Source organism: Protopterus annectens, chromosome 7.part1 (assembly GCF_019279795.1).
Source record: "Protopterus annectens isolate FY-2018-M chromosome 7.part1, PAN1.0, whole genome shotgun sequence".
Classification (NCBI taxonomy): domain Eukaryota; kingdom Metazoa; phylum Chordata; order Ceratodontiformes; family Protopteridae; genus Protopterus; species Protopterus annectens.
In genome coordinates this window covers 420,459,502-420,747,859 of record NC_056740.1, presented here as the reverse complement: position 1 = coordinate 420,747,859, position 288,358 = coordinate 420,459,502, and the positions used below count along the sequence as shown (strand labels likewise).

Sequence of the window (288,358 nt, the reverse complement as noted above, 5' to 3'; positions counted from 1 at the left end):
TCGGAGCCGAGGGATCGGCTCCGAACCCATCAGTCAGAATGTAGGCGAGATGGATCCCAAACATCTGAAGTTATGGTGAGTACATAACTAAAAGTTTGATGGGAGTGCTTTTATCCTGCTGGGTGCTGCACCTCCTACTTTTTGCCATGATTTTCTTCCTTCCGTTATACAGCCTATTGATTTTGTGATTCCACCAGGTTGGCTTGTTTCTTGAGTTAGTTCTGTAATTTTTCCTGGTAAGTACAGCTGCCTCTATGCAGCTACTAACATGCTTATACAAGGTTTCTGTGAACAGTTCTGCATAGGCAGCAGTGTTCTTGGCATTTATGGGGGCTTGAAATTTTGCCTGGTTATCACTTAATTAGCAGGAAGTTTTCCTTAAAGTAGTTCCTGAATATTCCAGGTTTTATTTTTACTTCAAAAGAGCCATTTTGTGCTCTGACCTTACCAGAGAAGACATTACAGTAGGGGGTGTGCAGCCATCTGCCATATTAGTGAGGACAAGATCCAGTATGGTTGCACCCGTGGTTGGTGTATTGACAATCTGGTCCAGGGAGCTTGTGTTTACAAAATCCAGAAATGTCTTTACCTGTACATTTGGTGTCATACAAGATTCCCAGTTAATAGTGGAGTAATTAATGTCGCCCATGTATATGGTATTGGTTTGGATGGTGAGTGTTTCCAGTACATTTAAATACATGGTACAGGTTTCCTGGATCATAGAGGGGGACCTATAGCTTGCAATGAAGTGGTATTGGATTTTGCCTGTGGTGGTTTGAATATGGAGTAGCCCAAGTGCATTGTCCTATTTGACCACGATTGAGGTATATTTATTTTTCATGTAAATTGAGACACCTCCACCTTTAGTCCATGACTGTGTAGTAACTGGTCTAAATGTGTGGAAGGCATTATAACCTTGTACTGTTGGTGTGCATTCCTTGGCTTTTCACTTCTGCATTCTCTAGGGTGAAGAGACCTTCTAAGGAGTGGAGTTGTTTGTTAAGATTCCTAACATTGAGCAGCAATACCTTTAGATTATCTTGTTTTTTATTTGCTATGTCGGAAACACTTTCAATTTGGCATTGCCTAAAAAAGACACTATGGGGAAAAGATGTTTTAACTAATATTTAAAAGCCTAGAGAGGAGAGGTGTAGACCATCCCTGGCAAAGCAGCACAATCTGTTAACCATCTCCTTCCATGCTGACAAATATTGCACTCCTGTAGAATGACACCAGAAACTAAGCCACTTATTAAAGTCAGTTATCTTTTGTTCGTATTGTGGCATTATCCTTGGAGAAGGTAAAATGCTGCTCACTGCTAGGCTCATACCAACCTAAGACTCACATTCTGAGAGCTCCATGATGTTTCTCTTCATATAGTCTAAGGAGGTACATCTCAGGTCATTTACACACACGTGGACTATGACTGAGTCATACTGGTACTTATGGTCCAATGACCTGAGTACGTGTGTGTAATGTGGCGGAAGCTAGTCCCTGATAAGCAACTGACCATGACTTTCTCCTTACTAAGCCTGGTGAGAAGGACATCAGTATGTTTCACGATGGAGTCTCCAATGACCCAAATGTTGGATTGTGTGGTGGCTTGCCTTATGGGCTTATTATTGTGTCAGTTTTCTGGTATCATTCTATTTGTGTTGACTACACTGAATGGTGAAGATGCATGGGTAGATAAAAATTGCTTCATATTTTAGTCTCTTGTCCATAGAATAAACATGACTGTTCTAAGTAATCTTAGGAATTAATTGGTCAGTTGGCAGAACTGATCCTGAATACTGCAGTTATGTCCATAGAAAGAAACAGGTTTTATAGCTCAGTGGTCATGAATACTGTTTCACGCTAAAGAAACACAAAGTAAAATCAGGCATAGTTAAACTCCATTAATTTTTATTATGGTGAGCAGAGTAATCAGTCATGGATAAACCTCTTTACTCAACAAGTCTTCAAAATTGCCACTTGTTATACATTTTCTTGTATGAGTAAATTAAACAATTAAAACAGTAGAGGTACATTTAATGTTTTAAAACTCTAATCTTCAGTATAGTTTTTCTTTTTTAATGTGCACTTAGTATAGATCGGGAAGCAGTCTACCAATAATACTTAATGTCTTTTAACAAAACATTTGTTCCAAAACTTGAAGCTTGAAAACATATGTAGAAAAAGTTTCTTTCAAATGTTTGGCCACAAGATTTTTTGACATTCATCTTCTCAATATCCAGGTTGTGGTATTGTATCCTAATTTGTTTTCCAACCATAATAAACATGACCTTTCATACATTGTGTTAAGTAGACAGTAAAGTACAGCTTTTAAGAGTGCATGATCTCCGAATGCAATTTATTTCCTAGTCACAAGGTGTAAACATGTATCAGTATCTTTAATAAATGATCAAGTGAATATATTTGTGACAAGAAGAAAATGCCACATATATTGTGTTGTTTTATCACCAATTTATACTTTTGAATAGTGTAAGATTGCTTCTTCTTTGTAACAAACTTGTATGTTTCCTGTGCAGTCTTTTATAAATGTTAAAAAAATTTTCTGGTCAGATGTGGAAGAAACATATTCTGTATATTTTAATTGTCAAATTTTGAAAGAAATATTTGCTAGAAGTGTATGAGTTGCAGAATGTTTCATATTCTTATGTCCATCCCTTTCTAAATGAACTTTCTTGTTTAAAATTCATCTTGAAGGCTAATTTTATTAACATTTATTTGGTTCTTTGCTGAGTTAATTCATTTATTCAAGAAAATGTATGATGTAAAAAAATGTGTTTTTTTTAGGAATTGTTGATTGAAGACATGTCTGCACACAAAAAAAACTTACTTTGCTGCAGTAGCAGACATTATTAATCCACTGGAGTTTAATTGTGCCAGATTTTTCTTTTTTTGTATTTAATGTTTCAAATTTTATGTACTGAAACTGGACAAAAATGATCTTTGTAAAGCCAGTTTATGTTTCAGCACCATTGTGCAGCATCAAAATGAAAAGAATGTTGTTGTACTACATGTTTTACAGCATTATGTAACCATGTCATGACAGAAAAACATAAGCATTAAATTATATTTTGAGATTTGAATTCACACGGTGAATGTACCTTAAAGCTGTCAACACAATATATTTTTGGATGTCAAGTAGTAGGCAGTTGTTTGTAATCAGGTTTATTTTCTTTATTCCTGTGTCAAATTGATTGACCTATTGTGGTTAGAAAACAAACTCTTATCTAATTATGTTTTGTTTTCCCTTTACGGTATCAAATGTTTTCTACATGTTTGTGCTATTTGACTGGTGTAAACCATTTGTATTATAGTGAGTTAAGTAGATATTTTTGTATGTTTTTTTCATATCTAATAGTGTCTTGATTATATTAAAAGAGATTTTTTAGTAATTTGTGCAGTTTTGTTTTTTGTTTTTTTTTTTTTTGGTTTAAGAACATTTTTGATTTAACATATATACGATATATACACAGAAAGGAAAAAATTCAGTATCACATATTGTTACACAGAGTTATAAACACATTAAATCATTAGAGTAATCTAATATAATTGACAAATTAAGTATCTTAATATTTCTGTAGCAACATTTAAAGGTTATCCCAACAACTTGAAGTCTTGGTATGATTTACAGACTTTAATAAATTATTTTTCAGTTTTACATAGCATTGCTTTTAAACTTAAAAAGTCTTTGAACGTAGGAACTAAATTTAATTTCCAATTTTTTGTAATTTTTTTTTCTAGCTACTACCAGTAGACTCCAAACATTTTTTTGTTTGGCTTTTACAGGTAAAGGAAGTAGAACATTTATTAATATTGCTGTTGTAATTAAAGAACAATTATCAGCCACAACCCCTTAAAATACTTCTGTCTTGCTAATAAACATTTAATTTTTTCACAATCCATAAACATATGTGCCTAGTTGGCTTTTACATCTGTACTGCTTCTCTAGCAAACTACGGAACTTATTTCACTAACCTTTCCGCATAAAAGCTTTAAAGTACATACTTGAAAATGTTTGACTAACTGACAAGAAACAGCTTTATTCTTATCAGTTGAGTCACTCAAGTCAGTACTCTTTAATAGTTCTGGAATTTTGCATCAAAGTTATTATTTATAATTAACTTATGTAACTTAGACTTCTTTTGTAGGTCAATTTACCTTTGATGATAACACTCATATAATGAGGTAATAGTGTTCTGCTCTTCTTCACTCATATTACCTACAAATTCATCTAATTTCTTAATGATGGGTAGTATTGGCTGATTAACAGATTCATCCAAATTAAAATATTTCATTAAACATTCTGGTGAATTTGCTTTCCCTTTTTTAAAGCATTCGGACCATAATACTAACCCATTCCTTTTTAGTAAATTCATTTTAACATTGTTCTGAGTTTCCACAAATGTAGAGATGTGTGTGATGGGAAAACACAAAATTTTCCATTTTAAAATTAACGGAGTTGTAAAACCATATTTCTTGGCTGTTTCTAGAATTGATTTCATATATGCAGAGTCTAAAGATTGAAATGAATTTCCTTCTAAGGTAAGTTATAATAACCAAATGAAAGTATTGTTTCATACTTCATATTTAATAAACATATAAGAATTTAGTATTATCTGTTCCTAAAAGGTTTTCCATTGACTAGTATAAGTTGAGTCTAACCAGAGTGTAACAGAGTTAAAATTTGCAGCAATGGAATAAGATTCTCCATCAGGGAAACTAATACCACCATATTCCTATGGTCTAGTATACTTTCTATAAGCAATTCCCAGCTTTTTAGGGTACCATAAGAATGAAGTTAATCTTTTTCCATTTTCTTTTTTTTTTTTTGTCAGGTATTACAGCTATCAGATGTAATATATACATATATATGTATATATATATATCTATATATCTATCTCTCTCTCTCTCTCTCTCTATATATATATATATATATATGTGTGTGTATGTATATGTGTATATATATATATATATATATATATATATATATAAATCTTAAGCAATATAATCATTTTAATAAGCACTAACTTATCCTCAATGGTAAAAAAAAACACTTTTTCCATTTTTAATAAGAAGTAACATTTTAGTTATTTTTTGAATTATGAGTAATTATATTATTCACATCTTGATAAATTTTTATTCTTAAGTATTTTAATTCTTGTTCTTCATAATTATATTTGTATTTATCTTTACACTGATTATCTAGTTATTGATTTAACACTAAAATTTCAATTTTATTATAAATTTCAGCAGTGATGTCTCTTGAAACTTTCCAATTTCCTCATCTTAGTTGTTCAGTTGAATATTTTAAAACTCATATAGTTAGCAAAATATCATCTGTAAAAAGCTATATTTTAGATTCACATTCCTTATTGAAAAAACTGTTTTATCAGCGCTTCTTATACTGTTAGCTAAGGGTTCAATAGCTAATGCAAGTAGTAGAGGAGACAACTAACATCCTTGATTTATACCTTTGTTTAGAGTGAATCCTTGAGATGTAAGATCCAATTTTAATATATGCTTTGGAATCTGTATACGTTTTTAAATATTTCAATAAATTGTTGTGGAACTACAAATGCTAAAGTTTTAAATAAGTAATTCCAATCTACAAAAGCTCTCTTAGTGTCTAGACTAACTAGAGCCAATTTTTTTGTTTATTCCTTTTGATAAATCTAAGATTGTTACTACCTTTTTAATGTTGTTATATGTTACTCTATTGGTTATAAATCATGTTTGATCTTTATTAATTTACCTACTATATTTCTTAATCTTATAGCAAAAATTGAAGCAAATATTTTATAATCTACATTTAATAATGGAATATGCCTGTGTAAAGAAACTAACTTTTTATCATTTCCTTGTTTAAGTATTTGTGAGATTACAGAAAATTTCCATGAGGCAGGAATTATTTTGTTACTCTGAGTTATCCTGAAAACTTTGTTCAGTAATTCTAAAATGTTTAATGGAAGCAGACTGTATAATTCAATATTTAAACCATTTATCCTTGAAGCTTTGCCATTTTTTTTACCTTTTTTTTAAAAACAACATTAACTTCATTTAGGGTAATAGGCTTATTCAGCAGATAAATTGTTTATCTTTATTAAAATCCTCATGAAATTAAAAATATGTTAAGCATTTCCTCTATGTCTGAAGTAAGCTTATTAGTACGAGGATTTTGGATATTATTGATCTGTGCTTTTTGCTTAACATCTTAATTCCATTAGTTAATCAGTGAAGATTTTTTGGAATCACCCTATGACTATGCAGTTTTAATTTTTCTAGAGCTGTCTTCACTTTGTGTTAAAATTGTTTGATACTTTGTCATTATTTTTAATGACTTCAGTTTTATCTAATCTCTTCATTCAAACTCTGCTTTATTTATATTATCTTGTATTTCATATAACTCTGTATCCCACTCTTTTATTTTATTACTAGACCATCTTCCCATTCTGTCTTTAATATGCCATAGTATGACTTTACTAACCTGACCATCATCATTCAAAGATTAAAATTTCTCAATTTCTTCCTTAAGGTTACTCCTAAATTCTTTTAATTTCATCATATATATTAGAATTCTGTACATAATCTGAAATATCCTTAGATCCATTGATGTATTAATATTTAGTGCATTATGATCAAATAAAGGACAAGGAATAGTTTTAAGATAATTAACTTTAAGTAATTCTGTCGAAGCATAAATCCTGTCATTTCTAGTCTGTGCCCCATGTGCATAAGAGTAATGGGTGAAAAACCATCATCATCTGCTTTGGTTATTAAATCAACTAGATTATTACTAATCCATCTTTTTAGTGCTTTAGCTGATGCTAGAATTTTAGCTTTCTACTATTCACTTGTATATTCTAGTCAAGATATGTGGTTAAAATCTCCAGCTAAAATTAAACTACCCTTCCAGTGATTTTGTAATAAGTTTAAGTGATCTTTGGCCACTCTTGCACCTATTCCAGGATCCAATAAAGATTAGTGTATAAAATTTACTGTTATATTTAATTACTGCAAATGTATACATTCTTTTTGTATCATTAGTAGATTCCATGCCCCTAAACATTACCTAGATTTTCTCCGAAGTATAGCAGTTCCTTTCCTCTCTTTGTTAAAAGAAACAGATGATAACATCTCGTAACCTGTGGTATTTAGATAGAGAATATCTTTTATCTATCAAGTAAGTCTCTTCAAGAATATGATGTTTCCTCTAGCTTTTTAATTATTTCCTTTTGTTGCCATTATTTAATCCATTTACATTAAAAAACAAAAGATTAAAACTATACATACTGTGTGTTTGAGAAGATTTCATTTACCAAGAGATATGGTACATCTATCCACCATATTAATGTATGTGTATATAAAACTCTGATGTATTCTTCCAACACTGTCTTAACTTTCCATATTTTTTAATTCTTCCTTTCTGCAAAATAAACTACAACCAAACTACTAAAACTCATGAGTAACAAAACAGAAACAAATCTACAACTGCATAAATTACTAATAAAACACAATCTACCATGGACATCAATGTTCCTAGCTTGTCTGTCAAATAGACAAACTGCTAAACTATCTTTCTACAAACCAAGATGTAAAATTTCATCAAAAACTAGTCAAAAGCTACCATGACTTACAAATAATTAATATAACATTATATATAAGTTCAAAAATTATGAGACGACTAACTTAGTTGTATATTTTGCCATTTAAAGCTATTTTCTCCCATTACTACTTAAAAGTTTAATAATCCACTTCTATTATTCGCAAATAATAGATAATCTAATAATGTAAAACATGTTTATGAAATAATTATCTTTTAAATATTTCTAAATTATTCACTTGTTTAACATTATTATAACTAAATCTTTAAATATACAAGGAGAACAGTATGGGACGTGAAAAGATAGTTATCTGTAAACTTACTAGCGACAGGCAATTTAAGTTTACCAAACTATTATATAATAGGAAAATCAATGCATATATCTATATATAAATATGTGTGTGTGTGCGTGTATATGTATATATATATATATATATATATATATATATATATATATATATATATATATCATGCTGAAAGATCTACACATAGTTTATAACTCTAACAAAAGTTCCAAATTAATTTTTAAAGTACAAGTGTCTAAATCTTAAATTTGTTTAACACCCTTAACATGGTATACATCAGATTATCTAAAAATCCTTAAACTCATTAAGGTAATTCATAAAAACATATATATTGCTAGGTTCAAAGGGAATATCTTCCTACTCAACAGAGTTAAAAAAAACATTTGCAGCCTATATTGTATTTAAAAGTTACATAATGCTCATTTAAAACCGCATTCTCTTCTCCCAGTTTAAAATATCTACTCTACTTTCTATCAAAATGAAAGAACTGACTCCGCAATAAAACACTCGAATTTCAGCTCTGATTTATGAAATAAGTTATTTCAAGTGATCTTTGTGAATTCAGTGATGTACAATATACAAAAAGCTTCAAAGTTTATACAATCATTTTTCAGTTTTCAGGATTTTTTTTTGAATATCATATTATGTATTTTTCTGTGAAAATGATATGAGATATTAAGGAGTTTTATTCAATGAAAATGAGGGCCAGCATGCACCAGCCAAGGCAGGATTCCCCCCACCAGCCTGCTAACCTGTCACTTTGTGGAGGTTGAGTGTGAGCGTACCTGAGGTGCGCGAGTCCAATGGTGGGCAGAAGACCCCACAGAGAAAAATTTACTTTTCTGCCGTATGCATGTATATGTAATATATGTCTGTCTGATAAGCAGTTTGCTATTCAAATATATTTTTCTGTCTTATTTGTCCACTGATACGCTACCTTATTTTATATAACGTCCATTTCTAAAATCTCCCATCAAAGAGCTATTTAATCATCAGCTCTCTGTTAGAGATTACAACATGTGTATATATTTTAACTTACTGATATTACTCTTTTATTAATATTACATAAAATATTTTTTTCCTTGTGCATTTGTATATTATTCATAAGGTGCTTAATCATCTTATTAATTCTAGTATTATTTGCAGTCTTGACTATATATAAAAGAATTCATGCCTATCTAATTTAGATGCGTGTCTTTAGCAATTGTGCAATGTTGTTCTGGTCTGTGTTTCACATCCTGACATTACTATTTAACTACAGCATGTGAAGATGACAACTCATAATATACAACAGCTGCTTCTCTCTTCTGTAAGTTTCTTATTCTTAATTCCTCTAAACTATTCTAATCAGTAACAAACATCTATTTTTAATCTTTCCCATTAATATATACAGTTGGAGTTAATAATACTGCAGCATAAACTATTAACATTCAGTAAAATGTAAGCAAATTATATGTCAGAGATAGTACAATATAGAACATTATTATAACTTTTGTGTTTCCAAATCTACACTTCTAAATAAATATTTAAAAATAAATGTTATTTTGAGCAGATTTCTCACATATACATTGAAAAGAAGTTCAAATCACTTATCCTCATTGTTGTGACTGCTATTCAGTCACTTCCTGCTTTCACAAACATCAGTGATGAACTTCGAAGTCTTCTGAGACCTGGATTTTCATCAAAACAACCCAAGCAGCAGGTCAGAAGCAAAGCAAACAATTAAGCAGTGTCAAACAACTAAATTATTTTTTGATGCTGCACTTATTTTAATTGAAAGGAACGTGTTATAAGAAAACAAAGAAAATACAGTTACCAACACTTAAACACTACTAAACAGCATATTACTTGCATCTGATATTCATTTAACCTAGTAAAAAATACTGAACAAAATTAAAACAAATAAAATAAAATTATTGTCTTATATAGGCTTACCAGTTCTATTAATTATAATTTAATGTCATTCTCATACAGGACATATTGCTTTAACATTTAGAAATGCATTTATGAGTTAGTTTAAATTAAATATATTAAGTCTTTCACTATTAATATAGCAAGACTAAATATAATATTTGCATTCCTTGTCATGTATTGTGCAGTTTTCTAAGTTACCCTTTTGAGGTATGTTATATATTCTTGTATTTGTGGAAGCTATGGTGAATCCCTTATGTCTGCTTCTAAACAGGGCAAACAATGTTGTAACTGGATACAACACATTAGGTAGAAAAGTGTTTTATAATCTATTCTAAGAATGACAGCTGGTAAATGGAATGTACGCTATATTTGTCAAGTGTATGTCATTCACAGTTAAGTGACTTTTCGTATAAAATGTACTGATGCTGTTTTAAAATAAACCCATAAACCATGTTAAAGCATCAGTTTGTTATAAAGGGTGAAAGCCTAGCTAAAACAGAAAGAAGGTGCATGCCATGAAATCATATAGTGTGACCAACACCTGCATTGTGATATATATATATATATGACTTTTGGACAAACATTTGAAGTCCTGGTAAAGGCACATTCAGATTCCTACTTGAATGAAAACCTTATGTTTTCAGTATTAGCTCTCTCCTTGTTCATCAGGTCCAAAAAATACCTCCCATCTTGGCCTCCCCAGACTCAACCCAACCTATGTTTGGAAATGTTGAGGAGCTTGGGGATACTTGCACATTGTGTTGTCTTACAGCTGTATGGGAGAGTGTACCATCTCCTGCTTCCTTGCAGCACCCTTGCCAGCTCCATGATCACTGCCCTCAAGAGAGTGCATGTGTGCTTCCATGCATGTGCAACCTCCCAACTGCGTAACTCAGCACTTGCACAGTATGGAGCTTGTTAGTCTCCTTAAAGGCCAGCTTCCAAAATCCCAGTCTCTCTTTGTTTCTTGAGCTTCTCCCCATTTCATCATCTTGCTGTGACCTTTTTGCATTCCCTCTGAACAACAATTGCAGCAGCTACTTTGCCCTGATCCCCCCAAGAGGGGAGTCCCTGAAGGATTCTCTCATTCAAGACTGGCCTCCCGGTCTATTATATGCTTTTCCCCCAACTCCATTAATCGCCAAATTTCTTCAGAAAGCAAACAGGTTGAAGAGAGAAGTAATCCTCATTGTCCCATATTGGCCTCAACAAATATGGTTTCCCTTTCTTTGGCCTCAACTACGGAAGAACCCATGGATTCTGGGTCCAATTCTAGACATTCTGTCATGTCCAACAGGAATGCCTCATCTAAACATTCACATTGTCAAGCTGACAGCTTTATATCTTCAGTTCCGTTGATAGCCAGACAACCTTTGCTGTCTTCACCAGTGCGTCACATTCCACTGTCCTCTCATAAGCCATCGGCATGGAAACTGTATAATGTTAAATGGAGGAGATTCATGCATTGGACACAACAAAATGATGTAGCTCCCTTTTTTGCTCTTATCCACACTATTCTCGAGTTTTTAGCAAAGTTCAATGAGGGAGCTGCTTACTGTACAATTATAGTGCAGCTAGCTTCGATTTCTGATTTTCACATTGGATTTGATGGTTCCTCATTCACATCACAATAAGCACTGCAAAGCCTTATTGAGAGGAATTCTCTTAGTCAAACCCCCTTATAAAGATCCTTCACCACCTTGGGATCTAAATTTGATGTTACAAAAAAATTATACAGCCTCCTTTTGAACCAGTGGCTACCTGTCAACTCAAATTTCTCTCTTGAAACCATATTCTTGGTAGCCATCACATCTGTAGGAAGGATATCAGAGATTCAGGCTTTATCATCACAGCCGCTATACATGGTTTTTCATAAAGACAGAATTACCTTACATACTAACCCATCCTTTCTGCCTAAAATAGTTTGAGAACACCATCAACCAGACTATTAATCTACCGGTTTTATTCCCAAACTACACCAATAAAGGTGAATATTTGTTGCATTTGTTAGATGTTCACCATTATGTTTTTACCTTCATAGAACAAAGGACATAAGAAAAGAAAGTCAACTATTTGTCTCCTTTTCAGAGACTAGATTGGGCCTCCTGGCGACCAAGGTTACTTTAGCCAAATGGATTACAGATTGCATATCTTATTTACAAGAGACAAGGTTTAGAGCTGCCTAAAACAATTTGGGCTCATTCCACTAGGGCCATAGCAACCTCCTCAGACTTTCAGTCCAGCGTGTCCATGGATGATATTTGCGCAGCAAACACTTTGGCTTCCCCTCATACCTTCATTACTTATTACAAGTTGGATTTGGTCTTTAGATGTAGGGCCTCCTTCGGTTCAATGGTTCTGAAGAATATCCTTCCATAATGCCACCCAGGAAAAAGGTAGCTGGAGACTCTGTCCCATATGTTGAGGATAAAATGAAAATTGACAACATCAGATAAAATAGTTATGTACTCACCATAAAGTTCCATCTGTGTTGTCCATTTTAATGTTTTCCTCCGCAACCCCCCATCCCCCTGTCCCTTCCTCTTTTAGATGAGGAAGTTGACCTAAATTTGACAACTGGCTAGTCTCAAATGCCAGAAATGGCCTATCCCTTGTTCAATGTGTTTCTCTAATCTATTATTTTTCTATTTTTATCAGCAAACAAGATCTGAGGTGATTGGAAAGAGAAGAGTTATGGGTAGGGTAGGGAGCTTGAGAGCTTTTAGTTTACATGAGCTATTGCAACAGCCACGTTGGATATGAGGGATTGGATCTGAACCCATATGTTGAGGAAGAAAGTGAAAATGGACAACACAGATGGAACATTATGGTGTTATAAGTATTTTTTTTTATCGTTCCCATAAATGTGCATATTGCTGAAACAATTCATATATAGGTACATAATTTACAGCTGTTGCCTTTATTTTAGCTTCATTAATTTTGTATCCCGAAAAGATTTGAAACTGTTTAAAAATATTCAACAACACTGTAATGTCTCTTTCTGGTTTTATCAGGTATAAAATAATATCATCTGCAAATAGAAGCAGATTTCTTGACTGCCATACCAATTATATTGTTGAATTTTTGACTCCCTTATTTTCTTTGCCGATGGTTCAAAATTTAATGCAAATAACAAAGGAGATATAGGACACCCCTGCCTGGCTCCTTTGCTCAAGCAGAAGTTATCAGAGAGGACCCTACCCACTTTAATTTTCACCCCCAATCCCTCATGTATCCTCCTAATTAACCTTATATTTTTTTCAGGAAATGCAAAAGCTTCCATTGCCCTGCTCATAAAGTCACAACTTACTCTGTCAAATGCTTTCTCTGCATCAAGATCCACCAACAACGTTATTTTCTAACATTCTGCTTTCCTATGGATCATCAGTGTCCTGTTACTATTGTCAAATATTTTCTTCCGCACCACAAAATCACATTAATCCATATCTATCACTTTTGGCAGTACTTGTGCCATTCTTTTAACCATTATACACAGGACCACTTTATAATCATGGTTTAGTATTGAAATGGGCCTGTATGAAGTTGGGTCTGATGGATCTTTACCCTCTTTAGGTATTACAACTACCACTGCATTCTTCCAAGATGTACACTTGCCCAACATGTCCTTTTCTCAACTGTAGTGTGATTCCACAGATGGTATATATAGTTAGGGGTTTGTGGGGGACTGGTTTTAATTACTTCGGTGTGTATTAAATTTAGGCAAATGTTTACTTACCCTGGGAAAGCTTCAGTGGTATGTCAGGTTTCAGTATTTTCAGTCTCGTAAAAATAAACCTCTGTGTTCTGATCTTCGTTTGTTAAAGTAGATCTCTCTCTCTCTCTAGATATATATATATATATATATATATATATATATATATATATATATATATATGTGTGTGTGTGTGTGTTTGCATGTGTGTGTGTGTGTGTGTGTGTGTGTGTGTGTGTGTGTGTGTGTGTATGTATAAAACAGGATTTGTGTTAGCATGCATTTTCTGAAGGATATAGAGTCTGAAACTTATTTTTTTCTCAATGATTAGCCACAAAACCACATGATGTGATGTTGTCCTATTTCACCTTCATTCTTAACTGGTTGGGTTCGGAACTGAGCCTCAGTTCTGATTCAGCCTTATACAAAAGCTCAAGGCCTTCCACTAGCTCATGGCTGTAACCCTATCCCATCATGCTCTAGTAAGTCTTCCCAGATCTCGTTTGCTGCTAAACAAGATTGGGTGCTTCCATACTGGCTCTGGCTAAGTGGAAATCACTTTTCTTTGTTTTTGGATAATTCTCATTTAGTGATAATATTTACAACATTGTAGAGTTTATTAGATACCTTTAATTAGTTTAGATAATTATCTATGCTAAGAAAGTGTTCACTGCTGTTGTTTTTTTTTGCTTCTGGCCTTCGTTTTTTCTCTAGGCCTTTTTTCCTCCCTATCCTGGCTTAACTTTACATTTTTAAGCCCATTTTTATAGAGGGCTTCTTTTGGTTTATTTACAATTAGCTCATTTAAATTAGAGAGTTTTGTGAAGTGAGATTCTTTCATTTTTCCCTTAAGTTTCCATGACAGCTGGTTTAAATTAGAGGGCTGCTGTTGCCCGTTTAAGTTAGAGGGCCCTTTTTTCTCCCCTTCTAACTTTAGGCAGATTTATTTAAGTTAGAGAACTGCCACTTTTCTGCTGTAATTTGTAAGACCACTCCTCTGCTTGTTTATTCGCTTAGTTTTGTTAAAAAAATGATATATATATATATATATATATATATATATATATATATATATATATATATATATATATATAAAACAAATAGTGCTAGTTTTTAGTATGTATGCCTTTGTAGTGGTTAGCTGCTGTTGTTGTTGTTGTGGTTGTTATCTTATGTCTAATGAACCCAAAGAAACTAGACCCTCTGGGTTCAAGAAATGTGGAAAGTGTAACCAGAAAATGTCACTCACTGATGGTCACACTATTTGTGTATACTGCCTTGGAGCAGTTCATTTACAGGACTCCTGCACCATTTGTCACTCATTTAGCCATAGAGTGCTGCTTGAGAGAAAGAACAAGCTAATTTTGAGAGGTTCGCTAAAGACCCCCTTCACTGAAGCTCTTGAAGAAGGTCAGGGCACTATTAAATTGGCCAAATTCCTTCTAAGTCTGAGAAGTCAGGAAAAAGGTTATTCTCTTCTAGTGCTCAATTGGAGCTAGTTAAAAAATTGTCAAAAGTGTCATCTCCGGAACCGAATACTGCTGGGCCTGAGAAATCTACTACCTTGGCTCCTTCTGTGACAGTGCTGATGGAGTTTCATTTCCAGAGCCAGTCCCCAGAATTGGAGCTGGTTTCTCCTACCTTGAGATCCCCTTTGCTGCAGTCAGCTAGATCTCCTGCTCCCTCCTCTCAGTCCTCCAGGAGCCTTTCTGACGATGTGGAGCGGGTGGTGTGGAGGCTATTGAGGACACCGTCATTTGCCAGACTGTTGTTGACTCTAACCTAGAGGGGTTCGAAGCTGACCAAGACTACCTCTTCACCATTGATTCCTCCTCTGATCCAATCTGGAACTTCAGAGCCAGAATGTCTTGAACTGATTGTAGTGGAACCATCAGAGCAGAGACCTATCTCAGGATTTTTGGTTCTGACTACTGCTCTGACATCCTCTGTTCCATCTGAACTCAAGGAGTCTAGGGGCTGATGTTCTCTGGTCGAGTCCAGGGAGGGAAGTCGGATCGGACAGTTATCAGATCCGAACTTGCCTCTCAGAGTTTCAGCATGGGTGAGCTCAGCTCCTACATCTGCTTCAGAGCCAACCCCCTCAGTTCTGGGGATGTCCTCTGGTTCCTTGGAGCCAGGAGTTTTCTCGGATTGGGACGGGGGGTGTTTGAGGTGATGAGGAGAGTGCTGTCTCCACAGACTGCTCCACTCTCAGGTCGAGGAATTCTTCTTCCAAAGGCACTGGTGTCTGCCTCAGCATCACTCCTTCCACACAGACAAGAAGACCCCAAGCCTCAGGATGCCCCATCGGATGAAACCATATCTTCTGAAACCTCTCCAGAATACCCTTCTGAGGAGGTCCCTCGGAAGAGACTATGCAAGAGGAAGCATTTAGACTCCCCAGAGGAGTTCATCACATCCGATATGGACCTTGATGAGTCGGAAGGGTTCCCATGGTCGCCCTCTGAAGATGTCTACTTTGCAGACATCTTGGAAATTCTTACGCAGAGAGGGGGCTGGAAGCCCATAAACCCTTCCGAGAAGGAGTCTGTATACCTGAAGGCTTCTGGGTCTCATCCTTCCACGACTTAGGTGTCTCCGCCTTTCAATGAACTTATGGACCTAGTTTGTCAAAAGGCATGGGAGTCTCCAGACTCAGTGGAGCCCATTCCTCAGACCTACAAATTCATAATGTTGCCTACAGACAAGAATTTCCTTACAAAGGGAGTCCCAGTAGATGCTATGGTGATGGTGGTGGCGGCCACCAAAAAGGAGCTTGCAGAGATGTCCTCTTCTGTCCATCCACCAAACAAGGAGTCTCGTATGATCTCGTACGGTGGACAGGTATGGAAAGTGCCCCTTTTCTTCAGTGACATTTGCAGACAGATCACTGAATTATCTTACCCATTTTACCAGACTTCAACGAGATCTCCTGAAGGAGCTAGGAGGTACTCTCCAAGGTTCTGTAGTTAAAGGGGTATCAGAAAAGGTTTCTTCTCAGCTCTTCACCTTAAATTCGGTAGTCAACTCTTCCATGAGGCCCATTTCTTATGTAGTGTATGGAGCAAGTAGAGCAGCGGGTTCAGAAATTTCCCTAAGGAGACATTCCTGGATGCACTTGTGTGACTTTGCAGAGCCGTTTAAGTCTTCCTTCGTTAATGTGCCTTTCGACAGCTTGTCCCTGTTTGGTCCAAAAGTTAGAGACACTGACCAGGTGTAAACAAGAAGGAAAAACTTTCTCTGCCGTACAAGTCCATTTTTCCCTACCTTCTGGACCTTATGCAAAAGGTCAAAAGGGGGGAAAGATGTGGTTCTGAAAGTCCTAGAGAACTTTCCTAGACACACGTGGTGATCCTTCCCCAGGGGAAGAGGAGGAAGCAGTAGTGGAAGATGCCAACCTAGTGGCAGAGGGCATCTATAAAATCAGGGTGACAGGGAAACCTTCCTTGGTAAGCCCTTTGAAATGAGGCCCACCTGTCCATCTCTGAAGGCAGTCGGGTCGCTTATCTTTTTACCCAAAAGCCTGGCTAAAAATAACAAAAAAACAAGTGGGTACAAAGTATCGTATCCATAGGTTACGCCATACCCTTTTCCTTTCCCATCCCAAACATAAAAATCACCCCTGACGTTCCACCCAGTCAAAGGGAACAGGCAACTCTAGAAATATAAAAGTTGCTAGAAAAAAAGTCTCATCCAGATAGTCCCTGCAGACCAAATAGAATCCGGAACTTACTCAAGGTTCTTTTTAGTTCCAAAGAAAACGGGACTGGAGACCCATCCTGGATCTCAGTAAATTAAACATGTCGGTAAGAAAGTCAAAGTTCCAGATGGTAACACTGCAGTCAATGCTCCCTTTTCTGGGATGAGACGACTGGATGTGCTCTATAGACCTCCAGGATGCTTACTAACACAAAAAATGGACAGGTGATCCAAGAGCTATTTGCGCTTTTGGCTGGGAGCCAGTCGCTACCAGTTTCAAGCTCTGACCTTTGGTCTCACTACAGCCCCCAAAGTGTTCACCAAATGTATGGCAGTAGTCACAGCTCACTTGAGACACCTAGGATTCCAAGTGTTTACGCACCTAGATGACTGGCTCTTAACTGCCACAACTGAGCATCTACTAATAGAAGCAAGAGACACCACTTTGCAGCTCTGCTTTCACCTTGGGAATCATGATAAATTACAAAAAATCTGCCTTGTTGCCATCTCAGCATATCGTTTTTATAGGAGCAGATCTGGATACAAAATGATGGCAAGACTTTCCCCCGTAAGAGTTCACGTCCTACGATATCAGGTCCAAATCCTACTTTCCAAGAGAAAAGGACAAGCAAGAACAGTCCTGCAAATGTTGGGAACCATGGCAGCAGCAATAAACTTGATTCCATTAGCACATTTACATATGAGAATCCTTCAATGACTACTTTTCACTCAGTGGTCCATGCAGGAGCTACCCATGTCCCACCAAATTATTATAACGGAATCTTGCAAGAAAGACCTTCATTGGTGATTTCACTCTACTCATGTGACTATAGGCTGACCCTTTGTTCTTCCACAACCTTTGGCTATAGTCACCATGGATGCTTCCCAGGTAGGGTGTGGAGGCATTACCTGGGGAGGACAGTCCAAGGCACTTGGCGGGATCACGAGGCTCATTTGTACATCAATGTCCTAGAGATGAGAGCAGTGCTTCTAGCATTGCATGCACTTCAGGACTCTCTTACACTGGGAACTATTGCAATACAGACAAACATGTTGGTTGTATGGTACATAAACAAACAAGGAGGAACCAGATCTTTACCCCCTTTGTCGGGAAGCCCTGAGAGTATGGCAGTGGGTGACCTCCTCCCAATGCTTTCTGACAGCAATGCACATTCCAGGGAAAACCAACGTGATAGCAGACAAACTCAGCAGAGCGATTCTGATGCCTCATGAGTGGTCCCTAAAACAAGAAGTAGCATAGAAGATCTTCCACAAATGGGGCCAGCCTTGCTACGACCTTTTTGCCACGGCCATGAATGCCAAATGCAGCAGCTTCTTTGCCCTAATCCCCCCCTCTGGGGGAGTCACCAAGGGATGCACTTGTTCATGATTGGCCGTCGGGTCTCCTCTATGTCTTTCTTCCGTTTCTGTTGATAACAAATGTTCTTCAGAAAGGCAGCTCCTTGGGAAGCAATTTGATACGTGTCACCCCATACTGGCCTCATCAAATCTGGTCCCCCCTTCCTTTGGCCTCACCTCCAGGAGGAGCTGTGGATTCTGGACCCAGTTCCGGACCTCCTGATTCATGCATCAGGGATGCTCCAACCTTGCCTTCCAACCCTGAAATTGACAGCTTGGCTGCTCTAATTCTAAATATAGCCAGGCTCTCTACCCTTTCTCCATTGGTGAAACATATCTTGATCTCGTCTCATAAGGCTTCAACGAGAAAGTTATATCTAAGCAAATGGAAGAGATTTTCTTCCTGGGCATTGAATAACTGCAATGATCCTTTTTCTGCCCCAATAGCTTCCATTCTTGAATTTTTGACACAGTTTTTCAATGAAGGAGCTGCTGCAGCTACCATTCGGGTTCAGTTAGCAGTGATATCTAATTTCCATATAGGTGAATCAAGACCGAATGTGATGTCTCACAGACTTTGCAAGGCTTTTCTTAAGGGCACTATTTTATTAAGATCACCCATTAAAGCCCCTCTAGCACTATGGGACCTGAACTTTGTCTTATCCCCTTTGATTCTTCCCACTTTTGAACCTGCATCATCCTGTGATCTAAATTTTTTAACTTGGAAGACATCTTTTTAGTAGCCATCACTTCTGCTAGAAGAGTTTTTGAGCTACAAACATTGTTGATACAGACCCCCCCTACATGCTCTTTCACAGAGACAGGGTAGCTCTATGAACAAATCCATCCTTTCTACCCAAAGTATGCTCAGAATCTAATTTAAATCAATCTATAGACCTGCCAGTCCTTTTTCCAAACTATGGCAGCAAGGCAGAGTACATGCTACACCAACTTGATGTACATACACAATTACATTTCTGCTTACATAGGACAAAGGATTACAGAAAATCTGACCAATTATTTGTATAATTTTCAGACATCAAAAAAGGCACACCTGTATCAAAAGTCACTCTTTCAAAACGATTATCAGATTGTATTACCTTTACTTACAAATCTCAAAACAAAGAGCTTCCCGTCAAAGTAAAATGTCATTCTACAAGGTCCGTATCAACCTCTTCTGCCTTTCGGGCAAGACTACCAATTGATACCGTTTGTGCTGCAGCAACATGGGCAAGACCTCATACCTTTATTGCTCATTACAAAATGGATTTGGCCTCCAGGAATAGGGCCTCTTTTGGGTCCAAAGAACATTCTCCCTTGAGCCACCCAAGAAAGATGGTGCTAGTACACTGTCCCAACCAATTAAGAATGAAGGTGAGATAGGACAACATGACAAAAAGAAGTCATGTACTCACCATAACGTTCCATGTGTGTTGTCCCTATCGACTTCATTCTTACATCCCACCCTCCTTCTCCCAACCTTTAGCTCCTGGAGTACAGAATGGTTTCAATTGGGAATAATGGTTCTCCAACCTTCTTCTTTGCTCCATGAGTGTTAATACTTCTATTGGTACCTATTGTTATGTCACCAAACAAGATCTGGGGAGCTTTACTAGAGCATGATGAGATAGGGTTACAGCCATGAGCTACTGGAAGACCTCAAGCTTTTGTATAAGGCCGAGTTGGAACCGAAGATTGGTTCCGAACCCAACCAGTTAAGAATGAAGGCAAGATGGACAACACACATGGAATGTTATGGTGAGTACATAACTTCTTTTTTTATGAGGAACAGACCAAAAATATAAGGAAAACATCTGGACATTCTGTCTTCATTCTTAAATGCTACAAACATGCACACACTTAGTCTTAAACATACATACATAAACTAACATACAGACACACCCAGCTTCATTCTTGCCCCTACAGACTTGCACAAATGGGACACACATATGCAAAATCTTTCCTACTACTTTTTTTCAATAAACATCTGTATTAAATTATCAAGTATGCTATACAATCTTGCATTTATATAAATGATAAAGAAAAAAATTGAGACACCTTTAGTTGAAGCATTATACATCACATACACCATTGAAACAACTGTAGTTGCAAACATTATACATCACTTATAATCTATCCAGTCATTGTCAGTGAAGCATTATATGGTTCATTGAAATCCTGCCTCTTAAACCTTATTCCTTCTCTGCATATATTGTTCTCACAATTCCTATTTTTTTCATGTAGTTTGCTCCATCCCTTTTCTAAAGATCTCTATTCCAGCTGTTTTATCTCTGTTACTGTATTCACTTCTTCTAATAAAGTTGGTCTAGACTTTGATTTCCATTTTCTAGTAATTGTTTTTTTGGCAGCCACCATAATTAGACTCAGCAAGGCTTTACTATGTCTAGGCAATTCCGATTCTGTAGCATAACTCAAAAAAATCATCTCCCCAGTCAATCCAATCTGCTCACACAGCATCTCTGACAGAGCAATCTGCAGGTAATCCCCAAAGTCTGCCAGCTCAGTACACTCCCAAAAATATGTTCTCAGCCACCTCTTTCTTTCCCATCACACCTCCAGCATTTGCTATCCACCTGAGGAAAAATTCTTTGGAGTCTACTTGGGGTATAAAAATACCTATGTAAACACTTCCAAGCAAAGATCCTAAATCTTCTAGACTTTGTTGCATATTTGGGAGATGTACATATATCCCCACATTATCTCTTTGTGAATTGCTTATCCAGTCTGTCTTCTCAATCCTTTCTAAGCTCCTCTGATTGATTCTTGCAATTATAATGCAATATTTTATATGCTGTACTAATTATTCCTTTTTTAACAGCAGTTTCAGTTCTAGATTCTATTAAAAACTCTACCAGTGCTGGTCTTTCATTTAGGATCCCCCATTTCTTTCTCTTTGCCTATACTCTGATGTCCGTCCTTGATAGGGAAGGCAGTCTCTAACCTGCAGTCCAAATACCCTCTTGGGCGCTTCCCATTCTATTACCTTGCTCTTTCTAGTTATTTGCTCCCAGTACCTTGATTCCTTTGCCAGTTTTCTCCAATAAATTCCAGCCCCTTTTTGCCTATTATCTGTATCCCTAACCATAGTCACCCCTGTCAGCAGAATCTCTGTTCTCTATTCTCATGCTGGTTTAGTTCTTAGAATACTCCCTGCTATTTTATGAATATAATACTCTGTATGATTTTTGTTGTTCTCCTTAAGAGTCGTCATCCAAAATCCCAGTCTCTCCTTATTTCTTGAGCTTCCCCCCCATATCATTATCATTCCTTTCTACTTTGAATTATAGTTTTCTGCTTGTGCTATGTATAAGAGCCTTAACTGTATTGCTCTAAAATGCCCCCTCTAATTGGGTAATCCTAGTTCACCTTGTTCTATTGGAAGAATTAGCTTATCAAACTTGACCCTTGCTGTCCTCCCTTCCTAGATAAAATCCTTCAACTCTTATTAATTGCTTTCCACAGCTTCTCCTCTGGTTGATAGAAATATGCCTGACCTGTGTATAAGGGTAAAGGGACTAAAACATTTCAGTTGCTTGTATCTCAGTATCCATATCCATGTAAGTTCATAGGTTCATATGTGTTTACCAGGCTAACAAGCACAAGGTCCTTTTTAAGCCTAACCATGCATCCCAAATCTCTGACAGGTTCTGATACCCTTGATAAGTGTAAGCAGGGGCTTGGGAGATGAAACATTTACAAGCTAGGGCCTGAGAGATGAACCATTTACAGGTTGCCTGTGTCCATTAGAGACATAGGTGCCAAACCAGAGATGACTTTTCTGTTCCCCATCTAATTGTCCAGGTGGCACTTGAATTGGGTTGGGGAGGAACTCTGCTTTACATGGATGGGGAGCCTGTACCACAGATGGTGTAATCTCTAGGATACATATCTGTCTCTGCAGCAGGTCCTATTTATATCACAGGCAAGGTTTAAGTCTTTAGAATGGGTAATTCTGGTGCTGTTTGTTTTGTGGATATGCAGGAGGTCTGTCAGAGTGGGGTCCGACAATGCCCTGTATGTCAGGCATAGATCTCCCCTCAAAAGCCTGTAGGAGACAGAATACAAGGACAGAGCCTTGAGGCAGTCTACATAGGGCATTTTACTTAAGCCCTGTATTCTTTTAGTGAGGAACCTCTGTGGATGTTCCAGTTGTTGGATATGCCTGGTTATACACATACCAAAGGGGGCATTGTACTCAAAGATAGGTCTGATGAATGCCAAATACAGTGGAACAATGACTTCCTTGGACTTAGATCACATACCTTTGTTTATAAGTTGTGCAACATAGAAATATTTCCTCACTACTGTAGACACGTGATGGTCAAAGGCTAGATTACTATCTGTGTGTGTCCTTAAGTCCTTGACTACTGGGTCAACTCTAAGGGGTGTGTTGTCAATATGATAGTTAACCAGGGTGGATGACTTCCCGAAGGATACTATTATGCATTTCTTGCCATTTAGTTTTAGTCCATAGCTCTGACAAGAGTTGTTCGTCTGTGTCAGCCCCTCCTGGAGAACATTTGTGTCAGTGTGGGATTCAATGACAGCTCCTAATTTGCAATCATCTGCAAATTTAGTCAGCCAGAAACCACTGACATTGGCCTTGACTTCAGAGAAGTAAATGCCAAAAAGGAGCAGTCCAAGAACTGATCCCTGAGAGACTCCACTTGTGACTGGCCTATTTGTAGAGGTGGACTCCCCAATTCTAACTTCCTGGGTCCTGTCGGTGAGCCATTTGGCTGTCCACTGGATGACACATGAGTTTGTACCTAACCTTTTGAGTTTGTCAACAATGCCCAAGTGGGATATTGTGTCTAATACCTTGGCCAAGTCAAGGTAGGCAGTGTGAACCATTTTGCCCTCATCCATTGCTTTGTTGACCTTCTCAAAGAAGTCTTCCAGGTTGAGTAGGCCTGATCTGCCCTTGACGAAACCAAACTGGGTTGAGTCCAGTGTCTGGAGGTTTACTATATCACTATTGATCATTTCCATGATAATTCTTTCCTTGGCTTTACATATAAAACTAGTGAGACTTATGGGTTTGTAGTTTCCATGGTCTGTAGATGGTCCACCTTTGTGCAGAGGGATGACTGTTGCTGTTCTCCATGAAACCTGTTTGGAGACTATAGTTAAATAGCAATTCCAGAGGCCCTGATAGGTCATGCTTCATGCTATTTAGAAGGCATCCTGGGATATTGTCTGGGTCCATTGATGCAGTGTTCTTGACCTTAGAGAGAGCATTAAGGAGCTATTCCCTAGTGGTAGCAGGGGGAGTTATATTAGACGTTATTTCCTGAGGGAAGGTTGAGGGGGAGAGAGGGGTAAAGCTGGAGCTGAATTTATTGGCCAGTAGGTTTTCTATAGCTTCTGACATCCATTTACAATGAGATCTGTACACAATTGTGTATTGCCTTTGAGGTTGTGGACATAGCTAAAGAATGCCTTGTGGTTGTCCTTGGCCCGAGAAGCCAGATTCATCTCAAATTTGGCTTTGGTAGACTTTATTTGTCCTCTGAGATGTTTGTTTAGTTTGATGACATTGCTTTTATCCTCCTGGGTGCTGCACCTCCTAATTTTTGCCATAATTTTCTTCCTTCTATTGTACAGCCTATTGATTTTGTGATTCCACAGGGGAGGGCTTGGTTTTTGAGTTAGTTCTGTACTTCTTCCTGGTGGGTACAGCTACCTCTATGCAGATATTAACATGCTTGTGCAGGGTTTCTGTGAAAAGTTCTGCATAGGCAGCAGTGTTCTCATGGTTTATGGAGGCTTGAAATTTTGCCAGGTTATCACTTAATAGCAGGAGGTTAGCCTTAGAGTAGTTCCTGAATATTCCAGGTTTATCTGGGGATCCATGTTTTATTTTTACTTCAAAGGAGACCATTTTGTGGTCTGACCTTACCAGGGAGGACACTGCAGTAAGGGGTGTGTAGCACTCTCCCATATTAGTGAGGATCAGATCCAGTATGGCTGCATCCCTGGTTGGTGTATTGACTGTCTGGTTCAGGGAGTTTGTGTTTACAAAATCCAGGAATCTCTGTGCATGTACATTTGGTGTTGTATAGGATTCCCAGTTAATAGTGGAGTAATTAAAGTCGCCCATGAATATGGTATTGGGTTGCATGGTTAGTGTTTTTAATAAGTTTAAATACACGGTTTGGTTTTCCTCGGTCATAGAGGGGGACCTATAGCTGGCAAGGAATTGATATTGGATTTTGCCTATAGTGATTTGAACACGGAGCAGCTCAAGTGCATTGTCCTGTTTGACCAGCCCTGAGGTACATTTATTTTTGTTGTTAATAGAGACATCTCCACCTTTACTCCCTGTCTGTGTAGTAGCTGGTCTAAATGTGTGGAAGGCATTATAACTTGCACTGTTGGTGCACTCTCTGCAGCATTATACCATGTCTCAGTGACCACACAGATATCAGCATTCTGTAGGGTGAAGAGAGTTTTTAGGGAGTGGAGTTTTTTGGTTAGGCTCCTACCACTGAGCTAGCAGTAATACCTTTAGATTTTCTTGGTTTTGATTTGCTATGACAGAAGTACTTTCAGTTTGCCATTGCCCAAAAAAGGCACTATAGGGGGAGACAGTGTTTTAGCTAATATTCGAAAGCCTAGGGGTGTAGACCATCCTTGCAAAGCAGCATGATCTGTTGACCATCTCCTTCCAAGCTGACAAACATTTCAGCCCCTTAGAATGACACCAGAAACTAAGCCAATTATTAAAGTCAATCATCTTTTGTTCATATTGTGGCATCACTCATTTATTTATTTTAACATTTGTTAACTGGGGAGGTCCATCTTGGAATGAACCAATCTTCACTGGGGGCCCAGGGAGAAAATCTCCAGATGCATGTCTTTGTGACATGGGAGGAAACCAGAGCACCCAGAGTAAACCCACATGAATGCAGGGAGGATCTGCAGACTCAGCACAGAAGGCACCTCAGCCAAAAATCAAACCAAAGAACCTCTTGGTGTGAGGCAACAATGCTAACTGCTGCACCACTGCACCATCCTCCATCATTATCCTTGGAGAAGGTGAAATGCTGCTCAATGTTAGGCTTGTACCAGCCTGAGACATATTCTGAGAGCTCTTTGATGTCTCTCTTCATATAGTCTAGGGAGGTACTTCTCGGGTCATTTACTCCCACATGCACTATGACTGAGTCATACTGGTATTATAGACTGATGACCTGAGTGCATGTGTAATGTGGTGGATCCTCGCCCCTGATGAGCAACTGTTCTTGACTTTCTTTCTCCTTACTCAGCCTGGTGAGAGGGACATCAGTGTGTGTCATGATGGAGCATCCAATGACCAGAATGTTGGATTGTGTGGTGGCTTGCCTTATGGGCTTAGAGGTAGAGCCTCCATGAGATGTTCCAGTTTCTCAGTTTTTGTATTATCTTCTGTTTAGTTTCTTCCCACATATCTGTAGTTGCCACAACAGAGTAATTTCTAATCTGTACTTCTAAATACGCATCTGGAGCATTTCTCCCCGGGCCGCCGGTGAAAATTGGCTTCGTTCCAAGTCGGACTTTCCTGGTAAACAAATTTTAAGTAAAATTAAATAAACTTTATCATGTCCCCATAATATGGATATTGCTGGACCAATTTGTGCGTGGGTACATAATTTTGCTCTATTGCCTTTATTTTAGCTTAATTAATTTTGTATCCTCAGAAGATATGAAACTGTCTTAAATTGTTCCACAACACTGTAATGTCCCTTTCCTGGTTTTGTCATGTGTAAAGTAATATCATCTGCAATAGAACCAGTTTTTCCTGACTACCATACCAATTATATCCTTATTTCTTTGCCAATGGTTCTAAATATAATGCAAACAACAAAGGGGAAAGCGGACAACCTTGCCTGGTTCCTCTACTCAGCAGACGTTATCAGAGGGGACCCCACCCACTTTAATTTTTGCCTCTGATCCCTCATGTAAACTCCTAGTCAACCTTATAATTGTATTTATTTAATTTAACATTTGTTTACCGGGAAAGTCTGATTGGGTCAGGAACCAATTTTCAGTGGAAGCCCAGGGAGAAAAGCTCCACATGATACATGAAAGTTAAGACAATTTACATGAACAAGATAAAAAAAAAGTATTAAAGCACACATTAATAATTGAATACTAAATAATTACAGAGAGGTAGATGCAATAATAAATACAAAATAAGTATAGAGGTAGATAAAATAATAAAACGTGTACTAAATTAAAGTGGTAGATTGCAAACTTTTTTTATATACATCAGGTAGAAATAAGGTAAAGAATGAGGATCGGAGCATTAGATGTGAGTAGATGATTAGAAGTATGGGAAAGTTAAGGGTGTAGAAATATGGAAAGTCTGGTAGTCCAATATGCTAGTGGTTAATAGATGAAATTCTTGTTTAGGGATAGAAAGGAAAGCCCCTTGAGAGTGAATGGAGTTCACCTGTTAGGGAAAGAGCAGGGGCAGATCTGATGACGTAGAAAATGTTGTTTAAGAGTGTGTTTGAAGTTGTTAAAGTTCTCAGTGGTAGTAATGTGTGCTGGCAGAGAGTTCCAGAGCTTATAGGTTCATAGGTTCATAGAATAGTACTAGGCTAATTGCCCTTATGAGCCATTTTAAGCCTAGCCAATTATCCCTTGTGAGACTCAAACCCTGCACCTTGTGTTCATAAGGCAAACACTTTAACCATTAGGCCACCCTCCCAACTTTTGGCAGCAGCATGAAAGTATAGGTGCTGTCCAGCTCTTTTGTTTCGAATGTAGACTGTTAGGAGTTGTTTGTTTTCAGAGCAGAGGGATCTTTTAGATATGTAGGATTTTAGGACAGATTTGAGGTCTGGGCAGCTATCAGGTGCATATATAATTTTATGTGCAGAAGACAGCTTTACTAGGCTTAGGTGCTGTGTGAATTCAAGCCAATTTATTTCTTTCAGAGCTAGGCAGTGGTGGGAATGGTAGGGGTAACCTGTGGCGAATTTGGCAATTTTATGGTATCAGGATTGGAGCTTGTTTTTAAGAGAAGATTGTAAATTGGTATATAAGGGGGCTGCATATAAGAGTGAGGGATGCAAATAGGTGTTGACAAGGGTTTATCTGGTGGAGCTATCCACCAGTAGTGTGGGAAGAAATAACCAGGGAAATGTTATGGTTAGGCTTGCATAGGCCCTAGGACCAATAGCCTAGTACCAGCCTATGAACCTATCCAAGAAAGTGTTTTGTCTGTAGATTGTTCCTAGAATGATGTGTCTTTTTTTAATTCTATTGCAGATGTGGTGTTCGAAATTGTATCTGGGAAAACAAATACTTCCATTGCCCATGAAGTCCCAGTCTACTCTGTGAAATGCTTTCTCTGCATCAAGACCCACCAATAACAGTGGTATATTCTTACATTCTGCTTCCTTCTGGATCATTAGTGTTCTGTTAATATTGTCAAATGTTTGCCTCCCCTCCATAAAACCACGCTGATCTATATCTATCAATTTTGGTATAATTTTTGCCATTCTTTTAGCCATTATAGACATAAACACTATAATCATGGTTTAGTATTGAAATTGGCCTGTATGAAGCTGGATCCAATGGATCTTTACTCTCCTTAGGTATTACCATTACCACCGCCTTCTTCCAGGGTGCTGGTACTTCTCCTTCTCTTAAAATACTGTTAAGCAAAATCTTCCAGATCTTTATCAGTTTTTTCCCTCCTAGCTTCCAAACTTCCACAGGAATACCATCCATTCCTGGAGACTTTCCTGTAGATTGGTTATACATCACAATTTTCATTTAATCTCCTCCTATCCTAACTGTTAGTAATTGAGCCTCATCTGCCTCTAACTTTGGCATATGTAATTCTTCCATAAACATTTCCATTTGTACCTTTCTCAATTTCCATATTTCTCTGCTTTATACAAACTTTCATAAAATTTTCAAAATATTTCTAATACTTGTACAGGATCTCTTATTTTCCTTGTTATAGGCTCCCTAAGCTTGGTGACAGCCCTTTCCACTTTCTGTTGCTTGAATCATTGTGCTAAATGTTTTTGTGCTCTACAATTATTATCAAGAAACAGTTGTTTTACAGTAATATTTCTAAACACATGCCTAATGAGGTAATCCCTTCTTTTCTGTTTAGCATTCTGCAGTTGCTCCTTTTCTTTTGAGAGACTCCCCCTATTTTGCAATACTTTAACATTTGTCAGTCCTTCTAAATAATTCTTGTTATTTCTTAGCCATATCTCCCTTTCATTTATTTCCACCCTAGTTTTAAATTCCACATTAATTTTATCCCACTCCCTAGCTATATTTTCAGAAAAAAATTCTATCTTCTCTAGTAGCTCCTGAATTAATTCCAAAACCCATTCCTTAAATTCCTCTCTTTTCATTCGATACATGGGAAAGAGACAGTGTCTCATTTTTATTTTAGTTATTATTGGCGCATGATCTGAAATAGTTATTGTGTGCATTCCAAGACCTTCAATTAAATGCACATGTTCCTGTGGGATATAAATTGTATCTAGCCTAGCCCAGATTTTGTATCTTGGAGAATAATGCATAAATCCACTCTGAACTCCTAGAACTGAGTTCACATCTTCCGTGCCAAACATTTTCATACATTTCTTCAAAAATCTACCCTCCTTTGTTATATTTTCCCTTCTAGCCCCCCCGACACATCTTCACTGTTGCAAACCAAATTCCATTCTCCATCTATAAGTAATATTCCTTGATAAAAGCTGATTATTTTCCCAGAATTTTCTTAAGCTCCATTATAGCAGTTTTAGGTGAAATGTAAATGCATGCCAGTGTAATTCCTCCTCCCCCCTTGCCAGTAGCCCCTTAGTACTATATATCTTCCGTTATTATCTTTTTTTCCTCTTCTATCACTATTGGAGCTCCCCTTGCAGTTAATATAAGTACGCCTCTTTTCCTTTGCCCCATATATTCTGCTGAATAACCATCCTGAAAACCTTACTTTATTAAATTTACATGTTCAGTTCTTTCCAGGTGTGTTTCCTGTAATATAGCTATTTACACTTTACATTTTTTAAATATAGTTCACTACTCTTTCTTTTTTATATTTATCTGTAAGACCATTCATATTGAAAGACATTACAGAAAGCATCATTTTCTTATATGGTTATTATTACCACCTTTTATGTATAAGTGCTGTTTTCTTAAATGCCTAGTTCCAAATGTTATGTTACATAAATATACTGTTTGGCAGGTTGTTCTTTTATATACTTGTTTCTTGTCATATCCATTTGAACCTATGCCACATCTTACATAATGTTTTGTTTTTTGAAAGCCCTCAAACAGAGAACAAACAACCCTCCCCCAAACTCCCCTAAAACCTATTAAGTTAATAATAACGCACAAAACTATGTACATCTTCAAATATTGAAGTTTTTGCTTCCTAATAAGAACAAAAGTTCTAAGTTGATAGCCACACAGACAGGCTAAAGTTAACCAAAAAGAAAGGTTAGTCATGCTAAGATGCATGGTACAGCCTCTGCTATTAGTAAGTGCTATTTGATTTTGTCTATCTTTATAGCTTTCCCAGCTGAGAAAACTCTTGAAGGCTTTCAGTAAGCACTTTCTCCAAGCCATTTCTCTTTATCAAATTGTCTTCTAGTGACATGCAAATCAGACACAGAACTGCATAAGGGTCCTTGTTTATTTTTATTTTTTTATTTATTTTACATTTGTTGACCGGGCTTATCTAACTGGATATATGTTCATTTTCAGTAGAGGCCCGGGGAGAAAAGCTCCACATAAAAAACAAGAACAAACAAAACATTACAACTTCTGTTACAGTTCACTTGTCAGACTCAGACACAACAGGTGTTACATGGTAACTTAGTATTCATGATAGAAAAAAATAGGAAAAAAATTAGAAATTCCTTTTTGTGTGTGTGTGTGTAGTTGACCAAACAAATAGTAGAAGAAAAGAGAATTCAGAAGGATGTGGGAGATTCACAAAAGAAAGTTATAAATAAGGCATAGAATGGATATATATAAGACTGGAGAATTAGTAAGGGCAGTGACTTGGCTATAAAGCAGTAAAATAACAATACAGTCTTTCAAGGGTATAGTAAGTCTAACTTAGAAGGTAGTGGTCTTAAAGTGGCTATAAAGTGAGTATTAAATTGGTGCTGTAATCTAAGATAACAGGAAGAGAGATCTTAGTCAGGGTTAGTACAAGAACATAGCCAGTGGGTTGTAAGGTATAATTTGAGTTTCTTTTTGAATAGTGCAGTTGAAGAAAGAGATGTGAGTTCAACAGGTAGAAGGTTCCATCTTTTTCCCACAGTGTTAGAGAAAAGGGAACCTCCTGCTTTATTGTTGGGTTTTTGTCTAGATACCAGTAGTTTATTTGCTGAGCGTAGGTTTGTGAGATTTTTATATGTGCTGATTAGACTCATGAAAATTGGTGTATTAAATGGATGATGAAGGGTTTTATGGGTAATAATCAGTTGGTGGAATAGAATTTGATTAGTCAGTTCCAGCCAACCCAGTTGCTTCAGATTTTGGCAGTGGTGGGTTCTGAAAGGGGAACTGGTAGCAAATCTGGCAATGTTATTGTAGGAGATTGCCAGTTTGTTGAGGTTGCTTTTAGATAGATTTGTGTTTATTGGAGAGGCATAGAAGAGAGTTGAGATAAGTTGGGTATGGGCAATAGTATTTCTAGCTATGGGAGAAAGGAAGGATTTACTAGAAAAAAAAAGCCTTATAATATTCATTATGCTTTTTCATTTACATGCTTTGTAATAAAATTGTTACTGGATAACATCTAGGGTCTCAACCCAGTCATTTTCCTATGCAAGCATGGGAAAAAGCACACTGATTTTTCTTTTGTCATACTCTCTTAACCAGACCTGTCCTCTCTTCCTCCTTTTTACATTGCAATGCCTACATTTCTTAAAACTGAACAAATAAAAAGAGAAAAGAAGGGAAAAAAGCAAAAAAAAAAAAAACTGTCTATATTAGTATCCCCATTGTTGTCCTACTACTTTATGCCTAATGAGGTAATCCCTTCTTTTCTGTTTAGCATTCTGCAGTTGCTTCTTTTCTTTTGAGAGACTTCCCCTATTTTGCAATACTTTAACATTTGTCAGTCCGTCTAAATAATTCATACAGACAGACATCGGCATCTTCCAAGGTAAGGAGCACTTTCAGTGATAACAGTTTACGATTTAGACTCCTAGCATTAAGCCACATAACCTTGAGTTTGTCTGTAGTGGATTTTCTTACATCAGGAATTTTGTTATGACGTTACCTAAAAAGACACTATGGGGGAGGCAAGTACCTTTGCCAGTAAGCAAAAGCCAAGAGGTGACAGGTGAAGATCATCTCTGACAAAGCAGCATGGTCTGTTGACCATATCTTCCTAGGCTGACAGATACTGGATCCCCTTGGATTGATACCAGAAGCTAAGCCAATTGTTGAACTCAATCATTTTTTGCTTATATTGAGGCATCATTCTAGGTGAAGGTAGAATGCTGCTTAGGGCTTGGGACATACCTGTCTAGGACACGTAATCTGAGAGCTCAGTTATGTCTCTCTTCATATATTCCAGTGAGGTATGTCTCAAGTCATTCAATCCAACATGGACTATGACAGAGTTATAATGGTATTTGTTGTTGACGGACTTGAACGTATGCATGATCTGATGGATCATGGCACCTGACAGGCAGTTGACCATGACCTTCTCCTTGTCCAGCCTGGTGAGGAGGACATCTGTGTGTCTTACTATGGAGTCGCCCATGACCAAGACATTTGGTTTTGAGGTGTTTTGCCTTAGGGCATTACTGGTTGAGACACTGTTGTATTATTATGTGTAATGGATTCTATTCGGTCTGCATTGTGTACAGCAGATTTGCCCTTGGGAGGTCTCTGATCTTTAGGTATGCTTCTAGTGAGTACCCCCACATATGTGGATGTATGTATTGTGAGCTTGTTATGTGCAAGTGGTGAAGTGTGTGTGCTGACAACCTGTTTGATATCTGGTTTATTGTTATGTGAGAGAATCAATTCCAAATTCATAGTATAGATACATCTCTTACATGTTGTATTTGTTTGTGTTAGGAGTAACTGGTTGTCAGTGTACATGAGGCAATTGCTGCATTGCCTTAGGATGCCCACATCAATCAAGCTGGCTGGAAAATTGGTGGGAAACTGTCCATCCATTATGGCAGGTATATACTGTAGTAACTGGTGGGGAGTGGGCTAAATGGACCAGGTTTTGCTGTAAGACTAACAAAAAGTGTCTATTCTATGGAGGGCTAGAGGTAGAAAACTGTGTCAGTGATTCACAATGCACAACTGAGTTGCTTGCAGAGCAGCAATGCAATGTTTGAGCAGCTCTGGTAAACTGATCACAAACCCAGGCAAACTTCTGCAGAGTTCTACAAGCAGTCCTGCAGAGTTCTATAAGCAGCAGAGAGCAAAAGAGTGACTTTTTCCTGATTTAAGTATTTTTTCTGGCTTTTTGATTATTTACTGCTTAGCGACTGCATTTTTGCCTGTTTATACAGCTCTGCATTCTATTTAAACTGTTTTTGTGTTGATTAACTGTTTTGCACTTTTAAAAAGTTATTTGTTGCTTAATTTTACCTGTAGGCTAACACACTCAAGTGTGCTAGCCGTTTAAAAGCATTTATAGCATTTACTGTCTGTTTTTCCTCTGTTTTCTGCAAAAAAGAAAAAAACAAAAAAAACAAAACAAAAAAAAAAAATCTTGTTTTCCCGCCTTACTGAACTAGAATAGTCCAGTCTTCAGAATTTGCTGATCTCTGGGCTTTGTCTTGGTTCCTGTGCTATTCCATATCCTTATTTGGATAAAAGGAAGTGTCTTTGTTCACCAGTGGGAGTGGGGAGCACTGAGCAGCCTATTTGTCCCTAGAGGTGTGGTTCCAGCCAGAAACTTGTAGTCTATTGGCCATTTTGGGTCAATTCCTAGCTCTTTTCAGCCCCCTGTAATAAAGCCCGCTTTAGCGTGCTTTTTCGCTTGTATTCAACTCAGCACAGCTCCTCGTGGTGTCCTGCAGAGTTCTACAAGCAGCAGAGAGCAAAAGAGTGACTTTTTCCTGATTTAAGTATTTTTTTCTGGCGTTTTGATTATTTATTGCTTAGCGACTGCATTTTCGCCTGTTTATACAGCTCTGCATTCTATTTAAACTGTTTTTGTGTTGATTAACTGTTTTGCACTTTTAAAAAAGTTATTTGTTGCTTAATTTTACCTGTAGGCTAACACACTCAAGTGCGCTAGCCGTTTAAAAGCGTTTATAGCATTTACTGTCTGTTTTTCCTCTGTTTTCTGCAAAAAAAAAAAAAAAATCTTGTTTTGCCGCCTTACTGAACTAGAATAGTTCAGTCTTCAGAGTTTGCTGATCTCTGGGCTTTGGCTTGGTTCCTGTGCTATTCCATATCCTTATTTGGATAAAGGGAAGCTTCTTTGTTCACCAGTGGGAGTGGGGAGCACTGAGCAGCCTATTTGTCCCTAGAGCAGTGGTTCCAGCCAGAAACTTGTAGTCTATTGGCCATTTTGGGTCAATTCCTAGCTCTTTTCAACCCCCTGCTATAAAGCCCGCTTTAGCACGCTTTTGCGTGATTTAGCACGGAGTTGCCCATAGAGCACCATCGGGCAGCGCCGGTTAAACAAGGTTAAACTATTTCTGGCTCCGTAAAGTCTGCTGTTCAATTTTTCCCTTAGAACTTCTCTACTTGCAATCTAAGCAGTCTATTCTCTATCTCAAAAGCTCAGCACTTGCTCCTAAAGCATTTTTATATAGGTAATGTACTTATATACTAAACAAAGTACTACATTAGCCTAGAATCCCCTTGAGTACCCATTTCCCTATAGGTCCCTTCTGACTCAGTTACACAGCAAACTTTTTCTAGCATGTCGAAGGGTCAGTTGCTAGCGTCCTCTCCTGTTCAGCTGGTGAATCTGGCCATCTTGAGGCAATGTTACAATTGCCTCATGTACACAGACAACCCACTCCTTCTCCCACAAAACACAAATACATGTGAAAGATGCAACTATATAGCCAAACTGGAGGCTGAGCTCTCTCAACTCAGGACTGGCAAGACCAGACAGGAGGAGAAGGAAACCACGCACACCACAAACCCAGTTTCACATAGAACTATCACAACTGCAAAACAAACACATAAACACACAAAGACATACTCGGAGGCACTGATCAAAAAAATACCAAAACTACAGAGGCCTCCAAAGCAGACACCCAAGCAACTGCCACCTCAAGACATAAGACATGCAACACATAGTTCTCAAAGTCAGTGTGCTAAACAGTCACAGCCCTTAAGGCCAAACACAATGCCAGGCACACTTGTTATAGGTGACTCCATAGTCAGACACACTGACGTCCCACTCACCAGACTGAACAAGGAAAAAATCACAGTAAGCTGCCTGTCAGGCGCTAGAATCCGCCACATAACACAAGCACTCAGGTCACTACACAGCAAGTACAAGTATGACTCAGTCATTGTCCATGCCGGTGTGAACGACCTGAGGCACCTCCCTGGACTACATGAAAAGAGACATAGAGGAGCTCTCAGATTATGTAGCCCAGGCCGGTATGACCCTGACCCTGAGCAGTATCCTACCCTCACCAAGAATGATGCCACAATACAGAGACAAAATGATCAGCTTTAATAATTGGCTTAATTACTGGTGTCATTCTAAGGGGATCCAATGTCTGTCTGCCTGGGATGACATGCTTGACAAGCCACGCTGCTTCGCAAGGGATGGCTTGCACCTGTCACCCCTGGGCTTCCGGATATTGGCAAAGGCTCTTGCCACCCCCTTAGTGCCTTTTTTAGGCAAGGCTCAAATGATAAACCTACCGCCCTAGAAAACAAAAATGGAGAAAAACTAAGGGTAATACTGCTCAATGCCAGAAGTCTAAACCTCAAGATGCACGCCCTCGAAGCCCTCCTCAGTATGGAGAACATCGATGTCTGTGCTGTGACTAAAACCTGGTTCAAGGCTCCTGAGAGCACCCCAGCACTATCAGTTTATACCTCATATCATGCGTTCCGGCCCCAAAATCCGGCCCGAACCACAAAAGGAGGGGGAGTATCCATATTCATAAAGGATACCCACACCTCCAGGTTAGTGGCAACGCACGAAGCATCGGAGACCATCCAGGTGCAATTAACCATAGGTAAAACTGCCCTACAGTTTGTAACATGCTACAGACCACCTTCTCAAACTCAGGAAACCCACACAGCCTTCCTGAAGACACTGGAGAGTATGAATGTCTCTCCAAACACCATCATATTGGGTGACTTCAACTACCTAAACATAGACTGGGAACATTACTCAAGCCCCAACACCCTAGCCCAAAGGTTCCTGGAGTTCATAAACTCAAATGCTATGGAACAACTAGTCACCATTCCCACAAGAGGAGAAAATATACTAGACCTGATCATCACAAACATGGGGACAAAATGCTCCACACCCGAAGTATATCCCTCATTGGTGAGATCAGACCATAAATTAATCTCATTGGAGATCCACATCCCGCCCCCCCCCCAGCAAAAAAGACCACAGTGAAGAACTTCTCAAAAGCAAACTTCACACTTCTTAAGACTGGAGTGGTATCCTTCAAGGCCCCGAGCCAGTGGAAACCACAACCCACGCTGCTGAAACCCTTACAAATGCCTTCTACGAGCACCTCCAGGAATGTATGGATCAAGCAATCCCTAATAAAATCAAGACCCTTTCCACCAAAGGCAGGCGCCCAGTCTGGTGGACCCCAGCCATAAACAAACTCTACAACAAGAGGAGAAAGCTACTACATGACAGAGCAAAATCCCTAAAAGGGAAGGCATCTCTGATCAATACTAGCAAAAAACTATGATCACTCATAAAATCATCCAAGTCCAACTTTGAGAGAAAAATCGCTAATGACACAAAAGACAATCATAAGGCCTTCTTTAGCTATGTTAGAAACCTGGGTGGAAACTCCCAGATATGCTCAGAATTAGTCCAAAATGATAAAAAACCACTGAACCCACAGACATTGCCAACATACTGGCAGACAGGTTCAGTGCAAATTTCTCCCCCCCCCAAAAGGAGAAATATCTATCCCACCAGAGTCTAGCCTCCCAAACATCTCAGATGCCCAGGTGAGAGCTGCTCTCTCTAAAGCAAAAAACACAGCATCAATGGGACCGGACGGTGTCCCCGGCTGTGTGCTACACGAACTCAATGAGGAACTAAACCCACACATAAGGCTGCTGTTTAATCTTAGCCTTACTACAGGATACATACCCAATGAATGGCATACGGCAACTGTGGTCCCACTCCACAAAGGCGGTGCTTCTACGGACCCTGGAAATTACCGCCCCATAAGCTTGACGAGCCTTGTCTGCAAAGCTATGGAGAGGATCATAATGGAACTCATAAATAAAGACATTGGGGACCTACAGACACTGGATCCTACCCAATTTGGCTTTGTCAAGGGCAGATCCTGCCTCTTGAGCTTGGTCGACTTTTTCGAAACAGTCACTAAGGCCATTGATGAGGGTAAGGCAGTTCACACAGCCTACCTTGACCTAGCAAAAGCGTTCGACACAATACCCCACTCGGGCATCATAGAAAAGCTCACCAGCTTAGATGTAAACCCATATGTCACAAGATGGGTTGCAAACTGGCTCAAGGACAGAACACACAGGGTTAGAGTTGCTGGTGCCATGTCAGACTCTAAGCCAGTCACGAGCGGTGTCCCACAGGGCTCAGTCCTGGGCCCCCTCTTGTTCGGCATTTATTTTTCTGAAGTGCAGGCAAACATAGGGGGATTGTGGCTGACAAAATTTGCAGATGACTGCAAACTGGGCACCATAATTGACACTCCATCAGACACAGACATCCTCCAGAGAGGTCTCATAGAAGAAATGGATAACTGGTGCCAGAGCCATGGCCTTAAGCTAAATGCCAAAAAATGTATAGTCATACCCTTTGGGAAAAACAAGGTAACCCCTAATTACCACATAGGTGGTAATCCGTTAAACATGGAAGAAGTTATCAGGGACCTGGGGACCCAAGTTGACAGTAACCTCTCTTTTGACACTCACATTGCCAAAGTGGTTAGGAAGACCTTCTACATTGCCCACCTGATCATGAAGGGATTCACATCCAGATCAGGAGAGGTCATTGTACCCCTGTACTCTTCACTTAGAACAATGATTGAGTACAATGCCCCATTCGGAATGTACCTTACCCGACACCTGCAGCAGTTGGAAAGACCCCAAAAGTTCCTCACCAAAAGGATAAAGGGGCTCAAACATATGTCATACGATGCCCGACTGAAGAAACTCCAGTTCTATTCAGTCGCATACCGTCTGCTCAGAGGTGATCTGTGCCTGACATACAAGGCCATGTCCAACCCGGAATTAATGGACATGCTCCACCTCAAAAAATCCAAATCCACCAGAGCCACGAGAGCAAGAGACTTAAACCTCAACACGGATATAAATAGGACGTGCTGGAGGGGCAGATTCATCACCCAGAGACTCCCTACACTATGGAACAGAATCCCAGTCCATGTGAGGCAGAGACCCTCACTGACTCTGTTCAAGAGAAATCTAGACGAGTGGATGGGAGATCGTAGGTTTACCCCGGGAATCATCTCTGTGTCACTGCTGGACAGAGGCACAGCAAACTAATGGGTATAGTATTCTCATCCTAAGGGGTGGTGAAAGCCACACACACTCTGGCTAGGCTTATAAATGCCCTAGGGCAGATAGCCTAGTATGAACCTATGAACCTAAATACAAGAGAAAAACATTTTAAACAAAGTAACCAAAGGGAAAGCCCAAGAGTGAGCCATATTCCAGCAATCCCCAGCTCAGATGGGTCCTTGGCTGCACACTTTTGCCACAAGGATTCTAGGAGACCTTCTTAATGCTACTTTTAGCGCTCACATGATAACAAACAGTCTAGATTCAGCAAGCCTGAATGTAGCCTATGCTATAGAATGCAGAAGTACTAGAAATTCAAAGTGCAGAAAATTGCAGTTACACACAAAAAAAGTTTAAATAAAGCAGAAATTCAGTAGAATACTCCCACAAGAGTGTAGACCACAAACCTTCCTTATGTAAAATAACTGGTCTGGAACCCAAGTGCATAAACCAGAACAAAGATACTTAGAATAACGGGCACAATAAGCCTACACCAGAAATTCCCAGCTTATAAGGATGTAAGGCTACTCTTTCCTGCCACAAGAGTCTAGACCACAAACCTTCCTAATGTAAAAGAACTGGTTTGGAGCCCAAGTGCTTAAACCAGAACTAAGATACTTTCAGAATAACAGACACAATAAGTCTTCAACCAGCAGTTCCCAGTTTAGAAGGGTGTAGACTCCACTTTCCTGCCACAAGAGTCTAAAATAACTGGTATGGAGCCCAAGTGCTTAAACCAGAGCTAAGAGACTTCAGAATGACAGACACACTAAGCCTTACACCAGCAATTCCCAGCTTAGAAGGATGTAAGCTATCATCTCATGCCACAAGAGCTTAGACCACAAATCTTCCTAATGTAAAATAACTGGCTTGGAAATTAAATGCTTAAACCAGAACAAAGACGCTTAGCATAACAGGCACAATAAGCCTTCAACCAGTAGTTCACAGCTCAGAAGAGCAGAGGCTACCCTCTCCTCCCAAAAGAGTGTAGATCACAAACATTCTTAATGTAAAATAACTGGACTGAAGCCCAAGTGCTTAAACCAGAACTAAGACACTTTCAGAATAACAGACACAATAAGCCTTCAACCAGCAAATTCCAAACTTAGAAGGCTGTAAGCTACCTCTCCAGCCTCCCAAAACAACGGGCCTGAAGTCTAAGTGCTTAAACCAAAACTAAGAGACTTAGAATAACAGCTCCAATTTAATCAGGCTACTAACAAGCAGTAATAAATGCAGAAAATAAATGGAACTTAACCCTTTTACAAAAAAGCAACAAAAGTAAAATAAAGTAATAAAGTAGGAAGAAACACAAATACAGTAAAAGCAGCAGAATAAAGTGCAATTTTATATATAAGTTAAGTGGGAAGGAAGGAAACAGAAGATAATTCAAGGTTAATAAACTAAGGGTGTGTTCCTTCCCAACTGATCTCTCCATATTCAGTAGAATGAGTTTATGAGATGGGATTGGGAGGAGTGTCCAAAATCAGAGTTATAGTAGGGGAGGGCAACTCAAAAGTCACCAAGTTTAAGAATACAACAACAGTTGGTCGGTTGGGTGAGAAAAATAAAATGCATACAAGGATCAGCAGTATTCAGGCAGAGTATAGCAAGCAAACCAAAGAAGCACTCCACCTAAATAGACATGCCTCAAAATATTTTTAGCTAAATGAGAAATGTTATTTCTCAGCTCCTCCCACTAATTAGCTGTTATTCACTATTTGCAAAGGAATTCTTTGCTAAGTTTTCTAACTGACCTTACCAAGACCTCTTAAAACTCCAACAGAACAGAAAATGTAAAACAAAACAGATATAATGCAAGATGTGATGCTCACCACTTCTGTCAGTTATTTAATGGGCACCACTATGTGTCGTCCCCACACTAGGACAGTAATCAAGGAGCCTGAATCCTCACCATTGGCACTGAAGACGGACATGCACTTGGAATACAAATGGATACACTCAGTATTTCCAGATGCAGACCTGTCTGCATCAAGTACAATTTCCCTTAGTGCACAGGGAAAACACTCAGCCCGGGGTCTGGATATCTCTATATCTGTCTCCCTCCAGATCTCCAGTAAAACTCCCTACTGGTACAACTGTAGGGTTAGGTCCTCAGCCAAGTCCTCCAGCACCCTGTCTGTAAACCCAATCCTTTGTGTTACTGCCCCAAGTAGCTGACACACACACCCTGAGAGATTTGATTTTTCACACACGCACATGCACCTGGGAAAGGCTGGCACAGATGCACCTGCTGTGCCCCCTTCTGCCCAGAGTATAAGGTAGTTATCACTGCCACTAGACACTTCACAATCAGTTACTCTAAGGCCCTTAACAAAGGTTGTCCAATTATACCGTGTAATAATAATAATACAAATGGTAGTACTTCACCAAGATGGCTAAGCATTCTGGAGTGGCACACACAGTGTCACCAAATACATATAAGTACTCTCAAAGGTTAGATACTAAGAACCGACCACAATAGAAGTTGTAAATATATTTAATAATAAATAATAAAAGAACATGAAAATATCAAATGCATATTTACAGTAAACCATGGAGTTTAAATCACAGAGAATATTATAACAACACTGATGAACAGACTCATACAAATAAAGAAAAAGAGTCTCTAAACTAAGCTTCACTATATTCCTGACTGAATCTAAAAGAGTTTTACTGTTCCATAGTAACTTACTTGAACAAGGCAAGATGAAATAAGTGAGCAGTCTTTCTAGTCAGGCCCCAAACAGAATACTGTATCTTCTCAGATTACTCCCTCTAAAATATAATATCCAAGATGACTTGCAGAATGACCTCATCTGGTCACCTGACTGTAGGTTCCCACAGTATTTCCTTTTGAAGTTTAAGACAAGACTTTAGCAGACTGCTACAATACACATTTGGAGCTTTATGGCAATGCCTAGGAGCCAGAAACATTTACAACACTTCCCCCCTTCTTTGCAAAAGCTAATTGATAATGGCTGCTCTCAGACCTACCGTTTCTGGGCCTACTCAGCACTGTGGGGTACCATTCAATAATTTAACAGCTCATTTACAATTCCCTTATTTTTCTTAAAATATACCAGCTGGTTAACCATTGCTGTGCCAGTGTCCTGTATTAAAACATATGCATTTAATTCAGATACCATAATACATGTACATTTCTCTTCATTTCAGCAGGGTGCACTGTTGATACACTTTAACACAATTAACACAAGAAGAGCTCACAAATAGATTTTCAGCACAAGCATCTGTACAAATCAGCTTAATATACAAATGAGGTATAATTATTTATAAAGTTCCAGCTAGCTGGGCTGGTACAAGCCATACATCCACTGCCCTACTACTCCCTGACATGGCTGGCAGTACCTCCTATTGTCACACAAGAAAAAGATAAAAAATAGAAGGAACCAAACGTTAAGTGAAATACTTCAGTTCAAAATAAAATGCAGACACAGATCAGCAATATTTAGCAGATTACAGCAAGCAAGCCAAACAAGCACTCCAGTTAAATCTATTACTTCTTAACAATATCTCTTTTGCTTTCTCTTTTATTTCAACCTTATTTGTAAACTCCATTCCCATTTTTCAGTTTTGAATTTCCATCAGAAAAGAATGCTCAGCACTATAACGATTAATTGCTTGCACCTGCAGACAACTAGTCTCCATGTAAAAGTAGGCAGCACTGTAAAAAAAACTTGCAGATGGTTGAAGGAATCTTTGTATATTTCACTCATACCAAAATCTACCCAGTTCACTTAGATAACTACCTTCAGCTTCAGACTTTTTGTCTATCACTGAGAACATTTGCTAATGGAAAATAACAAGCTAATATCTTTGCAGATGCAAATATAGTATCATTTTTATAGCTTTCGTTATTTTGCTTTAAATTTGAAGCCTATTTGCTTTCAAATAAATGCATTCATAGTTTAGGCCAAGGACATGAATCTAGATATCAACTCTTGTAAAAACAAGGGAAATATTCATCTTAGTTCTAGATATAACATAACCAGTACACTTCTACACCCTACACCCACCCTAGCAGCCCTGATTACAGTACTATATTAACTTAAACTTGTTTCTTTCCAGCATTTCTTCTCTTGTTTAATCTGTATTTCTTACAACTAAAAAAAGTAATTGTTCATTTTAATATCTTTAGCACATACAACCAGTCACTGAAAAGACTACCATTCACAGACACACGTTTGAAATACCCTGAATGCACATTATAGAAAACTGCTTTACAATTTAACATGCAATTTATATCATGAAATATTTTATACAAATACTAATAATAACATTGTTTTACTTACATTTACTTATTTTCCCTTTTAGTGTCTTTCTAAACATTAAAGGCATAATGTGTGGTATATACTCTATAGGCCACCAACAAGTTTAATAAAGTTAACAAACGTCCAGTCTTTTTCTCAGTCAGTTTTATTTGTAAAGCCATATTTCACAAATGTGATTAATGCTTTATAATCTCACATTTATTCACTAAATTCAGTATTGCTGGTCTTCCTGATCACCTCCATCTCCCAAGACTAGACTCTGGTTCAAGTCCAGGGTAGTCATGATTTTTCCAGATAATTCTTACTTTTTTTTCTCTCAAGCATTTTCCTTCTGAAATTTGGAAAAGCTTTCACTGGCAAAGTCTGTCTATGAACTTTATTGTCATGAATGAGAAGCAAAGTCCCATTCTGCTTGCTGGCTGGATTTTTGTTGGATAACATTTTTTATTTCCTCCTTAGCCTATTCTGCATCAAAAATGTATTTGATCCTCTAGAAAAAAATACTCTGAAGACAGCTGGATACAGTAGCTTGACTCTCACACCTAGCCCTCAACATTCCCTGACTCCTGGGATAAATTTGCTTCTCTCTGCCTGGTGCACAGTGAATAATTATTTTCCACAAACACTCTGCTGTTTCCAGTTTTTAGTACATTTTCTTTCTGCTACAGTTTTGTCAAATGTTTCTGCAAGAATTAATACATTTCTATTAATATAGGTCTTGGCTCCTTTCTCATAGCCAGGTGTGGAGCATACACTCATTGTGCCCTTTCAGTTAACAAAACTTGCTGTGGAACACCAGTCCAGCTACTTATTTGATTTTTCATAAAATTAATACAGCCTGTTCCTTCTAGTTTCTCTGGAACAGGAGACAATGTATGTTTTTCTCTGGGCACTCTGTCTTCTAAGTCTATTTTTTGAAAAAGCTCTTCTTGAGAAGTCTCATACTCAACCATCTTTTTTTTCATTTTTTTATCTGGAATTGTAGTTATTTCATTTTATCTGAACAGCCAGTTAAGGCTTCTTCTATTTTTTTCCAGCCTTTTATCATTTTAGATGATATACTCCTTCAGTGTTTCATTTATTATCATCATCTCTGAGTATATCTGACTTATTTTTTTCCTCTAAATTACTTGAAGCTATCTGTTGTACCAAAGCTGAAGCTTGATCTGCCTTTTTTTCTTATCAGCTGATGAATCCTTCCTGGACAGTGTTTTGTCTTCAACTTTTCCAGCTGATTTTCTTTCAGGTTCTCTAAATTTCTTCTTTGCTCTCTTCCAGGCTGTGCACTTAGTAGCCAGTAACTAGATTTTACCCAAAATGGTAATTTCACTGTTTTTTATTTTTTTACTGGGAGAGCTGAAATTAAGCTAGTGATCAGTGTGCAGCCATCTTGGAAGTCCAATAGTGGCCTGTTTTTTCATGGGAAACCCAAAGTGGTATATATATATATATATATATATATATATATATATATATATAGGTTGGTACTAGGCTATCGGCCCTAGGGCCTATACAAGCCTAGCCATAACAATTACCTGGATATTTCTTCCCACAATATTTACTTCTCTGGACCCCTGTCTAGCAGGGCAACTGACATGATCCCTGGGGTGAATTTCCTATCTCCCATCCAATCATCAAGGTTCCTTTTGAAGAGGGCCAAGGAGGCGCTCTACTTGACATGTATGGGCAGTCTATTCCAGAGTATGGGGAGTCTCTGTGTCAGGAACTTATCCCTCCAGCAAGTTTTGTTCATTGTGATGACAATGTTTAGATCCCTGGAGCGTGTGGCTCTGAGGGATTGTGATTTTTTTAAGTGGAGCATGTCCAATAGCTCAGGGTTTGACATGACCTTGTATGTTAAGCCGAGATCACCTCTGAGTAGACGATATGCCACAGAGTATAGCTGGAGTTGTTTTAGATGGTCAGCATATGGCTTCTGCTTTAGGCCTGTAATTCTTTTAGTGAGGTATTTCTGTGGCCTTTCCAGCTGTTGCAGATGTCTTGTGAGGTACATACCAAACAGGGCATTATACTCTATAATGGGTCTAATGAGGGATGAGTACAGTGGGACAATGTCCTCCTTTTTCTGGATGAAAAGCCCTTAGTGATGAGGTGTGCCACATAGAAGGATTTCCTGACTGTTGTGGCGATGTGGTTATCGAAAGTGAGACCACTGTCCACCTGTGTCCCTAAGTCTCTCATCACACTTTCGATGTTTAGTGTACTGCCACCTATGTGGTAATTCATGGGTACATGTTTTTTTCCAAAGGGGATAACTATACATTTCTTGGCATTAAGCTTGAGCCCATGGCTCTGGCACCAGGCATCTGTTTCTGTAAGGCCCTTTTGTAGAATATCCACATCATTTGGGGATTCAATAATGGCTCCCAGTTTGCAGTCAGAACTTTGTTAGCCAGAGTCCCTTAGTGTTGGCCTGTACTTCAGAGAAGTCCACTTGTCTGGAGCTGGATTTGGAGTTGGCTACTTTTACAGTCTGGGTTCTGTCAGTAAGCCAGTTGGCAACCGATCGAGTGACATAGGGATTTATGCCCAGCTTAGTAAGTTTATCTATGATTCCAGAGTGGGGGATGGTGTTGAAGGCCCTGGCGAGGTCCAGATAGGCTGTGTGGACCACCTTACCCCCGTCCACAGCTCTGGAAACTGATTCGAAGAAGTCAATCAGATTCAGGAGACAAGATCGGCCCTTCACAAACCCAAACTGGGTGGGGTCCCATGTTTAAAGGTTGCAATGTCTTTGTTTATAAGTTTCATGATAATGCATTCCATGCCCTTGCAGATCAGGCTTGTCAGACTGATGGGACAGTAGTTCCCGGGATCCAAGAAAGATCCCCCCTTGTAGAGTGGGATAACTTTAGCTGTGCACCACTCAGTGGGCACAAAGCCTGAGGTGAGGCTATGATTAAACATGACACTTAGGTGAGGTGCCAGTTCATTTTGTAGTTCATGTAGTACACAGCCTGGGATGTCATCTGGTCCCATGGATGCTGTATTCTTAGCTTTGGAGAGTGCGCTTTCCACCTGTGTGCCATAATTACTGGAATTTGGCAATCTTTTGGTATTGAAATGGGCCTTTTAGGGGGTGAGAGGGAGATGATCAATCTGCCAGGATATTGGCAATATCCTTGGGATCAGTATATTTAATGCCATTCTGTTGTAGCTCAGAGCAGATCTGAGCATTGCCATTTAGATTCTTGACATAACTATAGAATGCCTTGTGGTTGTCTTTGGAATCTTTGGCAATTTTATTTTAGTAACTAGCTTTTGAGGATTTTATGAGGGATCTCAGCTTCTTACTGAGGCTGGTGAGGGAGTTTTTGCATCCTGGGATTTTCCTCTTTTCTGCAACAGTTCCTTCCTTCTGTTGTATAGTTTGTTTATAGCAGGGGACCAACAGATTGGCTTCCTTTTCTTGGAGAAGAGCATCTTGGTTCTATTTGGGATGGCACGATTCATGCACGAGTGGATGTGCACATACAGTGCCTTAGTGTAGGATTCTGCAGTTGAACTTTTAGATCCCGTCTGCATGGGTGTCATGAAGTTTGTCACTTCTGACTTCAGTAGCATGAAGTTGGCTTTTAAGAAGTTTTTTAAGGAGGTTTCCTTACTGGGGATTGGGGGTGGGATGTGGATGTCAAGGGTAATTTGCTTATGGTCAGATCTGACCAATGAGGGGATGGCCACTGGTGTGGAGCATCTATCTCCCATGTTGGTAATGACCAGGTCTAGGATATTGGAGCCCCTGGTGGGACAATGGATTAGTTGATCCAGGGCATTGGAATTTATGAATTCCAAGAACCGTTGGGAAAAGAAGTTGGTACCCAAGTAGTTTTCCCAGTTAATGGCAGGGTAGTTGAAATCACCCAGTATTAGGGTGTTTGGTTGTATCTTAATATTTTCCTGTATGTTTAGAAAGGTGTAGTGATAATCTTGGAGCATGGTAGGGGATCTGTAGCAAGCTACAATTTGGATTGCAGTCTTACCTATTATTAGTTGCACCTGGAGAATTTCAGATACATTGTGTTGGGCAACTAGCCTGGAGTTGTGAATATCCTTGGTGAATATGGACACTCCTCCACCTTTAGTGTTTTGGTCTTTGTTTTGTGGCCGAAAAGTGTGGTAAGAGTTGTAGCCTGGTATTGCAGTGGTGCTCTCTGGAGCCTTGAACTGAGTCTCAGTTACTGCACAGATATCGATGTTCTCCATTTTAGGAGTGCCTCGAGAGAGAGTGCATTTTGAGGTTTAGACTTCTAGCATTGAGTAGCATTACCTTCAGATTTTGCATGCTTGTATCTGTTACGTTGGTGGTTTTATCCTTTAAACCTTGCCTAAAAAAGGCACTATAGGGGTGGCAAGAGCTTTAGCCAGTAACCTGAATCCCAGGGGTGACAGGTGTAGACCATCTCTGGCAAAGCATATATACATATATATATATATATATATATATATATATATATATATATGTATATATATATATACACACACACACACATATATATATATATATATATATATATATATATATATATATATATATATATATATATATATATATATATATATATATATACACTAATAAGGGAAATTTTGCCAGGACATCAGATAATTTCCCCTACTCTTGGTAGTAGGGAGAAGAGTTTGTGTGTGACACAACTGACTTTCTGTTCCCATTCCAGGCAAGGAGGTATTACAGAGGAACAGGAAGAAAACATGGCTGAGTCAGCTTTTGCAGAAACTGAAATGAAAGTTGTTGAAAATTTAGTCAAAATGGTAGAATCGCTACCAGAATTGCTCTCAAATGATTGGGAGCAGAGAAAATGTTTTCAAATGAAGAAGAGGCTAAGGAGGAAACAGAGGTGAATGCAGAGGTGGAAGTGGATTCAAGCAAAATTTCCAGGAAAAATCTGTTTGAATCAACAGAAACAGTAGAAAATGCATTATTCAACCCTTCAGTATGGAGGGTTTCAGGATATTTATCTGGAGGATATGTTAAACTACAGTGAGCCAGAAAGTGGAGCTGCAGCATCCTGGAGTGAGATTATGGAGAAAATAAAAGAAGAAAATGAGCCAGAGAAGGTTCCAGAGAATAAAGACTTATGCTGAACCAGTGGAAGGATCCACCAAAGAAGAGAGGGGAATAAAGGAAACAAAGAAGAAATTTGTTGTTTGGGTGAGCAGTAAAAAGGAAGAAAGTTTGGTCAGATATGAGGTATGGGACAGTGTTATAGTACAACTGGGTGTTAAAGTTGAAGAGGTAACAGCTTTCATTTTAATTAACAGAGAGACATTTTGTGACTTGATATTTGAAACTGGACAGGCTATGGAAAAAAAATTTTGGCATTTATGAAAAAAAAAAACAGACTTTCCATGGTCAGAATATATTTTACAAACCTTTTTTAGACAAACAATAAAAAAAAAGATTCAGTTTACAACTGACGTGGAAGCAAAACAACTGAAAGAACATTTGTTTACAGTATGTTAAGAAGTGATAGACATTTCTAAAATATATGATGAAAGAGGACTATGGACTGGGAGATGGGTATGTAGAGTCATTTTAAAAATGGAAAATGACAATGTGATATATATATATATATATATACCTACTATTATTAATGTGCATGGTAATAGAGGGTTTGTGATGTACAGAGGACAACCTAACATGTTACTTTTGTGGCATGAATGATCATTTAATTAACGAATGTGACAAAAAAGATGTTATTTATGTGGTCAGACAGGCCATAATGCAAAGAAATGTGAATTAAAGCATAAAAAATGTGGCAATGCAAGACAGTCAGTGTTAGAGTGTGAGATAGAGACACAAGAAAATGAAAATAAAAAAGAAACTGTAAATGACATTGTCAGAAAAAATAGATATAAGAGGATGTTGTACAGGAAGTTACACCACAAATAAAATGTAGACATTGCCTTTAAAATTAAAGAGAAAGATAAAGAAAAAGAAATTGATAAGATAAGTGAAGAAGAGAAAGAGTGGGGTATGGTAAAAGGCAAGAAAAATTCTATAGGAAAAAGAGTTAGGGAAAGAAAAAGAAAGTTTAAAATATTATGGTAAAAAAAATAAAAAAGATAAGGGATAAAAACATCTTTAATATAACTGTTCAATAAAGCTGAACATTTTAGCTTTAAATGTGAACAGTATGAAAAATATGAAGAGAAAAATTAATATGTATTGATGTGCAGCTGTAGATGCTTAAATAATAGTGTTAGAGGACATTAGACTGTTAACGGAAGAAGAAAGGGTACAAATAGAAAGGCTTTGGAATGTTACTGTTATTTGGAATATAGGTAAAGAAACCTGTCCAGGTATATGTATGTTGTGTACAGAGGCTATAAAGATATTAGATGTAACAATAATAGAACTAGGGAGAATAATTGTAGTGAATCTAAGATGGAAAAGGTATGTATATAGTGTTATAGCCTTATATATATATGTGACTAAAATAAAGAGAGAAACAATGTGTAAAAGTGTACTTAATTATGTTTGTGTGAATATGGATATAATAATCGCAAGTAACTTTAATTGTAACCTAAGGAATAAAAAGAAGGACTGTGATGTTAAAATAGTTACAGAAATTATGAGGCTTGGATAATTAAAGATATGTGGGAATAAACACTGGACATATAAAAGGAATGAATTTCAGACAGAAATTGATTACTTTTTAATATCAGAAAGTTTAGAAATTACTTTAAAAGGTATAAAATACACTGGATTTTCTGATCATGTGGCTATTGGATACAAATTCATGAAAATTAATATATTAAAATAGGAAAAGGAATAAAAATAATTAATGAGAAGGAAAAGAGCTTATAGAATTATGGAAACAATATATTAGAATGAGACCTTTCTATGAAAATTAGACTATTTGGTGGAAACAGTTTAAAAATAAATATAAAAAAATATTTTAGAATGTGTAGAAGAGAAGAGAAAAAGAAAAAAGGAATGCAGAGTATTAAGTGAAGAACTGTTAAAGGTTTAGTAGAAAAGGATAGACTATTATATGACAAAGAAAGAGAAATATACAAAAGAAATCAAGAAAAAAATAATAACTTGTTATATAAGCAAAAAAATGCTTAAAAGAGAAAGCAGCTCCATATTTATGTAAAATAATGAAGGATAAAAAATAAGATAATTAAAAATGAAGAAGGGAAACAAGTTAAGAAGCAAGAATAAATATATGAAATAAGAGCTATGTAGATTTATATGGAAAAAGAGAAGTTTGCATAGAACAAATGTATGATGGTGAGAGATTTAGTAAAGAAGACAATGAATATTTAGAGAAAAAAATAAATATAAAGGAGTTGAATGATATTATGAAAGTTATTAACATAAATTCAGCCACAGGATTAGATGGGATAGAATATAATATGTATAAAGAAATGGAAGACTGGCAAAAATGATATTTATACAAGTGATGAACAAATGGATGGAAACAGATTAAGTACAAGGAAATGTGTACAGGGATTTTAAAATTCATGTATAAGAAAGGAAATAAAGATGAGATAAAAAATTGGAGTCTGATAATGTTAAATAATACAGACTATAACAATGCAAAATGGAAAGGTAATATGATCTAAATATGCATGGAAGAAAGAGAAATGGAAGTCAGGACTTGTTGTGGTTAATAAGAGAAGTAATTGATGACATTATTAATAAAAAAAGTAATGCTGCAGTGGTGGTACTGTGGTAGCATTGTCGCCTCACAGTAAGACGTTGTCCTGTTTGATTCATAGCTAGAGCGTCTTCTGTTTGGAGACATGCGTGAATGGGCGTACCTTCGTTGAAGGTTGTGCGTCAGAGCTGGCAACTCGGCATGTAAAAATCTACTGCAAATCATTAGCGGACCGGAGTTCCGCTGTAGCGACCCCTAACTGGGAAAAGCCGAAAGACACAACAACATTAATAAAAAAAAGTAAATGTTATGATAGGTGATGTAAGTAAGGCATATGATAATATCCAATATGAAGCATTATGGAGTATTTTACAAGAATATAACATAAGTGGCAAAGTATTATAAATTATTAAATCAATATATGAAAAAATATATGGAATTAAACATAAATGGTTAGATTGGGGAAGATGTTAAAATAAAGTGTGGAATAAAATATGGATGTCCAGCTAGCAGTGTGATATATTCATTAGTCATGAAATTTGTAGTGGTAGAAATAAATAAAATGACAAATAATGGAAGATATAAAATGATGAAGGAGGTACAAAACCAATAATACATACTTATGCAGATGACAATGTAATAATTGCTAAAAGTAAATCATGGATGGAATAAATAAATAAAACATTAAGTATTATATTAAAGAAAATTGATTTATGTATACATAAAGAGAAAATCAAACCTTTTGTTTATGAAGTGATAATATGAGGTTTAGAATATAATGAAAAGTGTATAGACATATTAAGGATAGTATTTGGTAGAAGTGAATATAAACATGAGCAATGGGGCAAGGTTATTAAAGGAATTAAAGAAACAATTACTTTTTGGAAAACATAGATTTTCATATAGAAAGAAAAAAAATGATAAATACTAAAATACTGGGTAAAACAGCCTATGTTGCAAACTTTTATATGACACCAGTGAGGTATGAACAAGAAATTATGATGACAATATTTAATTCATTTGGAGGTTGAGCTTGAACCCTGTAAAGAGAGGAATTTTATATATATGAAAGAAGAGCGGGGGTGGCTGAGTTTGATAAACCCAGTTGTACAAGCAGCCTTTTTAAATATGTATAAAGTATTAAAAGGAGTTATGAAAGAGAATAAGAATTTGGTAGAGATAATAATGTATGGTAAATACAAGAAAATTTGTGAAGGTATGGAAATGAAAAAAAGTAAAAGTGTCATTGAAGAAATGAAAGAACTTTATAGTAAAATTGTGTTTCAAAAACAAAAAAGGATGCAATAGAAAATAATAGAAAGGAGTAGTATGTTAATATTATGAAATCTTATTTTGTTGATCTGTGGAAAGAGTTAGAAACAAGCAAAAAAAGAAAGAATGATGAGATGTACAGATTATAAAAGAATTAAAGAAATGTAATGATTTTTTGTGGAGGCTGTCCATAGATAAATTACCAGTAAAAGCAAATATGGCATACAATAGTAAACAAGATAAAATATATAATAAGTGTAAAGAGTTTAAAACTACAGAACATGTATGTATAAGTATATAAAGATGATTTGGTTGAAGATTATTTGAAATTTGAATTGTTAAGTCATTCCCTCCAGTAGAGCTCTTTTGAGTGTGTACCTTTAACTCCCAGTGGGTGTGGCTTCAGCATTTAAAAATGAAGTTATCACCTTACATTTTTAACAAATACCCATTGATAGAGGTCATATATCAATACAGTTGTGTTTGCCATCATGTATGCTTCAAGATAAAATTTTCTGATGCCTTATATGTAACATGGTTTTGGAATTATTAATGCAAATATGAACAGGCAATATTTGATGCCTAGAGGCACAGTAGGAGGCAACTGCAGAAATGCCTGGAGACATCACTCAGCTGTAATGATTTAAATATGGACATGATAGAATATGGTAATTATGGAACAAGATCTCTATAAAAGGCAAAAAAATGGACAGAGTTATATTTTATGTAACATAGACAATTTAGAATAAGAGATTTAGTGAGATCAAATACAATGGAAAATGGACATTGACAAAAATGTTGGAAAAAATATGGTTTTGGTTATGAATAAAAGGGTGTGGGGAACACTTAAAAAGAAGTTGATATATTGAGTGATGTTATTTAGGTAAATAATGTAAATATTGTGAAATGCATGAATGTTTACAAATAAAAACCCTGTACTCATCATTATTGTGAGTGTGACTCATTTTGGTGGAACACTTCATGTTTCCATTCCAGGCACAGAGGCAGCCCAGAGAAACATGGAAGCAGATGGAGTGAGAAGGAGATGATGGAGTAATGAATAAAATCAAGGAGAAAGCAAATATTGAATTTATTGGAGAAACTTGGCAAAGGAACCAAGGTATTGGAAACAAATAACTATAAAGGGTATGGTAATTGAATGGGAAGAGGCCAAAAATGTATTTGGACTGCAGGTTAGAGATTACCTTCCCTATCAAGGATTGATATCAGAGTATAGGCAAAGGGAAAGAAATAGGGGGCTTCTAAATGAAAGAACAGCACTGGTAAAGTTTGTAATAGAATGTAGAACAGAAGCTGCAATTAAAAAAGGAATAATTAGTAACACTTATAAAATGCTGCATGATAATTACAAGAATCAATCAGAGAAGCTTAGAAAGGATTGAGAAGAGAGATTGGATAAGCAGTTCACAAAGAGACAATGGGGGATATATGTATATCTCCCAAATATGCAACAAAGTCTAGAAGATTTTAGGATCTTTGCCTGGAAATGTTTACATAGGTATTTTTATACCCCAAGTAGACTCCAAAGAATTTTTCCTCAGGTGGATAGCAAATGCTGGAGGTGTGATGGGCAAGAAAGAGGTACCTGGGAACATATTTTTTTGGAGGCTTGATGAGCTAGTAGACTTTCAGGATTCACTGCAGGCTGCTGTGTCAGAGATGCTGGTTGGGTAGATTGTTGCTACAGAATCAGAATTGCCTAGACATAGTAAAACCTTGCTGAATCTAACTATGGTGGCTGCCAAAAAAGCAATTGCTAGAAAATGGAAATCAAAGTCTAGACCAACTTTACTAGAATTAGTGAATATAGTAACCAAGATAAAACAACTGGAATTGGGATCTTTAGAAAAGGGAAGGAGCAAACTACATTGAAAAAATAGGAATTGTGGGAAAAGTATATGCAGAGCAGGAATGAGGTTTAAGCGGCAGGATTTGAATGAGGTATATAATGCTTAACTGCCAATGACTAGAATGTTTATAAATGATTAGTAATGTTTACAACTACAGTTGTTTCAGTTGTATCTGTGATGTAAACTGTTTACAACAGTGATTTCATTTTCTATGTTTTTCATTTATATAAATGTAATATTGCCTTTGTCACATGTGAAAATTTAATAAAGATGTTGGGGAAAAAAAGAAGAAAGCAAACATTAAGACCAGAGAATGTGTGCAGGATTCTGAGGAAACCTGTTTGATGGAGATGACTCAGCAAATGATGGATGTATAATTACAATCCTCCAGTAAGGAGGGTTGCGGGACAATTTACTTAAAGAAGTGGTGGTGCAGAGTGAGCCAGGAAAAGAAGGAGATGTTTCCTGGAGGGACATTATAGAGAAAAAAATAAAGGAGGATGGAGGACACAGAGACATTCCTGAAGAATAGTGGTGAGATGGAAAAGAAAACATGCAGAGAAAGTAAAATAAGGCAAAAGTGGAGTAGCAGAAAATAAGACAGAAGAAAATGAAAAGCAAAAGTATGTGGTAAGGATTCAAAGTAAAGAAGACAAAGAACTGGACATGTATGAAGTGTAGGACAATTTAATAGCTCATTTGGGTTTCAAAGCACATGAGATAAGAGCATTTATTCTTATTAACAAAAAGATGTTTTGTGACATTATATTTGAGACTGTTTTTCAATGGAAAATTTTCTTGGAAAATATAGAAAAAAGAAAGATTGCTACCCATGGAATCTTTATATGATAAAAACACTTAAATGGGAAACAAAAAAGAAGTACAGTTTCAAACAGATGTAGAAAGAGAAACTTTGAAAGGACATTTGAAAGTTTTATGTAAAGAAATACCGGACATTGCAAATGTTTATGACAAAAGGGGTTTATGAACTGGTGGCTGGGATTGTAATATTGTCTTAAAAATAAAAAGAGAAAAAAATTATACATATACCAAGTATGATAAATGTGGAGGGGAATAGGGGTGCTTTAAAATACTGGGGACAACCCAAAATGTATTTTTTTCTGGAAAAGTAGGACATTTGGTAAGTAAATGTGACAAAAGAAAATGTTATATTATTTGTGGGGAAATAAGACATGATGCAAAAAAATGAATTGAAATGTTATAAATGTAACAAAATTGGACATTTATGGATGGATTGTAAAATGAAAATAGCAGTAAGGAAAAAGAAAGAGAAGAAAATGAATGAGGATAAGAAATTTTAGATGTAGTAGAAATAGAAGAAAATTGGATGAGAAAAATAATAAAGAGGACATATAAGAAGGTTCTGAAATAAGTGATGAATAAGGCATAAACTGAGAGGTAGTAAAGGGGGAAATATCTATTGATAAAGAGTAAAAGACAGGAAAAAACATTTAAAGGGATAAGCAGAAAAAAAAGAAAGAGAATGGATGAAAAATAATATATATAGTTAAAAACTGGGGTTTGATGTAATGGTTAATGTGTATGACTCAGACACAAGGTAGAGTATTTGATCCTCACCTCTTGGAAGAAAATTGAATAGGCTTAGAATGGCCTATTAAGAAAGGTAGCCTAGTAATTAGCTATGACTTTATGAAACCATGACTCAAAGGAAAATTTTAGAATGGTTTCTGAAAATGTGAAGAGTATTAAGAATATAGTTAAAAGAATAGGAATTTTGGAGTGGTGCAATGCATGTGATGTAGATGCAGTTTTATTAGACAACACAAAATTTTTAACAAAGAAAGATTACAAACAGAGAAACTAAGGGGAGGAAAGATAATCTGGAACTTGGGAAATGACAGATGTTCTGGAATAGCCTAATTCTGTAGAAATACAGTAAAAATTTAGATGTAACTTTTTTTAAAACAAGAAACATCTTTATTAAATTATCACTTATGATGTAGGCAGTCATACATTTATATAAATGAAAACAAACTATATTGACATAATCCAAGTTGCAAGCATTTTGCATCACAAACCATACTGACATAATTTTAATTGCAAACCATATGCATTACGTATAATCTAACCAATGATTGTCAGTCACACATTACATAGCTCATTCAAATCCTGCCTTCTTTTAAACCTCATTCCTCCCTTGTATGTATTGTTTCCACAATTCCCATTTTTTCCTCTAATTTTCTTCTACCCTTTTCTAAAGATCCCATCTCTAGTTGTTTTATCTTTGTTACTATATTCACTACGTTTGTACAATTGGTTTAGACTTTGATTTCAATTTTCTAGTAATTTTCTTTTGGTAGCCTTCATAATTTGACCTGTCAAGGCCTTACTATATCTAAACAATTCTGACTCTGTATCATAGCTCAGAAAAAAATCATTTCCCTTGTTACACCAATTTGCTCATCTAGTATCTCTGATAGAGTAGTCTCCAGGGAACCTTTAAAATCTGCCAACTCATTACACTCCAAGAAAAAAATGTTCTCAATTACCTCTTTCTTCCCTATCACACCTCCAACATTTGCTGTCTACCTGAGGAAAAAATTCTCTGGAGTCTACTTAGGGTATAAAAATGTCTATGTAAACATTTCCAAGCAAAAAATCCTAAATCTTCTAGACTTTGTTGCATATTTGGGACTCATACATATATCCCCCATTGTTTCTTTGTGAGTTGCTTATCCAATCTCTCTTCCCAATCCTTTCTAACCTCCCTGATTGATTCTTATAGTTATCATGCACTATTTTATATGCTCTACTAATTATTCCTTTTTAACTCCAGCTTCTGTTCTAGATTCTAACACTCTAACAGTGCTGGTCTTTCCTTTATGACCCCCCATTTAATTCTCTTTGCCTATACTCTGATATCAATCCTTGATAGGGAAGGCAATCTCTAATCTGCAGTCCAAATACATTTTTGGCATTCTCCCATTTTATTACCTTTCACTCTATAGTTATTTGCTCCTAATACCTTGGGTCTTTTGCCAATTTTCTCCAGTAAATTCCATACCCTCTTGCCTATTGTCTGTATCCCTAATTGCACTCATCCCTATCAGCAGAATCTCCTTTTTCCATTCCTATGTTGGCTTACTTCCTTACAATACTTTCTGCTACTTTATGAATATAATATTCTGTATGATTATTGTTCTCTTTAAAGGTCTGCATCCAAAATCCCAGGCTCTCCTTGTTTCTTGAGCTTCCCCTGTTTCATCATCATCTCTTTCCACTTTGAATTATAGGGTTCTGCATGTGCTATGTATAGGAGCCTTAACTGTGTAGCTCTGAAATACCCCTTTAAATCTGGTAATCCCAAAAGGTCTTATTCTATTGGAAGAATCAGCTTATTCCATTTGACTCTTGCCATCTTCCCCTCCTAAATAAAATCCTTCAGCTCTTATTAAATAGCTATCTACAACTTCTCCTCTAGTTGGTATAAATATGCCTGACCTTTGTATAAGAATAAAGTATCTAAAAACTTTTTTAGCTGCTTGTTTCTTACTATCCTTATAACAGAGCCTCCAGTTCCTTGGTTTTTGTATTATCTTTTGTTTAGTCTCTTCCCACATATCTTTAGCTGCCACACCTGAATATTTTTTTTTGTTAATCCATACTCGTAAATGCTTCATTTTATTATGGCTCCATAAATATGGATATTGCTGAAAATTTTGTGTGTGGGTACATAATTTACCGCTATTTGACTTTGTTTTAACTTCGTTCATTTTGTATCCTGAAAAGATTTGAAACTGTCTCAAAATGTTCCTCAACACTATAATGTACTTTTCCCGTTTTATCAGGTATAAAATAATATCATCTGCAAATACAGACAGCTTTTCTTGACTACCATCCTAATTATATCCTTGAATTTCTGAGTCCCTTATTTTCTTTGCCAGAGGTTCTAAATATAAAATTAATAACAAAGGGGAAAGAGGACACCCCTTCCTGGTTCCTCTGCTCATGCAGAAATTATCAGAGGAACCCACCCACTTTAATTTTTGCTTCCGATCCCTCATATATCCTTCTAATCAACCTTATAATTTTATCACGGAATGCAAATGTTTCCATTGCCCTGCTCATAAATGTCCCAGCTTACTTTGTCAAATGCTTTCTCTGCATCAAGACCCACCAACATCAGTGGTATTTTATTACGTTGTGCTTTCCTCTGGACCATCAATTTTCTTTTACTGTTGTCAAATGTTGGCCTCTCCTCTACATAGGAGATTACTAGGCTAATGGCTCTAGGGCCCTTTCAAGCCTAGCCAAGAGTTTATCCCCAAAAAAGAAACCTCAATCACCATCTGCTGTCCCTGTCAGTGAGGGACACAGGTGGAACCCCTGGGACAAATTTTTGCTTACCTATACACTCATCAAGATTGCACTTGAAGTGGGTCAGCAACATACTTTGACATGTGTGGGGAGTCTATTCCAGAGATGGGGCAGCCCCTGGGAGACAAACCTGTCTTTCCAGCAGGTTTTTGTTAATGTCACATATTAGATTTAAGCCTTTCAATCGCGTACTATGTGAGGAGTTAGACTTACGGATATGGAGCATCTCTAGTAGAGCAGGGTCTGAGATTGCCAAAACCACATTGATCCGTATCTATCAATTGTGGCATCACTTTTGCCATTCTTTTAGCCATTATCGGCATAAACACTTTATAATGATGATTTAGTATTAAATTGGGCCTGAATGAAGCTGGATCTGATGGATCTTTACCCGCTTTAGATATTACAGCTACCACCCTACCACCGCTTTCTTCCAGAATGTTGGTAGTTCTACTTCTCTTAAAATACTGTTAAAAAACTTTCCAGATCTTTATCAGTTTTTCCCCTCCTAGCTTTCAAACTTCCACAGGAATACCTTCCATTCCTGGGGACTTTCCTATAGATTGGTAATACATCACCATTTTATCTCATCTCCATTTATCCAAACTGTTAGTAATTGAGCCTCATCTACCTCTAACCTTGACATATTTAATTCTTCCATGAACATTTCTATTTGTACCATTACTTGATTTCCATATTTCTCTGCTTTGTACAGACTTTCATAGAATTTGTAAAATATTTCTAGTGCTTTTACAGGATTACTTGTTAACTTTCTTGTTATAGGCTTCCTAAGCTTGGCAACAGCCCCTTCTACTTTCTGTTGCCTGAGTCATTATGCTAAAAGTTTTGTGCTCAATAGTTGTTATCAAAAACAGTTGCTTAACAGTAATCTTTCTAAACTCATTCATATTATTGAGGTAATCCCTTATTTTTTGTTTTGTATTCTGCAGTTGCTCCTCTTGTTCTGTGAGATTCCCCTCTATCTCCAATACTTTAACATTTATCTGTCCCTGTAAATAATTTTTGTTACTTTTTAACTATAGCTCCCTTTCTTTTATTTACACACTATTTTTAAACTCCACTTTTATTTTATCCTACTCCCTAGGTATATTTTCAGGTGAAATTTCTATCTTCTCTAATAACTCTTGAATAATTTCATTTACCCATTCCTTAAATTCCTCTTTTTTTCAATGGATAGGTGGGAAAACACCAGTGTCTCATTTTTATTTCACTACCCTGTGTTTTATTTTAGTTGTTATTGACGCATAATTTGAAATAGTTATTGAGTGTGCATCGAGACCTTCAATTAAATGCACATGTTCCTGTGAAATGCAAATTCTGCCTATCCCAGTTTTTGTATCTTGGAGAATAATATGTAAATTAATATTAAATGTAACCTTAGCAAAAATGGGAAGATTAACCATTGTAGATTTAAAATGGAAAGAACACGTTTATAGTATTATAACAGTGTATGGTTATGCTAACTGTAAATAAAGGGAAAGCTTATTTCATCAGATTTTAGACTACATAGTGATAAATATGAATATTATAATAACAGGAGACTTTAATTGTGATTTAAGAGGCAAGCATAAAAAGAAAGGAAATGATATAAGAAAAATGTTATAAGTTATAAGATGTGGGAAGTTAAAACTTTGGGACAAAAATTCAAGGACTTACAAAAATGGGTATGCATAGAACTGAAATATATTAATGTGAAGTTGTTCTATCTCGACGTTCATTCTTTACTGATGGGTTAGGAGTCGATCCCTCAGCTCTGAGTCAGCCAATTGCAAAGCTCAAGGTCTTCAAATAGCTCGAGGCCAAGTCCCTATCCCATGATGCACCTAGAGTTACCTCAGATCTAGTTTGCTGCTGCAATAGGTCGGAGGTTCTGCATTAGCTCAGGCCAGTAAAACAGTTTTTTTCTTATTATTACTTATATTTAGTTAGATAGTTTCAATAGCTTAGATAGTTTACCAGCTCTTATAGCTTTCTAGTGTGTGTTTTTTCTACATTTAGTCCCTTCCCTTAGTGTGTTTGAAAAATTTATAGTTGGCCTCTTGTTTTAGGCCTAGTTAAAATCTTTTTGCTAAGTAATAAGTGTGTGTTTAGTGAGTGACGCTTTGTCACATTTTTGGCTAATTGCTTATGTAGTGTATAGTTTTTGCTGTGTGGTGTGTTTAGATTAGCTACGGCTTGATTCTATTTTTAATGTTACTGTTGTTTTGTAGTTAACAGTAAAATTGTCTGACTTAAAATATTTAGACAGTGTGTTGTATCTTAGCAGCCATTCCCCTTTTTTTGTGCATACTCTGCTCATTTGTGTGTCTTCAGACAGTTGGTGGTGACAGTAAGGGCTTTTTCTATCACTTAATAATATATTTGCATGTGTGTGTGTGTGTGTGTGTGTGTGTGTGTGTGTGTGTGTGTGTGTGTGTGTGTGTGTGTGAGAGAGAGACTTAGCCTGATTTTATTAAGGCTTTTTGGCAGATAATTGCTGTTTGGATATTTTTGTGGTGACAGTAATTGTTCTCTGAGACTTTCAATGGCTGACCAAGACAAGCATCCCGAGTCTCGTTTCAAAAAGTGCCCAAAGTGTGGCCAAAAGATGTCGGTAACAGACAGCCCTGTAAATTGTGTGTACTGGCTAGGAGCCCTGCATTTGCAAGACAGTTGTGCTATTTGTCATTCCTTCTCCTCAAGGGTCCTGCAGGAATGGAAAAAGAAACCTATGGAAAAAGAAACTTATCGACAGAGGGTTGTTGAAACCATCATTTCAAGAAGCTTTGAGTGACCAAGATGGATCCAGCAAGTCATCAAAGTCTTCTAAGACTTCGGACTCAAAAAAATCTAAGAAATCTTTGACTTCAGCTACACTGTCATCGGAAACGATGGTTCTTTCCTTTCGGAGCCGGTCCCCAGTCTTGGAACCAGTGTCCAAAGCTCTTAAGAGTCCATTACTACAGTTGGTACCACCTGTGGTGTGCTCTTCTCGGTCCTGTATCAGCCTTTCAGATCTGGATGTGGATTGTGTGGTGCAGAAACTGTTATCAGCACCTGCCTTGGCAAAAATGTTATCGGCTTTGACCCAAATGGCTTCGGAGCCGAAGATCCTTGCACCAGCTCAAATTATTCCTCCTCTGAGCCATGCTGGTCCTTCAGAGCTGGAGGAGTTAGACCTGTTGGTAGTGGAATCCTCAGAGCCGCTGCCTGCTCCAGTGTCTTCGGCTCCATGTACTCTAATGTCCTCGGTGCCGATCGAGGACTCTAGGAGCTGACACTCTCTGGTTGGGTCCAGGGAGGACAGTCTGACCGACTTGTCACTTCTGACTCTGCCTCTTGGGGCTTCTGCTCAGATGAGCTCCACTCCTACCTCTGGTTCGGAGCCCACTGTCCCAGAGCTGGGGGTATTAACCATTTATTCGGATCCGTCGGTTCTCTCACATTGGAACAGAAGTGCTTTCGATGCCATGAGGAGAGTTATGTCTCCCAAGACATCCTCGACTTAAGGTCTGGCGTCCTCCTCCCCTAAAGTGCCTGTGTCCACTTCTGCCTCACACATCCTGACCAAGCGTAGAGACCCAGAGCCTCAGGAAGCCCCATTGGGTGGCCTTTGCTCTTCTGAGACCTCGCCAGAAGCTCCCACGGATGAGGTTCCCAGGAAGAGATTGTGTAAGACGAAACATCTAGACTCCCCTCAAGAGTCTCTAACATCAGATACTGACTTAGATGAGTCAGAAGGGTCCCCACGGTCGCCCTCTGAAGATATCTCATTCACTGAGATACTTGAAATCCTTAGGCAGAGGGGTGACTGGCAGTCCAAAAGCCCTACCTGAGGATGAGTCAGTTCTCCTGTAGACTTTTGGGTCTCAGCCCTCCACCTCTTGGGTATCTCCACCCTTCGATGAGCTGATGCAGCTGGTCTCATGAAGTGCATGGGAGTTTCCTGATACTATGGAGCCTGTCCCTAGGAGGCCTAATAAGTTTATTTCTGCCCCCCTTGACAAATCATTTTTAACAAAAGGTGTTCCAGTTGATGCCATGGTGGTGGCGGCAGCTGCCAAAAAGGAAAATTCTGAGACTTCCTCGTCTATCCATCCTTGTAACAGAGACTCCAGGATCATGGATAGATATGGGAAGCGCATGTTTAGTTCAGCGACCTTTGCTCTTTGTTCCCTCAACTATTTAACCCATTTTACCAGGTTACAAAGAGATCTCCTTAAGGAGCTATGAGATACTCTTCAGGGTGCAGTAGCTGCAGGAGCTTCCGACAAAGTTACTGCCCAGCTTACTACCATCAATTCTATAGTAAATTCATCCATGCAACTCATCTCTTTATGCAGCTGATGGAATGAGTAGGGCAGCGGGTGCAGGAGTTGCTCTTAGGAGACACTCCTGGATGCGCTTGTGTTCCTTCGTGGAGCCTTTCAAGTCTTCCTTCTTGAATACTCCCTTTGATGGTTCGTCCCCTTTTGGGCCTAAAGTGAAGGAAACCTTAACCAGGTGTGAACGGGACAGAAAGACTCTGTCTACCGTCGGGGTCCATTTTTCCACCCCTACCTGACCCTACCCTAAGGGTCAAAGGGGAGGAAAAATGTGATTCCAAAAAGCCCAAGGAGCCTTTCAGGACATACATGAACCCTCCTCCAGAGGCAGAGGAGGGGGGCAATAATGGAAGATGCCACCCTCATGGCAGAGGGGGTCTGCAACACCAGGGTGACAGAGATCACTTCTCTGGGAAGCCCTACCAGCGCTTCTGAGAGGAGGCCCGACTGTCCTGCTCTGAAGGCAGTCAGGGGTCACTTACTTTTGTATCCAGATGCCTGGCTCAAAATAACAAAATACAGCTGGGTACAAAGTATCATTTCCAGAGGATACTTCATCCCATTTGCCACCCCCCCCACCCATAAGAAAAATCCCAGACATTCCACCCAGTTACAGGGAACAGGCAACAATAGACGTCCAAACGTTGCTAAGAAAAAGAGTCATCCAACCAGTCCCAGCAGACCAGACAGGATCCGGAACTTACTCAAGATTCTTTTTGGTTCCAAAGAAGACAGGGGACTGGAGACCCATATTGGACCTCAGCAGGCTGAACCAATATGTAAAGAAAGAGAAGTTCTGGATGGTCACACTTCAGTCTATACTTCCCTTTTTAGGGAAAGACAATTTGATGTGCTCGATAGATCTCAAGCATGTGTACTACCACATAAAAATGGCCAGGCCATCCAGGGATAATCTGCGTTTCTGGCTGGGAGCCAGTCATTATCAGTTTCGAGCCCTGCCCTTTGGTCTCACTATAGCCCCCAGAGTGTTCACCAAATGCATGGCAGTGGTCACAGCTCACCTGAGGCATCTACAATTCCAGGTGTTTCCATACCTAGACAATTGGCTCCTTACCGCCACTACCAGGCATCAATTCATTCAGGCCAGGGAGTCCACTCTGTCACTCTGTAATCAACTGGGTATTACAATCAACTCAGAAAAATCTGTCTTGTCACCATCGCAGCATATCATTTTTATCAGGGCAGAGTTGGACACCACCACCACCACACTAAGGCTTTCAATAGAAATAATATTTCTTCTTTATCAGCATGTCAGTGTTCTGATATCAAAAGACAGAGCACCAGCATCCAAAGTTCTGAAATAATTAGGCATGATGGCAGCAGCAATTTTGGCCATACCACTAGCTCATATGCATATGTGGATACTACAATGGCTATTGTTCACTCAATGGTCTTACCAAGAGCTTCCCATGTCTAACACTATAATGATCACAAATTCCTGCAAAAAGATCTTCAATGGTGGTTGACCTCACTTCATGTCATGATAGGACATCCATTTGTGCTACCCCCTTCAGTGGCCACTGTGACCACAGACGTTTCCCTGATAGGGTGGGGCATTTTCAGGGAAAGACAGTCTAAGGCACATGGACCGATCAAGAGACACATCTGCATATCAATGTCCTGGAGATGAGAGCAGTACTTTTGGCGTTGAAGTACTTTCAGGACTCTCTTCCTCTGGGTACGATTGCAATTCAGATGGACAGCATGTCGGTGGTCTGGTATATGAACAAACAAGGAGGAACCAGGTCTTACCCCCTTTGTCACGAGGCTCTCAGAGTTTGGCAGTGGGCTATTTCCACCCAGCACTTTCTGTTGGCAATGCACAGCCCAAGGAAATCCAATGTGATAACAGAAAAGCTGAGTAGGGCAATCTTGTTGCCCCACTAGTGGTCCCTCAAGAAAGAAGTAGATCACTTCTCTGGGAAGCCCTACCAGCACTTTTGAGAGGAGGCTGCGACATCTTTGCCAGTCACATGAACACGAAATGCAGAAGCTACTTTGTCCTGATTCCCCCCACCGGGAGAAGCCCCAAGGGGTGCACTTATACATGATTGGCCTCTAGGTCTCCTCTATGCATTACCACCTATACCATTGATACCCAAGGTTCTAAAGTAAGCAAAATCCCTGGGAAGGACCATCATTCTCATAGCTCCTCATTGGCCTTATCAGATTTGGTTCTCCTTCATTTGACTTTATCTTTTAGAGGACCTTTGGATTCTGGACCCAGTTCTGGACCTTCTGACACACTCAGGGGATCTTCATCCCTCTCTGCAGTCCCTGAAGCTGACAGCTTGGCTGGTCCAGTTCCCATCATAGCCAGGTTCCATAACCTCTCCAATGAGACAAAATACATCCTTTTATCCTCTCATAAATCCTCTACTAGGAAGCTATATCTTAGCAAATGGGAAAATTTTCTATATGGGCTTCTAAAAACAATATTGACCTTTACCAAGCCCCTATGGCATCCACTTTAGAGTTCTTGACTATGACTTTTAACAAAGGAGCTGCAGCAGCAACAGTTCGTGTTCAACTGTCTATTTCTAATTTTCATTTTGGATTTAAAGGATTGAATATTATGTCCCACAAGTTATCCAAAGCCTTTCTCAAAGGGACTTTTCATATTAGACCACCTGTGAAATCTCCCTGTTCTCCATGGAATATAAATGTTATGCTTTCCCATATAATTCTTCCGCTGTTTGAACCAGCTTCCTCTTGTGACCTCAAATTTTTGTCATGGAAAACCATCTTTTTACTAGCTATTACTTCTACCCGCAGAGTGTCAGAGCTTCAGGCTTTATCCATCAAGCCTCCTTATTTGATATTCCATGCTGAGAGAGTCTTACTTAGAACAAACCCCTCATTCTTGCCCAAAGTTTGCATTGAAACAAATCTCAACCAAATTATTGATTTGCCAGTCTTCTCCCCCAACCATTCAAACAATTTAGAGTACATGCTGCACAAACTTGATGTTCACAGACAGCTCAGATTTTATTTGGATAGAATAAAAGATTTCAGAAAATCGGACCAGCTCTTTGTTTCATTCTCAGACTCCAGGAAGGGTAGACCAGTGGCAAAAATGACTCTGTCTAAATGGTTATCTGATTGTATCACTTTTGCTTATTCAGCTGCCAATAAAGCTCACTCAACCAGAGCAGTTTCTACATCATCAGCCTTTTCTGCCAGACTTCCTCTTGATAACATTTGTGCAGCAGCCACTTGGTCAAAACCTCATACCTTTATCAGTCATTACAAAATTGACAAGGCCTCCAGGGACAGGACCTCCTTTGGATCTATGGTCCTGAAAAATATACTCCCGTGAGCCAGCTGAGATTGATAGTGCTTGGGACACTACCCATCAATAAAGAATAAATGGCGAGATAGAACAACTTCACATAAAGAAGTTATGTACTTACCATAATGTTCCATGCGAGTTGTTCATCTCACCTTCATTCTTACATCCCTCCCTCCTACCCTCTCCTGGGCTGTTAGATGACCAAGATACTGGATCCATCCTGGTTACTCAATCCTTCTATTCCCTTTCTTGGGAGTGAAAGAATGACATATGGTATTATTATATGCAGCAAGCAAGATCTGAGGTAACTCTAGGTGCATCATGGGATAGGGACTTGGCCTCGAGCTATTTGAAGACCTCGAGCTTTGCAATTGGCTGACTCAGAGCTGAGGGATCGGCTCCGAACCCATTAGTAAAGAATGAAGGTGAGATGAACAACTCACATGGAACGTTATGGTAAGTACATAACTTCTTTTTTTTAGTATCAGAATATTTAGTTATAGGAGAAGGGAAAGTATTTGAAACAGGATTTTCTCATCATCTTGCAATATGGATATAGATAAAAGAAAACAAGGAATATATAAAAAAAATAGGCAAAGTAACAAAAAGGATAAATGAAAAAGCATGGAATGAGGAAGGAAAGAGATTAGTAATACAGTTATGGAAAGATCATATTATTATGAGACCATTTTATAAAAATTGGTCCAAATGGTGGGTGATACACTTAAGGAAAAATATAAAAAGTGTTTTTTACAGTGGCAATATGCTGTGAGAAAAGTAGAGAAAGAAAAATATGAAAGAACATATAACGATGCATTGGACTATTTAGAACATGATGATAGAAAGTACATTGACAAAAAAAAAGAATTATATGAAAGAAATCAAGAAAAAATACAAGAATTGTTATATATGCAAAAATATTTTTATCAAGGAAAAATAGAAGTATTGAGTTACTTAAGCAGATTAGTAAAGGAAGATGGTAGTGTAAAACTAAGAAAAGAAGGCAAAAACAAACCAAATAAAACAAACAAAAAAAAACACTGGCAGGTGTAGTCCCAAGAAGCACCAAGCACAAATGTGATGCTGAACAATAGTTTAATGTTGATAAAAGCAATAAACATAAATCTGTAAGCACTTTCGTCATTTAACACTGTCTTAACGAAAGTGCTTACAGATGTATGTTTATTGCTTTTATCAACATTAAACTATTGTTCAGCATCACATTTGTGTTCGGTGCTACTTGGGACTACACCTGCCAATGTTTTTTTGAAGATGGTAGTGTAATGAGAGAAATAAAAATGTAAAAGGAGAAATAGAAATAACTCAGGAAGAGATTATAAATAGTATAGTAAAATGCATACAAGGAATGTTTAAAGAAAAAACAAAGGTAGTGAAAAAATATGGAAAGTAAAAAAGTTAACAGAAAATGAGAATTAAGAGTTGGAAAATGAGATTCCTTTAAATAAGCTAAAGTATTAGAACAAGTAAATATAGCTTCAGCTGCAGGCCCAGACAGGGTATGAAATGTATAAAAAAATAAGGGACTGGCAAAAAATATTTTTTAAAGATTTTGAATGAATGGTTAAATTAAGGTTTTATGTATAAAGAATTATGCAGTGGAATACTTAAATTCATATGGAAAAAGGAAGATAATAGAGAATAAAAAAAACTGGAGACCAATTGTACGCAATAACCATGATTACAAGATCTTAATGAAAATAATACAAAAGAAATAGAGAATAAAAAAACTGGAGACCAATTGTATGGAATAATCATTATTACAAGATCTTAATGAAAATAATACAAAAGAGATTTGAAACTAAAATGGGAAATATTATGGAAGATAGCACATACAATATAAAGGGGAAGGGTTGTCAATAACTAGTAATGATAGAGAAATTGTGAATGATATTATAAACAGAAAAGAAGAAATGAAAATCATGATAGGAGACCTTAATATGGCATTTGACACAATTGGACATGAATTCTTATGGGTAATAATGAAAGAATACAACAATTGAGAAAGTAAGGAAATAATGTATGTTGGCATATAGTAATAATAAAATAAAAATACTTGTAAATGGCTGGTTAAGCCAAGAAGTGCATATAAAGAGTGGTGTAAGACAGGGATGTCTATTGAGCTGCACTCTTTGCTTTAGTTATGAATGTGATAGTATGTGAAATTAATTACAAAAGGAAGGCGTTGGAGTATATAACACCTGAAAGATTAAGAATTCCAGTTCTTTCAACATATGCAGATGACATTATAATAACTGCAAAAAAAATGTTAAATCTTCTTTTTCTTTCATCTGTTAGGGGTCACCACAGTGGATCATCTATTTCCATTTCTTCCTGTCCTCTGCATCTTGCTCTGTCACACCAGCCACCTACATGTCCTCTCTCACCACATCCATAAACCTTATCTTAGGCCTTCCTCTTTTCTTATTACCAGGCAGCTCCATCCTTAGCATCCTCCCAAAATACCCAGCATCCCTCCTCAGTACATGTCCAAACCAATGCAATCTCACTTCTTTGGCTTTGTCTCCAAGCTATCCAACCTGAGCTGACCCTCTAATATACTAATTTCTAATCCTGTCCATCCTCATCCCACTCAGTGCAAATCTTAACATCTTTAACTCTGCCACCTCCAGCTCTGACTCCTGTCTTTTCATCAGTGCCACCGTCTCCAGCCCATATAACGTAGCTGGTCTTATTACCATATTGTAGACCTTCCCTTTCACTCTTACTGGTACAAAAAGTAATTTGCACAAATGATTGTTTAGAGATTATAGGGATGGCTTTAAAGAGAAAAGTAAAGGTTTAATTGGTATAGTAAAGACTGGGGGTATATATTTTACAGTGAATGAAATTTCTGTGTTAGGTATAAAATTTGGGAATAAAAATGTAAGTAGAATTCAATGAGTAAAAAAACAGCAGAAGAAATAACGCAAATGTCTTTTCTGGAGAACATATAAATTATCACTCAGAAAAAAGACTTCTTGGATATATTCAGTACTGATGAGAAAAACAGCATACTTAACTAAGTGTATTTATCCTCCCAATAGTATTTGAAAAGGAATTATTGAAGACATTTTTTCATTTATATGGGGTTCTAGAGTAAACCCAGTAAAAAAAGGACTTTTGTGTGTAAATAAAGAAGGAGGAGGTTTAACATTAATTAACCCCATGATATCTGCTGCTTCATTACATTTGCACAAAGTGTTAAAATGGATAAATGAAAAAGATGAGATTAGTAGTAAAACTGTATAAATATAAGTATAATAAATTTTGGGGTATGGTTAAAAAAAGAGTAAATGAGAAAAAGTCTGTATAAATGAAGAAATAAAATGTTACCAAGAAAAAAATATTTTTGTGTAAAATAAAAACTGAGGATATAGAAAAAGATATAAGAATGTAATGATAAAACATTACTATGTAAAATCATGGGAAAATTTAACAGATGAAAAAATTAAAACAATAAAAATAAGAAGCAAATGGTGTAATCTGAAAGAATGTCAAGATGTGTTGTGGAGGCTGGTAATAGATAAATTGCCAGTAAAAGGAAATATGCCATATAAAAAGAAAAGTAATAGAATAGATTTACATCGTCAAGAAGAAAAACCATGGAACATGTGCTTTTGAAATGTAGAAGAGTAAAAATGTTATGGGGAAAATTACGTGAAGAAGAATTTTTAAGATATAAAAGAAGTGATTAAAATAAACATGGATATAATAAAATATGGATATTATAAGAATAGAATTAAAGAATGTGTTAAAAGAACAGATAAATTGTTATTTTATATTATGTGGAATAAAAGAATAAATGAAATTATGTTTAATGGTAAATGGATTTTAGCAACAAAATTAAGTAAAATCAGAAAGTGGTTATGGAGTGGGGGTGTAATTTTATTTTTATTTATTTTTATTTATTTTACATTTGTTAACCGGGCTAGTCCAACTGGATACATGTCCATTTTCAGTGGAGGCCCGAGGAGAAAAGCTCCGCTAACTACTACATAACAGGTTAAGAGTATACAAAATTATACAATAAAAAATTAAAAATAAAAGACATTTGCTTTAAACCTTTTACAGGCTGTCTAGGTATTAGAGTACAATTAGAGGCATAGCAGGTGAAAAAGGTTAGATGCTTTACCACGTAATGGTATGTCTACCTTCTTCATAAGTAGCAACATTTAGAATTTTTGTCTCTTAAAGAGGGGGAATAACAGAAACATTAAAGAGGTGGAAAGTGGAATATGCAAGGGTTAGGAAGAAAAGGAGAGGGAGGTCAGATGAGAAGGGTAGAAGGAAAATAAGAGACAGAAAAGTGGTTACCCTGGGTTATAGCAAGAGCATAGCCAGTGGTTGGTTAGGAAGAGTTTAAGTTTGGTTTTAAATTGTGGAATTGTAGTCAGGGATGTGAGGTCTGATGGAAGTTGATTCCAAATTTTGCCAACTGAGTTGGAAAATGTGGAGTCACCAGCTACATTATTTGATCGAGAAGTTTGAATCTGTATTTTGTTAAAGGAGCGAAGGTTTTTCATATTGTTATAGGGTTTTATGAGGGTGGAGAGCATTGGTGTGTTCTCAGGGTGATGCAGGGCTTTATGGGCGATAGTAAGTTGATAGAATTGTATAAGGTGGGGTAGTTCCAACCAGCCTAGTTTTGTTAGATTCAAACAATGGTGAGTTCTATATGGAGAGGCAGTTGCAAATCTGGCAATGTTGTTGTATGATGTAGCTAGTTTATTGAGGTTATGCTTAGAAAGATTAGTGTATATGGAGGAAGCATATAATAGGGTGGAGATCAAGTGTGTTCTAGCTATAGTAGTTCTGGCTTCAGGTGTTAAGAAAGATTTGATTCTGTAGAGAGAACCTAGTTTTCTGTTAGTTGTTTTTATTGTGGAGTTGATATGAACGTCAAATTTTAGTTGGTTGTCAATAGGAATTCCCAAGAGTTTGGTTGTTTGGTCTGGAGCTATTAGGGTACCATTGTTAGATGTAAGTGTAAAATCAATAGGGGGAGACAGGTGAGTAGGTGGAAAGAGGAGAAGTTTGGTTTTCTTGGGGTTGAGGAGGAGACAGTGGTTAGAGAACCATTGCTCTATGGTGGAGAAGGTTGTTTGTGTTAGGGAGTGAAGTTCAGTCTGGGTAGAGGCAGAGCAAATGATGGTGGTGTCATCAGCATATTGAATACAAGTAGATGAAGGAGAGGCTAGGTGAAGATCATTTATAAAAATGGAAAACAGAAGAGGACCTAAGATAGAGCCTTGAGGGACCCCGATAGAGGTGGGGAGAAGATCAGAGAGATGGTTGTCCCATAGTACTGCTTGTTTGCGATTAGCAAGGTAGGACTTGAACCAGCTTAGGGCAAGGTTGTCCAGTGAGAGGGAATTGAGGCGATGTAAGAGGAGTTGGTGATTAACCATGTCAAAGGCTTTTGACAGGTCTACGAAGAATGCTGAGGAGGGAGTATTGTTGTTGCGATTTATGTTAATCGAGTCGGTGAAGGATAATAATGCTGTGGTAGTACTGTGGAATGGTCGAAACCCATGTTGGCAGTTAGCTAAGAGATTGTTGCTTAACAGGTGATTAAGTAACTGTTTGTGGATGCATTTTTCCATTATTTTTGCAAGAGGAGACAGTAATGCTATGGGGCGGAAATTAGAGTATTCCAAAGAGTCACCTCCTTTGAAGAGAGGGATGATGTGTGAGATTTTCCAGACTGAAGGGATAGTACTTTCTTTTAATGTCCTATTAATCAATAGAGAGATGGGGTAGGCTATTGCTTTAGCACTTAGTTGGAGATATTCTGCTGGTAATTTGTCAGCTGAAGGGGTTGTTGGCTTAAGTTTCTGAAGTAAGGACAGAATATAGGAGGTGGGTATGGGTTGGAGGTGAAAAGGGGGGGGAGTAGAGGTAGGGGTAGATAGTTTGGTGGTATCAGGTCTTTGTTGGTCAGCTAGCTTTAGAATGGCTGAAGTAAAGAAAGTATTAAAGGCGTTAGCTATTTGTAAAGGGGAGTTAGTGTTTGAGCCTAGTGGTTTAGGTGTGGCAGCTTTGCCAGGGGATAGCAGTGTATTAATAGCGGTCCAAAATTTATGTGGTTGGTGGAGGGAAGATTGTTGTAATTGAGTATAGTAGTTTTTTTATCTTGTAGGATGGCCTGTTTTGTCATATTTCTTTTTTGTTTATAGTAAAGATGATCAGCTTTGTTTTTAGTGGTTCGCCATTTGATCCAGGCTTTATTTCTACTAAGGATTTGTTGTCTAGTTTTGGTAGAGAGCCATTGTGCTGTCTTAGCTTTCATACGTATGGAACGCGAGGGGGCATGATGTTCAAGGATGGTGAGAAAGATATTATTGAAGTGGTTAACAGCTTCATCTATAGGGAGAGTTTTGAGAGGTGACCAGTTAACTTGCATAAGTTCGTCATGAAACAGATTGGGGTCAAAATGTTTTTTGCAACGGGATAATCGAACTTGGGATGGGATTGAAAAATTAGTTTTATGCCTGATGATATAAGTTAGGGAGTGGTCACTGAGGTCATCTGGGAGAGTTCCTGTTGTATATTTTTGCTGGGGACTATTTGTTAAGATCCAGTCAAGTATAGTTTCTTTATTATTATGTTTGATTATTCTTGTTGGGGACTTTATGTGTTGAGTAAAGCCATGTAGGTTAATAAGGGTAGATGGATTAGTCTGTTCACATAAGTTCCAGTCAATATTAAAGTCTCCTAAAAGTATTGTTTCTTGATGGAGATTAAGAGAAAGCCAGTTTAGGAGGTCTTCTAATATGGTGGGATTTTTGCCTGGGGGAATATAGGTACAGATAATATTAATAGTTTTGTGAGGATTGATTTGAAGTTTTGAGATAAGTACTTCAACATTTGTGTCAGTTAAAAGGGTATGATTTATTATACTTATTTGCAGGCTGGTTTTATAGAATATAGCTACTCCGCCACCTTTTTTGTTTAGGCGGTCTTGTCTGAGGATGTTGTAGCCAGGGGGGATAATTTCGTTATCCTTTATTGTAGGTTTGAGCCATGTTTCAGTTAGACAGAGAATGTCGAACTGTTGGACGTCTAGAAGAGCATGAATTTCTGATATTTTATTACAAATGCTACGTATATTAAGTTGGGCAATTGAGAGTGATTTGGGGGGTTTAGTAGATGGTGTTGGCTTTGGTTTAAGAAGTTGGCCGTTGGATAATAATGGGGATAGATCGGGGCCTGGGTTTGGGTGTATGTCTCCATGTATCAATGAACTCATTAATAAAAGGTTGTAAAATTGAGAGGGTTTGTACTGGTAAATATCACGTTTTTTAAGGTTATGAGTATAGCATTTGGTGTGGAAAAGACGGTGGAATTTGGGTAGAAGATAAGAGGTTTTGTAGATGACATTGAGATAGTTTATGGATGTTGAAGGGGGAGTAGTTAGGGTATGTTTGCGTAGGATAATAAGAGTTGAGGGTAAGGTTTGTTCGTAAGAGGTTGAGAGATAGGTAGTGGTGAGGGTAGTTAAGAGAATTAGTAGTAGAGGAAGGTGGTATTGGATAGGCATGTTAAGTTGGATCTGAGTGAGTGGCTTGAGAGGATATGGTCTGAAGAGTAGACTGGAGGTGGAGGGAGGGGACTAATTATAGAGGGGTGGGGACAGGAAGTTGTTGTGAGTGGTTGGGAGAGGGGAGGGGAGTGTCTATGTGGGGATAAATGTAGATGTCCCAGGGGCGGGTGGGATTTGGGGGCAGGGAGGGGAGCGGAGTGAGCCCGGAGGGCGAACGGAGCGGGTAGACACAACAGAGTTGTAGTTGCACAGAAAAAAACAATCAGTAAAGGTGTAGAAATATCAGGTAAGTGTTTAACAGATATTGCCAAAAGCAATACAATGAAAGTGTAGCATTCAGTGATATACAGATATATAACAGTAAAGTAAAAAAGAAGAGAGATTTGTCAGGGGCCAGTGAGAAGGAGAAGAGCAGTCAAGAGCTAGGGGATCCAGGTACAAGAAAACAGGTACTAGAGAGTTATAGAGCGAGTTAAAAGGGAGTCAGCAGAATGGTAGAAGGATGCCACCTAGTGGCCGGCAGGTTGAATCAGGGTTCTGCAGGTAAGGAAGGAGTATATGGTGGAAAAAAGTAAGGAAGAAAAGTGTTGTGGATGTAATAAGGATGAAAATTTAGCATGATTGTCTAGAAAATTATGAATATGTGTAAACAGATTTGTATATTTATATATTTTTGCATATGTAAATATTTGTAAATATGTAAATATGAGTTACTTTTTGCATATAAATAAAGGACCCCTACTCTTTTTGATCGCATAACCAGGGACTGGAAAGAAGTGTGATGGACAAAGTATGGTATGCTGACATGATAGAGAATGAGAATTTGAGTGTTGAAGTTGAAAATGTCATTAAAATGGATACAAATTGTCCCGCCAGTGGAGTACCGTACATCAGTATTATTGAATTGCAGCTCTTTGGTTTTGGAAATGAAGTTTTAGAAGAAATGATGGAGGAGGTGGAAACAGATGATGCAAGCACATTCGCTTGGTCAGACATTGCAACTGGCAGCTTGTTGGAGGAAAAGATGTTTTGCCTAACTGAGAGATGGCTCAAGGGAGTAATGCAGAATTAACTGAAAGTCAAGAAAATGGGTTGAAAGATAAGAAACAGCAAAGTGTGAGTAGTTTCCAAGAAATTGTGACAGATGTTACTGTGCAAAGGGGTGAAAATGTTTTACATAGACAAAAACACGCTATTAGAATAGAAACCCTAAATGGGAATTGTTTTAACAGATATGTTTGGGACAATATAAGTAGTGTGCTGGGATTTTCTCCAGCATACATTAGACTGTTTATACAAATAGGTAACCCTGGGAAACCTTTTGCAGAAGTGGCTTTGAGAATTATGAAAAAGCTGAAAATTGCGTGGTGTTATTTAAAAAAAAATCGTTTTGTGTACCCTGGAGTGAGTATGTAATACAGGGTCATGAAAAAATGTTTAGAAGAAAGTTAAAGTTGCAGTTTAGAACTGTTGACATTGATGAAAGTGATTTTTTTATGAAAAGTTTAAAGCTATATATATTAAGAGGTGTTTGATGAAAGGAAACTATGGAATGGGGCATGGGATATATTAGTATGTTTAGAAAATAAGAAAGGTCAAATTGTTCACTTACCTAGTTGTATTATTATTAATGGGAAAAAGTATGCTAAAAGTATTTGGAGCAGCTTAAAGCTTGTTCTCACTGTGGAAAATGGGTTCATTTAATTGATTAATTTTCTAAAAAATGCTGTTTTCAATGTGGGGAGCTTGGCCATTCAGTTAAGAATTGTGAACTTTTTTGTAGGAATGTTGCTTTAAGGATCACTTCTAGTTTGATTGTAAATGAATTAAGATAGGGGAAAAGAAAGTGAGATTTTAGAAGAGAATGTACAAGTTTTTAAAAGTGAGAAATAGAGTAGTATATGTGGTTCAGTTGAGGAAGGGGTGAATCTGGGTGAAATTGATGGCAGGGAAGAAATAATGATATGATTAAAGAAAATTGATAGGTTCTGGAAAAAATGGAATGAAAGAGAGAGAGAATGACAAGCAGGATGTTGAAAAGGCTGTTATAGAAAAGAGATTGAGGAAAAGAAAGATAAAATTGCAGCAGACAAACTTGCTAAGAAAGCTAAGGAATAATGTAAGGTTTTATCCTTATGGTATTATAAGTGAACATTGTGGACTGAATACTGCTACATGGGTGTGCAAGTGTAAATGTTGTGTGCAATGTTTGATAGATGTTAGACTGTTAAATGTTAAAGGAAACAAACTGAAACAGTATGGGGTGGAGAGGTTATTTGGAGTCTGTGGGAAAACTATTCTGGGATTGCTGTGATGTTAAAGAAACAAGTTATGAATCTAGTTGATATTATTGTTGTGAGACCTGAGAGATGTGTTATATGTGATGTGAGGAAGGGAGGTAAATTATGGAGAGTGGCAGTGGTATATACTTCTATTACACTTGGTGAGAGCCAGTGTTTGAAGAAGAAATAAAATATGTGATGCCTAATGTACATATCATTTTAACAGGAGATTTTAAATGTAATTTGAGAAAAAAGGAAGGAAAAATTAAGAAAGATGTACAGGGGGGTAGGAAATGATAAAATTAGATTGTTTAAATATAGGAAAAGCATGAAAATACACATATAGGAAAAGTTATTTTACAATTGAGAGTGATTATTTTATGTTTTCAGTGGGTTTGTATGAAGGAAGGGCAGCGACTTTTGGAATTTGTTTTTCAGATCATTGTGTTATGATATCTGAATTTTTAAATGTAAAAGGATATATAAAGAAGAGGGAAAGGGAATAAAAGGTTATTTGGTGATGTGTATAAGGAGTGATGGTTTAAGGAGAAAGCCAACCATTCTTCCTTTTCATAGGACTGTGACTGAATGGTAGGTTGTTATTTTAAACGAAATACAGGAAAAAATACATAGATGGGGAAAATGTTTTGGAAAAGTAAAAAGGAAAGATTTAAAAAACGAATAGATGTATATAATAAAAGTTTGTTAGCAGTTGGGGAATATATATATATATATATAGAATGGATACAGTAAATGAAATATGTCAGGAGAATGAAAGACTGGGGCTATGACTTATAAGCATATATGCTATAAGGAAAAAGGAGAATGTTTCCCCTTTTTTTTTAAAAAAGTTAAGTATGTTGAGAGGAAGTTTGAATCAATTAAAAATAATGTGAAATTGAACATAAAATGGATGATATTGTTGGTGTAATAAAAACTACGTGCAGGATTTGTATAATAAAAGACAAGCAAAAGAAGTTTGGTTTGGAATGTTAGGAAAGTCTCAAGATAGAAAAGTGTTAAATGAGTAATTAAGGATTGAGAAGTTGAAGCTGTGAAAAGCATATGGAGAATGAGTTTTCCTGGACTGATTCTACTTTGGAAGCTCGAACTTTCAAAACTTCAAACTTAATATGGTGGAGACCATAACACTGAAGTTTTGAATGTTTGAAATGTCAGTATAAAAAATAAAAACTATTTTTTTACATTTATGCAGGGGGCAAGCCCCCCTGCACTCCCCACACCTCCTGCTAATTAAATATACCAACTCTGAGATCACACTAGTGTGAAGAGAACAGTAAATTTACCATTCCGCACTGTATGTCATCTTCATTTAAACTGTTCAAAGTTTCAAAACTTCATTCTTATGGTCTCGACTGTATGAAGTTCAAAGTTTTGAAAGTTCAAGCTTCCAAAGTAGATCCTTTGGAGTCTTATGTGGAAATGGAGGAACAAAAGATGCATTGTTTTTTCAGGTTATGAATAAACGGTTAGATTATAGTTTTAGCAGTGAGAACATTTGTGAAGGAATTATGAAGTTTACATACAAGAAAGGAGAGAGGGAGTAGAGTAGAAATTGGAGACCTCTGATATTAAGTAATGCAGATTATAAAATCTTTATGAGAACACTTCCTAGAAGGCTAACTAAAGTGATATATGAGATTACTGAGCAAGATGTATATGGAATAGGAAGAAAAGGTGTTAAGGATTTATTAGTTGTTAGGAAGTGGTTAAAGAAATTAATATGGGCAGAAAAGGAAAGTTTGTGATGCAGAGAAAGCTTATGACATTATAGATTATGATAAAATGTTTGAAATATTAAATATTTTGAAGTGGGAGTAAAGATTATGAATGCTACAGATTCTGTATATAAGCTTTCTTATATGAAAGTTGAGGTGAATGGCTGGTTTAGTAAGTTAATAAATATAAGAAGAGGGTAAAACATGGTTGCCTATTAAGTGATGTGTTGTTTGCACTTTTGATAATTGCTGTACTGAGTAATGCCTGTGGTAAGGTGAAGAAAGGAATTATTTTATTTTTTTAACAAAAGACATCTTTATTAAATTATCACGTATGACACACACAACCATACCTTTATATAAATGAAAACAAACCATACTGACATAATTTTAGCTGCAAACATACATCACAAACAGTCCTGACATAATTTTAGTTGCAAACATTATACATCACTTATAATCTGTCCAGTCATTGACAGTCAAAGATTACATAGCTCATTTAAATCCTGCCTTTTTGTAAACATCATTCGTCCTCTGCATGTATTGTTCCCACAGTTTCCATTTTTCTATGTAAATTGCTCCTTCCCTTTTCTAAAGATCTCAAGTCCAATTGTTTATCTGTGTTACTATATTCACTCCTTCTAGTACAGCTGGTTTAGACTTTGATTTCCATTTTCTAGTAACTGCTTTTTTGGTATCCACCATAAGTAGACTCAGCAAGACCTTATTATGGCTAGGCAATTCCAATTCTGTATCCTAACTCAAAAAATAATTTCCTTAGTTACACCAATTTGCTCACTCAGTATCTCTGATAGAGTAGTCTGCAGGGAGTCTTTAAAGTCTGCCAGGTCATTATGCTCCAGGAAAATATGTTCCCAATTACTTCTTTGTTCCCCATCACACCTCCAACATTTACTGTCTACTTGAAGAAAAATTCTTTGGAGTCTACTTGGGGTTTAAAGATACATATGTAAACATTTCCAAGCAAATAGGGAGACATATGTATATCCCTCATTGTTTCTTTGTGAATTGCTTATCCAATCTCTCTTCCCAAACCTTTCTAACTTCCTCTGATTAATTCATATAGTTATCATGCAATATTGTATTTGCTGTACTAATTATTCCTTTCTTAACAGCAGCTTCTGTTCTAGATTCTACTAAAAAAACTACCAATGCTAGTCTTTCACTTAGAATGCCCCAATTTTTTTTATTTGCCTATACTCTGATATCATTCCTTGATAGGGATGGCAATCTCTAGCATGCAGTACACATGAATTCTTGGCCTCTTCCCATTCTATTACCTTTCTCTCTCTAATTATTTGCTCCTAATACCTTTGTTCTTTTGTCAGTTTTCTCCAGTAAATTTCAGTCCTCTCTTGCCTATTGTCTGTATTCCTAATTGCAGTCATCTCCTTTCTCAGTTTTTCTGTTGCCTTAGTTCTTAGAGTCTTTCTGCTACTTTATAAGTATAATATTTTGTATGGTTATTGCTATTTTCCTTAAGGATCTGCATCCAAAATCCCTTTGTATCCTTTTTTCTTGAGCTTCTTCCATTTCATCATCGTCTCTTTCCACTTTGAATTGTAAGACTCTGCTACTAGTAATATTGTCAACTTGGTAGGTTTCAGCTTGCGCTATGTACTGGACTCCTGTGTAGCTCTGAAATACCCCTTCAAATTGAGTAATCCCAACTGCCTTGTTTAAGTGGAAGAATCAGCTTATCTCACTTGTCTCTTGCCATCTTCCCCTCCCAGATAAAAGCCTTCAGCTTTTATTAATTGCTATCCACAACTCCTCCTCTGGTTGATAAAAATATGCCTGACCTGTGTATAAAACTAAAGGGACTAAAACATTTTAACTGCTCATATCTTGCTATCCATATCCATAAAATAGAGCTTCCAATTTCTCAGTTTTGGTATTATCTTTTTATTCTTTCCACATATCCTTAACTGCCACACCAGAATCCTTTTTAATCCATAATTCTAAGTACTTCATTTTATCATGTCCCCATAAATATAGATACTGATTAACCAATTGTATGTGGGTATATAATTTACAGCTATTGCCTTTATTTTAGCTTAATTAATTTTGTATCCCTAAAAAATTTTAAACTCCCTCAAAATCTTCCACAACACTGTGATGTCATTTTCTGGTTCTGTCGGCTATAAAATAATATCATCTGCAAATACAGCCAGCTTTTCTTGACTACCATACCAATTATATTCTTGAATTTCTGAATCCCTTATTTTCTTTGCCAACGGTTCTAAATATAATGCAATAACAAAGGGGAAGAGAATGTCACTGCCTTGTTCCTCTGTTCAAACAGAAATTATCAGAGAGAAACCAACCCACTTTAATTTTCACCTCCTAATCAACCTTATCACTTTACCAGGGAATGCAAATGCTTCATTGCCCTGCTCATAAATCCCAGCTTAGTCTGTCAAATGTTTTCTCTGCATTAAAATCACAGCAGTGTAATTTTCTTATATTCTGCTTCCATCTGGATCATCAATGTTCATTAATGTTGTCAAATGTTTGCCTCCCCTCCACAAAACAACATTGATCCGTATCTATCAATTTTGGCATCAACTTTGACATTCTTTAAGTTATTATTTATTTATTTATTTATTTTTATTTTGTTAACAGGGATGGTCTGACTGGACGAGGTCCATTTACAGTGGAGACCCAGGGAGAAAAGCACCACATAAATTCATAAACACAAATAGCAACAATACTAATATTATACATAGTATAATACCAATACTAGTATAATATAATAGTATAATAACAATACTAATATTATACATAGTGTTAAAAATATTGTTATACAAGTAGTTATTAAATTATAGACAAGAACACTTTATAATCATGGTTTAGGATTGAAACTGGCCTGTATGAAGCTGGGTCTGATGGTTCTTTACCCTCTGTAAGTATTACAGCCACCACTTTCTTTCAGGATGTTGGTGCTTCTCCTTCTCTTAAAATACTGTTAAGCAAAACCTTCCAGACTTATCAGCGTTTTCCCCTCCTATCTTCCAGAACTTAATACCATCTATTCCTGGTAACTTTCCTTTGGCTTGGATATACATCACCCATTTTTATCTCATCTCCTCCTATCCTAACTGTTAGTAATTGTGCCCATCTACCTCTAACCTTGGCATATTTAATTCTTCCATAGACATTTCGATTTGTACCTTTTCTTAATTTTCATATTTCTCTGCTTTATGCAGACTTTTATAAACTTCCAAAATATTTCTAGTACCACTAGAGTATCTCTTGTTATCTTCCTTGTTATAGCCTCCCTAAACTTGGAGACAACCCTTTCAACTTTCTTTTGCCTGAGTCATTGTCCTAAACATTTTTGTGCTCTGGTGTTATTATCAAAAAACAGTTGCTTTACAGTACCCTTTCTAAACTCGTGCATATTATTGAGGCATTCCATTATTTTCTGTTTACCATTCTGCAATTGCTCTTCTTCTTGTTCTGTGAGATTCCACCTATTCTGCAATACTTTAACATTTGTCAATCCCTCTAAACAATTCTTGTTACTTCTTAACCATATCTCTCATTTTATTTCCACCCTATTTTAAATTGCACTTTAATTTTATCCCACTCCCTAGCTATAAGAAAATTCTATCTTCTCTAATAATTCCCAAATAATTTCCACTACCCATTCCTTAAATTCCTCTCTTTTCAACAGATATATGGGAAAGTGCCAGTGTCTCCTTTTTATTTTAGTTATTATTGGTGCACGATCTGAAATAGTTATATGATGTATATCAAAACTTTCAGTTACATGCTGATATTCCTGTGAAATGTCAGATCTGTGTAGCCTAGCCCAGTTTTTTATCTTGGGGAGTAATATGTAAATTCACTCTGAACTCATACTACTGAATTCACATTTTCTCATGTCGAATATTTTCATAAATGTCTTCAAAAATCAACCCTCCTTTGTTATATTTTCCCTTCTAGGCCCCCCGACACAGCTTTACTGCTGAAAATCAAATTCCAGTCCCCATCTATAAGTAATATTCCCTGAAAGCTGATTATTTCTCCCAGAATTTTCTGAAGCTCCATTCCAGCAGTTTTAGGTGGAATAGAAATACATGCTAATGTAAACTTCCTCCTTTGCCAGTAACCCCTTAGTACTACAAACCTACCATTATTATCTTTTTTATCCTCTTCTATCATTATTGGAGCTCCTCTTGAAATTGTTGTTGACTGTATCCTCTTTTGTTTTGTCCCAGGTATTTCACTGAATAACTGTCCTGAAAACATTTCTTTATCAAATTCACATGTTCAGTTATTTCCAAATTTGGTCTCCTCTAGCATAGCTACTTGCACTAATAGTACAGCGGTTGCATTGTTGCCTCACAGTAAGAGCTTTTCATGTTCGATTCTTGGCTGGAGTGCCTTCTGTGTGGAGTCTGCATGCCCCTCCCATGGTCGAGTGCCCTCCGAAAGACATGTATGAATGGGCGTGCCTTCACTGAAGGTTGGGTGTTGGGCTGGCAACTCTGCACCATAAAAATCTACTGCCAATCATTAGGAGACTGGAGTTCCGCTGTGACAACCCCTAACTGGGAAAAGCCAAAAAGACAAACAACAACTCTTTCTTTATTGTGTATAGCTGTGAGGCCATTAACATTTAAAGATAATATAGAAAGTGTCATTATGCTAAAAAGTTATTATTCCCACCTTGTGTATGTAACAACTTTTTTGTTAAGTTTCTAGTTCCAGCTTTTGTGCTATATGCATGCTCTAATATTTGGCAGGTTGATATTTTATACATTTGTTTCTTGTCATATCCATTTGAGCCTATGTCACATCTTACAAAACACTTTGTTTTATTGAAAGCCCTCAAACAAACAACAAAACACACCTCAATACACCCAAAACCTATTAACTTAATACTAACACACAAAACTATGTACATCTGCAGATATATGAAGTTTTACCCTCATAATAGTAATAATTGTCCCAAACTGACAGCCAGACTTACAGACTTGGATTAACCTAAAAGGAAGGTTATCCATGCTAAAATGCATGGTACAGCCTGTGCTTTGACCAAGTACTGTCTGGTTTTGTCTTATCTTTATTTCCCTTCCATTCTGGGAAAATGCTGGAATGCTTTTAGAAAACATTATCTCCTAGCCACTAAAAGAAAGAAATGTTCTGTTTTTATTGCTCTTTATCAGATTGTCTTCATGGGCAAATAAGAACCAGATAGAGAGTTGTCTCTACAAGCATTTGTTTGCTAGAGGACAGCTTTATTATATTCATTGTTCGTTTTATTTATTTGCTTTCTCTTAAAACTTGTAACTAGATCAAGGCAAGTCGAAAACCTTAATTTAGTTATTCCCCTATGCAAGAATGAGAAAAAAACACATCAATTTCTCTTGCATCATGCTCTTTTGACCAGACTGTCCTTTTTTACATTGCAGTACCTATATTTTTTAAAACTGAACAAGGAGAAAGGGAAAATAAGGAAAAAAAAACAGAAGCACCTGTTTACTTTAGTATTACCACTACACTTGAAAATAACTGAGAAAACTTTATAGCATGCAGATTATATCATGCACTTTAAAAATACTACTGTTAAAAACAACATTTTGTTTTACTTGCAGTTAACCCTACTCTTTCCCTCTCCTAGGTGTTCTTCCAAACATTAATGACATGAAGTAAGACATATGCTTTAGAGTCCCCTATAAGTTTAACAAAGTCAAAAAAGTCCAATATTCAGGTTTTCTTTTTCTGTTGTGTTTCACAAATATAATTAATGCTTTGTAATCCCACATTTATTTGTCTATTTCCTAGTTGCTGGTTTTATTCCTGTTTGTCTCCGGCTCCCAAATCCAGTGTCTGCTTCATTTGCAATGTACTCCTGGTTCTTCTAGTCAACTCTTCTTCTTTTTTCTGTTGCTCAAGCATTTTCTGTTGAAACATTGGAAGATATTTCACTGGCACAGTCTCTCTTTGGTCTTTATTACCAGAAGAACTAGAACCAGAATCTCCCTGTGTTTCACAGCTCACATTTTGTTGGACAAACTTTTGTATTTCCTCCTTAGCATGTTCTGCATCAAAAAATGATTTTGTCCATCCAGGAAATAATATTCTGAAGATAGCTGGGTACAGCAGTTTGAATCTCACACCTAATTCTCAACATTCCCTGATTAGTGGAATAAATGTATTCCTCCTGTGCCTTGTGTACAGTGAGTAATCATTTTCCACAAACACTTTACTGTCTCCTAATTTTAGTACTTTGTCCTTCTGCTACAGGTTTGTCAGAATAAACTCCTTCTGCTGGTAGGATTGCATCTTTACAAAATAAAATTTTAGATTGCTTTCTCGTAGCCAGGTTTGAAGCATACACATGATGTGCCCTTTCAATTAACAGCTGCTTGATTGTGCTTTCATAAAATTAATACAATATGTTCCTTCCAGCTTCTCTGGTACAGCAGGATCAGCTCTGAGTCCATCTGACTTATTTTTTCCTCTAGGTACTGGAAGTCATGTCTTGCATCAGAGCTGGGTCTTGCACTCCTTTTTGCTGAACAGCTGCAGAATTCTTCCCAGTCATGTTTTTCCCTCACCTTTTGTAGTTGTTTTTCTTTCAGGTTCTCTAAATTTCTTTTTTGCTGGCATCCAGGCAGTGCACTTACTAGCCAGTTACTGAAATTTACTCCAAAATATGAGTTTACCAGCTTTCTCTTCTGGGTTTTTGTTTTCATACTGGGAGATCTGACATTAAGCTGTTACTCAATGTGCAGCCATTTTGGAAGTCCCAAGAAAGGAATTCTTTGGATGTATACATATGCTGCGATTCGATTTTTTTATATGTCATATGTAGATGATTTCACTATTATTGCAAAGGGACAGAGGTAGATAAGACAGGGTATTTTGGAGACTGAGTTTTATTTCAAGAATGTAGGTTTGATGTTGAATAAGTTTAAGTGCTTTGGGGTATAGTTAAAATTGCAGAGATGTAGTTTCCAAAAATAATTTAATTTGTTAGGAATTGATTTTGGAAGTTTGGAAGTGATGAGGAAATAGTGGGAATGTTTGTTATTGGAACTGGAGAGAAATATTAACATTTGGAGGATATCTGAGTTATCCTTCTCCAAAAAGGAATATTTGATTTATTCATTTTGTTTAAGGAAATTGGGTTGTTTGAGTAGTATTAGTTGTTTCCCTAAGGATTTGGCAAAGAACCTTTTAGACCTACTGTTTTAGATTTATATGAGGTTCTAGACTAAGTCTGAATAAAAGGTGGGTTTTATATTGTGAATATAAAAAAGTGGATTGGGATTAAGTGATCCATATTGTGTTTTTGGCATAATCACATGTGCATTGGATTTTTAATAAAATTAATAGAGATGAGAAAGACTGTATGGGGAAACCTATATGGGAAAATATAAAGGAATATGGAAATTAAATCAGAAAATGAAAAGATTTAAAAATCCTTATGAGAAAGAGTATTATGAATTTGTTAAAAGATGGGAGTTAAAGTGGAGTAAAAATTAATAGAAAGGGGGATACGAAAGGAATATGGAAAAGTTTTGTTATGTAAAGATATGGGAGGGAAAGGATGAAGAGATTAAATATCTGTTGGAAGAAGGCAAGAGGGATTTAAGAATATATTAGCAATTAAGGATTTTTTGTGGAGGCAGATTTAAAAAAAACAGTGAAAGGTGAACTGAATTATAAACGGAAGGAAGATAAGATATGTAGAGTGTGTAATACAGAGGAAATGATTGAACATGTGTTCATTGAATGTGGGAGAATTAAACAAATGTTAGATTTGAATTATCATGAATTTTCAATTTAATAAAATAAGTGTGAATTGATATTTTAAACATTCTAAAGGGAAAATGAAGATATACTGGATAATCTGTTAATATAGTATGAAATGTCTGAAATATGAAATGTAAGGAACTTTTGTATAGTCCGATATGGGATCCTAATATTATGATGAATAAGATTAAGAAATGGATGTGGAATAAAAGGTGGGGTGGGTAATATGAATCTTACAAGTTTAAGATTGTGATTGAATAATTATTTGATTTCTTTATGTTGTATATTTTGGAAAAGTGGAAGTGTTTTTATTTTCTGTAACTGGATGTGTAAATACACAGATATGTAATAAAGCCCTTTCTAATTTTGATAGGTGCCATGGATCTTTGTCAACTACCTGAGCTACTACCAACTCAAGCAGATGGGGCCTTGGTTTAACATCTCAATGAAAGAATGATACACTCATGAGTTCAGCACCCCCTTATGCTGTACTGCAATGTCAGTAATTGATCTACCTGGTGTGAAATAGAATACACAGCCTTCTGCACCAAAGGCAAGAGTGCCACCTGTTGCGTCACTGATATGGCTATATGCGTGGGGAATAATTAAATGTACAGTGTCACATAGGCTGCTTTTAAGATATTTATTTTTTAATGAAATGAAAAAGTAATGCATTTGATACATCACATTATCAGAGCAATATATAAAGCAAAAACTAACAGTAGCTGGGATTCACGGAGAAGTTACATTCTAGACAGTGTTAATTTTCGTGCTTAGAGCCAATGCACACGTTGAGGGGGGAATCAGAGATCCAACTTGGGCAGTAATGCAATAATTTAAATTATCCAATACACACATTGCATGCAGAATATTGTATAAGTAGATGTAAATGAAGCTGTGTATTCAGATGAGGCAAAAATGATATGCAGGTTTATCCAGGTAAGAAGGCATTGTGATTCACAGACAAATATATATGGGCTTCCCTCCACCATCATGCAGACTATGATAAGGTGCCAGACATATTAGAGGTGCACAGAGACAGAATGTTAGGAATACGAGTAACAAGTGGTTACCAAAATCACTTTGTTGGCACTGCTAATGCTCACCTGATAGATGGCCTCATGCCAATGCATGGCAATCATGAAGGTTTAAGCAACAGTTAACATTTCATAAACTGAATGACCAGCACATAAGGGACTGTTACAGAGTAGCCTCTGACATGCTGAGGACCCTGGCTGATGTGAACTGCCTACATGCTGAATTTAGAGAAATGTGTATTAAGCCTGTCACTGTGTGTAGACCAAGGTATTTGCAAAATTTACTATTTTAGATTCTGGATATTGCAGGCATCAGCCTACAAATGCTAAACAAGTTTTTTGGCATCATGCCTCCACATGTGGAAGAGTATATATGGTCTTAAAGGACAACAAAAGAGAGAGCCACTTCTGTGTGAAGCTTCTATAACATCATATGCTTCCCTGGGCTACTGGGTGCTACAGACTGCACAAGTAGCAATAAGGCCTCACCTGGCCCATTGTCACAGCTATATTTGAAATGAAAGGGTTACCATTCTCTGAAACGACAATTAATCTGCAATGCAGATGGCATTATATAAAACATATCTGTGCACCATCCTGGATGTTTCCATGATTCATACACATGGCATATGTCTGACTAGTACTAAAAGTTTAAGCAACGTTACTTTTCTCAGGAACATTTGGTTAGAAGGAACATGCTCCTTGTTCCACAAATGAGTACAGATACAGAAACCATGTCTGTAGCCCGTAAATCACCCCCCCACAAAAATATTCTGTGTTGCAGGTGATGCTGGATACTCCCTTAAGCCTGGATCCTGATTCCTATCCACTATCCTGACACCGTGGCTAAAATGGCATACACCACCTCCCATGAAGGGATGCAAAATGACATTGAAAGTACCTTTGCTCTGCTAAAGGCATGCCTCTGCTACTTTTTTAACACCTTTATTGAATTATCACAAAAGTGAAAGAAAAAAAAACGTATTAACATTTTTTTCCCATTTACATACATTATACATCACATATCTTTTATTTCTTTGTAACCATCATCAGTCTAACATTAAATAAATTGCTGAATTCCTGCCTTCCCTTTAACCTCACTCCTCCTCCTGAACATTATTCTGCATGTATTGTTTGTACAATTTCCAGTTATTTATTTGTAATGTGCTCATTCCCTTTTTTAAAGTTCCATCTTCGAAATATTTTATCTCTTTCATAATATTCAGTACTTCAAACATAGTTTTAACTTTGATTTCCTTTTTCTAGTAATTGTTTTTTTTCAGCCAACATAATTAAATTTAATAAGGCCTTACTAAGTCTAGGTAAGTCAAAAAACATGTCATTAGTTACGGCAATTTGCTTACCCAATATTTTTGACAGTCTTCTGTAGACAATGTTTAAAATCTGCCAACTCATTACACTCCCAAAACACAAGTTCCCAGATACCTCTTTCTTCCTCATCACACCTCCAACATTTGCTATCTACCTGGGGAAACATTCTTTGAAGTCTACTGGAGGTATAAGAATACCTATACAAATACTTCCAAGCAAAGATTCCAAACCTTCAGGACTTTGTATACTTGTAAATTGCTTTTCCTGTCTTTCTTCTCAATCTTTCCTAACCTCCTCTGATTGATTCTTATAGTTATTATACAGTGTTTTTATATGCCATACTAATTATCACTCTTTAACAGCAGTTTCTATTTTAGATTTAACTAAAACCCCACCAGAGCACATTTTTCACTTATGATTCCCCTATCCCTTTCTCTTTGCCTATTATTGGATATCAATCCCTGGTAAGGAAGCCAGTCTCTAGCCTGCAGTCCAAATGTCTTCTTGGCCTCATCCCACTCTTATTACCTTTCCCTCTCTAGTTATTTCCTCTCATTACCTTAGTTTTCTTTGGTAAATTCCAGACCCAGCTTGCCTATTTTCTATACCCCTAGTTGCAGTCATCCCTACTGGCAAAATTTCCTTTCTTGTGGTGGCTTAGTTCTTATAATACTTTCTGCTGCTTTATGAATATAATATTTTATATAGTTGTTATTATTCTCCTTAAGGATCTGCTTCCAAAAAATCTCACTCTGTCTCCATTTCATACACTTCCCTCTGCTTCATCATTATCCCTTTCCATTTTGAATTATAACCTTCTGATTGTGTTATGTATATAAGCCCTAACTGTGTAGCTCTAAAATATCCCTTCAGATCAGGTAAACATAAACCTCCATGTCCTAATGATAGGATCAACTTATCAAACTTAAGTCCTGTCCACAGCTTCTCTGGTTGATAAAAATATGCCTGACCTGTATATAAAATTAAAAGGACTAAAAACATTTTCACTGTTTGTATCTTATTATCTATATACATAAATAAGAGCTTCCAGTCTCTCACTTTTTGTATTATCTTTTGTTTAGTCTCCACCTACATATCCTTAGCTGCCATAACAGAAGCCTTTTTAATCCATATTCCTAAATACTTTATTTTATCATGTCACTGTGATATCTGGCCAATACATCACCAGACTGCATCCAATTAAATGATGTCCCTTACTATCCTGGGTCAGTAACTAAGGAGCTTCAATCTTCACTACTGACTCCAATATGAGACTGTCATTTAAACAAAGTAAAATTTCACAATTTTCCCCTAAGAGCACAAAAGGAACATGCTCTATTTTCTTGGGACTGGACTATGTATCTCTGTTCACCCAAACATATTTCTTATTACACAAGTCAAAGCAAAGTCTCCCAGTAGAATACCTCTGATGCACTCACACTCAAAGTAAATTTCAATCTCACATATCCAAAGACTTCTGGGAAAGCCTGACACAGATTTCCAGCTATGTCTCTTTCTCAAAATAATATGGTCATGCTACCACCAATCAGAGAGTCTTCATGCCCTTCAAAAGGGATGTCCAAATATGAAAATTAATTATCAACATAAATGATAGCTATGACCAGAACAGCCAGGCCTCAGGGTGACCTGGGGAGTATCAAACAGGCAGAAGCACTCTCTAATCTCTAAAGAAAAAACACAGGTTTCCAGCCTTATTGTAAAATAATGAAAAACATTTAATGATAATTAAAAATTATTCCAAAATTGAAAATCAATAACTCTCAGTAAACATTAGAATTCAGTCAACAGAAATGTAAATCAAACTGCAGGATAGGAATCCATTATTCACGAAAAACTCTATCTTAATAACAAAACTTTCCTGATCTAAATAAAGAAATACTGTCCCTGATCTACTCTAATTACAATATCAAGACCAAGGCAAGCTTACAGTTTTCTTGGTGAGTTCTCTTTTCCTGGTGTTCACTGACTGCCCAGTACTTGACAAACTGCACAGCTTCACAGTCTCAACTGTCTAATTTCAAAATATAGCAGTCACAGTCAGCTGTAAAAAAGATTATTTTTCTGTCAATCTGCTATTTAAATTATCTCCTAGAAACAAGGAACACTCCAATGACATCACTCACTGCTCAGCTGATTCTCCACAGTTTGTACTTTAAAATGTCCTTCTCAAACATGTGCAGTTAGAAGTGTATCAAAGCAGTGACAAATTCTTTGAGCATTCTGTTTAAATAAATACTCAACATTTTAATTCCTATTTACATTTTCACAGATAGGCATGCTGGCATACAATATAAGTCAATCCAACAACATGCACAAATCTCTTGCCAGACATGCTAACACAGATGTCAGTGTTTTCAGTTACCTCATTGTCACCATAAATATGGGTATTGCTGAAGAGTGGGTACATAATTTACAGCTATAGCTTTTGTTTTATCTTCATCAATTTTATATCCAGAAAAAGACTAATAACTGTCTCAGAATGTTCTGCAAAACTGAGATGTCCTTTTTTGGATTTATCAGATACAAAATAATATCTGCAGATAAAGCCAGCTTTTCTTGATTACCATACCAATTATAACCTTGTAATTCTGAGTCCCTTATTTTCTTTACCAATGTACCAAATATAAAGGAAATAACAAAGGGAAATATGGACACACTGCTTGGTTCCTCTGTTCAGACACAACTTTTGGGAGTGGAACCCTCCCACTTTAATTCTTGCTTCCAATCCTTAATATAGCCTCCTAATCAACCTTATTATTGTATTAGAGAAAGCAAATGCTCCATTGCCTTATTCATAAAATCCCAGCTTACTTTGCTGAAAGCTTTCTTTGTATTAAGATCCACCAACATGTTTTCTTACATTATGCTTCCCTCTGGATCATTGTTCTATTAATATCAAATGTTTGCCTTCCCTTCACAAAACCACATTGATTAATGTCTATATTTTGGCAACACCTTTGTCATTCTTTAAGGTAGCATAGACTTAAACACTTTATAATCATTATTTAAAATTGAAATGGGCTTATATGAAGCTGTTTCTGACAGGTTTTTATTGTCCTTGGGTAATACAGCCACCACAGCTTTCTTCAAATATTTGGAGTTTACTCTCCTTTTAAAATACTGTTAAATTCTTCCAGATCTTTATTACTTTCTTCCCTCCTAACTTCCAAACTTCCATAGGAATACCATCTATTCCTGTAGACTTTCCTGAAGATTGATTATACAAATTACCATTTTATCTCATCTTCTCTTATCTTAATTGTTAATTGTTGTGTCATATATACCTCTAAATGGGTCCATCTGACAATGTCGACAGCTCAGAATGCCAACACTGAGAACACCGACGCCAGAAGATTGACAACTGAGAAGACCGACGGATGAAAACACCGATGCTGAGAACACCGACATGGGAAAAGGCTGTGTAAGTATGCGGTAGTGACGGGCGTTAGGGTGTGAGTAAGGTAAGTGTGCGATATTGACGGTCTGTAGGGATAGGGGTGGGTTAAGTGAGTTAGGGTTAGGGCGCAGGTTAGGTAAGTGTGCGGTAGTGATAGTCTTTGGGTTGGGGGTGGGTTAAGTGAGTTAGGGTTAGGGCGCGGGTTAGGTAAGTGTGCGGTAGTGATAGTCTTTGGGTTAGGGGCGGGTTAAGTGAGTTAGGGTTAGGGCGCGGATTAGGTAAGTGTGCGATAGTGATGGAACTTAGGGTTAGGGTTTGGGTTAAGGTTGTAGATAGTTGTGTATGTGAGGTTTAGTGTGGGTTTGTAAGGATTTTGGTGTGCTTGTGTTGTGTGTGTGCTTTTTGGACAGGGGATTTGTTTTGTTTGTTGATTGTCGTTATTATGGTGTGTTGGGCATGTGAGGTTTCGTGTTTGCGAACTGTCGGTTATGTGGTGTCAGTGATTTAGTTGTCGGGCATGTGAGGTTTCGTGTTTGTGAACTGTCGGTTATGTGGTGTCGGTGATTTCGTTGTCGGTGTTGTGATGTGTCGGTGTTGTCAGGTAGACCCCTCTAAATTGGCACAATTAAGTCTTCCATAAATATTTCCATTTGTACTCTTTCTTGACTACCACATTTCTCTGCTTTATACAAAGGTTCATAACATTTCCAAAATATCTGTAAAACCTGTACAGGATGTCTAGTTATTTTTCTTGTTATGGGCTCCCCAGGTTTGGCAACATCCCTTTCTACTTTCTACTGTCTAATTTGTGCTAAATGTTTTTATGCTCAAGGATTATTATTAAAAAACTAGTTGCTTAACAGCAATCTTTCTAAACTCATGCATATTATCCAGATACCCCCTTATTTCTCCTTAGCACATTGCATTTACCCCTATATATCAGACAACATTGTTCTTTGAGGTTTCCCTTATTCTACAATACTTTAGTCTTTGTCATCCCCTCTAAGTAATTCCTATTCTTACCCATATCTCTTTCTCTTTTATTTCTACCCTGTTTTTAAACTCCATTTTCATTTATTCCACTCACTAGCTATAACTTCAGAAGATATTTCTACCTTCCCTAATAACTCTCAAATAATTTCCACTACCTATTCCTTAAATTCCTCTTAGATTAGGTGAGAAAGAGGCAGTGTCTCATTTTTACTTCATTACTCTGCATGTTCTATTAATTTTATTAGCGCATGAGCTGAAATAGTTAAAAGCAAATGTTTTTTTGAAATATAATTTCTGTCTAGTCTAGCCCAGCTCTTGTACCTTGGGAATAATAAGTAAATGCTGTCCAAGTTCCTAGTACTGAATTCACATCTTCCATACCAAATATTTTCATGAATTTCTGCAGAAATCTACCATCTTTTATTATATTTTTCCATTTAAGTCCCCCCTGATACATCCTCGCTATTGCAAATCAAGATCCAGTCCCCACCTATAAGTAATATTCCCTGCTGAAATCTGATTATTTCTCCCCAAAATTTCTTAAGCCCCATAATGGCTGGGTTTGGTGGAATATAAATACATATCATCATAATCTTCCCTTGCCAATAGCCCCTTACTACCGCAAATCCACCATTAATGTATTAAAAGTGAGAGACAGCAGAGTGTTTGTGGATAATGATTACTCACTGTACACCAGGCAGAAGAGGAGTAAATTCATTCCACTCTTCTGGGAATGTTGAGATGCAGGTGTGAGATTCAAACTGCAGTACCCAGCTGTCTAAAATATTCTGTCCTGGAGGGACAAAATCATTTTTTGATGCATTACATGCTAATGAGGAAATATAAAAGTTTGTCCAACAAAAAGTGAGCTGTGAGGCAGAAGGGCAATCTGCTTCTTGTTCTTCTGGTAATAAAGACCACAGAGAGACTCTGCCAGTGAAACATTTCCCAGTGTTTAAATGGAAAAAGCACAAGAGTTGACTAGAAGAATCAAGAGTATGTTGGAAATTAAGTAGCGACTGGATTTGGGAGATGGAGATAAACAGGAATAAAACTAGTAACTTAGAAACTGAAAAATGTGGGATTACAAAGCAATAATTATATTGTGAAATATGACAAAACAAGAACATCTAAAAATATTGGACTTTTTTGACTTTGTTAAACTTGTAGGGGACTCTAAAGCATATGCCCTACTTCATGTCATTAATGTTCAGAAAAATACTTAAGAGATGGGAAGTGCAGGGAGAAAGTTAACTGCAAGTTAACTGTAAGTAAAACATTTTTCTTAATAGTAATATTTTTTTGTAGTGCATAATTTTCTTGGCATGCTATAAAGTTTTTTTCAGTAATTTTTAAGTGTATTGGTGATGTTAATGTAAACAAGTGACCCTGCTTTTTTCTCCCTTCCTCTCTTTCTCCTTGTTCATTTTTTAACACCTTTACTGAATTATCACTTGTGACATAGGCAAATTTATGTTTATACTAAAGAAAGCATTAGCAAATTAACATTAATAAACATTATACTTCACATATATTGGTATATATCATATCACCTAAGCAAATATTACATAAACAATTGAATTCCTGCCCCATTGTAACAAGAAATATCTTTATTTAACTATCACTTATGACATAAGCAGTCATACATTTATATAAATGAAAACAAACAACAATGACACAATCCTAGTTGCAAGCATTTTACATCACAAACCATACTGACACACTCCCAAATACAAGCATTATGAATCACTTGTAATCTAATCAATCATTTTCAGTTAAACATTACATAGCTTATTTAAGTCCTGTCTTCTTTTAAACCTCATTCCTCCCCTGTATATATTGTTCTTTTAAAAATGAGTAATTCGTAGAGCACATAATATATTGCATAATAACTATAAAAATCAATCAGAGGAGGTTAGAAAGGATTGGAAAGAGAGACTGGATAAGTAATTCACAATGAAACAATGGGGGGATATATGTATGTCTCCCAAATATGCAACAAAATCTAGGAGATTTAGGATTTTTGCTTGGAAATGTTTACATGGGTATTTTTATACTCCAAGTAGACTGCAGAGAATTTTTCCTCAGGTGGACAGCAAATGTTGGAGGTGTGACAGGGAAGAAAGAGGTAACTTGGAATATACTGTCTGGGAGTGCAATGAGCTGGCAGACTTCAGAGATTCCATGCAGACTGCTCTGTCAGGGATGCTGGGTGAGCAATTTGGTGTATCTAGGGGAAATGATTTTTCCTGAGCTATGATAACAGTCAGAATTACCTAGACATAGTAAGGGCTATGTAAACATATGCTGTACTAATTATCCTTTTTTAACAGCAGCTTCTGTTCTAGAGTCTACAAAAACAAACTCTACCAGTGCTGCTCTTTCACTTAGGATCCCCCTATTTCTTTCTGTTTGCCTATATCCTGACATCAAACCTTGATAAGGAAGGCAATCTTTAGCCTGCAGTTCACACAAATTCTTGGCGTCTTCCTATTCTATTACCTTTCCCCCTCTAATTATTAGCATTTAATTGTGTTATTTGCTGTTACTCCTGATACCTTGGTTCCTTTGCCAGTTCTCTCTCTCTCTCTCTCTCTCTATATATATATATATATATATATATATGTATATATATTTATGCTTATATTATGTATAGGAGCCTTAATTGTGTAGCTCTGAAATGCCCCAGTTTTCTCTAGTAAATTCCAGACCCCTCCTGTATATTGTCTGTATCCCTAAATGTAGTCATCCCTATCAGAAGAATCTCCTTTCTCCATTTCCCTGTTGTCTTAGTTCTTCAGATGGATAGAAAATGTCGAAGGTGTGATAGGGAAGAAAGAGGTAATTGGGAACATATTTTCTAGGAGTGCAGTGAGTTGGTGGACTTTAAGGATTCCCTGCAGGATGCACTGTTGAAGATGCTGGTTGTGCAGATTGGTGTGATGAGGGAGATGATTTTTCTGAGCTAAGAAGTAGAATCAGAATTGTCTAGACATAGTATGGCCTTGCTGTGTCTAATTATGGTGGCTGCCAAAAAGCAATTACTAGAAAATGGAAATCAAAATCTAAACCAACTACACTGGAAGTAGTAAATATAGTAACAGAGATAAAACAACTGGAACTGAGATCTTTAGACATGGGTAGGAGCAAACTACACAGGAAAAATGGGAATTTTGGGAACAATACATACAGGGGAGGAATGAGGTTTAAAACAAGGCAGGATTTAAATGAGGTATGTAATATTTGACTGAAAATGATTAGGTAGATTATACATGATGTATGCTGTATGCAACTGGGAGTGTGTCATTGGGGTTTGTGATGTAACATGCTGGCAAAAAGGATTGTGGGTTGTGTCAGTGTGGTTTGTTTTCATTTATAAAAATGTATGACTGCCTGTGTCATAAGTGATGGTTAAGTAAAATGTTTCTTGTTTAAAAAATGGCAGGAATTGAATAATTTATGTAAGGTTGCTTAGGTTATACGATGTATAATATGTCTGAAGTATAATATTTGTAAATGTGAACTTGTTAATACAGCTTGATTACTTTTATGTAAATGTAAAAATTGCTTACATAACAAATGATAATTCAATAAAGGTGTTAAAAATGAGAGAGAGAGAAGAAGAAGAAAAACAGGGGCACCTGTTTGCTTTAGTATCCCTATCACACTCAAAAACAACTGAGAAAGCTTTACTTTATAACATGCAGGCTAAGTCATGCACTATAAAAATATTACTGTTAAGAACAAAATTTTGTTTTACTTACACACAATAAAGGATGAATGAAGGAACTGTTACTGGGACAGGAAGAAAACTTAAGATATGTGACTCTGATATTGAACAAATAAAAAAGTAAAGGGTGTGGGGATGCAGTGAAATGCGTGTAGTACAGAATGCTGTAGCAGGTTCAGTTTGGAAAGCAGGACATAAATAAAAATCAATGGGACGATGTTATAATGTCTTTGGTTCAACAGGTAGCACAATCATCTTTGGTGCTGGAACTTAGATCATAAGGCTGTGGGTTGCATTCCCACTCCAGATAATTGAATTAATTTTTCAGTTGCTGATGCTGCATTGAAGCAATAAAGAATGTTGCACTCCTGCACGTGCTGTCCTTCAGATAAGACATTAAAGCAATGTTTCATCTGGATGAGTTGGTGGTAGTTCAGTTGAATGAAAAAGACTCCATGGCATGGATTGAAAAGAGTTGGAGAAGTTACCTAGTTCCCTTGCCAAATCTTTCCAGTAGAATAAATACTACCTTAGGTCTCCCCTAGAAAGAGATCACTAGCCTAGTGGGACTAACTTGGTAAACAAAAGATGAATAAATAAAATAAAAATTAAAAACAAATAAATTATGGCTAATATGTGGGAAACATTTCAGGTATCTTATAAACTGAAGTATATTTAATACATTCACATGTTTTAGGTAACGAAGGCTATCTGAGGTATATACATTCCCAATGAATAAAAAAAAACTTAATGGAAACTGTATTTAGTATAACACAGGGGTCAAAGTTGAAACCAGTTAAAAGAGTTATTTTGTACTGTGAGAAGATGGGGGTGTTGCGACTGATTGATATAATGGTGTATTTATCAACTTTACATTAATTCTGGGTTATGAATAAGGTAGAAAATGTAAGAGGGATGGGTGGGGAAGTCTTGTGGGACAAAAATATATATACATAATGTAATGAAATTTATAAAAGGAAAAAAAGTTAAGATATTCAATAGGTAGAAGATGATGCAAGTAAAATTAGATTGTAGAAATTAGAAGGGGATAAGGAATGTGAAGGAAAAAAAGAGTGACACAAAATGATTATTGGGGGAAAATTACTATGTGAAACCAGAGGAAGAACTGGGAGTAGAAAATAAGCTGGCATTAAAGGAAAGAAAACTTATTTAAGGATTGGTGAAAGTATGTACAGTAACTTCTTATGGAGATTGGTATTAGGCAAATTTCACATGAAAGTACAAATAAAATATAAACAGCAAACAGAAAGTTTATGTAGAGGAGATATTAGAAAATCCATTGATGACTTGTGAAAAGAGACAAGTATTTTGCATTAAATTTAAAACAGAATATTAATATTAATATTTTAAGAAAATTTATGTTAATTTGATATGCATTAAATAAGATTATTATATAAATTATATATATATATATATATATATATATATATATATATATATATACACATACACATACACATACACATACACATACATACATACACACACACTCAAGAGCAACTTGGATCTATGGATAGGAAACAGAAAATTTACTCCAGTACTGCCCTTGAACTAAATGAACAGAGGCAACTCCTAAACGTGTTATCCCATGCATTGGTCTCCTCATATTATCTATGGTATGATTCTAGTTATTATCATTATGGGTACTATGTAATTATTGATGGTGAGATTTCTCTTCTGACAAACCAAAGCAATGGGACTTGAAAAGACAAAGGGTGTTGGTGTTGGGACCAAAGAAACTTCAGATACCAGTGTATCTTTCTCATATGAAGTCTTGCCAGGGGTATCGTGAGAATCATAGAAGTCATGAGACCCAAAATCCTTAGGTACTCCTTCACAGTGATGTAAGTTTGAGTGGAAAACTTTAGAAACATCTATTTTTTTTTCTGTGGAAGTTAAGCTCTTTTAACTGAGGTGTCTAGTTCACATCCAAGGAACACAATCCTGTGTGAAGGAGTCAAGAAATAATTTTGAATGTTCTTATGGAATCCCAGCTTGTATTAGAGATCTCTCACCCAAGACAGAGATTCCTGACACTTTGAAAAACACTCTGCAAAGTTAAGCAAATTGCCTAAATATGGAAAATGTGGATACCTGGTAGTCTGCAATGAGCTACAAGTGGAGTTAAACACTTTCTGAAGTTGCAGTGGATAGTCAAAAGGGTAAGGCAGAGAACTGAAAATGTGATCAGACACACAAAGTCTTAAGAAATGTCTGAAGTCTGGATGAATAGCAATGTGATGATAAGCATCTTTTAAGTCTAGTGTTAACAGGAAACATGAAAGAAGAAGAAGAAGAACACTGAGGACATCCTTGAATAAAAACCATTCTCCACCTGTGAAGAAGGAACAGGTTCTACCACTTCTCGGGTCAGCATGTGATGAAGAACCAGAGGAAACAAAAGAGTCTAACCTGGAGGATGAGGAATACCCTCCCCCTGTAAAGGATGAATTTCCTCTCACTGCCATCTGTAACACTGATGGATGATCTTCAGAACCCATTTATCTGACACTCTCTGTTGCCGAAGAGAAAAATGGCAATTCAGACTTTCTCGAATTAAAAAAGGACTGGAGTGAGAGTAGGTCACAAAATCTGACTTGTTGGACTGTCAGTGGTTTGTGGAGGCTCGAGCCTTCTTTTTTGAACCCCTTGCCCTTTCTTCTTAAACATCTGTTTACCTGTATTTTGTTGAGACTGTTTATTCTGTTTTCTGTCAAAACTGGATGAGAAATTAGAGAATCTCTTAGAAAATTTGGAAAAGGAGGGCTGAACAGATTCTCTGCATCATCTCAGCCCCTTTCATCACACCTTTTGATCACCTCTGATCTCAGAGGGGCCAAAAACTAACATCTGGGAGGTCTTGAGAATGCAGCCCACCCATTCAAAACTCATCAAAACAGTACCATAGTCCTGGAAGAAGTATCAACAGTCATACAGGTACTATAAACAATAAGTAGTGACCTGTACATTTGAAGAAACTAAATTATTTAAAACAGATTTTTCCTCACAAGAAGAAACTGCAGATAAAACATTCCTCAGACCTTCACAATTAGCCATAATAAACCTTAACATATGCACCTGACAATTATAAAATCTAAATTGCAGCAGTATACACTTTTATCCCATACTTAGAAAGACTGAGGAACTTTATACATCCTATGTGCCTTTTTTAGGGACAGCTGGCTATCAGGAAAATTGCAAGCAGTAACACACATCCTCTAAAGCAGACAGAACAGGAAGAATTGGTATAGGTTCTATTAATGCCTTCTGCAACAACTTATAGTATTTTCTTTGGGACTTTGAAACCTCATTGTTATCTCACTGAAAAAACACACATTCTGGCTAAAGTCTTAGAAAAAGAGAACCCACACAGAGAGAATCAGAAATTGAGCTCTCCTCTAAGTCTGAATCAGAAATCTGCAGAGAAAACTCTGTATCTGCCCTTCATCTTCTGTTCAGATTCAGAATCTTGAATATCTTCAGGAAAAGAGGTATCCCTCTTTATTTTACCTGAAACTACTTTACAAGAAGGATCAATAGCCTGAATTAAACCCTAAGCCAGACAGAGTAAACTACTTGTGTCTATGGAAAATATGAGGAGTAGATACATGCTTACTTTTCTGTTTCCTTTTGAGAGGTAAAATAGGGCCAGCTGTGTTACATTTGGCAGTAGCAGTTTGTCAAGGGATGGGGTCAGCTTTCTGACACAACAGGGAAGCCTTCCCTGTTCCCTCTCCCAGGGCCTACACAAGTGTCACTCCCTTGCTTGAGGGGAATCCCAACAGTTACATAGGAGATGGCTAAACCCCAGTCTATAGTGGTTGTAGATGCTATACCAGAGGGATATGGGGTAAAAGATAAGTGGTTTGAGGAACAACAAATGGCCAAAGCAGAGTCACCCACTTGTTGCTGACGTAAATTGCTAACCTGCTGTGGTGGTAAAGGCTGTTTGCTTAATTTTCTCTTTTTGTGGCTGCAAGAAGGACTGACCGTGGTGCAGATGGTTTGTTCCATTGTCAAGCCGAAAATGGTGCCTCTTTCCCAGAGAAGACAAATAGCAAATACCGGTAAAAACTACAAGTCTTTGAAAGTCACTTTTTCACAGTAAAAAAAACACTTTAAAACACTTTGGCAGCTCCAAAAAAGTGAAATAAACATAATTTCTCCACATGAAAAAAATGGTTTTCAGTTGCTTTACAAAACTTTTAAACTGACAGGAAAAAAAAGAACACTACAGTCTCATGACACTGTGACAGTCAGTTAAAATGCAAAACTCCTAACTTTAAAATAACTTTCCTGAAGAGGAAGGTGATAAAACATGAACAATATTTAGAAAACTGAAGTTTGTCCCTGAAAGGGAACTTGTCTGCCAGCAAAGGAACAGCATCATCCCAACTGTGGATCCTCAAAAGCCTCAGAGTAGTGTATTCTTTGGTGCCAGTAAAGCACTTAAGGGCTTGGCACACAAACTTGTGTTTGTCAGCTCAGCTCGAGCTGCCTGATAGTTTGGGTACATGGAAGATGCCCTGAAGTTTTGGAAGCTGTCTGGGTGTTATATCCTTGGCAGGATATAACGCATACAGCTGAGGTTACTGCAGCAGTGAACAATATGATGCCCACGTAGGTGTTACATCTGAATTCCTTGTAGTTTTTCTTAAAAAAACAAGCAATTTCAAGTTCATAACTGGCTTTGCACTCTCTAATTCTACACTTGAGGGTCTTGCTTAATACTTTTAAGTTACTTTTATTACACAGAGTAATGATTTTTTTCACTTTTTCTATAGAGTTGATTTATACAAGTGTTCCTTCATATTGTTTTAGTTTTTAATTTGTTATTGTTCTTGTGGCAGATAAGAAAAGTTTCATCCAAATACTTATTCATAAGAGACTAGAACTCTTGAGTATGCCAAGACAAGATCTGTATCACAAATGGATATGTTTTTGACAGAATTTGCCAGTTGTGCTCATCAAGCAATAAATTGGCTTTAGAATAATCATGAAATTCTATGGGATTTTTAATAGATTGGAAGGTTAAACTGAGGATGGATGTAATGCCTAGGTGCTCAGATTTTACCCAGTAAGAAGAGATACATAAGTTGGAAGAGGACAGCAGCAGTCTGTAAAGACTAGGACAACAAGGTTAACAACCTTGATTGCAGCAGGGACAGTTTGCACTAGGGAGTTTGTGTTCACAAAGTCAAGGAATGTCTAGGTGCACTTACGGGAGGTTGTATGCTTGATTATATTGACTGGGGAATAACTAAAGTCTCCTGTAACAGTGGTATAAGGACATGGATAGCTCATCAAGTTAATTTAGGCAATTGGCATGATGTAGTTCAAATGGAAGGGGACCTGTAGTTAGCAATAATGAGGTAGACAATTTTGTTGAGCTGTACTAAGACCTCTAAAAAAGTTTAAGATTGGTATCATGCAACATCTACCATGAGACAATGGGATGCCTAATAAATATGGATGAGACCCCCACATTTTCTAGTGGTCTTGACTGCACTGCAGGTGTAGTACAGTGTTAAGGAGAGAGTGACTAGCATTGTTGTGAAACTAGGACTGCACAATTAAAAAGGGATGCCATCAAACATGAGGTACATCAGAAGCTCAGAGATTTTGTTATTTAAGCTTCTAGCACAGAGCAAAACAGTGTGCTGGTATTGTACAAATTGGAATTTGCTTGTGGGTATGCTCATGAGTTAAACATTGCCTAAAAAAGCACTGCAAGGGAAACAAATGTTCTGGCTAATATGCAAAAGATATGAGCAGAGAGGTGCCTGCTGTCCCTAATGAAGCATGTGGGACTTTTAATCATCTGGTCCCAGGGATACACTGGATTCCCCCAACATGACATCAGTTAATAAGCAATTATTATATACAATTATTTTTATCTTTGAGTTTAATTGACATTCTTATAGTGTGAAGAGTGCTGCTCAGCACCAGTGGTTTTGCCTTCTTACACACAGATCAGCTGTATTTTGCTGCCTCTAACATCCCTAATATTTCCACCACTGAGACACCTGATAACAACATTCCCTGTTGCTAGTCTTATAAGTGCTGTGACAGTATGTCTTATGATGAAATCACATGTAAACAGGATGTTGGGGTTAACAACAGACCCATGTAATCTTAATGCTACTGGTTTGCAGTCTCTTGACACCATATAGTAGCAGTATGTGGGGGCATAGGTATAGGTATGTCTCTAGATGGTTGAGGTCTTTTAAGTGGGTACCTGAGAGACATAAGCAAGGACTTCTTGTTCACCTTATCACTGGTTAAGTGTAATGTATGAGATTGTTTACTGATGGTGCTGGCAGAGAAAGACATGCCTCCTTACCAAGTAGATGCCTTTCCCATAGGTAGAATTGTAAGAATCAAGAACTAGTGAGTTGCTAGTGTAGAGTTATAGGAATCAAGGAGAGTTGCTAGTTAACATAAGGCAGCTGCTGTACTCACTCAGAATGCCTAATGCCAATGCCAACAGACTGGTCAGGTGAGAGGTAAACAGTTCTCAGTTCTGTGGTGATAGGAGTTTGACAGACTTACTTAAATTAGTGTTCTGATAAATGCAGGGACTGATACAAGAAGGTTAAGTCTATGTGACTTCCAAGATAGCTGCACACTGAGTAACACCTTAAATTCAGCTCTGGTGTTCTGTTTTTTTTGAGGGCTTTTCCTAAAACAAACAAAAGTTTGTAAGATATGACATATGTTCAAATGGATACAGGCCAGAAACAGCTGCCGAAGGAAGCAAAGAAACTCACGGAAACTATTTTATTGATTGTTTGGTGATTTAATTGGTTCAAATGGATATGACAAGAAACAACTGTATAAAAGATCAATCTGACAAACATTAGTGTATGCATGTAACACAAAACCTGGAACTAGACATTTATAAAAAAAAAAACTGTTACACATAACAGGTGAGAATATAACTTCTCAACATAATGACAGCACTCTATATTATCTTTAAATGTAAATGGTCTCACAGATATATACAAAAAAGAAAGAGTAGTGAATTATATTAAAATGCAGAGTGCAAATAGCTATACTACAGGAGACACATTTGGAAAGAACTCATCATGTGAATTTGATAAAGAAGGGGTTTTAGAATGGTTATTCAGTGGAATATATGGGACAAAGGAAAAGTCAGTACTTATATTAATTGCAAGAGGAGATCCAATAGTGATGGAAGAGGATAAAAAAGATAATAATGGTAGATTTGTAGTACTAAGGGGCTACTGGCATGGGAATATTACTTACAGGTGGGGACTGGAATTTGATTTGCAGCAATCAGGAGGTATCTGAAATCAGTCGCATGTTTAAATATCAGTAGCAATGACTTCAAAAAGATGATGGAAGAAAAAGAGATGAATTATCTAAGGCACAAGAAATTTGTGAATTTTGTGGTTCTCAGTATTTGTTGACTATGGCCCATTACCTTTTTTTTGCAAGCAATCACCTATTTTAAGAGGGACATAGCAAAATTCTGAGCTAAAATCAATTATGTCCCTTTAAGTCAGGGTTACAAATAGGGATGATGAACTACCTAATGTTAAATGTAAACAGTGTAGCAAAAATGCAACTATATACAACCATAGCTCAAGAACAGTGAATAACACACACACATATATATATATATATATATATATATATATATATATATATATAAACGTTTTCTGCTATTGTGGGTATTTATTTATTTATGGAAACCTAGTGCAAATGTGCAGCAGAGAATAATAAATGTGCAATGGAGTGCAATAACGTGGACAGTGCAAAAGCAAATTTGCCTATCTGCTTAACAGGAGGCAGCAATTCAATTTGGGGTAACATTTTAGGTTTGACACTAAGTAGCAACACTAAAAAAAAACAGCAGTAAACTCAAAAAGATCAACAAAAGAACAAAAAAAGTACAATACCAGATAACTCACAAGAAGTAGTGTAACTACAGTGAAGCAATTAACATCAACCTACTAAAAATGCAAAACAGCAGAAAATGATACAAAAAGTAAACAATCCAGCAATGAGTAGTACAATTGCAAACAATTTAATTAACCCCAACAGGAAAACCGGTATCTTCGGTAATAGCTAGTTCCTAGATATAGACAGGTCTAACCTAGCAGCTGCTAACAATGTAAAAATTAATATTATATCTGATGGGACATAATAATAGGTGGATAGTGCCACAATGTTTCACTTCCTGTCCCTGTACTCAGATGTAAAAAAAAAAAAGGACAGAGTAGAATTACTTCTTCCTTACTTCTCTCATTTTTCACAGGTATCTTCAGTGGTCCACAGCTCAACAGGCGAGAATGCTGAGAACTGCAATAGTCTGTTATTTATAGCACAAAACTTCCCACCAAAACAGGGATTCACCAAACAGTTATTTATGGCACAAACGTTCCCATCAAAACAGGGATACATCAAACAGAACAACCACATAAATAGCTTACAGCAAAACAACTGGGAAAGACAATGGCCTCTCTTTCTCTTACAGGGAACATTTGCAGGAACCATCCCAATGCAATTCAGAGAGGCATGTCACGGATCTCACTTTAGGTGTATTAGTCTGAACCCAAATATAAAAAAGTGCTTTATAGCAGAACCTATTCTTACTTCCTCACATTTTGTGTTCTGTACATGTATGCACAGTGGCCCTCAGCTCAGCTTTTTTTTTTTCTGTGTATATCCTTTTTTACTGACTAGGCCATTTCTAATCTAGGCTAGCACTACTAGTAGCCAGGTCAGGGGTTCTAAACGTAAACTGAAAATGGGATTAATAGTGTAGGTACTAAAGTATGCACTTAATGGGTGGAGTAACGGAAGATGATCATCATTCTCACTGCTACAAGTAGCCTTCAGGCTGTATGCTTGTATCCTGCCCAGGATACAACTGCTCAGTTTCACAAAGCTCTGGTTCCCTCCCACACCTATACTCTGACTGCTGATTGGCCAGCCTCTTGTGACGAAGCAGCTCATCATATCAGTGGCTAAGACTGGGAGGAGCTTCTAATGTCAATTTAACAAAAGAGGCATGCAACTTAAAAGTCATTGGATTTAATGATATAACAGAAACAGAGTGGGTAGGTTGAGATCAGGAAAAAAAGCAGTTCCAAGACAACAGCATCTTTCAGATACTCCAACAGTTTTCAAAATATGGTTTAAAGATTATTCTTATCTCAGAAATCATACATCCAATATCCAGAAATCACACAGAAAACATAAAACCTAGATGAAAATACTGTTACCATATGTCTCATTACAAGCTTACCTTACTAACAGACAAACAAATGCCATATTCTTCAGGGAAAAAAAACTTCTTCTGCTCCAAATTAAAGTTAATAATCTGAAGATATGCTTAGCAGTCTGTTTACGTATTCCAGCAGGAATGCGTGTATCAATTGCACTTGTATAAATCCAGCACAAATAACAAAATCATCATTATGGGTGACCTACATGTTAGCTAGAAACCCTCCTAGGATGATTTTAGCCATACATCTTTACAGCTCTGTGGTCTCACTCAAAAAACAAGACAGCATGGGACATGGGAGGGTGGCCTAATGGTTAAGGTGTTTGCCTTACAAACACAAGGTGCAGGGTTTGAGTCTCACAAGCCAAAAAACAACGCCAATTCCACATAAAGATTTAATTCAGCTTAGCGCCTCGGCATAATAGCCTTCAATGAGCATAAATCACAGAACACACCCACTCATATAAATACTATAATCAATTAAACAATTATGTTAAATTAATCAATCACATATATATCAAAATTTAAAGAGAACAATATATATCTAAAAAAACTACCTTATAATAAGTTACAATAAACTTTTCTAATTCACTTCTAAATTTAAACCATTAGGTGACATAGTATTATATTTTAATATATAAATAGCTTCTTTAAACAACAAAACATTTTTTATTAACCTGTCATCACCTTTTTTAATAAACACTTTCTCAAGGACACAACATTCAAATACATCTGCATTACCATTATGAACTTCTATAAAATGAGAAGCAATTGGACTATCTAACATACCTCTTTTTATATCTCTAATGTGTTCTTGCATTCTCGTTTTAAATTTTCTTTTTGTCTCCCCTATATAATAAAGTTTACATGGACACTTAATACAATAAATTATACCTACAGAATTACAAGTAAAAAACATTGTTAGGTTTATAAACAATACCATTAATTTTATCAAAATATAACTTTACATATTTACATATATTACAATGGCCACAGGCGGAAGTGCCATATGTCTGTATACTATAATTAACCTGATCAATTGGTGGAATATAATAAGCCTTCATCAATTTATCTGATAGATTTTGACCTCTCTTAAAAGCTATTTTAGGAATATTAGGAAGAAATTTATAAAGATTCCTATCAGATATCAAGAATTTCCAAAAATATTTAATAATATCCCAGATTTTATTACTAAATATATTATAAATAGTGACAAAATAAATATCTTGAATTTCTTGATCAGAAGCTTTTAAATTATTATTCTCAATATTAGTATTTCTAATATTTTTAACATATGGCAAAAAGTTATAATCTTCTCTATTCCTATTGATCATTAATTTATCGACATTATTATTATCATTATTATCTAATAATTTATTAATAGATCTATTTAATATCTCCATACTATAGCCTCTCTTTAAGAACATAATAATACAATCATAAATATTTTTTTCTAGATCTATTTCATTATTACACAGCCTAGATAATCTAATAATTTCTCCATAAGGTAAAGCTAATAATGTATGTGAAGGGTGACAACTAGTTCCATAAAGGAACTGATTTCCATCAGAAAATTTACGATATACTGTTGTTTGAATCTGATTACCTGTTTCGCCCAATAATGAAATATCTAAATAATGAACTTTATTACCAAATTGTAGGCCATCAAAATGTAAATTAAACCTATTATTATTTAAATCTGAAAAAAATTCATAAATATGTTCATAGCCCCCGCTACAGAGAAAAATCAAATCATCTATGTAGCGGTAGTAAAAAAGGACATAGTTTTTAAAGAATTTATTAGTATAAACATACTCTAATTCAAATTTGGCCATAAACAAATTTGCGTACATGGGGCAAATGATGCCTCCATGGCTGTTCCTTTAATCTGATGGTAAATAGTTTCATTAAAACTAAAAAAATTATTTGAAAGACAAAAAGAGGTTAAATCCATAATAAAATGGGTAGTAGGACTATCTCCTAAAAAATAATGTAATGCCTGTAAACCATCTAAATGTTTAATGTTTGTATACAGACTTACAACATCAATACTGACCCAAAACATATTATCAGTCCAAATAACTTCACTAATTTTATCAATAAAATCAAAAGAGTCTCGAATATAAGACTCTAATTTTTGCACATATGGTAACAGATGATTATGTATAACAATACTCATATTCTGACAAAAATAGTTACTAGCTGAAACAATAGGGCGACCTGGCGGATTTACCATATTTTGTGCAATTTCGGAAGGCAATAGAATGTGGCCAAATTACAATCATCCGTACAAAATTTTCTATCAAGATCCTGTTTAGAAAAATATCCTACTCTAACACCTTTATTTAATAAATGTGTGCATTCTTTCATCGCAGTCAGATAACTATCAAGATCACTGACCTCATAGGTTAAAGAATCATTAAGATGTGTCATGCACATATCTAAATACTGCTTATGATTAAGTAATACTACTTTATTGCCTTTATCAGATCATTTAATCACAATGTCATGTCTACCAGAAAGAGTTTTCAAGGCATTCCACTCATTTTTTGTCATATTATACTTCTGATATCTCTTATTCACTGAACTCATAATTTCTTGAATGGAGAAATGCACCATCTCAGAAAATTGAATAATGGTGGAATTGTTATAAGGAGGAATAAATTTACTATGAAAATCTATACCTACAGTATTGAGTAAAGAATAAGCCTGAGAATATGTAGATAATGACAACTCATCTGAAAGACAAGAATAGTAACTATCTACAGTAGTATCACTATCATCATTTCCATCATACAAACCAACATTATCATATAAAGATACTTTTTTATCATTAGAAAAATAATATTTCAAGTGAAGTTTTCTAATGAATCTAAAAATCTCTTGTTTAAATAAATGATGTCTAGGTATGACAGTAGGGACAAATTTTAGACCCAAATTGAGTACAGATATTTCTTCATTGGACAAGCTACAGCCAGAAATATTAACTACATTAGAATTGATAGTAAAAACAGAATTAACTGAATCAATTCCATCTACCCCTCTTATACACTTGTTTAAATTGTCCTTCACCCGATGAAGAACCCGCATCAAAGCCTTTCTTTTTATTTCCTCTCTTGGAATTATTGCCTTCATTCCGAAAGCGTTGTTGATGGGTTAAAGGATCTGCAGCAGCTGGGAGGGGAGGGAAGTCATTATAGTCAGCTTCTGAATCTGTAGTTTGACCATAATCTTCCGAAGAAGCAAACGAGACAGAAAATTGTTTTTTGTTGTTTAGTTTTTTCTGTTTACTCAGAGGGCGAGAAAATGGTTTGCGTTTCCAAAGAAACGCTCGTCCAGTGTCATAATCTTTAATATCTCTTTTAATTTTCGTTGATTTATACTGTATTTGTTCATTTTCATATTTATTCAAATTTTCTTTTAAGTTAACAAAAATGTCATTGACCTTGACAGTACCAATATCTGATAACAGTCTGGAATGCAAAGAATGCAATTGCTTTTGTAATTTTTTTAAAAGCAATTGCTCTCTTTCCACAAGTATCTTCACCCATTCCATTGCACAATTATGAGCCGCTGTAAGCCAGCGGTCTTTAAACACCAAGTCATCTTTATCAGCATTGTCAAATCATGTCACAGGGCTTTTAAAAGCCCTTAAGCCCCATGGGGAAATATCAAGTTCCACATATCTATTAAGACCCAGTAGGTTAAAATGACAGCGTGTCTCACGAAATAACAGTTTTTCAAATTCTTTTACAGTATCCTGTATTTCTTGTGAAAACATAGTAGCATTGGTACGACCCCCCCCCAGTGTACCAGAAGGATTAACAAATTTCTGTTGTCTTTCATGAAACAAATTAGATATATAATCTGAAGTCATATTACCATTAGGTGCCGAAGTCTCTCCTTGTTTCATTTGCTGGAGACTGCTAGTAGCTGGAACAGCAACAACAACAACAACAACAACAGTATATCGTAAATTTTCTGATGGAAATCAGTTCCTTTATGGAACTAGTTGTCACCCTTCACATACATTATTAGCTTTACCTTATGGAGAAATTATTAGATTATCTAGGCTGTGTAATAATGAAATAGATCTAGAAAAAAATATTTACGATTGTATTATTATGTTCTTAAAGAGAGGCTATAGTATGGAGATATTAAATAGATCTATTAATAAATTATTAGATAATAATGATAATAATAATGTCGATAAATTAATGGTCAATAGGAATAGAGAAGATTATAACTTTTTGCCATATGTTAAAAATATTAGAAATACTAATATTGAGAATAATAATTTAAAAGCTTCTGATCAAGAAATTCAATATATTTATTTTGTCACTATTTATAATATATTTAGTAATAAAATCTGGGATATTATTAAATATTTTTGGAAATTCTTGATATCTGATAGGAATCTTTATAAATTTCTTCCTAATATTCCTAAAATAGCTTTTAAGAGAGGTCAAAATGTATCAGATAAATTGATAAAGGCTTATTATATTCCACCAATTGATCAGGTTAATTATAGTATACAGACATATGGCACTTCCGCCTGTGGCCATTGTAATATATGTAAATATGTAAAGTTATATTTTGATAAAATTAATGGTATTGTTTATAAACCTAACAATGTTTTTTCTTGTAATTCTGTAGGTATAATTTATTGTATTAAGTGTCCATGTAAACTTTATTATATAGGGGAGACAAAAAGAAAATTTAAAACAAGAATGCAAGAACACATTAGAGATATAAAAAGAGGTATGTTAGATAGTCCAATTGCTTCTCATTTTATAGAAGTTCACAATGGTAATGCAGATGTATTTGAATGTTGTGTCCTTGAGAAAGTGTTTATTAAAAAAGGTGATGACAGGTTAATAAAAAATGTTTTGTTGTTTAAAGAAGCTATTTATATATTAAAATATAATACTATGTCACCTAATGGTTTAAATTTAGAAGTGAATTGGAAAAGTTTATTGTAACTTATTATAAAGTAGTTTTTTTAGATATGTATTGTTCTCTTTAAATTTTGATATATATGTGATTGATTAATTTAACATAATTGTTTGATTATAGTATTTATATGAGTGGGTGTGTTCTGTGATTTATGCTCATTGAAGGCTATTATGCCGAGGCGCTAAGCTGAATTAAATCTTTATGTGGAATTGGCGTTGTTTTTTGGCTTTTGCCTTATCATTTTTTGGTGTTGTTTGTGATTTTGAGTCTCACAAGGGATAATTAGCTAAGCTTAAAATGGCTCGCAAAAGCATCTAGCTTAGTACTAATGTACGAACCTATGGATACTCGCAAATGTACCAAGCAGTGTTAAATTAGTAGATATAGTTGAATCCATCAGTTAGCACATATACTACATTTAACAATAATAATAATAACAATCCAGTGGTTACAAAGGCTGTTACTCTAGAAACATAAGGAACTTGAATGCTAATTGCTTCAATTATGTTACATATTCCTTTGCCTGGGCTTCATTGCATTGGAGGGATGAAGCCTGAACTATAACAACCTGAGCTCAATAAGTGGCAGTGATTGGCCAGGACCAGCTCACTTACTCAACCTGGGAGGGAGCAGTCCAGTTCATGTTAATGTTAATGTTAATGTTAAAACACACTAAAGAGAAAGGTGTATGGTATGCAGCATGTGAGAGATGTAACTATACCATGAAATTAGAATCAGTCCTCTCACATAAAAACATGTAATACATACAACAGGTTGTGAACACACACAACTCCCCCCTCACACAAGATAAAGTCAAGACATATAAGCAGAGGTACTCACTAAGTGCCTACCAAAAGACCAGAGACCTCCCAAGTGCAAACAACATACACATACTGGTACACAAACAGAATCCACAACTACACATAACACACACATGTGCCTAAACAATTAAGCCCCTAAGGTAAAACACCTCAAAGCCTAATGTTCTGGTCACAGGCGACTCAATAGTGAGACACACAGATGTCCCCCTCACTAGGATGAACAAGGAGAAGGTCATGGTCAGCTGCCTGTCAGATGCCAGGATCTGTCAAATCAGGCATGCACTCAAGTCGCTCAGCAACAAGTACTGTTATGACTCTGTCATAGTACATGCTGGAGTAAATTACTTGAGATGTACCTCTCTGGACTATATGAAGACAGACATGACCGAACTCTCAGATTATGTGCCCCAGGCAGCTATGTCCCTAGCCCTAAGCATCATTCTACCTTCATCTACATTTCAATAATTGGCTTAGCGTCTGGTGTTACTCCATTGGGATCCAGTATCTATCTGCCTGGTTGACAGTCCTTTGCCAGAGATGGCCTTCACCTGTCTCCTCAAGGCTTTTAGATACAGGCAAAGACAGCTGCCTTCCCCATATTGCCTTTTTTATGCAATATCCAAACAACAAAACTTCTGATATAAAGAAATCCAGCAAAGACAAACTCAGGGTCATGATGCTTAATGCAATGAACTTAAACAGCAAACTGCACTCCCTGGAAGCACTCCTCACCTTGGAAGATGCTGACATTTTTGCAGTCACTGAGACTTGGTTCAAGACCGCTGACAGCATCCCAGCCATGCAAGGCTACAATGCCTTTCACATGTTCAGACATCAAAACAAGCATGAATGAACCAGAGGTGTTGGTGTATCCATCTTGATTAAATCGAAATACACCTTGAGACTGGTGAAACAGTGCGACTCTCTTGAGCTACTCCAGGTCCAATTAACTATAGGTAAAATACCCCTCCACATCATCGCTAGCTACAGGCTCCCCACCATGAACCTGGAGAAGGATATCACCTACCTGGACTTGCTAGAGTCACTCAGTATACAGCCAAACACTTTGGTCATGACAGATTTCTACTCTCCTTCCATTATTTGGGCAAATTACATCAGCATAAACATGATCACTATGAGGTTCCTGGGTTTTGTTAATTCAAACACCCTGGAACAGTTGGTCTGCACCCCATAAGGGGCTCAAATGTCCTGGACCTAGTGCTCAGCATCAAAGGGGTTCATGGCACTATCCCCTGTGTATTGCCCTCCCTTGTAAGGTCAGACCATAAATCTGTCTCATTTGAAGTAATGATCAAACCTGATACCCTCATAGGATTAAAAAAAAAAAAAATGAAAAATTTCTCCAAATCAAACTATTGCCTAATAAGCGATGGTATAAAAAGTTTCAAAGCCCCTGCCAATATAACCAACAATGGCTCCTATGTAGGTGAACATACAAATGCCCACTAAACAAATGTACTGACTCGGTTGTACTCAACAGGAACAAAACCAGGTCTTCCCAAAAAAAAAAAAACACCCTGCTGGACTTTAAGTATGAATAAGCTATATAACAACAAAAAAAAGAAAATGCTATCTGAGAACAGGAGGGAACTTTCTCAACAGAGGAAGAATACCCTCCATAGCTTGAACAAGCAAATAAGATATCTTGTTAAGTCCTCTAAGGCTAGCTACGGGTCTAAATTAGCATCCCTATCTAAAGACAATCATAAGCTACATCCAAAACCTAAGAGGGCATGCTCAGCTGTGTGCCGAACTTATAGTGGATGGTACCACTCACACTGAACCTGAGGAAATTGCCAACCTCCTAGCTGACAGATTTGGCATTAATTTCACCCCCCTGTACTCACCAAACATACCCCAAAGCATTCCTGACACCAGTCCTCTACTAAATATCTCCAAAGCACAGGACATACAAGCACTCTCTGTGACCAAAAACGTGGCCTCTGTGGAACCAGATAATATCCCAGGCTTCTCAGTAAACAATCTTAAACAAGGCCTAGTGGAACCACTTGGCATGCTAACCACAGCCTGAGAACTGGCTTTGTCCTGGCACAGTGGAGAACAGCAGTAATCCCCTTGCACAAAGGGGGTCCATCAACTGATACTAGGAACTACTGACCTATAAACCTAGCCAGCCTTATCTGCAAGGCCATGGAAAGAATCATTATGGACCTTATCCACAAGGATAAAGGTGACCTTCAAACCCTTGACCTGACCCAGTTTGGTTTTGTCAAGGGTAGATCTTGCTTATTAAACCTGGTGAACTTCTTTGATAATATCACCAAAGCCCTGAATGAGGGCAAAACAGTACATACCACCAATCTTGATTTAGCCAAGGCCTTTGACCCAATCAACCATTTAGGTATCATAGAGAAACTTTCTCAGCTGGGAAAAAAGAAGCATCTGAGGAAGTGCGGAAATATAAACAACAAAACCTAGAGCTGTTTGAAAAGTATAAAAAAGAAATATGGACATGGGACAGAAACAGAGATTTGAAATGGTGCAATATTTATGCAAGGGTGAAAGCCAAATTAATCAATATAAAAAAGGCAGTGCAAAATGGGGGATGTAGAAAAGATGATTAATAAGTAGAGGTTAAAAAAACAGAAGTTGAAGTTATGGAGTGCCTGGAAAGTGAAGGATCTGATGTAGAAGGTCTAACACAGGTTACATCACAGCATGATAGAACAAGTCCCCAAACTAACAAAAAACAGGAAGATCAGGAGACATCTGAAGAAAAAATATGGACATGGAAAAGAAAAAGATATTTACTATGGTGCAATATCAATGAAAGGAGAAAACAAAACTAATCAATACAAAAAGAGCAGCACCAAAGATATTTGAAGAGAAATACAGACAAAGGAATCTGGACATGGAAAACATTACAATACAAAAAATAAGAAGACAAAGAGGAAAAGTAGAAAAGGAGATTAATAATGGAGAAGTTAAAGAAATAGAAAGTGAGGTTATGGAGTACCTGCAAAGTGAAGGATTCAGTGTAGAAAATCTAATTCAGAAAGCACTATAAAAGGATAGAGCGAACAACATCCAAATTAAGGGAAAACCAGTGGAACAGGAAGCAATTGGTCAGGTGCCATATGTAGATATTTTGGAGCCTTCCACAGGAAACCAATATAAACATTCAGTTAAAGCTGGACAGCAAGGGAAGGAACAGGAAACTGTGGAAAATGACACAGTCAATGTTGAGGAGTGATAGGCCAGTGAGTTCCCTAAAACAGATCAATGGATGGCACAGGATGAAATTGAAGAGAATATGTCGTAGGAAGCTGCTATAGAACTTTCTATAGAATGCCTGCAAGAAATGGAAAACAAAAATGTGTCCTCAGTTTAGATGAAAATGAGCTAAGAGTTGCTTCATTTAATAGAGATAGATATATTAAGATCAATGAAAGAAATAGATTGCAGTAGGTCAATAAAACCCCAAAAGTCAGAAGTTTGATAAAACAAATGAACACAGTAATTAGGACTGTCCATAGAGATCCTTGCGATAGAAGTAAACAGGATGTATTACTGTGCAGCTAAATTAATAACTGATAAAGTTCTACCACAAGAACACAGTGTAGTGAGGGAAAAGAAGGGGAGAAATCGAATACCATCATGGAAGTATCAAATAGAGAAAAGTATACAGCAATTAAGACAAGAAGTGTCACTGTTAGAAGAGTACAGAACAGGGAACAGATCAATAAAAATACTTAGAAAGATAGATGTGATAAAAGCAATGTGCAGTATTAGAACAGATCAGAATCCATCATGCACTATCGCAAATAAACTAAAAATCTCAGCACAGGTGGAAAAACTTAGAAGATAGGCAGATAAATATAAAGGAAAAGTACAACATAAGCAATTTATTGATGACCCAAAAATGTTTTATAGAGATTGGGAAACAAGGTAAAAGGAACTAAAAGACCACTAAATAAAGAAGAAATGGATACATTTTGGAGAAGTATTTATGAAGATCCTGTGGAACATAACAAAGATGCTAAATGGATAGAAGAAGTAAAAGAAAGAAAAAGAAGTTTAATGGTACAGGATATGAAATGAGATGAATTAACAACTAGAGAAATGGAAACAAAGTTAAGAAAAGCCTCTAATTGGAAAACCCCAGGCCCAGATGCAGTACCTAACTTCTGGTTAAAAGTATTAACATATTTGCACAAAGATTTAGCCATGGGTAAAAACTATTTATAGGGGCACCCTGAACAGACACCAATCTGGCTAACAAGAGGAAAAACAATGCTCCTACTTAACATAGACCAACAAATTGCCTTTTGAAGACATATAACTTCTGACAAAGTTTATAATCATTCAGAAGAAAACTCAATTATGGCAACAGAACAAAAGGGCAATAAAAGAAAGTCATATGGAACAAAGGATCACTTGCTGTTAAAGTCATAGTGGAGAACTGTAAAAAGGAGAAGAATCTCTAAGGATGGCATGGATTGACTACAAAAAAGCATATGATAGTATCACACATTCATTGATAAAAGAGACTGTATAACATACACCCTACACTGACTACATTACAGTGACCATGAAACAGTGGCAGACCACTTTACAATTAAGCCATGATAAAGGACAAATTATTATTCCAGGGATAAAAATTCAACGGGGGATATTCTAGGGTGATTCTCTACCACTGCTTCTATTCTGTCTTGCACTTAACCCATTAAGCTGTCTATTTAACAGCTTAGGCCATGCTTATAACTTGGTTCCTAGAAAACAACAAAGTGTAAAGACTTCTCATCTTCTCTTTGTTGATGATTTAAAAGTGTATAGCTCATCAGACTGGGAACTGAAAGTACAGCTGCAGATAATATAAGAATATCATTTGGTCTTGATAGATGTGCAAAAGCAAACTTTAAAGCAGGAAAACTGCAGCACCAAGAAAACATCAGTTTGGGACAAAAATGTGATATAAAAGAACTTAAGCAAGAGGGAGTGTATAAATATTTGAGAATTGATAAAGGATCAACAATAAAACATGAAGAAATGCGAATACAACTTAGTAAAGAATACTTTAGAAGACTTAAATTAATCCTGAAAATAGTGTTGACATTTAGGAATAAAACTGAAACTATAAACCAATTTGTTCTTCCTGTCCTAACTTACAGCTTTAAAGAGACTGTCTGGCCCCAAAGTTTTTGATAGATTAGGCAGGAAAATAAGGATGGTCCATGCTTACCAAATGATTTATAAAAATCAGTCCATACCAAGATTATATATTTCCCATTCCAAAGGAGGTATGGGCCTCCTTGAAATTGATTACATATATAGATCAACAATCATGGGACTGCACACATATCTGCTGACCTCTCAAGACCCAAATGTAGTAAATGTTTTGAAACATGAGGAGAACAAATCTAAGATGGCTTCCCTGCTTAGTCTACCAAAAGCATATCAGCATCAAGCAGACATGGAAATCAAACCAGAAGTAGATAAAAATCAGGTAGCAACTGAATGTGCCAAAAAAAAAAAAACAAAAGAAAAAATATAAGGTGAAGGACCAGATGAGAAGGCAAGAAATGTGGAAAATGCATAAATATAGTTGCAATGTAGAAAACTTATGGAAGAACCTCATGTTGATCAGGAACAAACACAGGAATGGTTAAGGAGAAGTGAATTCAAACCAAGAGATAAAAGGTTAATTTTGGCAGCCCAAGATAGTGGGCTATGTACACATTGGAGTACAAAGTCCATTGAACATGTGGGAGAAACATAAATGTAGGTTTTGCAAAATGGAATTGGAAGCAGTTGCATGCCTCATTGCTGCCTGTGACATACTAATGGCAGGGACTATATACTGAAAGGCATAATAATGTGGAAAGACTGTTGCACTAGGGATGGGATTCTGCAAACATTATGGTATTGAAATGGCTGAAAAACACTGGCAACATGAGCCACAAAGCATCATAGAAAATGAAGTCTACCTTACATGGGATCACTCATTACTAACAATTCAAAAGACATATGTTAGAAAATCAGATATAGTGGTCCATGAAAAGAATACAAAAGTAGCATTAATCACTAAAATTACTACACCCAGTGACTACAGTGTCTTGTGTACAGAGAGACACAAAGTCATAAAATATCAGGATTTGCTGGCAGAAACAAGAGCAATGTGGAAGAAAGATACCCAGACAGTTCCAATAGTAGTATGGGAAACTGGTATTTAAAAAATAATCTACAATTGTATTTAGATATGTTACCAATACATGTAACTCCTTATGAACTGCAGGAGTCATTACTGGGTACATTGCAGGTGCTGCAAAGATCACTTCTGGCTGACATCAAAGACTGAAACAATACTAATTTCATGAACTTTAATCATACTTTGACTTAGGAATGGGGTCCATTCCTGTCATCATATTAGACACCCAAAAGATTTGGAGAAATTGAAAAAAAAAATGGGGATACTGGTCCATCTACAAATATTCCAGACTAAAAGTTGACCATCACATTTCAGGAGGCACATAATCAAGTGAGAATCTAATTAGCAGTACAAAGAGATTTGTGAACAATAGACAGATACACATATATAGATATGTGCATGCATTTAAGACATTGTGGTTGAATATACAAAATAGGGGCAGCTTGTCACCCATGCAGACAGACAATAGAGGTACGACTGCTGAATCCTACACAAATGCCCTTTATAAGCACTTACACAAGTGCATGGATCGTGCTATCCCAACCAGAACCAAGATACTATCTTCCAAAAAAAGGAATTAATCTGGTGGTCCCCTGCCATAAACAAACTCTACAACAGAAGAAAGAAACTGTTGCAAAAAGAGTAAAATCCTATGATTGGAGGAACTCCCTGGTCAGTCTCATTAAGAAGCTGAGATCCCTCAAAATCCTCCAAAGCTAGTTACGAAAACAAAATCACCACTGATTCTAAAGACAACCACAAAGCATTCTATAACTATGTCAAGAATCTCAATGGCAACACTCAGATCTGCTCTGACTTACAGCACAATGGCACTAAATATACAGAACCAACTGATATTACCAACATCCTGGCAGATAGGTTCAGTGATAACTTTACCCCCCCCCCCTCTCACCCACTAACGAGCCCATCTCTATACCGGATGAATGCAAAGTTTCTGTAATCACGGCTGCACAGGAAAAAAACACTCATTCCAAAGCCAAGAACACAGCATCCATGGGACCTGACAACATCCCAGGCTACATTCTACATGAACTACAGAATGAACTGGCACCCCACCTAACCTAAGCACCATGTTCAATCATAGCCTCACCTCAGGCTTTGTGCCCACTGAATGGCACACAGTGACGGTTATCCGACTCCACAAAGGGGAGCCACCACAGACCCCGGGAACTACCAGCCCAATAGCCTAACGAGCCTTTGTCTGCAAGGCCATGGAGAGTATCATCATGGAACTTATAAAGAAAGACATTGATAATCTCCAAACTCTGAACCCCACCCAGTTCGGGTTTGTAAAAGGCAGATCATGTCTCCTAAACCTGATAGACTTCTTTGAAGCAGTCACCAAAGCTGTAGACGAGCGTAAGGTGTTTCACACAGCCTAGCTAGATCTCGCCAAGACTTTTGATACCATCCCCCACTCTGGAATTATAGATAAACTCACTAAACTAGGTATAAATCCCTATGTTACAAGATGGGTTGCCAACTGGCTCACTGACAGAACCCACATTGTGAAAGTAGCAGGCTCCAAATCCGACTTCAGACCAAAGACAAGTGGAGTATCACAGGGTTCAGTCCTGGGTCCTCTCCTGTTTGGTATCTACTTTTCTGAAGTACAGGCTAACACAGAGGGTCTTTGGCTAATGAAGTTTGCAGATGACTGCAAACTAGGAGCCATAATCGAAACTCGTAACGATGTGGACATCCTACAAAAGGGCCTCACTGAGACAGATGCCTGGTGTCAAAGCCATGGTCTCAAGCTCAATTCCAAAAAGTGCATTGTCATCCCCTTTGGTAAAAACTCTGTACCCATGAGCTACCACATAGGTGGCAATCTACTTAACACCGAAAGTGTGATAAGAGACCTTGGGACACAGGTGGACAGTAGCCTCTCCTTAGATAATCACATCGCCACAGTAGTCAGGAAACCCTTCTATGTGGCGTACCTCATCACAAACGGTTTCTCATCAAGGAAAAAAAAGAGGTCATTGTTCCCCTCTACCCACCACTCTGTAGACCCATTATAGAGTACAACTCCCCTTTTGGTATGTACCTCGCAAGTCATCTACGATGACTGGAAAGGCCACAGAAATACCTCACAAAGAGGATTACCAGCCTCAAACAGATACACTATGGAGACCATCTCAAAAAACTCCAGCTTTACTCCATTGCATATCGCCTACTCAGAGGCAATCTCTGCCTAACATACAAAGCAATGTCAAACCCAGAGCTGTTGGACATGCTCCACTTAAAGAAATCCCAATCACTCTGAGCTACACGCTCTAGGGACCTAAACCTTGTCACCACAATAAACAGAACATGCCAGAGGGATAGATTCCTGTCCCAGAGACTTCCCATACTCTGGAACAAACTACCTATCTGTATCAAACAAAGCTCCTCATTAGCACTCTTCAAGAAAAATCTTGATGATTTGATGGGAAATAGGAAATTCACCCTGGGGATCACCTCTGTGACTCTGCTTGACAGGGGCACAGGAAAATAATTTTCTTGGGTGGCAAAAGCCAGGGTACCTTTTTGGCTAGGCTTATACAGGCCCTAGGGCCAATGGCCTAGTACCTACCTATGAACCTATATCCTTCCCTGTGAAAAGAAAAAGTGAGGAATTATTTTTCTTATATTTCTTAATAGCTTATCTTAGATAATTACATAGACTTAACATGGAACCCCAGGCATCCTATTGCACATATGCAGAGTTAGAAGAATATCAGGCATTAGTTTGAAGATAGAGTGTTCTATTTGCTGGCCTGTTTATTAGAACAGCTTGGCATCACAACCATTGTTCTTGTCTTTTGCAAAAGGAATGATAAAAAGTGGCTCACTGGTCTGCTGTAAGCAACAAGGACTGAAAGTGAAACAAGGAAGTCGATATGATTTGATTAGATAGGAGTGCAGGAGAACTTTTTAAGTGTCTGGTATTTTTACTAGCATTGTATGTACCACTTATGAATGTAATGATTTTTATTGTGTGTGTGTGTGTGTGTGTGTAGGTTGGTATAATTATTTAGCAACTGTTCCTGATTTTGTAGAATATCTCTGATTTTGTGTCATATTTTTTCTGTTTCTCCTATATTTGTGTGTTTTGTTGCAGCCAGCAGACAATGACTGACCTTTGAGTTTCAGACATAATACCCCCCAGAAAAAGCATGGTAATGCAGTGTATTATTCGAGCAACTTTTTAAATATACAAGGGCAACATCTGTCTCTGATTTCAGTCAAGCTGGTCTTTCTCATTAATTCTTGATAAGAGGTTGAGAAGTGTGTATGTGTGGATGGGGTGGGGGTGCAGAACAGATTAAAATGCAGTTAGCTAATAAGAGACATTCTGAACGTATTCATTCTTTTGATAAAGTGATATGGTGTATAGTCATACAAGTGGCTGTAAATGATGGTTATATTTGTGTGTATGTTTTTTAGAATGTGAAGGCAGATTTTTGCTTATCAGGACAATCTGACTGGACAGAGAGCTACCCTTTTAAGTGGAGGCCCAGGGAAAAAAATTCTGAAAAAGACATTACATGAACGAGGAAACAGAAGTAATCAACAAATATACAACACTTAACCAGAATGTCCTTAATTAATACTAGCAGCATCTAAAGAGCTGGGAAACATATTTGGGGGAAAAAAACTCGAGAAAAGGAAGAAATGGGAGGATTACTATTAAGAGGAGACATATGCTTAGTTTCCAGTGGCCCTACTTATGCAGAATGACTCTGAAATTGCCTCATATTCTGGTTTCTTACTTGCAAAGTTTGTATTTTTTTTCTGGCATATGAACAAGGACTGGTCTGTCACTAAATAATGACATACATTGGAGTTTCAGACTTAAAAGCATGTTGATGCAAAGTCAGTTATTACAGAAACTTTCTAAGGATATAAGAATAGCTATCCCTGACTTAAGTAATTTGTCACTCAGTATTTTTTAGCTTTCTCCTTGATTCTTAAGATGAGTTCAAGAGAGTGTGTTTGTGGTGGGGGTGGGTTGCCCCTGTATTTTCACAGAAGTTAAGAAAAAGAAGTTATGTACCTACCATAGTGTTCCATGTTAGTTGTCTTCTTCTCGCCTTCTTTCTTGCTGGTTGGGTTCGGAGCCAATCCTCGGCTCCAACTCAGCCATCTTCAAAAGCTCGAGAGCTGCTTACTGGCTCGAGGCCCCCCTATATCCCATGATGCCTGGTGCTAGATACCCAGATCTCGTTTAGTAAGTCTAACTGCAGACATAATAATAAAGGAATCCTATCCTAGAATGCATAAATCCTACTGGAGAGACTACTATTCAGAAAGGAATAGCCAAAGAAGACTCGGCCAGTGAAAAATCAAGAACTTTTCTCGGTCCACTAGGATAGGGGGATGGTGGGTGGGACGCAAGAAAGAAGGCGAGAAGAAGACAACTAACATGGAACATTATGGTAGACAACTTAACAAAGAAGTTATGTACCTATCTCACCTTCATTCTTGCTGGTTGGGACAGCGTCCCTAGCACCTAAAATCCTGGGTGGCTCATCGGAAAAGACTCTTCAGAACAGTGGAACCAAAATCAGCTCTGCTCCTGGAAACCAAATCCAACTTGTAATGCGAAATGAAAGTATGTGGGTTGGCCCATGTAGCCACAGGGCAAATAGATTCCATGAGCAACCTAGCCAGAAAACCCACCAAAGTAGCTAAAGCTCTGGTGGAGTGACCTTTTGGTTTAACTGGCAATTCTTTATTCCTCAGTTGATATATGAAAGTGATGATAGAAGTCAACCACCTGGATAAGGTTACTTTGGAGACCATAAGACAGGAAAAGTTGATCTGATTTTCTAATGTCCTTGGTTCTATGCAAATAAAAGCATAACTGCCTGTGAACATCTAACTGATGCAACTTATATTCCACCCTGTTGGAATGGTTAGGGAAAAACATAGGAAGGTCTATGGACTGATTCAAGTTACTCTCTGAACAGACCTAAGGAAGGAAGGATGGATTAGTCCTAAGAGCAACCCTGTCATTGTGGAACACGAGGTATGGGGGAACGAATAGAAAGAGCCTGTAGTTCCGAAACTCTTCTGGCTGAAGTAATACCTACCAGAAAAAGGATTTTCTAAGATAAGAACTTCAGTGAACAAGAAGCTGCAGGTTCGAAATGGGGCAAAATTAGAGAAGCTAAAATCAAATCTAGATCCCACGGTGGTGGAGGATCTCTCACTGGGGGCCTGAGCAGAGTGGTTCCTTTGAGAAAGGCTTTACACAGCTTATGAGACATGATATTGTTTTCTGACATGCCAATGTGAAAATTTGAAATTGCAGCTAACAGAACTCTAATTGTAGTGGAAGCGGACCCAGCATGGAAGAGTTCTGCAAGAAATTCCAAAATGTAGTGTACAGGGGCTGAAAAGGGGTCTATACTTTTAGCCTGCCCAGGAAGAAAACCGTTTCCACTTACTAGCATAAGTTTTTCTAGTCGTAGACTTGTGTGATGACAAAATGATTTCGTGCACAGAGGGGGAGATATCTGGAAGCCTGGCTAAAGTTGGAAGTGGAGCAACCAAGCCGTGAGCTGGAGAGAGCGTAGGGATTGGTGCAGCCCACCCGATTGATGAATCAGGAGGTCTGGAACTAGGTCCAGAGTCCAAGGCTGCTCGAGAAGATAGTGATGCAGGAACGGGAACCATATTTGTCGAGGCCAGTAAGGAGCAATGAGGATAATTTTGCAGCCCAATACGGTAGCTTTCTGAATTAGCTTCGGGATTAGGGGAAAAGGAGGGAATGCGTAAAGAAGTCCCGGAGGCCAATCGTGGACTACAGCGTCTCTGGGGGAGTGCCCAGGAAGTGGAAGGAGAGAGAAGAAATTTCTGCACTTGCTCTTGAAGGGAGTTGCAAAAAGGTCGCAGCACGGTTGGCCCCATTTGCGGAAGATTTGGTCCACAACTACCTGGTTCAGAGACCACTTGTGAGGCATGAGAATTGCTCTGCTCAGTCTGTCTGCTATGATGTTGGACCTCCCAGGGATATGCGTTGCAATCAGAAACCGCTGAGAAGAGATCGCCCACTGCCAGAGTCTGAGTGCTTCTCGACATAGGGGGTAGGACCTGGTTCTGCCCTGCTTGTTGATGCACCACACTACAGACATATTGTCCATTTGAATTGCAATGGTCCCGGTAGGAAGAGAGTCCTGAAGAGCCTGCAACGCTAAGAGCATGGCCCTCATCTTCAAGACATTTATGTGCAGATGGTACTCGTGAGGTTGCCACGTGCCTTGGACTGTTCTGCCCTGATAATGCCCCCCCCACCCGATCAGGGAGGCGTCCATGGTCACCGTAGCAACTGGAGGGGGGAGAACAAATGGTCTGCTGTGGAGCACTGATATGGAGACCATCCACCACGCAAGGTGCTTCTTGCATGCTTGTGTGATCATAATCATGTAAGACATGGGAAGCTGCTGAAAGGACCATTGGGTGCAAAGAAGCCACTGGAGAATCCTCATGTGAAAACGAGCTAGAGGGACAAGTACGATCGCCGCTGCCATGAGACCCAGAGTTTGAAGGACAAACCTGGCTTGAATTCTTTTGCATGCTAATAAAATCTTCACATGCTGACGAATCACTAACACCCTGTCTGGTGGGAGGCTCACTAACATGTCTTTAGTATTTAAATTTGCACCTATAAAGGTGACAGATTGACAGGGCAACAATGCAGACTTTTCGAAATTTATTGTGATACCTAGCCTGGAGCAAGTGTGGATAGTGCAGTCTCTGGCTCGCAGAAGGTGATGTCTGGTGGTAGCAGTGAGGAGCCAGTCATCGAGATATGGAAACACCTGGAATCCTTGCCATCTCAGGTGAGCGGTAACTACTGCCATACATTTGGTAAACACCCTGGAGGCTGTGGTGAGACCAAAGGGCAGAGCTCTGAACTGATAATGGCTGACTCCCAGCCAGAAGCGAAGGAATCTTCTGGAGCGTCTGTCTATTTTGATGTGGTAGTACGCATCCTGAAGATCTATAGAGCACATCCAATTGTCCTGACCCAGGAAGGGCAAAATGGACTGTAGCATGACCATCCAGAACTTTGTTCTTTGTACAGACCTGTTCAGTCTGCTGAGATCCAGAATGGGTCTCCAGTCCCCTGTCTTTTTTGGTACCAAAAAGAACCTTGAGTAAATTCCGGATCCCTGTTGGTCTGCTGGGACTTGCTGGATGGCCCTTTTTCTTACCAGTTTTGAGACTTCTTGAACTGCTTGGTCCCTTAGATTGGGTGGAATGTTTGGAAGGGACTTGTTTGATCTTAAGGGGGTGCAAACGAAGGGAATTCTGTAGCCTCCGGATATGACGGACTGTACCCATTTGTCTTGTTTTATGTCTCGTCAGGCTCTTGGGTACAGCGATAATCTTCCCCCGACTGCTTCCAGAGGTGGGCAACCCTTCAGAGATGCTGGAAGGGCTTCTCAGATAAAGATTCTCTGCTGCCCTAATTTTGCGGACCCCCCCTCTGCCACGAGGGCGGCATCTGTTATTGTTCCCTCCTCTGCCCCTGGATGGGAACTCACCACGTGTGTCTGGCAAGGCTTCCTTGGGATTTCCAGAACCACATCTTTCCACTCTTCTGACCCTTAGGATATGGTCTGGAAGGAATGGAAAAATGGACTCCTATGGCAGAGAGAGTCTTGCCTTCCTGCTCACACCTGGTAAGGGTATCCTTCACCTGTGATCCAAAGAGAGAGGAACCATCAAAAGGGATGTTGGTGAAAGATGCTCTGAAAGGTTCTGCAAAGTTACATAGCTGCATCAAAGCGTGTCTCCTTAGGGCCACGCCTGTGCCTGTGGCTCTACTCGCACCATCGGCTGCATACGAAATGAGCCTCATGGAGGAGTTTACCACTGACTTAAGAGTCGCTAGCTGGGAGGCTGCCTTAGCCTGGGCCCCCTTAGCTGATGGATCTTGAAGGGCATCTCCAAGCTCTTTCAGGAGATCCCTCTGAAGATGGGTAAAGTGGCACAGGTAATTCAGGGACCACATGGAAAAGGTCGCTGAAGAGAACATCTGCTTCCCATATCTGTCCATCGTCCTGGACTCCTTGTTAGGGGGATGGACAGATTAAGACGTTTCAGCCAACTCCTTCTTTGTGGCCGCCGCTACCACCATGGCATCAACGGGGACACCTTTGGTCAAGAACTCTTTGTCCTGCGGTGCAGTAATGAATTTGGCAGGTCTTCTAGGGGTCAGTTCCACTGTGTCTGGAGCCGTCCACGCCTTCCGAGCCACCACAGACATCAGTGGGTTGAAAGGCGGAGACACCCAGGAGGTGGAAGGTCAGGATCCAAATGCATCCAGGAATACCGACTCATCCTTGGAAGGGCTTAGGGCAGTCCAGTTCCCCCTCTGCCTAAGCATCTCAAGGATGTCTGAGAAGGAGACATCTTCAGAGGGGGATCTTGGGGACCCTTCTGACTCCTCTAAGTCGGTATCCAATGTGATAGACTCGGGGGAGTCAACATGTTTCCTCTTGCATTTCCTCTTTAGAGGTGATTCCTCTGAATGATCAGGGGAGGCCTCAGAAGAGGAGGATACACCCAAGGGGGTGTCCTGGAACACCGGATCCCCACGCTTGGGGTCTGGAAGAGGGGCAGAGGCTGACGCAGGCACCCTAGGGGGAGGAACCGATGGGGTCGATCGTGGGACTGACTCGGGGGCCAGTACACTCATCACCTCGAAGGCGTCCCTGCCCGAACGCAGAGAGGGCTCCAGTTCTGAAGAAACCAGAACCCCTCTGCGCACTGAGGGGGACGGCTCCGAGGCAGAGGTGGGAGCTGAGCTCACCTGAGCCGAAGCCCCGAGGGGGAGAGCGGGGTCGGACAAGGGTCCAATGCCACTCGCTCCCTCGGAGCCGACGAGGGAGTCTCGGTGCCCAGATCCCTCCAGGGAAGGTACCATGGAAGGGATCAGAGCCGACGACAGAACCGAAGGAGAGGGTATCGGAGCTGACGGTTCCATGAATCGGACCCCAACGAACTCCGGCTCTGAGCTCATAGAATGAATCGGAGGAGGAATATCTACAGTGGATGGAGCAGACACCTGATGGGGGGGGGCGGACAACATTTTGGCTAGGGCCTGCGATTTTAACAGTCTACTGACCACTCTTTCCAAGTCATGGTCCGAAAGTCCAGAGGACCGAGAAGAGTGGGATGAGCGATGACTACGTTCCGAATGGAGCAATGGCGACTTCGGAGCCGAACGTATTGACTCCAGAGAAGGAGACCTGGATCTTTTTCAACTCTCAGACTGCTCCGAGGAACATGTCGGAGCTGACTGGGAGGGAGGAACATTGGTTCCAGCCGGAGCCGAGATGGATTGTATGGCTTCACCCAACGATGGCTCCGAACTGGGAGCCGAAGGTTTAGTGGCCTGGAAGATTTCATGGGCTGAGCCTTTGCCAGTGAATCTTGAGATTTAAGCAAACCCCTCAGAATCAATTTGTTTTTGTGCTCCTGCAGGACTCTTGGACTGAAAGCATGGCAAATTGAGCAAGAGTCCTACAGGTGCACGGCACCCAGACAATAAACACAAGAAGTGTGACCATCTGTCAGAGACATCTTCTGACAGCATGAGTCACACTTCTTGAATCCAGATGGTTTAGGATCCTTGGACATCCTGGAAGAAAAACCAAGGAAAAGAAACACACACAGAAGGTTAAGTACTAACCCTAAAAAAATTGCAGACTACAGTTACTACAACCAAAAAACTACAAGCAGTACTACAAACTATAGATAACTATCACTAAACACTAACAGTGACACTAAGGAAATTATTGTATACATATATATTTTTTAAGGAAGATAGAAAGAAAAGGTTATCCTCTAACTAAAATGGAAAACCTTTCTGAGGTAAGGAAAGGGAGAGAAGGGGGAGGGGAAACTCTCTAACTTAAGAGTTTTTTGGGGAGAAGTAATTGGAAACTAGAGAAAACTAACTACAACAGTCTAATCTAACGACTGATTCTACACTAAAACTGTCAGTTTTGACAAGGAAAATACAATAATAATAAAGTTTTATACTACCTAAGCCAGTAGAACAACCTCGCAGCAGAAGTGGCAAACGAGATCTGGGTATCTAGCACCAGGCATCATGGGATATAGGGAAGCCTCAAGCCAGTAAGCAGCTCTCAAGCTTTTGAAGATGGCAGAGTCAGAGCCGAACCCAACCAGCAAGAATGAAGGCGAGATAGACAACTTAACATCATACATTCCTGTGGTTGTTTTATGTATTCATACATCTAACTGCAAAGTTCTGTGGCACACAGTCATACAAATCGATGGTCATGTGTGTAACATGAGTGGTTTCTGGCCCAGATATTGTAGTTTATTGGCCGCTTGGGCAGTTTTTCCATCTCTTTCAACTTTCTGGTTTAAAAGCCCATGTTTGCACTTGTTTCCCACCTTTCCTGTAAGCAGTCTAGTCCAGATACAGATTTGCTGTATCTAGGACTGTTTGTAAGCTTCTGAGCCCCCCAAGCCTTTCTGTGTTGGAGGGAAGCATTCTAGCTTATCAGTGGGAGTGATAAGCACTAGATAGCCTATTTACCACAAAATCCAGGTACAGATTCTTAGTTTTAGCACTTGAATTTGCTTATTCATGCTCAGCACTTGTTCAGAACTTGTTGTTAGCACTAAATAAGCTACACATTACTACGGCACTCAACCTTCCCCTTTACCTAGAGGAAAACAGTTGTACTTACTTTCCTCACTTGCTTAGAGAAAAACAGCTCTTATACTCACTTTCCTCACTTGTCTAGAGGAAAGTAGTCTTTTATTCAGGCATGTCCAAGGGTCAGCTCCCAGTATTCTCTCCTGTCTATCTGATGAATCTGGGCATCTTGGGGCAATGTAGCAATTGCCTCATGTACACAGACAACCCTCTCCTACTACCACCCAATACCACAACCTGTGAGAGATGCACTTATCTAGCCAAACTGGAGGTAAAGCTCTCTCCAACCAAGCCTGAACTTGACAGTCAAGAGGAGAAGGTAAACACTTGCACCACACCACACACATCACACAGTCCCACTAAACCTACACCACCAAAATCCATACAAAGAAACACAAAAACATTCCCTGAGGCTCTCAATAATAATCTGCTCAAGAAAAGTACAGTTTTGTAACTACCATAAATGTAGATGTCCGATAGGTATGCATCTGCAGTCCTTACATATGGGTTGTCCTGCCTCAGGCAGCCCTTCGGTCAGCCAGATTCCAAAGTCTGGGTCCGGCGTCGGCTGATGTCGCCCCTTTCCCGACGTCAGAGCGCCTGGGATATAAAAGCGTCAGCCGACGCCATCTTCCTAAGTTTTTCTTGCCCCAGATGCCAGTTGCCCTCTAAGTAAGGCTAAATTTGGAGAGATGTAAAAAATTCCAAACATGCACATCAATAAAAAACAAATACACCATAAAAGATAACCCCAGGTAGCTAAAATGAGGGATATGTACCCATAGTATACCACAGAGGGGTAGGAGGGAGGGAAAACCTGACTGCAGATGCATACCTATCGGACATCTACATTTATGGTAGGTACAAAACTGTACTATGTCCTTCAAGGATGCATCTGCAGTCCTTACATATGGGTAGAATACCATAGCTAAGCTGGGGGAAGTAGGACCTAAGAAAAGGATGGTGTAGCTAATATGCCCTGCAGGACTGCACTAGCAAAGCCTGCTCTGGATCTGGAATATAAGGGCAAGTTGTAATGCTTGGAAAATGTATGCACAGAGCTCCATGTAGCAGCTTCTAAAATGTCCTTTGTAGCCACCCCTCTTAAGAAAGCTGTGGAGGTGGCTGTTGCTCTGGTGGAATGAGGTCTTATGTTAACTGGCACAGCTTTTCCATGAAAGGAGTAACAGAACCGAATGCAATTTCCTATCCATTTTGAAATTGTCTGTTTGGAAATTGCTTTTCCTTGTACACCAGCAGCATATGCCACAAAGAGTTGGTCAGTTTTTCTGTAAGTCTTAGTTCTGTCCAAGTAGTAGCGCAACTGTCTGTGGATGTCCAAAGTATGCAGAAGTTTCTCTCCTTTGTTTTGTGGATTTGGAAAGAAGGTCGGCAGGTGAATAGCTTGGTTCAGTGAAACCCTGGCTACCACCTTTGGCATGAAAGAAGGATTGGTTCTCAAAGAGACTCTGTCCTGATGAAAAATGAGAAATGGCTGAACTGCCATGAGGGCCTGTAATTCAGATACTCTTCTTGCTGAGGTTATGGCCAGAAGGAAGGCAGTCTTCCAAGATAGGAATTGAAGCTCTGAAGATGCTGCTGGTTCAAAGGGAGGGAGAGTTAATTTTTCCAACATGAAGTTAAGGTCCCATGTAGGCACTGGTGGTTTCCTTGGAGGGTTGATGTTTTTTATCCCTCTTAGAAACTGCCTTAGTAGAGGATGAGAGAATACAGGTGGATCAGTGTTGTACTCTGCTGAAATTGCTGAAGCATGAATTTTTATGGAGGAATAAGAAAGGCCATTATGGAGCATTTCAGCCAAGTATTCCAAAATATGTGGAATGCTCATGACTGTCTGATCTTGACCCTTTGTGGTGCTCCAGGTACGAAATCTTTTCCATTTTGCTGAATATGTTTTTCTTGTGGGAGGCCGCCGGGCTTCCATGATGATATCCTGTACTCTCTTGGATAGCTTATCCTCGCGAGGAGTCAAGGTATTTTCCAGGCTGTCAGTTGTAAGGTTTTGAGGCTGGAGTGCAGAGTCTTGTAATTGTGTTGTGTCAGTAGAAGTGGCCATTGTGGTAGAGGCCAAGGTTTCGTGCGTGACATGTTCCTTAACAGTGAACAGTACCAGTGTTGTCTTGGCCAATCCGGAGCTATCAGAATTACTTTTGGTTGCTCTGTCCTGATCTTCAGTAAGACCTTGGTCATTAATGGCAGCGGTGGGAATGCATATACTGCTAGAGTTTTCCAGCTGAAGGAGAGGGCGTCCACTTTCCATGCTTGAGGATGGTATGTCCTTGTGCAGAATTTCCTCAGTTGATGGTTGTGGTGAGAGGCAAATAGATCTATGTCCAGCCTTCCCCATGATTGTGTTATCTGGAGAAAGATATCTGGGTGCAACATCCATTCGTGTGGATCCATGATGTTTCTGCTCAGGCTGTCCGCCAGTACATTGTCTTTTCCTGGTACGAACTGGGAATGGAGCTCTATATTGAGGTTTAGGGAAAGTTCCCACAGATTCATTGCCAGCCTGCAAAGAGGGTATGAATGGTTACCTCCTTGTTTGTTTATGTACCACATAACTGTGGTATTGTCTGTCTTTATTAATAGGTGACCTTGGTGCAGGAAGTGCTTGAAGGCCTCGATGGAATGCACAACTGCCAGCATTTCCTTTTGGTTGATGTGCAGATGCAACTCTTTTTGTGTCCATTGTCCTTGAATGCATTTACCCTCCATGTGTGCTCCCCATCCATGGTCTGAGGCGTCCGTTGTAATGGTTTGGCTGGTATGTGGTTTGCTGAAAGGCAGGCCCTTGTTTGACTGGCTTGCTTTTGCCCACCACAGGAATTCCTTTTGAAGGCATGGAATGAGGGGGATCAAAGTTTCTAGGCTGTGACTGTGCTGAGACCATAAACTCCTTAGATACCATTGTAGTTTCCTCATATGCAGCCTTGCTACTGGAATCAGAAGAATGCAAGATGCCATGAAACCCAGGGCCTGCAGGATCTTCCTTGCAGTAAGCTGGGTTTGTGTTGTCAGATTTCTGAAGTAATCCGGTAATTGCGCTTGTTTTTCTTCTGTGAGAAAAGCCATTTGGGTGTTTGTATCCAGGTTTGCACCCAGGAAAATTATTCGTTGGGATGGAACAAGTCTTGATTTCTGAATGTTGACTGTGTATCCCAAGGCCTGTAGTAGTCTGATGGTATAGTTTAAGTGTTTTACCAGTGTTAGCTGGCTGTCCGCTTGTATGAGGCAGTCATCCAGGTATGGGTATATTTGAATCCCCTGAAGTCTGCAATGTGCAATTACTGATGCCAGGCATTTTGTGAATACTCTGGGCGCAGTAAATAAGCCAAAAGGCAATGCTGAGAATTGATAATGCTCTGAACCTGCAAGAAATCTGAGGTGTCTTCTGCAACTTTGTCTTATAGGAACATGCAGGTATGCCTCCTTGAGGTCTAGAGTTACCAGCCAGGACCCCTTGCCCAGCATGGGAAGGAGTTGCTGTAAGGTCAGCATTTTGAATTTTGGCACAATGAGGTAAGTATTCAGTATTCAGTGCAGACAAGTCCAGAATAGGCCTCCATTGCTTTTCTTTTCTTGGAACAAGGAATAGTCTGGAATAAAATCCTTGGCCTTGTTCTGTGAGAGGAACTCTTTCTATCGCTTTCATTTGTAGTAGTTTGGAAATTTGCTTGAAAGCTTCTGCCCTTTGGTTTGGTGGCAGGTTTGGCATGCCTTGTCTTTTTGGTAATGTATGAAAATGGAATCTGTATCCTTTGTCTATTATTTGCAGTATCCATTTGTCCTCTGTAATACTGTGCCAATTTTTTGAGAATAAAGATAGCTTTCCGCCCAAAGGTGCTTCCAATTGAGCCCTGGTTGGCGGGATCAAAGTCAAGTCATTGAGATGGTCCTTGTGTAGTAGTTGTAGGCCCTGCAGTACCTCTCTGGTTGGGAGGCTGCCATTGACGTCCTCTGTAGGAGCCTCGAGCTTGCCCTCTACCTCTGGCACGCCTATTTCTGCCTCTTTGAGACCTGTCTGAGTCCGGAAAGGACCAATTCTTAGAAGGCCAATTTCTGCTGAATCTTGGTGGTTGGACCTGGAGAAAATCTTTGACTGTTTGTACAGATTTAGCCTTTTCCTCAAATTTCTTTAAGACCTCCTGAGCCGTGGAGCCAAATAACTTTTGCTTTTCCAACGGAGCATCTATAAGCTTTGCCTTAACATGATCTGGCAGAGTTTGTTCCTTCAGCCAAGCATGTCTACGTATGACTGCACCTGTCATTGCTGACCTACATGAAGCTTCCAATGCATCATAACCACACTGCAAGAAATGGTTGCTAACCTGCTGGGAGTTATGTACCAGATCCTGAAGTGCCTTGCGATCTAGGCTAGGGGTTCAGGCGAAGATAGTTTTTTATGCAATTCATCTAACAAATACTCTTGGTACTGTATCATATGGAATTGACAATTTAATGCCCTCATAGAAAGAGTGGAAGAAGTATACACTTTTTTACCCCATCTCTCTAAAGCCCTGGACTCCCTTTCAGAAGGAAGTGGATTTTTAGTAGTGGTGGTTGCAACCCCTTTAGGGCCCTGGGAAATAGTTTCTGGGTCAGCAGAGTGGCCCTTGTAAAGGAAATGATGCGAGTCCGGGACCCTGTAGTACCTGTCGGGTTTGACAGGAGCCGGAGGAAGGGAGTCAGGAGAAATGCTAAACTCAGAGTACACATCATCAATTACATTTAAAACAGGAGGAATAGCCAAAGGTCTATGCTGAGGTAAATGCAAAAATGTCCTTAATCTCTTCCTGGAATCAGAGAATTCCTGGCCCTGCCATTTGAAATGCTCTCTCATGGAGTGAAGGGTCTCCCCAAAGGACAACTCTTCAGGAGGGGAGGCCGAGGGAATAGATTCCTCTGCATCAGAATCCTCGTAGGCCGTAAAGGCCTCCTCCTGGTAGTCTGATAGGGCAGAGTCATCTGAGGCCTCATCAGGAGACTGGGGATCAGTGTGCTCAACCCTGGGCCTTTTGTCTAGAGGAGGTTGAGAGCCCCTGTCCGGATGTGGCTGAGAGCCCCTAATTAAGGTAATAAGGTCCTCAGCTAAATTTAAAATCTGTGAACCGGTAGTGATCCCTGAGGAATAGCCTTGGGAGGGAGAGATTTTGGCTGTTTAGCAGCTTTAGCATGTGCAAATGCCTTTATGGACATGGATGCAGGAGGCCTGGCTGCCCCACGTGCTGGAGTAGTTTTATCTAGAGAAATGGTGTCGGTTGTTTCCAGAGCACCGGTTTCAGAGGGAAATTCCATGACCGACTCAGAGGTGGCCTCCGGGACCGAGGTTGTCGGTTGAGCGGTTTCGTCGGTCGGAAGCACCAAGGATTCTGTTTCAGCAGATACGGAGACACTCGCGGTAGGCCTAGGCGTGGTTTCGGCTGAAACCACGGTCCGCGTGTGTCGGTCCTTGTCCTTCCGTTTTTTGGTTAAATGAGTAGTCGGAAGCTCCGACGGCATCTTGTAACAGAAACTATCCCAAAAAAATTCCTCTGCAAACTCCGACCGACGCCTAAGAGTGCGTCTATTGAAGGAGGCACAGGCTGCACAGGCCGAGACGTCGTGGTCTGGGCCTAGGCAGGGGAGGCAGTAAGAGTGGAAATCCTTATGAGGTATTTGTTTTCCACAAGTTAAACAATTATTAACTTTAACCGTTTGATCAGACATCGGCTGAGGCAAGAAAGAGTCCCCAATGGGGTACTTAGCTTTTTGAAGTCTTCGGTAGCTGTAATTACAGGAGCTGGCCGACCAGCACTTGCGAACTGCTTCTGCTTCGGGCACCACGCGGCAAGAAAGACTGAGGAAGATGGCGTCGGCTGACGCTTTTATATCCCAGGCGCTCTGACGTTGGGAAAGGGGCGACATCAGCCGACGCCGGACCCAGACTTTGGAATCCAGCCGACCGAAGGGCTGCCTGAGGCAGGACAACCCATATGTAAGGACTGCAGATGCATCCTTGAAGGACATCAGAGACCTCCAAAGCAGAAACACAAGCAACCCCCCCCCAACACAACCCAAATGACACACAGCCCACAGATTCAGTGTGCCACTCAACCACAGCCCATAAGGCAAAACAACATACCCAACACACTAGTCATAGGTGATGCTAGTCAGGCAGACTGATGTCCCACTCACCAGGCTAAACAAGGAGAAGGTTACTGTCAGCTGCCAGGATCCGCCACATAACCCACACACTCAGGTCACTCCACAAGTACAAATATGACTCTGTCATTGTCCATGTTGGTGTGAATGACCTAAGACATACCTCCCTAGACTACATGAAAACAGACATGGAAGAGCTCTTGTAGCCTAGGCAGGTATGTCCCTAGCCCTGAGTAGCATCTTGCCATCACCCAGAATGATACCGCAGTACAAGGACAAAATGACTGACTTCAACAATTGGCTAAGCTTCTGGTGTCATTCTAAGGGGATTCAGTATCTGTCTGCCTGGGATGACATGGTCCACAGACCACGATGCTTTGCCAGAGATGGCCTGCACCTGTCACCCCTGGGATTCCAGATACTGGCTAAGGCTCTTGCTGCCCCTATAGTGCCATTTTTAAGCAAGGTTCAAATGACAAATTCACCACCGTAACAGGAACAGGCAAGCAAAAACTGAGGGTAATGCTACTCAATGCTAGAAGTCTAAATCTCAAAATGCACTCCCTCGAGGCACTCCTTTAAAATGGAGAACATCGATATCTGTGCAGTGACTGAGACCTGGTTCAAGGCTCCAGAGAGCACCCCTGCATTACCAGGCCATAACTCCTACCACACTTTTCAGCCACCTAACCTGGACTGGAACACCAAAGGTGGAGGTGTGCCCATATTCATTAAGGATATCCACACCTCCAGGCTAGTTGCTCAGCATAATGCATCCGAGGTTATCTAAGTGCATCTAACTCTGAGCAAAACTGCACTCCAAATTGTAGCTTGCTACAGATCCCCCACCATGCCCCAGGATTCCCTCTCCTCTTTTCTTTTTTCCTCAAATTTTTTTTATTTTCAATTAAAGTAACATTTACATAATATTTTGAAATATAATTTTAAACTATTTACAATAGCCTGATTTTCAATTAGATACATTGAATGTTATTAAATATAGAATTTACAGATCAGTTATCAGAGTTACAATATTGATTATTGCAGAGTGTTCAACAAAGATATAACTTTCTTCCAAGGATTATTTACCAATGGCCTAGGATAGATTTGTAGTTCTTTGATTTTTATTTCCATCAATGCAATTGTCTTCGGTAAAGTGTAGAATTCTTCCAAGGTCGGGATGTATTTGAATTCCACCTTCTGGTTAAGCATTTCATAGATATAGCAAGTATTGTCCATAACAAATACATATTTGTCTTATTCAGGTAGGCACCTTCATTTACATTTAGTATAATCAATGCTTTAGTTAAGGTAAAGGATTCAGTAAATAAAGCTTGTAAAACATGATTGATTCCATTCCAGTATGATTTCATTTTATTACATTCATAAAAAATATGAATCCAGTCTGCTTTATTTGACTTTTCACACCTCCAGCAAAAACCATTTGTAGTACTGATCTTTTTAATTCTATCTGGTGTTACAAATGCTCTGTGTAAGTATTTCCAGTTAAATACCATTCCTCTTTTCTTGATATACTGGAAAATATTAGGGTTCAACCAAACACCCTAATAATGGGTGATTTCAATTACCCCAACATTAACTGGGAAAACTATTCATGTACCAACTCTTTCGCTCAACGCTTTCTGGAATTCATAAATTTCAATGCCCTGGATCAACTTATCCACACCCCCACCAGGGGCAATAATATCCTAGACCTAGTCATTACCAACATAAGTGACCGGTGTTCCACACCTGAAGTCAACTCCTCGTTGGTCAGAGCTGACCATAAGCTAATCACCCTAGATATCCACATCCCGACCTCACCCCCCCCCATTAAGGAAAACAGAGTCAAAAAATTTCTCCACAGTCAACTTCATGCTTCTTAAGACAGAAGTGGCGAACTTCATGACACCCATGCAGATGGGCAATACAGTTACAACTGCTGAATCCTACACAGATGCACTCTATAAGCACTTACACGAGTGCATGGATCATGCTATCCCAAACAGAACCAAGATGCTATCCTCCAAAAAAAAAAAAGGAAGCCAATCTGGTGGTCCCCTGCCATAAACAAACTCTACAACAGAAGGAAGAAACTGTTGCAAAAGACAGTAAAATCCCATGAGTGGGGGAGTTCTCTGGTCAGCCTCAGTAAGAAGCTGAGATCCCTTATAAGATCCTCCAAAGCTAGCTATGAAAAGAAAATCGCCACTGATTCTAGAGACAACCACAAAGCATTCTATAGCTATGTCAAGAATCTCAATGGCAACACCCAGATCAGCTCTGAGTTACAGCACAATGGCATGAAAATTACAGAACCAACTGATATTGCCAATGTCCTGGCAGATAGGTTCAGTACTAACTTTACCCCCCCTCACCCCCTAAAGGGCCCATTATCTATACAGGAAGAATGCAGAGTCCCTGTAATCACAACTACACAGGTAAAAGCTGCACTCTCTAAAGCCAAAAGCACAGCATCCATGGGACCAGACAACATCCCAGGCTGCATTTTACATAAACATCAGAACAAATTGGCTCCCCACCTAAGCACCATGTTCAATCATAGTCTCACATCAGGCTTTGTGCCCACTGAATGGCACACAGCAACAGTTATCCCACTCCACAAAGGGGGCGCCACCACTGATCCTGGGAATTATCGCCCTATTAGCCTGACGAGCCTGGTCTGTAAGGCCATGGAACGTATCATCGTGGAACTCACAAAGACACTGGTAACCTCCAAACTCTGGACCCCATCCAGTTCTGATTTGAGAAAGGCAGATCATGCCTCCTGAACCGGATGGGCTTCTTTGAGGCAGTCACCAAAGCTGTAGACGAGGGTAAGGTGGTTCACACAGCCTATCGTGAACTTGACAAAGCTTTCAACACCATCCCCCATTCTGGAATTGTAGCTAAACTCACTAAACTAGGTATAAATCCATATATCATAGGATGGGTTGCCCACTGGCTCACTGAAAGAACCCACACTGTAAAGGTTGCAGACTCAAATCAGTGACAAGTGGAGTACCACAGGTTTCACTCCTGGGACCTCTCCTGTTTGGTATCTACTTCTCCGAAGTACAGGCTAACACAGAAGGCCTTTGGCTAACAAAGTTCACAGATGACTGCAAACTAGGAGCCATAGTTGAGTCCCAAAATGATGTGGACATCCCACAGAAGGGCCACACTGAGACAGATGCCTGGTGTCAGGGCCATGACCACAAGCTCAGTGCCAAAATGTGCATTATCATCCCCCCTTTGGTAAAAACTCTGCACCCATGAGCTACCACATAGGCAGCAGTCTACTTAATGCCGAATATGTGATGAGACCTGGGGACCCAGGTGGACAGTAGTCTCTCCTTTGATAATCACATCACCACATTAGTTAGGAAATCCTTCTAAATGGCACACCATCACAAAAGGGTTCTCATCTAGGAAAAGAGGTCATTGTTGCCCTCTACTCGACACTCATTAGACCAATTATAGAGTACAACACCCCTTTTGGAATGTACCTCACAAGACATCTGCAGCAGCTGGAAAGGTCATAGAAGTACCTCACAAAGAGGATTAATGGCCTCAAACAGATGCCCTACATGGACCGTCTCAAAAAACTCCAGCTTTACACCGTAGCATATCACCTACTCTGAGGTGATCTCTGCCTAACATATAAAGCTATGTCAAACCCAGAGCTGCTAGACATGCTACATCTAAAGGAGCCATAATCGAAACTCCTAACAATGTGGACATCCTACAAAAGGGCCTCACTGAGACAGATGCCTGGTGTCAAAGCCATGGCCTCAAGCTCAATGCCAAACATTGTCATCCCTTTTGGTAAAAACTCTGTACCCATGACCTACCACATAGGTGGTAGTCTACTTAACACCGAAAGTATGATGAGACCTTGGGACACAGGTGGACAGTAGTCTCTCCTTTGATAATCACATCGCCACAGTAGTCAAGAAATCCTTCTATGTGGCACACCATCACAAAAGGTTTCTCATCCAGGAAAAGAGAGGCAATTGTTCTCCTCTACTCATTGCTCAACAGACCCATTATATTGTACAATGCCCCTTTGGTATGTACCTCATAAGACATCTACAACTGGAAAGGCCGCAGAAATACCTCAAAGAGGACTACCCGCTTCAAACAGATGCCCTATGCAGACCATCTCAAAAAACTCCAGCTTTACTCCATCACATATCGCCTATTTAGAGGCAATCTCTGCCTAACATACAAAGCTATGTCAAACCCGTTGCTGTTGGACATGCTCCACTTAAAGAAATCCCAATCCCTCCGAGCTACACGCTCTAGGGACCTAAACCTTGTCACCACAATAAACAGAACATGCTGGAGGGATAGATTCCTGTCCCAGAGACTTCCCATACTCTGGAACAAGCTACCCATCTATGTCAAGCAAAGTTCCTCATTAGCACTCTTCCAGAAAAATCTTGATAAGTGGATGGGAAATAGGAAATACACCCAATGGATCACTTCTGTGGCTCTGCTCGACAGGGGCACAGGAAAATAACTTTCTTGGGTGGCGTAAGCCAGGGAACCTTGTTGGCTAGACTTACTTAGGCCCCTTGGGCCGATGGCCTAGTACCTACCTATGTGGGGCTCAAATGCCTTCAGCTGGCTTTGCTTTGACAGAATATCTCAGATTTTATTTATTTTACTTCTGTTTACTAGGTTTGTCCAACTGGACTTATGTATATATAAAAAAAAAAAAAAAAAAAAAAAAAAAAACTTTTCCGTAGAGGCATGGGCAGAAGAGCTCCAACACATTACAAACATTTTAATCAGACATTAAATGATATACATTCACAATTATACATATATTTGCTAATTTGATTGCATTCGTGTTAAAGTGGTTGCAACTATTGCAGTATAAAAGATACTTGTGTGTTAGAAGATGTTGATTACTGGGTTAGTCACAATAGATCATGTGATTAGAAATTCAAAGAAATGGAAGTGAGGGAAAGTACAGTTTTGTACCTACCATAAATGTAGATGTCCGATAGGTATGCATCTGCAGTCATAACATATGGGTTGTCCTGCCTCAGGCAGCCCTTTGGTCAGCCGGATTCCAAAGTCTGGGTCTGGCCTCGACTGATGTCGCACCTTCCCCGACGTCAGAGCGTCTGGGGTATAAAAACATCAGCCGACGCCATTTTCCTCAGTTTTTCTTGCCCCAGATGCCAGGTGCCCTCTAGGAAGGCTAAATTTGGATAAATGCAATAAAATTCCAAACATTTGCAAAATTTTATATATATATATATATATATATATATATATATATATATATATATATATATATACACACACACACACACACACACACACATGTATATACAAACAAATACACCATAATAGATTCCCCCAGCTAGCTAAAAGAGGGGTAATCACCCTAGGAATACCACAGAGGGGTAGGAGGGAGGGTAAACCTGACTGCAGATGCATACCTATCGGACATCTACATTTATGGTAGGTACAAAACTGTACTATGTCCTTCAAGGATGCATCTGCAGTCATAACATATGGGTAGAATACCATAGCCAATCTGGGGGAGGAGGTACTAAGAAAAAGATGGTGTAGTTAAGATCCCCTGCAGGACTGCAGTAGCAAAGCCTGCTCTGGATCCGGAGTATAAAGGACGATTGTAATGTTTGGTAAATGTATGCACGGAGCTCCAAGTAGCAGCTTCTAAAATGTCCTTGGTAGCCACCCCTCGTAGGAAGGCTGTAGTGGTGACCGTGACCCTTGTGGAATGAGGCCTGATGTTTGCAGGAACTGACTTTCCATGAAAGGAGTAACAATATTGAATGCAATTTCCTATCCATTTTGAAATTGTCTGTTTGGAAATTGCTTTTCCTTGCACCCCTGCAGCATATGCTACAAACAGTTGGTCAGTTTTTCTGCTACTTTTAGTTCTGTCCAAGTAGTAGCGTAGTTGTCTGTGTATATCCAGGGTGTGCAGAAGTTTTTCCCCTCTATTCTGTGGATTTGGGAAGAACGTAGGCAAGTGAATAGCTTGGTTCAAGGACACCCTAGATACCACCTTTGGCATAAAAGTAGGATTAGTTCTTAGTGTAACTCTGTCCTGATGGAAGATAAGAAATGGTTGTACTGCCATTAATGCTTGTAACTCAGATACTCTTCTTGCTGAAGTTATTGCCAGAAGGAATGCAGTTTTCCAAGACAGAAACTGAAGATCCGCTGTTGCTGCTGGTTCATAGGGAGGAAGTGTTAGTTTCTCCAAGACAAAGTTGAGATCCCAAGCAGGTAAAGGGGGTTTTCTTGGAGGTTTGATATTTTTGATCCCTCTCAGAAATTGCTTGAGGAGAGGGTGTGAGAAGATAGGTGGATCCACATTGTATTCTGCTGAAATTGCTGAGGCATGAATCTTAATGGAGGAATAGGAAAGGCCATTGTGGAACAGCTCTGATAAGTATTCCAGAATATGTGTCATGCTTGCCACGGTCACATCTAAGCCTTTTGATGTGTTCCAAATGAAAAATCTCTTCCATTTAGCTGAGTATGTCTTCCTTGTGGAAGGCCGGCGAGCTTCCATGATAATGTCCTTCACTCTCTGTGATAAAACATTTTGCTTTGGATTTAAAGGGATTTTCTATGCAGATAGCTGCAGTGTTTTTAAGTTGGGATGCATGATCTTGAAATTGTTCTGTGTCAGAAGAAGAGGCCATAGGGGGAGAGGCCATGGTTTTGCCTGTGACATGCTCCTCAATAGTGGATACCAGTGCTGCCTTGGCCAGTCTGGAGCTATTAGAATCACTCTTGGCTGTTCCTCCCTGATCTTCAATAGAACCTTGTACATTAAAGGGAGAGGTGGGAAGGCATATACTTTTAGATCTTTCCAGCTGAAAGAGAGAGAGTCCACCCTCCATGCTTGTGGGTGGAATGTCCTTGAGCAGAATGTCCTCAGGTGATGGTTGAGGGGGGAGGCGAATAGATCTATCTCCAGCATTCCCCATGCCTTTGTTATGAGTTGGAAGATGTCTGGGTGCAGCATCCATTCGTGTGCATCCATGGTAGTTCTGCTTAAGCTGTCTGCCAGTGTATTTTCCTTTCCTGGCACGAACTGGGACTGCAGTCGGATATTTTCAGGCATAGCTCCCATATATTCATAGCCAGCCGGCATAGAGGGTAGGAGTGTGTGCCTCCCTGCTTGTTTATGTACCACATGACCGTGGTGTTGTCTGTCCTTATTAACAGGTGGCCTTGATGGAGGAAGGGTTTGAAATCCTCGATTGCATGCATCACTGCCAGCATTTCCTTTTGGTTTATGTGCATGTGCAGCTGTCCTTGAGACCATAGGCCTTGGATACATTTGCCCTCCATGTGTGCTCCCCATCCTCGGTGTGAAGCGTCCGTGGTGATGGTTTGTTTTGTTTTTGGTTTGTTGAAAGGCAACCCTCTGTTGGACTGGCAGGCCTGAGCCCACCACAGGAATTCCTTTTGAAGGCAAGGAATGATTGGTATCAAAGTTTCTAAACTGTGACTGTGTTGAGACCATACACTCCTTAGGTACCATTGTAATTTTCTCATATGCAGCCTGGCCTGTGGTATCAGAATTATGCAGGATGCCATGTAACCCAGGGCCTGCAGGATTTTCCTTGCAGTAAGCCGAGCTTGTCTTGTCAGATTCATGAAGGAATCTGGAAGTTGTTTTTGTTTTTCTTCTGTGAGAAAGGCCATTTGGGTGGTTGTGTCTAGATCCGCACCCAGAAAGGTTATCCTTTGGGATGGAACCAGTCTTGATTTTTGGATGTTGACTGTGAATCCCAATGCCTGTAGTAGGTGGATGGTATAGGCCAAGGCTTTTATCAAATTTACCTTGTTGTCCGCTTGTATAAGGCAGTCGTCCAGATAAGGGTAGATTTGAATCCCCTGAAGTCTGCAGTATGCAATTACTGATGCCAGGCATTTCGTGAATACTCTGGGCGCAGTAGATAAGCCAAAGAGCAATGCTGAGAATTGATAATGCTCTGATCCTGCAAGAAATCTGAGGTGTCTTCTGCAGTTTGGTCGAATAGGGACGTGCAGGTATGCCTCCTTGAGATCTAGAGTCACCAGCCAAGACTCCTTGCTCAACATGGGAAGAAGTTGCTGTAGGGTCAGCATCTTGAACTTTGGCACAATGAGGTAAGTATTCAGTGCGGACAGGTGGAGAATAGGCCTCCACTGATTTTCTTTTCTTGGTACAAGGAATAGTCTGGAGTAAAATCCTTGGCCTTGCTCTGATAGTGGTACCTTTTCTATAGCTTTCATTTGAAGCAAGTTGTTGATCTGCTTTAAAGCCTCTGCCCTCTGATTTGGTGGTAGATTTGGCATTCCATTTCTTTTTGGCAAAGTGTGGAAGTGGAACCTGTATCCTTTGTCTATTATTTGCAGTGTCCATGTGTCCCTTGTAATATAATGCCAATTTTTTGAGAATAAGGCAAGTTTTCCGCCCAAGGGTGCTTCCAGTTGAGCCCTGGTGGGCGGAATCAGAGTAAAGTCATTGAGCCTGTCCTGGTGTAGTAGTTGTTGTTGCACTACCTCTCTGGTTGGCAGGCTGCCACTGACGGCCTCTGTAAGAGCCCCTAGATTGGCCTCTGCCTCTGGGGCGTCTGTTCCTGCCTCTCTGGGCTCTGTCCAAGTCTGGAAAGGACCAATTCTTAGTAGGCCAGTTTCTGCTGAATCTCGGTGGTTGTACTTGTAGGAAATCCTTAACAGTTTGCACAGATTTTGCCTTTTCTTCATACTTTAAGACCTCCTGAGCAGAGGAGCCAAATAAATTTTTTCTCCATTGGAGCATCCAGGAGTTTAGCTTTAACATGGTCTGGCAAAGATTGTTCCTTCAGCCAGGCATGCCTATGAATAACTGCCCCAGTCATAGCTGACCTAAATGAAGCCTCCAATGCATCATAGCCACACTTTAAGGAATGATTACTAACCTGCTGTGTGTTGTGTACTAAATCCTGAAGGGATTTACGGTCAAGGGGCTCAGGAGAAGAAAGCTTCTTGTTCAGTTCATCTAACAAATACTCTTGGTACTGTATCATATGAAATTGACAATTTAGTGCCCTGACGGAAAGAGTTGCAGAAGTATATACCTTCTTTCCCCATCTCTCTAAAGCTCTAGACTCTCTTTCAGAAGGTAGAGGATTTTTGGCAGTGGCAGCCGCAACCCCTTTAGGGCCCAGAGTAATGGTTTCTGGGTCTGCAGAATGGGCTTTATACAGATGAAAATGATAATCCGGGACCCTGTAGTATCTATCAGGTTTGGCAGGGGCCGGGGGGAGAGTATCAGGGGCTGTACTGACATCATTGTACACATCATCAATTACATTCAAAACAGGAGGTATAGCCAAGGGCCTATGCTGAGGCAAATGCAAAAAGGTCCTTAATCTTTTTCTAGAATCAGAGAATTCCTGACCCTGCCATTGAAAATGCTCTCTCATGGAGTGTAGAGTCTCACCAAAGGAAAATTCTTCAGGAGGAGAGGCCGAAGGGATAGATTCTTCAGCATCAGAATCCTCATAAGGCGAATAAGCCTCCTCCTGGTGGTCTGACAACTCAGAACCATCCGAGAACTCATCTGAAGAGTGTGGGTCAGAAGGCTCAGTCCTGGGCCTTTTGTCTGGTGGAGGGTGAGAGGCCCTGTCCGGGTGAGGCTGTGAACCTCTAATTAAAGAAATAAGGTCCTCTGCAAGGCTGAGGATCTGAGAACTAGAGGAAGGCCTCTGGGAGGTAGTCTTGGGAGGCAAAGCTTTAGAAAGTTTAGCAGCTTTAGCCCTAGAAAAGGCCTTAATGGACATGGAAGCAGGGGGCCTAGCTGCCCCACGTGCAGGGGTAGATATGTCCAAAGGTATGGTGTTGGACATATCCTGGGCACTGGTTTCAGTAGGAAGCTCGTTAGCCAACTCAGCCGGGGCCTCCCGGGCCGCGGTGGTCGGTTGAGTGGATTCGGATGAAGGAATCTCCGAGGACTCTGTTTCGGCCGAAACCAAGACACTCGCGGTAGGCCTTACCGTGGTTTCAGCCGAAACCGCGGGCCGCAAGTGTCGGTCCTTGTCCTTCCGTTTTTTCACCAAATGTGATGTCGGAGTCTCCGACGGCATTTTATATGCAAAACTAGCCCCAAAAAATTCCTCTGCAAACTCCGACCGACGTCTAAGAGTTCGTCGGTTGAAGGAAGCACAGGCAGAACAGGACGACACGTCGTGGTCTGGGCCTAAGCAAGGAAGGCAGTAGGAATGGAAATCCTTATGAGGTATTTGTTTCCCACAAGTTAAACAATTATTTACTTTATCTGACATCGGCTGAGGCAAGAAAGAGTCCCCAACGGGGTACTTAGCTTTTTCGAAGTTTTCGGTAGCTGAAATCACTGGATCTGACCGACCGGCACTTGCGAACAGCTTCTGCTTCGGGCACCGCGTGGCAAGAAAGACCGAGGAAAATGGCGTCGGCTGATGCTTTTATACCCCAGACGCTCTGACGTCGGGGAAGGTGCGACATCAGCCGAGGCCAGACCCAGACTTTGGAATCCGGCCGACCAATGGGCTGCCTGAGGCAGGACAACCCATATGTTATGACTGCAGATGCATCCTTGAAGGACATCTATGTAGGGCAGAAAATGTTAATAGTCTAAGAAGCGAGGTGTAAAATAGATTTGTTGATATATATATATATATATATGGCTATCATAAGGTTTATATTAGAAGTAGAGAGACAGAGGGTGAGCAGTGTTACAAAATAATATATACACCTGGCAGATGCTAGTAAAACTATTCATGTACTGGCGAAGATTGGTTGTGGGGCATGGATTCTGAAGGAAGATAAATGGACTGACGATAAGGCAAGCTGAAGATAACAGTGGCATTTACCTAAGAGACACAGAGGAGCAGATCCATTTGTTTAATAGATGAGGTGAAGTTTTACTTGTATTTTAAATGGGTTTGCATTCTGAATGGATTTCAGTGGTATTAGGATGAGATTCCATAGGTTAGCTATACTGTTGAATACAGAGTCACCTGTAGTATTAGATGATTTGGTTATAGTGATTAGTTATTTTTCTCTAGAGTGTAAAATTCAATCGGTGTAGTAGTGTTGCATTAAGTTAAGAGCTGGGCAATTTTCTGATTTATAGTGAAGTGTGTGTGTTGTAGTTAACTGAGAAAGAGCTAGGTGATGTGGTAGTTCTATTTTAATTTTCTGAGAGTCAGGCAGTGATGTATTTTATTATTATAACTTACTACAAAATTGGCTATTGCATTATAACATGGCTCAAGTTTGGACAGTTGGAAGACCTGAAGTTCAGTGAGGATTGGGGCTATACGTCTTCTGGCTAGATCAGTGAGGTAGGCTTTAATTTTCTATAATGTACACAGTTGTTAATGAGTTGTTTTAACCAAATGTGATACATGGTGGTCAAATTTCAACTGTTCATCTATGATGACACCTAGTAAGTTTCCTTGGATAACGCATTCGATTCCAGTGCTGTTTGCAGAGAAGATAGTGAATAGTATTGTTTTTGTAGAGATGTATTTTGAGGTGAAAAGCAATAATTTAGTTTTACTAGGGTTTAGAAGTAGTTGTAAATTATTTAGCCAGGTTTCAATCTCTAAGCATTGTTGTGTAACGTCATGTAGTTTTTAGAGAGATCTGGCAGAGCAGATTAGGGACGAGTCATCAGCATACTGAACTAGGGTAGCATTTTTTGTAGCAATGTACAGATCATTGATGAATACGTTAAAAAGTATGGGGCCTATTTTTGTAGCAATGTAGATGTCATTGATGAATACGTTAAAAAGTATGGGCCTAGTACTGATCCTTGTGGGACACCAATAGTTACTGGCAAAAAGGTGGAGAAATAATTTTTTCCATTTCACTGCTTGTGCTCTGTTGAAGTAGCTATGGAACTACTGCAGTACAGAGTTGGTGAGCCTTAAGGATGAGTTTATGTAAGTTTCTGGTGGGAAACGGTATCAAACGTTTTTGATAAGTCTAGGGAAGTTGGTGGAGACTAGGCTTCTGGCATTTCTTTAGGTGTTGACAGTATTAAAGAAGCTCAGCAAAGCAGCAGTAGTTCTGTGATACAGATGGAAGCTGTGTTGGGTTGAAGACAGAAGCTGGTTATCCATTAGGTAGTTAAGTTGCTTATGAATGTATTTTTCTAATACTTTTGATGGGGATAATAAAATATCACTTGGTCTATAATCTGAAAGATATGCACTGATTCCACCCTTGTGCAGTGGAATAATGGATTTTTTTTCCATATTGAGGGGACTTTATTTTCAGATATGAACTGATTTTTCTAGAACTGAAACTGGATATGCAATAGCCACAGCTGCCTTTTTAAGATATTCGCCAGGTAGATTTGTCAGAGGCAGTTGTAGTTGGGCTTTAATTTTTGATGGTATTTTTAGGAACTGGTTGGAAAGAGAAAGGTTGAAGGAGGCAAGATGATTGAATTGGGACCTCAAGAGCTTGATTAATCATCTGGCTGGTTAATGACTGCACTGTCTGTATAAAGTGGGTATTGAATTGGTTAGCTACAGTTTCATATTTTTTGTGTGTTTTGTATTGGCTGCGCAGCTGGTCTTTTTGAATCATATTTTGGTCTGTTCTTCATAATTTTTCTGGTTAATGAATGAGGACTGTAATCGCTAGATAATGACATACATTTAAGTCTCAGAATTAATCGCCTGGAAAAAATATTAATGCAAAGCAATTCTAGTAACACCAAGTACGTAAACTAAGAGCAATATCTGGCCCTGATTTTGATCCTTTGCTCCCATTATTTTGTAGCTTTTCCCTTGATTCTGGGGGAGGGGGCTAAAGAGAGTAGCACCCTGTATTCTGTCAACAGTGAGTTGAGAAGGTGCATCCCTTTGGGGCATTCAATCACAAAGTTCTGTGGCATACAGTGAAACAAGCATCTGTAACAGATGGTTGTGTGATATAATACATGTATGTGGTGTAGATGACCCAGAGGCTCTTAACTGCTCCTAATTTTGTATAATGTCTCTCACTTTGTCTCATATTTTTGTCTTTTCCTCATAACTGTTGTGGCTTTTCTAGTGAGGACTGCAGTCAATAAATCATGACAGATGCACACATTTCTGACTCAAAAACCTTCATAAAGAGCATACTAATGCAAAGCTGATTCTTCTAGCGAAGTTTTAAGTGAAGGGCAATATATGTCCCTGATTTTTTGGCCTTTTGCTCCTCTCTCCATTATTTTTTAGTGTTCTCCTTGATTCCTGAGGTGAGAAGTAAGCTGTTGGGGTTGTACTATGTATTCTAACAATAGTGTACTTAGACCTTGCATTCTTTTGTGGCAGTTATTAATGTAAGCATTTATTCATTAGTTCAATCATTATCAAACACATGAGGTGTACAGTAACAGGCATACAAATGGCTGTAACTGTGTGTTACATTACTGTGAGTAATTATTATTTTACTGTAGTCCGACACAAGCTGTACACAGTCAGCTGTGGCTTTAATTGCTGTTTCAGGGGTTGTTGATTGGGCTGTGGCAATATGGGCAGGACTGTGTGTGAGTAGCTGATAAATGGCACAGTGGTACACCTACTAGCATTACCATCTCACAACATTCGGCTTTGCAGTTAAGTTTTTGGTATAATTCTGTGTAGAGTCAGATGTTCCCCCCGTCTGTGTGAGGGGTTTATTCAGGTGTTCTGCTTTTCTCCCCCAAACCCTCAGGTAAATAATGCATTCCTATGTCTACTAAGATGACTTACAGAGCTGGGGTTTGATAAAGCTGGGGTTTGATAAAGTCTGTAGCATGGAAGGGGAAGAGCTTTATAGCCACACACATGCATCCTGATCAAGCAACAGACCAACATCAGCCAAGCAGGTTTTGCTGTCAGTAGGCCAGCCTCGCATCAGGCCATGTCAGGAAACCACCCTGTTCCTATCCTGGTGTTTCCCTCCATTATGTGCAATTCTTCATTTCTTGATCATTGTCCAACCCTTCCCATCAAAATTTGTCCAATTATATGTACATGTCCATCTACTGTCCTAGTCATCATCTGTGTGTATACTGCCCATTTGTGTCTGTGTTCCATCTGTGACAGTCAGCTTCTACTACACTGCCTTTCTTCCTATAGCAACCTCACAGCCATGCCTCACTACATTCACTGATCTACCCTTCGTTTGTAACATACAAGAGTTTCTTTCTAAACATGAAAAATTGCTCTTCCTCTCCACCATCCCCCTTTCATGCCCTATGGTGAACCTTCTGTGTGTCTCTCTTTTATTTATTTTCATTTTTACATTTGTCAATATGCAAGTGGACTGGTCCAAAGACCCTATGCAAGTATGACCTAGGCCAAGACTGCTAAACAATTACAAAACAGCTAAGATTACAATGACTTTTTAAGGCAATTTCAGAAATGTCTAAAATAAAATACCTTTATAGGACAAGATATTGGTGTTGACAGTAAAGGATAGTGGTTCAGTACTGCATTTTGGAGAAAAAGTAACATCAAAGTATCTTATGTTAGCATGAATGGTAATGCACTGAGGTAACAGCAGGTTAATATTAGAATAACTGTGAACTCTATAATATTTGTGAACCTAAGAAAACTTGTGTAGACTTGTTCTCAGTTGAAGGCAAGGACAGATCATTACATTAACGATGATGTGTACGACCACATAAAATGCTGTTCTCCCATTTCCTACTTTTCAGCCTACTCCATTTCCACTCTATTTATATGAAGAGCGATGACACTTTCTTGTGCTCTCCTACATTGACGTGCCTGAACGGACTAATTTGCAGTCCTTTATATAGCTACTCTGTCCTACATTACTTACGTTCCTCTGCAACACTTTATGCCTTGAATATGACATCTATTACTTCAAACAAGTGCTCCACTATAGTGGCATCAAGTGCAGTTTACCCCATTTTTGCTAGGTAGTCCTTTACTCAGTATGTTGGTACTATATAATGCCTAATATATACCTTGTTAACTATGTTGTGGTTCCTCAAAAACATCCTCCTCCTCCTCAAGAATTAGCACTCTGACTCCTAGCTGAAGAAATATATTTTGCCACAAAGTAAACTTTTAAATAAAATAACATGTTCAAAACTTTAAAAATGTGTTTATTTTGCAGCATCTATTCCTCTCTCTTCTTTCCTTAGTAAATGTAAGTTCATACAACTCTCCTATTACAAAAAAAATACACAAATGCATTTAAGCAAAACTATATCCAGTGTACATGACTGGATAATAGAAAGGGGGCCTAAGAATGTGGTTTAGGGTTGTTGCAATTCTCACAACCCTTTCTGCGCTGTCACTAGAAGCCTGTTTCAGGCAAACAGGTGAGGCAGCATCTACAGACATAGTAATAAACATCCAGATGGACTTCCCATTCATTAACGTAACTGATCTGGTCAACATTAACAGCTGACATGTAGAATTATTTTACTGATTTTGTGCAGTCTTAATTTCTAAAACCATCCTTAAAACAGGATGCTTGTGTAAGTAACACATATACTTCAGCCATCTCGGCCCCACAGTACAATTTATGCAGTACATAAACACAACTGAATTAACATTAACTACAGTACCCATTCAGTGCCATGGAAGGGCACACAAGTGCTGGTCTGCTACAGAGTATAGATTATTTTTGACTTTATTGTTTTCTTTAGGACTCAGCAATTTAAGACATTCCTAGCATACAGTGAAAAGAAAAGTGTTAAACATCTGGACAAAACAATAATGCAGAGCGACTTAAATGTCATGAAAAAAAACTATGATGCATTTTACAACAAAATGAATGGAATTCTCTTTTTAGAAGATATGCAAACTACAAAAATAAATGGGTTTATTTGAGACCATCTCAATCTGCATGCCATTTTATTTTTTTCTGGGTTTCTTTTCTAACAGTTTCTTTTCTTCTGTTCTCAATTCTTGCACAGGCTGCCATTTCAGTGGGTGCCTGCGGTACATAGGCCATGGAGGAAGAGTTAGCTAAATAAAAAATAAAATAAATAAAAGTTAGTAATTGAAGTCAGTGGCAACATTTTTTTCAATATGAATATTCCCAAAATGCCTCAAATACGATCTCAACACTCATGCTAGTTTGCTTTATACAGCTACAACACTACTTTCATTTCACATACTATCCAGGACATTTCCCAGCAAAGACTACATGAGTAAGGAGACTCATATTTGTGTGTGGAGTAGTGAAACCTGGCTTTGGAAAGAGAAAACTAATGTGGTTCAGCACTGAAAATGATGTCTGCACCAGTACAGTGAACTGGCCACATTACAACCCAATGAGCCCTGAATCGTAAACAGAATCATCACCTACGACGGAGAAAATAATGGTGTTCCACGATAAGTACAAATGGGATGTGGCACTGCTTGTAAACATGGGATACGGCAAGGTCTAGCCGTGTCTTAGACAAGTCAATGATGGATGAAGTACTTTAGTAACTGACAAAACAGACCAGTGACATGACACTGGCCTTACCTGTCACTATCAATTGGAGTGCTGGGGTTGAACACTGCACAGATTACAGAAATTGGTGGACTGTAAACACTGTGCTAGATGGGAGAGGCAGACTCCATCACGGACACTGTGTTGCTGTAGGAGGGGGAACTCTGATCACTGAGAAGTTGGGGCAGCTGAGTGAGAACAACTCTGACTGCCACTACAATAGGTTGCCACTATAACTGTCTAGTTCATTCAGGGTTGAATTCTCTTGGCGGAGGAGTTGAAATTCACAGCTGATTAAATCATATGCAAGGACTAATTCTCTTGGCGGAGGAGTTGAAATTCACAGCTGATTAAATCATATGCAAGGACTCCACCAACAGTAAAAGAGATGTTGAATTATGCAACTCACTCACCACACATAGAATTATATTATACCTACATTCAGTTCAGGTATGAAGAGGACAAGAAGCAGTACATAGGATTCCATTCCTTGTATAAAAGGCTAGTACCAGATATAAATTCATAAAACCCACCATGAAATGTCAATTACGGCATGTTAAATATGGCATACAGTTGGTCACAAGATAAGTAATAAAGAGATTCTAAATTGAGAATACACAAGGTGAAGAGACTATGATACAAAATTCTCCAATCTCAAAGTCCGATTTATCTCCTAATTTATTAATACTACTAGCTGTACCCGGCCAAGCGTTGCTGTGGTTCAGTCTGGTTAAATGGAAAAGAAAGAAAAGAGAAAGCACACGTTTCTAATATGTTTAATTTCACAATGCTTGAGGGTATACAATATTTTTTTTTGTTTCATTGTCTGTGCAGATATAGAGATTGTCTGGTTTGCCGACTCTAGAACACGCAACATATAATTGTCCATGTGAGAAGCAATCTGTGTGTAGATCTAAACCGCACAATTCTAAAGATTGGCCCTGAGCTTTGTTGATGGTGATTGCAATTCCCAATTCGATTGGCTTTTGCAATCTCTTAAATTGAAATGGCATATCCGTTGGAATCGTAGGAATACGAGGAATGAGGACATCTTCACCTTTGAAAGGTCCTGTCAAGACTGTTGCTTCTATGATGTTACTCATTAATTTTTTTACTGCAAGCCGTTGCAAAGCTTTGGCTGGTTGATATTTTGCAACATAATTGGCATGCCGATTTTCAATTGCAGTACGTGCGGTGGCATCCCTGGCAGATCGAGTGAATTCAAAAATTCTGTTGGATACTTAACCGCTTCATCTGCTTCCAGAACAGTGTCAATGGACTTGTATGCGACTGCCTCGCTTTGAATGTTAGACTGAATAATATTGTTAAGTTCATAGACGTCTTTGTTCTTGGCCGCAAGAACAGCTCGTTCAGTCAGCCAATCGTGATTCTTATAATTGGTTTAAATATTGGGAAATACTTTTTCAACCAATTCTTCTTTTGACGCCACTAAATTGCAGAAGTTATGAGGCAATGAAATTCGTCCCGAGGTCAAATCAACAGACACCTTTCCGTTCCCAATTTCCAGCAATTGATGTGACAATATCTCAGCTGATCAATCGTTTTGCAGCTGGACACGCATATTTGTAGTTAATTTTAACGTCTTTACGTGTCGCCACAAAGTAGAGTATTTCAGGCGTGTTTAAGAAGCCATTACTTAAATCTATGCAAAATGAACCTTCTTCAACCAATGCAGAATGCCACAATAACAGGTAATAGGACTGCCTCCAAAATTTCAAATATGACTCTCTGAGATACGAATTATTCATATCTACTTTTTCAATGGAATATGCACTTCTAATTTCTGACTAACATGTAGTACTGTCCAGGATAAAAGCCCAGGTTTTATTGCCTATCCAAGCCTGCCTTTTGTCATTCTGGTTTTTGCCCTGTAATACAACTACAATTCAAACTGCAATAAACCTTATACACAGCTTCATTAACTTCTTATCACAATTAGTATTACTGTCTCCAGTTACAAAAGGCTAACTGGCTACCAGTCACAGCAAGAACTTATTCTCCTTTTATCACTCCCGTTACCTTTAAAATCCTAAATTGCGTCTTCTGATCATCCCTAAAAAGCAAATTAAATCAAATCCTTCCCCTAATCTCAAGGAAATTAGGACAACAGCACTATAGTATTAACTCATCCACCATTTAGCTAAAGCTGTAGAGAACAGCTTCAGTAAGACTGTTCCAGCTAAAATGCAATCTTTACTCAGCAGAAATCAGACAGACTACAGATTATATGCAGCTTCAAAAAAATGCAAATGCGCAAGTCTTACTTACCTGTAATAGCAGATGTTCAAGTTTCACACTTCCTCACTAGTGCATGGGACCTGTGCCTGCACAAACTTCTACACTGGCAGCTTTCGAGAGCTCAGAATCTCCTCCTCTGATGCTGTGCGGTAGGGGATTGGCTAAACTCCTCCCATTATTGGAAGCCTAATCCTGTCACAGAAAGTAAGTTATTCAGGCTTTTAGTGTTATGAAGGACCAGTAGCAAGAATTTCCTGAAACCAGCCAAATTTATAGCCAGAAAACACCAAAACTAAAAACGAAAGCCAACCAACAATACAAGGTTGGAGAGCTTAAAGATGTTGCACAGTAACAGCTTAATTTCAACTCTCCCAGTATGAAAACACAAACTCATTATAGAGAGGTAGTGAATTTGTCTTTCTGCGTAAATTCAGTTATTGGCTAGCAAGTGTACTGCCTGGTTGCCAGCAAAGAAGAAACTTAGAGAAACTAAAAGAAAATCAACCACAAAAGGCAAGGAGAAAACAGCAGCTGGGAAGAATCCTGCAGCTGTTCAGCAAAAAACAGTTCAAGATGCAGCTTTGGTGCAAACACAACTTTCAGTAATCTACAGGAAAAAAGTCAAATGTGCTCAGAGCGGATTAAAATAAATAGAAAAAATGAAGGAGTATATCAACTCAAATAATAAAAAGGCCAGAACAATGGAAGAAGCTTTAAACAAATATTCAGACGAGTTGATAAAATCTGCAAAAATATCAGAGGCTGAAATAAAAAAGCTGGCTGAGTATGAGACTGCTCAAGAAGAAATGTTTCCGAAAATGGCATAATTTGAGAACTGAGCACATAAGGAAAACCTGAGATTTTCTGCTGTATCAGAAAAACTGTAAGGAGCAGACTGTATTAATGTTATGAAAGCACAAATAAGCAACTAGACTGGTGTTCCACAGCAGCAGTTATTAATTGAAAGGGCACATTGTGTGTATGCTCCAAACCCGGCCATGAAAAAGCAGCCAAGACCACTAACAGTAAAGATGCAATCCTACTAGCAGAATGTTGACTCAGACAAATGTGTGGCAGAAAAACAAAGTACTAAAAGTTGGAGACAGTAGTGCATTTGCGGAAAATGATTACTCACTACACACCAAGCAGAAGAGGATAAAATTTATTCCAGCAATCGGGGAATGTTGAGAAGCACGTGTAAGATTCATGCTGTTGCATCCAGCAAACTTCATAATATTTTCCCTGGAGGATCAAAGTAATTTTTGATGCAGAACATGCTAAAGAGGAAATACAAAAATATGTCCAAGAAAAGGTGAGCTATTAAGCAGAAGGGGATTCTGCTTCTTATTCTTCTGATAATAAAGTTCAAAGACAGACTTTGCTAATGAAACCATTTAAAATGTTCCAAAGGAAAATGCTTGAGACGCAAAGAAAACACAGGCATTGACTAGAAGAACCAGAAGTATGCTGGAAATGAACCAGAGGCTGGAGATTTAAGATTGAGATCAAATGGAAGAAAACCAGTAACTCAAAAATTAATGTATACATGTGGGATTAGAAAGCATCAATCCCAATTGTGAAATATGGCTGAACAAGAACACTAAAAATACTGGACTTTTTGACTCTAAATCTTGTAGGGGACTCAAAAGCATATGCCTTACTTCATGTCATTAATGTTTGGAAGAACATTAAGGAGAGGGAAAGAGGAAGGAAAGAGGCATCTCTAAGTAAAAACACAATTTCTAATTTTAACATTACTTTTATAAAATATGACACACTACATGCTATATAGTAAAGGATTTTCGGTTATGTTTGTATGTTATGTGGATACTAAAGTAAGCAGGTGCCCCTTTATTCTTCTTAAGTTTTAAGAAACAGGCACTGCAATATAAAAAGAGAAGAAAATTTGGATAAATGCATGTTTAAGATAGATTGTAATCTTGGGTTGTTGAGGTGAGGTATGGGTTGTAAAAATATACATATCATAGGTTCATAGGTAGGTACTAGGCTATCGGCCCTAGGGCCCATACAAGCCTAGCTAAAAAATGTAGCCTGGCTTTCACCACCCAAGAAATTTACCATGATACAAGTAAAATTGATATTCCCCTGTGCAAAAGAAAAATCACAACTTGATTAAGGCCCTTGGCATACTCTAACAATACCTTTTAAGTGGACACAAGTAAATAAGAGAATACTAAATGTAAAGAAAAGCTTTGCTTTAGCAAATAAATGTTCACAGTGCAACATGAGAAACTTGTAGCTGAAGGCAACTGTGTAGTTGGATCTCATGTTTCTATGGAGACAAGCTGATAAAAGGGCAATAAAACAGAACGATCTTTCTTTTAATGGCTAAAAAATGTTTTCTGAAAGCATTCAAGTTGTTTTCTACATCTGGAAGAAAAAAATCAGACAGCGCTTAGTGTAAGTAGAAGCACAGTTTGTACCATGCATCTCAGCATGGAAAACCTTTACTATAGGTCAATTAAATCCTGTGAATGCAGCTGTCAATGTAGAACAACTGTTCCTATTAGGAGAGTTAAACTTCATTCTTTGAATATGTGCATAGTTTTGTGTGTTTGAATTAAGTTAACAGGTTATAGGGTTGTTCTGGGAGGGGGGGATTGAGAGTTTTCATTACAACAAAGTGTCTTGTAAGATGCGACATACTTTCAAATGGATATGATATGACAAGAAACAACTGTATAAAACAACAATCTACCAAGCATTAGCAGATACATGTAACACAAAAGCTGAAACTACACATTTAAAAAACTGTTATACACAGCAGGTAGGAATAACTTCTTATCATAATGGCAACACTTTCCATATTATCTTTCAATATGTATGGTCTCACAGGTATATACAAAAAAGAAAGTACTGAGCTACATTAAGAAATGCAGAGTGCAAATAGCTATGCTACAGGTGATGCATCTGGAAAGAACTGAGCATGCGAATTTGATAATAGGATTTCAGAATGGTTACTCAGAATATCTGGGACAAAGAAAAACGGAGTACTTATATTAATTGCTAGAGGAGTTCCAATAATGACAGAAGAAGGGGGGGGGGAGATAATGCCAGATTTGCAATAGTAAGGGGCTATGGGCAATGGAGGAGGATTATGCTGGCATATTTGTTTAATTTACATTTGTTGACCGGGAAAGTTCGACTGGGTATATGCCTATTTTCAGCAGAGGCCCGGGGAGAAAAGCTCCATATATTCAGACATATGAGATTTACATAATATAAGAGTACAATCTAGCATATCAGATGAAAAAAAGAAACAATATAATTATAGTAAAGACAGTTCAACAGGAGAAATGACCTACATGTCAGAGTATAATATCACAAGGAAGGCTCCATATATTCAGACAAGCAAAATTTCACATAATATAAAAGAGTATAATCTAGCATTTCAGAGGGAAAAAAAAAACAGCGTATTTATAGCAAAGACACAGTCTGACAGGTAATGACATATGTCAGAGTATAATAATATAAGGTGCAAGACATTTGCCTAGTAGTATTAATTTCTCACATAGAGAAAAGAGTAACCATTGTACTGCAATCATCTGCTAGTTAAAGGATATGAAATACTGATAACCTGTTGACAGCTAATAGTAGAGCTGGCAGCTAATTAGTGGTACAGGAGAAAGTATATTCCATCTAAAACTGCTACAATGGAGCTTAAGAAAATTCTAGTAGAAATAATCAGCTTTCAACAGGGAATATTACTTATAGGTGGGGACTGGAATTTGATTTGCAACAGTGAGGATGTACCGGGGCCTACAAGGGAAAATATAACAAAAGAAGGTAGATTTTTGACAAAGTCGATGAAAATATTTGGTATGAAAGATGTGAATTCAGTAGCAAGACCTTGGAGAGAATTAACAAATTATTCCCCAAGGTACAAAAACTGGGGTACGCTAGGCAGAAATTACCTCCCACGAACATGCGTATTTAATTACAAGTTTTGATACACATCCAGTAACTATTTCGGATCACATTCCAATAACTAAAATAAAAATGTAGAGTAATTAAACAAAAATGATACACAGGCACTTCCCCACCTATCTGTTAAACAAAGAGGAAATTTAAGGAATGGGTAGTTGAAATTATTCAGTAGTTATTAGGGCAGATAGAAATTTCTTTAGAAACTATAGCTGGTGAGCTTAAAAATGGGGTAGAAATTACAGAACAAATGTGATATGGTTAACAAGTAACAAAAATTATTTAGAGAGACTGACAAATGTTAATAAGGGAATCTCCCAAAAAGTACAGTTGTGTACACCTACCATAAATGTAGATGTTCGAGTGTCCTCACTGTTGCAGTCATGACTGTAGGGTTCTCCCCTGCCGGCAGGCAGTCCTCGGTCGGCCAGAATCCCAAAGTCTGGGTCCGGCGTCGGCTGTTCAACCATGCTCCCTGACGTCAGAGCGCCAGGAGTACAAAGCTGACAGCCGACGCCATCTTCTCCAGTATTTCTTGCCCCAGATGTCAGGAGTCCCAAAATGAGAAAGGTCCCATATCCTTTGCAAATACACCTCAGAAGAATGGTGAAAAAAGGAACCACACAAAAGTAAAAATAAGAGGGGACAGAAGGGAGGGAAACCCAGACTGCAACAGTGAAGACACTCGAACATCTACATTTATGGTAGGTGTAAACAACTGTACTATGTTCATCGTGTTTCACTGTTGCAGTCATGACTGTAGGGTAGAATCCCAAAGCTGAAAGGGAGGTGGTCATAAAGAAGAAGGGGCGGCTAAAAGGCCATGCAAGACTGCAGAGGCAAAGCCTGCCCTAGACAGAGTAGAGAGGTAAATTGTAGTGCTTAGAAAAAGTACGCACTGAACTCCAAGTTGCAGCTTCCAAAATGTCTTTGGTAGGAACTCCCCTGAGGAAGGCCGCAGCTCTGGTGGAATGAGTCCGTATACTCCCTGGGATTTGCTTTCCATGGTGTGAATAACAAAATCTGATTCCATGAGCAATCCATTTAGAAATGGTCTGTTTTGGAATGGCTTTACCTTGGGAACTTGAAGCATAAGAAACAAACAACTGTTCTGATTTTCTGATGTCCTTGGTTCTGTCCAGGTAAAAACGTAGTTGTCTGTGTACATCCAAGGAATGTAAGATCCTTTCCCCTTTATTTTGAGGAGTGGGGAAAAAAGTTGGCAAGTGGATAGTTTGATTTAAGGCCACTTTGGAAACCACCTTAGGCATGAAGGAAGGATTAGTCCTCAAAGACACCCTGTCTTGATGAAAAATAATATAAGGTTCCACAGCCATAAGAGCTTGTAACTCTGAAACTCTCCTGGCAGAGGTTAGGGCTAACAGGATAGCTGTTTTCCAAGATAAAAACTTGATGTCAGAAGAGTCAGCAAGCTCAAAAGGAGGCAAGGTTAGTTTTTCCAAAACATAGTTGAGATCCCAAGCAGGAATGGGAGGAGATCTAGGAGGTCTTAAGTTCTTAGCTCCTCTGAGAAACTGTCTCATGAGCTGGTGGGAAAAGATTGGAGGGTCTGTATTATAATGAGCAGAAATAGCAGAGGCATGTATCTTAATGGAAGAGAAAGAGAGACCCTTATGTAAGAGATCTGTCAAGTAAAGTAAAATTAAAGGAATGTTCGGAAGAGGATCAGAATCCTGAGCCTGCATCCAGGAACAAAATCTTTTCCATTTTCCTGCATAAGATTTTCTAGTGCTAGGACGTCTGGCTTCTAAAATGAAATCCATAACCTGCTTGGGTAGGAAAGAAGAAATCAAAGGCCCTGGATTAACCAGGCCGCCAGGCTGAGAGTTCTGACATGAGAGTGTAGAACCTGACCCTGATGTTGGAACAGAAGGTTCGGAGACTGAGGTAAAACCCAAGGGGGCTCCAGACATAGGTTTTTTAGAGTTGGGTACCAAAACTGTCGAGGCCAATTTGGGGCCAGCAAGATTATCATCTTGGGCTTGTCCTGTTGTATCTTTAATAATACTCGTAGAAGAAGAGGAAGAGGTGGAAAGGCATATCCCAAGAGGTTCCTCCAACTAAATGATAGGGCATCCACTTTCCAAGCTTCTTTGTGGAAAGTCCTGGTGCAAAAATTCTGTAGATGAGGATTGAGATGGGATGTAAAGAGGTCTATGTGAGGACATCCCCAGACTGCTGTTATCATCCTGAATATTTCGGTGTCCAGCATCCACTCGTGTGGATCCAAAAAGTTTCTGCTCAGACTGTCTGCCAGGAAGTTTTGCTTCCCTGGTAGAAACTGAGCTTGAAGGTCCAGATTGCAAGCTAGAGCTGTGTTCCATAGATCCATGGCTAGTCTGCAAAGGGGGTAGGAATGAGATCCCCCTTGCTTGTTTATATACCACATAACTGTGGTGTTGTCCTTCCGTATTAGTAGTTGTCCTGGTTGTAGAAGATTCCTGAAGGCCATTAGAGCTTTCTGAATGGCTAACATTTCCTTTAAATTGATATGCAGGTGCTTCTGATCCTTTGTCCAAAGGCCCTGCAGACAGTTGCCCTGAAAATGGGCACCCCAAGCATAATCCGAGGCGTCCGTGGTTAGAATCTGAGTGGCAGGAGGCAGACAGAAGGGTTTCCCTTTGTTTAGAGTACATGCCCTGGACCACCAAAGGAATTCCTTTTGAAGACAAGGCAGGATGGAGATCAGTATGTCTAAACTGTGGCAATGCTGAGACCATACACTTTTTAGGTACCACTGTATTTTCCTCATGTGTAGTCTTGCATACGGAACGAGAAGGATGCAGGAGGCCATGTAACCCAAAGCCTGCAGGAATCTCCTTGCAGATAGCGGAGTTAAAGTTGCCAAGGTTTTGAAAGTTGAAGCCAGCTGTAATTGTTTTTCGGATGTCAGAAATGCCACCTGGGTTGTGATGTTTAGAAGCGCACCCAGAAAAGTTATCTGTTGTGAGGGTATCAAATTTGACTTTTTTATGTTTACAGAGAATCCCAGGAACTTGAGGTTCTGTACAAATTCTAGATGCTGGAGCAAGACATCCTTGCTGTCTGCCTGAATTAGACAATCGTCCAGATAAGGGTAAATTTGAATTCCCTTGAGTCTGCAGTAAGCTACTACTGGAGCCAGGCATTTGGTGAAGACCCTGGGCGCAGTAGACAATCCAAAGGGCAGCGCAGAGAATTGAAAGTGCCTCGTTCCGACCTTGAACCTGAGGTATTTTCTGCGTTCCTGCCTGATGGGAATGTGTAAATATGCCTCCTTTAAATCCAAAGTTACCATCCATGCATCTCTGGACAGCATTGGAAGTAGCTGCTGTAGAGTAAGCATCTTGAATTTTGGAATCTCTAGAAAGGTGTTCAAGACTGACAGATCCAGAATGGGTCTCCATGAGTTTTGCTTCCTGGGGACTAGAAAGAGCCTTGAGTAAAAACCTTGTCCCATCTCTGAAAGTGGAACCAGTTCTATGGCTTTCATAGCCAAAAGAGCTTCCACCTGGTTTAAGGCCTCTGTCCACTGATGTTTTGGAAGGTCTGGCCATCCGCTTGGCCTTGACAGGGTATGAAAATGGAATTTGTAACCTCTTGAAACCACATCCAGAACCCACTTGTCTTTGGTTATACGAGTCCAATTTTGATAAAAAAAAGAGAGAGTTTTCCTCCGAGAGGGGCTTCCAGGCAAGATGTTCCTGCAGCCCAACAAATTTTTAGAAGGCCAATTCCTGCTAAATCTTGGTGGCTGTACTTGTAAGAAATCTTTAACTGTTTGCATGGATTTCGCCTTATCCTCCATCTTTTTAACCACCTCTTCAGCTTTTGATCCAAACAAAACATTATGCTGAACAGGAGCATCCAATAATTTAGCTTTTACTTGTTCTGGCAATTTTTTTTCCTTTAGCCATGCATGCCTTCTAATGAATGTGCCGGAGGCAACAGCCCTACAAGAAGCCTCCAAGGCATCAAATCCACAGTGTAAACCATGCTTCCCAACTTGTTCAGCGGCATGCAATAAGTCAAGTAATTCCTTATCATCTGCACAGGCAGAAATGGAAGAAAGCTTTTGTTTTAAAACAGACAAGAGAAATTGCTGGTATTTCAGCATATGACACTGACAGTTTTAAAGCCCTAATGGGCAAAGTAGCAGAAGTGTACACTTTTTTGCCCCATCTTTCTAAACATCTAGAATCTTTTTTAGTGGGAATGGGATTTTTGGCAGAAGCGGCCTTAACTCCCTTAAGACCCTGAGAAATGGTTTCAGGGTCAGCAGAAGGGTTCTTGTATAAAAACTGGTGGGAATCAGGAACCATGTAATATCTATCAGGCTTAACAGGAGCAGGAGGAAAAGAGTCAGGGATTAAGTTAGCCTCCGAAAAAGCATCATCCACAATATCCAAAACAGGAGGAATAGCCAGGGGTCTATGTTGGGGGAGAAGAAGAAAATCCCTTAGTCTTTTCTTAGATTCCGAATACTCCTGTCCTTCCCAGTGGAAATGTTCCCTCATTTCATGCAAAGTTTCCCCAAAAGAGAAATCCTCAGGGGGAGAAGCTGAAGGAATGGATTCCTCAGCATCAGTATCCTCATAAGGAGGGAAATAATATTCCTGGTCAGAAGAAGAAACTGAAGAAACAGAAGCCTGATCAGAGGAATCATAATAAACATCCTGCCTTGGCCTTTTATCTGGAGGGGGATGAGAACCCCTAATCATAGTAAGTAAATCCTCCGCCATCTTGAGTAACTGTTTCTGTGACTTGGGAGCCGGTTCAGAAGAGGCCTGTGTTGCAGTCTTTGATTTAGAAGGAGTCTTTGCCTTTATTAGAAGCGGAGTAGGCCTGAAAACCCCTTCGGAAGCCGGTACCTGCACAGTGGCTCCGGACCCATCAGAAGGAGCATTGTCTGAAGGTCCTGCAATAGAAATATTTAAAGGCCTGGTTGGCTCCTCATGAGAGTCCGTTTCGGCCATCGGTTCTGAAATGGCCGACGACAGGGGCTGCAAAAGCACCTCACTGACAACGGCCGAACCTGAAGCTGGCTCCGCTTGTGCGCTATCATCAGATTTGGACCTCGGAGGCCTGTCTTTATCCTTGCGACATTTGTGAACTCTGGTAGCCGGAACCGTATCAGATGACATTTTGTAGTTAAAGTGCCTACCGAAGTAATGAAAAGCAAAATCGTACCTTTGTTTAATTGTACGTTGATTGAATCTAGCACAAAACTGACAACTAGCTATGTCGTGGTCAGGGCCTAAGCAAGGAATACAGTAAGAATGAAAATCCTTATGAGGTATTTGCTTCCCACATGAAATACAATTATTAACTTTTTCTGACATCGGACTGGAGCAAGAAAAAGTTTCCCCAATGGGGTACTTAGCTTTGAGTGGAGAAGAAAGTCTTCGGACTGAAGTTTATCAGAAAAAATCGTCAGGAGTCAGCCGACTGGCACTTGCGAACTGCTATCACCGCACGGCAAGAAAGACTGGAGAAGATGGCGTCGGCTGTCAGCTTTGTACTCCTGGCGCTCTGACATCAGGGAGCATGGTTGAACAGCCGACGCCGGACCCAGACTTTGGGATTCTGGCCGACCGAGGACTGCCTGCCAGCAGGGAAGAACCCTACAGTCATGACTACAACAGTGAAACGCGATGAACATCAAGAAGAGGCGCAACTGCAGAGTGCTAAGGAGAAAATAAAAGGAATACATGGATAATATGCATGAGTTTAGAAAGCTGTTAAGCAACTGTTTTTTGATATGACTGAGTACAAAAGCTTTTAGCAGAACATCTCGGGCAACAAAAGTAGTAAGGGTTGTTGCAAGCTTAGGGAGCCTACAACAAGGAAAATAACCAGAGGTCATGTAGAGGCATTAGAAGCATTTTGGAAACTTTATAAAAATCTGTATAAAGCTGAACAAATGTGGAAATAAAACAAGAGTATAAATGGAAATATTTATGAAAGAATTGAATATGAAGATGAGGCTCAATTATCAACAGTTAGGGCAGGAAAGATGAGATAAAAATGGTGATACATAACCAATGTACAGGAAAGTCTCTAGGAATAGATGGTATTCGTTTGGAAGCTACAAGTGAAAAAAAGTGATAAAGATCTGGAAGGTTTTGGTTAATGGTATTTTAAAAGGAGGAGAAGCACCAACATCCTGGAAAAAGCTTGGATAGCTGTAATATCTAAAAGATAGTGAAGACACATAACGCCCAGCTTCATATATGCCCATTTTGATTCTAAACAATGCTCATAAAGTGTTTATGTCTACAATGGCTAAGGAATGGCAAATATGTTGCCAAAATTGTTAACAATGGATCAATGTGGTTTAGAGGAAGGGAGGCAAACATTTGACAATTTAACAGAACAATGATGTTCCACAGGGAAGCAGAATGCCAGAAAATACCACTATAATTGGTGGGCCTTGATGCCGAGAAAGCATTCGACAGAGTAAGTGAGGATTTTATGAGTAGGGCAATGGAAGCATCTGCATTCCTTGACACAATAATAAGGTTAATTAGGAGGATATACGAGGGGATCAGAAGTGAAAGTTAGTGGGGGGGGGTGTTGTTCCTCTCTGATAAGTTCTGTTTGAACAGAATAGCCAGGCAGGGGTGTTCTCTTTCCCCTTTGTTATTTAAGTTACATTTAGAAACACTGGAAGAGAAAATAAGAGACTCAGAAATTCAAGGATATAATTGGTATGGCAAGCAAGAAAAATTGGCTTTATTTGGAGATGATATTATTTTGTACCCGATAAAATACTGACTCTAGACTTCCAGATAAGTCATGTTTCAGGCTATTCAGGCGGCCTCATGGGATATGGGTCAATCAGTGTGGTGTTCTTAGTCTTGGAGGGTGTATTTAGAACCTACTCTCTACTGACAGTTGGGGGCGGCTATGTTTGATGGCATTATCTGAGGGGAGGGGAAGTAAGATTGGGGCTGATCTTTTTTACCAACAGATTTGTATACATCTTTTGCCCCCATGTAAATGGCTCTCCATTAACAATCAGTTTGGCATAGAGTTGTGTACTATTTCAGACATAGCTAAAGAAAGACTTGTGGTCATCCTTGGCCTGGCTTGCTATCTTTACCTCAAAATGGACCTTGGTAGACTTAATTTGCTCTTTTAGTTATTTGTTTAGCCTGATGAGGAAGATTTAATCCTGCTGGGTGTTGCACTTCCTAATTTTACAGGTTCATAGGTCAGTACTAGGCTGACTGCTCTTAGGGGCCCTTTTAAGCCTATCCAGTTATCCTATTTGAGAATCAAAGCCTGCACCTTGTGTTTGTAAGGCAACCACCTTAACCATTATGTCAAAGCCCAACCCCCTTAAGTTCACAGGTCAAGTACTAGGCTATCTACCCCTGTGGGCCATTTAAAGCCTAGACAATTTCTTTCTAAGAGATGAGAATCACATCCTGTACCTTAATGTCTGTGAGGTAAACACCTTAAGCACTATACCAGCCTCCAAACTAGCTATGATTTTTTCCCTATTGTTGTACAATTTTTTTATGTTTGGATTCTACTGGGTGGTTTGTTTTTTTATTTTTTTCTGGTCTTGTTTCTGGTAGGCATAGCTGTTTCTACGCATCTAATGACATGCTTGTAAAGGATTTGTGTGTATAATCAATATGTTGCCTGACTTAGAATAGTTCCTAAATGTTACAGTTTGCTGGGGTCACATTACTAATTATTTTTTTTATTTCAAAGGAGACAGCTTTATGACCTGACCTTACCAGAAAAAAACAGTAAGTGGGGGGGGGGTTACATTCTCCCATATCTGTGATCGTCACATCCAGTATGCTTGTATCCCTAACAAGTATATGGACTAACTGGTTCAGGGTGTCCCTGGGCTCGCAACCTATCGGTCGTGTAGGATTCACAGTTTATACAGGGATAATTAAAGCCCCCCCAGGAGTATGGTCCAAGTATGAGCTATGGGTTTCTAAGGTCATAACTTGTAAAGATATAGGAGGCTCTAGTTATGGTAAATTTGGACATGAAAAAGCTTATGCTCATCTTGTTTGACCAAACTTGAGGTATGCTTGTTTTCTGATGTAGCTTGAGACACCTCCAACTTTAGTCCTGCTCCCTGCAGTAATTGGTCTAAATGGAAGGCACTGTATCCCTTCAATGCCAGGGTGCTCTCCATGGATTTAAACCATGTCTTGGTAACTGCACAGATGTTTGCATTCTCCAAGGTCAGCAGTACTTGGAAGGAGTGGACTTTCTTGATTACGGTCCTAGCTTTGGGTTCAAGTCCCAAATTATAGCTAATAATTGTCCTTTATTATCTTTTCACCTCTAGGCTCTCTGGTGTGTGTGTGTGTGTGTGTGTGTGTGTGTGTGTGTGTGTGTGTGTGTGTGTGTGTGTGTGAGCAACAGACATTACCATACTAGAGTTTTTTTTTTTTTTTTTAGATGAAAGGCTAAAGCTATTAAGGGAAAGCTCAGCACCTACAGTGGATATAAAAAGTATACACATCCCTGTTAAAATGCCAGGTTTTTATGATATAGAAAAACAGACCACAATAATTCATTTCAAAACTTTTCCTACCTTTAATGTGACCTATAATCTATACAATTCAATTGAAAAACAAACAAATCTGTTAAAAAAAATATAAAAAATAAAAAAATGTACAATAAGTTGGTTGCATTGCACACCCTTAAACTAATACTTGAAGCACCTTATGCTTTAATTACACTATTCAGTCTTCTTGGGTAGGAGTCTATCACCATGGCACATCTTGACTTGGCAATATTTGTCCACTTTTCCTTGCAAAAATGCTCTAAATATGTCAGATTGCGAAGGCATCACTTGTGCACAGCCCTCTTCAGGTCATCCACAGATTTTCTATTGGATTTAGGTCTGGGCGATTCCAAAACTTTAATTTTCTTCTGGTGAAGCCATTCTTTTGTTGATTTGGATGTATGCTTGTGGTCACTATCGTGTTGAAAGGTGAAATTCCTCTTCATCTTCAGCTTTCTAGCAGATGCCTGAAGGTTTTGGGCCAAAAGTGACTGGTATTTGGAAATGTTCATAATTCCCCTCCACCTTGACTAAAGCCCCAGTTCCAGCTGAAGAAAAGCAACCCCAAAGCATAATACTGCCACCACTATGCTTCACTGTGGGGATGGTGTTCTTCTGGTGATGTGAAGTGTTGTTTTTGCGCCAAACGTTCCTTTTGGAATTGTGGCCAAAAAGTTCAACCTTGGTCTCATCAGACCATAACACATTTTCCCCACATGTTTTTGGGAGACTTTACATGTTGTTTTGCAAATTTTAGCCGGGTCTGGATGTTTTTCTGTGTAAGAAAAGGCTTCTGTCTTCCAGCCCTACCCCATAGTCCAGACATATGGAGAATATGGGAAATTACTGTCACATGTAGCAGACAACCAGTACATGCCAAAATTCCTGCAGCTCCTTCAGTGTTGCTATAGGTCTCTTGGCAGCCTCCTTGACCAGTTTTAGTCTGGTCTTTTCATCAATTTTGGAGGGACGTCCAGTTCTTTGCAACATCACTGTTGTCCCATATTTTCTCCACTTTTTGACGACTGTCTTCACTGTGTTCCATGGTATATCCAATGCTGTAGAAATTGTATTGTACCCTTGTCTTGACTGACACCTTTCAACAATAAGATCCCTTTGATGCTTTGTAAGCTTTCTGCGAACCATGTATTTTGCTGTAGCAGGCAACTGAGTAAATGTCAGGAAAATCCTACTAGGACAGCTGAACTTTATTTGGGGTTAATCAGAGTCTCTAAATGATGGCAGGTGTGTACCCAAGAAGACTGAATGCTGTAATTAAATCTAAAAGGTGCTTCAACACAGTATTAGTTTAAGGGTGTGCACACTTATGCAACCAGCTTATTGTGCGTTTTTTTATTTTTTATATTTTTTTCTCCTAACAGAATTGTTTTTCAATTAAATCGTACAGGTTATAGGTCGCATTAAAGATGGGAAGTTTTGAAATTATTTATTGTGGTCTCATTTTTCTATATTACAAAAACCTGGCATTTTAACAGGGGTGTGTATACTTTTTATATCCACTGTATCTGTTGTTGGTCCAGAGGCAATGACACCAGAATGGTATGTTTTGGTTTGAGTCTAAATGAGAGCCAATGTTTTCCTTCACTTGTGCAATTCTTTGTTTGCTTCTGGCCATTCAGAATAAACCCATCACTGTGTTCTGCTCAAGAACAGTTCACTGGATAAATACAGCAGTTAGTTCAGTATCATTCTGAGAAATACCTTCTCTGCTCTGCACTACACTTTGAAAAATGTTTCCCCATCAGAGGAATGTAAAATGGTGTATGCCATAGCTCCATTTAGTTCACAAACGAATCCATAGCAGAGTCCTTCACAATAACAAATCATTATGGTGAATTCACCTTCAAAAAGACAGCAATAGCACGCAATCTGTGAGGTAAACTACTCTCTCATTGAGGAAGCCCTCTGTTTGGAAGCATTTCACAAAAGTTCAAAAACCATCTTCAAATGCACCATTGAGTAGCTTCTTCCAAGCCAACACCTAGTCCCCAACTCTTCAGCTAACCTCATAGCTTTTGTACTCAACCTGCCTGTAACTAACCTATCGATCAGCGTATCTTACCTGTTAAATTATCTGCATCTGTGTTGCTGATGTAGAGTCACTGACATCTACAAGAGGTCTGAACTATGACGGGGACCTTCCCTCACAATCGCATACCATCTGTTTTGTGATCTTCAGTAATGAACAGTCGACTGAATGTACTGCCAATTTTATTTTTAATCTCTTCTCACTTCACATGCGTCATCTTGTTTGTATTATAACAGAGGATTTTACAATCACTTTTTCTAAACACAAGTGTTATACAGTTAGGATTGTATGCAGGGCTTCATATACATTCTAATAAAATTATATATTTGTTCGGTTTGAGTTCTATTTTGGCCTCTGCTGAAAATGGGCTTTGCTCAAACCTACTGATTAACAAACCCAACTGTGTGCATGTGCATATACGTGTGTGATATACACACACACACACACACACACACACACACACACACACACACACACACACACACATATATCCGCATGGATTCCCTTCAGAATCTCGAACTTCTGAAATCCTGAAATTCATATGGTCAAGACCACATGATCGAGATTTCAGAAGTTTGAAATTCTGAAACAAATCCAAAAAAACAAAACAAAACAAACAAAAAAAAAAAACAGATAAAATGTTTCTGCAGGGAGGGCAAGCCCCCCTGCACCCCCCACACCCCCACTACTTAAATATACCGACTCGGAGATCACACTACCTCGAGGAAAAGGGAAATCTCACATTCTGCACTGTATGCAGATATCTGTTCAGAATTTCGGACTTCTGAAACCGCGATCATATGGTCTTGACTATATGAATTTCGGGATTTCAGAAGTTCGAGATTCTGAAGTGAACCCATATATATATATATATATATATATATATATATATATATATATATATATATAAAACCCTACACTCAGAGGAATAAGTGCCTCTCCACAGAAAAAAATGTACATGTAAAATAGCGAATAAAAGACCTGTGGTAGAGGCATCCATGCAGCGAACACAGTCACGAACATACACAGTCAGCGATAAAATATAAAACACTAATGGTGTACACAGGTGAGCGCTTTCACATTTGCTCATCAGACCAAGAAATTCCACCACTAAAAACCACACCTTATATAGTCTACTGCTAACTGTGATGTAATAGACTATATAGAGCAAAATAAATAAAATATAAACTCTGTGCATCATATATATAGATAAACAAATGTGCACAAAAAAAAACTTATAAAAGCATAAAATACAAATCCAAGACAATGGAATAAATAATGCTACTTAATATACATGACTACACTTAATTAGGCATATATAAAAAGGGGGATATATGCAGATTATTTGATAGCAAAAATGAATAATTAATGAACAGTCCCCATATGTTAAGAATATTATGCCATAACTAATATGCATTAATAAAAATATCTGCATTACTAATAGTATGTATAAAAATCTAGCATAAATAACCTGAATAGGAAGAGAAAGGCAATATATAATGTCAAAGGAGCCCTATCACTCAAGTATACTACATATAAAATAGACAGATAGATATAACAAATGCTCCCGGAAACAGACGATCATAATACAGGAAAAAAGTTAAACTAACAAAATGTGCAGCATAAGTCAACAGTATTCTGCATGAGATGAGACTGCCTAGTTGTAGTAGTCGGTGTCTTTAATATAATGGTGCCATAATCCTCTAGACACCATGTCTGTTATCCAGCAAAAAAAGTTCATTTACTTCTTGATGACAACTTTTTTTCATACGATGGAGCATGTCGCAAGTGTAATTTAAAAAGTTCTTCATACTGATCACTGCTACAGTAGCCTGAGTTATATGGGTTATATCGCGCCTTGGATATAATTGCCCCCCCAGTTTCCAAGGTTTCAAGATACCTTCCACATATCCAAACTGTCAAACAGCTCTAGATGAACTGATTAAAGATAAGTTTGGGTGTAAAGCCCTTTATAACTTTACTGCTGCTGAAGACTATGTTCTTCTGCTGGTTTTGAGAATCGACGGACAGTTTGTGCTTTCCTTTGCCAGACAGATAAGTTTCATTTGGGGGGAGAGGACTTCCATTTTCTTACATATATTGATGTTTTATTACTATTCTCTTCAGGGAAGTTGCTTTAAAGCAAGGAGTACTATGTTTTAATGGCCTGTCTCAAGACTGTAATGTACTTTTAAACTCAGCACTCTTTTTTTTTTTTTGTCAGTTTTAAAGTTGTATAAACTAACTGGCAACATTTTCTGTGGTGAAATTTTGTTTAATTTTCTGTTGTTGGGGCTAACATTGGGTTTGAAAATGCTTTTTACTGTGTTTTTTCAGTCAAAAAACTAACTTCTGTGGACTGGTCGTTTTGCCAGCATTTGCTGCTCCTCTTCCCCAGGAAAGAGGCACCATTCTTGGCTTGACCATGGAACTGATCGTCAGTCCCATGTTCAGTCCTTCTTCCAGCTATAAAAAATAAGTTAAGCAAACAGCTTTTGCCACCACAGCAGGCTAGCAATTTGCCTCAGCCACAGGTGGACTCTGCTGGGGCCATTTGTTGTACCTCAGACTACTCATATTTTACCCAGAAACCCTCTAGTGTAGCACCTACAGCTACTATGGACCGGGGGGGGTAACCACATCCTCAGTGGCTACTGAAGTCCCCTCAGTGGGCAGAGAGCCACTCTGGTCAATCCTGCCAGACGAACATTGAATGTTTCCCTGTTGTGTCAGAATGCTGTGCCCATCGCTGGAGAAGTAGTGGCTCCCATTAGTAACAAGGTTGGACTCATTTTTCCTGTCAAAAAAGAAACACAAAAGCAAACACATACCTATTCCTCCACAAATTTCTTTGGATAAGAGAAGTTTACTGGGAATGGCTCTGGGTTTAACTCCAGCTTTTGATCCTTCTTGTAGAGTACTTTCTGGTAAAAAGAGAGAATGCCTCCTTTTTCCTGAAAGGATTCAAGATTCTGAATCTAAACAGGAAGATGGAGGGATAGATTCAGGGTTTTGTCCTCAGATTTCTGATTCAGACTGAGGAGAGCCAATTTCCGATTCTTTGTGTGTGTGTGTGTGTGTGTGTGTGTGTGTGTGTGTGTGTGTGTGTGTGTGTGTGTGTGTGTTCTATTTCGTTGAGACTGTTGCTAGAATTTCTCATGGTTTTTATTGGGATAATGCTGAGGTTTCTCGGTCCCTCAGAAAATACTAGGAGTTGTTATACAAGGATTTTCCAGAAACTACACCCATTTTGTGTTAAAGGATGTGTGCCTTACTGCCTACAGTTTTCCTGATATTCACCAGCTGTCCATAAAAAGGCAGATGAATGTATAAAGTTTCAGTCTTTTAAATTTTTATACAATCTTCTCAAACCTGACCCAGCAGCTATAGCCTTAGTTGATTCCACTTCTGCTATGCACTTGGTTAACTCCAATCCTAATCTTTCTAATAAGGATGGGAAAATGTATTGATAGGTATGGGGGGGGGGGGGGGTGCATACTTCCGCAATTTTGATTTTCAGAATTTTAAATTGTCAGGCTCATACGTTAAAGTTTGTTCCGTATTGTGAAACTATGAGGAATGTTTTATCTACAGTGTCTTCTTGTGAAGAAAACAAACTGCTTTAAATAACTTAGCTTCTTGTACAGCACAGGTCACTACTCATTGTTTTCAGTTTGTTTACGATTCTGTTGACACTTCTTTGGTCACTAGTTCTGTCTGAACTCAGGTTTCTTGGCTGCATTCTCAGAACCTCCTAGACGATTTTAAAAATGAGATTTTAAATTCTGTTAGTGTTTGGCCCCTTTGCCACAGAGGTGATCAAATATATGATGAAAGGGGCACGCTGATCCAGGGACTCTGCAAGATTTTTCAGCCACCCTTTTCCAAATTTTGCAATGGATTTTTTTTTCTCCTCACCCAATTTTGGCAACCTCCCCCCCAGAACAAATGGTCTCAACAGAATTTATGTAGACAGATGTCCAAGAAGATGTGGACGTAGGTTCCAAAAAGAAGTAAAAAATATCTGAAAACCAAAGCTGTCCAACAAATCTGACTATTCAAAAGACCTTGTGAGCCCCCTCCCACCCTGGCCTGCTTCTACTCCAGAAAGCCTGAATTTCCATTTTCCTCTTTGGCAACAGATTGTTTCGGACAGATGGAGTCTGAAAATCATTCACCATGGTTACAGTTGGGAGTGGAAGGAAATTCCTCCTTTCCAGACTCTTTCTTCTTGCTCTTTATCACATGCTGTCCCAAAGAGTGATAAAACCAGGATCTCCTTCCCTGGTGGGGAAGTGGTTTTATTCAAGGATGTTCCTTGTGCCAAAGAAAGAAAATGCTTGGGAGACCAGTTCTGGATCTTTCTTTCCTAAACATTTTTGTGATAGTGCCCAAATTCAGAATGATGTCACTATACAACCCATTTCTTCTTCATCTTCTTTCAAGTTTCCTGGTAACACTAGACTTAAAAGATGCTTATTACATTCCTATTCATCCAGATTTCAGGTGTTTATTAAGGTTTTGTGTGTCCGGATCACATTATCAGTTCACTGCCTTACCTTTTTGGTATATCCACTGCACCAAGAGTGTTCACAAAGTGTCTAGCTCCAATTATAGCTCATTACAGGATATACACATTTTTCCATATTCAGATGACTTGGTTATCTTTGTAGGGTCTCTCTCAAAATGTCAGGAGTCTCTCTCTTGGGTGAGAGAGCTCTTGCACAAGCTGGGATTCTAGAAGAACATTCAAAAGTCTTTCTTGACTTCCTCGCACAGGATTGTGTTTCTGGGATGTCAACCAGGTACTTCATTTCATAGATCCATAGATTGTTATTAGGCTACGGCCAGCCAATTTTTCCTGAAAGAATAATGATGTCCTGTATCCAAATAAGACATTGAGGGCCAGGTATTTAGAAGCTACCTCTGTCCATAAGGGACATGGAAACCAAGCATGGTGTAAATTTCTTGTTTCCCATCCAGTGGTCTAGGTTACACTTAAACTGGGTAACAGATGAACTCAGCTTTACATGGATGGGAAGCCTGTTCCACATAAAAAGCAGTCTATGGGACACACACGTGTCTCACCAGCATGTTCTGCTTAGGTCACAGATAAAATTCATGTCCCTATGCCTTGTATTAATGGTGCGGTTTGATTTAAGAATATGCAGATTCATAATTGTGGGGTTTGCAAATGCCTTGTAAACCAGGCATAGATCACCCCCCCCCCCCCGGGAATCTACAGGAGACTGAATCAAGGGAAAGTACTCTGCATAAGGCAGGTTTGTTATTCCTTGCATTCCTCTTGTAAGGAACCTCTGAGGTTGCTCTAGTTGCTGCTGCCGCTGTGGAGATTTTCTTCTACAGGAAAAAAAAATAGATCGATATCTCGATCTGTTTCTATGGTTTTTAGATCTATGTCTCAATCTGTTTCTATGGTTTTAGATCTATACCTTGATCTGTTTCTATGGTTTTCCATTCAGATTTTGGTCACCGTGAGGGAATACCTCAGAATTTTGGTTCTCCCTGCATCTGATTCTCATGATACTCCTTTGCAAGAATCTACACTAGAAAAATGCAGTAGTATCCAAAATCTCTTTGGTCCCAGCATCAACCCTGTGTATATTTTCGGGTCCCAGTACTGGGGTTTGTCACAAGAGAATTTTTTTTTTTGGTGGAGATAACAGATATCCTTAAATCCAGGTCTCCCCTTCTCTGTCCCTGCTCCAAAGAAGTCAGTCACCACTGATGCTTCGGACTTTGATGGGGGGGGGGGGGGCGGTTTCAGGAGGGATAAAACTGCAGGGAGTGTGGGACACCAATGACAGATGAAAGCACATAAATATTGAAGAGATGCTTGCCCTGATCAAGGCACTCAACTGTTTGAACTATCTTTGGTGTTCAGGACCTCTTCAAGTGGTTACAGACAATAATACAGTCAAGTGGCACATCAACAAGCAAGGGGGATCCAGGTCATACTCACTATGCAAGCGAGCCATGTTGGCTTGGGATATAGCTTCACAGAACAGTCTCACTCTACAGGGATCCTATACACCACCAGAGCAAAATTATGTGGCAGACAAGCTGAGCAGGGCCAGGGCAGACCCTCAACGAATGGAAACTAGATTAAGGGGGTCTTCCAAGATGTGATCAATCTATGTGGAGTTCCTCATGTACACCTCTTTGCCTCCTCTCTGAACAGTCAACTGGCAAAATTCTGTTCTAGGACTCCATGCAAGGCGGCCTAGAAGGAAGATGCATTTTCTCTGGACATTAGTGTTTCCATATGCCTTTCCACTAACATCCAGGGTTCTTTTGAACATTCTTTAGGAATCCGCCACGATCATTGTGCCGATTCCCTACTAGCTGAGGCATCCATGGTTCTCCTTTCTTTTAGAAATGCCCAGGGGTAGTTACCACAAACTTCTTACAGAATGGATCTACTGACATATACCCTAACGTCAGTCATCTTCAGTTAGGAACCTGTTTTCTGAGGGCATGCAGCTTTTTTATGTCAGGGTGTGGACATTTATTTTTTTATTATTCCTAGCATTGTTCTTTTAGGGCTCAGCCTCCCTCCCTCTGCTGGCAGGAATGCTCTAAAGGGCTTTTTACCCAAACTTCTCTTTTACTCTGCTCATCTTGAGATACTTGGCAGTTTGGGTGCATGGAAGATGCCCTGAAACTTTGGAAGCTAGCCGGCTGTTAAATCCTTAGCAGCTGAGAGGACTGCCTCATGAATTTAGTAGCTTGACAGTGACACACAAAAGAAGTTGAGTACTTAAATAAATGAATGAAGACTTCTATTTAAATTTAGTACCTTCAGACTTAAGTACCAATGCTGCTACAAAACATCACAAGAATCAACCTGCTATTAAAGTAAATGAAGTTAAGCTTTTGAGTACTTTTATATGCATTTACACACACACATGGAAACCTAAAATATTTTGAAGGGTTAATTATTTTAGTCTCAAATAAAATGTTTTGAGATTAAGTGGAAAATGCAATTCTTTGTGACCAGATAGTAAGACACCCTAAAACTGTTATTCCACAAATTAATTAACTTGGCTAGAGTTCCCCAGGGCTTTAAAGACAAACTGCAAAGAACTGTGGTCTTTACCTTCACACAGATACTAGCCTTGAACCCTAGCTAAGAGATTTGAAGGTTATCCTGTTACGGAGTTAAACCAACTTGGTTGACGACTGTAAGTCAGCTTCACCCATTTTCCTTACACAGAATTAGCCAGTACTGCCCTCAGATGTAGGGCAGAAAATGTCCAAATAAAGACCAATACAAAAGGATGATGACACATTGTCTGGTTAGCTCTTCCCTGAGGCCGAGTTCCCAAACGGTTTATTGTGAATTCATAAATGGCGTGATATCAACTTGTCCTTGTAAATTATACCTTAACTTTATGCATTTCAGACAAGACATTTCACTGCAGAGGATTCAGACCACAAGGTGATAAGCTACTGTAGTCCTGGATTTTATTCCCTTGGTTTCCATTTACATACTTTGAGACTTTGATCAAGTCACTTAAACAGAATGTACCCTTGGTCCTCCTCTGAAAATGTGCCAAAACCCGTCTGCCAAAATGTATAAATGAAAAGCCCAGCTGCTGAATGGACATTTATTTATTCATTCACTGTATTTGTTTTCCAGGTTGGTCAGCTGATGCAAAGACCCCTTTCAGCCATGACCCAGGTGCCAAGGCACAAAGTAAAAGTATTGAAGAGATAAATCAAATGCATTGATAGTGATCAAGATCACTTTTATGCACAGGTTGTTGCATTTTACAGTGGCTGAGAATAAGAAGTTATGTACCTACCATAACGTTCCATGTTAGTTGTCTTCTTCTCGCCTTCTTTCTTGCTGGTTGGGCTCAGAGCCGATCATCGGCTCCGACTCGGCCATCTTCAAAAGCTCGAGAGCTGCTTACTGGCTCGAGGCCCCCCTATATCCCATGATGCCTGGCACTAGATACCCAGATCTCGTTTGGTAAACCTAACTACAGACATAATAATAACAATTATAATAATAATACAGTAAACATGTGGTAGGATGCATGAATCCTACTGGAGAGACTGCTAGTCAGAAGTAATAGCCAGAGAAGACTCAGCCAGTGATAAACTCTTCTCGGTCTACTAGGATAGGGGGATGGAGGGTGGGACGCAAGAAAGAAGGTGAGAAGAAGACAACTAACATGGAATGTTATGGTAGGTACATAACTTAATGTTAAGTTGTCTATCTCGCCTTCATTCTTGCTGGTTGGGACAGCGTCCCTAGCACCTCAATCCTGGATGGCTCATCGGAACAAACTCTTCAGAACAGTGGAACCAAAATCAGCTCTGCTCCTGGAGGCCACGTCCAGCTTATAATGTGAAATAAAGGTATGAGGATTGGCCCATGTAGCTGCCACACCAATAGTGTCCATTGGCAATCTTGCCTGAAAAGCCACTGAAGTAGCTAGAGCTCTAGTGGAGTGACCTTACGGTTTAGCAGGAAGCTCTTTATTCCTTAGCTGATATGTAAATGTAATGATAGATGTCAACCACCTAGATAAGGTTACTTTCGACACAGGTAGACCTTGTTTGCCCTCAGCATAGGACAGGAACAGCTGGTCTGATTTTCTTACTTGCTTAGTTCTATGCAAGTAAAAGCGTAACTGTCTATGAACATCCAACTGATGCAATTTGTATTCCGCCTTGTTGGAATAATTTGGAAAAAACACAGGCAGATCAATAGACTGATTCAAATTATTATCAGAAGAAACCTTTGGAAGGAAGGAAGGAAGGAAGGAAGGAAGGATTAGTCCTGAGAGATACTCTGTCATTGTGGAAAACTAGATAAGGATGGCGAACACAAAGAGCCTGAAGTTCAGACACTCTTCTGGCTGAAGTAATTGCCACCAGGAAAAGGGTTTTCCCAAGAAAGAAACTTCAAGGAACAAGAAGCTGCCGGTTCAAAGGGGGGGGGGGCAGTATCAGGGAAGCTAAGATCAAATTTAGATCCCACGGAGGTGGGGGGATCTCTCACTGGGGGTCCGAGTAAAGTAGTCCCTTTGAGAAAAGCTTTACAAAGCTTATGGGACATAATACTAGTATCCGATAGACCTGTATGAAAGTTTGAAATTGCAGCTAACTGAACTCTAATCGTGGCAGAAGAAGATCCAGCACGAAAAAGTTCCGCTAAAAAATCCAAAATATGGTGCACAGGGGCTGAAAAGGGATCTATATTCCTAGCCTCTGCCCAGAAAGAGAAACGTTTCCACTTACTAGCATAAGTCTTTCTAGTGGTAGACTTGTGTGATAAGATGATTTCACGCACTGAGTGGGAGATGTTTCGAAGCCTGGCTAAGGTCGGAAGTGGAGCAACCAAGAAGTGAGCTGAGGAGATTGAAGGGATTTGGTGCAGCACGCCTAATTAATGGATCAGGAGGTCCAGAACTGGGTCCAGGGCTGCTCCAGAAGGTAATGATGCAGGAACAGGAACCATATTTGTCGAGGCCAGTAAGGGGCAATGAGGATCATCTTGCAACCCAATGTGGTAGCTTTCTGTATCAATTTGGGAATCAGGGGGAATGGAGGGAATGCATAAAGAAGTCCCTGAGGCCAATCGTGGACTAGAGCATCTCTGGGGGAGTATCCGGGAGGAGAGAGAAGAAATTGTTGCACTTGCTGTTGAAGGGGGTGGCAAAGAGGTCGCAGCAAGGCTGACCCCATTTGCGGAAGATTTGGTCCGCCACTGTCTGATCGAGAGACCACTCGTGAGGCATGAGAATTGCTCTGCTCAGCCTGTCCGCTATAACGTTGGACTTCCCAGGGATGTGCGCTGCTATCAGAAATCGTTGGGAAGAGATCGCCCACTGCCAGAGTCTGAGTGCTTCTTGACATAGAGGGTAGGACCTGGTTCCGCCCTGCTTGTTGATGTACCACACTACTGACATACTGTCTGTTTGAACTGCACTGGTCCCGGTAGGAAGAGAGTTGTGAAGAGCTTGCAACGCCAAAAGCACAGCCCTCATCGCCAAGACATTGATATGCAGATGGTACTCGTGAGGCTGCCAGGTACTTGGACTGTTCTGCTCTGAAAATGCCCCCCCACACGATCAGGGAGGCATCCGTGGCCACCGTAGCCACTGGAGGAGGGAGAGCAAATGGTCTACCCGGGGTACTGATGGGGAAACCATCCACCAAGCAAGTTGGTTTTTGCATGTCTGTGTGATCATTATTTTGCAAAACATTGGAAGTTGTTGGTAAGACCATTGGGTGAACAGCATCCACTGAAGAATCCTCATATGAAAACGAGCAAGGGGGACTAGTATGATAGCCGCTGCCATGAGACCCAATGTCTTTAGGACGAATCTGGCCTAAATTTTTTTTGCATCCTAACAAGACTTGGACATGTCGGCGAATGTCTAGCACTCTGTCTAATGGAAGTCTCGCTGACATGTCCTTTGTATTTAAGTTTGCGCCTATAAAGGTAATAGACTGACAAGGTGACAATGCAGACTTTGAAATTTATTGTGATGCCTAGTTTGGAGCAAGTTTGGATGGTGTAGTCTCTGGCTCGCAGCAGGTGATGCCTGGTGGTTGCAGTAAGGAGCCAGTCATCTAAATATGGAAACACCTGGAATCCTTGCCGTCTCAGGTGAGCGGTAACTACTACCAAACATTTGGTGAACACCCTGGGGGCTGTGGTGAGACCAAAGGGCAGAGCTCTGAACTGATAATGACTGGCTCCCAGCCAGAAGTGGAAGAGGAATCTTCTGGAGCGTCTGTCCATTTTGATATGGTAGTACGCATCCTGAAGATCTATGGAGCACATCCAATTGTCCTGACCCAGAAAGGGTAAAATGGACTGTAGCGTGACCATCCGGAACTTCGTTCTTTGAACAGACCCGTTTAGTCTGCTGAGATCCAGAATGGGTCTCCAGTCCCCTGTCTTTTTTGCTACCAAAAAGAACCTTGAGTAAATTCCGGATCCTTGCTGGTCTGCTGGGACTGACTGGATGGCTCTTTTTCTTAGCAGTTTTGAAATTTCTTGAACTGCTTGATCCCTTAGATTGGGTGGAACATCTGGAAGGGATTTGTTAGGAATGTATGGAGTGCGAAGGAAGGGGGATTTTGTAGCCTTCGGATATGATAGACAGTACCCATTTGTCTTGTGTTGTACTTTGCCAGGCTTTTGGGTACAGCGAAAATCTTCCCCCGACTGCCTCCGACTGCCTCCGAAGGTGGACAGCTGGGCAGCACCCCAGGGATGCTGGAAGGGCTTGTCAGAGAAAGATTCTCTTTGGCCCTGATTTTGCGGACCCCCTCTGCCCCGAGGGCGGCATCTATTGTTCCCTCCTCTGCCCCTGGAGGGGAACTCTCCATGTGTGTCAGGCACGGCTCCCTGGGGTTTCCGGAACCACATCTTCCCACTCTTCTGACCCATGGGATACGGTCTTGAAGGAGTGGAAAAATAGACTCCCACAGCAGAGAGAGTCTTGCCTTCCTGCTAACACCTGGTAAGGGTATCCCTCACCTGTGGTCCAAAAAGAGCAGAACTATCAAAGGGGGTATTTGTGAAAGATGCCCTGAAGGGTTCCGCAAAGTTACATAACTGCATCCAGGCATGCCTCCTCAAGGTCACACCTGTGCCTGCGGCCCTACTCGCACCATCGGCTGCGTAAGAAATGAGCCGTATGGAGGATTTTACTACCAAATTAAGAGTCACCAGCTGGGAGGTAACCTTAGCCTGGACCCCCGCAGGTGATGGATCTTGAAGGGTATCTCCTAGCTCTTTAAGGAGATCCCTTTGAAGGCGGGTAAAGTGGCACAAATAGTTCAGCGACCTCATGGAGAAGGTCAATGAAGCAAACACCCGCTTCCCATATCTGTCCATCGTCCTAGATTCCTTATCAGGAGGATGGACAGATGAAGTTTCAGCCAACTCCTTTTTTGTGGCCGCTGCTACCACCATGGCATCAACAGGAACACCCTTAGTCAGAAATTGCTTGTCTTGTGGTGCAGTAATAAATTTTGTGGGTCTTCGGGGGGTTGGTTCCACTGTGTCTGGGGCTGACCACACCTTCCGAGCTACCACAGACATCAGTGGATCGAAAGGCGGAGACATCCAGGAGGTGGAGGGTCGAGAACCAAACGCGTCCAGGAATACTGACTCATCCTCGGAAGGGTTAAGGGTAGTCCAGTTCCCCCTCTGCCTAAGTATCTCAAGGATGTCTGAGAAAGAGACATCCTCAGAGGGGGATCTCGGGGACCCTTCGGAATCCTCCAAGTCGGTATCTGAAGTGACAGACTCGGGGAAGTCAACATGCTTCCTCTTGCATTTCCTCTTTCGAGGGGGCTTCTCTGAATGAACAGGGGAGGCTTCAGAAGAGGAAGATGCATCCAATGGGGTGCCCTGGAGCTTTTGTTCCCCATGCTTGGGGTCTGGAGGAGGGACAGAGACAGGAGCAGGCACAAACTCCTCAAGACCTCGAAGGCGCCTCTTCCCGATATCGGAGAAGGCTCCGGCGAGACCGGAATTCTTCCTGTCACTGAGAGAGATGTCTCCGAAGCCGATGTAGGAGCTGAACTCACCTGCGCAGAAGCTCCGAAAGGGAGAATGGGGTCGGACAAGGGTCCGATGCCACTCACCCCCTCGGAGCCGACGAGGGAGTCCCGGCGCCCAGATCCCTCCAAGGACGACACCATGGAAGAGATTGGAGCCGACGACGGAACCGAAAAGTTAGGTATCGGTGCAGACGGTCCCACAATCCCAGCCCCGGCAAGCTCCGGCTCCGAGCTCAAGGAATGAGTCGAAGGAGGAACTACTGCAGAGACAGGTGGAGCCGAACCCTGATGAGAGGGGCTGGATAACATTTTAGCCAGGGCCTGCGATTTTAAAAGCCTGCTCACCACTCTCTCCAAATCATGGTCAGATAGCCTAGACGACCGAGAAGAGTGGGATCGGTGACTTCGCTTCGACTGTAACAAAGGCGACCCCGGAGCAGAGTGTATCGACTCTAAGGATGGTGATCTAGAGCATTTTTGACTCCCTGACGGTCCAGACAGCAGAGTCGGGGCTGACTGGGAGATAGGTGCTTTGGATCCAGTCGGAACTGAAGTTGGCTGGGAGATAGGTACTTCGGTTCCAGCCGGAACCGAAGTTGATGCAGACGCCACACCAGATGACTGTTCCGAACTGGGAGTCGGCGGCTTCGATGGCTTGGAAGGTTTCACTGACTGAGCCTTTGCCGGTGATCCTTCAGGTTTAAGCAAACCCCTAAGGATAAGCTTATTCCTACCCTCCTGCAGTACTCTTGGACTAAAGGCGTGACACACTGAACAAGAGTCCTGCAGGTGTAGGGCACCCAAGCAACAGACACAAGACGTGTGACCATCTGTCAGTGACATTTTCTGACCGCATGAGTCACACTTCATGAATCCAGACACTTTTGCGTCTTTAGACATTCCTGTAAGGAAATATCAAAATACAAATAAAAGGTACAAAGGGAAGTAGGTAACTAGAAAAAAAAAAAACACACTGCACACAAGTTACCACACCTTAACAGCACACATACACTCTATACTAGACGAAAGGGTAAACAGACCTACTAACTACCACAATTTCTAGTGAAAAATTTTAATACCTTAAAAAAAGAAATAAGGATAAGCCTCTAAATAAAACGGCTACCTTAAAAAGGAAACAGGGAAGGGGGGGGGGGGACTCTCTAAGAAGAAAGCAAGTTTTCAAACACTAAACACCAACAAATACTACAGCTATGTATGAACACTAAGTATTCTATCAACTAACTAAAATAATATACAAAAGTTATATATATATATATATATATATATATATATATATATATATATATATATATATATCTCAATAAAGTGAAAAAATTACGACCTGAGCCAGTACACGCAACCTCGTAGCAGAAGTGGCAAACAAGATCTGGGTATCTAGCGCCAGGCATCATGGGATATAGGAGGGCCTCGAGCCAGTAATCAGCTCTCAAGCTTTTGAAGATGGCCGAGTTGGAGCAGAGGATTGGCTCCGAGCCCAACCAGCAAGAATGAAGGCGAGATAGACAACTTAACATCTAGTTTTACAGGAGGATGAAACTGTACATTTAGCAAAGTAAAGACAGATACTTTTCAGAGCTGGAACCATATTCATAGCAGAAAGTCTTAAAATAATATTTTCATTACCTCTATAAATTTGATGCGTTTGGGAGGAGCTGCTCATCACACAGCAGCGTTTAGCAGTACCCTGTATAGACAAAGGCACTTGGAAATGAAATTCTCTCTATAAAGCTACCTCTGAAACTGTGTACCCATGTACTCAGCTGAGGAAAGAGCAACTAGTTTGTTGACAAGTACTGCCTCACGGGTCTACTCCTGCATAGCCTAGTTTTTGCTAGCCTGCTATTAACCATTTTGGGCCATACCTTTGTAGTTTGCCTATAAAAAAACTTACATCATGGACATGCCACCATCTCAATTTGTCTGTTGCCAATCTGGTAGATATGGGCATCCTGAGACGAGGTCTCCATTATCTCATGTTCACTGACAACCAACTAATCCTTAGAAAAATGAATACAGTATGAGAGATATAATCATACAATGTCCCTAGAGGCAAAACTCTCGGATTCAAGCATTCAGAATAATGAAATCAGCTTATCATTATCACACAGTACACCCACCACACATAGTATGCACCCAACACATAGACCAGCATATGGTGAGGTGCTTAAAAACAACCCTCCTACTCCCCAAAGACCTCTCACTCAGCCTACATCAGTTATCCTCTGCAAACTGTAAAACACTCTGTCGAATACAGATGCCCATCTTTCCAGGTTGAACAGGGAGAAAACCATGGTCAGTTTTCTGACTCACACTACTGAATCACAGGTCTCAGTACGACTCATAGTTCATGTGGATGTAAGTGACTAAAGACGTACCTTCCTAGACTACATGAAGAGAGTCATCACTAAGCTCTTGGACTGTGTCCCAGGCTGGAATGAGCCTAGCACTGAGCATCATTCTACCAAGGATGATGCCAGTATACAAATGGAAGATTAATAACTGGCTCAGCTTCTGATGTCACTCAAAGGGGGTACAATTATTTGTCAGCATGGAAGGATATGGTCAACAGATCACGTAGCTTTGCCAAGATGGTCTGAACCTGTCCCCCTTAAGCTTTCCAATATTGTCTAAAACATTTATCTTCCCCCATAGTGCCTTTTCTTAGGCAATGCCAAGCTGACAAATTTTCCAGTCTGGGAAAATTAACCCAACAGAATATAAAGTTGTTACTGTTCAATGCCATGTATATATTTATTTGTTACACGCACACACACCTGCTTAGGCAAGGTTAGAACTGTAGAAGTGACAGGACAATATTAGCTCTCATCTGGGACTCAAGAAATATTGATTCTCTGGTAAGCAGGCTCTAACATAACATCCACTGGTGGAAAAAAGCTGAAGACATCTTTCAGGCATAAAGATTTGGAAGCAGTAAAGATATTGATAAGGAGGTAAGAGCATTAAAGGTGATAAAGTTCTTAGCCCTGAAGAGAAGGTCCAACTTTTTTCTTTATGACTGTCTCTATAGGAGGACCAAACCTGAGAGCATGATCAAAGCTTAACCTTATATACCAACTAATAAATCCTGTAGTTCGCTGTATAAAGTAACACAGCTCAAAAAGACCTTGAACAGTTATATTAACTTTTTGTGTTTTATTTTGTAAAAACAAAAAATGAACCACACTGGTTAAGCACTTTCATTTACCACATGTAGACTTCGTCAGGTAATCAAAACAGTTTAAATAATGTTAAATAACCAATAGGAATGGACTATCAATTAAAACACAAATTACATATTCATAACCTAATGAATATAGTGCATACCAACTCTCATAGAACTTCATATATTTTAAACCACACAGAATATAATACATGAACAATTCAACCATCACTTAATCCCCAATACTTCCTATACCCTCCTTTTTAATAGTAATGTCAGTAAAAAAGCACATTAATAAGTATAATCTGGAGAAAAAACAGGAGGTACTTTATCTAATGGTATGTATTTCCATTAAATACTCAAAGGGACTAATAGTTTACTACCTAATCACAGTCTTGCTTCTAATAAAGGCTTTGTGGGAATATGATCATTCAACCCAGGGACCTTGGCTGCATTTAACAGAAGTTGCCATTTAACTTCATTTTCCCCAGTATAGCCTTAATGTTCCCTCCCCTTGAGTTTAGTTGGACCTGTTCTAAAATCACAAATTTGAAAGAATGACACTATTCATCTCTACATGTCTATATAGTGTGTTGTTACGATCCTTTTTTTCTGATACAGTAATTATGATTATAAATCCTGTTTCTAAGTTGTCTGTCCATCTTCCCCACAAAAAAACTTGGACAGTTGTCACACTTAACCAGATAAATGATATGCTGGGAATAACAATACCCTTTCTTAAACCAAATCTTATAGTGCGATTGGCGTTGCCTAAAATAACTGTTCTCTCTTCTATTATATCTTGACAGTGATTGCAACGCCCACACCTCCTAGTATACCCCTCTCTCATATCATACTCCAACACTGTGTTTCTTCTTTCAAATCTGTATTTCAAATTATGACTAGTCTTGTATACATACTTAGGATAAGTACCTAACTTACTATGTACCATATCGTCACTTCTAAGGATGTTCCAGTTTTTACTTAATGTCCTTAACCTCCTTCACACATGGATTATACTCTACTGTACATGCCCTCTCGTATTGTTTACCATTGTCATTATCTAACAAGCCTGTGTCTTTCTCTAAACCTACACCTAACAGAGGTCTGTATCGCTTTTCCCAGTCATTTTATTTACATATCCTGTTACGTCACTTACAACAGATCTGGGATACCCCCCTTTTCTCCAATACGGTGGCTATGTAATCAATCTTTCATCTCACTATACTCAGAAGTCATTCTTGCAGCCCTAATGCATTGCCCTTCAAGATGCTCTTTTTCTGACTGTCCGGGTGACAACTAGTGTATTCCAGGTACGAACTGCTGAATGCATCTTTCCTGTGAATCCTTGATTTAAATCCTTTAATACCATTGGAAATGTATATATCTAAATAGGCTACACCTACACTACTAAAACTATATATGTGAATCTTAAAAATGTGCTTGCTCCATTCAAGTAATTTACAAAAGAATCTACCTCATCTGTCGTACCATCCCACGATATAAAAATGTCATCCAAAAATCTTGTGTAGCACTTTAACTTGCTGGCATACTCACTAACAAGAACGTACTAATTTTCCCAGTACAAAAGCACCAAATTAGCATATATTTGGGCACAGGCCGCACCCATGGCTACCCCTTTGGATTGTCTATAGTACTCCCCTTCAAACAGGATATAATTAAAATCCAGTACTATAGACATAAATTCACCAATCAAACATTCTTTATCCCAGTCGAACTCCATATATTTCTGGATACTTTTACTAAATCTATCTAGACCTTCATCTTGGGAATACATGAAAATAAATCCACTACATCAATTGTTATGTATAGATATACAAGTCCTTCTTTCCATATCTCTGGTTTCAGACAGTCTAAAAAGTCCCATGAATCTTTGATAATATGTGGAACTCTATCAAATATGGGTTTAAGCCAGCTGTCTATTACTTTACCAAAAGGAAAGGTCTTGGACTTGCCATCAGAGATGATAGGTTTATAGGGGGGGGGGGGGTCAAGAATATTTTTGTGTACTTTAAGAATCCCTACTACGGTGGCTAAAACAGGGAATTCCACACATAAAAATCTGCACCAGTTCATATCAATCTTGTTATCTAAGAGAAATTCTTCCAAGTATAAATCTACAAGTCTGTGTCCAATATTAACCTCGTTTAAAGAAGACATCGTATACTTATTATGCAATATTTCAAAAACTGTATTACTGTAATCCTGGGTGCCTACCAAAACCACCCCACCTCCTTTGTCGGGTTTCATTACCCAAATGTTGGTCTCATAACAAATTTATTTTAATAAATTATTTTCCTCTTTACCTAAATTGTTCCTAACCCTACCTTTCAGATATTTCCCCTGTAGCTTATGAAGTTCTTCTGTGACCAATCTTTCATATGCTACAAGAGTTTGGTGTAAAGGTGGTGTACATTTACTTTTTTTTCTTTAGGTCACCATTCTGCATGTTTCATGTTGCATCTTGAAAATGGAGGGCCAAAGTCAATTTTTTTAAATATAGCTTAAATTCAATTAAGACATCAACTATGTTGAATTTCTCATAAGGGACATATTTCATACCCTTGACAAACAGCCTAAATGTTCTTTTGCAAGTTTTAACTGTGTATAATTATATATATTAAACTGTCCCATACTATACTGATCTACGTTGTGTTGCACTACCTCCAATGTTTAACCTTGTTGAGTAACAGAAAATTTATATCCAAATCTTGGTGTTCTGAGGAGTGTCTGGAGTTATGAATGCTTTTTCAGACTGTGCTCACTGGATAAGCATGCTGCCTTAGTTCTCAAACTTTTTCAGCTGTAGGCCAGAATTCCTCTTCCACAAATCCATTCCTGAAAAGCTGGTTAGAACCTGTTTATTACAGTTTCCATGCTGTACATCCTTGATACTGGATGAATAATAATTTGAAAAGTTTGGACCTGCATAAATGATTCTCAGAATACACAGACTGAATAGCTGAAAAAATGGACTTGTATATACCAAGTCCAAGATGGCCATTTCTCAGGATAATCCCTTCTCTGTGAGTTATGGCAATCTCTCAGTTGGTGTATATACAAGTTCGGGGGTTGTGGGGCCAAGGGTGCAGGGGGCTTGCCCCTGCAAAAAAAAAAAAAAAAAAAAAAAAAAAAAATTAAAGGAGATCACCATGTGTCCACAGTGGTAAGGAAAGCCTTCTACATTGTAAGTAACGGCATTACATCCAAGACTATGAATGTTATAACTCCTCTGTACTCGATTCTCATCAGACCAATAATCAGTACAACGCACACTTTTGCATGTACCTCACCAGATACCAGCAGCAGCTGGAGAAACAGTTTTCTCACCAAGAAGATTCAGGGCATCCAAAACATGCTCTATATGGCAAAGACTGAAAACTTTGTCACTATACTCTGTATCCTACAGAGCAGTCTCTCACTCTACCGTAATGGAAATACATCCGCAAATCAAATGGAACAAGAGTTGCTCGCTCCAGGGATCTCAACCTCCTCTGGATAAACTCCCAATTCACATGAAGCATGGAGAATTTCATCCTTACAACACCGCTTCCAAAGGTAGCCATGCTATGCATTGGACATACTAAGAATTATCCAGAGCAAGAACTTTTTATTTTTCTTTGCTGAAAAGAAGAATTTGTCTACTTGCATCTTTCCTCGATTTACTTTTACTTATTCTGTTTGAAGAAGTAAGAAATTTTCCTTTTTTAGGAAAAGGAGTTTGAATAAGTGCAACCCCTTTAGATGCCAGTGATCTAGAACTGGACACTATAATAAAGGCAGAGGTTTCACTATAGGTGGTAGATGCTCCAAGGCCTAAGAAATAAAGTCTAACATTCTTGTTTCAGATAGAACAGGTCATCTACAGAAACTGTCTATATTTCACCAGAAAACAGCAATCGGGAAACTTGCTTCCTTTCCTACCTCCCTCATGCCTTCCTCTACTCCAAGTTCACAAAGTCATCTGAATGGGGGGGGGGATATCTTACAGAAATGGAAGGGGGGGTGTTTGAGGAGATGCCTTACAGAAATGGAAAGAAATCTGAATGTGAATGATGTTTTGAGGTCAGTTTAAAACTACATTTGTTTTACTACCTCACCAACAAGCTATTTAAAAGTGTACAAGTCAAATTGTGAGTAGAAGATTTGAACATATCTTTTTTTTTAAGGTGACAAGTAATTTATTCCAGACCCTTCTATGTACCACTGTAAAATTATTTATGAAGACAGATTCGACTTGTCCAACTTCAAAGGTCAAGAAGTTAAGGCCATCTTGCTTTTGCTGGTTCTTGGTGCCTGGATGGCCATGAGACACTTGAAGGACACCTGTGACATATTCTGGTACTTACAGGAGGTACCTCATACTCTTCGTGCGCTGCCTGCCCTTTCAGTTTGACAGTGGCTCCCATTTTCTTCTCCAAGTGTCTGGCCCAGATATGTAACACTACATGTAAAAAAAGGATATACATGTACCCTTCCCAGACTATGACTGGCTCAGGATCATTCCAGTGGCAAATAAGGTTATTCTGTTTCTGCATTCTCTCAGGCTTGTTATAAGTGACAAAGATCTGACACCTTTGCAGAAGAGGCTTTCCGGAAAAGTGTTGGTTTCAAGACTTGAAAAAGCATAAAATGTGATGGCATCCTTGTTTCAGCATGTGGTGCCCATGTTCTCAGTCCTGGTCAGGACATTCCTAGCACTGCTGAGATGTGTCAGAAGGCATCATGACACTCCCATATGTCAGACTTCAAATGAAGAAAAGAAATTTCAACATTATCTCAAGCAATCCATAGCAGTGATTGCTTCCTCAGTCACTTAACTCTGATTGTGGGCATTTAAAGCCACAGAAACTTCAGGAAGATCATTCCTCAAATTACAGAACTTGGGAACTAGAGTGTACAGATGATTAGTCAGTCAGAAGGGAAGGAAGAGGGAGGAAATGATGAAGCGTACAACAGAGACAGAAGACAATGTAAAGGAGGATGTGGATATACTCTGGATAGTGGGGTTTGGACAAAACATTCAGAGTACAGGTAACTGGAGAAAAAAAAAGAGGGAAGCAAGCAGAAATGGGATAAGAAAGAAGGAAGAAAAGAGGCAGTCAAAAAACAGGAGCTAAGCAGCAGAAATTGAGGAGAGAGAGAGAGAGAGAGAGAGAGAGAGAGAGAGAGAGAGAGAGAGAGAGAGAGAGAGACAAGCACACAAGGCAAGGTCAGAAGTGGTCAGGCAGGAACTAGTACCAGAGATAGCACAGGCAGGGGGAGGGAGGGCACCTAGACATCATAGAGAGTCAAAAGTAACAGGTACTCAGCAGGAGTAGTGGTACTATTGAGTTAACAGCTAGGTAGACGCAGCACAGGTAAGGCAGACAGGCAAAGCCTAGAAGGTGCAAAGTAAATGCTTATGGGAGATCAGGGAATGGAGAAATTTGGTGAATACAGATAAGGTCCCTAGATCACATCTTGCACTGACCAAGTGGATTATAAAAGGAAAGAGACCTCACATACAGTGACTCATTGGGGAACTAATGACTTAGCAGAAGAGACTACATGAAAAGCAATAAAGACTAAGGAGCTTGAAAAGTACAGAAACACTCTTGGAAGCACTACCTATACTGTATACCAGCCATATGATGAAAGAATAGATCAGGAATTTCAAAAGGCTTACTGTAGATCAATGTGTGTGTATCTATCTTTAAGAAGCTGTCCAAGGGCTTGGCACAAGTGTATAAATACAGAGCACGTGCGAGTCTGACTGCCATTTTGTAGTAAGCTGTTGAGATGTAACCACGTATATACGTAAGGTCCGTCTGTTAACCAGTTCGTTTATATTTTATGATGCTGCTATCCATCCTGATGTGTTTCTATATATTAAAGCATCTAAACGAAATACCCCACCTCCTTGTCATCTATGTTAGAGAGGAACAACCGACATGGTATCAGAAACGGCATGTCTAAAGGGACACAAGGTTAAAAGAAGCAATGGCCAAAATGATTTGCTGCCAGAAAGAGTTCCAGTTTCTTCCACTTGAGTTTAAGGGGTACCTGGTTGGCACCGGAGGAATGTAGAGGACTGAATCATCCCTACTGTGCGCATAACTCACAAAACAGGTCAGAAACAAATTTCAGATATTAAAACTTACTCAAAGCTATTTCTCATTTGCAAAATATGAAATGAGGAATACAGTATGCTCTAAATATTTGCAAAAACTGATATGTCCGATATTAATAAAAACATTCAATTACTATAGAAAATGTTTGAAATAAAATCTGAATTGCATAAAACGAATAAAATAAAAGGAAATGTCTGCATTTTCGCTAAACACATTTTTTGTACTAATTAAAGATATCCAAATTATCAGAAGTGTATGAAGTGTTCACGTTTTTGCAGTATTACAGTAAAGTTATTTCACAAAATACAGACATTACAGAGCACATTTCACACAAGTATTTCAGAGAGTTTACTGTGTATATGAATGTTATTAAAAGCTCACAGAACAGTTTGTTCGTACATAATTACAAGGGACATATTTTCAGTGTGTTTGTGCATACTTTGTGGGCATGGCAGATGGACTTTGAAAACCTAGTGCACTTATGTTTGATCATAATATTATACAGAACTGGAGAGTGTTTGAGCAAGAGTATGACATTTTCATACAGGCTGCATTTTCTGATAAAGATGACCGTACAAGGGCATTTATTCTGCTTAATTTAGCTGGGTCAGACACCACTAAAATGGAGCATTCATTTGTGTATGTACCTGCTAGCAATACATTAGGAGAAAACCATCATATTGTTGTACTGGCTAAGTCAAGGGAAGACTCAAGAGTGCTTAAAATGTAAACTTAGAGAAATGTGTAACCTCCAGACAAATGTTGCAATGGAAAGGCACTTATTTTTCACAAGTGATCAAAAGCCTGGTGTAACTTTTGCAGCATATATAACCGACTTGAGAAATAAGGCTAAAACATGCAGATTTGGTGATTTAAGAGATGAGCTGATAAAGGGCAGACTTGTATGTGGTATTAAAGATGATGCTGTGAGTAAGATTTTCCATCGTGACAGTGATTTAACTTTGAATAAGGCCATTGAGATTTGTCAGATATACAAGCTCACAGAAAAGCACACGCATATGCTTACAAATGAAAATAGCTCTAGAAGGCACAGTGATAAAGCTCATATTGATTGTATGTAGCATGTGGTCAAAAGAAGTGGGCCCAAGCACGTGGCAGCAACTGTAACCCCTGCATCATTCACTTGTAAGCCCCAGAACTTTCCAGCACATTCCAGACTTTGCACAGCCTCAGTGAAGCATAAGACTGAGTCAGCAAATTCAAAGCATGGGCCCCAGCCTTGTTAAATTGCCAACTGTCATAACTGTGGTGGAAGTCATGAACCTAACAGGGAGGCATATTTAGCTTTTGGTCAGCAATGCCACAAATGCAATAAGTGGAATTTTTTCAAAAGGTTTTGAAAATCAAAAGACCCACATTTTTTTTTTATTAAAAGGGAACATATTAAGAAACAAGTTGATCAATTAGAGAGCTGCGACCTTACCCTTTATGTGGATGGTGTGTCGGTGCTTTACGAAACAGTCAATGCAGTATATTTACGGGCAAAGAATTAAGTATTTTATACTGTTTGGCTAAATGGAAAACCCATAGAGCTCAAAGTTGACACAGGTTCCATGTGCAATGATATCCCAGCAGAAACATTTGCTAGAGTGTGTCATGGTGAAACCTTGATATTTGGCAAGGTGTGCGAAGCTTGTTGCTTAAGGTGGTGAAGAAATTCAGACTGAAAGCTCAGTAGAGCTTTCATGTTACTCTGTTATTTTATGTGGTCAAGAGGTACGTGCAGTCATTACTAGGGCTCAGAGACAGTTTGAAAATGGGACTGCTTTCATTTAATAAGTAAGTCCACCAAATCAGCCTGAAAGACCACTACTCTAACTTCACCCAGTACATTTTTTTTACCTATGCTGCTCTCTCTGAAGACAAACTAGGGAAGCTTCCAGTTGTGTACTCCAATAAGTTAGACCCAGATATCAGTCCAGTTATCATGCCAGCACGAAAAGTTCCAATAGCCATGCAAGACAGAGTCAAAGCAGAGTTAGATAAAATGGTGCAACAAGGTGTGATTTATCCAGTTGCAGAACCAACTGAGTGGGTATCTTCCATGGTAGTAGCTCACAAGTAAAGCTCAGATCATAGGAAGTTACTAGGCTATTGGCCCCAAGGCCCTTACAAGCCTAGCCAAGAATTTAGCCTATGTTCCAGCAAGTCAGCACCCTATACCACTGTCCAGGAGGGACTTGGTGGAATCCCAGGGGTGTATTTTATGTTTGCCATCCAGTTATCCAGGTTGTGCTTAAAAAGGTTTAATGAGGTGCTCTGCTTTACATGGAGAGGAAGTCTGTTCCACAAAAGGGAGAATCTCTGGGACACAAATCTGTCCCTCCAACAAGTCCAATTGATGTCACAGACCAGGTTGAGGTCTCACGTGGGGGTTACTCGAGTGGAGCTTGACTTGCTGATATGCATCTCAGTCCCTGATCAGGGTGGAGTCTGAGACTGCTTTGTATGCCAGACAGAGGTCACCTCTGAGGAGTCTGTAGGAGACTGAGTAGAGGGACAGAGCTTTTACCCTACTTGTGTAGGTTAGATGTTTGAGGCCCTGGATTCTCTGGGTGAGGAATCTCTGTGGTCTCTCCAGCTACTGCATGTGCTTTGTGAGTTACATACCGAAAGTTGCACTATATTCAATAATCGGTCTTATAAGGGAAGAATACTGAGATGTTATGACCACCTTGTCCCTGGATGAAATACCCTTACTAATGAGGTGGGCCATGTAGAAAGCTTTCCGTACAATGGAAGCAATATGATGGTCAAAAGTCAGTTTGCTATCAAACTGGGTTCCCAAGTCCCTCACGCCTGATTGCGTGCTTAGTGCTTTATTATCAATGTGATCATCTGTGGGGACATCATTCTCCTCAAAAGGGATGATTATGCATTTTTTGGCATTCAGTTTGAGTCCATGTTTCTGACAACAGACATTTGCTTGGGTGAAACCTTCTTGGAGGATGTTCACATCACTAGGGAAACTGATGACAGCACCCAGCTTGCAGTCATCTGCAAACTTGGTCAGCCATTGCCCACTAGATTTGGCCTGCACCTCTGAGAAGTATATCCCAAACAGCAAAGGCCCAAGATCGATCCCTGGTGTACACCGCTTGTTATAGGTCTACTACTGGAGGTGGCTTCCCCTACTTTGACTAGGTGGGTTCTATCAGTGAGCCAGCTTGCTACCCATCTAGTAACACATGGATTGATACCTAGTTGAGAGAGTTTATCTATTATACGCGAGTGGGGAATAGTATTGAAAGCCCTGGCCAGGTCAAGTTGGGCAGTGTGCACTGTCTTTCCCTTGTCTATGGCCTTGGTGACTGTCTCAAAGAAGTCAACCAAATTTAACAGGAATGACCTCCCCTTGACAAAATCAAACTGTGTCAGATCAAGTGTCTGGAGGTTGCCAATGTCCTTGTTAATGAGGTCTATGATAATATGCTCCATGGCCTTGCAGATCAGGCTAGTTAGGCTGATGGGTCTATGGATCGGTGGATGCTCCACCTTTGTGCAAAGGGATGACAGTAACTGTCCTCCACTCGGCTGGGACGAAGACGGTACTGAGGTTTTGGTTGAATAGAGTGCCTAATGGTGCTGCAAGTTCCTGCCTGAGTTCATGTAGGATGCAGCTGGGATGTTATTGGGTCCCATGGAGGCTGTATTTTTTGCCTTTGAGAAGGCAGTGATGACTTGCTCCTTAGAGATAAGGGGAGGGGGGCAGGTACTGGGATGTCCTGTTTTACTGATGGGGGGGACACAGAAGTGAAGTTTTTACTGAACCTGTCTGCCAGCAGGTTGGCTATAGCCACATGGTTTGTGGATGTGTTGTCCTTGACTACCAGTTCTGAGCAGATCTGGGTGCTTCCCTTGAGACTGCGGATGTATGTGAAGAAAGCCTTACGACTTAATGTCTTTAGCAGATATACCCAGTTTGGACTCAAAGTTTGCTTTGGAGGATTTCACTAGTGCTCTTATTTGCTTGTTCAGGCTAAGGAGAGATTGCTTCCAATTAGATACCTGGTCCTTCTTGGTCCTGGACAGCAATTATTTTCTTTTATTACACAGTTTATTTATTGCAGATGTCCACCAGACAGGTTTACTCTTCCTTGAGGAAGAAGATTTTGTCCTGTCTGGTATTCCTGATTCCATGCAGTTACATAAATGCTCATATAGTACTTTGGTGCAAGTCTGGACATATGTGCCAGTTTCTGTAGAGGGGGAGGGGGATGTGAAGCTGTTTATACCTTCCCTCAGGAGGTTGTAATCAACTTTGGAGAAGTTTTTTTGTTTAACCCTTGCTAGGAGAGGGGGTGGGGGGTGGGGGGAATCGGGTGAGATGGTGACTTCGAAAGTGACCGCTTTGTGGTCGGATCTTACCAGTGATGATGATAATGTAGGGATGCTGCAGTTGTTACTCGTGTTGGCTAATATCATGCCCAAGATATTTTTACCTCTTGTGGGGGTGTCAACCAAGTGGTCCAAGGCATTTGCATTGTTGAAATCAAGGAATCTCTGGGCATTTGTGGTTTGGCATGAGTATTTCTTCCAATCTATGGTTGGATAGTTAAAGTCGCCCAGGATCAGGGTAAAGGGTTGAATCTTGATAGATTAGAAGAGGTCCAGATAGGTGGAGTGGACATCTTGAATCAGAGTTTGAGGCCTGCAGCTAGCTATGATTTGAATAGGGATCTTGTTAACTGTTAACTGCACCTGGAGTATTTCCTATGCATCCTACTCTCTGACTAGCCTACAGGTGTGCATGTCTTTTATATATATTGCAACTCCACCTCCTTTTGTTTTGCTGCCCATGGTTTGGGGTCTGAATGAATGATAGGATGAATAACCTGGTATGGCTGGGGTGCTCTCCGCAGCTTTGAACCAGGTTTGTGTGACTGCACAAATATTAGCTTCTTCCAGGGTTAAGAATGCTTGCAATGAGTGCAGTTTCATGTTTAGACTCCTACCATTTAGCAGCATAACCTTTAATTTACGTTTTGATAAAAATTTTCATGTTGGTAGTTTTGACCTCATGGCATTAACTAAAAAAGGCAGTATGGGGGAGGCAAGAGACTTTGCCGGGAGCCTGAAACCCAATGGAGACAGATGCAGGCCATCTCTGGCAAAGCTTTGTGGCTTGTCAGTCATCCCTGGCTGTCCGGTACTGGATCCCCTTCAAATGACACCAGAAACTAAGCCAGTTGTTAAAGTCAATCATTTTCTGTTTGTATTGAGGCATCATTCTAGGTGACGGTAGAATCCTGCTTAAGGCTAGGGACATACCTGCCTGGGACACATACTCAGCAAGCTCGATCAGGTGTCTCTTCATATAGTCTAGGGAAGTATGTCTCAAGTCATTCACTCCAACATGGACTATGACAGAGTCCTAACAGTACCTGTTGAGAGACTGAGTGCATTGGTGATATGGTGGATTCTGGCACCCAATAAACAACTAACCGTGACTTTCACCTTAAAAAGCCTAGTGATTGGCACAACTGTGTGTCTCACAATGGAGTCTCTTGTGACTAATATGTTGGGTTTATGTTTAGGCCTTAGTGGCTGTGTGACACAGGTGTGTGGACTGTGTGTGCTGTGGTGGGCAGTGGAGTTTGTGTATGTTTCTGCCTTGGAGGTCTGTTTTGTTTGGGTATGCTTTTGTTGAGGGCCACCGCCTATGTGGGAGTATGTTGTGTAGGTGTGGGTGGTGTTTGAGGTGTGGTGTTCGTGTTGCCAACCTTCTCAGTGCCAGATATACTGATTTGTGGGGGAGAGAGAGCAATGACACTAGGTGCTTTATGTATTTGCATTTCTCACAAATTGCTTTCTTAGGTGGTAGTAGTAGAGGGTTGTCTGTGTACACGAGGCAGCTGCTACACTGCCTCAGGAAGCCCAGATGACATCAGAATATGTATTGATCCACGAGATTTAAACAAAAGCACTAAAAAGACATCATCCAATGCACACAGTCTAAGAAGATGCAACTCTGATGCCAAATGCCACTGTTTTTCCATCTTACATGTAAAGAGTTCATTTTGGCAATTTCAGCTCGACAATAAGTCAACATTGCTCACTACATTCAGTACTCCGTTTGGAAGGTACAGACTTTTGAGAATTCCATTTGGGATAAATTCTGCAAGTGAAGTCTTTCAATGTGCAATGGAACAACCTTTTTCTGGGTATCCTTGTGCTATTATAGTTGACGACATACTAGGAGGAGGTCATGGTGAAGCTGAGCATGACAGAAACCTTAGAAAAGTTCTGGAAAGAGCAGTTCAAGTCAATCTTAAACTCAACCCACATAAGTGCAAATTCAGGCTACAAGAGGTTACTTATGTTGGTCATTTATTTACTAGTTCAGGCCTATGACCAGACCCTTCTAAGCAAACAGCCATTCTCGAGATACCAACTCCAGACAATGTTCAATCCCTGCAATGTTTTCTTGGCATGGTTAATTATCTAGGCAAGTTCATTCCAGACTTCAGGCAACTTTCAGCACTGCTTAGAGAGCTGACACGTAAAGATGTACCCTGGTCTTGGTTATAGCAACATCAAAGAGCATTTGATGTCCTGAAACGGAGAACTGCTAGTCCACAAATTCTCAGATACTATGATATTCACAAGCCAGTTGATCTTTCATGTGATGCTTCAAAATTTGGTCTTGGTGTAGTCATTCTACAAGAGGGTCAACCTATTGTCTATGCATCGAGAATTCTTACCCAAATTGAAATGCATTATGCCCAGATCGAGAAAGAGCTTTTGGCAATTGTGTTTGCATATTCAAAGTTCCATGACTATGTTTATGGCAGACCTATCCAGATTGAAACAGACCATCAACCTCTAGTCACTATCTTGAGAAAGCCTATGCATTCAGCTCCAGCCAGACTGCAATGCATGATGTTGAGCCTGCAAAAGTATAATTTCACTCTTATCTACAAGAAAGGCAAACATTTTTTATCTTGCTGATACATTATCCAGATCGCCCAAACACCACAGAACAGCATGAGAATGAGAACCTTGATTCTGAAGTCATGGAAGTGAGAAATATTTCTTCCACACACCTTGATGAGCTGAGAGATCATACAGCCATAGATCTAGTGTTACAAAGGCTCAACCACTTTATCAATCAAGGATGGTTGTCAAAGCAATCTTGTTTACCTCAAGAAGTGCAACCTTATTTTCCATACAGAGATGAAACTTTGTCTGACAAAGGTATCATTATGAAAGGTCCAAAAGTAATTGTTCCAAAGTCCTTGCAACAAGAGTACATTACTATCTTGTATTGTGGTCACCCAGGAGCAGACTCTACCAAAATAAGGGTGAGGACGACTAGTAATTTAGTCTTCTATGTCGCAAGACATTGAGAGAGAGCAATTTTATCTTGTGCCGTGCGTAACAGTACAAAGCAACATAAGAGGGAACCACGTCATCTAAACCAGATTCCTGAACTACCTTGGTCAACAGTAGCCACAGCGAAATGGTCAATATTATTTGGTGCTAGTAGACTCTCATTTAAATAGACTGACCTACTTCCCAAACTAGCATCCAGTACTGTCATTACTAAGATGAAGTGTCATTTTGTAGTCCATAGTAGTCCACACAAAGTTATTTCTGACAATGACGCGCAGTTTACAAGCCAACAGTTCAGAAGATTTGCCCAAATGGTTTGGCAGATCATGCAGTTCAAAGTGCAATACAGCGACTAGAAAAGTCAAAACGAGACAATAGTGATGTTTTCCTGAATCTCTGAAATGTTCCTCGTGATAAACATCTTGGTTCACCTGCCCAGAGACTTCTATCGAGACAAACCAGAACCACATTACCAATCAGTAGTCAATTGTTTGTTCCATGTCTCAAGAACAACAGGTCACTGAAAACCAATCTGTTGAAGAAGTATTTAACCCAGAAGACCTACCAAGATAACACCAGCAAACCACTCAATCCATTACGAGGAGGAGAAGTAAGGATGCAAATGTCCAAAGGTTATGATCGGATTGGAGTCATGAAGAGTACTTGTCCAGAGCAGAGACTGCACATTGTGGAATCACAAGGAGTAGAGTTTAGGCGGAATCGGAAACAACTGAGACAGGTGTCCTGCCTACACAATAGCACATAGCCTGTGAGAAAGGCTCTTTATCTCAGAGTGAATTGTCTGGTGTTCCAATTCCAAAGGAAGTTCCAGAGAATATTCCCGTTCCTGCGACGAATCCAGAAGTTCTTGATACGAGTTGTGCACCGAAGACTGTCCCTATGGCTAAAGTCAGCCCACATTGTTATGTTACAAGATCTGGTCTTATCTCCAGAACCTCCATGAAACAAATACATGGCAACTTGGACATGAACATTGTGTTTTGTTTCTAATGTCTGTGATAATGCATGTCTAACTTTAATTTTATTTTTACCACAGGCAATCTTTTTAAGAGGGAGGATGTAGGATTAAGAAGCTATTCAAGGGCTTGTACAAGTGTAAAAAAATACCAAGTACGTGCAAGTCTGACTGCCATTTTGTAGTAAGCTGTTGAGATGTAAGCATGTATGTATGTACATAACGTCTGTCTGTTAACCAGTTCATTTAGATTTTATGATGCTGTTATCCATCCTGATGTGTTTCTATGTATTAAACCATCTAAATGAAATACCCCACCTGCTTGTAATCTATGTTAGAGGGGGATGAGCAACACTTACTATGGGAATGTGGTAAGGAACAGGGGATTGCGAAAGACAGAAAGCCTAGGGGGATGAGGAGATGTTCATCAATGACATGCCTCACCTTAGTATCCAAGGAACTCTGCTGCAATAACAATAAAGAAAATGGATTGTGACAACTGTCAACAGCCTGGAAAGGAGGAGAGAAGGCAAAGTTTGGTCAGCAAGAGAAAAGTAAGGTAGCAAAAGTGCATGACTGCTAAAATGGAGGGTTTAACAAGTGAAAATGAGAAAGTAATAGAGAAAGACAGCAGACAAGGAGAAAGGTAGGTAAGGACAATGATAAAGAAATGAAAGAATACGAGTATTATGAGAGAAGGGCAGGGGAGAGTAAAAAAGGAAGGAATGACATTTAAACACTCAATGAAGAGGAAAGGGGTGGGAAACACCACAGATGGACAAAAATAAACAGAAAGGACTGCAAAACGACAGATACAAAAGGAATGTAACAAAGAAAATGAAAAAGTCTCTCTAACTTCCCAGAAGCATAGATAAGAAGAAATACGAATGGAAGCAGTACGAATGGAAGCAGTAACAGCTAAAAATGGAGGTTCTGTGATAAACATAACAAATATAGGTTAATAAAAGTGAAGGGTGGAATATGGGGGAACCATTAGAGTGTGTGTTCAGGAAAGATAAGGTAGGCAAGGATGGCTAAGGGCGGCAGTGTAAGAAAGAAACGAGTTCAAGGGGGAGGTGGTAGAGAAAGAGGAAACACAGCAAGGAAAGAGTACAATGGAGCAGGCAAGGTGGTAGGAAAAGGGACAGGATGGGCAAAGAACCAAACGGTGAGCTCCTTAGCAATAAGCTGTTTGCAGCAAAAGAGGAAAACTAGTTTACGGATACCCAATTCAAGTACAACGAATGATGCCTTACTCACACCGAATCAAGGAATGTTAACCTGGCAGACCTTACCTGGAACAGATAGCCTGGAGTTCATCATCTTCCAGGGTGCACTGGTACATAAATGTGGTAGGATACCATTTACTAGACTCAAATAGGTTTTACAGTCTAAAGGGTTTACACAGGTGAAAATCTACAATTGATCAAATAAAAAGCATCATATCACCTCATGTTCCTACGAATAAGCACATTTTCTTTTTAATCTTCAGTGACGGCACAGAAAACTAGACTGATTTAAAGTATCCCATGGAACAGCAGCTATGTAGCAGTATCTACATGTCTGACACTGGCCATGCTGAATTAATCATTAAGGGCCACATTAATATGGCTTTGGGATTACAGGGGAGCAAATTATGAGAGAATAAGCAGCTGCTCTTACAAAGCAAACTTGGGAGTGGAAGAAAATGAAAACAAGTACGCTTTGGGAGAACACAAAGGGCAAGCTGGAAGAATATGGGAAATGTTTAAACAGAAAACTAATGTTTCTTAACAGGAAGGTTTTAAAGGCACCCAATACAGAAAGAGGAAATAAGACAGAGGAATAATAAAGAGAAGTTGTTATCAATGGGAAGGCTATGTGCAGGCAAAAAGTGGACAAGGACATGAGAAAAAAAGAAAGTAAATGATAAAAGTTCAGTGGAAATAATTAAGAAAGGGAAGAAGGCCTTCTTCTAGTATGAGGAAAGAGGAAGGCAGTGAGGGAAATTGGTGAACCAGCCAAGGAAGTAAACAAAGATAAGGAAGGATAGCACTAAAAAATCACAGGTTAACATTCTAAAACAGTACTTATTACCACTGGAGTTCTTCAAAGAAGCAGACTGGAGGGCATCTATATGGGAAGTCAGGAAAGGGTTAGTAGGTGAGGATGGACAGATGAGGGGAGAATAAATAAGGAGGTGGAAAGGGCAGTGTGAGAGATGAAAGTGTAAAAAGGTGTATGGCAGGAAGGAAATACACATAGGATCCTGAAAAGGGACTGATGTTCACCACACCTATTTTTTTCCAGTTTAAACACCTTTAATATATTATCACATAAAACATAGGCAAACATACATCAACAGAAAACAACCATATTAATATTTCTCTACTTACATACAGTATATATGTCTTCTATTGTTATAACAACTTTCAATCAAATATTATTTAAATTATTTAATTCCTGCCCTCCCTAAAACCTCACTCTTCCCCATGAACATTATTCTTCTTTGTGTACTGTTCCCATAAATTTCATTTATTTAGAAGTTATTTGTTCCTTCTCATTTCTAAAGAACCTTCTTCCATTTTTTTTTCTCTTTTACAATATTCAATACTTCAAATACAGTTGGTTTAGATGTTTTTAACAGGCATGGTAAATGTCTGTATTTTTTAAACAAAAAACATCTTTATTAAATGTTCATGTATGACACAAAAAATCTTACATTTATATAAATGAAAATATACCATAACACAAGCTCAGTTGCAAACATTATACATTACAAACTGTGCAAACACAACCGTAGCTGCAAACATTTTACACTTTTACTATATCCAGTCATTGCCAGTCAACCATTACATAGCTAATTCAAATCCTGCCTTCTTTTAAACCTCTTTTCTCCTCTGCATGTATTGATTCCAGATTTCCCATTTTGCAAATGGGATTTGCTCCTACCCATTTCCAAATATCCCAGTTCCAGGTGTTTTATCTTTGTTACTTCTAATAAAGTTGGTTTAGACTTTGACTTCTATTTTCTAGCAATTGCTTTTAGGCAGCCATCATAATTAGACTCAGCAAGGCCTTGCTATGTGCAGGCAATTCCGATTCTGTATCACAGATCAAAAAAGTAATTTCCCTAGCTACTCCGATGTGCTAACCCAGCATCTATATACCCCCACTGTTTCTTTGTGAATTGCTTATCCAATCTCTCTTCTCAGTCCTTCCTAACCTCCTCTGATTGATTCTTATAGTTATTATACAATGTTATATGCTCTACTAATTATTCCTTTCTCAACAGCAATTTCTGTTCTTGATTCTACCAAAAATTCTTACCAGTGCTGGCCTTTCATTTAGGACCCACTTATTTCTTTCTTTGTCTATACTCTGATATTAATCCTTGATAAGGAAGGCAATCTCTAGCCTGCACTCCAAATAAATTATTGACCTCTTCCCATTCTATTACCTTTCCCCCTCTGGTTATTTGCTCCCTAGTTATTTGCTCCCAACACCTTGGTTCTTTTGCCAGTTTTGTCTAGTAAATTCCTGCCCCCTCTTCCCTATTGGCAGAATCTCCTTTCTCCATTCCCATATTGGTTAGTTCTTAGAATACTTTCTGCTACTTTATGAATACAATATTCTGTACGATTGTTACTGTTCTCCTTAAGGTCTGCATCCCAAATCGCACTGGTTTAGGTTTTGATTTCCATTATCTCTGAAATGCTTTTTGGCAGCGTACAGAATTAACCTTAACGAAGGCTTACTATATCTAGGCAATTCAGATCCTGTGTCTCGGTTCAAAAGAATCATTTCCTTAGTTAGAACCATTTGTTCCCATAATATTTCTGACAGCATACTCTTTAGGCAATTCTACCAACACATTACCCCCCCCCCCAAAAAAAAAAAAAAAAACATGTTCCCAGTTACCTGCTTCTTTCCCATCACACCTCAAACATTTGCTGTCTACTTGAGAAAAATATTTTAGAAGTCTTGCTTGGGGCATAAAAATGCCTATGTAAAACACTTCAAACAAAAGCCCTAAATCTTCTGGACTTTGCTGCGTACTTGGGAGCCAAGCACATGCCCTGTCATTGTTCCTTTGCAAATTGCTTTTCCAGTCTGTCATCATGCAGTATTTTATACACTCTACTAATTACCCCTTTTTAACAGCAGCTTCTGTTCTACATTTGACTAAAAACTATATCAGAGAAGGTCTTTCATTTATAATTCCCCTATCCTATTTCTTTGCCTATAGTTGGATACCAATTCCTGATAGGGAAGCCAGTCTCTAACTTGCAGTCCAAACTTCTTGCTACCAATACCTTGTTTTTTTTTTGCCAGTTTTCTAAAGTAAATTTCAGTGCCCTCTTGCTTATTTTCTGCAGTCCTACTTGCAGTCACCCCTACTGGCAACATCTCTATTCCTATTTCCAGTGTTGACTTTGTTATTAAAATACTTTCTGCAGCTTTATCAACATACTATTCTACATGGTTATCGTTGTCATGGATATGCATCCAAAATCCCACTCTCCTTATGTCTTGAATCCCCCCCCCCCGCTTCATAATCATCCCTTTCCACTTCGAATTATAACATTCTGCTTGTGTTATATAGGAGCTTTAACTGCACAGCTCTTAAATATCCCTTCAAATTGCGTAATCCTAAACCACATTATTTTAGTAGCAGGATCAGTTTATCACACTTAACTCTTGCCCTTTTCCCCTCCTGGATAAATTCCTTCAACTCATTATTTATGTCTAGAGCTTCTCCTCAGGTTGATAAAACTAAAGAGACTAAAAACATTTTCACTGCTTGTATCTTACTGTCCATACCCATAAAAAAGAGCATCCAGTTTCTTGGCTTTTGTACTATCTTTTGTTTAGTCTCTTCCCATGTATCATTAGCTGCTATACTCGGAAGCCAATTGTTCTTGATTACCGTATCAATTACATCCCTGAATTTCTGAGGCCCTTATTTTATTTTTCAAGGGCTCTCAATATAAAGCAAATGAAAGAGAAAGGAGACACCCCTGCCTGGTCCCCCTGTTCAAAGCACAACTTATCAGACAGGAAACCTCATACTTTAAAAATTCTTGCTCCAATCTTTCATATATCTACCTAATTAACATTATTATTGTATCAGGAAATGCAAATGCTTCCACTGCCCTACTCATAAAATCCCAGCTTACTCTGCTGAAAGTTTTCTCTGCATCAAGAACCAGCAGCAGCTGCAGTTGTCTCTTTCATCTTTTCCCGGTTAGGGGTCGCCACAGCAGAACTCCAGTCCGCTAATGATTGGCAGTAGATTTTTACATGCAGAGTTGCCGGCCCTGACGCACAACCTTCAACGAAGGTACGCCCATTCACGCATGTCTCCACACAAAAGACGCTCTAACTGAGAATCAAACAGGACTACGTCTTACTGTGAGGTGACAATGCTACCGCAGCACCACTACCGCAGTACTTTCTTATATTCTACTTCTCTCTGGGCCACCACTGTTCCATTAATGTTGTCAAATGTTTGCCTCCCCACTACAAAACCACACTAATCTATATGTACCAATTTCAGCAACAACTCTGACATTCTTTTAGCCAGTATAAACAAATACTGTATAATCATGGTTTAAATTTGAAATGTGTCTATATAAAGTTGGTCTGAAGGGTCTTTACCCTCATTGAGTAATACAGCTAACACGGCTTTATTAAACAGAACCTTCCAGATCTTTATCACTTTCTTCCCTGTTAACTTCCAAACTTCTACAGAAATACCATCTGTTCTTGGAGACTTCCCTGCAGATTTAGTATACATCACCATTTTTGCCTCCTCTCCTCCTACCTTAACCATTATTCAGTCTCATCTTCCTCTAATCATGGCATAATTAAGTCTTTCATAAAAATTTCACTCTTTCTTGGTTTCCACATTCCTCTGCTGTATACAAATTTTCATAAAATTGCCCAAATATGTCCAATACCACTATAGGATCTCTGGTTATTTTTCTGGTCATAGGCTTCCTAAGTCTGGCAATAACCCTTTCTACTTTTTGTTGCGCAAGTCATTGTGATAAAAATGTTTGTACGCTGGAGTAGTTATCAAAAATAGCTGCTTAAAAGCAATCTTTCTAAACTCAAACATATTATCCAGATACTCCCTTATCTTCTCCTCTTTAGCACTCTGCTGCTGTTCCTCTTGTCCTGCCAGACTCCTCCCTTATTCTGCAATACTTTAACCTTCGTTAGCCCCTCTAAATAATTCATAGATAGGTACTAGGCTATTGGCCCTGGAGCCTATATAAGCCTAGCCAAAAAGGTACCCTGGCTTTCGCCACCCAAGAAAATTATTTTCCTGTGACCCTGTCGAGCAGAGCCACAGAAGTGATCCCCGGGTGAATTTCCTATTTCCCATCCAATCATCAAGATTTTTCTTGAAGAGTGCTAATGAAGAGCTTTGTTTGATATAGATAGGTAGTTTGTTCCAGAGTATGGGAAGTCTCTGGGACAGGAATTTATCCCTCCAACATGTTTTGTTTATTGTGGTGACAAGGTTTAGGTCCCTACAGTGTGTAGCTCAGACGGATTGGGATTTCTTTAAGTGGAGCATGTCAACAGCTCTGGGTTTGACATAACTTTGTATAGTAAGCAGAGACTGCCTCTGAACAGGTGATATGCAACGGAGTAAAGCTGGAGTTTTGAGACTGTCTGCGTAAGGCATCTGTTTGAAGCCAGTAATCCTCTTTATGAAGTACTTCTGCAGCCTTTCCAGTTGTAGATGTCTTGTGAGGTACATACCAAAAGGGGCATTGTACAATATAATGGGTCTATTGAGCGATGAGTAGAGAACAATTACCTCTCTTTTCCTGGATGAGAAACCTTTTGTGATTAGGTGTGCCACATAGAAGGAATTCTTGACTACTGTGGTGATGTGATTATCAAAGGGGAGACTACTGTCCACCTGTGTCCCAAGGTCTCTTATCACACTTTTGGTGTTAAGTAGATTACCGCCTATGTGGTAGGTCATGGGTACAGAGTTTTTATCAAAAGGGATGGCAATGCACTTTTTGGCATTGAACTTGAGGCCATGGCTTTGACACTAGGCATCTGTCTCAGTGAGGCCCTAGAGGCTATGGCTTTGACACTAGGCATCTGTCTCAGTGAGGCCCTTTTGTAGGATGCCCACATCGTTAGGAGTTTCGATTATGGCTCCTAGTTTGCAGTCATCTGCGAATTTACTTCATTAACCAAGGAGTTTCGATTATGGCTCCTAGTTTGCAGTCATCTGCGAACTTCATTAACCAAAGACCTTCCGTGTTAGCCTGTACTTTAGAGAAGTAGATACCAAACAGGAGAGGACCTAAGACTGAACCCTGTGGTACTCAACTTGTCACTGGTCTGAAAACGGATTTGGAGTCTGCTACTTTCACAGTGTGGGTCCTGTCAGTGAGCCAGTCGGCAACCCATCTTATGACATAGGGATTTATACCTAGTTTAGTGAGTTTATCTATAATTCCAGAGTGGGGGATGGTGTCAAAAGCCTTGGCGAAATCTAGATGGGCTGTGTGAACCACCTTACCCTCATCTACGGCTTTGGTGACTGCTTCAAAGTCGTCTATCAGGTTTAGGAGACATGATCTGCCTTTTACAAACCCAAACTGGGTGGGGTCCAGAGTTTGGAGATTACCAATGTCTTTAAGTTCCATGATGATACATGGCCTTGTAGACCAGGGTAGTCAGGCTAATGGGGTGGTAGTTCCCAGGGTCCGTGGTGGATCCCCTTTTGTGGTGTGGGATAACCATCGCTGTGTGCCATTCAGTGGGCACAAAGCCTGAGGTGAGGCTATGATTGAACATGGTACTTAGGTGGGGTGCCAGTTTGTTCTGTAATTCGTGTAGAATGCAGCCTGGGATACTGTCAGGTCCCATGGATGCTGTGTTCTTGGCTTTGGAGAGTGTGGTTTTTACTGTGCAGCCGTAATTACAGGAACTTAGCATTCTTCTGGTATAGAGACAGGCCCTTTAGGAATTTGCAAACCAGGTTAGAGCACTGATCTCGTTGGACCCATTTTTACTTTCACTTCTTAACTATATCACTTTCTCTTTTATTTCTACTCTACTTTTCAACTCTAGTTTTACTTATTTATTTTATTTATTTGACATTTGTTTACCGGGAAAGTCCGACTGGGTAATAAAGAACCCATTTTCATTGGAGGCCCAAGGATAAAAGCTCCAGTTACAGACAGGTACACACAATAAAAGACACAGAAATACAATTTTTTTAGAACAGAAAAATACAATATTACAAGAAGTACAAGTTCTAGGTACACTGCAATAAGGAGAGCATTGTATTTTTCTGTTTATAGAAATATACAGTTTTACTGGAAGAAAGAAGCTCCAGTTACAGACTTCTATATATATATATATAAACTTTATAAAATAGATTTAATATTACAATACAATTTAATGGTACACTGACAAGAACACCATTGGATGCTATTATAAATAGAATGACCTTATATTACTGGAAATACAAGCAAAAAGTGTGTAGAAGTGAGGGACAGAAGGACAGATTACGAGACAGGAGAGATTAGCTTGGTCTAGGGAAGAGCTATCCCACTACACTTGCTTTCCATTCAAAAGACATATTTATCTTCTCTATTAACTCTCAGATAAAATTTCCACTACCCATTCCTTGAATTTCTCTTTTTATCAGGTAAGTGGGGAAAAAGGCAGTATCTTATTTTTACTTCATTACCCTGATTTTTTACCTTAGTTTTTATTGGTGGTTGATCTAAAATAGTTTTGGATGTGTAGCAAAAAAACAAACTGGAAGATACAGAAGAACAGAGTGAAATCCACACGATGTTAGCGTAATAAAAACTTTTAATGCACTCTTTCGTAACTTTTAGTTATGTACTTACCATAACTTTAGATGTTTGGGATCCATCTCGCCTACATTCTGTACTGATGGGTTCGGAGCCGATCCTCGGCTCCGACTCGGCACGCTATGCTATAGAGCGAAGCCTCTTATTGGCTGAGCTATTCTATATCCCAGGATGCACCACCACTACTTCCCCAGATCTTGTTTGTCCGCACTCATGCACACACACATAACTGTTTATATAACATTGCCAGATGTTTCAAGATGAAACGATAGTATACGGACCGTCCGGTCTCTTCTGATCTCCAAGGCAGGGGGAAGGAGGGTGGGTTATTAGGAATGTAGGCGAGATGGATCCCAAACATTTAAAGTTATGGTAAGTACATAACTAAAAGATGTTATGTGATCCTATCTCGCCTACATTCTGTACTGATGGGACAGTGTCCCTAGCACCTGATTCCTGGGTGGCTCACTGGAAAACACTCCTGAGAACTGTGGAACCAAATGAAGCTCGCCCCCGAGATGCCACATCCAATTTGTAGTGGGAAATGAAGGTGTGCGGAGAAGACCACGTAGCCGCAGCACAAATGTCGCTAATGGCAAGCTTAGAATGGAATGCTATTGAAGTAGCCATAGCTCTTGTAGAGTGAGCTTTGACAGAGGTTGTAAGCTCTTTATTAGAAGAGGAATAAGCCTGACTAATACAGTCCCTGATCCACTTGGCAATAGTGACCTTTGTGATGGCTTTGCCCAATTTATTGTCCGAAAAGGACACAAACAATTGATCTGTTTTCCGTGTTTGTTGGGTCCTATCTAAATAAAATCGCAATTGTCTGTGAACATCCAATGTGTGGAAGATGTATTCTGCTTTGTTTAAGTACTTTGGGAAGAAAACTGGCAGTTCTAATGACTGTTGTAGGTAAAAACTGGAACAAACTTTAGGGACAAAGGATGGGTTAGGTCTGAGGGATACTCTATCTTTGTGAAAAACCAGGTACGGTGGTTTGACAGATAGATCTTGAAGCTCTGAAACCCTTCTGGCTGAAGTAATTGCGACCAGAAAGGCAGTTTTCCAAGAAAGAAATTTCAAATCACAGGTTGCTGCCGGTTCGAAGGGGGAGGAGGTTAAGGCACGTAATACCACATCGAGATCCCACGGAGGAGCAGGATGAGAAAGCGGAGGTCGTAAAAGCGCAGCACCTTTTATGAATGTTTTACACAATCTGTTGCTCATCAAAGGTGGGTTTATAGATTCATGAAAATTGGAAATAGCTGCCAATTGGACCTTGATGGTAGAGACTGAAGAACCTTGATTGAATAGGGAAGTTAGAAATTTCAGAACTTCTGACACCGGGACAGTGATGGGATCTAGACCCCGGAGTTGAGCCCAAATAGCAAATCTCTTCCATTTGCTATTATACAATTTCCAAGTGGCAGACTTGTGGGCCGAGGATAATATACGTACGACTTCCGGGTCTAAGGTATGATTTCTGACTATAGTCGGAAGAGGAGGAGCCAAGCTGTTAACTTCAAAGAGTGAAGGGACTGGTGGAGTTGTCCCGACTGATGAATTAATAGGTCCGGGATCTGATCCAGGAACCATGGACTGTCCAGAGCATACTTCCGAAGATAGGGAAACCATACCTGACGAGGCCAGTAAGGGGCAACTAGAATCATTTTGCTCCCTGAGTGAGTCACCTTTTGGATCACTCTGGGAAGGAGGGGAACCGGAGGGAAGGCGTAAAGCAAGCCGGTGGGCCAAGGATGGGCTAGGGCGTCCCTGGGAATCTCCCCCGGAGCTGGAGTGAGAGAGAAGAATTTTCTGCACTTCGCGTTCAGCGGGGTTGCGAAAAGGTCGCAACAAGGGGTTCCCCATCTGCTGAAGATCTGAGTTGCCACTGCATCGTTCAGAGACCACTCGTGAGGAGAGAGAATAGTTCTGCTTAGTCTGTCGGCTATCACATTGGATTTCCCAGGGATATGATTCGCTACCAGAGAACGTCTGGTCGCCACTGCCCATTCTCAAACTCTCATGGCCTCTCTGCAAAGGGGGTAGGATCTGGTCCCTCCCTGTTTGTTCAGATACCAGACTACTGACATGTTGTCGGACTTAATGGCGATTACGCCCTGAGGGAGGTAATCGTGGAGGGCTTGTAAAGATAGAAGCACCGCCCTCATTTCTAGAATGTTGATGTGGAGGAGACTCTCGTCGGGATGCCAATTGCCTTGGACTGACCTGCCTAGGTAATGCCCCCCCCCACCCAGTCTGGGAAGCGTCCGTGGTCAATGTGGCCGTAGGAGGAGGTGAAACAAAGGGTCGTCCCTGATCCAGATTGGAGGACACCAGCCCGTTTGCAGGTTTCCGTGATCCGTATGAGATGACGGAGAGGGAGATCCTGAAAAGACCACTGGGTCGATAGGAGCCACTGGAGAATTCTCATATGCAATCTTGCTAAGGGGACTAGGAGAACAGTGGCCGACATGGAGCCTAATAACTGCAGGACCATCCTGGCTGGGGCTTTGGATTTGAGAAGTAAGGCCCGGACTTGAGCCTGTATAGTCTGTATCCTTTCTGTAGGAAGATAGACCCGCATTAGGTTTGAGTCTATCTCTACTCCGATGAACCTTATGCGCTGAGATGGCAGCAACACAGACTTTGGCCAATTGAAGGTGATTCCAAGGGAAGTGCCTAGTGATATGGTGGCTTGTAGGTTCTGCAATAGTAGACGCCTGGAGGTGGCAGTCAGGAGCCAGTCGTCCAGATACGGAAACACCTGGAATCCTAGACTCCTCAGGTGAGCAGTCACGACCGCCAAACATTTGGTGAACACCCTGGGGGCTGTGGTGAGACCAAAGGGCAGTGCGCAGAATTGAAAATGACTGTCTCCTAGGCTGAAGCGCAAATGTCTCCTGGACGCCTGATCTATCAGGATGTGATAATAGGCGTCCTTGAGATCTATGGAGCACATCCAAACACCTTTCTCCAGCAATGGAAGAATGGATTGTAAGGTGACCATTCGGAACTTGGACTTCTTGACTGAACGATTTAGGTTGCTGAGATCCAAAATGGGCCTCAAGTCCCCGGTCTTTTTTGGCACCAAAAAGAATCTTGAGTAAGTCCCTAATCCAATCTGGTCTGCGGGGACCGGTTGGATGACTCCTTTTTGAAGCAGCTTTGAGATTTCGAAGGCTGCGATTTCCCGTTGACTGGGTGGCGGGTCCGGGATTCTCCTGGACGGCGGAGGGGGGTGTGAAAAGGGGATGGCGTAACCTCCGGCGATGATTCGAAGCACCCATCGGTCCTGAGTGATACCCTCCCAGGCTTTTAGGTGCCTCGAAAAACGACCCCCGACTGGCTCCGGAGCTGCACAGTCGGGCAATCCTTCAGGGATTGTGGAAAGCTGAAGAGCCACGAAAGGACTCGCGGTCTCCAGTGTTGCGGGGGCCTCTGCCGCCTCTGGGACTGTGTCTTCCAGAAAAATTTCCCCCTCCTCTGCCTCTAGAAGGGGGAATCGTCATGCTGCGAGGGATAAGACTTCTGTGATTTACGGAACCACATCTTCCCTCCTCTTTTAGCCTTGGGGTAAGGCCGAAAGGGAGTGGAAAACCGTGCCCCTACGGCAGTCAAAGTCTTACCTTCTTGCTCACAGCGGGTCAATGTATCCTTTACCTTGGGTCCAAACAAAGAGGACCCATCAAAGGGAGCGTCGGCAAAGGAAGACTTAAAGGCTTCTGCAAAATGACACAGGCGGAGCCAGGCTTGCCTCCGTAGAGCAACGCCTGCCGCTCTACTCGCCCCCTCGGCTGCATACGAAATGAGCCTCATGGACGAGTTTGATATTGATGACAGAGTAGCCAACTGAGAGCCAACCGTCTGTGCCAGCTGCTCAGGTAGGTTACCCAAGAGGGTATCTGAAAGCTCCTTGATCAGATCCCTCTGAAATCTAGTGAAGTGCGTCAAATAGTTCAGGGACCTTAAAGTAAAGGCTGCTGAACTGAGGGTGCGCTTCCCGTACCAGTCCATGCTCCTAGACTCCTTATTAGGAGGATGGACAGACGTCGAAGCCTTGTTGGGTAGCAGATGCCACCACCAGGGCATCTACAGCCACACCTTTGGTCAGAAACTCCTTCTCTGGGGGTGCTGATAAGAACTTATTTGGGCGAGCAGGCACCGGTTCCACAGAGTCTGGATGCTCCCACGCCCTTCGACAGATCAAATCTAGGAGCTCGTCGAAGGGCGGAGACACCCAGGAGGCGGAGGGCTGAGCCCCGAAGGCCTTGAGGAACACCGACTCGTTAGCAGAAGGGGGGTTTGGAATGCCAGCCGCCTCGTTGTTTGAGGGCTTCCAAGATGTCTGCAAAGGAGACATCATCTGAGGACAACTTAGGGGACCCCTCCGCATCATCAAGATCGGTGTCCGAAGTGAGAGACTCATCGGGGGAGTCGACGTGCTTCCTCTTGCACAGTCTTTTCCTTGGGGGTTCCTCCGAAGAAGCTTCAGAGGGACCTCCAGGAGGGGGGGAAACCCCACTGGGGGTGACCTCAGGCCCCGGGGCTCCGCTGTCTAGCGACAGGGGGACTACCAAAGACCCAGTCTCCGTGTGTAGGGAAGGTGCCGGTGAGACCGTGGAGGTAGCCAAAGAAGATTTGGCCAAAGCACTCCTCATGGCCCTGAAGGCCGGACCGCCAGAGTCCTGGGAAGGTCCAACCCCCGTGGCCACAACAGTAGACGGTACCCCCGCAGCCGATGCACCGAGAGGAAGGCTTGGAACCGAAAACATCGGTCCCGAAGCGTCCCCCTGGGGCCGACTGAGGAGGTCCGTGTACCGAACTCCGACTCGAGAGCCGGGGTTGGAGTAAGGGTCGGAGCCGACCCAAAAACCTTTATTGGCTCCACCAGCACCGGCTCCAACGGTGCCGAGGCTGTTGGAGGAGGAACCAGAACTACAGGGTGGGCCATCGACTCCGAAGCCGAATGGGCTGGAGCAGAAACTAATTTCTGGAATACAGGAGACTGAAACAGTCTTAGGAGCACCCTGTCGATGTCCGAATCCGACATCTTGGAAGATCGGGAGGAGGCCGACCGGGTCCGAACTGGCTTCTCCATTGGCTCCGAAGGACTGGGGGACCGGCTCCGAATAGACTCGACCAGTATCGGTGCCGAGGGAGATTCCAAAACAATTTCCCTCGGTGCCGAGGAGGGCTTCGGCGCCGAAGGGGAAGAGTCTGAGCCGGCAACCCTCATCGGCTCCAAAATCAGTGGAGCCAATAAAGGTGACCCGCCTCTCGAAGCCCCAGCCATCGGCTCCGAAACCAGAGGAGTCGAGACTGGAGGCATCGAGGCAGACCGTTCCGCCCTCGGCTCCGAAGTCCGTGGAGCCGATGGAGAAGCCTGCCTAGATTTCTTGGTGGTCGGTTCTGACGGGCTGGTCGGAGCCGACGCTTTCTTTTTCTTAGCTGGAGAGGAAGAGGAAGATAAGGCCTCCTCGAAGGAGGGTTTGATAAACCCTTTTAAGATCAATTTATTCTTCCTCTCTTGGAGGACCCTTGAGGAAAAAGCGTGACACACGCTGCAAGACTCCTGAAGGTGTTTGGCGCCTAAACAGTACACGCATAAGGAGTGATCATCGGTGATGGACATTTTATAGTTGCATCTCGTGCACTTCTTAAATCCTGAGGGTCTATGCTCCTAAGACATAATGCCTGTAGACTACTCACTATCTCAGAGAAAAACACAATATATGTCACTCAGTAAAAGATTTTCACAACAACAAAAAAACTTTTTTTTTTTTTTTTTTTTTAAAAACGAAGGGCGAAAGCCCAAGAAACTTAAACAAATACAACTACAAACACACCAAAAAGGAGGGCCAAGAACCCTCTAACTCAAACAGGTACTTGACCTCTCCAATACAAGAAGACTCGCTAAAGAAATGGGGGAAGGCCCCTCTAACTTAAACGGAAACCTTTCCCTATTCAACCACACAAAATTACCACAAAAAATTTACGAAAACACACTTATACACAAGGATAGCTGTTAAAACAGCTTTTGGGTAAAGATTAAAGAATTCCCTGACAGAAAAACTTTCAGAAAAAAGCACTTAGCTCAGCCAAGTTCGAGACCACATCCTAGCTTGTAAGCGGCAAACAAGATCTGGGGAAGTAGTGGTGGTGCATCCTGGGATATAGAATAGCTCAGCCAATAAGAGGCTTCGCTCTATAGCATAGCGTGCCGAGTCAGAGCCGAGGATTGGCTCCGAATCCATCAGTACAGAATGTAGGCGAGATAGGATCACATAACATCCAGACTTCTTCAGAATAAAATGTACATTCTCAACATCACTTTTAAAAACTGTTTTGAAATACCTCTGCACCAATAAACACATCTTTCCACTTAAACAATTATACAATTTCAAAGCTCAGGAAGTTATTTCCTTATATAGACTCTACGGTCTTTCAAAAAACATTTAATGTTGACAGCATCATTTATACCAGTTTTTTTTTTTATCTGAATTTAATCTGATTTGCCATAAAGCCTCCTTTTGTTCAAGATTAGTTTTAAAATTGCCACCTCTAAAATCATGACTTCCTTGCTCCAGCACAGAAAACAATTTTTTGTACATATAGAACAGATGATAGTATGCTTCTAAAAAGCATTTGTCTTGTCTTGTTTTCTAATATTGTAATACTGTTCTTTTATTCTGGTGCATAGGGCTCTTGTAGTCATACCAGTGTATAATGCACTACAATATGCACACATACCAATGTACATAACTCCTTTGCTCTTACAGTTAAAATGCCCTGGAACTTTCAAAGTATAAGGCAAATGTTCTAAATTAACTAAAGGACCTTCAGAAATGTATCTACATATGTTACAGTTTCCACACTTGTACATGCCCCATCTTTTCTGTGCGATGTTAGAGCAATAAAATTTGTTTCTCTTTCTAAAATTTTTTTTGAGTTGTTTTGATTTTTGTATACAAACCTTGGTTGGGTCCCCACTATAGATTGTAAGTCTGTTTCCCTCTAAAATTTTCCAATTGTCAGAAATAATATTTCTGATAATAATACTACTGTCTACTGTCATGTCCAAGCAAAAGAAATTACCAACATCAATCAGATGTGTTTGTCATGGTTCTGTTTTGTATGGATGCTGGAAAACCCATGCTCAAGGATGGCTGGAAAGAGACTGCCCCTGTTCTGTGTAAAATATTCAGCCTGCTCTTTCAACAGGTTCTTACTATACCCTCTTTCAACAAACAAGGTAGTAATCAATTTTATTTCCTTCAAAAAGTCACCCACTTCACATGTTCTGGGAGATGTGGGACTAAAAGTCCATTTTTTGGATGCGATTCTGGAATGGGATGTTAAGCTTCACAAGTTAGTAGGATTTTCAGAAAAGAAACTTTCACTAACAGTTACTTGCATTATACCATAATGCACCCTCATTATATGAATAACATTCACAAAGGACAGCTCTAAGAGCTAGTCGAATGACAAGTGAAATGGGTGAGAAAACAAGACAAGACAAATGCTTTATAGAAGTATACTATCATCTGTCCTATGTACAAAACATTTTTGTTTTCTGTGCTGGAGCAAGGAAGCCATGATTTTAGAGGTGGCAAATTTAAAACAAATCTTGAACAAAAGGAGGTTTTATGGCAAATCAGATTAAATTCAGATAAAAAAACTGGTATAAATGATCCTGTCAACATTAAATTTTTTTGAAAGGCCGTAGAGTCTACATAAAGAAATAACTTCCTGAGCTTTGAAATGTTATTGTATAATTGTTTAAGTGGAAAGATGTGTTTATTGGTGCAGAGGTATTTCAAAACTGTTTTTAAATGTGATGTTGAGAATGTACATTTTATCCTGAAGAAGTATGGTTACGAAAGCGCGGATTAAAAGTTTTTATTATGCTAACATCATGTGGATTTCACTCTGTTCTTCTGCATCTTCCAGTTTGTTTCTTTTGGTTCTTGTGGTCATCCAGGAGTATTTAAAAGTTCTGGACGTGTGTCAAAGTTTTCAATTAAATATACATGCTCCTGAGAAATATAAAATTCTATCCAGCCTAACCCAGTTACTGTGCCTTGGCAAATAATATGTAAATTTTGCCTGACTTTATACTACTGAGTTCACATCTTCCATACCAAAGATTTTCATAAAATTTCTTCAGAAATATACCCACTTTTGTTAAATGTTACCTTCTAGGTCCCCCTGAAACACAGAAGTTTTTGCAAATCAAGTTCCAGTCCCCACCTATAACTAATATATCCGGCTGAAAGCGGACTTCTCCCAAAATTTTCTTAAGTTCCACAATAGTTTTTTTTTTTTTTAAACATCCTTTATCGAACTATCACTTGTGACATAGGCAAATTTACATCTAAATAAAAGTAATCAAACTGTATTAACAAATTCACATATTTATATAAATCATATAAACTAAGCAACATTACATAAATTATTTAATTCCAGCCTTTTGTTTTTAAACAAGAAACATCTTTACTAAACCATCGCGGCATATACAATCATACATTTATATAAATGAAAACAAACCACACCAACACAATCCTAGTTTCAAGCATTTTACATCACAAACTATAATGACACACTCTCAGCTGTAAATATTATACATCACTCATAATCTACCCAATCATTTTCAGTCCAATATTACATAGCTCATTTAAGTTCTGCCTTCTTTTAAATTTCATTCCTCCTCTGTATGTACTGTTCCCACAATTCCCATTTTTGTCTATGTATTTTGTTCCTACCCTTTTCTAAAGATCTCAATTCCAGTTGTTTTCTCTCTCTTACTGTACTCACTATCTCTAGTACAGTTGGTTTACATTTTGATTTCCATTTTCTAGTAATTGATTTTTTGGCAGCCACCATAATTCGACACAGCAAGTTATTACCATGTCCAGGCAATTCTGATTCTGTATCATAGCTCAGAAAAATCATCTCCCTCGTCACACCAATCTCATCTGCCTACCCAGCATCTCAGACAGTGCATCTCACAGAGAATCCTTAAGTCCACCATTTCACCACACTCCTAGAAAATTTTTTCAATTACCCTTTTCTTTCCCATCACACCTCCAACATTTGATGTCTACCCGAGGAAAAATTCTCAGGAGTCTTTGGGGTATAGAAATATCTACGTAAATATTTCCAAAGGAAAAAAATCCCAAATCTTCTAGATTTTGTTGCATATTTGGGAGACACACATTATAAATATATATATATATATATATATATATATATATATATATATATATATATATATATGTATATGTATGTATGTGTATATATATATATATATATATATATATATATATATACATATATCCTCTCATTGTTTCTTTGTGAATTGCTTATCCAATCCCTCTTCCCAATCCTTTCTAATTTCTTCTGATTAGTTCTTATAGTTATCATACAATATTTTATATTCTCTACTAATTATTCCTTTTTTAACGGCAGCTTCTGTTCTAGATTCTACTAAAAACTCTACCAGTATGGGTCTTTCATTTAGGACCCCCCCCCCTATTTCTTTCTCTTTGCCTATACTTTGATATCAATCCTTGAGAGGGAAAGCAATCTCTAACCTGTGTCTTCCCATTCTATTTCCTTTCCCTCTCTAGTTATTTGCTGCCAATACCTTGGTTCCTTTGCCAGTTTTCTCCAATAAAAATTCCAGCCCCCTCTTGCTTGTTGTCTATATCCCCAATTGCAGTCGTCCCCAATCGGCAGAATCTCCTTTCTCCATTTCCATGTCGGCTTAGTTCTTAGGACACTTTCTGCTACTTTAAGGAGAATAACAATAATAATATAGACTATTATGTTGATAAATGCCTGCATCCAAAATCCCAGTCTCTCCTTGTTTTTTGAGCTTCCCCTGTGTTTCATCATCATCCCTTTACCTTTGAATGATAGTTTTCTGCTTGTGCTATGTACAGAAGCCATAAATGTGTAGCTCTGAAATACCACCTAAAAATCGAGTAATCCCAAGCCGCCCTGTTCTACTGGAAGAATCAGCTTAGCCCATTTGACTCTCCACTCCCAGATAAAGTCCTTCAGCTCTTTATTAATTGCTATCCACAACTTCTCATTAGATTAAGAAAAATATGCCTGACCTGCGTACAAGACTAAAGGGACTAAAACCTTTTTAACTGATTGTATCTTACTATCCCATATTCACATAAATTTCCATTTTCTGAGTTTTTATATTATCTTTTGTTTAGTCTCTTCCCACATATCCTTAGCTGCCACACCAGAATAATTTTAATCCATAATCCTAAATACTTCATTTTATCATGTTCCCATAAATATGGATATTGCTGAACCAATTAATATGTGGGTACACAATTTACTGCTATTGCCTTTGTTTCAGCTTCATTAATTTGGTTTCCCGAAAAGTCTCTAAACTGCCTCAACATTTTCCATAACACTGTAATGTCTCTTTCTGGTTTTGTCAGGCATAAAATAATATCATCTGCAAACACTGCCAGCTTTTCTCAACTACCATACTAAATTATATCCTTGAATTACCCTTATTATCTTAGCCAGTGGTTCTAAATACAATGCAAATAAAAGGGAAAGAGGACACCCCTACCTGGTTCCTCTGCTCAAGCAGAAATTATCAGAGAGGACCCTACCCACTTTAATTTTTGCCTCTGATCCCTCAAATATCCTTCTGATCAAACTTCTATTTTTCCAGGATAGGCAAATGCTTCCACTGCTGTGCTCAAAGTCCCAGCTTACTCCATCAAGTGCTTTCTCTGCATCAAGATCCACCAACAACAATGGTATTTTTCTTACTTTCTGCTTCCCTCTGGATCATCATTGTTCTGTTAAAGTTGTCAAATGTTTGCATCCCCTCCACAAAACCACAGTGATCCATATCTATCAGTTTTAGCATTACTTTTGCCATTATTCTAGCCATTATAGACATGAACACTTTATAATTATGGTTTAGTATTTAAATGGGTCTGTGTGAAACTGGATCTGATGGATCTTTACCTCTTTGGGTATCACAGATAACCAGTGCATTCTTCGAGGATGTTGGTACTTCTCTTAAAATACTATTAAACAAAACCTTCCTATCTTTATCATTTTTCCCTCCTAGCTTCCAAACTTCCACAGGAATACCATCTATTCCTGGCGACATTCCTGTAGATTGGTTATACATCACCACTTTCATCTCATCTCCTCCTATCTTAACAGTTCGTAATTGAGTCTCATTTACCTCTAACCTTGGGATATTTAAATTCTTCCATAAATATTTTCATATCTTTTTTTGTTTTCCATATTTCTCTGCTTTATACTGACTTTCACAAAATTTCCGAAATATTTCTAATACTGCTACAGGATCTTGTTACCCTCCTTGTTATAGGCTCCCTAAGTTTGGAGACAGCCCTTTCTACTTTCTGTTGCCTAAGTCGTTGTGCTAAAAGTTTTTGTGCTTTACTGTTATTATCAAAAACTGTTGCGTACAAGCAATCTTTCTAATCTTGTGCAAATAATCCCTTATTTACTGGGGTGCACTTTTGCTGTTTTGCGAATATCAAATTAAACCAAAACGATAATTTAAAAAAAAATAGAAAAATGTGCGTGTTTGTTTTGGAGTCTAGCTGCATGTGTGAGTGTATGCATGAAACCAGAGGTGATACAGATAAAGCAGTGGCTGCAACAAGCACTCCATTAGCATGTTTTTGTTAAAAAAAATAAGAGGCATGAATACCTCTCAACTCCTTAGCTCAAGATATCTGGACAAACCCTAGAAATAGGGACATATTTCAAATATTCTCCTTATAAAAATTTGAAATTTGCTACAACAGGATTTATGGTAGCATACATTTGTTGATGGATATGAAGTCTGAAACTCAAATGTAAGTCATTATTTCGTGACTTCAGTCTCCAATGATTTGCCAGCAAACTACAAATTTTAGGAGGAACAGACCAAAAAATGAGACAGAAAATCTGGGGACTTATGCCTCTGCCCATAATACCTCCAACTAATGTGGAGAATCACACACACTACAGCACAGGCACACTGATCTCACTGCTGTGGAATGATAACACTTACATATCTGTAGGGGTTTCCATTGCCATGAGCCAGAGCCACCCCTCCCCCCCCCCCGATATGTGAAACTGGAGTGGCCACTCACTCTTGGCTTCTCAGCTCAGTTCCTCCAGCACAAATGTCACTAATGGAACACGGGACAACTAGGTCATAGTAGAGCTACATCCTTCTGCACCATGGTGTGTTCTTACAGAGTTTTACTGAATGACAATTATGCCAACCGTTTAGCAGTGAACCTGTGACTCCTATTCGGTCATAAATTTCAACTGAATTATGGGACAACTTTTAGCAGTACATCTACTATTCCTGGGTTATAATACAAACCTCTATTAAATCAAAAATAATACAAGGTTTAGCAGTTCATTTACTATTCCTGGGGTATGCGACCAACAGTTTCTGTAAAATGCATGACTTCTATTAATCATCTTATGACACCCAACAGTACACAATACAGGGCATTGGTTCACTATTGAAATGGTTCACTATTGAAATGTTGGCACTCATAATGCTAAGTGCCAACATGTTGAAAAAATGCTGAAATTGCAGAAAAAGACCGGTTATCAACAAAACTCTTCTACTTTGGGCTTTTTTTTTTGCAGGGTGCTGCACCTCCCTGAAACTTGTACATACTACTTCTGAGATCACCATACCTTGGAAAAAGGGGAATATTCTTGAGAAATGGATATCTTCAACTTAGTATATACAAGTGTATTTTTCAGCCATCCAGTCTCAGCATTATGGGACTTGCTAAAGTGGGCCTCGACATTTGACAATTAACAGGGCATTGCTACGTCAGACAATTAGTCAGTGCTATCTGTGCAGTGGGTGGCAAGACAGATTCAGTTTTAACAGCTGGCAATACGACTTACCAAACATGAAACGGCAAATCCAGCCAAAACAACGTAGACAGTCCACCCAAACTGTTCAATCATGTACCCATATGCAAAACCAATCACCTGCAAGAGAAGAAAAACAGTTTTAGTTGCATGAAAACAGGACTATGATTTAAATCATGGAATAAGTACACAAATAACATTTGGACTTACTGCTGAAACAACGATGATGATTTGAAATATATGTTCTGCTAACTTCTGGCCTTTGAAATCCTGTAAAAGATAAGATAAAAGTGTATAAGACAAAAGTGATGGAGAATTCTTTGACAGCAGACTTTCCTTCTAGTTCCCTTGCTGCATCGTCCCTTCTCTCCTTAGTTTTACTTTTTGTGGCCTTCTTTCATGAGCTTCACTTGCCCTTCACAAGCTGCTTTACCCATGAAGCTGCATGTCTGTTCTGCTGAATTCAGGTTTCCTTCTGTTATGTCTCCTATAGTTTCACTGTTCTGTTACAGATATACTCTGCATTACTTACTTCACACACCCTTCACCTTAGTTTTTTGCTAGTGAACACTTACCCTGTCTCAGGTTTGGTTGTGCTTCTTTAATATCTGTAGCCACTTTCTTGCATTACTAGTACACTTCCTTACCTCCTGCATGGATTTTAAGTTTACTTGCGGAGACAACTGGTGCTGATACACAAAAGTTTACATTTCATAAATGAAATCAGTACTACATGAATCTGTCTGGCATACAAGGCTATCTTGGACTCCCCCTTGACAGGACTGCTGCATATCTGCAAGTCAAGCTGCACTCAAGTAATCCGCACACACGGCCTCAACCTGGTCTGCGAAATCAATAGGACTTGTTGGCAGGACAAATGTGTGTCCCAGAGACTCCCTATCTGTGGAAGAGACTCCCTTCTCCACTTCAAGCAGAGTACCTCTTTACCCCTTTTTAAGTGCGACCTGGATAATTGGATGGGAAAGAGAAAATATATCCCTAGGATTCCACCTGTGTCCCTGCTGGACAGAGGGATCGGGTGCTGATTTATCTAAACATGGGCTAAACTCTTGGTTAGGCTTATAAGGACCTCAGGGCCAATAGCACTTCCTATGATCCTATGAAAATGCTGTGGCATGACTTACGACATCACTTCACAAAATACACTACTTCTGCAACCACTACCTGACTCCCAATACCAGTTGTTCAGAATCTGCTATATTCACTGTGAATTATCAATATTTTAACTTGCACCTTTAGCTCCTCAAATCAGTCAGCATAAACATCTGATTTCCAAGCTCAAAACAGTAATAGTGTTAATAAGTAGGGCATATAAAACATTGCATAATAACTATAATAACCGATCAGGGAGATTAGAGAGACTGAGAAAAGAGAATGCAATAGACAACTTACAGAAGACCAACGTGAAGAAATTTCCAAATCTGCCAAGTATGGAACAGGGCTCAGAAGATTTACATAGATATTTGTATTCCCCCAGACATACTTCAGAGGACATAGGTACTTGTATTCCCCAAGCAGACTTCAAAGGATTTAGGTATTTGTATTCCCCAAGCAGACTTCAGAGGATTTAGGTATTTGTATTCCTCAAGCATACTTCAGGGAATTTTCCTCACATAGGTAGCAGATGCTGGAGAGAAGCTGAGGAAAAAAAGGTAACACAGAACAAGCTTTAGCAATATATCCAGTTGGACGATTTTAAAAATTCCCTACAAAAGTACTATGAAAGAAATGTTGGGGAAACAAATGGGTGGAACTAAGGAATTTGTTCTTTTGAGCTGGGATATAGGATCTGAACTGCCTAAGCAAAGTAAGGCCTTACTAAGTTTAATGCTACTGGTTGCCAAAAAGCAATCATTATAAAATGGAAATCAAAATATTTCCCAATGTAAGGGAAGTTCTGTACACTGTAAATGAGATAAAAGAACTGGAGGTGTGATCTTTAGAGAAAGGAAGGGAGCAAATTTCAGAAATAAATTTGTGGGAATAATCCATGCAGAACAATGTTCAGGAGAAGTGATGTTTAAGGGAAGTCAAGAATTGATCAAATTATGTAATGTTAGAATGAATGAACGAAAACTGTTAAAAACGTGTACACTTAATGACAATAACAATGGAAATTATTATGGTTTGTTTTCTATTATTGCTTTTAAACTTATGCTACAGATTAGAAAAGGATGATTTAATACAGTACAGATATTAAAAATAGTAATAATGTTGCTAACAGTAATATGATGCTTACAGTAATATGATGCTTATTTATTTGTTGACAGGTTATCTGGGCTTCTGGAGAGATCAAGTTGCAGCCATAAACTGGGCAAAAAGGCAATACAAATAGGTGACACTGTCCAAATAATTATTATTTGATGAAACGGTTTGCAATGGATTAAAGGCAGCAAATATAGTAAGGTTGATTTGCTCAGACAATAAGCAAAAAATAAAACCTGATAATTGCACAAAAATAAAAGGCCACCATGGAAGGTCCATTATGTCCCTGGAATGCCCATCGTGGAAAGAATCCACGTAAGAAAATGGACTACTGCTTAAGTGACAATAATGCAGAATACAATAGTTCATTTTTGGACGGTACAGTGGTGCAATGGTAGCGCTGTCACCTCACAGCAAGAGGTTTTCCAGTTTGATTCTTGGCTGGGTGCCTTCTGTGCGGCGTCTGCATGTCCTCCCTGCATTTGTGTGGGTTTCCTCCCATGTTACAAAGACATGGATCTGGAGTGTTTCTCCCGGGCCTCTGCTGAAAATTGGCTCTTTCCAAGTCGGACTTTCCCGGTTAACAAATGTTAAATAAAAAAAAAAAAATGTATTCATTATAACTGAAATATATTGACTTGTCATGCATTTATTTACTGTACTGAATTTTTTTTTCACTACTTTTTCATAATAGGACTGATGTACAACAGTACTAGTTTGGTAAAAAGTTGGATTATTTGAATAAGTTTTCATTTAAGTAATTATGCAGTGCATTAGCATTGCATCATAATTGTTAAACAGTTGCAGAAAGATTATGTTTTAATTTGTGAAAGTAATGTTATTTTAACAGATCTTGTCTGTAGGAAGAAATACAGATCACTGTAATACTAAATTTTCATTCTATTCAGGTATGCTGAATGCTACTTCTTCAGTGGAATATTTTGCATGTCTGTTGAACATAAGGACGCAAGAAAAGGTACCCAATGAGTGGAAAAATGGCATCATCCCTTTACCAAAAAAGGGAGATCTTGGAGACTTTACGAATTGGCGTGGAATCAGACATTCAGTCCTAGGCAAAGTTTTTGTCAGTGTATTACTGAACAGACTGAAAGGAACAGTTTGTGACAGACTCGGACAGGAACAGGCTGGATTTAGATCAGGTCGATCCTGCACCGACCAGATATACGCACCAAGAGAAATTATAGAAAAAGCAACAGCATAGAAGAAACCAGTCAGTGTCAACTTTGTGAAGTTTCTAAAAAAAGCCTTTGACTGTATACATAGACCATCACTATGGCACATCTTGAATACGCAATTCCTCCAAAATTCATTACAGTCTTTAATAGCCTGTATCAAGACAGCAACTGCACAGTTCTGGTGAATAATGAGTACAGTCACTGGTATACAACAGGGATGTATACTGTCTCCCTTATTCCTTGCAATAGTTATTGAGTGGGTCATGCAGAAAGCATTACACAAAAACTCAGTGGGACTGGAATGGGTTGATGGCAACAAGCTATGTGAATTGGACTTTGCTGATGACATAGCTGTTATTGATACAACATGGAGTGCAATGCAGGCAATGACCACATCAGTGGAAAGTAGGCCTCAAAATGAATCCTGACTAATAAAAGTGTTGGTCAGCCAAGCATGGAATTACAGAGACATACCGGCTGTAGGATCAATATTAGATACGTCAGAGAACTTCTGCTACCTGGACACTTTCATCTCTCATACAGGTAACTATGAGAAGGAAGTTCTAGTTAGAACTGGAAAAGCAAGTGCAGCAATCACTAGACTATCCAAATTCTGGAGGTTAAAAAACATTGCACTGTTCACAAAGGGGAAGCTATACCGAGCACTGGTGCAGTCTACACTCTTATATGGCGATGAGCTATGACCAAGCACAGAATCAGCCATAAGAAAACTTGAGGCTGCTCATCGTAAATGGTTAAGATGCATTCTGGGAATATTGTGGAAGGACAAAGTAAAAAATGAGTGTGTTAGAGAAAGATCCCAACAATGGAAACTTGAAAATATCATTACGGAAAGAAGACTACGTTGGTATGGTCATGTTAACAGCATGGACACTAACAGGATTTCTATACAATCCCTCAACTGGGAACTAACTGGATACAACAGAAGACCAGGCAGACCTCGACAAAACTGGAAAGGAGTTGTAACAGACCTCCATCACCTGAATATCACTTGGGAGGAAGCTAAAGAAGCAGCAGCTGATACGACACAGTGCAGTCAACCTGTGGCCCAATGCATCATCGATGAAGGGTGAACTTTACACCGAAAATGCATAATGACATCTGTACTGAAAATGCAAGCTGTAGGTTTGAAGTAAGTTGTTTCTAGTTTTACTTAGGTTCATAGGTTGGTACTAGGCTATCAGCCCTAGGGCCTATACAACCCTAGCCATAACAATTCCCTGGCTATTTCTTCCCACACTATTTACTTCCCTGGACCCCTGTCTAGCAGGGCGACTGACGTGATCCCCGGGGTGAATTTCCTTTCTCCCATCCAATTGTCAAGGTTCCTTTTGAAGAGGGCCAAAGAGGTGCTCTGCTTGACATGTATGGGCAATCTATTCCAGAGTCTGGGGAGTCTCTGGGGCAGGAACCTATCCCTCCAGCATGTTTTGTTCATTGTGATGACAAGGTTTAGATCCCTGGAGCGTGTGGCTCTGAGGGATTGGGATTTCTTTAAGTGGAGCATGTCCAACAGCTCTGGGTTAGACATGGCCTTGTATGTTAAGCAAAGATCGCCTCTGAGTAGATGATATGCGACAGAGTATAGCTGGAGTTTTTTAAGGCAGTCAGCATAGGGCATCCGCTTTAGGCCTGTGATTCTTTTAGTGAGGTATTTCTGTGGCCTTTCCAGTTGTTGCAGATGTCTTGAGAGGTACATACCAAACGGGGCATTGTATTCTATAATGGGTCTAATGAGGGATGAGTACAGTGGGACAATGACCTCCTTTTTTCTGGGTGAAAAGCCCTTAGTGATGAGGTGTGCCACATAGAAGGATTTCCTGACTGTTGTGGTTATCGAAGGTGAGACCACTGTCCACCTGTGTCCCTAAGTCTTTTAACAAACTTTCGGTGTTTAGTGTACTGCCACCTATATGGTAATTCACGGATACATGTTTTTTCCTAAAGGGGATAACTATACATTTCTTGGCATTGAGCTTGAGCCCATGGCTCTGACACCAAGCATCTGTTTCTGTAAAGCCCTTTTGTAGAGTATCCACATCATTTGGGGATTCAATAATGGCTTCCAGTTTGCAGTCATCTGCAAACTTTGTTATCCAGAATCCCTTAGTGTTGGCCTGTACTTCAGAGAAGTACATGCCAAACAAGAGCGGTCCCAGGACTGAACCCTGAGGTACTCCACTTGTCTGGAGCTGGATATGGAGTCGGCTACTTTTACAGTGTGGGTTCCATCAGTAAGCCAGTTAGCAACCCATTGGGTGATGTAGGGATTAATGCCCAGCTTAGTAAGTTTATCTATGATTCCAGAGTGGGGGATGGTGTCAAAGGCCTTGGCAAGGTCTAGATAGGCTGTGTGGACCACCTTACCCTCGTCTATGGCTCTGGAGACTGATTTGAAGAAGTCAATCAAGTTCAGGAGATAAGATCGGCCCTTCACGAACCCAAACTGGGTGGGGTCAAGTGTTTGAAGGTTGCCAATGTCTTGGTTTATAAGTTCCATGATAATACGCTCCATGGCCTTGCAGATAAGGCTTGTCAGACTGATGGGACGGTAGTTTCCGGGATCCAAGGTGGATCCCCCCTTGTGGAGTGGGATAACTGTAGCTGTGCGCCACTCAGTGGGCATGAAACCTAAGGTGAGGCTATGATTAAACATGACACTTAGGTGAGGTGCCAGTTCATATTGTAGTTCATGTAGTACACAGCCTGGGATGTCATCTGGTCCCATGGATGCTGTATTCTTAGCTTTGGAGAGTGCATTTTTTACCTGTGTGGCTGTTATTACCGGAATTTGACAATCTTAGGTTCATAGGTTCATACTAGGCTATCTGCCCTAGGGCATTTATAAGCCTAGCCAGAGTGTGTGTGGCTTTCACCACCCCTTAGGATGAGAATACTATACCCATTAGTTTGCTGTGCCTCTGTCCAGCAGTGATACAGAGATGATTCCCGGGGTAAACCTACGATCTCCCATCCACTCGTCAAGATTTCTCTTGAACAGAGTCAGTGAGGGGCTCTGCCTCACATGGACTGGGATTCTGTTCCATAGTGTAGGGAGTCTCTGGGTGATGAATCTGTCCCTCCAGCACGTCCTATTTATATCCGTGTTGAGGTTTAAGTCTCTTGCTCGTGGCTCTGGTGGATTTGGATTTTTGAGGTGGAGCATGTCCATTAATTCCGGGTTGGACATGGCCTTGTATGTCAGGCACAGATCACCTCTGAGCAGACGGTATGCGACTGAATAGAGCTGGAGTTTCTTCAGTCGGGCATCGTATGACATATGTTTGAGCCCCTTTATCCTTTTGGTGAGGAACTTTGGGGTCTTTCCAACTGCTGCAGGTGTCGGGTAAGGTACATTCGAATGGGGCGTTGTACTCAATCATTGGTCTGATAAGTGAAGAGTACAGGGGTACAATGACCTCTCCTGATCTGGATGTGAATCCCTTCATGATCAGGTGGGCAATGTAGAAGGTCTTCCTAACCACTTTGGCAATGTGAGTGTCAAAAGAGAGGTTACTGTCAACTTGGGTCCCCAGGTCCCTGATAACTTCTTCCGTGTTTAATGGATTACCACCTATGTGGTAATTAGGGGTTACCTTGTTTTTCCCAAAGGGTATGACTATACATTTTTGGCATTTAGCTTAAGGCCATGGCTCTGGCACCAGTTATCCATTTCTATGAGACCTTTCTGGAGGATGTCTGTGTCTGATGGAGTGTCAATTATGGTGCCCAGTTTGGAGTCATCTGCAAATTTTGTCAGCCACAATCCCCCTATGTTTGCCTGCACTTCAGAAAAATAAATGCCGAACAAGAGGGGGCCCAGGACTGAGCCCTGTGGGACACCGCTCGTGACCGGCTTAGAGTCTGACATGGCACCAGCAACTCTAACCCTGTGTGTTCTGTCCTTGAGCCAGTTTGCAACCCATCTTGTGGCATATGGGTTTACATCTAAGCTGGTGAGCTTTTCTATGATGCCCGAGTGGGGTATTGTGTCGAATGCTTTTGCTAGGTCAAGGTAGGCTGTGTGAACTGCCTTACCCTCATCAATGGCCTTAGTGACTGTTTCGAAAAAGTCGACCAAGTTCAAGAGGCAGGATCTGCCCTTGACAAAGCCAAATTGGGTAGGATCCAGTGTCTGTAGGTCCCCAATGTCTTTATTTATGAGTTCCATTATGATCCTCTCCATAGCTTTGCAGACAAGGCTCGTCAAGCTTATGGGGCGGTAATTTCCAGGGTCCGTAGAAGCACCGCCTTTGTGGAGTGGGACCACAGTTGCCTTACGCCATTCTTTGGGTACGTATCCTGTAGTAAGGCTAAGATTAAACAGCAGCCTTATGTGTGGGTTTAGTTCCTCATTGAGTTCGTTGTAGCACACAGCCGGGGACACCGTCCGGTCCCATTGATGCTGTGTTTTTGCTTTAGAGAGAGCAGCTCTCACCTGGGCATCTGAGATGTTTGGGAGGCTAGACTCTGGTGGGATAGATATTTCTCCTTTGGGGCGGAGGGAGGAGAAATTTGCACTGAACCTGTCTGCCAGTATGTTGGCAATGTCTGTGGGTTCAGTGATTTTTTTATCATTTTGGACTAATTCTGAGCATATCTGGGAGTTTCCACCCAGGTTTCTAACATAGCTAAAGAAGGCTTTATGATTGTCTTTTGTGTCATTAGCGATTTTTCTCTCAAAGTTGGCCTTGGATGATTTTATGAGTGATCGTAGTTTTTGCTAGTATTGATCAGAGATGCCTTCCCATTTAGGGATTTTGCTCTGTCATGTAGTAGCTTTCTCCTCTTGTTGTAGAGTTTGTTTATGGCTGGAGTCCACCAGACCGGTTGCCTGCCTTTGGTGGAAAAGGTCTTGATTTTATTAGGGATTGCTTGATCCATACATTCCTGGAGGTGCTCGAGAAGGCATTTGTAAGGGTTTCAGCAGCGTGGGTTGTGGTTTCCACTGGCTCGGGGGCCTTGAAGGATACCACTCCAGTCTTAAGAAGTGTGAAGTTTGCTTTTGAGAGGTTCTTCACTGTGGTCTTTTTTGCTGGGGGTGGGGGCGGGATGTGGATCTCCAGTGAGATTAATTTATGGTCTGATCTCACCAATGAGGGATATACTTCCGTGTGGAGCATTTTGTCCCCATGTTTGTGATGATCAGGTCTAGTATATTTTCTCCTCTTGTGGGAATGGTGACTAGTTGTTCCATGGCATTTGAGTTTATGAACTCAAGGAACCTTTGGGCTAGGGTGTTGGGGCTTGAGTAATGTTCCCAGTCTATGTTTGGGTAGTTGAAGTCACCCAATATGATGGTGTTTGGAGAGACATTTATACTCTCCAGTGTCTTCAGGAAGGCTGTGTGGGTTTCCTGAGTTTGAGAAGGTGGTCTGTAGCATGTTACAAACTGTAGGGCAGTTTTACCTATGGTTAATTGCACCTGGATGGTCTCCGATGCTTCGTGCGTTGCCACTAACCTGGAGGTGTGGGTATCCTTTATGAATATGGATACTCCCCCTCCTTTTGTAGTTCGGTCCGGATTTTGGGGCCGGAACGCATGATATGAGGTATAACCTGATAGTGCTGGGGTGCTCTCAGGAGCCTTGAACCAGGTTTCAGTCACAGCACAAACATCGATGTTCTCCATACTGAGGAGGGCTTCGAGGGCGTGCATCTTGAGGTTTAGACTTCTGGCATTGAGCAGTATTACCCTTAGTTTTTCTCCATTTTGTTTTCTAGGGCGGTAGGTTTATCATTTGAGCCTTGCCTAAAAAGGCACTATGGGGTGGCAAGAGCCTTTGCCAATATCCGGAAGCCCAGGGTGACAGGTGCAAGCCGCCCTTGCAAGCAGCGTGGCTTGTCAAGCATGTCATCCCAGGCAGACAGACATTGATCCCCTTAGAATGACACCAGTAATTAAGCCAATTATTAAAGCTGATCATTTTGTCTCTGTATTGTGGCATCATTCTTGGTGAGGGTAGGATACTGCTCAGGGTCAGGGTCATACCGGCCTGGGCTACATAATCTGAGAGCTCCTCTAGGTCTCTTTTCATGTAGTCCAGGGAGGTACGCCTCAGGTCGTTCACACCGGCATGGACAATGACTGAGTCATACTTGTACTTGCTGTGGAGTGACCTGAGTGCTTGTGTTATGTGGCGGATTCTAGCGCCTGACAGGCAGCTAACTGTGATCTTTTCCTTGTTCAGTCTGGTGAGTGGGACGTCGGTGTGTCTGACTATGGAGTCACCTATAACAAGTGTGTCTGGCATTGTGTTTGGCCTTAAGGGCTGTGACTGTTTAGCACACTGACTTTGAGAACTATGTGTTGCATGTCTTATGTCTTGAGGTGGCAGTTGCTTGGGTGTCTGCTTTGGAGGCCTCTGTAGTTTTGGTAGATTTTTGATCAGTGCCTCCGAGTATGTCTTTGTGTGTTTGTTTTGCAGTTGTGATAGTTCTATGTGAAACTGGGTTTGTGGTGTGCGTGGTTTCCTTCTCCTCCTGTCTGGTCTTGCCAGTCCTGAGTTGAGAGAGCTCAGCCTCCAGTTTGGCTATATAGTTGCATCTCTCACATGTATTTGTGTTTTGTGGGAAAAGGAGTGGGTTGTCTGTGTACATGAGGCAATTGTAACATTGCCTCAAGATGCCCAGATTCACCAGCTGAACAGGAGAGGACGCTAGCAACTGACCCTTCGACATGCTAGAAAAAGTGAAAAAGTTTGCTGTGTAACTGAGTCAGAAGGGACCTATAGGGAAATGGGTACTCAAGGGGATTCTAGGCTAATGTAGTACTTTGTTTAGTATAGAAGTACTTTACCTATATAAAAATGCTTTAGGAGCAAGTGCTGAGCTATTGAGATAGAGAATAGACTGTTTATATTGCAAGTAGAGAAGTTCTAAGGGAAAAATTGAAGAGCAGACTTTACGGAGCCAGAAATAGTTTAACCTTGTTTAACCGGCGCTGCCCGATGGTGCTCTATGGGCAACTCCGCGCTAAATCACGCCAAAGCGTGCTAAAGCGGGCTTTATAGCAGGGGGTTGAAAAGACCTAGGAATTGACCCAAAATGGCCAATAGACTACAAGTTTCTGGCTGGAACCACTGCTCTAGGGACAAATAGGCTGCTCAGTGCTCCCCACTCCCACTGGTGAACAAGAAGCTTCCCTTTATCCAAATAAGGATATGGAATAGCACAGGAACCAAGCCAAAGCCCAGAGATCAGCAAACTCTGAAGACTGGACTATTCTAGTTCAGTAAGGCGGGAAAACAAGATTTTTCTTTTGTTTTTTGTTTTTTTCTTTTTTGCAGAAAACAGAAGAAAAACAGACAGTAAATGCTATAAATGCTTTTAAATGGCTAGCGCACTTGAGTGTGTTAGCCTACAAGTAAAATTAAGCAACAAATAACTTTTTTAAAAGTGCAAAACAGTTAATCAACACAAAAACAGTTTAAATAGAATGCAGAGCTGTATAAACAGGCGAAAAAGCAGTCGCTAAGCAGTAAATAATCAAAAAGCCAGAAAAAAATACTTAAATCAGGAAAAAGTCACTCTTTTGCTCTCTGCTGCTTGTAGAACTCTGCAGTACACCACGAGGAGCTGTGCTGAGTTGAATACAAGAAAAGCTAAAGCGGGCTTTATTGCAGGGGGCTGAAAAGAGCTAGGAATTGAGCCAAAATGGCCAATAGACTACAAGTTTATGGCTGGAAACCACTCCTCTAGGGGCAAATAGGCCGCTCAGTGCTCCTCACTCCCACTGGTGAACAAAGACGCCTTTTTTATCCAAATAAGGATATGGAATAGCACAGGAACCAAGACAAAGCCCAGAGATCAGCAAACTCTGAAGACTGGACTATTCTAGTTCAGTAAGGCGGGAAAACAAGATTTTTTTTTTCTTTCTTTTTTGCAGAAAACAGAGGAAAAACAGACAGTAAATGCTATAAATGCTTTTAAGTGGCTAGCGCACTTGAGTGTGTTAGCCTACAGGTAAAATTAAGCAACAACTAACTTTTTAAAAGTGCAAAACAGTTAATCAACACAAAAACAGTTTAAATAGAATGCAGAGCTGTATAAACAGGCTAAAATGCAGTCGCTAAGCAGTAAATAATCAAAAAACTAGAAAAAAATTACTTAAATCAGTTATAGCAAATACAGTTATAACAAATGCTCTGAAATATACTGTATATTTCCAAAATGTTTGAGAAGGACAACACAAGAAGGTTCAGGCGAAAGAGAAAAAAAAAAAAAAAAGTTTTGTTTTACTTTTTGAAAGGGAAAAAGGAGGAACAGAAGGCCTTATCAAATGTTCTCTCTGTATTAAGCAGAATGAGCTAATGACACTAGACTGGGAGGTGTGTCATAGTAGGGGCGGGCAACTGCAAAGCCACCAAGTATAACAGCAAGACACCAACAGGGAGGGAGGGTGGGACAAAATAGCCTACAAGACAGCAAGCACTACAGAGACAAATGAAAGTTTTTAAACAGATAAGGATTTGTGAAGATACTGAATAGACAAAGTGCTTTATATATATTAAATTGTAAATCAGTAATCTGTAAAAATAATAAAAAAAATCAAGATGATACTTATATTTTGTAGCTCAGCTGCAGTCACAACTTCTCTAGTCTGCACTGTGTGCAAAAGACAGAAACTTTTTTTTTTTTTTTACAAGAACACAAAAGAACCAGCCCCCACTAGCCAAGAGATAATTACACAGAGGAGATGTTTCAGTTTACACAATAGCCTACCAGACAGCAAGCACTAGAGACAAATGAAAGTTTTAAACAGATAAGGATTTGTAAAGATACTGAATAGACAAAGTGCTTTATATATATTAAATTGTAAAACAGTAATCTGTAAAAATAATCAAAAAAATCAAGATGATACTTATATTTTGTAGCTCAGCTGCAGTCACAACTTCTCTAGTCTGCACTGTGTGCAAAAGACAGAAACTTTTTTTTTTTTTTTTACAAGAACACAAAAGAACCAGGCCCACTAAGCAAGAGATAATGACACAGAGGAGATGTTTCAGTTTACACAATAGCCTACCAGACAGCAAGCACTAAAGAGAAATGAAGGTTTTAAACAGATAAGGATTTGTGAAGATACTGAATAGACAAAGTGCTTTATATATATTAAATTGTAAAACAGTAATCTGTAAAAATAATTAAAAATATCAAGATGATACTTATATTTTGTAGCTCAGCTGCATTCACAACTTCTCTAGTCTGCACTGTGTGCAAAAGACAGAAACTTTTTTTTTTTTTTTTTTTACAAGAACACAAAAGAACCAGCCCCCACTAGCCAAGAGATAATTACACAGAGGAGATGTTTCAGTTTACACAAAAGCCTACCAGACAGCAAGCACTAGAGACAAATGAAAGTTTTAAACAGATAAGGATTTGTGAAGATACTGAATAGACAAAGTGCTTTATATATATTAAATTGTAAAAACAGTAATCTGTAAAAATAATCAAAAAAAATCAAGATGATACTTATATTTTGCAGCTCAGCTGCAGTCACAACTTCTCTAGTCTGCACTGTGTGCAAAAGACAGAAACTTTTTTTTTTTTTTTTTTACAAGAACACAAAAGAACCAGCCCCCACTAGCCAAGAGATAATTACACAGAGGAGATGTTTCAGTTTACACAATAGCCTACCAGACAGCAAGCACTAGAGACAAATGAAAGTTTTTAAACAGATAAGGATTTGTGAAGATACTGAATAGACAAAGTGCTTTATATATATTAAATTGTAAAAACAGTAATCTGTAAAAATAATCAAAAAAATCAAGATGATACTTATATTTTGTAGCTCAGCTGCAGTCACAACTTCTCTAGTCTGCACTGTGTGCAAAAGACAGAAACTTTTTTTTTTACAAGAACACAAAAGAACCAGCCCCCACTAGCCAAGAGATAATTACACAGAGGAGATGTTTCAGTTTACACAAAAGCCTACCAGACAGCAAGCACTAGAGACAAATGAAAGTTTTTAAACAGATAAGGATTTGTGAAGATACTGAATAGACAAAGTGCTTTATATATATTAAATTGTAAAACAGTAATCTGTAAAAATAATCAAAAAAATCAAGATGATACTTATATTTTGTAGCTCAGCTGCAGTCACAACTTCTCTAGTCTGCACTGTGTGCAAAAGACAGAAACTTTTTTTTTTTTACAAGAACACAAAAGAACCAGCCCCCACTAGCCAAGAGATAATTACACAGAGGAGATGTTTCAGTTTACACAATAGCCTACCAGACAGCAAGCACTAGAGACAAATGAAAGTTTTTAAACAGATAAGGATTAGTGAAGATACTGAATAGACAAAGTGCTTTATATATATTAAATTGTAAAAACAGTAATCTGTAAAAATAATCAAAAAAATCAAGATGATACTTATATTTTGTAGCTCAGCTGCAGTCACAACTTCTCTAGTCTGCACTGTGTGCAAAAGACAGAAACTTTTTTTTTTTTTTTACAAGAACACAAAAGAACCAGCCCCCACTAGCCAAGAGATAATTACACAGAGGAGATGTTTCAGTTTACACAATAGCCTACCAGACAGCAAGCACTAGAGAGAAATGAAAGTTTTTAAACAGATAAGGATTTGTGAAGATACTGAATAGACAAAGTGCTTTATATATATTAAATTGTAAAAACAGTAATCTGTAAAAATAATCAAAAAAAAAATCAAGATGATACTTATATTTTGTAGCTCAGCTGCAGTCACAACTTCTCTAGTCTGCACTGTGTGCAAAAGACAGAAACTTTTTTTTTTTTACAAGAACACAAAAGAACCAGCCCCCACTAGCCAAGAGATAATTACACAGAGCAGATGTTACTTCCAGTATTGAGATGGGCCATTTAGGGGGTGAGAGGGGGGTGAAGTTGGCACTGAATCGATCTGCCAGGATATTGGCAATATCCTTGGGATTTGTATATTTAATACAAACCAAGTTCTATGCAGGTGGGGGATGCATGGCCCAAACCAAATATCCAGAAAAAAAAGACAGGCCAGCAGAAAAAGCAGGAATGATGCAGAGTCAAAAATGCAATATATAAAGGTTTATTTGTAAACCCAAATAACCACAGACCGGTTTCGGCAGAATATGCCTTCCTGAGTGTGTTACAGACGTCTGTAATGCAATTCTGTTTTAGCTCAGAGCAGATCTGAGTATTGCCATTTAGATTCTTGACATAGTTATAGAATGCCTTGTGGTTGTCTTTGGAATCTTTGGCAATTTTATTTTTGTAACTAGCTTTGGAGGATTTTATGAGGGATCTCAGTTTCTTACTGAGGCTGGTAAGGAAATTTTTTGCATCCTGGGATTTTCCTCTTTTCTGCAACAGTTTCTTCCTTTTGTTGTAAAGTTTGTTTATGGCAGGGGACCACCAGATTGGCTTCTTTTTTTTTGGAGGAGAGCACCTTGGTTCTATTTGGGATGGTACGATTTATGCATGAGTGGATGTGCTCGTACAGTGCCTTAGTGTAGGATTCAGCAGTTGAACTTTCAGCTCCCATCTGCATGAGTGTCATGAAGTTTGTCACTTCTGACTTGAGTAGCATGAAGTTGGCTTTGCAGAAGTTTTTTATGGAGGTTTCCTTACTGGGGGATGGGGGTGGGATGTGGATGTTAAGGGTGATTAGCTTATGGTCAGACGTGACTAACGAGGGGTGACCATAGGTGTGGAGCATCGATTTCCCATGTTGGTAATGACCAGGTCTAGGATATTGGAGCCCCTGGTGGGACTATGGATTAGATGATCCAGGGCGTTGGAATTTATGAATTCCAAGAACCGTTGGGCAAAGGTGTTGCTTTTTGTTTTTTTCTTCAGCGTTTGTTGAACTGCAGGTTGTTGCTTGCTGTTCATGTTGTGGATTCTCATTTTTTGTAGATAGTAGGTTGCTCCATTGTTCATGTCTTGAATTTTTGGTGTCCAGTAGTTTGCAAGGCTATTTTCTGATTTGTGCCCTGTTACACGTGTTATTTCTCTTAGTGCTAGTCTGGCTTCTGCAAAGATTTGTATGGTTGTTGCTCTGATGCTGCGATTTCCCTTGTGGACAAGTTTGCTAAGTTACTTAGAAGAGGAGCTGGTTCAGTCAGCACCCTGGGACAGTGCTGTGAATCAGTGCCCCATCCAATCAGCTCTTCAATTGAAGAGAGGGGGGAAAAAAGCACTTCACTGTAATAAACAGAGTGATTGGCATGTAACAGCTAGGTCTACATGCAGCCCAGCAAAACAAAACAAAAAAAATGGACATTCCTTCTAAAGCCACACCAGCCAGGTGGCCAGATGCAGGACATGCCCTCCCTCCTACCAGCCATTAGGTCCCATTTCTGTGCTCTGCCCCAACCGCCTCCTATAACATATTTTATGTATATATATATATAAATTTCTTTTAAACTGTAGCAAACTGTTTGCTACAATATATTTATTTTTTATTTTACATTTGTTTACCAGGAAAGTCCGACTGGGCTAACAGCCCATTTTCAGCGGAGGCCCGAGGAGAAAAGCTCCAAAAAAATTCTGACAGTATAAACCTTAGATAAGCATAATAAGTTGCATGCATAGTTATACACAGAATTTAAAAGGGAAACAATAAAGAGCAAAATATTGTACATGATTATACGTAGGTTTGAAACAGCATCACAAGTTATTTGCTTCAGTGGATTAATAGTGAAATTGACTATTAATAATAGCAGTACGTTTATATGCAGTACAATTAATGTAGGATTTCAAAATGTTAGGCTCAAGAAAGGAATACATGTGGTGTAAACTGTAGCCGTTGCTACAGTATAGACCACACAGAGAGCACTACAGCGGTCAGGTTTGACTGCAAATGCAATACCAGCTTACATTAAAGAGCGATTGATCAGAATCAGCTGATCGTGCCCCTTTAACACTGTGCACCCTGGGCTGTTGCCCCTCTCGCCCACCCTAGCTACGCTACTGAAGTTACTTACATGTGTCAGTTCTCCTAGGTTTATTTTTTCTCTAACTGGTTGTTTGTTGTACCAGCATATTTGAAACTGGAGATACTATTCTGGTAGTGTAGTTATTTGGGGTGCAGGAATACTACAAGTGGTCTTTGTGGTAATTTTGATATGCACTTTTAATATATATTACTGGGCACAGTGGGTCCTCCCTTCTGCTCAAATATTTGTCCTCAGATGGGCTTTTGTGACAGTTTTTTTTTCATTCAATGGAAGCATTACATTCTTCCAGTGGCATCTGCTAGTATGGTGAAGTAGGTCTCATTTTAGTTTTCTTTGCCATGCCTTGTATACTTGTGAAATAAAACAATGCACCTCCAGGACTGGTAACAAAAGTATCTGGTGATAGTGCTTTGGAGTTTTGCATTTTTGTAGGCCTTCTTTTGAGTTTGGAGAATGATGTTTTGAGTGGTCTTTGGAGAATGATGTTTTGAGTGGTCTTTGGAGAATGATGTTTTGAGTGGTCTTTGCTTTCTTTTCATAGTTTTTTAATCATGGCAAGTAGCATGTCATTTGCTGTTTTAAATACTGGATCTGTTAAGATTTTCTGTCTTAAATGTCATTTAATTGAGCTGTTAGTGATTTATAGCTCTGTACTAAATATCATTGACCTTTAGTTGTTTGTGCTTCTTGTAGAAAGTTTTGATAGTGTTGCTAATGTTTTTGTTTTTAAGTTTATTTATATGTTGCTGCTTTCAGCCAATTCTTGCAATAAAGATACTGCCCACTTTGTGTTTTGATAGGTACTTTTCTTCTTTGTTGTAACATTCTATTTATTTTAGCTGTTCCTTTGTTATCGCTGTGAATCTACTTTAAGTTTCGTCATTCAATGCGGACGCTGATGGCTCACTGTCTTCATACAGGTTTCTTCTGCTATTTGGTTTGAGCGTTTTCTGATTTTTTGTACATTTCTTGTAAAGTCAAAGGCAGTTGTGAGGCCTGTATTTTCTGAAGCTGACTGTTCTTGGTTTTCTTCACAGGTTCATAGAAGGTCACTAGGCTATCCGTCCTACAGCCCTTACAAGCCTAGCCATATCTATCCAGAGTTGCCCCAATTGTCAGTCGTTAGGTGAGTGAAGTTTGCAGAGGTAAGGGTCTATGGTAGTTAATACAGACTTTTTCTGTCCAGGAAGGAAATGGGCACCACCCCAGGAATTAATTTGCAGTCAACCATCCATTGATCTAGGCTGAATATCAAGAGGGTCACGGAGGGGCTCTGTTTCACATAAATTGAAAGCTTGTTCCAGAGAAGTGGCAATCTCTGGGAGATGTATCTCGTCTCTCCAGATGACCTGTTCATGTCAAGAGGCTACATTAAGATCCCTGGAGCAAGTGACCCTAGTGCTGTTTGATTTACAAATGTGTATCATTTCCATCAGGGCCAGGTTAAAGGCTGCCCGCTAAGCCAGGCACAGGTCACCCCTTAGTCACCTGCTAGAGACAGAAAAAAGTGATAGGGCTTTCAGTCTTTCTGTGCTAGATTTGTTTAGTGTACAGTGTCATTGCTTGGTAAGGAACCTCTGTGGTCTCTCCAATTGTTGAGAGTTCAATTGTTGACTGGTGAGGGACATGCAAAAGGAAACATAGTAATCAATTATTGGTCTGATGAGGGGTGAGTATAAGAGAATTATAACATCCTTAGACCTAGATGCAATGCCTTTACTTATAAGATGCATCACACAGAAGGATTCCTTACTACTGTGGTCAATTATGGTGGTCAAAGTTCAGATGAGTATCCAAGATCATGTACCACTGGGTCTACACTTAGTGGGGTGCTATCTATAATGTAATTAGCAGGGATGTCAGCTTTCCCAAAGGGAATAATAATGAATTTTTGTGCACTTAGCATTAATCCATGGCTTTGGCACCAACCACTTCTCTGCGTTAACCCTGTCCGCAGTATATTAACATTGTTGGTAGACTCCAATTATTGCTCCCAATTTGCAGTCTTCAGTGAACCTGGTCAGCCCTCAATTATTGCTCCCAATTTGCAGTCTTTAGCGAACTTGGTCAGCCACAGGCCATCCAAATTTGCCTAGACTTCTGAGAAACAAATTCCAAACAGTAAAGGGCCCAGCACAGAACCCTGTGGTATGCCACTGGTGACTGGTCTTTTGCTAGAGGTGAAGTCATCCACTTTGACAGTATGTGTCCTGTCGGTAAGCCAGTTGGCTATCCATGTTGTAATATAGGAGCCAATTCCCAATTGGGAGAGTTTCTATACAACACCCGAGTAGGGGATTGTGTCAAATGCATTGGCTAGGTCAAGATAGGCAGCATGCACTGTATTTCCCTAGTTCACGGCCTAGGTGACTTTCTCAAAGTCAACCATGTTTAACAGCCATGACCTACTGTTAAGAAATCCGAACTGGGTTGGGTCCAGAGTTTGGAGATTCGCTATAGGCTTGTTAATAAGGTCCATAATAACTCTTTCCATGGCCTTGCAGATTAGGGTAGTCAAGGTTATGGGCCTATAATTCCAAAGGTTGGTTGATGGTCCCCCTTTGTGCAGAGAGATTACTGTTGCTGTCCTCCATTCCGCTGGAACATAGCTAGTTCGCAGGCTATGGTTAAACAGGGCATCCAAGTGGGTTTGCTAGATCATGTTTTAAGTTAAGAGTCAACCTGCGATGTTGTTTGGTCACACTGATGCCATGTTTTTGGCCTTGGAGAGTACCAAGATGACCTGCTCTATTAAGACAGGCTGAGGAATGGTGGAAGGTATACATTGAGGGGTGACCAGAGGGTACAGGGGGTGAGGTTTGCTTCAAATCTGTCTACCAGCGGGTTGGCTATTACCTCCAGTTCAATATGGGTGGCGCTGTCCACTACCAGTTCAACACATAGCTGGGTATTCCTTTTTAGATTTCGGACATAGTTAGAGAATGCCTTGTGAGTATCCAAAGCTAGGGAGGCTATTTTTGCTTCATAATTAGCTTTGGAGGAGTTGACAAGATCTCAAATTTGTTTGTTTAGGCTACAGAGGGATTTCTTCCTCTGCTGTGCCAGTTCCCTCTTGTTCGTGGACATTAGTTTCTTTCTCATGTTGTACAGCCTGTTTACACTAGGGGTCCACCAGGGTGGCTTGTTTTTCAGCAAGACCCGATTTTAATCCGGTCAGGTACAGCTGATTCTATACAACTGCTTAAGTGGTTACACAGGGTACTGGTGTACACCTCTGAATATTGAGTGTCGTCTCCGTAAGATGTAGGTTTTCTTTTTTACCAACGTCTTTCAGGAACTTGGTTAAGTCAACTGTGCCTGCAAGGTGAAATGTTAAATTAAATGCATTGACATCTTTTTGCTGTTTTTATCTTTTGCATTGAGGTTTTTGGATTTGTTCTTGTATGGTAAGTGGTTTGTGGTATCCTGGTCTGAGGTATCCAAAGTTGTTGCTTGGCTATGAAGTATCTGACTTTAGATGACCCTGTTTTATTGGATGCTTAATTTATGATTTTTGTGTAGTTTTACTTATTTTTCATTGAGTAGTAGTTTTTGCATTTGCCCACCAAGTGTCATATGGTTGCCCTATAATGCTTTTACCTTTTTTAGACATGTTTGTATTACTGTTTGAAAGGTTAAGGTTGTGGTATTGTGGGTAATTTGTTGTACGGTGTATGTCAGAGGACAGTTTTTATTTAAAAACTACTAGAGCAGCAAATATAAAAACAAAAGGGCACAGCACAGGGGAGGCAATTTTGCTGCTGTTAGCTGGACAATTTGTACTGCATTATATATTTTGTATGCATAGTATGCAATTGGCTTTACTATTTTGCTGTATAGTGATTGTGCAGATCTGAAGTTTTGAGTAAACTTGTGTTGGGTTCAGGTTTCCTGCCATCCTCTCCCCTCATTCTATTTGTGTTAACTTAGATGATATATTCCGTTTTACTTGTCAATTGTGGTGTGCACCTTTTACGATTTACTGCGTTTGTACTGTTTTATTTGGCTTTGTTTTTACTGGCTAAAGACAATACATATAGGTTACAGTGTCCAAATAATTATTATTTGAAGAAACAATTTGCTTTCTTTTTCTGAAGGATGCAGTTTTTAGTGATGGCAATTCAATGTAGTGAATGTTTTGTTTTTGTTTTGTCCATGCTTCATGGCGCTTTACATGCTGCCATGAAGCGCCAGACTTTTTTTTTTCACTGGGTTTTACCACTAATATCTTACTGAAGAATATTCAATAGGGTAACTTTTTTCATTTTGTCCATTTTCTAAAGCAATTTACAACAAATCAGATTTTATTCAAGCAGTAAAGCATTTTATAAAAATTGTAATAAGTCGATATTATTCACTACAGATAACAATTTGCAGACAATGAAGTCATTACAGAGATAATGTTTATGTTGTCCATATCTCGCCTTTGTTCTTGCTGTTTGGGTTCAGAGCTGATCCTCGGCTCCGACTCGGCCGTATACTATAGCTCGAGAGCTTTTACTGGCTCAAGGCTAGCCCCTATCCCAGCATGTCTAGCGGTAGTTACTCAGATCTCGTTTGCCGCTTGCAGTATCGAGATTGCGGATACTGGCTCAGACTATGTTTTTTCTCTTATATTTTTGAACAAAATTTTCTAGTTTAGCTTATCTGTTTTGTTAACTGTAGTTGTCCTTTGTATTTCTATCTATCCCTATCCCATCTGAGTGACTTGCTTTTGTGTAGATTAACCGTTTCTCTCTCTCTACACTTTCCTCTCTTCCAAACCAGTTTAAATTAGAGGGTGGTTCTTCATTTTCTTGCCTTTCCCTTAACTTTAAGGAGTTGCCATTTAAGTTAGAGGCTCTTCTTAGGTGGGGAGTTAGCCGTTTAACTTAGAGGCTCTCCCCCCTTCTCTTTTTTTTCCTGTCTGTAAAAAAAAAAAAAAAAAAAAAAAATGTTTTGTCTGTTATTGCCTAGTTTTTCTCCCTTTGTCCAGCTTACATAGTGCTATTAACAGTGTTATTGTATAGTTTTCTTGTTAGTAGTCTATAGGCTTAGAAATAGTGCTGCTCTCTTTTATGTCCAAGGATACTGCCAAGGATTCGAAACCTTCGTGTTTCAAAAAGTGCGACTCGTGCTGCCAAAAGATGTCCCTTACCGACAGGCACACGAGTTTAGTATATTGTTTAGGACCTGTTCACCTGTAGGACTCATGCTCTATTTGCTATGCTTTTAGTTCACGAGTCCTGCAGGAGAGAAGAAACAAGTTAATCTTTAGAGATTTACTGAAGAGCCCCTTTGATGCTGCCATGGAGAGGACTCAGCCAGCTAAAAAATCAGACAAAGTCAAGCCTTCATCCTCTTCGGCTCTGAGTTCGGACCAGTCTATGGACAAGGGCAAACCAAAGCAAAAGTCGGACCCGACTTTCTGTGTTTTCAGAGGCAGTAAGATCTCAAACGTTCCCGGTCTCCTGCCTTGGAACTGGTGTGGTGTGCTCTACAGTCTCCATTATTACAGTCTGCGGCGGGCAGTCACCGGTCTTCAACCCATTCCTCTCGGTCATCCAGGAGCCTCTTGGATGATGATGTGGAGAGGGTGGTAAAGAGGCTTCTTAGGAGACCAGCATTACCCAAAATACTTTTCCGGCCCATCCCAGATGGAAATGGTGTCGACAGCCCAAACAACACCTGTCTCTAGTCCTCCTCAGACTCCACTGAGTTCGGAGCTGGAAGTGTATGGACGTAGTAGTGGTGGAACAGTCTGTTCCAGTAACCTCCTCTGGTCTTTCGGTTCAGACTACCGCTCCAATCTCCTCGATATCCCCTTCTGTAGAGGGATCTGGGAGCAGACGCTCCCTCGTTAGCTCGTGGGGGGGGGGGGGGGGAGTGGCATCGGACCCTTGTCCGACCCTACTCTCCCTCTTGGAGCTTCGGCGGAGGCCAGCTCTGCTCCTACACCGGCCTCGGAGCAGTCACCCTCAGTTCGGAGGAAGTCTTCTGCTTCTTCGGCGCCAGAGATTCTTTTAGGTCGGGACCACGATGCCTTAGAGGTGATGAGGAGTGTGCTGTCTGCTGAGACAGCTCCATCCTCTGCTCCATTAGCTCCTTTGCCTTCGGTGCCGGTGTCCGCCTCTGAACTTCCCCTCCACCCCAAGCGTACAGAACCCATGCTCCAGGACGCCCTATTGGGCGACCCCACCTCGTCCAAAACTTCCCCTGAGCATCCCTCGGAGGAGGTCCTTTGGAAGAGGACTTGCAAGAGGAAGCATGTGGACTCCCCTGAGTCCTTGAGATCAGACACAGACTTGGATTAATCAGAAGGGTCCCCACGGTCCCCCTCTGAAGAGGTCTCTTTTCAGACATCTTAGAAATCCTTAGACAGAGGGGTGACTGAAGTCCTTTGCCCATTCTGAAGATGAGTCAGTGTACCTGGATGCATTCGGTTCCCGAAGCTCCACCTCTTGGGTTTCTCCTCCTTTCGACCCACTATTGCACATACTGAGTCGGAAGGCTTGGTGCTCTCCAGACATTATGGAACCAGTTCCATGGAGGCCCAATAAATTCATTACAGCCCCTGAAGACAGGCTCTTCTTATCTAAAGGTGTTCCTGTGGATGCTATGGGGGTGGCAGCCTCCAAGAAGGAATTAGCGGAAACTTCTTCATCTGTCCATCCACCGAATAAAGAGTCTTGTACGATACGGGAAGCATACGTTTTCTTCAGCAACCTTTACACTCAGGTCACCGAACTATTTGTCCCACTTTACAAAGCTTCAAAGGGATCTCCCCAAGGAGTTCATAGGTAGGTACTAGGCTATCGGCCCTGGGGCCTATACAAGCCCAGCCAAAAAGGTACCCTGGCTTTTGCCACCCAAGAAAATTATTTTCCTGTGCCACTGTCGAGCAGAGCCACAGAGGTGATCCCCTGGGTGAATTTCCTATTTCCCATCCAATCATCAAGATTTTTCCTGAAGAGTGGTAATGAGGAGCTTTGTTTGATATAGACAGGCAGTTTTTATTCCAGAGTATGGGAAGTCTCTGGGACAGGAATCTATCCCTCCAGCATGTTCTGTTTATTGTGGTGACAAGGTTTAGGTCCCTAGAGCGTGTAGCTCGGAGGGATTGGGATTTCTTCAAGTGGAGGAGTTAGGAGAGACCTTACAGATCCTACAGCTGTGGGAGCCTTGGACAAGGCGGTTTCTCAGCTTGCGACCTTGACGTCAGTGGTTAACTCCTCCATGTGGCTCATTTCTTATGCAGCTGATGGGGCGAGCAGGGTGGCAGGCACAGGGGTAGCCCTTATGCAGACACTCCTGGATGTGCCTTTGTCATTTTGCAGAGCCCTTCAAGTCTTCCTTTACCAATGCCCCCTTTGATGGCTCGTTCCTATTTGGGCCTCGGGTAAAAGAGACTCTTACCAGGTCTGAACAGGATGGCAAAACTCTCTCTGCTGCGGGAGGACGTTTTTCTACTCCATCTAGGCCCTATCCTAGAGGCCCAAAGAGCGGGAAAATGTGGTTCTGGAAATCCCAGACAGCTTCACCTGACACGCGTGGAGATTTTTCCCTCAGGCGCAGAGAGGGGAAATAATGCAAGACGCAGACCTCGCGGCAGGGGGTGTTCACAGAATCAGGGCGACAGAGATACCTTCTCTGGTAGGCCCTTCCAGCGCTCCTATAGGGAGGCCCGACTGTCCGACTCCAGAGACAGTCAGGGGGAGATTATCCTTGTACTCAAAAGCCTGGCAGACAATCACAGAAGATACATGGGTACTATCCATAATATCTGGAGGTTACAATATCCCCTTCTCCCTACTTGCCCTGTCAAAAGACAATACTTTATCCCAGATGGTCTACCCAGTATACAAGATCAAGCAAACCTAGAGGTTCAAAGGTTGCTAAGATAAAGAGTCATCCAGGAAGTCCCCGCAGACCAAATCGGATCCGGACCTTACTCAAGGTTCTTTTTAGTTCCAAAGAAAACAGGGGACTGGACACCAATTTTGGATCTCAGCAGGCTTAACAAGTCCGTCAAGAAAAAGTTCCGGATGGTAACACTGCAATCCATTCTTCCCTTTCTGGGACAAGACAATTGGATGTGCTCTATCGATCTTCCAGTATGCGTATTGCCACATAAAAATGGACAGACGGTCAGGGAGATATATATGCTTCCGGCTGGGAGCCAGTCACTATCTGTTCAGAACTCTGCCCTTTGGTCTCACCACAGCCCCCCAGGGAGTTCACCAAATGTAGGGCAGTAGTTGCGGCTCACCTGAGGTGTCAAGGATTCCAGGTGTTTCCATATCTAGACGACTGGCTCCTTACTGCCACCACCGAGCATCAATTATACAGGGCAAGGGAATACACAATCGGCTCTTGTTCTCGACTTGGGTTCACCATAAACTACGAAAAATCTGCCTTGTCAATATATTACCTTTATAGGGGCAGATTTAGACACAAGGGCCATGATAGCAAAACTGCCTTAAGAAAGAGTATTAACCATCCGTCGCCAAGTTGTCATGCTGTTCATACATAAGAGAATTCCAGCAAGATTTGTCCTCAAGGTCCTGGGTTCTATGGCGGCGGCAATCACTCTGGTCCCTATGACTCGCTTCCACATGAGAATTCTACAGTGGCTTCTATTTGCACAATGGTCATTCCAGGATTTACCCATGTCACATCAGATTCTAATCATGGAATCCTGCAAAAGGGATCTGGCGTGGTGGCTTCACTCCCCTATGGTGACGATTAGGCAGGCCGTTTCTACCCCCCCAACCGGTAGCCACAGTGACCACGAATGCTTCCCAGACAGGGTGGGGGGCATTATCTGGGACAGACTGTTCAAGAGACTTGGCAGGAACACGAGTACCACTTGCACATCAATATCCTGGAGATGAGAGAGATGCTCCTGGCGTTGCAAGCACTTCAGGACTCTAAACCTACAAGGACTACAGCAAGTCAGACGGACAATATGTTTGTAGAATGGTACATCAACAAATGGAGTGGAACCAGGTCTTACCCCTTGTGTCAAGAGGCTCTACAAGTTTGCCAATGGGCAATGTCTTCCTTAACACTTTCTGGTTACAATGCACATCCTGGGGAAATCCAACGTGATAGCGGACAAGCTCAGCCAGGCTAACCTGATGCCCCATGAGTGGTCCCTGAAGCAGGAAGTTGTGGACTTGATTTTCCGCAAATGGGGTCAGCCATGTTGTGATCTCTTTGCCACCCCCCTCAACAACAAATGCAGCAGCTACGTTGCCCTAGTCCTACCACCAGGACAGTCATCCAGGGACTCACTTATTCACGATTGGCCCACAGGACTGCTTTACGTCTTTCCACCTTTTCCCCTGATCCCCAAGGTTCTTCAGAAAGCACAGTCGTTAGGTTGCAAGTTAATCCTCATTGGCCCTTAATGGCCTCATCAGATATGATTCTCATTCCTTTGGCCTCACCAGCAAGGGGAGCCTTGGATCCTGGACCCTATGCCAAATCAAAGGCATCAGTCAGGGACTCTCCATCCTTCCATTCAACTCTCAAGCTCACAGCTTAGTGTCTCCACTTCCGGTCTTAGCCAGGCTTCCTGATGTTTCACCAGCAGTTCAGCACATTTTGATTTCATAGGTTCATACTAGGCTATCTGCCCTAGGGCATTTATAAGCCTAGCCAGAGCATGTTTGGCTTTCGCCACCCATTTTAAATAAATTTTGCTATGCCCTTTTTTGAGGTTAGTATACTGTGCCTCTGTCTAACAGTGACACAGAAGTGATACCCGGGGTAAACCTACGATCTCCCATCCACTCATCAAGATTCCTCTTGAAGAGAGTCAATGAGGGACTCTGCCTAACCTGGACTGGGATTTTATTCCAGAGTGAAGGGAGCCTCTGGGTTATGAATCTGTCCCTCCAGCATGTCCCATTTATTTCAGTGCTGAGGTTTAAGTCTCTCGAGCGCGTAGCTCGATGGGATTTGGATTTTCTGAGGTGCAGCATGTCCATTAATTCCAGGTTGGACATGGCTTTATACGTCAGGCACAGATCGCCTCTGAGCAAGCGGTATGCCACTGAGTAGAGCTGGAGTTTCTTTAACCGGGCAGCATATGGCATCTGTTTGAGCCCTTTGATCCTCTTGGTGAGGTATTTTGGGGTCTTTCCAGTTGCTGCAGGTGTCTGGTAAGGTACATCCCAAAAGGGGCATTGTACTCAATTATGGGCCTGATGAGGGATGAGTAAAGAGGCACGATGACCTCCCCTGATCTAGATGTGAATCCCTTCATGATTAGGTGGGCTATATAAAATGTTTTTCTAACCACTTTGGCCATGTGGTTGTCAAATGAGAGCTTGCTATCAACTTGGGTCCCCAGGTCCCTAATTACTTCTTCTGTACTTAATGGATTACCACCTATGTGGTAATTTGTAGGCACTTTGTTTTTGCCAAAGGGGATGACTATACACTTTTTGGCGTTTAGCATTAGGCCATGGCTCTGGCACCAGTTGTCTGTTTCTATGAGGCCCTTTTGGAGGATGCTTGTGTCGGCGTTTAGCTTGAGGCCATGGCTCTGGCACCAGTTGTCTGTTTCTATGAGGCCCTTTTGGAGGATGCTTGTGTCGGCTGGAGAGTCGATTATGGCGCCCAGTTTGCAGTCATCTGCGAACTTGGTCAGCCACAGTCCTTCCGTGTTGGCCTGTACCTCTGAGAAATATATACCGAACAAGAGGTCCCAGGACTGAGCCTTGTGGGACGCCACTTGTAACTGGTTTGGAGTCTGACATGGCTCCAGCAATTCTAACCATGTGGGTTCTGTCCTTGAGCCAGTTTGCAACCCATCTAGTGACATAGGGGTTTATATTTAAGCTGGTGAGCTTATCTATAATGCCCGAGTGGGGTATTGTATCGAAGGCTTTTGTGAGGTCCAGGTAGGCTGTGTGGACCACCTTCCCCTCGTCAATGACCTTGGTGACCGTTTCAAAGAAATCGACCAGGTTTAAGAGGCAGGATCTGCCCTTAAAGCCAAACTGGGTAGGATCCAGTGTCTGTAGGTCCCCAATATCTTTATTTATGAGGTTCATGATGATCCTTTCCATAGCTTTGCATACCAAGCTAGTCAGGCTTATGGGACTATAGTTTCCAGGATCCATTGAGGCACCACCTTTGTGGAGAGGGACCACTGTTGCTGTACGCCACTCTTTGGGTACATATCCTGTAGTAAGGCTGAGATTGAACAGTAGTTTTATGTTTGGGTTTAGCTCTTCTTGGAGTTCATGTAGGACGCAGCCCGGGACACCGTCTGGTCCCATTGATGCTATGTTTTTTGCTTTGGAGAGGGCGGCTCTTACCTGAGCATTTGAGATGTCAGGGGGGCAGCACTCTGCTGGGATAGATATCTGCCCTTTTGGTGGGGAGGGGGGAGGGAGAGACGTCTGCACTGAACCTGTCAGCTAGGATGTTGGCAATGTCTGTGGGTTTGATGTATTTTTTGTCATTTGGGACTAAATGTGCGCATATCTGGGAATTCCCACCCAGGTTTCTAACATAACTAAAGAAAGCCTTGTGATTATCCTTAGTGTCCTGTGCAATCTTTCTCTCGGAGCTGGCCTTAGACGATTTTATGAGTGACCGTAGTTTTTTGCTAATACTGATCAAAGATGCCTTCCCTTTTTGAGATTTTGCTCCATCATGTAGTAGCTTCCTCCTTCTATTGTATAATTTGTTTATGGCTGCCTTTGGAGGACTGGGTCTTGGTTTTATTTGGGATTGCATGATCCATGCATTCCTGAAGGTGTTCATAGAATGCGTTTATAAAGGATTCTGCGGTCTGGGCCGTATTTTCCACAGGCTCGAGGGCTTTGAAGGATTCCACCTCGGTTTTGAGGAGTGTGAAATTTGCTTTAGAGAAGTTTTTCACTGTGGTTTTCTGGGCAGGGGGTGGGGTCGGGATGTGAATATCCAGTGAGATTAGTTTATGGTCTGATCTTACCAGTGAGGGATACACTTCTGGTCTGGAGCATAGAGTCACCATGTTGGTGATGATCAGGTCCAGTATGTTTTCCCCTCTTGTGGGAGTGGTAACAAGTTGTTCCATAGCATTTGAGTTTATAAATTCTAGGAACCTTTGGGCTAGGGTGTTGGAGCTAGAGTAATGCTTCCAGTCTAGGAGACTTTACGCTAGTAAATGGAAGTGGTTTTCTTGTTGGGCAGGCAAAAAATCAGGTTGATCCTTTTATTACTCCCATTTCAAAGATTCTTGAATTTCTTGCTGAAACCTTTGACCAAGGAGCAGCTGCAGCTACTATCAGAGTTCAGTTAGCTGCCATTTCTAATTTCCATATGGGAGAAATGTGTTCCAATATCATGTCCCGTAGGTTATGCATGGGATTCCTAAGAGGTACTACCCTATTATGACCTCCAATAAGAGAACCTCTCCCACCCTGGAATCTAAACTTTGTCTTAGACGCTCTGATTCTTCCTCCCTTCGAACCATCTGCTTCTTGTCAGCTCAAATTTCTGACTTGGAAGACCCTTTTCTTGGTTGCAATTACTTCAGCTAGAAGGGTTTCAAAATTATAGGCCTTATCTATTAATCTCCCGTACTTGATTTTCCATAAAGATCTGGTTTCTCTCAGAACCACCCCTCCTTCTTACCCAAGGTATGTTCTGACCACAATTTGAATCAATCCATAGAACTTCCTGTGTTCTTCCCTAATCATGGCAACAAGGCAGAGTATATACTTCATCAACTGGACGTTCATAGACAGTTACATTTCTATTTGCACAGAACCAAGGACTTCAGAAAGTCTGACCAATTGTTCATATACTTTGCGGACAATAAAAGAGGTTGTGCAGTCTCAAAGGTGACTTTATCAAAGTGGCTTTCAGACACTATAAAGCATGTCTACGAGTTGCATAAACAAAAACTTTCAGGGAAAATTAAAGGGCACTCAACAAGGGCCTTGTCTACTTCTATTGCCTTTGGCTTTGATCTGTGCAGCAGCTACATGGGCTAATCCTCATACCTTTATCACTCATTACAAAGTAGATGTGGCCTCCTGGAACAGGGCATCCTTTGGTTCCACTGTCCTGAAGTTTTTTTCAGTGAGCCACCCAAGAATCAGGTGCTGGGGATGCTGTCCCAAACAGCAAGAACTAAGGCGAGATATGGACAACATAACAAAGAAGTCATGTGCTCACCATAACGTTCAATATTTGTTATCCTTGCTCTCGCCTTCCTTCGTGTCCCACCCTCCTTCCCCCTTCCTGGAGGATCAAGAGGAATCCCTTGCTCTATTGGTTATACTAGCTGGGTTTGCTTTATAGCATACCTTATGGTTAGTCTCAGTCTACTACTACTACTGTGGAGGGGTCACACCTTTATATGTAGGTGTCATTGGATATGTAGAATAGAGTATATCTTGTCTTTTAATATGGTCTAGTGTTGGGTTAATCGCAAACGAGATCTGGGTAAGTACCACTAAGGCATGCTGGGATAGGGGCTAGCCTTGAGCCAGTAAAAGCTCTCGAGCTATAGTATATGACCGAGTCGGAGCAGAGGATCGGCTCCGAACCCAAACAGCAAGAAGGAAGGCAAGATAAAGGACAAAAAACATGGAACATTACGGTGACCTAATGGTTAAGGTGTTTGCCTTACAAACACAAGGTGCAGGGTGTGAATCTCACAAGGGATAATTGGCTAGGCTTAAATGGCTCGCAAGGGCAGTTAGCTTAGTACTAATCTGTGAACATAATACTGAGAAATATATAGCATCACAGTTTGTATTTATAGTACTACATTTCACAGCTTGTGACAATATTTATAGCATCAGGTCAATAGGAAACTAAGCATTTTTACAGGTAATGTTATCTGGTAGCTCTTGAAAGAATGATTAGGACAGAGTGCTTGTGTGTGCAATCATTTTCCAGTTTAAGAGTACTCTTCTCAACTTTTCCCCTCAATTTCCAGGCAAAAGGTATTGCCCATCATCTCAGAGGCAAGTACAGAAACAAGAATCTCCTAGGCATTTGTAACAGCTTGACTTGAAAAAGAAGGTAGCCCTATTTCTAACTTAATTTGGGAGGCGGTTCCAACTGGTTTGCACAGTCTTTCCAAAGCTTCTTTCTCCTACGGGATCAGGTCTTTGAAGATTTAAGTCTGTCATCAGTGCTAGACTGCAGTTGTAGGAGGTAGTCTTTATGGTTAACCACCATCAGAAAGAGGAATTGAAGTGAGTGAGGAGATAGAATAACATAAGATGGGACAGGTAGCCATTTATCTTTTGTAGGGTTAAGCAATGACATCCCTACTCTGATGTTAATGACATGAACAAATATATATCTGATTAGTAGCTTTTTGTTTTATTTGGGTGTTATAACTAGACTTTAGGGCAATTACTAGCAGTCCATATTTCAGCTATGGGATTAAAATATTTTACAGGTTCATAGGTAAGTACTACATTAGCTGCCCCTGTGGGCCATTTTATGCCTAGCCAATTTCCTTTTTGGTGCTTGAATTCACCTATCCCATTTGGAGTTAAGACTGACCTTACCTATTCCACAGCTGATAATTATATACTACCCCTAGTGAGAATAACTGGGATCATTCCACAGATAATTTAAGGGGACACATGCATGATACAAAGCATTTAGGAGCCGCTTCTGTCCATTAGTAGTACAGGGCAGTCATGGGGTACAATTTCCAACCACAGTTGTGCTGGAATATGGACAAGGAAGAGCTCTGTTTTGTGTGGATGAGAAATCTGTTTCACAGCAACGGTGTCTTTGGAGAGATAAACCTGTCCCTCCAATCCATTCTATAGATGTTGCAGAAGAGGTTTGTATGACTATTTTTAATACCATCTAACTTGCTGAACTGCAGTAAATTTATCAGTATTGGATCAGAAAATGCCTTGTATGCCAGGCACAGGTCACCTCAACAGTCTGAAGGATACAGAGTATAGTGACATGGCTTTGAGTCTGCCCATGTAGGACATGCTGTTTAGACTTTGTATTCTTTTAGAAAGGTATCTCTGTGGACATTCCAGTTGCTGCATGTGTCTGGACCGATACATGCCAAAGCGGGGCTTTATATTCAATAATTAGCATAATGAGGATTGAGCAAAGGGGGGCAATGACATCCCTAAAGCTAAACACAATCACTTTATCAGGTGTGCAATATAAAACAACATTCTTATGACAATGGACATACGTTGGTTAAAAGTTAGACTGCTATCCACATAAGTTCTCAAATCTCAAACAAATGGATCAGCTCTTAGGGGCGTATTGTCAATGTGCTAGTTACCCACAGTAAAGGACTTCCCAAAGAATAAGATAATGCATTCTTTGGCATTTACTTTTCAGAAAATGACTTTGGCACTAATTATTTATTAGAAGTACACCTTCCTGCAAGATGGCCAAGTCATTTGGGGATTCAATGACTGCTCACAGCTTGCAGTCATCTACAAACATAGTCAGCCAGAGTTGGCAATCCAGCAGGTCTCATTTTAGCCAGTAATTTCCTATACTCTGGAGTGAGATGATAGGAAACTGTGCAGCATGCTTTGAGTTAAAGGTGAACCATCTACCATGCTCTCTCTGTAGGGTTTTTAAAATGCAGGGGTGCTTCTATTTGGAGTTCTACGTATTTGCATTTTCAAGCCTTTTGTCCAGTTGTACTATCTCCTGGATTTCACTTTTTGCTATTTCAAAAGAGCATACAGAATATCCAAGTACAAGAAAAAATGGAATCCTTTCATAACTGCCTTTCTATGGAAACAAGCCCTTGCCAATATTCAGAACTAGAATTCCATGTGCATAAAAGATAATACAACAGTGGTAAGGAGGCTATTGGTGATGTTATTAATAAACTGAGAAATCAGTACTGTCCCCAGAACTGATCCAGGAGGAACATCAGCAATGAAGGATCCCATCCGATGTCTTGTTTCCTGAATATACTACGACTGTTAACTACTAAACTCAGATGATGATCTACTGACTCAAATGATCTTTTAAAGATAAGTGCCTTGCAACTTCTATGTTCTATATGGAGTATAAAGCCACGCTGTGATTATGAAAACAAAGCATATATGTTTATTGTCACTAATCATACAGAAACCGAATCTACAGAAATGTTCAATTATGAAGATTTTGGTTACTAGACAAAGGCTGGAAATCAGGTGGCAATCCTGAAGTACAAATATGTTACTAACTTTAAGGTATGGGATTATACTGAGCTGCTTTAAACTGTGGGAGTACTGCCACCAGCAGAGACAGATTAAATATGAGCATGCGCTTTAACTGCCATCTTGTAGCATGCCAAATGCACCCTTTTCACTAAAATGGATAATGGGTAGAAACCACTGGGCAGCACTCAAATTCAATAATAATATGGGGGGACAAACTCCATAACACAACTTTTCACTATCTCACTTCACAGTGAATCTCTCAATGAATTTGTCATGAACATGAGAAGTCATACCCTCGGTGACTTTTTGAATAAAATGACTGGACATCATTGAATCATGCCTCAGATGGGCTGCACTTCCTGTTGCCTTGTGAGTATATTGCCTACACCTCTGGATCATGCCTTCCCTGGAAGGCACTCAAGTAAAAATGTATCAAACTCTTTACATCCTCAACTTTCCCATATATACCATCTTTCAGATAAGGATGGCTTTTCTACATAAGATCATGTACAAAATTCCAGTTCACTGCAAAAATCATATCTTCTAAATCTAATTTTCATATTGTTTCTGTGGATCATAACACAATGGGTGGCCTAATGGTTAAGGTGTTTGCCTTGCAAACACAAGGTGCAGAGTTTGAGTCTCACAAGGGATAATTGGCTAGGCTTAAAATGGCTTGCAAGGGCAGTTAGCGTAGTACTAATCTATGAACTACTATGTTACAGTAGACTTAACAAGGGTACACCTACATTTTTTTTTATCAGTTATGAGTTTTTTCAGCCACCTCCCTCTGACCACCAGCTCATTTCCCTGGCCAACAACCCAACCAGCCCATTTGTTCTCCTTTCAGCTACCAGATGCAAATGTCCACCTCTGTGGTGACATGCCTACAGAGGTGCCTTAACCTCAAGGAGTGTGCAATGGGGCACTAAAAGGGCAAAATCTACCTCAGCAGTAACATGTCACCTCCTCAGCGTAGCTTCTCCCCCAGCATGGCGTGCAGTCTGCCTGTGTTCTTTGGTGCCACTGACAATACAGAAGCTATACCTCTTCCCTGGTACTCTGTCACCATTCCCTATCCCCAGAAAGAGAGAGAGAGGCAAATGGGTACATCCATTTCCTTCACCTTCATTAACTCATCCAGTGCCAGGGTGATAAACTCCACTCGCCTGAGCCTTTTACAGGGCCCCTTCCCTCTACACCACAAAGTCACCCATCAATTATGACTTCTGCTAAGGCCCAATCATATCAAACAAAAAGTCCAATACACACATATACCACTTCTGTTTTCATCCCATCTGCAGATAGGCTAATTTTATATAAACACACACACGTGTGTGATATATTATATATATATATATATATGTACAAAAACCAAATTACCAATATTTAACTAAAATTCAAATGCTTAATTAAATAATTGATGAATCCATTTAAAGTGCCACTTCATAAAAATGCTCATACATACAAGAAACCTTCATATTTCACAGTTATATAAAAATGTACATAAATAATTAAAAACTCCTATTAATTTAATTAATAAAAAATATATATACATATTATTATCTCAATTGTCTGGCTCTCAATATAGGCTTAATAGATATCAAATCATTTAGGCCATAGCCCCTATGTGCACCTAGCCTAAATATCCATTCTAACTCTGCGCATTCTGTATCATTTGTAATATTCTTGTATGTATGAGCATTTTTATGAAGTGGCACTTTAAATGGATTCATCAATTATTTAATTAAGCATTTGAATTTTAGTTAAATATTGGTAATTTGGTTTTTGTAACTGTTACGTCTGATGAAGCGGTTGAATCCGTGAAAGCGCTTACGTTTTGTCTGTGTGCTCCGAATAAAGTTTTTATAGCTTGTGCTTCTCGATCTATTTGTGGATTTACTGAAACAGAAGAATTTGATATTTAAGTTGGATGAACCACTATTTCTGCTTGCTGCAGCTGAGGGGTTTTTGTTGATATATATATATATACATACACACACACACACACACACACACATAAACATACGTATAGACACCCACACATTTTATATAAACACGTTTTATATATATATATATATATATATATATATATATAAAACATATGTATAGACAGCCACACATTATATATATATATATATATATATATATATATATATATATATATATATCCACAAAAAACGATAAATCCCACAAAAAATATGAAATAACCACCAAAAGGAAGCAGCAATTCAATCAAAATAAAGGCTTTTTCCAGCTAATACTCCAAGCGTCAATGCTGAGTTAGAATTTCTTTATTTCAAAAAACAAAACGTGAGCGCTTTCGCAGAGATACTCTCTGCTTCTTCAAACATTACAAAATCAAGCAGCCATCATCAGTTATATAGCAAACATCAATCAAGCAATGATTCAATTAACCAAATTAGCTACAATCTTTACTACTTTTAGTAGTACTGTTAAAACAGTCTGCTTCTATAAAAACCTGAAGAACACATTAGATACCAAAGTATCCTATATGACACTAAGCAAAAATGTATACCAAATAAAACAAAGACAAACATTTCAATGATACATAGCTTTAAAATAAATTTATATAAAACCGTTAAAATATGAGTCATGAGCCCATCTACCGGTGGGCTCTGGCTTTAAGAACCGGCTTAATAGTAACTTTCATTTAGACCCCTCCCCCTATGTGCTGCCAGTCTAAAGATCCATTTTAACTCGGCCTGTTCTGTTAGATTAACAATATCACCCAGCCTAATGTTAGGATATTGTGCAAGCAATACTTGATAATAAAATATATGTAAATTAAACCAACCAAAACGAAACTGGAAAAGCTGCAAAGGATTTTATTCTGGTACCTCGGCTGAGTGCCTTCAAAGGAATAAACATACAACTTTTTTGCACCTTATATACTAAGCATAACACCAATCAATTGATTAATTAATCAATTACAAAGTTAAAGAACCCAAGAAAAGTTAGAGAGACATAGTTTATATGAATACATATATAAAAACATTTGACTATTTGAATATAAATACACACAGGAAAAGTTCCAAGTGAAGGGAGCAGAAGGAAGTTCACGTAGTTCACTCAGTGGCCGGGACTCGTCAGTTTCATCGTCGGATACAGCTGGAAGTAAGAAAAGTGTTTCTTTTGAAAGAGTGGACATTGCAGACGACACTGGTATAACCTCTGACACAGAAGAACAAGGTAGATGGAACTTTCGCCAGGGCTTCAAACGTAAGTCTCGACAAAAGGGTCGTAACAGAAGATACTAACTACGCTACTTTGTTGGACCTTGTCTCCGTTTCCTTTTCTGCTTCCCAAAACTTTAATTTTGATGATGGCGCCTGTGCTCAAAATAACGTGAATTCTATGCATATTGTTAATTTGAGCGACCTAATTGTTACTTCCGATATGTTGCTGGTATTGAACAAAGGCAGTAAATTTGTTCCGACTAAGATACCAGCTCTTTCGGACTTACTGCTAGATGTTAAACGCTTCTGCAGGAAGCTTCATTTAAAAGTGTATTTTGAACCTAAAAGTATGCAGTTTGATAATGTTGCACGTAGTGGGAGCGCTAATATTGCTAATGCTGATATTGATTTTTCACCTGATATTGGTGATTTGTCCATTCAGGATGATCCTTTAATGGATCTTTCTCTTTATGAATATGACACTGAGGGAGTTGGTGATTTTGCTGTGGCTGGTTTTGATGTTGAAAATATTTCTGATGGCATTTCTGATTCTGTGAGCATTTGAGGATACTGAGCGTTTTTTTTACTGGTTATGGTAAATTAACAGTACCTTGTTTGCCTATTTGCAGTTCTCCCCCCCCCCCCAAAAAAAAAAATTCCCTTGTTTTGAGGGTTTTTGAAAATGTTTTGTGTAAAAAAATAGAATTTGAGTATGCTGTGTTTCTTAAAAAGTTTATTAGATTTAATCTTACAAAGCCTGAATGGTTGGCTTTAAGGGAAATTAAAGAAATTTCTAACAAATATATTTTTTGCACAGCTGATAAGGGGGGCAATTGGGTTATTATGGAAAGATGTCATTATTTAAAAATGAACTATGATCTCTTATGTAATGACTGTGTTTATATGGAACTACCTAATAACCCGATTAGTGAATTTAATTCAGCACTTTTGGAAATACTGGAAAGGGGTGAGAGATTAGGTTTTCTTAATAAGAGGGATGTTAAAAGATTATTTATGGTTAACCCTAAGGATCCTATGTTCTATGCACTTCCAAAAATACACAAAAATTTACGAGATCCCCCTGGTCGCCCCATTGTATCTTGTTGTGGAGGTTTTTTGGAACACGTAGGTATATTCCTAGATAGTATCCTTAAAAAAGAGCTAAAGAATGTAACCTCTCACATCAGTAACACTAACCAGTATTGTGAGCCGATTAAAAACTTCAAATGGGACAAAACCTTTTACTGGGCCACTGTAGATGCAAAGGCACTTTATACCAGTATCAAAACTAAATTTGGCTTGGAGGCAATTGGCAAAATTTTGGGAGAGGGTCCACGTACTTCTTTTGTTATTTTACTTTTAGAGTTTGCACTTACCCATAACTATTTTCTTTTTGAGCAAAGAATATTTCTTCAGAAAGAGGGGACTGCTATGGGGGCTAATTTTGCCCCTACTTATGCCATCCAGTTTATGTCATACTTCGAAATTAGTTTTCTATATACTTTAGATTTTTTTCAGAAAAATGTTGTTTCTTATTACAGATATATTGATGATTTGATTTTTATCTGTAAGGGAGATAGACTGGATTTTGATAGATTTGTGGCAAGTCTTCATCAAAATAAATTTGGTCTGGAATTTACGTATACTGTGAATTCTCGAAAAATCCAGTTTTTGGATATTTTGTTGTATGTAGATGAAAAAGAATCAGTTCAATTCAGACCTTTCAGGAAGGATACAGCCTGTAATAATTTCTTACATGCGAGTAGCGCACATCCTGCACACTTAATTGAGGCACTTCCGTTTGGGGAGGGAAACGCATCCAGGAACACACTTCTGAAAGAATTCTCTTGAATTTGGAATTTGAAAATGTCAGACAGAGATTAATGACTAGAGGCTATTCTGAAAGTCTGATTAAAAAAAGTTTTGACAGACTGTTAAATTTAAACAGGACAGGCAATAGGGCAAAAAAAGTTTTTCTAAAAAGTATAAGAGACAATGAATTTGTACATGATAATATTGATAGCATATTTTTTGTTACAAAATTTTCTCTCTTTTCCACAATGATGAAAGATGCTGTAGATTTTTTATGGCCAATTGTTTGTAAAAATGAGGAGATAGGTCATCTGTTTCCACATTATGTTTCTTTTTCCTATGGTAGATATGCCAATCTTAAGGAAATTTTGAAATTAAGGTTTAATTTTGGTGATCCTGTTAGCTCTGGGAGTGTTACTCTGCCTCACGGTATGTTCAGATGTGGCAAATGTAAAATTTGCCAAAAAGTTAAGAATTTATCGGGTAGCACTATCAATGGGGTTAAATATACTGCCCATAATAATTTTAATTGTAAATCATGTGGGGTAGTGTACATTATTGGCTGTGATTGTGTTCCACCTAAATATTATATTGGACAAACAAAACGCCAATTAAAAATATGCATTTTGGAACACATGGGTGATGTTAGTAATGTTAGAACGGATAGCCCGATTTCTGAACATTTCAATACAGTTCATAAAGGAATTATGGACTCCTTATTTTTCTGTGCCTTAGCCAAACCTTTATCATATAATAGTGGGAATTACTTACAGAATCTTTTGAACCTTGAAAGTAGATTCATTTTGAAATTTGGCACTTTGAAACCAAGAGGTATGAATTTAGAAATTAATCTTACGATTTGATTAAGTCATTGCAACACTTACTTTGTTAATAATATTACTGTTTTTTGTGATTTTCTCTAGGCAACTTTTCCTGTGTGTATTTATATTCAAATAGTCAAATGTTTTTATATATGTATTCATATAAACTATGTCTCTCTAATTTTTCTTGGGTTCTTTAAGTTTTTGTAATTGATTAATTAATCAATTGATTGGTGTTATGCTTAGTATATAAGGTGCAAAAAAGTTGTATGTTTATTCCTTTGAAGGCACTCAGCCGAGGTACCGGAATAAAATACTTTGCAGCTTTTCCAGTTTCGTTTTGGTTGGTTTAATTCGCATGTTGTTGGTTCTTTTCAGTAATAAAATATATGGTCAGATCCTTCTAAAAGTGTATGCTTAGCTAGCGCACTACAGTCTTGCTTCCTTTCCAAACAATATACGTGGTCTCTAATCCTCTCTCTTAATGATCTGTTGGTCTTACCAACATAGTATTCAAAACATTTGCCACAGTGTGCAACATACACAATATTGCGCGTGTTGCAATTACTGTGATTCCTCAATTCCCATAGATATCCTGTATCCGGGTTCTTAAAGAAACGGGATTCATCTATAAATATACATTGCGGACAACTACCACATTTCTTTGTGCCAAATGGCACAAAATGTTCCACTGATAATGGACATGCACCTATATTCCTATAGCAAAGATGTTGCTTTAAACATATGATATTTTTGTAAGTAAACAATGGTTTATCTCCCACTAAGTTTCTTGTTTTTTCATCAACCAATAAAATATTCCAGCTGGCCACTATTGCTTGTTTAATCTTACCTGTATTACTACCGAATGGTAGCAGCACTGATAAAGATCTCTTAGAGCCAGTGGCTGGAACAGTTTCTATCTTTTTCTCTGAGAAATAGGGTTTGGCTCTAGTGCCCCTCATCCCAGACACTTCAGCGTATCTCTCAACTATAAGTTTTTCCTCATAGCCTCTGGACAAAAAATCTGATTTTAGCCTATCCAACTCATCTTGTAATCTCATTTCCTCACAGCACAATTGTGATGTTCTGATTGCCTGCCCTTTCACAATATTCCCAAATATGGATGGATTGTGCATGCTATTCCTATGCAAAAAAGAAGCTCTATGACAAGCCTTCCTATAAACAGTGGTTTTAAACTCAGAATCCTCTTTGTACACAGATACATCCAAAAAAATCAATGCTTTTCCAAGAATGTGTTACAGCAAATCTAAGAAATGAACTACTGCTATTCAAGTTCATATGAAAGGACATGAGACTATCCACAGTGCCATACCAAATGAAAAAAAGATCATCCACAAAACGCCTATAAAACAGAATTTTGGCCATTGCCTAGCAAATGGTGCCTTTCCCATGCTACCATGACCAAATCCGCATAGGTGTTGGCACAGCTAGTGCCCATCGCAATCCCTTTCTTCTGTAAATAGCAACCTTCATCAAAGAAAAACACATTGTTCTTCAAAACTGTTTCAAGTAATAGAGTAATAAAGTCTGCTTTAACAACATCAACTAAACCACTATCCAGTAAAAATTCCCTAACCATCTTAATTCCATTTTCATTAGGAATGCAAGTGAACAATGATTCTACATCCATTGTGACTAATAATAGATCTTGTACTGAGTCAACATTCCTAGCAAAATCATATAGATCTGATAAGAACTGTTCAGTGTCCCTTAATACATAGGTATACCTCTGAAGTACTTGTTTTAATTCAAAATCTAAATAAACAGACATTGGCTCAGTGAGCCAACCCGCTCCAGCTACAAATGGGCCTAAAAGCAGGTTGCAAAGGATTCTTATGTATCTTGGGAAGGCCATACATTCTAGGTATTACTGGATGCTCAACCAAGAAATAATTACATAACTCATCATTCAACAGACCCAAACCTTTACATTCATGGAACATTCTATGCAGACTTATATGAATATCTTACACTAAGTCAGGAGAGACCCTGTTATAAACATCAGTGTTCAACATTTTTGTCACGGTCTCTTTATAATACACACTATCCATGACAACAACCGGGCCTCCTTTGTCAGCAGGTTGTATAGCAATGTTCATATTCTGTTTCAAATCATGCAGTGCTGACTTTTCTTCCGTTGTTAAATTGCTGACATTAGTTCTTTGGAAGGTTTCAAAACCTCCATACAAGTCATTTTCCACTGCTTTGACAAATAAATCAACATTTGCTGGAAGATGAGGCATAAAAGTACTTCGTTTAAACGAATGGAATTTATTTGAGGAAGTACCCCCAAACACTAACTTCAATGCCAAGTTACGAGCAAAGACTTTTACAGCTAAAATTGCATCACTTATATCAATATTAGTTGAAGGAATAAAACTAGTCCCTTTGTTCAACAAGTTAATCTCATGTCTTGATAACTTATACTTAGAAATATTCCATACTAGGTTGCCTGATTCCAGAGTTTTGTTAATGTACATACCTGCTGAACGTGCGGCGGCTCCCGCCGTTTCTGCAATCTCGGCTCGTCCATATCGAGCGACCTCTTCCTCCCTGTTCTTATCGCGAGGGGGACCGATGGAAAATTAACAACAGGTGCCTTTTCCACTGGTATTTTGCGCCTAACATCTAAATTAGGACAAGGCGAGCCTTCAGCTGCCTCCTGTTATTTAAGTCCTGTCATGGATTCTACCGGTGTAGAATATACAGAAAGTGATAGTGTTGGAGAACAAGGGTTATCTTGAACATTCAATCCGTTCTCTGATGTTATTTCCTCAACCACTACTCACCTTTGCCCCGCCTCTTCAGACCTAGGACTCGTGCGCTGTTCCTGTTCCACTCGCTTGTTTTCACTGGTTAAAGCAGATGTCGATCCTCTTTGCCAACCTCTTGAACCTCTCAGGGACTCTGAATGACTTCCGTGGGCTTGTGCATTGGACACACTAGTTACATTGTTGTTTTTTTGGCCATACTGAAATCTTGCAAGTCTCTTATTAACTTCTTTTTCTTGACTTCTAAAAGATTATTTTCGTAACTCTGTATTTTGTCGACCATTTCATGTAAAAACAGTTCTGTCAAATCATGTCATGTTTGCTTAGTGTCATATAGGATACTTTGGTATCTAATGTGTTCTTCAGGTTTTTATAGAAGCAGGCTGTTTTAACAGTACTACTAAGTAGTAATTTTAAGATTGTAGCTAATTTGGTTAATTGAATCATTGCTTGACTGATGTTTGCTATACAACTGATAATGGCTGCTTGATTTTGTAATGTCTGAAGAAGCGGAGAGTATCTCTGCGAAAGCGCTCACGTTTTGTTTTTTTGAAATAAAGAAATTCTAACTCAGCACTGACGCTTGGACTATTAGCTGGAAAAAGCCTTTATTTTGATTGAATTGCTGCTTCCTTTTGGTGGTTATTTCATAGAGATATATATATATATATATATATATATATATATATATATATATACACACACACACACATATATTATATATATATATATATATATATATATATATAGATATATGTGTGTGTGCGCGCGCGCATGTGTGTGTGTGTATATATGCGTATGCATGTGTAAATGTGTGTGTACACATACACATATATATATAAAAATATACACACACCTATATATAATATATATTATTTATGCATCTATATATATCTATATTATATATCTATACACACACACACGTCATCGCTGATTAACAGGTAAGCATCGCAGTTCCACAACACATCAACCAGCACACACCACCAGGTTCCATAACATATGCAAAGGCTTTAAAGAACATTTGCCAAAACCTTCTCAAAGATCCCAGCCACCAGCACACAAGGCAAAGCCTACTCCTTCACTCATACATATTGCAAAGCTCAATAGCTTTTCCAAGAGTAACCAGCAAAGCAGGCCTAAGCCCATAAGGTTCAACAAATCTGCTTCCACACAGGTATCTCTATAGTAAGGCTCTTAGACCAAACACTCACCAGACAGGACAAGAACAGGGTGATTGCAAGCTGCTTGTCTGGTGCTAGGAACCATGATGACACAAGGGTTCTAAGAACCCTTAAACCAACCAACCATGACTACACCTAGTGGTGACCCATGTAGAGATTAATAACCTGAAGCGCTCCACCCAAAACAACATGCAAACAGTCATGCTGAGACTTACTATGCATGTGTTAGTGGCAGAAAAGGCTACTCTTCAGTATCTTGCCTTCACTGAGAAAAATACACAGAAACTAAAGGTAATTGGCTAAGTAGTTTGTGTCATTTTAAGGGGGATCCAGTATGTGTCAGCCTGGGATGAGATGGTAGATATGACTTCCTGTTTCATATAAGGCCTTGCACTATAGGCTAAGGCTTTTGCTGCCTTTTTCAGACAAAGAACTGAAACATGGCAATCTCAGACTCAAATTCGGCAACATCATAGTGGGACTACTCAATGTTAGTAGACTAAATATAAATATGTCAGAATTTCAGGCCCTCCTGCAACTCGTACACATTTACATCTGTGTAGTTACTACAACATGGTTTCAATGCAACAATGGGGCTCACCCTATATCATGGTTTAGCACCTCTCATGCTTTCAAGCCTATTGGTAACTGTAGGGAACTTTTTGTATTTGTCAGAAAGATAATCACTTCTAGTCAATGTGATCCAAAACCCTAATTTTGTGATCTAAGGGATCCAAACTAGCCCTTACCATATCCTCCTATTACTTTACTGCTAGGTATACCTCCACAATGTCCTTCACAGACCACCAACCTTAACACCAAAGTTTAACAACCAACCAAATACCTTCTTGCTATGGAACTTCAATGGACCAGGAACTTTTTTTCCTCTAATTCCGGTCCCCCACAGGTGATCATCCACTGTTCCCAGTGCCTCTTCTTGTCCACCAAACCTACTGGCCCGCCATTGGTCTTGTGACGCAATCAAGGTACCCACAGAGTTATACTGCTGCTGGTTTGTTTTTCCTCTTATGATCCAGTATCTCCTCCTATGTGTACATGAACTGTTCTAAAGACTGGCATGCAATTGGCATGCTTCCGTATGTGACTCAGCAAATGTCTTACCCTCTTGTAGATAACACCCCCCAACTTTCCAGTCTTACAGGAATGACACCCTGACCATGTGCCCCTCCCCTATCCCTTCTCCGAAGATGAGCAAGCTGATGTAAGCTACTCACACCTGCCCCCTGCCCACCTCCCCCAGAATTCAAGCTAATAAAGATTAGGTCCTCTAGGCTGCACTCGGGTCTTTATCCATCTGTACCACACAGCCAGTATCCAAGCAATGGCTGGCATACTGACACCTCTAAAAATGGATATGCTCAGCATTTCCTACACTTCATTAATACCAATACTCAACAGAAACATGTGAAGCTAACCAGCTTGAGGCTGTAATATCCCCGAGATGCTTCTCGGCAGCCTATTTTAGGAGTGCCCTACCACATCCCTAGTTAAATCTAACCATTGATCAGTCTTCTCCATCAGGCCCAGCAGTACCACCGCAACACCAAATGAGGCCATCTTTAGGGAAGTCTCTAGAGAAAGCCTACTTCACCTTGTACAAGATCTAGGCAAAAATGGCCAGCAATTCCCTGTGAATGAATGGTATCAGTACTAAATACAACAGTAAATGCAGCGGTAAACCTCTCTGGTGAACCCCCTGTATTATTAAACTGTAAACCGAACAGGGGACATGATGAAAAAGTTACAAGAAATCCCCATCCCTCAAAACCGCACTGAAACAGAAGAACATGCCAGTCAGGAACTTAATAGCACGGTTAGAAAATGTAAAGCAGAGTACAAGCTTAAGGTCCCTGCAGATACCAAAGGAAACTACACGTCTTTCTTCAGCTATATCAAGAAGGTAAAGAATAACGTCTAATAATACACAGAGTTTGTTCATAAAACTATCACATATTCTTATCCCAAGGACACAGACAATACATAATGAGACAAATTTAATGCTACCTTTACCCTACCTACCCATACGGCTGTCTCCACTACCACTTACAAGTTTAGTTTCCCCTTAAAATTGGGAACAAGTCTCAAAATCCCTGTCAAGGCCTCCAAATAATGCCTCCATAGGACCAGACAAATACCGCATGACATTCTCCTCACCATCAAGTATGCACTAAGTTTCTACTTAAACTGTTCTACCTCAGACAATCCAAAATGTTTGTGCCTGATGCCCGGAGAGTACTGACCAACTCCCCAACACAAAGGTGGTCCCTTTACACAATCTATTAAATACAGACCACTTAGTCTCACCAGCCTTCTATGCAAAGCCATGCAATGTGTGACAGCACAACTCATTTGTGCAGACTTGGGCAACTTAACAGACTAGACCCCTTTCAATTTCGTTTTATCACATTTTGTTTCCTTGTTTAGTAGGCTTCTTTGAAAAGGATGCAGAGGCTGTGGACAGTGGTCACTCTGCAATGCTTCTGATACCATACCTCATGCAAGTATAAGTATTACCGAAAAATTCGATAAACAATGTGAACCCCCTATGTTGTCTGCTGGACTACCAATTAGTTATCCAACAGATCCCAAGTTATGAAAGTTGTTTGTACCCTCTCTGGGTGTAAACCTCTTAACTAGTAGGGTGCAATAGAGTTCAGTTCTGGTGCTTATTCTACCAACATCCAAGCCAATACCCCAGACGTATGGTGGACCAAGTCAGCTGATGCCTGCAAGATAAGCACTATTATTTGCTCGTGCACGGATACCAAAAACTTCTGCAAGGGGTGGAATATGTACGTAGCTGGTGTACTGAAAACAGTCTCGGGCTAAATGCAAAAAAAGTGTGGCACACTAATGTTTCTATGTTCTTCCAGGTAATGTAACCATTTGGGAACTTCTTAGGCCTTATCTACTTTATTGCCTTTTCTGCCTCTAACGATTGGAATCTCTCACAAGAATATATATGCCCACATTTCTAGCTATTGAGTGGTATCTCACTCGAGCCCAGCTCTTAATACTACTGCTAACGTTTAGCCTCCGGCTTGGAGTGAAGGACCACTGATGGATAACAATTTAAGAAAGGCAACGCATGCAGACACAGCCACCACTTTCAACACGCATACCAAACAACCCATCACCTCTTGCAATTACACACAGCATCATCATCATCATCTTTCGGCCGTTCCCGTTAGGGGTCGGCACAGCAGATCACCTGTTTCCATTTCTTTCTGTCCTCTGCATCTTGCTCTGTCACACCAACCACCTGCATGTCCTCTCTCACCACATCCATAAACCTCATCTTAGGCCTTCCTCTTTTCCTGTTACCGGGTAGCTTCATCCTTAGCATCTTTTTCCCAATATACTCAGCATCACTCCTCAGTACATATCCAAACCAACGTAATCGTGCCTCTCTGGCTTTGTCTCCAAACCTTCCAACCTGGGCTGACCCTCTAATATACTTATTCCTAATCCTGTCCACCCTCGTCACACCCAGTGCAAATCTTAACATCTTTAATTCTGCCACATCCAGCTCAATAAAAAAAAGTTAATCTAAAATTATCTCCAAAAATACTAGAACAGGTAATAAAAAAATGCAGCTGTCCTGTCAATTATTCTGCTCTCTGCCCCTCTCCAAGAACTGGCAGTTTGATCTCATCAGCCCTGTGATATACCAAACAGCTAGGTATGGTAATACTTACTTTATTTATTTATTTTTGCTTCTACTTACCTTCATCTTTGTCAGTATTCAACTGCTATAAGCAGTGTAAATTAATGAGCTCAGCCATACAGAAAAAAAAAAAAAAAAAACAAGCTATGGCTGCTCTTTACCCTTAAAAGCCTCTGGACTTCATGCTCATCAGAACACAGTTTTGAAACTTTTAAATATGAGAAAGAGTGGTGTCTGTTTTGAAGTAACCACTGATCACACTATCATGCCTACTATACAGAATGCAACTCTACATCGTTCTTTGCACTTTTTGCTCCTAGAAAAATGAAGTGCGGTCTGAGGGAGAGTACTGGCAAAGTGAGAATGATCACGAGATTCAGTGGCCTTGGAACATCCATGAATTTATAGACATTGAGGTGGGGGGACTTGTCACCCTGAGAAACACTTGCTTCCTGCTTATATTACTTCTGAAGTCTACATCAAAAGCATACAGTGTTTGTCCAATACATTTAACATGTAGGTCAGGTTGCATCAGTGACTCAAGATAGACCCATCATGAAATGCTGTTTCCAGTCAAATCAATGACAAGTGCAGGTTATGGACATCAGTAGAGCAACCTTTAAGGAAAGGAAAGCTTTGTTAGAAAGCAAGAAAATGAAGACATTAAAGATATCATAGCAGAAGCAATACACCTTTGGATGAAGTATGTGCAAATTAAAATAAAGAGAGAAAAAAACAGCTTTCATATAACAGGCAATGAAAAGTTATACAGCACCTATGAAAACACAGGAAAACAGACTGCAATATCAGTTAAATCAAAAGGAAACAAGAAAATCATTCAGAACAGTAAAGATCTAAATTGAGGATGGGACTGCCATTTCTGTCAAATAAAGATGGGGGCACAGTGAGACAAAAGACAAAGGGGAAACAGAATGAGGTTTAAAAAAATAAACACATGATCAGCCAGGGACTTAAAATCACCGTCACTAAACAAACACTTCTACTCAATAATCATGTAAATGTAAGTACTAAGGAGAAAAGGGTTCCATAAAAACTCTACAGTTAATGATCTACAGAAACAATGTGGTCAGGCTGGTGGTCCTAATATTTCTGACCTTTTCTTTAACAAAAAAGAGATTTAAATTTTTTTTATTGAAGACTTGCCCAAAAAAAAATCAGTCATCCCTCCAAGACTTCACATTAGGAACAGCATGGGGATAAGCTTCCTCGGATTTAAATGGACTTGCCCCAGTGACTGTGTGACAGACATTATTATGCATCGCCATGCTGAGCTTACACTGACACCATCATGGGATATGTTCATCTGACATCAGCCTGGGTAAAAATAAAGTTTTGGAAACATTTCTTAAAGCAACCATTAAACTTATTTTACAGATAGTGGGAAAAATGTTCATGGAACTATAGGTATCACAAGCACAAAGATAATTCCAGACCTGCATTAATTGACATTAAAAAAAAAAAAAAATTGTAGATTTGTTAAAAAAAATGTAAATGACCCAACAGGTCATCTCTTGTTATTTGTACACAAAATATAAGGGCTAAAAACTACCACAGGAATCCAAGTCTATCTAGGCCTACATTGGTCTAGTAAGTCCATATGAATTTAAAAAAAGAAAACTAGAGATAGTAAGAAAATTCACATGTACAAAAAAAGGACTTTGAATAAAAAGAGAACACCATATTTAGATGTGTATTTAACAGGAGGAGGAGGTAGGACCTGCGGTGGTGGTGCTGCGGTAGCATTGTCGCCTCACAGTAAGACGCTGTCCGGTTCGATTCTCAGCTAGAGCGTCTTCTGCGTGGAGACAAGCGTGAATGGGCATACCTTCATTGAAGGTTGTGCGCCAGGCCTGGCAAGCCGGTATGTAAAAATCAACTGCCAATCATTAGCGGACCGGAGTTCCGCTGTGGCGACCCCTAACTGGGAAAAGCCGAAAGACACAAACAAATTTAACAGGAGGAGGTAGTAGAAGAAAGGTGAAAATGAGGATAAAAATGTAAAAAGGTAAATTAATCTGAAACATCGAATACAAAACAGTGGAAAAGTATGTGCCATAGGCAAATGGGCTGGAAAGAGAGAAGTTTACAGAGAAGAGCAATTGCCATGTATATCACTGAAAGAAGTAATGTAGCCGAATACCAGATTAGCAGATACACAACTCCCGACTGTACATGTGCAAATGTACATGAGGGGGCAATGAAAGACTGCAAAACTAAAATGTACTGATAAGCCACTACAATCTCGCTGAAAAGGGACAAAATATTTCGTTTAGGCGTGATTAAGATTGTTTACAAACTAGCAGGGTAAAACAGTCGTATTTATTTTTATTCCATTGCGTGCATTAGCACCAATAAGACAAAGGCCCATTTTTTTAGAAGACAGGTTGCATACAGCTACATCAGGATGCAGACCACATCAGTGGGATATACTTCTAGAAAAAGCCTTGTGACTTTCTAATGCAGCATATTTAAATGCTTTGGTAGGTGCAGTAACATCTATCATGAGCATGCTGTTCTTCTTTCGGCTTTTCCCAGTTAGGGGTTGCCACAGCGGAACTCTGGTCTGCTAGTGATTGGCAGTAGATTTTTTTACGGGTGCCAGCTCGATGCCCAACCTTCAAGCAAAGGCACGCCCATTCTACGCTTGTCTTTCGAACGCCACTCGACTGCAGGGAGGACATGCAGACTCCACACAGAAGGCGCTCCAGCAGAGAATCGAATGGGAGAACCTCTTGCTGTGAGGCAACAATGCTACTGCTTTCAGATAAAAGGAGTTTCACTCCACAGAACATTTACAATGGCTGTGTATACTTATAGATGAGCTAAGAGAAGAATGGTCAACTTAAGGCAGATACAACTAAGAATGAATATGAATATCGGGAAAGGAGAGTTACACAATAAGACTTAACAAAAGCAACTGGTAGGCTTGTGTTACTCCACTTCAGCTGGTGGGCAGTTCTGTTCAAATTTACATTTTAGAAAGCAGGTCTAGACTGGAGCTTGTGGGGAAATATGAACTGCAGACAAAGTCTCTATTTAAGACAAAGCCAGCTGAATGTTCAAAAGACATGAAATAATCCACATGCCCAGGAGGGGTCTGAATAAAAAGATAAAATCAGAAAGAAAATGACAGTAGTATCACTGTATTGCCTGAACTCAATTCATACTCAAGTGTGAATGAGTACCTTCAAGTGGTGGGCTCTGTTTTTACAAAATCTCAAGAAGATGACTCGAGTGTGAAAATATAAAGAAGAAAATCCACAAATTAAAAAAAAAAAAAAAAAAACATAGATATGGGAAAGAAAGATAGATTTGGTATGGTTTAATATGTATGCAAAAGGAGAAAACCAAACTAAACAATGCAAAAAAGCAAAAACACATTTGAAGAAAAATCTAGGCAAGGGTACTCAAATATGGGAAATTTCACTACACAAATGGTAAGGAAACAAAGGGGGATGTAGAAAAAAGGATTAGCAAGATAAAAGTTAAACAGAAACTAAACTTATGGATTTATTGTTACAGTGATTATGCAAAGTGAAGGATTTAATACAAAGGATCCAACACAGACATTCTCACAGCATGATAGAACAGTGGGCTCCCAGATTAAGGAGCAACTGCAGTGGGAGGCAGCTGAAGAAGACTTGCCACATGGTGGCACTCTGGAGCCTTCTGCAGGAAACCAGTCTAAAAGTCCAACTGAAGTTACACAGCAAGGAAAGGAGCAGGAAACAGTGTCAACTCTGACACGGATATTGTTGCAGAGTGTTGGATCAACGGGGTTCTCATGTGAAGAAGCACCAGTTGAAGAGTGGGGGCTTCTGAAGAGGATACGTCATAGGAAGATGATGTTCTCACTCCAGATGAAAATGATCCAAGGAAAGAGTTGCTCGATTTAATAGTGATGGGCAGACATTTACTTTCTGTAATCTATTATCTTCAGCTATCCTAATAAGTTCCAAAATGTTAGAAGATTGGAAAAATAGATGAAACAAAGTAAGACTTAGAGACATTCATGATATAACAGAAATAAATAGGATACATTACTGTACAGCTGACGTAATAATGGTTAAAGTATTACCACAAAAACATACAGTAACAAGCAGAATGCCATCATGGAAGGATCAAACAGAGACAAGAAGCATCACTGTTAGAAAAATAAAAAAAAGGAACAGATCCTCAAAAATACTTAGAAGGGTATACAGGGAAAAAGCAACACATAGTATCAAAACAGACCAGGATCTGTCATACACTATTGCCAATAATAAACTAAAAATATCAGCAAAGGAAGAACAACTTAGCACATATATGAGGATAAATATAACAGCAAAGTACAAAATACACAATCGCCAATAATAAACTAAAAATATCAGCAAAGGAAGAACAACTTAGCACATATATGAGGATAAATATAACAGCAAAGTACAAAATACACAATCCATTGATGACACAGATGTTTTATAGAGGGCTGGAAAACAAAGCAAAAGGAATAGAACAGAACCACCACCAAAAAGAAGAAATAATTGCATTTTGGAAAATATTTATGAAGAATCTGTTGAACATAAAGATGGTTAATGGAGAAAAAATTAGAAAAAAACAGTAAGGAGCTCTAATGTGGAGGGTGTGAAAAGGAATGAAGTAACTGCCAAAGACACTGAGGTCAAATACTTGGCAAACCCCAGGCCCAGATGCTGTACCCAACTTCTGGCTAAAGGTATTAAAGATTTAGCCTCGAGTATGAATTGCTTATTTGTACATCCCAAACAGACACCAACCTGTTAAACAGAAAAACAATACACCTCCTTAGATTGAGCTTGCAAGCCATCCTAAGAACTATGGGCCAACTAACAATACACCCATTATCTACTGAAATTGATGCACACAGTTTATACTCATTTCGAAAAACAACAGAACGAAAAGGTAACAAAAGAAAGCCATGGAAAAAGGATACATTTGTTGCTAAATAAAGGTGTACTAGAGGGACAAAATTTAAGTATAGCATGGATACATAACAAAAAAAAATCTGACAGCACCCCACATTCATTAATACAGGAATTGTTACAGATATACAAGATACACCTTACATTATCAATTACATTACATTATAGTGAGTGGCAATCCACTTTACATTTGAGCTATGACAAAAATATTATTATGCCAGGAATAAAAACTTAAAGGGGGATATTCCAGGATGATCTTTTGTCACCGCTCCTGTTTTGTCGTGCTCTTATCCCATTAAGCTGTTTTACATAACTGATTAGGCCATGGTTACAAGTTGGCTTCCACAAATTAAAAATGTTTAAAAACTTCTTGCCTACTTTTTGTGGATGGACTTAAAACTGTATAGCTCTTCAGAGGAGGTGTTAAAAGCACAAATACAAATAGTTAAAAGTTTCTCAGGTGATACAAGAATAACATTTTATTTTGATAAATATACAAAAACAGCATTTAAAACAGGAAATTGCAGCATAATGAAAATATCAACCTGGGACATGAATGGGATGAGCAAGAGGGAGTATATAAATATTTAGGGATAAATAGACAATAAACCACAAACAACTGAGAATTAATCTCAGTAAGGAATACTTGATGAGATTAAAACTAATACTGGAAACTGCCCTGACATTTAAGAATAAAGTTCAAACTATAAATAAATTTGCTCTTCCTGTTCTAACTTACCATTTGGGGGTGACTGACTGGCCCAAAAAAGTTTTGGATCAACTGAACAAGAAAAATGCTTCATGCTTAATCAAATGATATATAAAAATTAATATATACAAAGATTATATATTTCTCTCACTGAGCCTCCTCAAAACTGTTTATATGTATAAATCTGTGATTGCAGGACTGCATACATGTATGTTGACCTCATCAGATCCAAACATAGGGAAAGTTTAAAAACAGGAGAAGTAGTCCAAGATGACAGCTTTGCTTAGTTTAGCACAAGCACTTCAGTGTCAAGCAGGAATGGCAGGAGCGGAAATCAAACCAAAAGTACATACAAATCAGGCAGCAATTGAATGTGCTAAAAACAAAAGAAAGGAGATGAGGAAAATAATCATACAGAGGAAAAGAAATTTGGAAAATCCATAAAGTAGCATGTACAGATATCTCCCGGAACAATCTCCTGTTAACCATTCCTATATGTCAGATCTTAGTCAAGGAGATGGGAATTGTAAACAAAAGATGAAAGGCTAATAATGGCAACCTAAGCAGTGGACTACATACACGTTGGTTCACAAAATCCATTAAAAATGTGGGAGAAACGGACAAATGCAAGTTCTGTAAAACAGAACTGGAAACAGTTGCACATCTTGCTGCTGGGTGTACTGAAAGGCACAACAACGTGACGTGATTACTGCACTGGGGATTGTTTAAACAGTACGACATGGAAGTAGTCGAGAAGCAATGGAAATTAACCACAAAGCATTATAGAGAATGATGAAGTGTATATCAAACTGAATCACCCACTACCAACAGTTCAAAAAATAGATGCAAGCAAACTAGATATGATAATCCATAGCTATAACTCTTTCCACACCTTTTGGCCCCAGAACATGGACCGAAGCACCAAAGGTGGTGGTGTCTCCATATTCATAAAGGATATGCACACCTCCAGACTAGTAGCCCAGCATAACACATCTGTGATACTTCAGGTACAACTAACATTGAGTAAGATGGCAATTCAGGTCTTAGCCTGCTATAGGTCCCCAATCATGTCCCAAGACTCTCACTCCACGTTCCTAAGCACCCTAGAAACTATTAGGGTCCATCCCAACACTCTCATACTAGGTGACTTCAACTACCCCTCCATCAACTGGAAAAAACTACTCATGCACCAATACACTGGCCCAACACTTCCTGGAATTCATCAATTCCAATGCCCTGAACCAGCTCATTCTTACCCCCACTAGAGGAAGCAACATCCTTGACTTGGTTATTACTAGCATGGGCAACCGTTCCTCTACACCAATAGTCAATTCCTCCCTGGTTAGATTCGACCACAAACTAATCACTATGGAAATCCACATCTCACCCACAACCCCCGCAAAAGTAACCACCACGAAAAACTTCTCCAAAGCTGAATTTAGGTTCCTAAAGACAGAGGTGGCTAACTTCACAGCACCCATGTCAATGGAAAATAGATGCATGACTGCAGAATTATACACCAATGCACTGTATGAACATGTACATAAATGCATAGAACTGGCCATACCCAACAGAACCAAGACACTCTCCTCCAAAACAAGGAAGCCAATTTGGTGATCCCCTGCCATTAATAAACTCTACAACAGAAGAAAGAAACTGTTGCAGTAAAAGATGAAGTCCCAAGACTGGAAAAACTCCCTTATTAACCTCAACAAAAAGTTGAGATCCCTCATTAAAACCTCTAAAGCCAGCTATGAAGGCAGAATTGTGGCAGACATTAAAAACAACCACAAAGCCTTCTAAAGTTATATCAAGAATCTCCATGGCAATACCCAGGTTTGCTCTTGAGTTACTCCACAATGGTACCTCCTATACTGAGCCAACAGATACTGCCAACATACTGGCTGACAGATTCAGTGCCAACTTTACCCCCCCCCCCCCAAAAAAAGACCAATCACAATACCGGAGGAATGCCAGGCACCCAGCATTACTGCAGCACAAATTAAAGCTGCATTGTCCAAGGCCAAGAATACAGCTTCCATGAGACCCGACAATATCCCTGGATGTGTTCTACATGAACTACAAAGTGAACTGGCACCACACCTGTGTGCCCTGTTTATTCACAGCCTCACCTCAGGCTTTGTCCCTACCAAATGGTGTGGTGCACTGCTACAGTCATCCCTCTCCATAAAGGGAGAACCACTACAGACCCGGGTAATTATTTCCCCACTAGCCTGATGAGTCTGATATATAAGGCTATGGAATGCATCATCATGGACCTAATTAACAAGGATATAGGGAATCTCTAAACTCTAGATGCCACACAATTTGGTTTTGTGAAAGGTAAATCATGCCTACTCAACCTGGATGACTTCTTTGAGTCAGTCACCAGAGCTGTGGATGAGGGTAAGGCAGTTCATACAGCCTACCTCGATCTGGCCAAGGCTTTTGATACCATTCCCCACTCGGGAATTATTGAAAAACTCAAACTAGGCACCAACCCCTATATCACTAGGTGGGTTGCAAACTGGCTCACAGATAGAACCCACAGTGTGAAAGTAGTGGACTCCAAGTCAGACTGCCCACCAGTCATGAGTAGAGTTCCACAGGGATCAGTCCTGCTCCTCTCCTGTTTGGCATATACTTCTCAACTCCAGGCCAACATGGAGGGACTCTGGCTGACCAAGTTCATAGATGACTGCAAGCTGGGAGCTATTATTAACTCCGCAAGTGATGTAGATATGCTACAGAAAGACCTCACTGAGACCAATGACTGGTGTCAAAACCATGGCCTTAAGCTTAATGCCAAAAATGCACCATCTCCTTTGGGACAAACTCAGTTCCCATTAATTACCACATCAGTGTGAGCCACCTGAACACTGAAGGCATTATAAGAGCTCCGGGGACACAGGTTGACAGCAACCTCTTCTTCGAACACCACATTGCCACTGTGGTCAGAAAGTCCTTCTATGTGGCACATCTCATTACCAAGGGTTTTGCATTCAGGAAGAAAGAGGTCATCATTTCTCTCTCTCTACTCTTCCCACATTAGGCCAATCATAGAGTATAATGCCTTATTTGGCATATACCTCACTAGACACATGAAACAGCTGGAAAGGCCACAAAAGTACCTCACGAAGAGGATCCTAGGCCTTAAACACATGTCCTGCATGGACAAACTCAAAAAAACTCCAACTATTCTGTCTCATATCGTCTACTAAGAAGCGATCTCTGATCGACTTACAAAGCCATGTCTGAGCCAGCTCTGTTAGAAATGCTACATCTAAAGAAATCCAAATCCCTCCACACTAGTCGCTCCAGAGACCTCAACCTCATTACCACAATCAACAGAACATGCTGGAGGGACACGTTCATAACCCAGAGACTGCCAATGCTCTATAATAGACTTCCCATACATGTAAAGCAGAGCACCTCACTGGCCCTCTTAAAGAGAAATCTTGAGTGGATGGGGAATAGAAAGTTCACCCTGGGGATCCCTCCAGTGGCTCTACTTGATGGAGGCACTGGGAACTAACGGGCGGAACGATGCCAGGGCACTTCTATGGGCTAGGCTTGTAAAGGCTCCAGGGCCATTAGCCTACCACACACCTATGAACCTATGAAAAAAGATGAAAGTAGCATTGATCATTGAAATTGTTACACCCAGTGATTAGTGTCTTACTTAAAAAGACAGATACAAAATCATTAGGATTTGCAGGCAGAAACAAGAGCAATGTGGAAGCAAAGACAGCCAAACAGTTTCAACTGTAATAGGATCAAAGGGTCTAACAAACAGAATTTACAGTTGACTTAAATATGCTAACAATACTTTTAACTCCATATGAATTGCAGGAGGAGGTAATTCTGGGTACACTGCATGTGCCGAGAAGAGCATGCTTGACAAACACCAAAGACTGGATCAATGTAATTTCATGAACTCTAACTGTATCCTGACTAAGGAATGGGCTCCATTCCTGTCATAACAGTAGAAACCAAAAATACTTGGAGAAATTAAACCAAAAAGGCATGCTGCTAATCTATCCAATTCTGGGGTGTGTTCTAGCATTAGCTGTTTATCATTTTGGAGATAGAGGCATGTAATGACAGCAGTGCGGCTCTAGCTAAAGTAAGCCTGGCCTTTACAGGCTAAGTTTTAAGCACAAAATCATTAAAAAATATATTTAATTCACTACCTCTCAAATGCAGAGAAGGCAATTTCAGTCAATGTACACTTCCATGAAGCTGCTAATAAGCTTTACCAGTACCAGCCCACTTGTCAACAAGTCACAGTGTAGCATCATGGAACTTTACTGAAAAGCACAGTTTTTACATCTAAACTCCCAAAGAAAAAAATGAAAAGCAACGGTGCAGTTAATACCACCACCTTTATATCTACTTAAACGGTGCTCTTGCTACTTATAAGTGTAGTTATGCAGAACATTAATAAAGGCTGTCAGTACACAGAAATATCCAAACAATAAATCTAAACACTACAAAAACACAATATCATAATTTCAATTGTCTGTAAAGTAGGTCTGTGTGGAAGAGAGAAGTCACCTTCACAATTTCAACGCAGATTTTCAGGCAAATTATGGAAGACAGTCCTTGTTGTCAAAGCACTCAGATTTATTGGTAAAAGCAGTATACAATACATTTGCCAATGCACTATTTTGCAGTAATTCATGTGAAGTAAGTTAAATAAAGTAAGATGACTGCTCTTTATGCTATCATAAAAATAAGAATGATACAGCTCTGCTTGCGATTCTTTCTCCATAAGGTGGGGGGGCACAATTATGAAGACTTGGTAGGGAAGGCACATCCACTTACAAACTATCACAAATACTATCTGTATGATCCATCTGAGACATTTTTCATTTATGACTCAGATCACAGGGCAAAAGTAAATTTAATATATGTAGGCATTATACTGTAGCCAATCAACCAGCATGGTTTGAGAGATGGAGAGAACCAAAAGAACTGAAAGACAGACCATGAAAAGATTCAGAACTGTACTGCAGTAGCGCTGTCGCCTCATAGCAAGACGTCCTGTTCGATTCTCAGCTAGAGCGTCTTTTGTGCGGAGGCATACGTGAATAGGATTGCCTTTGTTGAAGGTTGTGCGTCAGGGCTGGTAACCCGGTACGTAAAATCCACTACCAATCATTAGCAGACCGGAGTTCCGCTGTGGCGACCCCTACCCGGGATAAGCCGAAAGACACAAAACTGGCATGTTTAAGTCCTGGCAAAATGTTATGGGTAGAGGCTACTAAAACAAATAATCTCCAGGATTCCAAGTTTAAATGTATAGATGTTACATTATATTACACTTACATACAGGCACACGTTTACTTGTTAAGTCTGTTAACCAGGGTAGTGGATCCCAAGTAGTCCCATTACAGCCATATCCAGGCAGTATAGATTACAAGGTCATGACAATAAGATGACACATTAATTATTTTGGCATTTTTTTATCTGTATAAATTTTAGACGTTCACAATAAATGGAATGTAAAAGCAAGCATGATCACTAAATAGTAGTGTACATTCACTGTCTGATGATTAGCACATAGAATTAAGGCTCTGAACTGCTTATTAGCTGCATCCTGTAACAAAGGTACATGGTTTGATTTTTTCCATCTCCATTTAGCAGTCCATTTACCAGCTGTGTGACTAACCAGACAATGCTCCCAGACAGAGTCTAAAAAAGTTCATGTAGACTGGTGCTCTATCCCAGTTAGCAAATAAAATAAAAAAAATGAAATACACTACAACTGAGATAAGAGTAAGAGTGTATGCACATAGGTTCATAGGTTAGTACTAAGCTAACTGCCCTTGCAAGCCATTTTAAGCCTAGCCAATTATCCCTTGTGAGACAAACTCTGCACCTTGTGTTTGTAAGGCAAAAAACTTAACCATTAGGTCACCCTCCCACCCCCCTCTTTTTCTCTTACACAGCAAAAGCAAATGAAAAGCTTTACAGGGCCATGTTATAGAATATATACTATTTACACAGAAAATGAGTTTTAGATTCTTTGCAAGCAATTTTGATTAGGAGTTCTTAGGAAAAGTCTGTTAAGAACCAGAGATTATGCTTAAGTTACTGAAGGATCAAGCTGCTTAATTCACCAGGTGCTGCATAAGTTAAAAAAAAAAAACTTTGTTTAAATGAGAGCTTCTAATATAATTTGGAAGACAGTCTCACAGTTTAGAGCCCATAAGTGAAACAGCATGGTCTGCACATACCATACTATTTATTAATTTTTGGGTCCTTGCAGTACTGTTGTAATGTGTGCATGGCAGCACAGTTGATACGGAGTGGTTCTGTCAGTCTGGATAACAATAGTTCTGGTGAGTTATTACAGAGTTCTGTGAAGAAGTGTTCGCAGCTGGAGATCTGCATGTCACTGCACCTCTCAGAAACCAGTCCAGTAGTGGGACAGTGATGCTCTGCCTTGGGGGGGGGACAGAAGAATGAAGCTTCAAATCTTTCTGGATAATACAACAATGAAGCAGCAAATTCTATTATTAATACTTAGTACCTAACCTTTTGAGTTTGTCAACAATACCCAAGTGGGGTATTGTGTCAAATGCCTTGGCCAGGTCAAGGTAGGCAGTGTGAATGACTTTGCCCTCATCCACTGCCTTGATGACCTTCTCGAAGAAATCCACCGGGTTGAGCAGGCACGATCTGCCCTTGATTAAACCAAACTGGGTTGGGTCCAGTGTCTGGAGGTTTACTATACCTCTACTGATCATCTCCATGATAATTCTTTCCATGGCTTTACATACAAGACTAGTGAAACTTACAAGAAAATTATATTTGAAAGTTTTTTTTCTATAATGACAATAGCATAAATATAAATGATGAAACTTGTGATACTGATATTCATAATACCACTACCGAAAGTGTTGATAATGAATTATTAAATTTATCAGTTTATGATTATGAAAATGCTGATTTTGATTTAGTTTATGAAGACACACCTAATAATATTGAGGATGGTGAAATGTTTTTTACGGGCTATGGCAAACTGACTGTACCACCTATAGCATCTGAGAGTACTTTTACACCAAATATTAAAGTGCCAGCAATTTCAACTTTTTTTAAAATAGTATTTAAGGAAATAACAGTGTTAATGGAGTCTGAAAAACGTACCTAAATATTATAATTTAAATAAAGATGAATGGATGGCTTTAAAATATTTGAAAAAAATCAAAATGGAGTTTATTTTCAAATGTGCAGACAAAGGTGGCAATTGGGTAGTTTTAAACAAATCAGACTATTGTGAAATGGTTTTTGATTTGTTAAAGAATCAAGATGAATATTTATGTTTAAGTAATGACCCGACTGTTGAGTTTAACAGCGAATTGTTGAATCTTTTGGAAAGAGGGGAACGTCTTGGTTTTCTTAATCAAAGTGATGTAGGAAAGTTATATGTTAAAAAACCAATGACGCCAACCTTCTATGCATTACCAAAAGTGCACAAAAAAATTTAATAAAGCCACCAGGGAGGCCTATAGTTTCAGGCAAAGAATCCCTTTTGAGTAAAGTTAATATTTTTTTGGACTTTCATTTAAAAAGTCACCTGTCTAGAATTCCAGCTCACATTTCTAATACTCAGGATTTATTAGATAAAATTAGTGAAATTAAATGGAATAATAGTTACTATTGGGTAACTATAGATGTGAAGGCATTATATACCAATATTAACAGACGGTGGGGACTTGAAGCTGTTCAAAATATGTTGGGAGATGGTCCTAGGACCTCATTTTTGATACAATTGTTGGAATTTTGTCTTTCCCATAACTATTTTTGTTTTAATAAAGATTTTTTTCTACAAATCAAAGGGACGGCTATGGGGGCTGCTTTTGCGCCCTCATATGCCATCCTTTATATGGATGATTTTGAGAAGTCATGTATTTATTCAACTTCTTTTTATCAAAAAAATGTAATATTTTACAAGCGGTTTATTGATGATCTCATATTAATATGTAGTGGTGAGATTTTTGAATTTCTAGAATTTTTTGAGGAATTAAATAATAATGATCATGGTCTAAATTTTTCTTATGAAATTGATAGAAATAGGATTAATTTTCTAGATATAACTTTGTTTCATGAAGATGGAAAAATAGGATATAGACCTTATAGAAAAGCAACTTCTGTAAATATGTTCCTACATGCAGAAAGCATGCATCCGGAACATTTGATTTGGTCTCTTCCTTTTGGTGAATTTCAAAGGATTTATAACCACACCAGTGATGCTAATGATAGATATTTTGAATTAAGTAGGGTTGAATCAAGGTTATCTAAGAGAGGCTATAAAAATGATCATTTGTTATTTTCAAAAAATAAAGTATTAGGAATCATAGACCACTTAGAACATGAACATCAAAAAGTTAGACAGGAAAGACGAAGTCCATTAACTATAGAAGGAAGAGATAATATAGCATCAAGGGGAAGAAGTAAAGATGACATAAAGACTAGTGAGTCCAATTTATTTTTTGTTACAAAATATTCCCCTTTATCTAAAGAAGTGTGTAACATCATAAGAAAATATTGGTATCTGATTTGTGAGGATGAAAACATAGGTTCAATATTTCCCAAACATATAACTTTTTCTTATAAAAGAGGTAAAAATCTAAAGGAGTTATTAAATTACAACTTTTTTAGTAAAGGTGAAGAGGTAATTAATGATAATATTAAAGGCACTTTTTCATGTGGACAGTGTAGTGTTTGTAGCAGGATTGACAACATAACTAATATTAATGGTGTGTCCTTTAAAGCTAGATATTGTTTCAACTGTAAATCAACGGGAGTGGTACATTTATTGGGTTGTTCATGTCTTAGTATGTGGTATATAGGTCAAACAAAAAGGATGGTTCGTGTTCGAGTTTTGGAACATATAAAAGACATTAGGAACAAAAATGAATATAGTCCGGTGGCCAAACACTTTTTGGAGAAACACAAAAGTGACCCAAGTAGTCTAAGATTTTGTGTGTTGGGCAAACCCTTTAATTGTGAAAATGGGGGACTATTAGTTCAAAAATTACTCGAATTAGAGACCAGAATGATTCTCAAATTTAATACATTGAAACCACATGGACTGAACTTAGAATTAAGTATTTAATATTAACTAATTATGTTTTCATATATAAAGAATAAAATTTAAATATCGGTTATATAATTGGTCCTTTATAAAATTATATTCAAGTTTCAAATTTTTTAAAAAAAAATTTTTTTTTTAAAATTCTTTAGTCATTATAGATTAATATAATAGTTGACAAAAATTGATTCACATAAGATATGTATTTTTTCATTTTTTGTGTATATACACACATATATATTTTTTTGAGTAATTTTGTATGGCTAGATAATATAATAATGTATAGGACAATATTTGAAGTGTTATATTGGTCCTTTTTAATTTGAATAACTTGGAAGCAATCTAATTCATTCTCTTCCATATATATTTTGTCACACTAATTCATATATTTGTTAATAAAAATATATATGGAATATATTAGCTATAGAATAGCATTTTTGAAGGCAACTGATGTTGATGTCTAGTTTTAATGTTTAAGATCTGTAGGACTAAATAATGGCAGAGCACTTTAAATTCATTTATAAAATGTTGTAATTGATTAATTGCTGCTGATTAACTTAGAAAAATTTGTATAAATAACAGTTAACAGCACTTTGTATTTGTGATCCATTTGAAGGCGAAAAGCCGAGGTACCAGATCGCAATAAACGTTTTACTGGAATGGTGCTGGTTTCTTTTGTGTTGTATAGTGAAACTTATGGGTCTGTAGATGGCCCACCTTTGTGCAGAGGGATGATTGTTGCCTTTTGCCATTCATGAGGCATGAAGCCTGTTTGGACTCTACAGTTAAATAGTAATTCCAGAGGCCCAGATAGGTCATGCTATTTAGAAGGCATCCTGGGATATTGTCTAGGTCCACTGATGCAGTGTTCTTGGTCTTAGACAGAGTATTAAGGACCTGTTCCCTAGTGACAGTAGGGGGTGTTATATTTGATGATATTTCCTGAGGGAATGTTGAGGGAGAGAGAGGGGTAAAGTTGGAGCTCAATTTATCAGCCAGGAGGTTTGCTATATCTTGTGGATCAGTATAGATGGCTCCATTTACAATGAGCTCTGCACACAATTGTGTACTGCCTTTGAGGTTGTGGACATAGCTAAAGAATGCTTTGCGATTGTCCTTGGCCTGGGAGGCCAAACTTACCTCAAATATGGCTTTGGTAGACTTTATTTGTCCTCTCAGTTGTGTGTATAGTTTGATGAGAGTGCTTATATCCTGCTAGGTGCTGCACCTCCTAATTGTTGCCATAATTTTATTCCTTCTGTTATACAACTGACTGATTTTGTGATTCCACCAGGATGGCTTGTTTTTTGAGTTAGTTCTGTACTTCTTCCTGGTGGGTACAACTGCCTCTATGCAGCTATTAACATGCTTGTACAGGGTTTCTGTGAACAGTTCTGCATAGACAGAAGTGTTCTCAGGGTTTATGAGGGCATAATATTTTGACAGGTTCTCACTTAATAGCAAAAGGTTAGCTTTAGCATAGTTCCTGAATATTCCAAGTTTAGCTGGGGTCCCAGGTTTTATTTTTACTTCAAAGGAGACCATTTTGTGGTCGGACCTTACCAGGGAAGGCATTACAGTAGGGGGTGTGCAGCAGTCTCCCTTATTAGTGAGGACCAGATCCAGTATGGTTGCACCTCTGGTTGGTGTACTGACAATGTGGTCCACGGAGTTTGTGTTTAAAAAAATCCAGGAATCTCTATGCATGTATGTTTGGTGGGGTCTACTTCACCCTGTCGAAGGCCGACAATATCGAAGCTGATATTGTCGGCACCAAAATGTCGAAAGCTAAAGTCATGGCACGTGTAAACGGAAATCTCCGTACGGGGAGATTTTCACTTACTGCAATGTAGTGCAATCTTGGAGTTGGTATATTTAAGTAGCGGGGGTGTGGGGTTGCAGGGGGCTTGCCCCCTGCATAGAGCAATTTGTGTTGTGTTTGGGTGTTTTTTTTTTGTGTTGTGTTCGATGTTTGGGGGTTTCGACATTTTCGTGTCGATTATTACGCTGTCAACAGTTTGAGTTTTTGACAGCGTAATATAAACGCCGTTTGGTGCCATATAGGATTCGCAGTTAATAGTGGAGTAATTGAAGTCACCCATGAATAAGGTATGCGTTGGATGGTCAATGTTTCTAATACTTTGAAATACATGGTATGGGTTTCCTAGGTCATAGAGGAGGACGTATAGCTTGCAAGGAAGTGGTACTGGATTTTACCTATGGTGATTTGAACATGGATCAGCTCAAGTGTATTGTCCTGTTTGACCAGCCTTGAAGTGTATTTGTTTTTGATGTACATAGAGACACCTCCACCTCCCTGCCTGTGAAGTAGCTGGCTTAAATGTGTGAAAGGCATTATAACCTTGCACTGTTGATGTGCTCTCTGTGGCTTTAAACCATGTTTCAGTGACCGCACAGACATCAGCATTCTCTAGAGTAAAGAGAGCTTCTAGGGAGTGGAGTTTTTTGTTTAGACTCCTAGCATTGAGTAGCAATACCTTTAGATTTTCTTGGTTTTGATTTGCTATGCTGGAAGTACGTTCAGTTTGGCATTGCTTAAAAATGACACTATGGGGGAAGACAAATGTTTTAGCTAATATTCGAAAGCCTACAGGGGAGAGGTGCAGACCATGCATTGCAAAGCAGCGTGGTCTGTTGACCATCTCCTTCCATGCTGACAAATATTGCACCCTCTTATAATGACACCAGAAACTAAGCCAATTAATGAAGTCAGTCATCTTTTGTTCGTATTGAGGCATCATCCTTGGAGAAGGTAAAATGCTGTTCAATGCTAGGCTCATACCAGCCTGAGACACATATTCCGAGAGCTCCATGATGTCTCTTTTCATATAGTCTATGGAGATACGTCTCAGGTCATTTACTCCCACATGGACTATGACTGAGTCATACTGGTAATTGTGGTCCAATGCCCTGAGTGCATGTGTAATGTGATTGATCCTAGCCCCTGATAAGCAACTGATTGTAACTTTCTCCTTACTCAGCCTAGTGAGAGGGGCATCAGTGTGTCTCCAATGACTAGAACGTTGGATTCTGTGGTGACTTGCCTAATGGGCTTACAGGTAGAAGCTCCATGAGATGTAGCTCTATGTGGTGATGTGGATGCTGTTTTGAAAGAGCGCATTTGGGGCTGCTGAGGGTATTTGTTATGTGTACTTCGTCTAGGAGGGCTTTGTGGTTTAGGAAGGTTACATGCAAGTGCCTCAGCATATGCAGGTCTATATGTCTGCTTTGAATTTTGCGAGATGGGTGCAGCGTGTGTACTACTGACAACCTTATTGACATTACAAGTACTTTTATGTGAGAGCTTTGCCTCCACTGACATTGTGTAAATACATCTCTTGGATATCATATCGGTTTGTTTGAGAATTAACTTGGTGTGAGTAAACATGTGGCAATTTCTACATTGCTCAGGATGTCCATAACCACCAAGTCAGTAATAGAGACAGCAGAAAAGTTCATATCCACGGCAACAGACCCTTTTTTATTGATTAGACAGCTGGAGTGAGAATATCAATCACCGTCAAGAGTATCCAGTTTACAACTATGTGGACAATGCTTGTCACTGCAAACTAGTTGTCCTGTATGCAACTAGGTCTTAGAGAAATTTCAGTTGCGCTTTTACCGGAAAAATGTCACTCAAGGTGTCTGAATCTGTACAGAGCACTGCTAAATACTTGAGGGGAAACTAATATGCAGACCTAGAAAATTTAAGGATGAAGTATTTAGACAGATATTCTGAACTTAGAAACAAATCTTCATACTCCAGGGTTGAAATTAAAAGGTCAGCTAGGATCACTGCTTTAGTCTAATTTCGTTTGATATCAAGAGAAGAGATTAACTATTGTTAATGTTGTTTTGTTTATTGTTTTACTAATGTAATTACTTAGTTTTATTTCTATTGTTTGCTGTGCTTGTATACTACTGTAGTGTTTTTTTATTGTACTATCTGGAGCTTTTCTCCTCGGGTCTTCACTGAAAATGGGACAAAATCCCAGTTTGACTAACCCGGTCAACAAATGTCAATAAATAAATAAATAATGAAACATGTAACATTAGAGTCTAGCAATCAGACGTCCGTCACTGATCAGTACGAGGCTGGTGGTTTAAGAATAGTTCACCATCTGTGAAAGAATTCATGATGAATGAACGTATGGCTAAATCAGACACACGCACGATGCGACTTACATTTCTCATAGTATATCCTTTACTTTTCTAAATAATCTCATTTTTTTGCAGAATACAAAAATCCTATTACAATGCTTGACGATTTTCAATATCAAGGCTATGTCTGAAACAGACCTCTCAACCCATTAGTACAAACAATTTGGACAGAGCCAAAAATAATGGGGAGGGGGGAATCAAAAGCCCCCAAATATGGATTTTTTTAAAATATTTCTCTTAGAAGTTAAAAAGGTGTTAGCATAAAAAGTTATGTCTTACCATGCATTTTCCGAAGGACAAAGTCTGAAACTCAAATTGCTATCACTATTTAGTAGGTTCAATCATCGTGGTTTTGCCAGAAAACAACAAATTTTATGAGGATCAAACCAAAAATATGAGGCGAAAATCTGTACAGTTGAGAAGAATGGTCAGGCAGCTGTCAGCCACGAATCAGTGAAATCGGCATTACAAAGACAGCCAAATCATAAATAAAATACTGTAAACCATAAGCATAATAACTCACCATCTGAGTAGGAATCTTTTTCCAAAGAGACTGAAGCATGTTGGCAGTGTAAATACTACTTAAAATAGCTCATCAAATTCTAAATTATAGAATGTAACGGAAAACACAACTTTGGGCTACGTCATGTAAACTTCTTCCGGGGATGGGGGCCTACAACTTTACCTGTATTTCGGCAGGGTGTCCTTAATGACGCTTGTACAGTCGAGTGGCAATTAGTTTAAAGTTATTTACTCACACTCACTGGTAACAATGGGAATTTTTAACAAGTTTATAGCGTGATATAGACATAAAACAAATTGCGTTGTTTTCTTGTAATAAAAATGAGAAAGCCCCTGTTTTAAATAGTGCACGCTCACAGGACACTTCCTACTGTAAAACTCAAACAGACCGCAGACGAAAAGACCAATAGTAGTTTTCAAAGCCGCGATCTGTGATGCACGTGAGAGTACTGCTCTTATTAGCTGGTTACGTGCGCGCTCCCAAATTAGAATGGGCGTTAGTAGTCCAGTTTTAGTGTTTGCTGTTGAGTTGGCATTTGGCGTCACAGCCAGAGGAGTGTTTGCTTGGTGTTGACATCTGGGCTGTAAAAAAAAGTGCAGTATGTGAGCAGAAGTACTTGTGAATTACAGGTAGGATTGTGGTGGGGACCCTTTACTTTGTTTCCGTTACCAATTCCTTTCACTTTTTTCAGGCTCATTCTTTGTAGTAAATATTGTTATTTTTTGTTTGTTTTTAAAGTCCTCTAATAAGATAATTTAGTAAGATGTATACCCAAATGTCTAAGATGCGGGATCACCGTTATTTATGTATGCTGTGCTCTTCAGGGTTTATTTATTATTTATTTTTCTTTAAAGAACAGACTTAACAGTTTAACTTATTTGTTTCAGTAGTAAACAATAATCAAATCAACTTTGAAGACGAAAGGTTTGGGTTAACTATTGTGTCATTTACAGTACTGTAGTTGTAACTATATAATTTATAAAACATAAGTAACTCTGCTCTCTAACTTCGTTATCTGTATTGCATCGAAATTAGCGCTCTTTGTTGTGATCTCTTACCGTGTGGACTGCTAGTTACAGCTGAGATAATTTGTATCTGTAAGAAGCAAATAAGTGGCTCATAATTTATCCCTGGGTGCAGTTCAGGCATTGTATAAACCATGGTTTGACTTTGTAGCTGTTATCTGTTCTAGTCTGTACTTTCTCATCTCTGTTTTCTTTTGCCTTCCTAAGACTGGATTTAACACCCTTGTATGTAAGCATGCAGCCAGCAAAACAATAGAATTAGTTGTTGTCCCAGTAGAACATATTACATTGCAGAAAACTGTTTTAATTCTCAGAACAGCACATTGTCTCTTTGGCAAAAGCATTCAGAATAGATTTAATTTTATTAAACAAGTTGGTACACTAAAGCATTTTAAGTTTCTCTGTATCAAAATAACAGCTAATTAACTCAGTACAGTGTACATATGCATACATGATGTTGATGCAAAACTTCATTGCCTTAAGTGTTCCTGTCCAGATTATTCCATGTTGTTTTAGCAATGATTTTAGTAGATCGTGTGGTAGGAATGTTTGTAACTAAAAAAACATTTTCAGTAGGGACACACTTTTTTTTGCTTTACTTTATTAAGGGCTGTCAAAGTTGTGCTATTTGCTATCTGTATCAGCTATGGCATGCTGATAAGTATTATATTTTTAAACAAAAATGTTATTGTGCTGTTAACAAAGATAATGTATTCAAACAGAGACAACAATGGTAATACAACAGGATTTTCAAATGTTTAATAGTGATAGAAGAAGGTGAAAACAGTTATTAATAAACATTTGTGATAGTAAGGGGTTATTCATAGGTTGATACTAGGCTGCCTGCCCTAGGGCATTTACAAGCCTAGCCAGAGTGTGTTTGGCTTTCACCACCCTTCTTAGATTAGTTGACTGTGCCTCTGTTTAGTAGGTCACAGAAGATAGCCCATTTAAGGTTAGTTTACCGTGCCTCTGTCTAGCAGTGACACAGAAGAGATCCCAGGGGTAAATTTACGATCTCCCATCCAAACGTTAAGATTCTTCTTGAAGAGTGTCATTGAGGGGCTCTGTCTGACATGGACTGGGATTTTGTTCCAGAGTGAGGGGAGCCTCTGGGATATGAATCTGTTCCTCCAGCATGTTCTTTTTATTTCTGTGCTGAGGTTTAAGTCACTGGAGCGTGTAGTTCTGATGGATTTGGATTTCTTTAGGTGGAGCATGTCCATTAATTCTGGGTTGGACATGGCTTTATACGTCAGGCACAGATTGCCTCTGAGTAGGCGGTAAGCAACTGAGTAGAGCTGGAGTTTCTTTAGCCTAACTGCGTAGGGCATCTGTTTGAGTCCCTTGATCCTCTTGGTGAGGTACTTTTGAGGTCTTTCTAGTTGTAGCAGGTGTCTGGTAAGGTACATCCCAAATGGGGCATTGTATTCAATTCTGGGCCTGATGAGTAGAGGGGCACAATGACCTCTCTTGATCTAGATGTGAACCCCTTCATGATAAGGTGGGCTATATAGAATGTCTTTCTAACCACTTTGGCAATGTGATTGTCAAAAGAGAGATTGCAATCTACTTGGGTTCCCAAATCCCTAATTACTTCTTCCGTACTTAATGGATTACCACCTATGTGGTAATTTGTGGGCACTTTGTTTTTCTCAAAGGGGATGACTATGCACTTTTTGGCATTTAGCTTTAGGCCATGGCTCTGGCAACAGTTATCCGTCTCTCTGAGACCTTTTTGGAGGATGCTTGTGTCAGCAGGTGAGTCGATTATGGCCCCCAGTTTGCAGTCATCTGCAAACTTTGTCAGCCATAGTCCTCCTGTGTTAGCCTGTACCTCAGCAAAATATATACCGAACAAGAGAGGTCCCAGGACTGAGCCTTGTGGGACGCCACTTGTAACTGGTTTATAGTCTGACATGACACCTGCAATTCTGACCATGTGGGTTCTATCCCTAAGCCAGTTTGCAACCCATCTTGTGACATAGGGGTTGATATTTAAGCTGGTGAGCTTATTTATGATGCCCGACTGGGGTATTGTGTCGAAGGCTTTTGCAAGGTCAAGGTAGGCTGTGTGGACTACCTTCCGTTCGTCTATGGCCTTGGTGACTGTTTCAAAGAAATTGACCAGGTTCAAGAGGCAAGATCTGCCCTTAAAGCCGAATTGGGTAGGATCCAGTGTTTGGAGGTTCCCAATGTCTTTGTTTATGAATTCCATGATACGCTCCATAGCTTTGCAGACCAGGCTAGTTAGGCTTATAGGGCGATAGTTTCCGGGGTCCATTGTGGCACCACCTTTATGGAGTGGGACCACTGTTGCTGTATGCCATTCTTTGGGTACATATCCTGTTGTGGGTACATATCCTGTTGTAAGGCTGAGACTGAACAGTGATTTTAAGTGAGGGTTCAGTTCTTCTTGGAGCTCATGTAAAACGCAGCCCGGGACACCGTCCGGTCCCATTGATGCTGTGTTTATTGCTTTGGAGAGGGCAGCTCTCACCTGTGCATCTGTGATGTCAGGGAGGCTACACTCTGTTGGGATAGTCATTTGCTCATTTGGGGGGGAGGGGTGGAGAAGTTTGCACTGAACCTGTCTGCCGGGATGTTGGCAGTGTTTGTGGGTTCAGTGTATTTTTTGTCATTTTGCACTAACTCTGAGCATATCTGGGAGTTTCCACCCAGGTTTCTGATATAACTAAAGAAAGCCTTGTGATTATCTTTAGCGTCTTGTGCAATTTTTCTTTCAAAGCTAGCCTTAGATGATTTTATGAGGGATCGTAGTTTCTTGCTAGTACTGATCAGAGTTGCCCTCCCTTTCAGAGATTTTGCTCTATCATGTAGTAGTTTCCTCCTCCTGTTGCACAGCTTATTTATGGCTGGGGTCCACCAGACAGGTCTCCTGCCTTTGGAGGAGTGTGTCTTGGTTTTATTTTGGGATAGCACGATCCATGCATTCCTGTAGGTATCCATAGAATGCGTTTGTAAAGGATTCTGCGGTTTGAGCTGTATTTTCCACTGGCCCTGGGGCTTTGAAGGATTCCACCAAGTTTGCTTTTGAGAAGTTTTTGACCGTGGTTTCCTTTGCTGGGGGTGGGGATGGGATATGGATGTCCATAGTGATTAATTTATGGTCAGATCTTACCAGTGAGGGGTATACCTCTGGTATGGAACATAGAGTCCCTAGGGGAGAAGAATTATGCTGGCATGT

General features: G+C 39.5%; 1 protein-coding gene across 1 annotated transcript; it reads right to left on the bottom strand.

Annotated features, from left to right (window-relative positions):
* Nucleotides 1-149,052: 149,052 nt before the first annotated feature.
* Nucleotides 149,053-284,511, bottom strand: SPCS1 (signal peptidase complex subunit 1). Its single transcript, XM_044078880.1, has 4 exons — nucleotides 284,126-284,511; nucleotides 218,856-218,915; nucleotides 218,679-218,765; nucleotides 149,053-149,408 (listed from the first exon to the last, which is right to left on the bottom strand). Exons 1-4 carry the CDS (start codon nucleotides 284,162-284,164, stop codon nucleotides 149,295-149,297), a joined length of 300 nt encoding a protein of 99 aa, XP_043934815.1. The 5' UTR covers nucleotides 284,165-284,511; the 3' UTR covers nucleotides 149,053-149,294.
* Nucleotides 284,512-288,358: the final 3,847 nt, after the last annotated feature.

What these genes read in the sequence shown, in the direction of transcription:
- SPCS1 (XM_044078880.1), bottom strand. Translation starts at nt 284,164, where the DNA reads ATGCTTCAGTCTCTTTGGAAAAAGATTCCTACTCAGATG. An exon ending in AAAAGATTCCTACTCAGATG is followed by an intron (nt 218,916 to 284,125) that starts GTGAGTTATTAT and finishes TATCTTTTACAG; the next exon opens with GATTTCAAAGGCCAGAAGTT. An exon ending in TCATCATCGTTGTTTCAGCA is followed by an intron (nt 218,766 to 218,855) that starts GTAAGTCCAAAT and finishes CTTCTCTTGCAG; the next exon opens with GTGATTGGTTTTGCATATGG.